Genomic DNA, 284562 nt, shown 5'->3' with positions numbered 1-284562 from the left:
CATGCACGTGTACCCACATATGGAATCATCATATCATGATCACCGCTGAAACACCAACAATTATAGGATCATTAATTATTGAATTTGTGGATAATGACTAATTTCAAAGCATTTTAAGTTTGTTGTTGTTGTTGTTGTTGCAAGCTTTTCTGCTTTAGCTGATCAATTTTGAGTTGTTCATTTGCTTGTAATTAAAAAATACAGCTCGAGCATAATAATAATGACAAATTAATCACCTGTAAACCAGAACTCGATAACCTCTCTTAAGAAGTTCTTCATGATAATGGACCACAGTGACAAGGTTACTATCATAAGCCAAGCTTTTATTGCATCTCTTCCAATCTGTTATTGTCCCCTAATTTTCATACCAAAAACCTCTTAAAATTGAAATTAAAGTTCACTTGGGTACCATTCATATAGAACTCTGGGTCTAGAGTTGATAGAGATATATACAGTGTGTAGATCCTACAATATTTGTCGTGCAGAAGACTAAATGTCAGGATCACACACCATGTCTATCACTCTCAAGCTCTATGGGATATTCTACGAAATCTCACTTACATTTCGAATGCCAAGAGCTTTCTGGACAGTTTGATCATTGGCCCAGATGTAGGAGAGCACATAGTTGCTATTCTGCAGCAAAGTGTAATGGTCGAATTGTTAAGCTTTTGTAGATTTTAAGAGACTCTAGATTTGCTCAAACAAGCCCAGATGCAAATATATGGGGATGGAGCTAGCTTACCCTACACCAATTCTCTTGTCGTTTGGTTGGTGATTGAATGATCTCTTCGGGAATGTCTTCAAAGAACTTTCTTCCCCATTTCATGCTGTTTGGTCTTGGGGATGCAAAGCTACACTTGGGTTCCAAAATATGTGCATCGTTTACAGTTACTGTACACTACGAGTTCAATCACACGTGCATTTAATGATAGAAATAGAAATAAATAGAGAATACATGAAAAATAAAGGAAAAATGAAATTCGGTCAAGAATTCTCATTATTAACAAAAAAAATATTGTTGAATGCTAGAAATTGGTGTTGCAAAAACCAGCAGATGGGTAAGTCCTCAATCTAACCTGTGCCATAAGTCCAATATCATCAATGCATGTCGAATTGGTTGGATCTGGATCAACATATTCCTCATTGCAATTTATTTTAGCTGACTGGAAAAGCATATATCCAACATTTTCAAATTGGATGGTATGAAATAAATAGTGACGAGAAATCATACGTTGTACATTTATTGTATGCCCTAAGCTCTTTCTTGTAAAAAGTATTCATCCATTATAAGTGAGGGCATATTAATAAAATTGAAGTACAATCATTTTCTAAAAAGAAAACACCTGAACGTTTTCTAGGGACTAGGAGCATGATCTTACAGCCAACTACATGAAAGCATAAATAAAGCTGGCGCAGAATGTTTGGAAAATGAGCTCAATGTAGCTTATTTTGATACGATGAACTGGAGGATTGGGATTAATAATTACTTGGTAAAGTTCATCCGATATGAGTGTCAAACGGTGGAAATATTTGATTCTTGAATTCTCATCAGCGTGTTGATCTGTTACTGGGTTGCCAAGCATGTAACCCTGATTCAAGTTTGAAGAAAATAACATTAAACCAGATCTGTAAAGTTCATTAATGGCGGCACAGATGAGTGAACCAGAATAACCAATGACAAGGAAAGGTAATTGAAGTAGGATAAAATTAGGCACGTACTAGAAGATTCATGGTTGGTTCCAATCCAGCCATATTACCTGCAAAATCGAGCATGTTTGAATTTTAAAAAACGATCGAGCTAGGACTTGGTAACGAGGAAAATGTTTAGATTAAATGTACGAATATTAGTTTTACATAAGTAAATAAATGTTTACCGTTTGATATAAGAAGAGTGACCTGGGGAACGATCACGCCTGAATAGGAATCACCAGCAATGTATAGTGGATTTTTTAGGAATTTGGGATGATTTAACACCCACTGCATCACATGATTATGCAAAGCGATCAGTACACTCTCAAAAATGATTTTCTATATTTGTCTATTGAGATTCTTCAAATCTGCAGAAAAGAAAAAATAATAAATTGAAGCATTTGACATGTTCTTACAGTTTTTGCTCACCTTCCTAAGAAAAAGATATATGTCATAAGGTGATTTAGTGTCCGAGCTATAGTAACCTTCAAGGCTTTCAGAGTACGAGAATCCAGTGCCAACAGGTGCATCTAAAAATATTACGTTTGCAACCTGAAAAATTGTAGCCATAATATTGTGTCAATAAAACGAAAAAGGCTGAAAAAATCTTTACACTTTCAACGTTCACATAACGATGAAGATGCTGGAGAGAAATTTTGCACCTCGGTCCATGCATATGGGTTCGTCACCAATGTTGGCAAGCTACCATTGAAAGTGGCGTAGTCGAAAGTGAGTGGTCCTAAAAAATTGTGAAACTCAATAAGTAAAAAGTAAAAACCCCAGTGCACGATTTGGATGAATTAGTTTCTAAATTTTCTTTGCATATTATCGTTAATATCCCTTAATTTTGCAAAATACGAGACTAACTGACATGTTTTGAAAATTTTGAGGAGCAGATAATTGCAAATTTTCTATATTTTAGGTTGAGGGACATTACCGATTTCATAGATGAGGCCGGAGAGACCAGAACAACCAGGACCTCCGGTGAGCCAAAGCAGTAGAGGGTCCTTCACCGGGTTTCTTTGTGACTCAATAAAATAATAGAATAGCTGTAACTCGTCCGTCTCACCCACTGCCACATATCTATATATGAATCCATTTTCAACATTGTTACCATGTCATTTTTGAAACTTGAAAGCTGAAAACTTAGAGCTAGTTTACTCTTTACAGTCTCTTTGCTGTATTTTGGGTCGGTGAGTCGGGGTTTAGGAGTTTCTGGCACCAGTCGCCGTAAACGAGATTCTCTAGCACGAAAATTACAAATCACAAAGAGAAAGAGTACAAACTCACCCAGTTTCCAGTTTGAATGGAAGTTTGCCAGGATAGCCGGGCAGGGTGTCCAAGATTGTCTGCGACATTGCGAGGCTGGAGATGAGAAGAGATATAAGAAGCAAATGCATCCATATCCACCCAACATAACTCCCACTGATTGATGAGCTTCGTAGCCATCTTGGCTCGGCTGCTACTCCTTGCGATTTTACCGGTGCCATGTACACCGAGTTCTCGGAGACAGAGAGGAAAGCAAATATGAACGTGCTATGAATGGATATTCTGAAGATCGTTCATAACATAAGCTACTAGCATAATCCAGGTGCTCAGCTCACCAGAACGATTTTCTGAAACTTATAAGTGCTTTGATTTGTTGTTATTTCATGATTGTTGGAAGAAATGTTGATTACTTTTGACCCCCAAACCGCAGGTCCAAGTTCTGAAAATTCGGTCTGCATGCATTCTGTAATATAAAAGTGCCTTTCAAGTTGGGAGCCAATCAAAGGACAATTAGAAATAGATCCTTACCTGTAAAATTGCAGCTAACTTTCAATTTGGTAGTGCTAGATTCATGCAAAACTCACTCACTTTAATATTTATAGCCTTGGTACTTTTGAAATTTAGATGGATGAGGAAAGGAAAGAGCTTGCAAGTAAAACCAACTTTCAAGATTGATTTTAGCGTGTGTATCTCGCGTTGCTTATGAAAAATTTGAGATTTTTTTTTGGTTAGATGTATTGTTTATTGAATAAAATGTTTTTGAATATAACTTTTGTAATGGAGTTTGTGGAAATGAATAAGTAGGGCTGAAAATTTGTTTGAATATATATTTTTAAATTTATTTTAGAGTTAATAATAAAAAGTTATATTGATTTTCCTAATTTACCAATATTATTTTTAATAACAAAATCAATGTTAATGGGCTGGGGCTGGACCGTTTAGTGATTAATGTTAATGCCCCACATTAGCTCCTCAAAAATTAAAATTATTTTATTATAAAGTCAGGATTTAAATGGTAGCAATTTATTAAATGTACTCTACGAGAATATAATGTTTCCAAAGATTAGCGCTTCGTTGGGCTGTTTTTTTTTTTTTTTTTTTTGAATAACGTTGGGCTGTTAGAAAGCAGACGAAAGGACGAACAACATTGAAATATTTAAAAAAAAAAAAAAAAAAATCCAATTTTATTCTATTACTGTGCAGTCCGTCCACGAGCAAAATTACATAAAATCTACAATCGAATGGCTCTGGACTGAACCTGCAATTTGTCCTCAAAAAACTCAGCGTCAGTGACCCCTCCTGCTCCCTGTAAAATCCCAAATTAATTGCGTTATTTAATCAGTCAAGAACCTTTTGAAGGGTTGTTACATACATTGTCTTCAATCATTTAAAAGACCCCTAGCTACATGAAAACCATGCGCTTTCTGAACATACATTTTGACCCATTAGATTCCCAAGTTAGGTAGTAACCATAAAACCCATGAAGGATGTATGTTCTTAAAAACAGATTAAAAAATGGAAAATCCAACCTACTCCTTTTTTGGTAACTAACCTCCAACCCACCCTATTCTTTGTTTCTTAAATGGAGAGGAAATGCGTTTTGAGTTGGAACTCATTGAGTGCATTTAATTATCATTATCTTCATCATTTAATTAATAACAGAACAAAACAAAACAAAAGGAAAGAAAAACTTGAGAAGAAGAGAGAAAAAGAAAAAGGATTTAAGAAGGGTTATTCAAAGAATGCATTCGGAAAAACATACCACCGGATCCATGCACTTCGTGTCATGAAACAATTGCTCATGTTCATTAGCATGAAGTATTTTTGCTCCACATCCAGGAGCATCCACTGGCCCAACGGCCTCTTCGTCAACCAAAACCATGCTCATAGTATCAATTTCTGCCTTCATGTCTGGAACCTGCGCATAAAAATATAAAATGACTAAAAAGAATGCTTCCATTATGAACAGCTAAAAACCATAATGGACCCTGACGCTGAAATCTAACATTCACTGCAATCTCCATATGCCATAATGGTCATATGGAGCAACAGGGAAATAACAATATCAGAATACATATGCATTTTCCCCGATAGGCCTGACTGATTTCATTGAATTAGTCATCATTGGTTCCTCAACTTATTGCAATTACCTGCTTTCTACCGACTATAATAGCAAGCCACACTAGCAACACTTTTTGATATCATGTAAGCAAGGAATAAAGGCCATTATAATAACTATATACAGGAAGCCAAGCCTAGTAAATTCGCCCGTCTGCTTAAGCCAAGTATATATATGTATGAATGTATGTATATGTGAGGATATGGATGCATATGTATATAGGTACGTATATATGTAGTCAGGACGCTGTTCCTGGACACCCGGTGCCAATAAAAAAAAAAATGTATGTGTATATAGTTGCATGACATATAATGACCATGATAGAAACTAGGACTCATATCTACCTCATACATTGCATCTGCTAGAATATTTTCCAATAGGGCTCTTAGACCCCGGGCACCAGTGTTCTTTGCCATCGCTTTCTTTGCAATTAATGTCAAAGCATTCTCAGTAAAATGTAACTTGACCTGAAATGAGATAGACAGATAAGCAGTTCCATAAGTACTGCATATAGAGTTCCATAAATTTCATAGAATATCAAATGCTTGAGACCACAAACCAGAGAGAAGAAAGAAAAACTTTTGGACTGCATATGCAATTGTTCAAGATCTTACATTGTTCATGTTGAACATCTTTTTGTACTGTTTAACAAGAGCATTTTTTGGTTCAGTGAGGACCTGCAATGCATAAATATATATCATGAAAAGGTTAAATACTTCCTTATCCATGAAAAAAGAAGAAAACCAACAAGTTTTAAAAATTCTAAGCAAAAGATTTAAAGCACTCTGGAGCTTGAGCCAATTAGGCAAAAGATAAAACTGCAAAACTGCAAACAAAAAACCCCATCCATTCCTCTCAATAGATAAGTCCCTAGCAAGTAATTGACACATAATAATTGAATAAATTAAACAATGAAATGTGAAAACATACTTGAACAAGTTGGTCTTCATTTAAAGCTGACAGACTCACTAAGATTGGAAATCGTCCAATAAATTCAGGTATCAGGCCATATGCAGTAAGATCACCACTTTCTACCTGCAAGTTCATTTGAAACCCATAAGGCTAGCTAATAAAAGGAATTGGCACGTAAATTAAGCACAAAAAACCTATAAAAAAAATTAAGCACAAAATACAATAGCAGAATAAAAACAACGAAAATGTCAATAAATTAATGTAACCCTATTCGGGAATTCTCACAGATTCCAGCAATGAGGATGTCACTACGGCATTAGTCAATCCACCACTTCTCATGTTTGCCCGAACTGGTGCTCCAAATCCAATGGAAGAATCTTGACGTCTAGAAAAAATAATTTAGTCATAGGAGATCCAACAAAAGTAAAATATTTCTGTCAACATACAGCCCTAGGAAATGTATTATTACCTTTCTGAAATGGTCTTCTCCAAATCAACAAATGCTCCACCACAAATGAAAAGGATATTTTTCGTATCTATCTGCAAATAAACATGAGTTAAAAGATTCCCAGGTAACAACTACGAGACAAATAATTCTGAAACTAAGAGACTGTAAAAAGTAGATATTATCAGTGTTTTCTACAATAGCAATCACCCTACAGGGTATTTGGTGGATATTCATATTCCACTGTTTTCACAAAAATCTCATTTATGTGAAAATATCTATAAACCATTTCCAGCAATTCATTTCGCAAATTCCTGGCATGTGTTCCTAAGGCATGATAGGTTCCAACGTGAATTGACAGCTCCTTTTATTTATGAATCACAGATATAATTAAATTAACTAGAAACACTTGTAATGCAAGAAAAGCAGAGACTTTTATCCAGCATACCTGAATGTGATCACCACGAGGATTCTTCCGAGCTCCTTTATCAGGAACACTCACTATCTGACAAAGGAAAAACGTAGTCAATGTATAACCTAATATATTATTATACCTGGCATGGTAAGACAACTCTACTTAAAGTTTGCGTATGTCTCAACAACTAAAATCCTTAAGCCTTTTGTGGATTTGACCCTTTAAATTATTTGTTGATTCAAGTCAAGTGTACAACCCTTGCATATTTTTTAATGAAGTCAAGTAGGGTGCTCTTCGTGTATTTATAGTTATAAATAAAAAGAATAAGAAAGTGAAAAATGCTAAATGAACAGAGCAGATTCAGTTGCAACATATACATAGCACATACAGTTCCATTACTTGCGTTATAGTTTTATAGACATCTAAGATTAGTGATACGTCTGGCTATGGGTCTATTAAGCTACAGTTGGGCAAGTTGAAGTGGAAACCATACATTTGGAGTACTGCACACAGCATATATCAGAAATTATGAACCTTAAGCAGAAACTAACTCCAAAGCTTATTTAAGCCTGATCTACACACCATTCCTTCCAGCATTTTTAGCAATGCCTGCTGGACACCCTCTCCAGACACATCCCTGCCAATGTTTAAGCTTTCAGCCTGCACAGAGATTCAACAGGATTATCCAAAAATAAGGCATAGAAAGAATAGCGTGCACATTCCATAAATTGAAATTTCAGTAGACCTTCTTAGTGATCTTATCAACTTCATCAATGTAGACAATGCCTTGCTGAGCTGCTTCAACATTGAACTCAGCTTCCTAAACACCAATCAGATAAACCAATTATGTGAGCTAGGGATATAGGAGAAAACGACACAAAAATACAAATTAAGTTATGACCAAACAATCACTCTATATTCATCTTGTGCACTAATTAGTGTATGCATACAATTACAATAAGCTTATGTTGGTGCATGACATACATGACCAACAGGCTCTAAGCTCCAAAATCAACAACCAAGAATGCCCATAAGGTCATGTATGTTGCAAAGATGAAGTCTACAATTAAATGACAATTATTTAGATTTACAACAAAATGATAATAAACCCACATCAGTAACTAACTCCCAAGAAGCTCACATTCTAAAACCATCATGTTAGTAGTGCAACAAAAGAAATACAACAGTGTCCAACTCTATGACCATACTATATATCTAATGACAATTTGGAATAAGGGGCTTTGTAGCCCAACTTATCAAGGATTGGTGATAGATGTAAGAAAACCAAAACCATATGTAATAAGAAATGACATAAAAAGAATTAGATAAAAGGCTGGGGGCTATGGGAATTAAAAACTATCAGGCTACCCAAAAGCATATGTTGTTTTCTTTTTTTTGATAAGTAATAAGTTATTTTATTGATATAAAGGTACGCATGGCCCAAGTATACTAGAAGTATACATGTGAATACACCTATTTAAGAACTAGAAACAGTTACAAGGAACTCATGGAAGCTGAGACCATTCAAATCAAGAGCAATGACCCACAAAAACAAAGTCTTCCAGAAAAAACTCCTAAACTCTTCCAAGGAGCGTTCATGATCATCAAAAAGTCTCTCGTTTCTTTTGTTCCAAATACACCAGAGAATACATATAGGGACCATCTTCCACACTGCTGCAATCTGTGGTGTCCCTGATCCCTCTCTAGCTTGCTAAAAATTCAACCACCCTCCCCGGCATCACCCACACTATACCCATTCTACTAAGAAAATAAGTCCAGATATCTCAAGCAAACTCACAATGTAAAAGTAGATGGTCCACCGTTTCACCACTATTTTTGCACAAACAACACCAGTCCATAATAATAAGGTCACGTCTTCTAAGATTATCAATGGTCATAATCTTCCCTAAAGTTGCCGTCCAGACAAAAAATGTAGCCTTTGTAGGTGCTTTAGTCCTCCATATGTTCTTCCAAGGGAAATTGTGCCTTTGATGCATGGTAATAAAGTCATAAAAAGAGCATACCGAAAATTTTCCTTTCCTAGAGGGTTGCCATTCCATCATATCTTCCATTGTGGCAGCAGTAGAAGTGTTGTACAACATGTTCAGAAATTCCACCAGCACAATCACTTCCCAATCATGTGCATCCCGAGTAAGGCTGATGTTCCACTCCTGTGAACCTTGATTAATTACCCGCAAGTCAGCCACCATAGCTTCTTTTTCCCGTGCAATTCTGAAAATCATGGGATAAGCATACTTCAAGGCCGTGTCTCCCAACCACACGTCTTGCCAAAAGCTGATCCTACTACCATCCCCTAAACGCAACCGAATATTACTAGCAAAGAGCACCAACCTTTTCGTATATACTTCCATAGCCCCACTCCATATGTCCCCCTACCCTCTTTAGAACACCAACCCCCCCTTTCACTTCTATACTTCATGTCAACCACCCCTTTCCATAAAGATCCCCTCTCATGGTTATAACGTCACAACCATTTTCCTAATAATGCCTTATTGAACGCCCTCACATTCCGGACCCCCAATCCACTGTCTCTCAAAGAAGAAAATACCTTTTCCCACCCTACCAAGTGAAATAACTCATCTCCTAGCCCACTCCACAAAAAATCACGTTGGAGCTTCCACAAAAAATGACTATTATTTTTCTCCAGTTACGAGACAAATTTTCTCTCTCCTCCTCTTTTTTTTTTCCCTGCACACAATATCTTTTTCTACAAACTTTTGTTGAGGATGTCGGTTGTGGGTGATTGACAGTGGTTTTCTGGAGTGCTCTTGGAAGGAAAATGCCTTCTGTGAGAAGTTTAGCAATTGAGTCAAAGGTGTTTGAGGTTCGGGTAGATGGAAGTGGAGTGCTTATCACTGAGAGGGGCTGGAAAGGAGTGCAAAACTTGAGGCTGGGTTTGGACACTGTGCATGGGGCTTCAAGAACGTTGGAGGATTGTCAAAAGCATAGTAGTAAGGGATATTACTCTGCTCATAGAGAAGGAAACAGAGCGTTTGTTGCGCAACAAGGTTCAAACTCCCACGGCAGTTATTTGTCTCTGGTGGTATGTAGCGGAGGTGGAAGTTGGAGCTTCATCATCATACCTGAGGACGGAGACGGGATGGGGTGGAGAAAACTTGCGGCAGCGTTGAGGGAGGTTGGCAGCGAAGGTGGGAAGGGGAGAGTCCTTCCGCTGTTGTTGGCAGTAGCTTTCATGTCGTCTTAGTGGTATAAGGAGGCTTTGCAGTCATCTCAAGACGTGCGAAAGTCAGACATGGCAGGCCTACTACGGGCAGGTGATCTTCCTGTTTTGGGAGAAGATCAGAGACAAGAGGGAGGTGGCAGGTAGTCTGGGCAAGTAGAGGTAAATCTTTTGAAGGAATTATGGGATATGCAGGCTTCATTGGAGGAGATGAATTTTAAAGTAAAGGGGCTTATACATTGCGTTTTGGGAAATGAAGAATTGGGGCTGGGCTTGGGGAGTGGGCTGGAGACAGGGAATAAGAAGCCGAAGGGAGTGGGTCAGGATGGTGGGCCCAAAGGGAAGGCCCAGGTTGTTAGTGCAGGAGTTGGGCCAATTCTGAGGCCCGAGCCCACTTTACAGTCGTGTTCCTTTTGGAGGAAGAAACCACAGCATGCAGCAGGCCATCAGGGGGTGGGTCAGCAACACTGACGCCGACGAAACCTCAGATGACGTCGCCGAAGGACGTAGTGGCTTCGACGGAAGCATCGCCGCCGACAGTGATGCCGCAGCTGCTTCTGAGCAATTCTGCCATTCCCTCAGTTCCCGTTGTTTCAGGTTCTCTGGAGGGGCCCGAATCCTCTATACCGAGACCGAGTCTTGGGCTATGTCTGGCACAAAAAAAGGGCGAAGGTATACGGTGACTCAGATGGTGGTTCGGCAATGGCTTTACCATCGTCGGTGGTGGAGGTGAGGGAAATAGCTGAAGGTGAAGGCCTGGAACTGAGTATTTACGATGATGGTTGTTTGACCTCATCTGGGCTGCCACAGAACTTCACGGTGAGCCATGGGATGCCTCTGGATTTTGTCGCCACTCTCGGGACATGTCCATCTGGATATGCCTCTGGATTTGGCCCACAGTAAGCTTTCTGAGGGAGCTCGATCTGATGCTATTGCTGCTGTGGAGTGATAGAAGGGGAAGGTTCGTTGATGTTGTTTGATTCATGTAAATGTTCAACAGAAGGGGAGGAGTCTGCAGGAGTGGATCCTACCCCAATAAGTATGATTCTTCCTACTGTTTCAGATGATTGGGTATTGAAAAAGGTAGAGGAACTTCAAAGTAATTTTGTGTTGGAATGTGAGGGGGCTGAACGAGATTAATAAATGCCTTCAAATAAGAGCTTTATTAAGGCCATAAAAAATGGACATCATTTGCCTACAGGAAACAAAGTTAAAGCTTATCACTAGAAGAATTATTCGGAGCACATGGAGTTGTCAATATGTAGGCTGGACATATTTACCCTCGAAAGGGGCCTTGGGTGGAATTTTGGTTATGAGGATAAGAGGGTGGTAGAGAATATTGATGAGTTTGTGGAAGAATACTCGGTGTTCTTTTAAAAATTCTGAAGATGATTTTTTATGGGCGTTTGCTGGGGTATATGGTCCTAATTTGGACAGTGAGAGGAGGTTGCTTTGGGATGAGCTTGTTGGCCTATGTTCTTGGAGGGAGGTCCCATAGTGTATTGGTGGAGATTTTAGCGTGACAAGATTTTCCAACGAAAAATCAGGGGAGGGACAACAAAATCAAGCTATGGTGGATTTTTCGGATTTTATTTTCGAGGTAGGTCTTATGGACTTACCTTTAATGGGAGGTGATTACACTTGCTCTAATAATCAAACCTGGTCAAGACTGGATACATTTCTCATTTCTCCCTCGTGGGAGTTGCAATACCCAGATGTAAGTCAGACAAGGCTCCCAAGGATATGCTCTGATCAATTTCCTATAATGTTAGATTGTAGTGGTATTCAAGGGAGTAGAAGGCCATTCAAGTTTGAGAATATGTGGTTAAATATGGATGGCTTTGTGGACTTGGTCAGACAATGGTGGAATTCATAACTACTTGAGGGCAATCTGAGTTATGTATTGGCTGGAAAGTTGAAAGCTTTGAAGAAGGACTTGAAGACTTGGAATGAACAGGTAGTTGGCGATGTAACCTCATAGAAGAAGAGTTTGTTTCAAGAGTTACAAACCTTGGAGGGTGTAGGGGATGAAAACAACAGAAAAAATCAAGTAGTTTCTAAATTAGAAAGATTGCCCGGTTTGGATTCACAACTCATCTCAACTCATCTCACTACTATTCACTACGATTCATCAACTTTGACTCACCAATCTCACTACTATTCACAACTCATCTCACTACTATTCATAACTCATCTCAACTCATCTTCGAATCCAAACGAGGACTGACTCTAATGGAGGAGATTTCGTGGAGACAAAAGTCAAGGGCTTTGTGGCTTCGGGAGGGGGATAAAAGTACAAAATTTTTTCACCGTATTGCCAATGCACATAGGAGGTTTAACTCCATTGAGTCCTTGAACATAGATGGAGATGTATCCTCAGATCAGGTTGAGATAAAGGAGCATGTGGCAGGGCATTTTGAACATTTGTTGTTGGAACATCATGCATGGAGGCCTACCGTAGATGGACTAGCCTTTGAGGTCATTGATCAAAATAGTATGGCTTGGGTGGAGAGACCATTTGAAGAGGAAGAGGTACAACAAGTAATCAGGAAAATGAATAAAGATAAAGCTCCAGGCCTGGATGGATTCACTATGGCTTTTTTTCAGACTTGTTGGGAGGTGGTGCGAGAGGAAGTATTGCTGGTTTTTCAGGAATTCTTCACTTATGGCAGATTTGAGAAAAGCTTAAATGCTACTTTTATTGCATTAGTCTCTAAAAAGGCCGGTGCAAGAGAGGTACAAGATTTCAGGCCGATTAGTCTCGTGGGCAGCGTGTATAAGATACTTGCCAAAATTCTTGCTAATTGGATGGGCACGGCCGTGGAGAAGATTATCTCTTAAATCCCAAAATGCCTTTGTGAGAGGGAGGCAAATTTTGGACTCTGTTCTTATAGCTAATGAATGCTTGGATAGCAAGATCAAGTCGGAAGCTCCAGGTATTTTATGCAAACTCGATATGGAGAAGGTATATGATCATGTTAACTGGGATTTTCTGATATATATGTTGAGTAGATGTGGGTTTGGGAAAAAATGGAGGAAGTGGATGAGGCATTGCGTGTCAACGGCTCGCTTCTCGATTCTGGTAAATGGTGATCCCATGGGCTTCTTTAATAGCTCGTAGGGTCTACGACAAGGTGACCCACTATCACTCGTTTTATTTGTCCTAGTAATGGAGGCTCTAAGTCAAATGGTGTCGGCGGCAGTAGAAGGAGGATTTTTTTTCAGGTTTCTTGGTGGGAGATATCCACCGCTCCACCATTATTTCTCACCTCTTGTTTGCATATGAAACTTTCCTATTTTGTGAGGCAAATGCAGGGCATATCCAATCTTTGAAGGCCATTTTACTTTGTTTTAAAGTGGTATCCGGGTTGAAGACTAATATTGCCAAGACGGAGATGGTTGTGGTTTATGAGTTAAGGGTATATAAGAATAACAAACATGCTTAGTATTTGAAATTTTGAGAAATTATTATTCATATATAACCATTTCTAAAACAAAGGATACTTTTTTTCAGCAATATTGATTGAGTCATAACATCCATATATAACAAGCACATTAAGTAACATGTGATCATACCATAAGCAGCTTATACAATATTGACTCCACATCTTCTCCAACATAGCCTGCCTAGAGAGGGGGGGGGGGGGGGGGGGGGGGGGGGGGGGGGGGGGGGGGGGGGGGGGGGGGGGACAGAGCGTTAGTAGATTATCTCAGATACATTTAGCAAAGCAGTAAAACAAAAATTTATTGATTACAACAATGAGCATTAAAATCAATTATTTTCCACCAACATGCAACAATCTAGCAAATTCAAAAAGATCAATTCATTCAAGAACAATATGAGCAGCAAATGCAGTATTGCACTTTGTATGCATCAAAATCAGTACTCATAACAAAGTCCTAAAAGCCCCTACTTATAACCGTCATGTTTTTACATTCTACAAATTAAGAAGATAAGAGGAAAAAATTCAGATTGAAAATAAATAATTTGATGGTCATGACCCTCGGTTTAATCTTCAAGAAGTCGAAATTTATCTTATAATGGGATATAACTTCACCTTGTTTTCAGCAAGCAACTTCATAGCATGAAAAACTTCCCAGATGTATAATATATTATGTATAAGGATAGAATGAAATTTCCTATAAGTTTTAATAAATAACAATGTGATAACTTGTACTTATAAAAAACATATGTGCTAACTCGTCTTTGATAATTGTCTATGCTTCTGCCATGTCATAACATGGCAGCTTCCCATACGTTGAGATACGAACAAATAGTTACTAATGTTAGTATCAAGCTGGACAAGCAGAGAACTATTATAAAGCAATGAACTTACCTGTGTTAATGTTGTTGCATCAGCAACAGCAAATGGCACATTCACGACACGAGCAAGTGTTTTTGCAAGTAATGTCTTTCCTATCCTTACAGCAAAGGTAAGGATACATAAATAAAAATCTCAGCCCTCGAAATCAGCTGGTTCCAACACTAATACCCCTAGGAACAAAAAGTTCCACATCAACTTCTTATTTCATACCTGAGCCAGTGGGACCCATCAATAGTACATTGCTCTTTTCCAGCTCAACAGAATCACTGCCCTCATTTTCATCTCCATTATTTCCAAATTCTACACCTGACCTGGTATTGAAATGCAAAAATTCAGTAAATAAAGTCGCATCATTGAATAAATAAGCAACTAATACTACCCATCATCAAAACACATGAACACCTTCAACCCTGGAATACCCAAAACAAACTGTATGAAACTTTAGTCATAGACTGTAACGAACATGAGCTGACACAAGCTGAAAGACAACAATGAACTAACTTTTGATTGAATGAGGCATCATATATCCTTTTGTAGTGGTTGTAAACAGCTACGGAAAGTACCTGTCAGTGAGCATAAATTTCAAGAAAAACACCAGCAATTATGCATTTATATATACAATGAAGTCAATAATGCTTCAACATTCATAAAAATCATAGAACTGCATTATTCAACAAACAATTATCAGTATTCATAAACTCTGTAGAACTTCATTACAATCACACGGTAATTCTATTCCTCTCATAAAATCACACCCATCCATGTGTGTCAGCATTTAAAAAGTCTACAAGGAACGCTAACAAGTACATGGTAACTGCAAACTTAACTTAGCAGCTACAAGTACAAGAATCCCACAATTCACAATTGACCACACAAAATCCAATCTCTGTCTCCCAAACTACAACCAAACTGAATCCTACAAAAGTTTTTGCTCCATATTTACAATCACACATTAATTAAAGAATTCCAAACGAATTACAGTTAAATTTCAATAATTCTCCATATCGATCGCGCGAAATGAAATAATTCACAGTCGGTAATCTAGAATACTTGCAAGCAGGTAAAAAAGATCAACAAAATTAAACCTTTTTCGCCCGTTCTTGGCCGACAACGAACTCGTCGAGCACCTTGACAATTTCCTTGGGCGTCGGCAACTCCCTCCCCAAAGACGATGACGCCGCATCTTTCTCCTCCGGGTTTCCACAAGCTTGCGCTTTCCCAAACTGACCGGGATCTTTCTCACTAACCCCCTCCGTGTCCTTGACCCTTCCAACCTCGATGAAACTACCTTGCAAGGGTTCCAACTTGAAGGGCTTGAAATAGAAGGCTGTTTTGCAATTGGGGCAGAGATTGAGAGCCTGGTAAAGCCCCGGCTCACGGCCCGTAATGGATAAGGGGCGATTGGAGAAGAGGACGGGCATTTGGCGGGAGCAACGGGGGCAGTTGACGTCGGCACGAATGTGGTCGTAGGTAGACCAGAGGCGCGTTTGTTGGGCAAAATGAGACCCTAGTGTTGTTCTGAGACCAAGAGACTTCCAGGGAGTGGTCGTGATTTCATTCAGAACTGGCAACATGGTTTCGGTTCTGTTTGTGTTGCCTCTGAGAATCCAAAACATGTTCCTGATTTTGCTTCTGTAGCTTCGTAGGATTGTAGACATTTTTTGCTCTGATTATTTGGTTGGCCGTTGCCGACGTGCCGTTGGTTGGTTTGGGTTTCGGGGCAGAGGAAACATGGAAGTGAAGAAGCCGATGTTCCATTATTTCTCGTCGTGGCCAAACCTTTATTTTATTTATTTATTTATTTTCTGGCTGGTTTGGATGTAGATGTGCTACAGCCGCCGAAAATTTGTCTCGAAACATGTCTCGAACAGTATATTTAATTTTTTAATTTTTCTTTTATTTATTTCATGTATTTTTTTAACCATCATAAATATTTTTTACAAAAATAAAAAATTCACAACATTACTAAAAAATACTTTCCTAATCACTATATATAAAAAAAAAGTTTCGAAAGAAATGTTCAGAATCCATTTTCAAGATTCTAAACATTTCTGTTATCTTGAAAGGATAATGATATTCTTTATTTCTATTTTACTAATCAATTATCTTTTTCTTTTTGCTATTTAAATCTGGATTAAAAATTTTAGAATACGATCTTCTTGCATAATCGAGAAGAAAATAAATAATATTTAAAAAATTAAATTTATTTTTAATTAAATTATATAATTACGTTGATTGATTTAATTTATTTTCTTCTATATTATGTAAAAGGAATATGTTCTGAAATTTTTAATTTAAATTTAAAAAGTAAAAAGAAAAAAAATATAGTTAAATAGTAAAATAATAATAAAGAAGGTTTAAGTTTAATAGTTTATCATTACTCATCTTAAAATTTCATCTTCTATCTTTATTGTCTCACTTTTGAATACTTGTCAATTTTAAATGATCGATATGTGAAGCCATTTGGTTTTGAATAGATTTGGTCCAACTTGATTTTGACTGCCTTGTTTATCATTAATATAAAATTATGTTGATAATAAAACGTTACAATTCGAACTATTTAATTCATGTGAATATAATCACTGTATATGAACTATATATTAATATTTAAAGTTAATTTGTCAAAATTTATAGATAAAGTTATAATATTATATAAATAATTTATTTTATTAACACAAGTAATGTGTGAGCAAATTCGAACTGCTTAAAAAATAAATAAATAAATTATGAACAAAATATGTCATAAGAGAAAATAATTAAAGTCCTATTAAAATCCATTTTAAAGAGTAATAATTTCGCATTTTTAAGTAATATAAAATTTCATACAGCACTTAATCTTATCACTTATCAATCAACTAGGTAGGGGCAACGTACTTTACACGTTGCCTAGTTGAGTGAAAACATTTTTTTTCTACAAAAATGATATGGTTTAGTAAAAATAAAAACAATACTTATTATAATATTTGATTAGATGGTATTTTAGAATTTTAGAGTTACGTTAATAACTAACTAATTTTATATATGTATTTCTAGATAATACATGAGCTTTTCGATAAGAGACTTTTATGAAGTCATATTTTCTTTATTAATTGATAATTTATTTATTATATATATATATATTGGTAATGAAAAAGTTAAAATGTCCAATTACCTTAAAATATTAGTAAAAAAAAGAATTGGTAAAGCAGTCAATTGTCTTAAAATTATTCTCTTTTTTTTTTTGACCCGTACTGTTTTCTTGGCCATTAGAGGCTTAAAGCAAGTTCTTGTATGTGTTTGATAAGGTGGTCTTGAAGAAAAAAAAAATTAAGTTGACAGTGCTCCCCTATCTCGCAGATATACTATACTTTAATGGCCAACAAATTTGCTCACAACCCAAGAAAAATATCTCCTTATATGTAAAGCTACAGTGAAGAAGATGAGAATTCTCGACAGGTCTGGCCACATTCATTAATAATGATAGTACGATTTCAATCCCAAAGCACAAAATGATCATCACGATCTTGAGAATCCTACTGTATCTTCTCCTCAGACCTAGGTAGCTGGCCTACTCCACGATATTAATTTATATAAATTCAGATGACGTACGTCAAGTTTATCTTCTTCTTTTTATCTTTTTCTTTTTGGTTGCTTTGGGGTCCATGCATGCGTCATCGAAGTCCAAAATCTTTTTCATAACATTTAAGACAACACAAAAAGTCCCGTCCCTATCAATTGACCACATTTAAGACAAAACAAAAAGTCCCCATCAATTGACAATGTATCTCAGATTCTCTAGTTCCAAACTTAACAATTCAAAAATTTATGTACCAATCGAACATACAAAGTCCTATCCATTTTGGAGATTAACTTCTTAACATACAAAGACAATATACACAACCGCAAGAGATGAAAAAATCCTGCTAGTGAAAACTGATTATCAAGCATGAAAAGTAAAAGTCAGATGACAAAACCTCCACATGCAATGGTATAAACATATGTTTTAATACATATATTGCTGAACTGTCACAAAGATCTCTCAAAAGGCTAAAAAAAAGTTTGATACTACCAAATGCAGCCGCATTTTAAAGTCATCCAGATTACAATATATTCACAAACGCTGGCTCAAGGCTAAAAGTGTTTGTGTGGGAAAAGAAAATTCCAATATATTCACAGATGCTCTCAGCCAGCATGGATACAAAACAGTGCCCGCAGAATTAAAGAGAACAATAGAAACAGCTTCCAAAGTAAAACTAAAGGATTCTCATTGGCCTCAATTTAACCATAAGCAATCAGTTGTTCAATATGATGATCCAGCAACATTGTCAACAGCTCTCAGGTGGCACCATGCCTAACTGGCTAGAATTCCAATCTTTGTAGGATAGAAACCCTAGCACAACCCATCTGTTATAAGCTTGCAAACCCACCAAGCCAGATCAGCTACACTTTCGAAATACCATTCATAGCCATGAAAGATGAATTGGATAACATTTTCTTCATTTTCTAGTCTATTTTCGAGCTCTGAAACATGCTAATGGAGTGGCTACTAAAGTCATAATGACCTTTATATTTGCTACTAAAGTATTTCTTTAAATTTAAAGGCATGTTCACAAGCTTCTGTGATTAGATGAGGAAAACAAGACCTGGAAGATCCAATCCAGCCTAACAACTCTCTTCAAGATGGAGTGGTTGAAACTCCTTGCAACCCAGGCTGACCCATTGGACGAGTTTGAAATGGAGCCATTCTTTTACTATGTCCATTTTCCTGCAGGAAGAAAATTGACATCAAGAAAAATTCACATGATTTGATCAAAAACCACAATCTTAAACCCTAAACTCTCTTTCTACCATGTTTTACAAAAGTTCAGCCAGTTGCTTCCCCATAACAGAGTATCTTATTCAGCTGAGGTGCTAAGAAATGAAAAGTAAATATTTTTTATTTTTTGATAAGCGGATGGAAACTAAAAAAATGAGCCAAAATAGATAAACAAGTTGTAAGCACACAAATTTGATAGTCCATGAATTTAACAGAGGCCATGATTTTGGATTAATGACAATGACATTTGTGATTTACTCGAGCATATGCCCAATATTCTAAGATACTACTAAAGTCCAAGCTTTCGACATGCATCTTATGTATCATTTTACTTATGTTTATAAGTAAAATGATTAAAAGACTATGTTTTATACTAAACCAACACCATCTATTTCACTTGAAATTGAGAGGATCCTTGGAAGCACAAGTAGCATGGTGCTTTGACCCTCATCTACATCAAATTCCAGGTCTAGAATATAAAATTGTGTAACTGTGAACAAGTGACAGTTCTATATACATGACCTTGCACAGAGCAGAGCTTTTCCAATGATAATACAATGACAGTCACCACGATATTTTTACATGGACTTGAGGATGGTAAGCAAGTTATCATGAAATGGATATGTGATGTGCTCAAGAAGGTTCTGAACAGGACCTTTACCAATCAAAGATGCTTGCATGTAAAAGCCTAACCAAGCAACCATTGCTAATTTTTTTTTTTTAAAGGGAAGAAAGGAAAGTTAAATATCTGTCAGGTTGCTGGATAGAATGGTTTTCGTGAGGTTTCCATAATCAAACTCATTGTCCAAATCATCAATGCCATCTTCTTCCTTGTCGCCTTCAACCCTAGCACTACCTGCAATTCACATCACTAATTAGAGAAATTCTAAACATTAAGTGTTCATAATGTTTAACTTGCCGCTTACCAAATCAAATAACAAAATACAAAAGAGAGAGTTCACTTTGCTGAATCTTATTAAATTAACATGTTCCTGAATTAGACTATAAATGCTTCTCAAATAAGATTCATAAGTCCAATTAGACCAAGAACGCTAGCCTCATTTCCTTAGAAGAATGAACACGAAACTCACATCCAAGCAAATGACAAATCCAAAAAAAAAAAAGGACAACAAAAACCCAACAAGCACAAAAATGAAATAAAAAAATCCACATCGAACAAAAATCCAACAACCAGATTCACATCTAAAAAAATGGAGAACAAATACCTAACAAGCAAAAAAATGAAATAAAAAAATCCACACAAAATGGAAAAAAAAAAAAAAAACCATCCTTCAAATTCACATCCCAGAGAGTGAAAAGAAATAGAATCAACAAAAACCATACCCACACAGCACTGACACAAAAACGAAGATGAATCGCTGTGGTTTGGGAACCCCATGCGTTTCCTTTAAACCACGCGTCGGAGCAATGCGCCGCTCCGATTGGCTCCGAATCCGGTCGACCGCAAGATCGGCAGGTGAGGCTTCTCCCGGTGGTGTGCGTGTCGGACGATGGTCACCAGAGGAGCTCAAAACGGCTACCCCCTTTATTCGGCCAAAAACCTTTAAAAAAAAAAAAAACTCAACAAAACCACCGAAGACGAAGGGCCGGCGGGGAGAGGGAGGAGAGGAAGAGGAAGAAGAAGCCGAAGCTCCCCTTCCCCCAACTAGATTTGGACGAGCGAGTTTCTTGAGAGAGAGGGTCCGGTTTCTGTCGAGAGAAGCTATGTTTCTATTTATGAGAGGCTATGTTTCTGTCAAGAGAGGCAATGGTTTAATCGAGGGAGAGTATCAAACGGAAACTTAACGGAAATGACTGTAGCTCCGTTAAAACAAGAATTTCCATTTGGCTCCGTTTAATAGCCACTTATATAATAGTAGAGATATGGGGTATCGAAGTCTCCGTGCCCTAGCTTCTTAGAGAGAGACTCCTCATTCTCTCTAGAAGCCCCTTCCCAGATCAAAAACGGTGCAGGGGGAGCTTCCGAAGCTCCTCCCTCCCTCATCTCTCATTCCTATCATCTTTAGTTTTCTCCTTTTCTTTTTCATTTTTAGGTGTTTTTCAAATCTAAGTATGGAGAAAGGCCGATCTGCTACTATCTGGCGTCTGGTGACCACCACGCACCCCACCACAGGCTTCGTAAGGCACTGATCCTTCAGACAAGCGAAAAAGTTCGCCGAATGGAGTGGCATGTGAGCCACACGTGTGGCCTAAAGAGAGCGTGTGCACTCCACGTGCCACCACTTAGGGAGCCTTTCTACCTCCATGTGCGGCTTTTCCAGGTCCAAGACCACGGCTACTTCAGACCTAACCGTCCGCCATACTCTCAGGATGGCGCGCCATTATAGCTGTTGTTTGTGTTTTTTTTTTTTTCTCCAAGGTTGAAAATGCGGATTTATATCTTTCGAAAATGTAATCCGTTATTTTCCAATGTTTTTATTTTTGTAATAAAAAAACACAGTCTCTTGGACCTTCGTCTATAGAGTGTGTCCTCAACTCCATCTTAGATGGGGTGTGGGGTTTGTAATTCCATAGTTCTTAGGTAGATAGATGGAGTACATAATTTTCATAAATCTCTAATAGCTACATGAGTCAAATTCTAGAAGATTTTATTTAAAATAACTCCTCAAACTAGAATAGGAATTTCCCAATTTCCTTTTTCTTGTATTCTCGAGTTTGGTTGGTTTTGGAATTCTGGTTGTAATTCCATACTATCATTATAAAAGATATTCATCTACTATAAATGAGAGTTTAATAATAAAATTGAGATACCACCTTTTAAAAAAATGCCTTGCTAGGTAAAAATGATTTGGCATATCAAACGGCGTACCGACATTTATATAGCTTTTTTTTATTAAAAAAATTGAGAGAAGAAGAAAGTCATCTGTCTTATAAAAATTATTTTCATATTTAATTCACACCGTTTTATTAAACGGATGCCTTATATATCAATATCGGTGTACGATTTATACGCGAACTTGCTTGCAAGAAGATTTTTCTTTTAAAAAAATCTAACTTCTTAAAATTACTTGGGATAGGTTTGGAGTAGAGTCGCTTTAATCAATTAGAAAATGTTTTTGGGATAAACTCTTATTTTACAAAGAAAAATTCTATTTATAAACATGTTAATTTAAAATTCATTGCATCACCTAAACAGCCCAATAGCCCCATTCAAATTTTTAAACAAAGGGGAAAAAATATAGTCTTAAAAGAGTATTTTGAAACAAAAGTACAATAGTTATAAATTTATGTAAATTTATAAACGACTTTGTATCACATCAACTCACATAAATTGATGAGTTTATTTTTATAAAATTTTTTTGTAAAAAAAGGATTTTCTCATTTTAAAATCGGAAGCACGCGAAAGTGTATCAAATAAGAAGACAGTGAATAGATTATAAGGCATGTAAAGCTAACAATGTGCAATCAAACGCTAACAATGTGCAATCAAACCCCCCTTTTTTTTGTTCTTTTGGCTGAGACGTCTCAAGCCTCAGCCTCCATTATAGGGTATCATACACGGTACATGGCTCTAACCTTTATTGCCAGATTTAACATCAATTGTTTTCAAAATCAACAAGCTAGATTACAATTAATTCAGCAGTTTCGCCTATCGCCGGAGTGATTCAGAGTGGATAATAATGGATAAACCTGTCGAACATGTGAAAACTTTCTTTACGCTTGTACTCTTGAGGTGAGTGACCCGCTCCCTTCTCAAACAACAACATTATTATTTATCAAAAACATATATATAGTCAACAAAAACGATTACAATTAACGTAAATAATTCCGAAACCAGTTTTTTAAACTAACCTTAATGGTGGCATAGGTCAAACGGTACCCATTACTCGAATACTTAATTGTGTACCTACTCAAAGCAAAACGATTACAATTATTTATTTTTGATGAATTTTATTTATTAAAAAAAAAAAAACTAGTTCATGAATTAATCAGGATGGATGATCACAACGTTAACTAGATATATACTGACCCTGCAACTTGACCATCCACTAACCACGATCGCCAATCATTAACGATGGTTATATTTAGCCTCTTAATCCACTCTTGTGTACCAGTGTTTGTGATTGTCAGGTCATGATCACCACTGTGTGAAAAATGAAACAGATCTCGTTGTTAGAGAATATATGTATATATATAGATATATATGACAAATGATCAAGTTCATCGATTCCTATCGGGAATATAAGTTTTCGGGAAAATTAGCAATTTAACAAAAACTAAGTAGGTTGATAGCAAATATTCCTACAAAATAAGATCACGTCAACGAAGAAGAATATGATCATCATGATGCCTATCTAGTTTGTTGAAAAGAGAAATAGAATCCAAAAGAAGAGCTGGCATTGATAGGAATTATAGTCAGTTCTGAGCAACATACTTGTATATTAGAACTTGCAGACCCTTTGTGCTGAGATATTTATGATACTCAAGCACGCTGGGGAGGTCATATTTGTAAGTTGCGGATAAGGTCTTGTTGCATCTCTTCCAGTCTAGTACTGATCCCTGATTGCAGTAATTGCACTGTCATATTTTAGTTATATTCCCCTCAATAAATTGACTTAATTTGGGAGTCAATACCTCTGAAATATTAAGAGCCTTCCTAACACTTCGATCGTTGGCCCAAACATAAGACAGTGCATAACCAAAGGTCTGCAAAAGTGTGGATTAGTTCTGCATATAACTTCTGTACGCTAAAAATTGTAAATTTATAGAGAGAAAGGCTGGGCAGAGAGATTTATTTACATGGCAATAGAACTCCTGATCAGTATCTGAGGATGACAGGATCAAGCCGTCTGAGTCTTGTTCAAGAGCTCTTCGGACTGATTCTCCATAGGGTTTTGGGGATGCCCAGGTGCACTTAGGCTCCAGAATATGGTTTTTATTTATGTCTTTGATGCACTAAAAGTTCAAGGAATCACCTTATACTGTTAGTGTCAGATTCCGAAGTTCCAAACAAAAAGAACAGAATCGAGCCCTCTTACACGTTGGATTAATTGAAGATCCTCATAGCATTGTGCTTGTGATGGAGTAATCCCAATATAAGTCCCGTTACAACTTTCTTTTGCTGCCTGCAAAAATCCATGCATATACCGTTTTCCAATTTCAACAGTATATAGGAAGAGTACTGTTATTTTAAAACGTTTATACCACATACTGCTCACGTGACATAATTTGATTTGGAAGATAAATTTTAAAATTTAAATCTTATGAATCAAATCTTACCATTTAAGTAATGTGGATAGTGTGCTTTACACATCAGCTTGGGAATAGAATAAACTCATATAGGAAGTGTACTACTGTTCTAAGGCCTCTACGCCAGAATATTAACCAATAGAAATCAGGCCAATCAAGAGAAGAATATTAACAATAATATTACCTCATAGAGTTCATCTGATATAAGTCCCATCCGATGAGAATATATTATCTTTGAATTATCGTTAATGGCTTCATCAGTTTCTGGGCACCCAAGAATATACCCCTGAAACCATTTCAAGCAATTAAGCATGCAGTTTATTGAAGTAACTTAATTTATGAGCTACTTAATTAAGGTACTGGTTCAAGGTTCTGCAATTTGAAGATGCACCTTGAGATTCAGGCGTGGCACGAGCAAAGCATCATTACCTGATTTATATTTAGCCAAACAGGTTCAAAGTTAATGAATCAATTCTCTTTGATTAATATCACACTTCTAAGAGCAAGATCATGATAAAGTTACCATCAATGATATGTTTAACAACGACTGGGCCGGATACGCCTGAATAAGAGTCAGCACCGATAAATAACTGATTCAGCAGGTATTGTGGGTGTTCATTCAACCACTGCATACATGTACAAGTACTCATGATCGAAACATATGATTCAGTGGAAAGACAAAACACTTAAAAATCTTCCAAAACGTATGACTTCTTGTCGATCAGTCAGGCAAACAAATATGCAAGCATCTTGTAAGCATGACTAGGGCGATATGATACCAACTAGCTAGCTTGTTAATCAGCTGTTAATGTTGGGATAAATTCACCTTCTTTAGGAACTCATAAACCTGTGCTGCTGTTTTTGTGTCCGAGACAGAGTATCCATCCGCACTTGTACTATAGGAGAAACCAGTGCCAACGGGTGCATCCACAAATAAAATGCTAGCAGTCTGGGAAATTTCCAACATCATTCAGTGATATGAACAAAATTCATTTAATGGAACTCATGGGAAATAAAATTGAAGGAACAAATAAAAAAGGGAACTAACCCTTGTCCATGAGTATGGGAAATGATATGTTTTTGGTAAACCCCCTTCGTAGTCTGTCAGGTTGAAAAATAGTGGACCTACAAGTATAGTTTAAAGACAAGTATATAAAAATGATGGAAGAATCATCCCATGGTGGCTGTCCCGATTTGGCCATTTATATATTTTACAATTTCGATACATTTAAAGTACTTCTATTTTTATTTGTTGTTAAAGTACTTGTATTGGACTATCTGAAATTTACCATTCATCTTGACGTGGCACCACCACATAGTGTCACTTGGTTTATAAAAAAAAACAGAAAAATGACTTAATTTTCAATCTATTTATAAATCATCTCAATTGCAAATAAAATGAATAATATCTATTTATTAATAGTTATAATATCTATTTAGATCTATAAAAAGATCTTATAAAAAGTATGCTCACAAGTTGAAATGATTTGACGTAGTATTTTTTATTTTGTAATAAAAATAATTTTAAAATTGTCATATTATATTATGTTGATTTGTGAATTTATTTTTATGAAATCTTTTTACAATTTCAAGTTTCACACAAAGGGATGCGTGGATTTCGTATATATTCAAAACTCATTTCAACTCATCTTATTTCATCATTACAACTTTCTCAAATTCTCACACAAAATATAATAAATAATTCAATTTTTCAAATCTCAAAAACAAACTTTCCTAATTTCTATATAAAATATAATAAATAATTTAACTTTTATTTTACTATTTACAAATTATCTCAACTCATTTCTAATCCAAACCACTCATATTAAAAATAAGAACGTTAATGATAGCATGAGGAAAGGAAACGGTACCAATTTGATAAAGAAGACCACATAAAGCAGAGCAACCAGGGCCGCCACTATACCAGAGCATAAGGGGATCCAATTTGGGGTTTCCCTCGGACTCGATAAAATAGTAAAACATCTCTGCTTCACCAACGGTCACATAACTGAAAAACAAACCAGCACCAATATATAAAATCATATTTTGAGAAAACGCAACATAAGACTACAACTTTCTTTCAATTTTTATTTTTTTTAGGAAAAACAACACAACAAATTCATCTTAAACTTAAAGGTACGTACCCAGTATAGAGTTTAAAAGGGAGGTCACCCTCGAAGCCTGGTATAGAGGTGACGAGTGTTTCGGAGAAAGCCACGTTTACAGAGAAAAGCAGTAGAATGAACAAATGCAAACACACTCTGTTAGCAGAAACGAGTGCCATTGTTAAAGACTGCCCCTATGTTGCTGGCGAAGTCTGCCCTGAGTCTACGATTAATCTTCGCGTTATATAGCTAGTACCAATTCAGGTCCAAATTTAAGGTGCACCGACATTTCCATTCCACCAGCCCGTTCTTTTCTTTTTAATCCACTCGTTGTTCTTGTTGCGGCGAAACGTAAAGGAAGAGCTGTTGTTTGACTTCTTGGTTGTTGAAAATAAAGCAGACTAATATCGATCCTTTGACCGGTCGACTTACCACATCTTCTCGCAGAACATTGTTGATTACTTTTTATATTTTACATGTGCAGGATCTGCAGATTGTGACTGTGGATGTATAGAGAAAAGTCTTTAATATACTGTACCTGTAAATTAATTATGTGGTTCTTGACCTGAAAGAGAAAAACCGATAGGTTTGCACGTGAAATACCAGGAAATCAACATCCTTGATGTTTGAGAGCTTTTGGTAGGGAACTTTCTCGGATTCACAGGTCCTCAAAACATGTTGTGGGGCTCCAATTTGATATTGGGTAGCACACAGATTTCTGGATTTTATTAGTCTGTGATATTAACTTGTTAAATAACATTTCCATAATGAACTAATAATCACAGGCATCCAAAATATAAAGTTCCAAATATATGATGGTGGAAAACTCAAACTACGTACCTGAAGAGAAATGGGTAAAAAAGTAAAGCAATTGGACACATGGGCATTGCAAACCATCCCTATCGCACAAAAACCCGGTACATGTCTATATATAATATAGACGTAACTCGCAAGAGAAATGTATTTTCCAGCACTTTTATTATAAAATATCAAATATGAAATATGAAGATAAAAAAAAAAAAAAATCACATATTTTTTAGTAGTCTGTATAATATAAAATTTCTTTGTAGCACGACTCTATTTATAAAATTCATTATTATCATGAAATTAATTAAGTCAATGTGGTTGGAAGTTACCGTACTCTAGTTCCATTCAAGTGTACGTGCTCATTTTCCCACCTCTCTAAACATTAAACAAGCTGCTACTATTCCTCAATTCCAATAAATTCATTGTTGGGGTATATGTGGAGACAGATTTTAGAGTTGAAAAAGTGTTTGCTGAAAGTTGACTCGAGCTAAAGTTCGCTTGACATACCGCTCAAGCGAAGATCAAGTCTGAAAGTTCGCTCGAGTCCTGCTCGACACTCCGCTCGAGCGAGACACAAACTCTAATGTTCGCTCGAGCCAATGTCATTTGGTTATTCGCTCGAGTCGCGCTCGACACTCCGCTCGAGCGAAGTACGCAGCTTTTAGGTTTATAGCGCCACTCACTATAAATATATCACATTAGACTTGTGTTGAATGACCTCAAGCATATTTTTAGAGAGAACAACTGTCTTGTGAGTACATATTATGTGAGAGAGTAAAAAGTCCTAGAGAGTGTGAGTTGAGATTGAGTGACTGTAATCTCCTCTGGTTAATAAGATTTCTGCAACTCTGTAGACGTAGACAATTTACCGAACCACGTATATTGTGCGTCGTGTTCTTGATTGTGTTGTTTTTACTTTATTTGTCATCGTTTGTGTGTATTTTGCATAACATTCCACAACAATCATTTCAAAGAAGAGCTCTTGCGATACAAGTGAAAAATATTAAAACCGAGTATATTTGAGAAAACGCAACATATAACTACAACTTTCTTTCAATTTTCATTTTTTTTAGGAACAACAACACAACAACTTCATCTTAAAGGTACGTACCCAGTATAGAGTTTAAAAGGGAGGTCACCGTCGAAGCCTGGTATAGAGGTGACGAGTGTGCCGGAGAAAGCCACGTTTACAGAGAAAAGCAGTAGAATGAACAAATGCAAACACACACTGTTAGCATAAAAGAGTGCCATTGTTAAAGACTGCCCCTATGTTGCCGGCGAGGTCTGCCCTGAGTCTACGATTAATCTTCGCATTATATAGCTAATACCAAATTCAATATATGTAGGAGAACCAGGAGAAATGTTGTTAGCAAGGATGTTAGAGGCTTTGAAATACAATTACAGACTAAAAACATGACTTGGTTGTGCATAATAGGTCCTGATTGGAAGGATTTTCTTTAAAGGCTAAACCTAATTTTGAAAGTTAGGAAGATCGGTGCATGCATCAGCCAGATAGGGATATAGATTATTAATAATACATGGGCTAGATTTTTCTTTTCTGTTTTTTTTAGAAAAAAGAAAACAAATCATTAATTCTTCTTGTTTCATTTTTGAGACAAGAAGTATTACAGTGACATCGACATCCTATAAAGTAAACTCACGAACTGATATGATTTTATACAATATATTAGATCTATTTTATAAAAAAAAAATAGCATTACAATCTAATGTACTGTATTAAGCCACATCAATTTATAGATTTATTTTATAAAATTTTTTTGTGTCTAAAATATTTATCTTAAAAAAAAAAGGAATAAATATTTAAATAATGAGAATAGCTATGTAATACTTGGAGATAAGTTAACTTGTTTGCTCAATATTTTTTTTTTAAAAAAAAAAAAGAAAGAAAAAGATGTTAAGCTGGTCTTGACTTCTTGGTACCAACAGTTTTTCCAATTTTGCATCTCAAACCACGTGCGTTATCAAGCTGTTTTTACTTTTTTATTTTTGCCTCCTTGGCATTATCAAAATTGCGAGAAACCTAAAAAATTTAAGGTGCAGCGACATTTCCAATCCACCAGCCCCTTTTTTTTTTGGTTTTAATCCACTCGTTGTTCTTGTTGCGTCGAAACGTGAAGGAAAAGCTGTTGCTTGACTTCTTGGTTGTTGAAAAGGGAGATGAGAGGTACGCTGTTAATTTGTCCTGTTTTGGTTTCCGCTTGACGTGGAGTGGCTGCTATAGCATTCTTTAATTTTCTTAATTCACAGCCCCGCCCCTGCACTGACTACCCAATGTACCCATCCCACCCTTCCATGTCCCCTACCCCGTAGTGACTACTCTCCCCTCCATCTCCAACCCCATCGAGATAGGTAATTATAAGTCTATACACAAAGTTTGATTTAATAGCATTTTGGCAGCATTCTCAGGTGAACTTTTAGGAGATAGATGAGTAATTACCAGGGTCTCATTACAAGTTTACGTGAATATGAAATCAATGTTTTGAATACTATATCGGATGCTATATTAGTCAAGATATTGAAACGAAATATTTCAATACCGATACCGGTACTGTTTTGGAATAGCGTTTTAAGATAGTCGATATATAAATAAATTATATATAAATACATATGTATATATAAATTATAAATAGTCTAGTCTGAATTGATGGTTAAAAAATAAGTTTGTAGTTTGAAAAAAGAAAAAAAAAACACAGGCCAAAATATAGGCCGGTACAGGCCGAAATTGAAGCAGATACGACCGGTATTTGGGCCGGTACGAAATGGGTATAGTACCTGTACTGGCCATCCGGCCGGTACGAAAAATATAGGCCGTACCAGCCAGTACGATACGAAATCCAAAACACTGCCTGAAACTGAAAGCAAAAATCTAAAAGCGATAATTCCATAGATAACAGAATATTGACTGCATGGATTAGAAAGCTTGTGCATTTGGTTCATATCATAAACTACTTCGTTTCATATAGACAATGAAACAACGAATATAAACACTAACAAAAAAAAAAAGAAAATAATAAAAGTTGCAATTTTCTCTATTTCCTGCTAAACAAACTCTTTAGTTCTTTCCAATTGCTCCATATGAGATCATCAGTTTCTTGCATTTCTTACTAGAAGATAGAGATGCAACGCATGAAACTGCTTACCTTTTTGCAGTGTTCTATGAACTTGGGTCGAGTGCACAGTTGTACCAAATTCGTCACACTCTTATCATCCCTCTTAACTTCTCTACAATTTTGGGAAATGATCATCAAGCTTGAAATTGCTTGTGCAGCAACCTCGCTGACACTATTGACAAGCAGAGGAATGCACCCGGCTTCACCTGCCAGTTTTTTCATCCACGTTTAAGCACATGAACTAATCGGGGAAGCAACCCAAGAGAAATCAAAATCAAATCTCCACAGAAATCGAGCCAAACAAACTCCTTAATGCCCCGACTACAGACTCTTGGGAGAGTGGACCATCAAGATAAACCAATAGGCTCCAAACACCACCTTCTGAAACAACAGACCATCGAAGGAAAGGAGGGGAGACGAGATGAGGGAACTTGATGGGGAGACAAACTGCGGGACTGGGAATGACGACGATGCAGGAAATGGGTCAGAGATAAGGTTGGAGATGGAGGGGCGGGGATGGGTAGTCACTGCGGGGCAGGGGCTGTGAATTAAAAAATTAAAGAATGACACAGTGGCCGCTCCACGTCAAGCTAGAAATCAAAATGGGACCAATGAACGGTGTACCTAGCATTTTCCTGTTGAAAATAACACAGACTAATATTGATCCTTTGACAGGTCGACTTACCACATCTTCTCGCAGAACATTGTTGATTACTTTTTATATTATATGTGCAGGATCTGCAGATTGTGACTGTGGATGAAGAGAGCTACAGAGAAGTCTTTAATGTATTGTACCCGTAAATTAATTATGTGGTTCTTGACCTTAAAGAGAAAAATCGGTAGGTTTGCACGTGAAATACAAAGAAATCAACAGCCTTGATGTTTGAGAACTTTTGGTAGGGAACATCCTCGAATTCATTGATAGTGAAAACATGTTGTGGGTAGGGATCGCAATATGTGAGATGATAAGTTAATCTAATACGAACACGACACGATAAAAATGGTTAGGATTTAGCCTTAACAAGTTCGAGTCAAAACGGGTTGACCTGTTAAGATACGATTTCTTAACGGGTTGATAACGAGTCAACCTGTTTTGACCCGTCATAACCCGTTATGATTCGTTAAGAAAGTTAAAGTTACAATTATATCCTTATACCACATGAAACACATTGTGTATTCCCTGCATCTCTGATGGCAGATTCAATTTGTAAGCTACTGGACTGACTCCTTCGACTATTTTGTAGGGTCCTACGTATCGGGGATTTAATTTTCCCTTCTTGCCGAAATGTACGACTCCTTTCATGGGCGATACTTTGAGGTATAACCAATCTCCTACTACAAACTCCAAATTCCTATGTCGGTTATTGGCATAATGTTTCTATCTGTTCTGAGCTGCTTTCATTCTTTCTTGAATCACATTTACTTGTTTCTGAACTTCTTGTAGATATTTGGGTCCTAGTATTTTCCTTTCACCCACTTCATCCCAATATAACGGAGATCTGCATTTACTTTCGTACAAAGCCTTGTAGGGTGCCATTTGAATGGTAACCTGAAAACTATTATTCTAGGCGAATTCCACCAAAGGTATGTGACTTTCCCAATCACCACTTAGCTCTATAATGCATTCTCCAACATATCTTCTAGGGTCTGGATTGTACATTTTGTCTGTCCGTCTGAGGATGATAAGCACTGCTAAAATTCAGACGAGTGCCTAACATGTTTTGCAAATTGCCAAAATTGTGAAGTAAAATGGGTATCTCGGTTCGATACTATAGTCTTAGGTACTCCGTGCAATCAGACAATTTCCTTAACATAGAGTCGAGATAGTTTCTCTATAGAATCTATGTTGGCTATGGGTAGAAAATGTGCACTCTTAGTCAATCAATCAACTATAACCCATATCGAGTACTTTCCTAAAGATGTCATTGGCAGACCGATTACAAAGTCTATAAACACATCATCTCATTTCCACTCTGGGATAGACAATGACTATAGTTCACTTGTTGGTATCTGATGTTCGACTTTTACCATTTGGCAGATGGAACATCTTGCCACAAACTCTGCTACATCCTTATTAATTCCATCCCACCAAAACTGGCATTTTAAATCTTGATACATTTTTGTACTGACAGGGTGTGCTGTGTAAGGGGTGTAATGAGCCTCCCTTAGTAACTTTTTCTTAAGTTTAGCGAGGTTAGGAATTAGTTTCCTCTCCTTATAAAAAAGCATATCATCCTTCCCAATAGAGAAATGTTGCAGCCCTTCTGATTTCAGAATCTTTTGTCGAAACTTCTCCAGTTTCTCATCCTTACGCTGTCTTTCCAGGATTTCTTCTTCAGTCACAGATATGAACTCCTGTACTACTGCATAAATGGCATCACGCGGCGGATCTCCAATCATTAAGTTCTTCAATCTTGCTAAGACCAATGGTAAATCTGTTTAAGCCTTGCGACTAAGTGCATCAGCTACAACATTAGCCTTGCTGGGGTGATATTTAATCTCACACTGATAATCACTAATGGTCTCCACCCATCTTCGTTGCCTCATATTCAGATTTTTCTGACTAAACGATACTTTAGACTTTTGTGATCCGTCTATACTTCGCATTTCTCTCCATACAAATAGTGCCTCCAAATTTTTAATGCAAAAACTACCGCTGCTAGTTCCAAGTCATGGGTAGGATAATTCTATTCATGGTCTTTGAGCTATCGTGAAGCATATGCGACGACCCTTAGAGGCATCACTATTGACTACGTAGGGCTTATGAGGTTCTAGTAATGCCAATACTGGGGCTGAAGTCAACCTCTTCTTCAATTCCTGAAAACTCTTCTCACACTGGTTAGTCCATACATATCTAGCATTCTTTCTTGTCAATGCCGTTAAAGGACTAGAAAGTTTAGAAAACCCTTCCACAAACCTTCAGTAATATCCTGCCAAACCGAGAAAACTACGTACTTCATGAGCGTTAGCTGGCCTTTGCCATTCCGTTATAGCATCAATCTTGATAGGGTCTACTGTCACTCCTTTACTAGAAATCACATGTCCCAAAAGTTTCAGTTCACAGAGCCAGAACTCGCACTTACTAAGTTTGGCGTATAATTGATGTTCCTGCAATGTTTCCAGTACAATTCTTAAATGCTTCTTATGCTCTTCCTCATCATGAGAGTAAATCAATATGTCGTCTAAAAATACCACCAGGAAACTATCTAAATATTACTGAAAAATCCGATTAATCAATTCCATAAATGCGGCAGCGGCATTTGTCAGTTCAAAAGGCATGACTAGAAACTCAAAATGTCCATAACGAGTTTGAAAAGCAGTCTTAGAGACATCTTGCTCCCTGATTCTGAGTTGATGATATCCGGATCGTAAATCAATCTTCGAGAAAAATGCAGCTCCTTGCAATTGATCTAACAGATCGTCTATCCTTAGCAAGAGATTTATTCTTGACAATCACCTTATTCAAATATCTATAATCGATTCACATTCGAAGAGTCATCTTTCTTCTTAACAAACAAGACCGTTGCTCCCCATGGCGATGAGCTAGGTCGAATAAATCCCTTTATTAGAAGCTCTTCAATCTGCACTTTAAGCTCTTTTAATTATGCTGGGGCGATCTGATAGGGTGCCTCATGCACTGGGCTGTGGCCGGTTCAAGCTCAATTACAAATTCTGTCTCTCGATTTGGGGGTAATTCGGGTAGTTCATTAGTGAAAACCTTAGGAAAATCCTCAATCACAGGGATTTCTTGGATTCCTTTAGGTCCTACCGTTACGTCCCTTATCATTACTAGATAGACATTGTCCCCGTTCACCAAACTCTTATTGACTTGTTTGGCCTTTACCGTAAAGAGATCAAGCCGAACAAACTCACCTATATAACAAATTTGTTCATGTGCAGGTAGATTGAACACTACCTCTCGCCTTCGACAGTCTATTTGGGCGTAATGCCTAGACAACCAGTCCATTCCTAAGATTAGATCGAATTCCATCATATGAAAGACAATCAAATCCGCGGTCAAAACCAAATCCGTGATTTCCAACGGGCAATTCTTAACTATACTTGTACAATCGATTACCTTCCCGTCGAGAATAACTACTAAAACCTTCCGAGACATTGACTCAGCCTCGAGCTCACATCGTCGAACACATTATTAGAGATAAAAGACCTTGACGCTCCAGAATCAAATAAAGCACATACCACATACTGCTTCAATCTAACTTTACCTAAAGAGATAACTATGATTACTCAAGATTCCTAGACACAAGTTATCTATAATTAAGGAAAAGTTGGAAATGTTACTAGTAATCACTCAGGCATCTGCCGTCTCGTAAGCTTTTAGGTCTACTTCTTCTGGTGTTATAGCATAAACCTTGACTTTTGTTGTAATCTTGGGTTTAGCGTTTGGCGTTGACACTCCTCTATGCATAATCTGCAGATAATCCTAGATCATATGGTCAGTTTGACCACATCTGAAACATGCTCCTGAGGCCCTTTGACATTCTCCATTGTGCATTTTCCCTCATTAGCGACAAGGTGGTGGAGTAATGGGTGATGCCTTCCCAACTACCACACCCTTTCCTTTGCTTGGGGTTATCGGGGCATTTTGCTTCCCCGTATTACTTCCTGACAAGAAAGGAAATCCCATTTTCCTATCTGCTTGAGCTTGTGCGATTAGTCTTTGTTGCTCCGTCTCTGCTATCAAAGCCACATTGACCAATTCTTGGAAATTTCCTATCTGTAGACATGCTACTTGGTTTCAGATACGAGGTTGCAAACCGTCTTGGAACTTCCTTGCATCTTCTCGGTACTGATCAGATGAGGTGCAAACCTTCCAATTTTCATAAAACGAGGGCATACTGATTGACCGTCATATTCTTTTGAGTCAAACTTGCAAATTCCAAAGCTTTCTGCTGCTTAGCCATCTCTAGAAAGAAACGGTTGTCAAACTTTATCTTGAATTGTTCCCAAGTGAGTGTAGTCAGACTTCCCAACTCTTGGGCCAAAAGCTGTCGTTTGGTTTGCCACCAAATTCTAGCTTCTCCTTGAAGCATATGACCCGCATACTGGACCTTCTGCTCCTCATAACATCCACTAATTTCAAAAGTTCTTTCTAAATCCATAAGCCACTTGTTAGCCTTCAAAGGTCATTCTGTTCCAACGAAATTCAGGTATCTATACACCATGAACTTCTCATAAGTACATCCTTGTTCTCCTCTAGGCAATACTTGTCTGGCATTTTGTCCTTGTTCCTTCTAAGTGCATACCACTTCAGTCATTTGACGAATAGTTTTAGCTATAGCTTATCCCCCTTCTATTGGAGGATTCCCAGTCTCTTGATCCTCACCTCTCGAAGATGCATTCTCATGTTGATTTTGGACCATAATTTCCTTCTTCCTGAAAATGCACAAAACCAGCGTGGGTTAGTCCCTTCCTCAAGGAGAATAACCTTTCTTCCATTGAACTCGCGATCCTATGGGCGTAGCTCCTTCTTCCTCTGAATTCAAGCCTAAAGTTATAAGATCCAAGCCTAAGACTACAAATCTCAAGCCTAGTTAAAGGTACCATGCATTCCTAGGACAACGTGTGGGTTTATCCAGAGACGTAATTGCTCTTATACCATACTTTGTGGTGCCCCAGCCCCCGTTTGGGATTGTATGGTGACTAAGATATAGGGACATGTAACACAAAGTTACACACCTCTCGTACATAACAGGCAATATGCTATACACCTAAGTATACTACCAATATGCAATAGCATAACATCGGAAAAATTAATAAAAGTCAGATAAACTAAGCAATGCAATAAATAATTGCAAAACTAATGGCACCATAAACTAATATCATAACCCAAAATATTATCCAAAACATAAACATGAGCCATAAAGGCATAATATCCCAAAAAACATGAAGCATAATTTAAAATTTCCAAAACACGGTATTCCCACAAAAAGCAACATTAATCCGCAAAAGTTAGCCATAAATGCTGTTGCCTTCTTTTTTTTTCCTTCACAAAACACTTAAGCTCCCGTACTCCTAAAAAAGATTCAGGCTTCACACATTTTTCCAAAGCCTTATTATTGTCTCGGTTGTTACGCAGCTTGAACTCTGCGATGAATTCAAGTATACATGTGATCTCTCGATCAATGGTCTCAAGTCGCTCCCAGATAGAGGGCTCGGGCCGATTCGTGGCCATCTTAGGCACAATCCTCTCCGGAGGAAGAGGTGCCGTTTTCTTCCTCTTGGTCATAATCGCCTTTACTAAACCTGTCACAACTTCTACCATTCCGGTTGGAAAATGATAGTGAAAATTACCACAATAAAATTTTAAAAAATTTTAGTAAGTAATCATACAATATACCACAATTAACACAAGCATACAAAAGGTATATCATGATATACGTGCAAGGACATGTACTTGACTTATGCCTTAACCAGAACTTGACTTATGCACTTGACCATTTTCAAAAGACTTGTAACAGAGACTTAAACTTTTTATGAAAACTTCTTAACTTTTCTTATTCATATGAACTTATTCAGAACTTGCCTTATTAGAACATATCACAAGATTTACATCAAGTGGTCCTTATCTTATCACGAGATTTTCATCAAGTGATCCTTATCTTATGAGCTCTTATTCTTGTTCAGAGAGTAGACATAACACGGCTCCCCTCCTTGCACGGGTGTCTTGTTAGTTACCACACCATCGACGGTCCGAACACCGTGATGAATACGTCATAAACAGAGAATCATATTAACTCGACCTTACTTCTTCGGGTTACATACCTTATGCACCCACTAGCATTAGGTGTTTTCTCACTCCGGTATTATTTAAAAAGAATCCATTCGAGACTCGTCAACTATTCTTCGTCGACCCAGGGATTATCACTCAATTTTTAAGCACTCTAGAGTGGACAGATGAGTTCCACTAGGGCATTCTCCCGCCCTTGCACTTGGGTTGTAATAAAAAATTTTCTTTGAAACATTTTCTTTGAAAACACTTTTTTTATTTTTAAACATTTCTTTGAAAACACTTCTTCCCTAAATGCATGTGATATGAGACTTAAACATGCTTATTTATGACATATGACATATGAAATGCTGTGCAGGAAACAACCGAGCGTAACATATTCATTTCATAGCATGATAACATAAACCATAAGAGATATCAAAACATGCACATAGAACTATAAAAACTTGCTTAGGCCGAAACTCATAAGCACAAAAACATGAAGATTCATCAAAACATGTTCCAAACTTCAAGCATATAATATAGAAGTCAAGACATAGTGAAACAAAACATGAAATCATAGATTTGTGACTAAGTCCGAAACTTTCAAGGCATATTCAAACTGAAACTTCATATTACATAAACCATCAACCTCAAACAAGTGAAAACTGAAACTCATAGGCATGTTTCATGGCATTTTCATCATAAATCCGAGACATATAGTTTATTTCTTAAAGTTACTTAAAATCATACTAACATATTCAAGCAAACAACCAAGAGATAATAAACAAAGCAATCAAAATCATGAAAGGATTTACACAATCATATACGAATATTAACCAAGAGTAAGTTGAGTGTATACTTACAAAATTCTCGTAAAGGAATACTAGCAAGCTGTAAATCCGAACATACTATATTAGAAAGAGCATCTAAAACCTCATCTCATGTTCTTAAGCTTGTGTGTGTGTTTCTAGGGCATCACTTGGTCTTAAACCATTCGACTTCTAGGGTTTTTAGGTTTAAACATCCTTCATTTCACACATAAGGTAAAACAAAACCTAAGGTAGGCAAAATTATATGTGATGGTCGAAACATGGAGGATGAACTCCACCTTCACTATTCGGCCTCAAAGGTTTTTCTTGGAAACCCTAGGTTATTTCTAAGAAAATAGTAAAAAGTATGTGTGTTCTATCATTTCTCAAAGTCCAATGAGATTTGAATCTCATTTTCGGATTGAGAAAAGACTTGTGTATGTGCAAAACTTAGGAGAAACTGATCCTTACCTTGCTAATCCTTGGGTAGTGTCGAAATCCTTCTGTTGCAGGGATCCTCCTTGTTTGGTTGGAGAGAAAACACAAGAAAATGAGAGAGCTTTCAAAGGAACATGGGAGAATTGTGTGGAGAGAATGGAAACTCATGCAAAATCTGAAAAATGGCAAGGGAAAAGCATCCTAGGCGTGAACCTTTCTCTTTATATATGAGACCCTTCACTTCTCTCATTGTCTGTATCAAAAACCCTTGCATGAAAGACAAGTGACAAGGTTTCTTCTTCTCTCTCTCTTAAAAATCGAAAAGCTTCTTGGAGTTCCCCACTTGGATTGCATTGGGAATGAGCATTCTCGAGAGGTGGCATGTTGGACTTCTCTCCTTGGCCAAAAATCTCTTTTTTTCTCTTATGTCCTTCCTTTCCTTAAACAAGTAAGTATCTCTTCAAGGGGTAACTTAGTAAATCCATGCATGTCTTTTCCTATTCCCAACAAGTAACTCTTGGTATGGAAGACAAGTGGCATTGGGTGTGTGCCATAGCCCTAGCCGTCCTCTCCACTTTTCCATTCTCAAAGTGTTGCTTCATCTTCGCAATATTCATTCCCTAGGTGACCTTTCACATATTATTGGTCCAAAATGCACTAAGTGACAAGTGGCAAGTGAATGAAATGCTTGGGAGTATGCTAGCTGAAACCCTAAGGGCAAACTTGTCCTTGATACAAAAGTCTCACCATAAAAATCTTCTAGAAACTTGGTGCATGCTTGACACATGGCAAAAGCTAGCAAAATTCAAAATCTCAAAGGCCTCCCTTCAATTTTCTATATAAAACTTCTAGAAAACCATATATCACTTCCCTAGGTTCCCCTTTCCAAAAAACCTACCTTGAAACTTGAATTCTGGACAAAAGAACAATGGGCTAGGCATGTAAGCCCATCTTGGTGCTGTCCTACACCTCTCTTTTCCCCTTAACCCATTTTCAAGGCTAGGTTCAAGTATAACACTCTTAGGACACATAACACTAGCAACTTAAAATTGGATCATAGGCCTAAACTATTGGACCTAAGTTTCCCAATAAGGACGAAATTCTAAAATAAACTAGGGCCACTTTCCTCTTGGGCTTAAGTTACTACATCAAAGGTTCTAAGGCCTTCCAAAGTAACTAAGGCTCCTAAAATGCCATGGTAACCTAGAACAAATTCTAAGGGTCAAGCATAGACAAAACTTGGGCTATCACATTAATATTTAAAGTTAATTTGTCAAAATTTATAGATAAAGTTATAATATTATATAAATAATTTATTTTATTAACATAAGTAATGTGTGAGCAGATTCGAACTATTTAAAAAATAAATAAATAAACTATGAACAAAATATGTCATCAGAGAAAATAATTAAAGCCCCATTAAAACCCATTTTAAACAGTAACAATTTTGCATTTTTAAGTAATATAAGATTTCATATAACACATACTCTTATCACTTATCAATCAATATAGGGTATCGAAGTCTCTGCGCCCTAACTTCTTAGAGAGAGACTCCTCATTCTCTCTAGAAGCCCCTTCCCAGATAAAAAACGGTGTAGGAGGAGCCTCCCTCCCTCATCTCTCATTCCTCTCATATCTAGTTTTCTCATTTTTAGGTATTTTTTTATGGCTAAGTATGGAGGAAGGCCAATCTGCTACTCTCCAGCGTTCGGTGACCACCACGTGCCCCACCGCAAACTTCCCAAGGCGTTGATCCTTCAGATGGGTGAAGAAGTTTGCTGAATGGAGTGACACTGAGCCACACGTGAGGCCTAAAGAGAGCGTGTGTACTCCACGTGCCACCACTCAGTGAGCCTTTATGTCGCCACCCACGGCTTTTCTGGGTCCAGGACCATCGTCTACTTCAAGCCTAACCGTCCACCATACTCTCAGGATGGCGCGTGACTCTCACGCTCCATCACAACTATTGTTTGTGTTATTTTTTTCCTCCAAGGTTAAAAATGCGGATCTATATATTTTCAAAATGTAATCCGTTATTTTTCCATATTTTTATTTCTGTAATAAAAAAACACAGTCTCTTGGACTTTCGTCCATAGAGTGTGTCTCCAATTCCGTCTTAGAAGGGGTGTGGGGTTTGGTTTACTCAACTCCGTCTTAGATGGAGTATGGGGTTTGATTAACTCTGTTTGGGTAGAATTGTGTTGTCTCTCAAATTTTAAATTTGTAGAGGTTTGCAGCATTGGACTAGACCATGTCAGTCACGGGTGTGTACTGGGGAGCTATTAATGTTGCAGTTGGTTTGTAATGTATGTTTCAAATCCAGTTTGTAATATCCGTTATTAATAAATGTAATATGTTTTTTTCAATATATATATATATATATATATGTGGGGTATCACAATATATCTCATGTTCTGATAAAAATTAAATCAAAGAGCATGACCATAGCTCGACTAACTTGCACTACTTTAATTTTTAAAGCATAAGTAGCTAGATTAGACCAAATACTTCTTAGGTAGATAGATAGAGTACATTATTTTCATAGTTCTCTAACAGCTACATGAGTCGAATTCTAGAAGATTTTATTCAAAATAACTCATCAGACTAGAATAGGAATTTCCCAATTTCCTTTTACTTGTATTCTCGAGTTTGGTTGGTTTTGGGATTCTGGTTGTAATTCCATGCTATCATTATAAAAGATATTCATCTAGTATAAGTGAGAGTTTAATAATAAAATTGAGATACCACCTTTTAAAAAAGAGCCTTGCTAGGTATAAACGATTTGGCACATCAAACCGCGTACCGAAGTTTACATAGCTTTTTTTATTAAAAAAAATAAATAAATAAATTTTGAGAGAAGAATAAGGTCATTTGTCTTAAAAAAATTATTTTCGTCTTTAATTCACACCGTTTCATTAAATGAATGCCTTACATATCAGCATCGGTGTGCGATTTGGTACACGAACTCGCTTGTAAAAAGATTTTTCCTTTAAAAAAATCTCACTTCTTAAAATTACTAAGGATAGGTTTGGAGTAGAGTCGCTTTTATCAATTAGAAAATGTTTTTGGGATAAACTCTTATTTTACAAAGAGAAATTCTATTTATAAACATGTTAATTTAAAATTCATTGTATCACCTAAACAGCCCAATAGATATATGAGTATAAAATCTTTTTGTGACAATGGGATTTCTCATTTTAAAATGGGAAAGCACGCGAAAGTGTATCAAATAAGAAGACAGTGAATAGATTATAAGGCATGTAAAGCTAACAATGTGCAATCAAACCCTTTTTTTTTTTCCTTTTGCTGAGACGTCTCAAGCTCAGCCTCCATTATAAGGTTTCATACACGGTACATGGCTCTAACCTTTATTGCCAGATTTAACATCACTTGTTTTCAAAATCAACAAGCTAGATTACAATTAATTCAGCAGTTTCCAGGCTACTGATCTCGAAGCCGATCGCCGGAGTGATTCAGAGTGGATAATAATGGATAAACCTGTCGAACATGTAAAAACTTTCTCTACGCTTGTACTCTTGAGGTGAGTGACCCGCTCCCTTCTCAAACAACAACATTATTATTTATCAAAAACATATATATAGTAAAAAAAAAAAATGATTACAATTAACGTAAATAATTCAATTCCGAAACCAGTTTTTTAAACTAACCTTAATGGTGGCATAGGTCAAGCGGTACCCATTACTCGAATACTTAATTGTGTACCTACTCAAAGCAAAAAGATTACAATTATTCATTTTTGATGAATTTTATTTATTAAAAAAAAAAAAAAACTAGTTCATGAATTAATCAGGATGGATGATCACAATGTTAACTAGATATGTACTGACCCTGCAACTTGACCATCCACTAACCACGATCGCCAATCATTAACGATGGTTATATTTAGCACCTTAATCCACTCTTGTGTACCAATGTTTGGGATTGTCAGGTCATGATCACCACTGTGTGAAAAATGAAACAGATCTCATTGTTAGAGAATATGTGTGTGTGTGTGTGTGTGTGTGTGTGTGTATATATATATGACAAATGATCAAGTTCATCGATTCCTATCGGGAATATAAGTTTTCGGGAAAATTAGTGATTTAACAAAAATCAAGTAGGTTGATAGCAAATATTCCTACAAAATAAGATCACCTCAACGAAGAAGAATATGATCATCATGATGCCTATCTAGTTTGTTGAAAAGAGAGAAATAGAATCCAAAAGAAGAGATGGCATTGATAGGAATTATAGTCAGTTTTGAGCAACATACTTGTATATTAGAACTTGCAGACCCTTTGTGCTGAGATTTTTATGATATTCAAGCACGCTGGAGAGGTCATATGTGTAAGATGAGGATAAGGTCTTGTTGCATCTCTTCCAGTCTTGTACTGATCCCTGATTGCAGCAATTGCACTGTCATATTTTAGTTATATTCCCCTCAATAAATTGACTTAATTTGGGAGTCAATACCTCTGAAATATTAAGAGCCTTCCTAACACTTCGATCGTTGGCCCAAACATAAGACAGTGCATAACTAAAGGTCTGCAAAAGTGTGGATCAGTTCTGCATATAACTTCTGTACGCTAAAAATTGTAAATTTATAGAGAGAAAGGCTGGGCAGAGAGATTTATTTACATGGCAATAGAACTCCTGATCACTATCTGAGGATGACAGGATCAAGCCGTCTGAGTCTTCTTCAAGAGCTCTTCGGACCGATTCTCCATAGGGTGTTGGGGATGCCCAGGTGCACTTAGGCTCCAGAATATGGTTTTTATTTATGTCTTTGATGCACTAAAAGTTCAAGGAATCACCTTATACTGTTAGTGTCAGATTCCGAAGTTCCAAACAAAAAGAACATAATCGAGCCCTCTTACATGTTCGATTAATTCAAGATCCTCATAGCATTGTGCTTGTGATGTAGTAACATCTTCATAAGTCCCGTTACAACTTTCTTTTGCTGCCTGCAAAAATCCATGCATATACCGTTTTCCAATTTCAACCATATATAGGAAGAATACTATTATTTTAAGATGTTTGGGACATAATTTGATTTGGAAGATAAATTTTAAAATTTGAATTTTACAAATCAAATCTTACCATTGAAGTGATGTGGATGGTGTGCTCTACACATAAGCTTGAGAATAGAATAAAATCATATAGGAATAGTACTACTGTTCTAATGCCTCTACGGCAGAATATTAACCAATAGAAATCAGGCTAAGCAAAAGAAGAATATTAGGCAATAATATTACCTCATAGAGTTCATCTGATACAAATCCCATCCGATGAGAATATATTATCTTTGAATTATCGTTAATGGTTGAATCAGTTCTGGGGCACCCAAGAATATACCCCTGAAACCATTTCAAGCAATTAAGCATGCAGTTTATTGAAGTAACTTAATTTATGAGCTACTTAATTAAGGTACTGGTTCAAGGTTCTGAAATTTGAAGATGCACCTTGAGATTTAGGCGTGGCACGAGCAAAGCATCATTACCTGATTTATATTTAGCCAAACAGGTTCAAAGTTAATGAGTCAATTCTCTTTGATTAATATCACACTTCTAAGAGCAAGATCATGATAAAGTTACCATCAATTATATGTTTAACAACGACTGGACCGGATATGCCTGAATAAGAATCAGCACCGATAAATAACTGATTCAGCAGGTATTGTGGGTGTTCACTCAACCACTGCATACATGTACAAGTACTCATGATCGAAACATATGATTCAGTGGAAATACAAAACACTTAAAAATCTTCCAAAACATATGACTTCTTGTCGATCGGTCAGGCAAACAAATATGCAAGCATCTTGTAAGCATGACTAGGGCGATATGAGACCAACTAGCTAGCTAGTTAATCAGCTGTTAATGTTGGGATAAATTCACCTTCTTTAGGAACTCATAAACCTGTGCTGCTGTTTTTGTGTCCGAGACAGAGTATGCATCCGCACTTGTACTATAGGAGAAACCAGTGCCAACGGGTGCATCCACAAATAAAATGCTAGCAGTCTGGGAAATTTCCAACATCATTCAGTGATATGAACAAAATTCATTTGATGGAACTCATGGGAAATAAAATTGAAGGAACAAAGAAAACAGGGAACTAACCCTTGTCCATGAGTATGGGTAATAATATGTTTTTGGTATACCCCCTTCGTAGTCTGTCAGGTTGAAAGCAAGTGGACCTACAAGTATAGTTTAAACGCGTATGAGTAGTGCTAGGCTATCAGCCAGCAGTTACCGTTGGGCTGCTAGCACAAATTTTATATTTTTTAACATATTTAAATATTTTAAACAAATAAAAAAATATATAAATATACTAAAAATCACTTCTTTACTTATTAAATAAAAATAAATTACATGAACAATCAAAATAAAAAAACAGACTCGGACGACATACTAACATTTTTCAAACACATATCTAAACGAGAACATTTCTATGCAGTAGAAGTTTATGAGAAAGTCAACCACCTCCGAGCTACATAGATTTAGGAATTGTGTAATTAATTTTTATTTATTTTTTTATCCATCAACGTTTATCGAAAATACATGTAAGTTGTAAGTATTGCCATGACTGACGTGTCAAACTTATTTTACAAAAATAACAAATAAATCTTTTATAAAATATATATATATATATAAAAGATGGAAGAATCATCCCATGGCTGTGGGTGTCCCGATTTGGCCATTTAAATGATTTCCAATTTCGATACATTTAGATTTAAGAGTAATGATATACATATAATATATTGTATAATAATATTATAAAATGAAGATATTTTTATAAAATGATGTTACTTTTATAAGATGTTTTATTAAAATACCACTCATTTAAAATATAGTTGTGTAAAGTATCGTGTATAAATCATTCCTAGATTTAAATTACTTCTATTTTTTTTTAGTTAAAGTAATTTTATTAGATTATCTAAAATTTATTTTTCAAATGACCATCTTAACGTGGCACTACCACATAGTGTCACATGGTTTATTAAAAGAAAAAACAGAAAAATGACTAGTCCAAATGACTTAATTTTCAATCTATTTATAAAAATAGATAATAATCATCTCAATTGCAAATAAAAGGAATAATATCTATTTATTATAAATTATAATATCTATTTGGATCTATAAAAAGATCTTATAAAAATATGCTTACAAATTGAAATGATTTGATTTGATATTTTATGTCTAATTTGTAATAAAAATAACTTTATAAATTAACATATTACATTATATTGATTTGTAAATTTATTTTTATGAAATCTTTTTATAAAAAGAAATATTGTATCCTTTCTTCAAGTTTTAGACAAAGGGATGCGTGGATTTAGATTAAAAATAAAAACGTTAATGATAGCATGAGGAAAGGAAACGGTACCAATTTGATAAATAAGACCATTGAAAGCAGAACAACCAGGGCCGCCACTATACCAGAGCATAAGTGGATCCAATTTGGGGTTTCCCTCGGACTCGATAAAATAGTAAAACATCTCTGATTCACCCACGGTCACATAACTGAAAAACAATCCAACAACAATACGACAAATGGTTTTGTACAAATCTTAAATAAATAAATTTCATACAAGTCGTTGTAAAATAATAGATCTCATTTTAAAAAATATAAAAAAAATATTCTTTATTAATGAGATCTATTTTTTTATAAAAAAACTTGTACAAAACTTATCTATTTAAAACTTATACTTCACGTAAAATTATATTAGAGAAAACGCAACATAGAACTACAACTTTCTTTCAATTTTTATTTTTATTTTTTAGGAAAAACAACACAACAAATTCATCTTAAAGGTACGTACCCAGTATAGAGTTTAAAAGGGAGGTCACCCTCGAAGCCTGGTATAGAGGTGACGAGTGTTTCGGAGAAAGCCACGTTTACAGAGAAAAGCAGTAGAATGAACAAATGCAAACACACTCTGTTAGCAGAAACGAGTGCCATTGTTAAAGACTGCCCCTATGTTGCCGGCGAGGTCTGCCCTGAGTCTACGATTAATCTTCGCATTATATAGCTAGTACCACTTCAGGTCCAAATTAGTATTGCACCTAATTTTTCTTTCTTTTTTCCGTTTCTCTTTTGCTTCTCTTTTGTATCAACCAACTGAGTGATACGTAGGAGAACCAGGAGAAATGTTGTTAGCAAGGATGTTAGAGGCTTTGAATTACAATTACAGACTAAAACCATGACTTGGTTGTGCATAATAGGTCCTGATTGGAGGGATTTTCTTTAAAGGCTAAACCTAATTTTGAAAGTTAGGAAGATCGATGCATGCATCAACCAGATAGGGATATAGATTATTAATAATACATGAGTTAGATTTTTCTTTTCTGTTTTTTGAAAAAAAAAACAAATCATTTCATTTTTGAGAAAAAAAAGTATTACAGTTATAATGAGATCTTACAAAGTAAATACACAAATTGATATGATTTCATACGATACATTAGATCTACTTTATAATAAAAATAACATTATAATTTAGCGTACTGCATCAAACCACATCAATTTGTAGATTTATTTTGTGAAATTTTTTTATGTCCAAAATATTTATCTTTAAAAAGAAAGGAATAAATATTTAAATAATGAGAATAGCCATGTAATACTTGGAGATAGTTAACTTGTTTGTTCAATATCTTTAAAAAAAAAAAAAGGAAAGAAAAAGATGGTTAAGCTGTTCTTGACTTCTTGGTACTAACAGTTTTTCCAATTTTGCATCTCAAACAACGTGCGTTAATCAAGCTGTTGTTTTTTTTTTTTTTTTCTTTAATCTTCTTGGCACTATCAAGCGGCGTTTGAATTACAATTGCGAGAAACTTCCAAAACTTAAGGTGCAGCGACATTTCCAATCCATCAGCCCGTTCTTTTTTTTTTTTTTTAATTCCTTTCCCGTTTTAATCCACTCGTTGTTCTTGTTGCTGCGAAACGTGAAGGAAAAGCTGTTGTTCGACTTCTTGGTTGTTGAAAATAAACGGAGGCTGATATCGATCCTTTGACCGGTCGACTTACCACATCTTCTCGCAGAACATTGTTGATTACTTTTCGAGTTTTTATATAACACATTGTACAATAATATATTAAATAAAGAAATTTTTTTATAAAATATTTCTCATTTAATATATTATTGTATAATGTGTTATATAAATTGTCGTGGATAAATTATTTTTCTTTTATATTATATGAGCAGGATCTGCAGATTGTGACTGTAGATGCAGAGAGAAAAGTCTTTAATATACTGTACCTGTAAATTAATTATGTGGTTCTTGACCTGAAAGAGAAAAACCGGTAGGTTTGCACGTGAAATACCAAGAAATCAACGGCCTTGATGTTTGAGAGCTTTTGGTAGGGAACGTTCTCGGATTCACAGGTCCAAAAAACATGTTGTGGGGCTCCAATTCGAATTTCTGGATTTTATTAGTCTGTTGTTAACTTATTAAATAACTTTTCCATAACGAATTAGTAAATTACAATTTACAGGCATCCAAAATATAAAGTTCCAAATATATGATGGATGAAAACTCATACTACCTGAAGAGAAATGGGTAAAGGTATTAGAGCAGCATACACAGCAGATTACTCAAGTTCAAGATCATGAAGAAGATGCTGCTCATGGACAATCCAATGGTCCTGATATACCAGCTCAGACCTCATCCAATGTGCAAAATACATGTTTATTTTATAATCTGATAGGTGGCCTGCTAGGTGCCACATTGAAAATTTATTGATGGTCACGTACATATGCCAATACAAGGTACTCAAGAGCCAAGAAAGAAACTACCTCTAGATTGATCAAATAAGTACTAGTCCTCTGTACTGCATTATGTCTTCTTTATTTTTATTTTTATTTTTATTTTTAAAAAAAAAAACTGTCGATTTGAAAGTACTCTAGTTATAATTATTTATAAAACTCATTATTAATTATCATGAAATTAATTAAGTCAATGTGGTTGGAAGTCACCGTCCAGTTCCATTCAAGTATACGTGCCCATTTTCCCACCTCTCTAAACATTAAACAAGCTGCTACTATTCATCAATTCCAATAAATGGTGATCATTTCAAAGAAGAGCTCTTGCGATACAAGTGAAAAATATTAGAACCTTCATGTTCTCTTTCATTATATGGTTCTTTTCTCGGCTTTAGATATTGAAGAACAAGACAGCATGCCGGACTACATTAATACTAAACAAGGATTACATTAATAAACTCTAGCTTGTCCAACATTAATGACAAGAGAAAAGGAAAGCAAAAACTAGATAGGATAGTAGCGGATCCATCTATCGAACATGTCATAGCATTCCTTGCGTTTGTACTCTTGTGGCGAGTGTCCAGCTCCCTGCATCATATTAACCAAAGTATGTATAAATTTTCCCTTCCCTTTGTTTAAGTAATTGTTTAGATGAGGGATCAAGTGAAGAATGAAAAGCTTCTTCTTGCCTTTACAGTTGCATATGTCAAGCGGTATCCATCGTTTGTATATTTCCTCGTGTACCTAAATGAGCAGTGCATGCATGCATGCAGATTATTAGCCATATTAAAAAGCAACTGAAACTTAAAAAGAAAAACAAAGGCTGAAGTTGTGTATATCAATCAGCAATCTAACCCTGCAACTTGACCACCGACAAACCAGGGTCGCCAATCAGTATCAATTGTCAGGTCTAGAGAATTTATCCATTGCTCGATGCCGATATGTGGAATAACCATGTCGTGATCGCCACTGCAGTCGAGAGTGCAATATCAATATAGTTGTCAGTAAAACTTTGAAATTCTCAGGCACATTCATTTGTGCGCAAGTATTGCAGAGAATTTGGACGTGGGAACCTGAAAACCAGCACTTGCAAGCTTGCATCGGTAAGGTTTTTGTGATATGGGACAACGTCATCGGTGTCAACTGTGTACTCCAAGGTAATGTTGCACCTAAAGAATTCTTTGACTGTTCCCTGTAATTAAAATGCAGATACCTCGATGCATGAGCTTTTACGAAACCGACTTGAAATTTCATTGTAATCCATTTCCAAAAGTACTTACTGGGCGAACGTGGAGAGCATCTTGGACACTTTTATAATTTGTCCATATGTCAGACAGCAAATAATCAAAATTCTGCAGAGTGAAAAGGGAAAAATTAGAGATATAAGTATGCTTGTTTGACATGCCGACTTAGAAATTAGATTACAAGCAGGGAGAATGCTAAAAGTTCACAAAGAGAGAGAGAGAGGGATGAAGATTACTTTGCACCAAAAGTCACCAGATTTTTTAGGCGATGGAAGAATGAAATTAGAGTTTTCTCTGAGAGATCTTTGAGCACTCTCTTCTTCTGCTTTCGGTGATAAGAAAGCACAATTTGGTTCCAATATGTTTTGCCGACTTATTAGCTCTATGCACTGAATATTCACAATGTCAAAGATCGAGTGATAGAAAACTATGAATATATGATGTTACAGAAAACAAGACTGAATCCATCAAACCTGGGTTATTGCTGAAAGTGCTTCGTTGCAGGTTGCACCTACTGGATCGGCGTAATTCTCATTGCAACTTGTTTTGGCAGACTGAATTACAACATAATAAAAAAAGAACAATTATGAATATATATATATATATATATATATATATATATGTGAAATAAGAGTTAAAAATCCAAGTCATTAAGAACCAAGGCTTGGTTGTTTAAGTTATTTATGGTATTAATGTATCTACCTCATACATTGAATCCGATATTAAAGCCAGCCTGTGTGCAAAGGGTATCTTTGTATTCGTTTCAAGATCCGTATGTGTATGTGGGCATCCGATCGAGAATCCCTGATATTGTTTGAAAGAACATGACATCTTAATTTCATACTACACAAATATATAGCAGAAGCAAAGGGGAAAAGAAAAGGAAAGAAAAAAGGCATTGAAGTCTTATATGTAAATCATGTACTTTGAGATTCACACGAGGTTCAACTCCTGCTTCATTGCCTGCATGTCAATAACAGAGAACCAGGTTTGAGTATGTGGGGGCTGGATTTAAATGACGCGAGATGTATTAGATGCCGGTGTTCGATGTGAATTTTACCATTTATAATATCTTGAGCAAGCATTGGAGTATAAATTCCTGCATACGAATCGCTACCAAGAAAGACTGGATTGGACAAGAAATCCGGGTGTTCGCCCAACCACTGCATTACAAACCAATAAGATATAACAATTAGGCAGAAATAATAAGAGCCATAAATGACAGGTCTTTTGTGGTGTTGTTTCTCATGTTGTTCACGAGATCAGTATTCATTTATATTGACAGAAAATAGTTGCCACAAATGCAATCATTACAGTGGTTTTTGAATATAGAAACCCAAAAAGTACCTTTTATATTCATGAAAATAGGCAATTTTCGGAATATAATTTCAAAGAACAACTCAGACCGTGAAAATTAAGTTGGACCCTTTTTCTTGACAGAAATCATTAGAATACTATATTTCCATCTAATATGTTGTTTTCTGTTGAGTCATTATCAATGTTATATTTTCTCACTGTCAATTTAAGACGTAAAGGGAAAGAATCTTATACTTTTTTACAGTGTAAAAAAATTATAATTTTTAAACAGAATTGGAACCCAACATTCTAGTTCTAGAACAGCCTAAGTCAACCACCCATTAACGCCGTCTTTTTTTTTTTTTTTTTTTTTTTTTTTTCTTTTGTCTTTTGTCAGGAACGCACTCACATTTCTTAGGAACTGATCTGCTTGTTTCGCCATCTGTGTGTCCGTTGTGTTCCAAGCCTCTGTAGTTGTTGCATATGAAAAGCCAGCACCAACAGGCGCATCTAAAAATATTATGCTTGCAGTCTGGAAAAGAGTTACCATTTTCAAGTCAGTCAATTTTAACAAGGAAAAACTGGAATTAGAGAGGAGGGGCTGAATCACAACATCCAGAAGAAGAAGAGAACAGAGGGGAAGAGAAGTCCCCAGGGGAAAGGAGGGGGGAGGGAGAATCATTTTCTCAAATTTCTGAATCCGTATTTTTAGCATTATGCTCAAACAAAGCAACAATATTTAAAAAAAAAAAAACGTAATATTAAGAATCTAAAATGCATTATTAAAAAAAATTGTACCTTTGTCCATGTGCTTGATTCGTATTCCAGTGTTGGTAAGCCCCGGTATAATCGGTGGTATTGAATCTTAGCGGGCCTGTAGGCAAACAACATGATGAGATATCTCATGCCTATATAGAGATAAACATAGCAGCAAATGAAGGCCATTTTGCTCAAAACCGGTCATCAATTTTTTCTTCAGTTGTTATCCGAATTAGAGTCATACCAATCTGATAGAAAAACCCGTTCAAACCAGAGCAACCAGGGCCACCATTTATATAGAGTAGAAGAGGGTCAGCTCCGGGGTTCCCTTCCGACGCCACGAAATAGTAGAAGAATTCCACATTGCCAACGCTTATGTATCTGTATCCAAACGAAGCCCCATAAGTATCGCCAATGCTCATCTACTGCACAAAAGAGCAATATTGAAAGAGAAAAGGGCATGCATTGCGTACCCAGTTTCAAGTTTAAATGGCAATTCGCCGGGGTAGCCAGGAAGAGTCTTGACAATCTGGTAAGAGAGTGCAGTGCCTGAGACGAGAAGTAGAAGCAGCAAATGCAAGCATGCTGCTTTGGAACCCATTGCTAAGACGTTGTTCTTGCAGGCTATAATGTTATACGATAAATAAAGCTTCAAACTTGCAGCTTCGTAGTTTTAGCTTAATAGATGCTGATTAACTACTGTTGGAGATTGTCTGATACAAATTTTCTTTTAGATATAGAAGGTTTTTTTTAGGTATGGAAGATTAGGAGTATGAGAAAGCATCCTATGAAAGTTAGATGTAACGTCACTTTCTTAATTAAGCACACTTTAAACAAAAAAAAGACGAAAAAAATTGTAGATTTGTGTACACCGTTGAAGCCCGAAAATGATGAGTTGTGGGGGTCGGATCCCTTTACCATGGAGTATGTGCTGAAAGATTAGAAGTATTGGTGCACCTAAAACTTGAGCAACAATCAAATGGCCGGGGCTTTTGTCTACCGGCCGGTCTGACTCCCACCAGATTATAATTGAAGAAGTCATAACTTTCTTATTACTTGGATTGATTATTTAATTCAGGTTATGTAGATGGATGGATGGATTTAAAAGGGAGATGAGATCAAAATATTCAAAACTAGGGAAGTGTACTTTTAGAGGTTGTTTTCTGAAAATTTCTTACTCAAATTTATACTGAAGTGTCACAAATGGTACACATCATAGTACTAAATTAATGCTTTTGACGATGTAGAAATCAATGCTTTCTCCAAGTTTTAACAATGGTTCTATAAACCACTGTCATGAAATTGGGAAAATAATTACCAATTTAAATCGCTTCCTTGCTTGCCCCTAACTTCCACGGACAGAAATAAATTGGTATGATTATGACATTGACCCCAGAAAATAAGTAACAGCGTGATTCTAGAGTTTTTCATCTACCAAAACAGCACGCACTTTCCGATCCTTCCGAAAAATATTAAAAACGTTTCAACTTCTTATCCTCTATGTCCTTCAATGTCTTTATCGATCCCATCCTTCAAAACCTTGATGGGTCCTCCAATCAGACATTTTTCAGAACGGGCTCTATGCAACAACCAACGTTCCTTGTGAAATCTCGTTCTTGGGCAGTTAACGCCAGAGCGGCTACGGATAAGACTATCTATGATTTCACTGTCAAAGTTATTAGTTTGTTTTTAAAGATAAAATGAGATTAAACTTAAAAAGTTGAATAAAGTATTATAAGAATTTATTTTTTAATATTATTTTTATTATAAAATTTAAAAAAATTAAATTATTTATTTTATTTTATATTAAAAGTTAGGAAAATTATAACGATTAAATAATATGAGATATTTTTTGAAAAAAAAAACTAGACATGGAAGAACTCCTTAATTTTGTCTTGTTTAAATGAAAATTTTTTTTGAGAATTGTGGGAGCCTTGCAGGTTCTAGTTTTGCAAGAACGAAAAAAACCCATTTTGTTCTGAACAACAAGTCCTTGTACCCGTAGTCTTTTTCTGATCCTTTTAGAGTTTACCCAAACGAGGCATGCTTTAGGGAAGAACTCCTTAATTTTCGTCGTGTTTAAATGAAAATTTTTTTGGGTATTGTGGGAGCCTTGCAGGTTCTAGTTTTGCAAGAACGAAAGAAATCCATTTCGTTCTGAACGACAAGTCTTTTGTACTCCTAGTTTTTTTCTGATCCTTTTAGACTTTATCCAAATAGTATTGTAAAAATGAATGAGCAAGACAATCACTCCTACAACAGCTACCCAAAAATTCATTCTCAAAACAACAGTTTTTATCTAGGATGGATTTGATTTGCTTCTGAGACCGATTTGGGTGCTCGCTAGGACGAAGAGAGCTACTGACTCTGTTTCACAAGAGGGTGGATCTCCTCCTAATGCCAGGTTAGAAAATTCATCAAAGTTCTTTATTTCTGTATCTCTTAATCTCTCCGTGTTTGTTAGCAAAGAAAAGTTAGGGAAAAAGTTGAAATCATCTTATTTGGTTTCACTCTCCAATTCTAGAAAATAAAGACTTTGCAGTCAGTCAGACGAGCGGATGTATTAGACCATCTTTATCTGTTATCTATTTGGTTTATTAACCATGTCAGCCAATTCCACAATAGATACCCAACGCCGTGTACCTTAGCTGAATTGTTTATCAAAACCTCTCAATTGTTTCTTGGATTTTTAATTCAACTACATGAGTTACATGGATTTTTAATTCATTATTAAACATATGTTTCTGGATAATCAATGAGCAATAATTATGACTAAAACTATTCGATAACTTTCGATAGTTTTCTCTATTGATATTTAGGTCTCGCTTGGATTCGAAAATGAGTTGTGAATAGTAGTGAAATGAGTTGTGAATAATAGTGAGATTTACGAGTTAAAGTTGATGAATAATAGTGAATAGTAATGGGATAAGTTGATATGAGTTGTAATCATCATGTGACGACGACTCCAATATCTTCAAACGATATTTTAATTTCCAACTGATAGGAAGAAACCCAAACAGCGAAAAGCAAAACAATTAATCAGATGTCGCCATAAGAATAATGATCATGTTATTTCTTCTTGCATTTGTTATTTTCCATCACGTCAAAAAGCTTTTTAATGTCAACAGTTTAGAATGTAAGAACACTGTTTGATTGTTCCCATGCAGATTCAAATTTTTTTTTTTTTTTGGTTCTTTTTTAATGCTTTAAAACCTTAGCATGGGCAATGGCACATTTTCATATTCATTTTTATATTTACATAATATTCTTTAAATTGGTCTATATTAGATTATGCATCTTCAAAATTTTGCATAGTTATAAATAATGTTTTACTATTTTTTTCTCTCTCCTACCCATTAAAATCAACTTTGTGAAATTTGTATTTAGATGGTTTTGATATATAAAATTTGTATTAAGTTGATGATACAAAGTGTTTTTTAGTATATATTAATATTTATTAATAAAATTGGTATTTTGATATATAAAATTGGTGATATTTAGATATATGAAATTTATATTTTTGAGCACACGGTGCTAATTGTAAAATATATAAAAATAATAATTTTAAGAAAAAAATAAAAAAATAATATTTTATTATTATTTCGTTTAAAAATGTATAATCTAATATAGAAATTTTTCTTGATATGAAAAATTAATTTTTAAAAGATGTAATTTTGAAGATGTATATAGATAAACCAATGCTAGTGTCCTTAGAATGTAGGAACATAAACTCTGTAGGCACAATAGAAAACTCATACAACCAATTTAAAGCACAACAGAAGAAGAAAAAACCCAAGAAAACACAGATAATATCAAATCAAATTATCTCTATGATATGATCAAATTATTGATATGATATTATCTCTATCCGATATCATATTTTTTCCAAAACAGAATGACAGTATTACGAAGAAATACTGCCCTTGCGGTCGGCGACCTTAAGGGTCTTGTCGATGAGCTTGCGGGCCTTTCTGCTGCGGATCTCCACCTTGACGCTAGAGCTCTTGTCCATCTTCACGTACGGCTTCTTCTTCTTCGACTTCTTCAGCGCCCGCAATTTCGACTTTATCGACTCCACCAGGCTCTCCAACTGGTTCGCCATCATTACTTACTAATGAGAGCAAAGAAAGAGGGAGATATCCGCTAGGAACTGTTTGAGCTTCCCGATATGTGAACATGCAGACGCAGGCCGACTTATGAGGATTTTGGAATTCTCAATGGTTTGTTTGGTGTGCAGCAATGCAATGGCTATCTATCGCGTTCACTTGGCCTTGTGAATTGTGACGTTCTTTGGTGTCAGAGTGGTTATCTCCGGATTAAATGCACTTGGCTGATCAGAACAAACGTGAAACGGCCTTGCTTTTAAGATAAATCTCCCCTCTTTTGCCCCCGGTGCACATTTCCGACACTGTTTATTTATTTTTACATAAACTTTTAACATAGACCAGTACTTGTTATTGACGAATTATTATTAATTAATCCCAAAGGGACGTTTGATATTTTCAAGTTATTATAGAATGTCCTATTATTCAAAATGATTTTATAAGAATTTTATTGTAATGACATGGCGTAATAATTAATAAATTAGAAATTCCACGTTATTAGTATTAAATTTTGACAGTGTCTAATAAGTTTCTCACAGAAGATGATAATCTAGCGAGGAAAAAAGTGGATATTGTTGTATATGTCTTTTTTAAAAACCCTTTAGGACAATTTACAAAGTTTGTAATACTGTATTTGCCATTTGTTTTGGACCATTGCAACAGCCATGCTGAATGATTAAACAAACAGCCAATATAGCAACAAATGTAGACAGAAGATTCAAGCAAAAAAAAAAAACTTTGTTACTCGCATGATCTACTTTCTGGACTTTCAAAACTTACTTGCTATATCCCCCAATATCATTTTCTCTTTCCACTTACAAACCACAAACTGAAAAGAGTATCAAGCAAAACAAGTTAGATATATACTAATAACTACTTTTGTTACAAAAAAGAAGGAACTTAGCATACTGGGGAAAATTTACAAACACCCTTCAAGCAACTATTTCTGGGCCTAATCTCCCCCTCCCTCATCATGGTCTTGAATACTATCATCTTTACCATCCCCTTCATACCCACCTCCCAAATCACAAACCCTTTCCCACACGTCCTCCGAAACTGGCACAACCGATAGCCTCGGCTGCCTAAACAGAGCAAAACCCTTTAACCCACTATCCCCCTTCATCTCCTTCAAGTCCACCTGCCTCCTCATCTCCCCCACTGCTTTCACATCCACAGCACCACCATTACCGTCACCATCGCCATACCACTCCTTCACAACGGTCACCACTCCGATGACGCGGCGTGACTTGGCGCCGGAGTGGTAGAAGAAGCACAGGTCGGTGAGCTTCATGGACTTGAGGTATTTCTGGGCTTGTTTGTTCTTGACACCGTCCCACTCGGTCACGCCCCCGTTGGCTGCTTGGTCATCCCACGACCACTCTCCCGGCTCCGTCTTCAGAAGCCAGTACTTCCTTTCTTCTTTGCCCATTGTTCAAACTTCGAAGCCTGTTGTGTGAATAGAATTTTGGTTGCTTTTATGCGGTGGATTCTTATGGCGGGAGACTATGGAGTTTGGCGCCAAGGGAGTTGTAGTTGTACTGGTCTGTAATCCGTACGGCCCATTGGCTTACTTGTCAAGCGTCGGGCCTCAAATGATTATCAACGACAGAATCTGGACTAGAAAGTCAAGGCCGTCTCAGTTTTAATTGGCCCATATAACTAAAACATGGAAAGATTAACTAGCAATGAACTACACACCCAATGGAGTTTGGAGAAATGAATGTGAGTGAGGCGGCACGTAAAATTCACGTGCGACATAAGCAATATGTGAGTCCGAACCGTTGATCTTTTGATGATGCTTCTAAGTAGGTCTTGGAAATTGGTGGTTAATTGGTAAACATGATGGTGTGGCAGGTACAATATTTTGGTGGTTGGAGGATGGTAGATCGAGCATATCTTGTGATCGGGAGGGCCTTTAATGCCTTTTTTTAGTACTACTTGGATGGTCAGTCAACAGACAACAACCAGTCTGCATTGTCAAATATCAGGGTGTCGTGATCATGGATATAGTATGATCGATCCATGCTGGCTGCTGACATAGTCATCCAGATGCCGCCAAGTGGAGGACATACAAAATCTAGTACCAATGCAGCTCATTTTCTGGGTCAAAGAGCCGAATGCCATTTACATGGTCACATGCATCGATATATAAGCTAGCTACCATGTACTTGGCTAGTTTTGTTTTGTTGTGTTTCCCATTGCAGGTTATCAAAAGTGTTATCCTTTTACTCAATGTTATTCCTTTAGTCTGGTTTTTGATGGCTGTGTTTTGGATTTATATACACACTAGGTGTTGTGTCGTAATTACGGTTTTTTTTTTCCTTATAAGTGAAGACAATTAATAAATTTGAAGTACTGTCTTCTTCTTAAAAAAAAAAAAAAAGAAACTAGCTGTTGCCTTGTTTGTTTCTAGAGAGATTGACCATCTCCATCACAAGCATTCCTAGCTAGCTGCAGGTCACCCCAATGTCATCGAGTTTTTAAGAGCTTTTGGCATAATCTTATATATGTAATGGGCAAAGCGGCAACAATTTCATGCAAAGTTCTTGGTACAAGCTTCATTCCATAAGAACCAAAAGGATTTACATATGCCCAAATTTGATGACATGTAACAAAACATAATTCATGTTTTATTTAGCAGTTGCGCAAAGCTCAAGGCACATGGATGATAAACCTTCAGCTTTTATGCTTGTCGGTCCCATTTATTTGTTTAAACTTGAAAGTAATAATTTTTTATTTATTAAAAAATGTTTTTTCATTTTGGAATAATAGAGGGGGCTCAATGCGGACAATGAAATTACGGATCATTAGGCAGTTTTGAGTATTTTGTAAGACAGATTAGATTTGGATTTTTTGAACAATTGCTTAGAATCGGAGAGATAAGGGATGTAAAATAATTACTACGCTGAAAATCCCTTTTCGATTTTTTTTTTTTTTAAAAAGAACAATGAATTGCAGGTGCCACGTGTCCTTATAAGTGGTAGATAAGTTGGTCAGAGACGGACTATGTGGTACGATGAAAGTCCTTCGTGATATGCATAAATCATGCGGAAATGCTTAAGACACAGAGCTTTTACACGTATTAAACAAAAAAATATATAGAATGGAAGGTAAAAGCCTACGTATTATCGTAATGAGAAATAATTTGTACAAGTCTCAAATAGACAAATCTCATATAAGTTTTTGTAAAAAAGTAGACTTCACTTTAAAAAAGTGTAAAAAAAAACTATTATTTATTAATGAGACCTATTGTTTTATAAAAAGTTTGTATGGAACTTGTCTATTTGAAGTTTGTATCTAGCATTACTCTATTATAATTAATGCAGCAGCCAGCAGAAACCTTATGAAGATAGCTAGGTACGTAGTTGAAAGCCTTTTATCAAGTCCATTTACAACATACATGGAATGCTTGTTTACAAGACTCCGTACGTTGATCAACTACTTCTCATGTGTGAGGAAATCATACCAAATTATATATATTTATAGTTCCATGACAAAAAATAATGTTTCCAACTTGCCAGTAATTATTTCTTCAGCACAATTGATTCAGTACGCTATGATGTTGTTGTCATGATGGTAATCCATATACATGACTTCTCTTTCTCTCTCTAGTACTAATTCATTCTTTCTGAGTTTTTTCAAGAAAAATAAAAAAGTTTCCGCCTGTTTTCTGCATCCAACTTTTTTCTGTTCTTGGAAAACCAATCATTTTTGCAGTAACATGCACGATGCTTGATTTGCTTGATTTCAAAGAAATCATAATATATATAGAAGAATTGCTCTTCTATTTTCACCCTTTTCTACCTATTTGCTGCGTTTATAAAACTCTGCACTGAAATATAATGAATAAAACTGTACATAATATTCTCTCTCTCCATCAACACAAAGTACTCTTTCCTACAAGAAAAGAAAACTTGGTAATGGATGGTATAATACAATGATGATTAACTAAAGATCCTGAATCATAACCCGTGGCAGCTGTTATATACATAGGAAATTACTGCGACATCCATAAATATAACCCAGAAATGATATAAGAATACAGAGCAAAATCTCATGGCTTATTCTTCTGGGTGTAGATGTAATCGATGTGAGCCGCAAGTGTTCTTCTCTCCAAGCAATCTTCTTGCCCAGCTCCTTCACATCTCTCCTCCATAACCTTCTCTAGCTGATCATCCTTGAGAAAAAAAGATGTCAAAGACAAATATTAAGCAAAACCCATGAAATATTGATTGAAAAGCTACTGGTAAAAACAGTTGCCTTAGAAGCGCTGAGAATTTATATAATTTGAGGAGATTTACGTACTCTATGTTGAGTTTTCATTGGAGTGATGTCGGAAAATGTGGGCTCTGGCCGGGCAGTGGCGAAGTTTAGCGAGTAGGAGAGGAGGAGGGTTATCACCCAGAGGGTACCCAATTTGGTCGACATGATATTGATCTTTAGAACTGTCAAGATAACATGGGGACATAGAACTGAGGGACTGTGGGGGAGAAATTTATAGAGATTGAGGAATGAGGGGCGTAGATGGAATTACGAACATGATTTTTACTTTACTTATTTAATGAACAAAATGTACGGATAAAAGTAATAGATGGGATCTACATGTACAAACAAATAAATAAACGAAGGGAGATGAAAAAGACTACCAGGACAGCAAAAATGAGCTTAGTTTTGCTATTTAACTACATATGGGATGTCTCTTTTTTTTTTTTTTTATAAAAAATAAATAAAGGGTGTTTTTCGGTTTTTCATCTCTTGTTTTTTGTATATTAATTTTTATTTGATGCTGTCTTGTTAAAAAAAAAAAACATAAAAATAAATAGTAATAAACAAGGGAAACAAAAATCCGATCCACTCAACAAAAAGTATAGAAAAATACTTTATAATTACAATTTTATTTACATAACTATACGTATTGATATGTCGGCTATTAAAAATAATGAAAATATTAAAATCTGAAATTTGAAAGTCAAAATAGGAAAAAAATACTAATAAAATGGAGTTGTCACTCAGTATATATAATATTGTGTACGCTACTCAAAAATCTATTAACACAAGTTATTTTTTGACAATTGATAGGTGGGTCTAGATGAGTCGTGTTTAAACGAGTATTAAATGATCAGATTTAATTTGTTTAATCTTTATTAGAACTCAAACTTATGATGGAATTTATAAGTCGGTTGTACAATGCTTAATTGAGGTAGCTCTTTATACTGTTGAATCTCCATAATGTACTTAAAAAATGCTCCCCTGCATCAGGATGAAACAGAGGAAGGTCCTGTTTGGAAATTTGGAATGACCTCCTTTAGGCATGCAATGTCAACTTCTATAAGTTGAAATGCAGATAAATGATGGTACGAGTTAAGTCTTCAATTAGGAGGTGTCCATGCCTTTGTAACCTTATCTCTTTGATTATTGTATTGTAATTGGTTTAGACAGATTACAGAGACTGTGTTCATTCCTAGCTACCCATTTCGGAGATAGAATATGAGAATGAAATTGATGGCGATTAGAAGAGATTTGAAAGAATCATTTGGTTCGCAAATTGTTGTTTAATTAAGTGACCATTTATATATTTTAAAGAATTTCTGAATAATTCAAAAACTTAAAGAATAAAAGGTATGCGATTTAATTAAAGGCTTTCACAGTATGAGTTAGAATTTCCTATAGTTTTTCTACACGAGTTCTAAGAACCAGACATATATTAAATGTTGCAGGCCAAACATAATGGTTTTTTTTTTTTTTTTTACTATTATCTCTCTGTAACACAAGATTTTAAGATATCTAGGAAATATTGATCTGTCTCTTTGACTTATTAGATCCTTCATTTTTATAACAAAAAAATGCCCCTAGAAACTGGCTAGTTTAATTGAAACCTCGCAACTTGTCTTGATACTGCTTTTAAATACTAGTTATTGTATTGGAGTACTACTGCTATGATTATAAAAATAAATTTATAAATTGATATATTTTCGTGTGATATGATATATATACTTTATAATAAAAGTAATTATATTAATTTAGTTTTTTTCTTGTTTTATAAAATCTTTTTGTAACTAAAACATTTCTCAATGTATTAATCGATGTGCTCAAATATGTTTGGAAAAAAAACTTAATTTCCATCAAAGCTACTCGTGGCCGCACACTTTTAGGTGTCGTTTGGATAGTGAGTTAAGATAAAAGTTAAAAGTTAAATAAAATATTGTTTAAATATTATTTTTTAATATTATTATTGTTTTAGGATTTGAAATTTTTAAATTTTTTATTATATTTTGTATAAAAATTTAAAAAAAAATTATAATAATAAGATAAAATGAAATGAGATGAATGAAGATCACTTTTCAATCCAAATGGAGTCTTAAAAGTAATTGAAACGAAAAATCAGGAGGTGCATCAACTTCAGCGTAGAGAGTTGTAATGCTCAAAATAGGACATTTTTTGGGGGTTAACCCAGAGAAAGAATAAAATAAAATATCTTCAACTCCGGCCTTGATACGGGATTGGTTCCCTTAATTTATGATAGGGTTTATGTTCATTCTAATTGAAGGTGTGAAAGAGCGGTCCAAAATCAGCCAGCTCGAAGCAATGAATTAAGAGCACAAAGAGTTTGATGTTTCTGTATGCAATTAATTAATGGGTTAAAAGGATGGGATTGGTGGCTCAAAAAGTTCAAAGAGAAAAGTATGAACCTAATGCCCCAAAGAAACTTCTATGCTGAGTTTCTCATCTCTCTCAAACTAAGACCCTTTTGCAGTCTTTTTAAAAGAAATAAATGATAGGTCATTATCAGATTAAGCGTGTAATGCTAGAAGATTATTGATACCAATAGCAAGTTGACAAACTTTACTCTTCTAGATTCAAATTGTCGCAATTATTAAAAACCCTTTTATTTATTTATGTATGAAAACAATACTTGTCTATCTGTTTGTTTGTTTGCTTTCTAGAACATATACAAATAATTTTGTTTTTGTTTTTGATAAAGAAAAAGTATTCTCATCAACTACTATTTATCATCCGACACTTCACACTCTATGAAAAATACTCATACATCCTATAAAAAACACACATACATCCTATGAAAAAAATAAAATAAATAAATTTTCACGTCATGTGTGAGATGTTTGATGTGAACAGTTTTTTATTTGTAGCAAAACTCTTTGACAAAAGGCATAAGATGGATTCAAATATATAAGTGTTCTTTGTCGACGTTTCATTATTATGTTCTCATGTGGTAATTTGACAAAACTAAACTTCAACCTATTTTATATAGGCCTTCAAATTTCCAGATTTGAAGTTTGTTATTCTCGGACGATTTTATTAGAGTTTCAATTTACACCTTCAAGGATCTGAAATGTTCAGAGGGTCGTTCCCCAAAATAAAATAATCTTGAAAACTTTAGTTCTAGATAGGGTCAGTTCACAAATTTCAAGTCTTTAGAGATGCATATTGTAATTCTTTAGCAGTTTGAAGATGACAAATACCAAAGCTGAAAATTTGAAGGGAACTTACAATTTCCATAGAAACCAATCTCCTGTATGCATTTATATGCCATCCCTTTAGTTAAAAGAATGTGAGCATATGATTTTAAAAATACATCCCTTGTTCTTTAAAATAAATAAATAAATAAATAAAATCCAAATTTGAGGCTCTAGATTTATCATACATATTTATTGATGAAAAATGTTGACATCATTGTATGTTGTCGTGCATGATAAATTAACATTACGTCATAAATATAGATAATAAAATCTACATTTTTTCATCAGTATAAATTTTTAGGATAAATTCTAAATATAAATATTTCACCATGGGCTTCCATTAATGGCATATTCCATTGTGCATAAGGGGAGGATACTAATTATTTGACCACAGAAAGTTCATTATTATTTTTCGTGAGTTGACATCAGCACTTGCGTGTCTTTCCCTAAAAATCTTATATTTTTTGTGGTATGAGATGCAATTAGCCTAAAGATTACAAGGAATAAAATGACCATTCAGTTTCTAGAAGAAGACCATTCGTTTTTAGACATTCAATTTCTGCTTATTCTCTATAAAAGATGTCTTTGGTAACTTCCTGGAAATCAATCTTATGCAAAGGAAATGTTCATTAATAAAGAACAAAGGTAGCGTAACGGATAAGAAAAGAGGGCCCAATATAAAAAGTTCTAAAAAAACAAGAATTATGAGAGAAGGAAGGCCCACGCACCAGTTGATTCACCAGCCTGGAGAAGAACCGCATGCTTCCAACGGGCTTGAAAAGGGTGATGTAGTTGGCCCGCCCACCCACCCCTCCCATAGGGCGACGGATATGAACGTAGTAAATATCAATTTCTATTTTTAAAAAAATTATAAGATAAATATCTTCGTCATAATAAAAATCAAATGTGTCGATCTGATAATCATGAAAATGCAAATTCTCTAACACTTAAGTACTTACTTGTAAATAGAATGAAATCTAATCAAAAGGTTGCCCACCGTTAAGATAACAATGAGTACCGGTCCAAATAAACCGTGGCTTTATCAAAGTTGAAATACGGCTTAGCTTTTTTCCTTCCTATCCAGAAGGTGTTTGATGCTCCGAGAAGTCTATCCAATTCCTGGGAGGGTGTTAATACATAAGATTTGGGATCCGATGGACCTACATTATGAGACTCTTTGCTTGCCTTCAAGGCAAAGTGCTCTTTCCTTTACAAGTCATGACACCGAGATACACGAGGACTAGGACTGTGGTCTCTCTCTCATTGTTTCCCAGACTGTTGCATGGTGGGACCCCTCCAACATGATATGTCCTAATAGAATATATCAGTCCAAGAATCTAATGTCCAAGAAAGAGGGACATGGAAAAGTGATTTGGGGTCTTATAGACTCGAGTGCTATATATATATTTCTTCTACGAAAATTGTTGTGTATAAATGATTGATACATGAACTTATTAAGGGTAGTAGTAGATTTCAACAACGATCGTGAAGATCAGATACATTCAGTTCTTCTCTGCTCCTATTCAATACACGACAACTTGTGGGAGAACAATATATTGCAGGAAATAATATTGCAGAGATCTCATCATTTGTCGTATGAGAGAGAGAGAGAGAGAGAGAGAGAGAGAGAGAGGTTACACAGCAATCATTAGATTCTACAGTTCTAACGTGTTGGTGCCAATAATCAATTACAAGATTGTCTAGTTTTAACTTTTGGGTGTCAACAATCAATTTGCAGGAATGCTGACACTAGTGTAGTGTGGGCCTTTTCCCCCGCTCTTGCCTCCCCCATCATCTTTCTTTGTTTCTTCCACTATATCAGATTCTTCTGTTCAACAAACACCCTGATCTCTAAATCTCTTCTTCATTGTTATGCCACACCTCTCATCTTTACTCAACTTCTTAAAACTTACACCTTTATTCTCTTCCACTCCCACCCTTCCAAGTTTGCAGGTTTAATGGCTTCCTATGCATCCAAACCAGCACCTGCAAAAAAGCTCAGAGAACATCTCCAAGACCAACAAGAGCCTTTCAGCCTAGACACTTACCTTTCTGAACGAAGCTGGTTTGTGAAGACACGGAGATCCCCAATGAGATCACATGGTTGTGACTTCAACAAGGGAAGAAAAGGGATCTCTTATGCTACAAGGATTTTGGCTTCTGCAATATACAAGTTCATTCCCACTAACAATAGCCAGGAGCTTTCAAATGAAATCGCTTCTCCCACTCTCAGAAAGACCCATCTAATCGCAGAAAAAAGGGTCATATTCTCAACAAAATGTTTAAACGCATGTCTTTCGGCTGATTATAGCAACATTGAAGAAAATTGTTTACGTTCTAAAAGAAATCAAGGCCTTGCTCAAGCAAGCCCTGCAATGGCCTATGAATTTGGGAAGTCAAACACAGTGGAGGTACGAAGCCTTAGAATTATAAACCATGGTTGCAACTTGCAAGGACGCGTTTCAGATTTCAATTTCTTTATTCCAGCATTATTTGGTTGCAGTTTCATCGATTTAGGCTCACTAATCAACAGGCTACTGCAGATACAATACTTCAGTGGATAAGCATGGAAGAGAGCATGCAGCTGAGCACTGCATCACTACTGAGGGAAGCACCCTCCAACGAAGGTTCATCGGTTTCATAAACACCGTATTTTTTTATTTATTAGAAAAACAAGGAAAACAGAATATACCATGCATCTCCTGGTTTCCAATTATTAACATGCATATTTCATTCTTTTGTGCAACAAACAGCGGGTGACTTCAAAACCAAAAAAGCGCTATCAAGTTACACATCCATTCAGAGCATAAGAGACGCAGGAGACTCCATTGTCTCCGTTTCTCAATTACAATTATTGAAAAACTCATCGATTGAGAAGAGGAGCCATGTCAGTTTCGCCAAACCGAAGGGGGTAACTTTGAAGGGTTCTTCCGAGTCTTCTCAGTGCCTACGATGCAAAAGGCTCTTGCAACAAAGGAAGCAGCTTCTATTTGATTCCGAGAAGGAATCCTTGGAAACCCATGGAAGGAATGAAAAAAAGGAGCACACTCAAGGAATATCAGTCACAGAAGATATGGAGATAATGATCTGTGAGCATATCTGCTCATGGGGGAAACAAGCTGGAGGCTTTACAAACAAAATCCACCAGATGAAATCTGACTTCTCCGCAACATTAGAAGAATGGTGTGATTTTCATCAACTGAAGAGGGAGATAGGCATGAAGATAGGAGATGCTATCATGGAAGAAATTGTCAGAGAAATGATTTACTTGTTTTTGCAGTAAATAAGGTGTTCAATTTCCATCCAGGGGGATAGATACTTGAGCAAACACCCAAGGCTAGGCTTCATGAATTCTTCAAGTGAACAGGCTGGTTCCATGAAAGGACTGAACATGAATGAAGAAAGCATACACACCTCGAACAAATCTTGAGGAAGAGAAAATCAATCAACTTATCCTGGACTGACAAGTTACAAGCTCCTCATCTTTACTTCTTTCTTTCCTTACAGCTATAAAGAAAAGCTATTTCTTCCAAGTTCAAATATATAGAAGAAGCTAACAGATCACCGATTGTGTCACACAAATTATATTCATAAAATAAAATATAAAAACACTAATACTATTTCAAGTAAGATGATAATGCCAAGTTGTTTGATATGTCAGTAAATAAGTTTGCAAAAATATATTTAGTACTAATTAGCAACTGTTACAAATGAAAATATAGCCATGTTATTATGTACATATCCATCAGAAAGTAGAAATTCACTTAATATGATACCTATCCAATTAAACATAGATCGATCTTAAAATATATATATATATATTTTTATTAGGAAGAAAAACTCAACTAATTTTGAGACTACACAAACTCACTCCTAGAATATATTTCTATTTATAAGTACTGCACTCGAAGAAATTATTAATTCTTTATTTTATTTATAATTTGATTATGGTCAAATATTTTATTACTAACGTTAACAAATTAGATAAGAAAGAAAAACTGAATATGAGGTGTTTAAAAATTTTGAATTATCTAATATTTATTGACACGATATTTTATAATATTTTCATTTTATAATTATATTTTTGTTATAATATTTATTGACGCAATATTTTATAATATAGTCCCTATTTAAAAAAGAATAATTCTACTTATCATTCCACATACTACAAACCACATTTTTTTTTAATTTTTTTTTCATAATAAGTATGTGGTGTATAGATAATAAGTAAAATAACTCAATTAGTATAATAAGAATAAAATAAAATAAAAAAAAGTTTTTTTAAAAAAAAAATGAGTAAAGTGTATGACATGGAATGGGGAGTAGCATTCTCATTTAAAAAACTAGGTATATTATAAATATAATTGTATTTATGTATCATTCCTACCTTTCGCTTGTTCTTTGTTGGTGTGGCTGCCAAATCTTTTCCTAATTAAATCGCCAAGTATTTTGTTTTGAAACCTTGCCTTGACGGTTAAGAGATTTGGTCAAAGGTATGCTTGTAAATAAATAAATAAATAAATAAAGTGCTGCTACACCCATTCCACTTTCCAACTACCGAGAAAACTAATTTCTTTTTTAAATATTTTTTAAAATCCTTTTAATATTTAAAAATAAATACAAATTACAAGCTCAATAAAAATTACTTTTTTAAATCATTAAATAAAACAAACAAATAAATAAATAATAAAAAAGAGCATCCTTGGTAAGTCCAGGATTATTGAAAAAAAAAATTATATATATATATATATAAATAATAATCTTTTTTGATGATTTTATTTCAGTTTGAGACCGCATAAAACGCTCGCTCATCTTCATCCCTTCCGAAAGGTTCGTTCAGTCGTTTTCCGAATTCTCAAATTTCCCTTTGGGCTTCAACAATAAACCCCGTGAATTTAGACCTTATTCTGATGCAAGTGCAACCATGAAACTGAGACTTAGATCCGTCGAATCCAAGCAAACCCTCAGAATTGAAGTTCCCGCTCCCTTTACTCTCCAACAACTTCAAGAAACCCTCTCTCAATCAATCTCCTCTTCCTCTTCTCTTCATATCTCTCTCAATCGCAAGGACGAGCTCCAGGCCTCCTCACCCGAGGCGTCCCTGCACTCCCTCGGAATCACCTCAGGTGACCTTCTCTACTTCACCTTCGACCCCGCCGGCTTCTCCTCTTCTCCAATCCAAACCCAGGCCCGAGATTCCGTACAAAAATCTCAAGCCCTAGCCCCTAGATTCTCTAATCGAGACACCGGGTCTCAAATTACTCGAGAACCTAAGACCCTAGGAGAAATGTCCTCGAATCCAGAAACCCCCATTCCAGAGTCGTCCGTACAAGGGCTTCCAGAATGGCCTGATGTTGCTGACTCCGACATGAGTGATTCAACTATTCTTCAGGAACAGGGCGGGTCCCTGGTGTCGGATTCAGACTACGAAGAAACCCTAGAAGTTACTAGTGCTGAAACCGTGGAAGTGGCTGATGGGTCGGTTTCATCATCGGGGAAGAAGTTTTACGAGCGGTGTTTTCTGAGAAGGATACTGGGGGAGGAATTGGGCGATTACGGCGGGGACCACAAACTCTTGGTGATTGCGGTTCACGCGGTTCTTTTGGAGTCCGGTTTCGTCGGATTCGATTCCATCTCCGGAATTCGGATTGACCGTTTTCATCTTGCGGATGAGTGGCCTTCGAACGCGTTCACGATGTCGCTTTGTTACACTCTGCCAGAGCTCTTAGGTAATGATGATGGATATGCTGCTAAGGTGCCTGAAAGTGTTGTTTTGAAGTTTCAGAGTTTGGGGCACTTTATCAATATTTACGGGTCTCTGGCTGGGGGCAGGTCGGGCTTGTACAGGGTGTGTTTGAATGAGAATAGGTTTGCGCCGGCGATAGGTTTGGCGAATGGCGATTCTAATAGAGCTAACGACGAAGATGGGTACCCAGAAAGTGAGGTTTTTGAGTTTTGGAAGATTGTGAAGGATGGGCTTGCATTGCCACTCTTGATTGATCTCTGTGAAAGGGCTGGGCTGGTGCCTCCCCCTTGCTTCATGCGCCTCCATGCGGAGCTTAAGCTTAAGATTTTGGAGTCTCTTCCCGGAGTCGATCTGGCAAAGATGGGATGTGTGTGTTCCGAATTGCGATATTTGTCTTCCAATAATGAGCTGTGGAAACGCAAATTTGAGGAGGCATTTGGACGGGGAGGAGGAGGGATTGAAGCGCGGGGGTTGATTCAATGGAAGGATAGGTTTGGTACAATCTGGGAGAGCAACAAGAAGAGGAAGAGGGAAGCTTGGCCAAGGCGAGGGGTTTTATTACCAGTGAGAAGGGACCCTAGTCCGTTCGGGTTTCCTCCTCCAATGGTGGGGGGAGATTATGACCGCCTGCCGGGTCTTGGCGTCCCGTTACCCTTTGGACAACATGTTGTGGTATTTCCGCGGTTACAACTGAGGCGGAACTTCACACCACGTTGTAGTCTGGGACTAGGAGGTTCCGATTCGGGCGATTTCTAGTTTGGTGGCTCATTGTTTGTGTTCTGTTATCATCATGCACCTTTGCTGGAACTGAACCGAACCCCTTGGGAGGAGGTATCACCGACTCTTTGATTATGCATCTCTCTCTCTCTCTCTCTCTCTCTCTATATATATATATATATATATATACATATATAAATATGATGTTCAGACCTACTACTAGAATGTCAAGCCTAGTTTGCTTTGAGAGTTTCAGTTGGTCTTTTATGTTTATGTGGAGGAAACTTGGATTCTTCTTTCTTTATGTTCTTTAATAAGTAATTTTCTTCTAATTGTGAGTAGTGTGGATGACGTTTGCAAGGGAATGAATGATGTTCTCTTCTTAATAATGGTAGTTTTACTTTCCTATAAGGTCGGTTCTTTTCTTATGATTTTCTAGTTCATAAGCATGTTGATGGTGATGTGAATCCGGGTTTTGCCTCTTTAGACATGGGTTGAGGGGCACTCTGAACTTTAGAAGGTTCTTAGGCTTTCGAAGCCAATGCGGTAAAATATATGACAAGTTGCTGAAGTAGTGGACTCTGGCTTACACCACCTTTCTTAGTCTGTGTAGGCATTTACAAAAAAGAAAATCGATTTTTCCATGGGAGAGGAAAACTTTAAGAATTCAACACCAGTAAGGAAACAACAAAAACCAAACGTAAAACGCACCAAATATATAGTCTGTCTAGAGAATTAGAAATGGAACTTAGGGTTTTGTGTAGCACATGTTACACAACCCTTAAAAAGAAGAAAAATACTAAATCACACAGGCCAGCCAAAAGATAGCATCGTTCGGCCTAAATCACAACAGATAAATTTTAGATCTCTTCTTAGTACTCATCGCCTTCATCATCCTCCCCCTCCGCTGACTCAGCACCAACCTCTTCGTAATCCTTCTCCAAGGCAGCAAGATCCTCACGAGCTTCAGAGAATTCTCCTTCTTCCATGCCCTCACCCACATACCAGTGCACAAAGGCACGCTTTGCATACATAAGGTCAAACTTGTGGTCAATGCGGGAGAACACCTCGGCCACACTTGTTGAGTTCGAAATCATGCAAACAGCCCTCTGCACCTTGGCAAGGTCCCCTCCTGGAACAACGGTGGGAGGTTGGTAATTAATGCCGCACTTGAATCCTGTGGGGCACCAGTCAACAAACTGAATGGTGCGCTTTGTCTTGATGGTAGCAACAGCTGCATTGACGTCCTTAGGCACAACATCACCACGGTACATGAGGCAGCATGCCATATACTTGCCATGGCGAGGGTCACATTTGGCCATCATTGATGACGGCTCAAAAGCACTGTTGGTGATTTCGGCAACAGAGAGTTGTTCGTGATATGCTTTCTCTGCAGAGATGACTGGTGCATAAGAAGAAAGCATGAAGTGGATTCTGGGGTAAGGGACCAAGTTGGTTTGGAATTCAGTAACATCCACATTCAGAGCCCCATCAAACCTTAGAGAAGCAGTCAAAGAGGAGATCACCTGAAATTCATTTTATACGAGTAAAAAACACAAATATGCCAGTGGGAAAAAAAATAAGGGTACCTCCCCCATTTTTATCACAATTAGAGGTAAAACAATTGACAAATATCAATTACATCAGAATGCGAATTCTAACATTATAACCGTGCAGCTACTTACCTGAGAGACGAGGCGGTTGAGGTTAGTGTAAGTGGGTCGCTCAATATCAAGTGAGCGCCTGCAAATATCATAGATGGCCTCATTGTCCAAAAGTACAGCCACATCAGTGTGTTCCAGGAGGGAGTGGGTCGAGAGCACACTATTGTATGGCTCAACAACAGATGTGGACACCTGAGGAGAAGGGTAGACTGTAAAACCCAGCTTTGATTTCTTGCCATAGTCGACAGACAATCGCTCCAAGAGAAGGGAGCCAAGCCCAGAACCAGTGCCTCCACCAACGGCATTGAATACCAGGAATCCTTGGAGACCGGTGCAGTTGTCAGCAAGCTTTCTGATTCGATCCAAGCACAGATCAACAATCTCCTTGCCAACTGAAACCGGAAATTGACTTTTCATATTCTGCAATTGATATACACTACAGAAAGAAAAAGAAAATGCAGAGGTAAGTGGGACATGCTTACTGGTATAGTGGCCACGGGCAAAATTATTGGCAGCATCTTCCTTGCCACTTATAAGTTGTTCAGGGTGGAAGAGCTGGCGATAAGTTCCGGTCCTCACTTCATCAATGACAGTAGGCTCTAGGTCAACAAAGACAGCACGAGGGACATGCTTCCCAGCACCGGTTTCACTGAAAAAGGTATTGAAGGCATCATCACCTCCACCAACGGTCTTGTCACCAGGCATTTGACCATCAGGCTGCAAGATTTAAAAAAGTTAGCGATTTACCAATCAAACCAAATACTTGAACATGGACTACAAAAGGGCGCATGAAATGTTCATCCCACCTATTTTAATGGCTTCTAAAGACCATTAAAAATTGAGGTATAAATTAAATCACCAGTTCTCATGCACATAGGTATCCACAATTTTCAAAACGACCTAATAGAGATTTCCGTTTCTGATGAGTAAGATAATTAAATGAGGGAGCATTTTACTCTTTTTGAAATGTAATAACCTGAGCATAGATTACTTTGGAAAAGAAATTCAAATAAGCTCCAACTCATGTCAAACCAATACGATAAACATGTGATTCTCAAAACAAAAGGCAAGTTTCACAATCAACAGGTAGCCGGATGTAGCAACACCAATCAGCGATCAGTAATATTCAACTAACAACAGAAATTACGTGAGAAGCTTGGAAATGAAACGTATTGGCGAGCGATTGTAAAAATAGGACGTCCTTTCAGGCCTCATTTAGTTCTTTTAGTCAGGTGGTTAGATTAAATGAGATGTTTTATTAAAAAATAAATAAAATATTGTTATAATATTTTTTATTTTTAAATTTGAAAATAACGTATTATTTATTATATTTTGTATATAAGTTTAGAAAATTTGTAATAATGATTAAATTGAGATAAGATAATTTAGTTATGTATCCAAACCGGCCCTCAATTTTATGATAATCATTTTATCAGATCGAAACAGAGCCTTGAAAAATAAAAACGTTCAGTCTTAACGTAGGTATATAAGGCAGATCCGATTCCAAAACAGGCAGATCTAACGAACTAAAAGCATGCACCAACGAAGGAAAAGGAACTGCATATCAAGAATCAAATTAACTAGTCGGTGAGAAAATGACATTGAAGAAACACAGATCTGACGAATAAAAATAGACTAGCGAAAAGAAAAAGACCAAAATGAGGTGCGGAACTTGCAGATCTGACTAAAAGTAAAAGAATTCAGCGGAGAAAACCACAGATATTAGCAAACAAAAGCATCTTAGAGATATTTCTACATCGGTACTGCAACAATGGATAGAGAAGGAAGAAGAAGAAGACCTGGATGCCGTGCTCAAGGCAGTAAAGCTCCCAACAGGCGTTGCCGACCTGAATACCAGCCTGACCAATGTGGATTGAGATGCACTCTCTCATTTTCGCCGGTAAGTAAAGAAACAACTAAGTGAGGATGATTAGCAAAGGAGGGAAGAGCACAAATAAAGATCGAAGGCGTTTATCAAGACGCCCTCTGGTGAAAACTGGTGGTGATAGATCTGGAAGAGCACGAGCTTGGGGTGTGATATATAGCAAGTGGGGAAGAGAGAGAGAGAGAGAGATTTAACCATAGGTGTTAGCTGAGCCAGTGCAAATTGAGTTGGCAGTCTGTGGTTGGCGGTTGGCCTAACCAACCTACTAACTATAGTTTGTCATTTTTTCGATTTTCGAATTACTAAATTTTGCCGCCCGAGCGGGCCCAGTAGGCAGCAAGTGATCAACAACGTTCTGTTTGGCTACGAGGCTGGGTTTTTTCCTCTATCCAGTTTTTATATTTTTTCAATGAGTAATATTAAAGAGAAGCTACTATAATAGTGTTGCATACTTTACACTTATTACATGATTGCTTCTAATTTTTTATTTCTTTTTTTTAGACTTGGGAGATGTGTGATCTATATGATGCTACATCATGTGTGCAAAATAGTTACTCTCAACAGTAACTGCTATCTATATTTATTCTTTTTCAATACACCTTTCAGTTAGGGCTCGAGCCTAGCCCGATTTTGGTTTCGACTGGAATCAAAATACTCGAGAGTCCAAATTTGAGATTTTTTTTTATTTTTTGTACGAGTTCAACTCAACAAGCTAAACTCTCAACTCGAGCTCGTCCCAAAAAGAGTTCAAGTCGAGTCGAACTCGAGCTCGAATTGTTTATTTTTTTATTTTTTGAATAAAATTTAATAATTAATAAAATAAATAAATAAATAAAATAAAATATCTAATATTGAATTTATACAACTAACAAGTAAAACCTCTATTGAATTATTAAATTTTTAAAAAATTATAAATAATTAATATCTAACTAGTTGATATTTATTCAAAATAACAATATATTATATGCCTACATATATTATTAATACATATACTTAATATGATATCATATATCTATTTATATATGATTCTCACATACTAGTATATGAAATTAATAAATTTTATCGACTAATTATTATATAAATTATAAAATATATCTATGAAGTATATTCACTATAGACATAAGTAATTAGATTACATATTATATATTTAATTATAAAAGTGGTATGCTTATATTATTAGTTAATACATATATATATACATAAGTGTATGTATATATTTATCAATATATAAATGAGTTTTAATTGAGTTGAGTTAACGAGTCAACTCGAACATAAACGAGCTGACTTTAACGAGCTTTAGTCAAGTCGAGTCTTATCGTGTATGTGTCATTTACAAATCGAGCGAGTATCTGCTCTCACGAATGAGTTTTTTTTTTCACGAGTCGAGTTCAATTCGAATTTAACCAAACAAGTACCGAGCGGGCTATCGAACAGACTGGTTCATTTACAACCCTAACCTTTCTACACCGTTGTTTGGTTGTTTCTATTTTGTGTTTGGCAACTTTTCTTGATGGGGCGAGAGAGGGTAGTAGCTAGTAGGGTACCAAAGCCGATTGAAATTATGTGATGGGAAATTATATTCTTTGTTTTAAAAAATTTATCGTTTTCTGTTAATATAATTATTTTTAATACTTTTATATGTTAAGCATTTAAATGAACAATCTACTGAACTGTATTAAGTAAATAAATGTGATTGAAAATACAAGAAATTTCAACGAAAATTGACGTGGAAACTTCATTATTAATTTTAGGATGGAAAAAATGAACAAGAGCAAAGAGATAAGAAGGCTTAATAAGATAATGAGAATTTGATCCAAAATAAACTCAAATTTAGGTTTTGTAAAATGACGAGCATGATGCATTGCAATGCAATAAGATAATGAGAAGACTTCGGATCCATTTGGATGTTAAGAGTATTGCTAATCATCTATAAATAGTAATAAAATAGTTTGTACATAATAGTGCAATAGTCTGAAAATAGTTGTGTTTCCAAACATATCCGAATCCTTTTCTTGCTCCACTTCATGTGTTCCCTAATGAGGTGGAGAAGGACAAAGGTAGGAAAATGTCTTAATTCCTTCCCAATTTGTAATAGATAATAAAATCGATTGAATATGCTGCATTGTCCCGGTAAAAATGCCTCCCTAAGCGATGGTCTTGACCTGGATTGATTGGAAAGCCATTGGGGTTGCACGGGTTGAGGCAACATCTGAGACGACCAACACAGCATCCCCCTCCCTAAACATCCCTCTCAATTTTATTAGATCAATGCTTTTCGAGATGTTAACTTCCATATCATCCGATATATCAAGGAGGAGGGGAATCACTCCCCACTGCAGATTCAGAGCCATTCGGGTGCTATCCTCATTCGTGAATGCAATTATTGGAGGGTTTGGACGGTTCCGTGACAAGAGTGATGCCATGTGTCCATGCTTTGTGTACACAAAGATTGCATCCACGCCAAGTTTGTTAGCTGCAGGCAGAGCACACGGTTGTGAGGTAAGAAAAATATAAACACAACTGAAACTCGCATTTAAGCATCACAGGCCAAGTCATTGGTGTGCGGACATGAGCTTTTTTTTTTTTTTTTGTGTGAGCATGCACACGAGAGAGTGAGAGTGAGAGTGAGAGCGAGAGACAGATTATTGTTCTCAAAGTGCAATTTACTTTTTTTGTGACCGAAGGTAGACTGAAGCCACATGAGAAAGCATTTATGTACCACAGCATGGAAGTCAGCCTCTGAGCAATAAGTGCAATTTACTTTTTATGTGACCGAAGGTAGACTGAAGCCACTTGAGAAAGCATTTATGTACCACAGCATGGAAGTCAGCCTCTGAGAGCATAAGTTTGTGTATCGACCTATACTTTCATAGAATGACATAAACCATGCACTAATTCTCGCTTTCCTCATACCGTCAGAATCTGAGCAAAAACAATTGTGTTTGAACTTTGAACACAGTGACAATGAGACAATGACTTGATATATGAACACGTCTCAGTAACAAACTCCAGCAAGAGCTTACAGCTGCTATTTAGATGGTTTTTGAACTCAGAATAGTATGATTTTAGACGGTGGAGAAGTGAGATTACCCATTTCTGCAGCACAATTGCATATCTGCTCAGCGATGCGATCGGGCAATGATGCTCCCAGTTGATACGAATGGACAAGACTTTGTCGATTGTCCTCACGACCCCGAGTTTCCATTCGAGTGCTGGACATCCTCAAGACAGAGAGAGCTTTCTGTCCATATAAACCAATGGCTGACTCACCAGACAACATCAATGCATCTGCATACTGCCGAACTGCTTCAGAAACATCAGCAACCTAATGGCACCAAAGCATATATATAGTCAATAATATACATTCGAAACAACAATATTTTTTTATACATTATTTCTCAAGCATCCCCTCCCCTCCCCCTCATTCAAACAGAATTCCTCACTACCAAAATAATGACAGTGATGGAGGTACCTCAGCACGTGTTGGGATTGGATATTCAACCATCGACTCAAGAAGCTGAGAAGCTACAATCACTGGTTTGTTTAGCTTCCTGCAAACATTAATTATCTCTTCTTGCACAGTAGGAATCTGTTCAAGTGGGATTTCAACTCCAAGGTCACCTCGAGCCACCATGATTCCGTCAGACGCCTCTATGATTTCTTCCAACTTCTGAAGAGACTCCAAGCTCTCTATCTTTGCCAATACCCTTGTGGATCTGAAAAGCAAGCAAATTGATTCAAAGCAAAAACAGCAAACTAGAATAAAATCTGCATTCCTACTTTTAATAAAAAGTTAAAAAAGAAGCAAACTAGTAAGCCTAAATATCCTAAGTTCCAAGTGCTAAATAGAACATAATAACTACTTAACATATTTTTTTTTATCAGTAGAGCATACTAACTACTTATTAACTAAAGCATGATATCTTTCGATACTTTTAACACCGCATCACAAGCATGACAACCAGTTCATCTTCATCAGGAATAAACAAAGACAGAAAACATGGTAAGGAGACTTGATGTGAAAGATAAATATTCGGGCTCTGTTTGATACGAGCGAGTATTAGGATTCGTCGGATCCAAGCTCTGAGACACTAGTGTTAATATGTCAATAGTATTTTTAAAGAAATCAGGTTGCTTGAGAGGAGGAAAAATAAGTAATAATATGTAACCACAGAAAAAAGGAGATTAAAATAAATTTTTTGTGATAGCGTAATCCTTACTTTGATGATTTGGTGGAGAGGTAGTTCTTAAGATGCCTGACGGGATCAGAATCGTTTACAAATGACATGGCAATGAAATCGACACCTTCAGAAACTCCAAATTCAATGTCAGCCCAATCCTGTGGATATGAATAGTGAATTTACGAGCATCAAAAGATATTGCTAAAATTACGGGTTTTGCAGTTTCTTCTGCAGACTGAATAGCATGTCCGAATTCATGATGTTTTGATCAGGGAGTGGTATAGAGCCAATATTGGCGAAATGACAATAAACTGTGCATTCACCAGTTCCATGGACCAATGTCATGTTAAAGTTTAACTTATGGGTCCATAAGCTTAAAACACAAGAATCTAGAAGCCACAAAGGCAGGAAAACAAATTTCAAGAACAAAAGCATGTCAGCTCGACCTTAGTTGATAGAGTAGGAAGCCCATAATTCCTTCCCACAAGCTTCCCATCTCTCCAAAAGCTCAATTTAGCCCGAGGTAGGAATAAACCAGGGTCTGTACACTTGCAACGTAAATCACTCCCAATCTTTTCTATTACTTCAAACCCTGCCATTCCACCATCAATAACAAGTTCATCTCCCACCTCGATACCTGGACAAGTAGTAAATTTAATTGAGAACATGAATCTCAAGAAATTCAATATCACTGAGGTTATTGAGAGAGAGATAGAGATCAGAGATTGGGCAGGTTGGTAGGGGGAGCTGATTTTTTATTCTATTAGCAGCCATATGCGACTACCTTCTGAAAAACCTTCGTAGTTGGCTTGAACCGTGAATGGACGCGAACCGTCAAACTTTTGTGCAGTAAACAACCAGATTGAACCATCCTGATCATCCAAGTAAAAGAAAAACTCATCAAAATTGCATCTTTCCTATGATAGATCATCATTGGCGAACTAGACATAAAAAGAGGCTGTACACATTTTTCCAAATTGATACCTATATCTAAGACATAAAAGCCAGAAGAAATTAGTGATTTCAATGTAGTTACCTCTGCTTTGACAGAGGAAGGAGCCCCATGATCCACGACATGAACCTGAGTACCTTCAGTATCAATCATCACCGAAACGCAAAATCCCTTTGCCTCATTCAACCTCTTAATCTTCCTAATCACATCTCGGTGCCACTCTCTCGCATTATGACACATATTAAGCCTAGCCACGTTCATCCCTCCCAATGCCAACTTTTCCAATTCCTCCAACGAGCAACACGCGGGCCCAATCGTGCACACGAGTTTGGTCTTCCGCATCCCCAAGAACCCCTTCTCCCTCAAGTCACCCTCCGACACCACATCAAGCTCCAAAACCCCAGCTAAGCTCTTCAACTCACGCAAACCTTCCGATCCCTCCACGCTCACTTGTACCGCTGCCCGTACTCCAAACCCAAACTTTCCCTTAAACTTCCCTTCGTCACAACGAGATCCACCACCAAAAAGCGACGCTCCAAAAACCCGATTCTTCGAATCCAAACACGAGTTTTTAGTGATGATTCGACCGCACATTAGGCTTAAATCCCGGACGATCGCCATGGATCGAAAACCAGTGCTCTCAAAATCAACTCCTCGATGAATAGATCAAGCTAAAAGATATTACTTGGGATTGAAAGCACTTGGATTAGTAAAGAAACCAGTGCTCTCAATAAGTTTTAAGCACCCGGATCGAAAACTCCGCAGGGTTTTGGGTAGTGGAGAATACAAGGCAACGTAGAAGGGGGCCTGGGGATTTTTCTGTTAAAAAAGTCAATGAAGAAACCCTAGTTTAATCGGTATGCAATACCAAAGTGCCTCACCAGTTTAGGTTGTTTGCATTAAAGAATTTGAAAGATTGACGTCAAGTGAAAAGGGCGGTAGTAGACAGTAATAGCTAGGCAAGGCTGCCAAGGCCAGCTGTCCAAGTTTAACGGTCAACTGCTCTTTCAGGGTTAAGATTTTGCTCTTGTTGGTGTCGGCTGTGTTGTCACTTTCCCTGCAGTTTTGTTTTAAGTCGTGGGCCTGTGGCTTATTTATGGCGTCTGCATGGTTGGGTTTCAGAATCGTCAGAGGTTTCTCAGGCTGTTTTTGGATATTGGATGAGTTTTATTAATTATTATTGTGATTTATTATTTTTTTAAAAATTAAATTCATTTCAACTTATTACATAAATTCAAGCATAAAGTTTAATTTATTTATATTTAAATGTATCTCAATAAAATTTATAAAATATTATTATTTATAAATCAATTTAAATTATTAAAGATCATCTCAATGTCTAAAGGCAACCTTAAATTTTATTGATCAAACACTGGCATTCAAGGTAGGAGTCTAGGACAGAGATAAACGAGAAGGTGATCAAAACTTTTAAGTTTAGAATTCGATAAATACTCCAAATGAATCTAAATACAATCGTAAAAGATAGCGTGAGAGGGAAGTGGGCACAAAGTATTCGGCATAGTGGGTAGCGCATGAGATTGCAATGTAATGCAGAAGAGAGCAATACAACATTGATTTCCACGTGACAAATTGTACGGAATAGGGTCACTGAACAAGTGGGCTTAGCTTGGTGCTGTCACTGCGTCGGACTCCCTACCTCATCGCTGTCTGTCTCTCGTTGAAAGAGAGAAATCGTGCAAGTCTTCCGTTCACGTGCCATATAAATCTCTCACTGTTCTTATAAAAATTATTTTAAATTAGTATGGTCATTTTAATAAGAGAAATATTAGATATAATCAAGTTGTAAAAGTGTTGTACATTTCTTTTAAAAAAAAATGTGTTCATCGCTAAAAATTTAATTTTTTTTATATAGATTTCATATTTATTAACTTTTTCTTTTCAAAATGAATATACGGCAACTGTATATAATTACAAATATTATTTCTCTTTTAATAATTTTTATCGTAAGTTTGGGTTTGTAAAGGGAGTACGGCCTCTGGTCTAGTGTTTTGGTATGCATATAACTACGAGTGTCAAATCGTGTTAACGGATCGTATTCGTGTCATGTCAAGGCATGTATATTATATTATATTATATGGATAAATCCAAACACGACCCGTTAAGCTTATCGTGTCAAAATATCAAATTCTAACATGACCCATTAACATAATGGGTCGTGTCGTGTCAGCTCGTTTTGACCCATTAGTGAACACTACGAAATAGGTTAACATGACCCAACCCGTTTATGTAAAGGGGTTGAACAAACATGAAATTAACCTATTTGACATCATTAAATTTAACATAATTTTATATAAATGTTAACATCACATTATCTATAAAAAATATATATATAAAATTAATTCTAAATCCAAAATTACAATCCAAATAATAAAAATATTGAAATTAAAATTCCAACAATTTTACTTTTAGGTATAAGAGTATAATTATAACTTTAACTTTCTTAATGGGTCAAAACGAGTCGACCCGTTATCAACCCGTTAAGCAATCGTGTCTTATCCGATTAACCCGTTTTGACCTGAACCCATTAATACTAAACTCAAACCCGTTATTATCATGTTAGGTTGACGGGTCATGTCACACTGTCACATATTGTCACTGCTACATATAACCTTGTTCCACCCTGTCGAACTCTTTTGGATTTTGGCACGTATAGAAATTGCTTTTCTGTTATTTTTTAAATCAAGCTAGATCTTAGTATTATGAAACACGAATAATAAGAAAAATATTAGGCTCGAGAAAAGAATTGCAGACAATTATTTTATAAATTTTTATAATTTTTTTTGAAAGAATAAATATGTACAACTTAATATGATGAGTTTTGCTATGTATAAACAAGTTTGCGTACCAATCTACGTATTAATGTTGTTGTTTTCATATTTTAAATTCAAATTAGTATTGTTTTTCAATAAAATCTACTTTCTGATCAATCATATCGAATATGTGCGCGTATTAGTGCGCAAAATCGCTTACAATTAGATTTTTCCTAATATGATTCGATTGATTATAAATTTTTTTTTTCTTTTTTTTTTTTTTTTTTTTTTTTTTATAAAATACACCTAATGTAAATTTGTATAACTTTCCCTTTTACAATTCTCTAGAATTTCTACAATAATGCGAAGAAGGCACGTAGTCAGCTCCATTCCTCTTAAATAGAGTATTAAAGAGTTTAGCCAATAAAAAATAAATTACCAAAGAATTTGACATTTTAATATCCTTATTCGTTTGGACATGCAGCTTCTCTTCCCGGTGTTATATTGTTTCCAAATTTTATCGTATTTTATAAGCAGCGGAGTCGTTCTTCTACATATTAGTAGGATGCTTTTTTTTTTATTATTATTAATATCGAGTGTTCGAGAACAAGGGGTGCACAAGTGTTCGGTAAGGAATTTTTCACAAATACATATCAGATAATTTATTGAAAAAATCTCTCAATCTGATGATTTATAGAAATTGTTTATACTCAAAAGAATTCGAACCTTAGATGTAAAAAGAGCATACCATCGGAACTAAAATCTTTTAACACTGGACATAACCCCAAAGGATTAGTAGGATGCCTACCTGTTTGGCAGAGATTCTTGCATTCCTTTTGTCCCTACTCCAACCTACCTTATACCTTTAGTCAATCTTTTCCCCAATATTTCCTACCTCATAACTAAAAGGCCCTAGAAAATTAACAAACCCGTTTCAATATCAAATCTATTAGATTCACAAGCATATTATTTTTCCCATATTCTCTCCCAAATCCAATTTGATTATCATGATCACCCCAAAGCTCTGATGACATGCAGAGCTCTTCTCGTTCGTAGTCTTTATTTGGCCCATCAAACCTAATTGAATTATATACTTTTTGGGGTTTTGAATTTTGCCCTAAAAGAGAGGAAGTTGGCATCTCCGGAGAAGGGGTCTTGAAAAGATCTGAGCATAGGACAAAGGGTAGGTGAAGGAAAATAATATGAAATTTCGAGCCCATCACCAGGATATTACATATTTATATATATATATATATATATATAAAAGTCATATACGTTGATGTACAGAGGATGTATGAATAGTAGACGTCGAGTAGAATATTTCTCTCTATATATATATATTTTTTTTAAACGTAGTCGTTTTTTACATTTGAAAGTTCAAATGTTCTCTCTCCCAGGAACACCCCCCATTACGTCTAGCATAAGAGTGCAAGTCGGTTGGTCATGTCTAGTTCAGTCCAATCCAGCGATAGACCGAATATTTTTTATCCATCATTTTTTTTGAACCGGACTGGACCGAACACCCTTAGGGACCGAACCAGACCGGTAGCTATCGGTCCGGTCCGGTTCAATCAGTCCAGCCTAATTTTTTTTTCTTTTTTTAAATCAATTAATAAATTTTTTATTTAAAATACTAAATTAAACTAAGTGACTTATTAATATGGATTATGTAACAAACTCAATAAAAAAATATTTTGTATGATCAATGATAATAAATTAGATGAAAATTACATTATTAATTTATATAATTACTATATAATTAACTAATTAATATTATATATTAGTTAATTGATAGAATATTAACAAGTGTTAATAACATATTTAAAATTTTATATTGTTAATTGTACAATTATTATATAAATAATATATAAAATATTTTTTGTATTTTTATTTTTCATTTAGTCCGGTCAGGTGGAAAAATCCTGGACCGTGGACCTGACCGAAACCTTTCGAACCTTTTGGTCCTTTAAACATGGACCGAGACCAACCGGTCTCAATCTCAGTCTGAACCGAAACAGTCGGTCCGTTTGGTCGGTCCCGGATCGGTCGTCTATCATCCCGAGTCTCGCGTCTTCTCCCTCTCTGCAGTGAATCTAGGGCAAACTTGCCCATAGCAGTTAATCAAGCAGCAAGCTCGAATCAACAGCAAACTCGACTCCCATGCTTCCGTCAATTTCAAATCCCCTTGTGTCCAGAAATAGCGTATACTTGAACACTGTTTTGGAGGTTGTTTTCCTTAATTTATATAGCCTATATAACAATTGGGAGTTTTGCTTCCTTACTCTTCGACGATCTCTCTGATTGTTTTTATGGGTCTAATACTTACTTATAAAATAATTTGATAGATATCAAATATATTGTGTAGAAGATGGGTACTGCAAAGCCCAACTTGGAAAAGTTTTTTTAGGAGAAGAAGCGCATTAGGAATCCTCTTGTTCCTATTGGTAACCCCTCATTCTCAGTTTCCATTAGTCATTTTTTAAAAGAGGAAGAAACATTCTAGGGGGAGAAGCGGGGTGATGCGGGATGTAATTTGGAGGGGGGGTGTTTTGTGTTCCTGGGAGAGAAGACATTTGAACGAGGAAGAAATGTCAATGTTTAAAAAAAAAAAAAAAAAACCACGTGGGCTAGTGTCATCTTTTGTCATGTGAGTAAGTATATTCGTGGAATATATATGTATTGTGTAATTATTTTGAAAAATAGTGTAATTTATTATTAAAAAATAATTTTTTTATATGAGTCTCATATTTACTAATTTATTTTTAAAGAAGATTATGCAGCGAATGCAATTACATGAAAATCCAATTTTCATTTACAAACATGAACATGCGTACAAATTTGCCATGTACATGAAACAACACCAATATCCAATAACCAACAAATGACAACACAATCCAATCACACAAACAACTACATCCTCCAATTCATCCAACCCTCTTACTCCTCGGACTCAGTCCGGCATAACCAACCAGTTCATAGTAAAATGAGTTAGTGCAAAAATACATTTAAATCATGAAAGTTATTTGGGAAAATACTTACAGCGCTATATAGTAATTTTTGAAGGATCACAGAGCTGCAAGAAGTGGCAACACAGCTACAGAACAGTGCAAAATGCACTATGGTCGTGGGTCTCAAAAACTCACTTTTGAACGGGGACAATCCAAGACCCGAGATTGATAGGGTAGAACTTAGGGATGTCGGTGAAGCTAATGGTGGTGGTGGTGGTTGGCTGTGGGTGGCAGCGTAGAGGGTGGTTGAAGGCTAAAATGCCCAAATCAGAAATGTTGATGAATGTGCTTCACCGGTAGTAGATTGGGACTGAGGATGGGTGCATTAGGTTGCTATGAGGTCGATGATGCAGCTAGATCACCAACATAACAATGACTTGGTAGAAAACGTTTAGATGATTTAAGGGTCGAGAATGACCTAAGGAAGGTCAGATCTAAATACTTGAAACCTAAACAGAGTCACGAACCACCCAAGCCAATAAAACCCAAAAACCTACAAGCACAGAAAATAGAAGAGGAAGTGTTTCAGTATGCATATGCATGAAACCTACGCAGATCCAAAGAAAAACCTATAACCATTTGAGATTATTGTTGATTATATGCCTCTAGTGTTATCTAGAGAGAAAATTTGTGTACACATCATTGTTGATAGTAGAAGGTTTAACTGGACTAGATCTCGTGGTTTTTCCCTTTGCTTTGAAGGGTTTTCCACGTAAAAAATTCTTGGATCTTTTGTGTGTGTATGATTTTACTTTAGATTATTTTTTATTAAATTACTTCCTAACAAATTCACACAAAATAGGAGAGTATTATTTTTGCAATTTGGCAATTAATTTAGTTATTCCAAGTCGCTGTTAAGATTTCTCCCAACAACTAGTACGTATCACTCATCTCTTAATTAACTACTCATTTTAATTATTTCAAATCAGATCATGTCGTGTCCTGAAGGGAATATATTTCATAACTAAGTTCGAGGAACCGAAATGATACCGATCTAATAGGAGGTGAAATTTAATAACCAATTAATTACCTAGACCATCCAATTTATTCTAAATATTAAATTTTTTAAATTTGTCTTTTAATTTTCACACAATGGCATTCAATCCATTGAAAACAAATCAATATTTATAAAATGATCATCAAATTCTTAATGATTGGTGTCATTACTATATATATTTGTATAATATACTTCATTTGTTACACGCCAAACTAGCAGGGAGAAGAACAAGACACAAAAGTGTGAGTTACGGAAGTTTAGAGTTAGAGTGTCGGCAGCAAGGAGTATGCTAGAAGTTATCTTTCTTAGTTATGAGATGGGCTTGCATGGGCTGAAGTAAGAGCATGGGCTAGATGAAGTTAACCTTGTCTGAGAAGAGAAGTAGAGATGATGAGCTTCGAATGAACCCAAGGCCCGATCCTTATTTTACTTATAGCATTTTATTTCTTTAAGTCTATAACCGAACCATCTAAGGGTAATCTTATCTTTACACATTACTAGTATATCTCACATAGCAACAGCCTAAGGAAGCATCGAGAACCTGTTATTCAATTTGTTAGTCTGTTTTCATCTATGGAGGAGCTCCCCTCGAAGAGAGCATTATCTTTTCTTATGAAATACATATGAATTTCTTAACAGATTGGTTGCATTCCATTATTCTCCTATTTTGATCTATTACAAGTGGTATCCAGAGCCCCTTTCCTGCCCTGTTACAATGGCTGAAAACACACGCATGAAAGATCTGCAAGAAGGATTGAATGCTCAACGGAAAGCTATAGAGCAGCACATCAAGAGCACTGATAGCCAATTCAGTACAATCGGGGGCGAGATGTTGGCTATGCGAAGACAAATGGAATCCATGATGAATCAGTTCTCCACCATAGTTGCAGTCCTGCACAGTGTAAAAACATCGTTGTCAGGAGGTTCTTCTAGTCACCAAGAACACAATGACCACCAGGAAAACAAAGACTCACTAGTATTTCACAATATAGACATCCAGCCAAGACCCATCCATTTGGATTTTCCAGCGTTTCACGGTGAGAACCCCATGGATGGCTATTTAAGATGAATAATTTTTTTACCTATCATGATATTCCTCCTTAGAATAAACTGCGTTTAGTTTCTTTACACATGGAAGGGAAAGCCCTAGTTTGGTTTTAGGACTTGGAACAATCTAGGGGGATAAATAATTGGGAGGCTTTTGTTAGGGCATTAATAATCAGATTTGGCCCAACAACTTATGATGATCCAATGGAACAATTGGCTAAGTTGAGACAGAAGGGTAGTGTTGAAGAGTATAAAGCTGATTTTGAAGCCTTATCCCATAGGCTGCATGGGTTATCTGAGAATTACAAGCTTAGTTGCTTTCTCAGTGGCCTTAGGGATGATATAAGCTTAACAGTCAAGATGTTCACTCCTAATAATCTACTCACAGCTTATGGACTTGCTAAGCTCCAGGAGGAAAAGACTTCAATCCATAAAAAAACCCCATACCGAAACCCAGCCTACAACACAACCAACCAGACCCATGAACCAACTTTTCCTAAATTTTTCCAACAGCCTCAAGCCACAAATAACCTACAAAACCATCCTAAAGCCATAGTCTTAGTCCATAAAATCAGCCAACAATAAATGAGGGAGCGTAGGGCTAAGGGCCTATGCTATTCTTGTGATTCCAAGTAGGCCCCAGGTCACAAATGTTCCAGTCCAAAGCTGTACTTATTTGAAGAGATAAAGGAGAATTATGAAGTTGTTGACATTGATAGTAGTAAGGCAACAAACCAACTGGACACACACCATATTCCAGTTTCTAGTGAAGCCCCAGAAATTACTTTGCACGCTATCATTGGGTCTTTGAACCCTAAAACCATGCGTGTGGTGGGCAGAATTGGCAACCAACCAGTCACAATTCTAATAGATTCCGGAAGTACTCACAACTTCCTGGACCCTTCGATACTTCCCAAACTCTCCCTACATGTATTAATAGATGACAAAATTAAGGTGAAAATTGCAAATGGAGATCAAGTTCAAAGTGAGGGCAGACTTAAAAGTGTACCACTGGTTGTCCAAAACATGAAATTCTCCATTGACATGTACTTGCTAGTGCTGGCAGGGTGTGATGTTGTGCTTGGCGTGCAATGGTTACAAGGGCTAGGGTCGATTTTATGGAACTTCCATAACTTTACCATGCAGTGCAATCACCAGAACTCTTTGGTTGTCTTAAAGGGACTGCGAGGCAGCACTTTAATGGAAGAAGAGGCATTTAATAGGGCCACGACTCTAGAAAATAAAGGGGTACTACTGCAGCTCATTGAACAAGTTTCTCCAACCCAAACACCTACCATTGTCCCCAAACCTACACAGAACCTATTGGACCTATTCCCTGACATCTTTTCCCTTCCCTTTGGTGTCCCTCCAACCAGATCTCATGACCACAATATCGCATTACAACCTGGTACTCAGTCCATTTTTGTGAGACCCTCTCGATACCCCTATTTTCGAAAAGATGAAATTGAAAAGATCATACAAGAATTGTTGCAATCAGGGGTTATAAGACCTAGTCAAAGCCCTTATTCCTCACCTGTTTTGTTGGTAAGGAAAGCAAATGGTACATGGCGTCTATGTGTTGATTATCGTGCCCTAAACCATGTTACCATGAAGGATAAGTATCCAATTCCAGTGGTGGAAGAATTAATGGATGAATTGCAGGGTGCCAAAGTGTTTTCTAAACTCGACCTACGGTCAGGATATCATCAAATTAGGGTGAAACCTGAAGACATCCCTAAAACGGCATTCTGTACACACGAGGGGCACTATGAATTTTTGGTCATGCCATTTGGCTTAACCAATGCACCATCTACCTTCCAAACTTTGATGAACCAGGTTTTTAAGCCTCACTTATGGAAGTTTATTTTGATCTATAGCAGGGATGAGGAGGCCCACCTACACCACCTAAAGCTGACTTTTGCTATCCTAAGGGACAACCAACTTTATGCGAAGCTCAACAAATGTGATTTTGGCTGCCCAGAAATTGTGAACTTGGGCCATTTAATTTCTGGCCAAGGAGTACAGGCAGATCCTGAGAAGATAAAGGCTATGTTGAGCTGGCCACCACCCAAATCTCTTAAAGCCTTATGAGGTTTTTTAGGCCTCACAGGGTACTATTGCAGATTTGTGAGAGGTTATGGAGCTATAGTAGCAACACTAACCAGCTTGTTAAAAAAAGACAGTTTTACTTGGGATGAAGAAGCACAAGCAGCCTTTGACAAGCTCAAAATAGTCATGACTGAACCCCTAGTCTTGGCATTGCCCAATTTTCAAAAACACTTTGTCATTGAGTGTGACGCATCAGGTGAGGCCATTGGGGCAGTACTTATGCAAGAAGGGAGACCCCTCGCATTTTTTAGTCAGGCTTTGAAAGGGCGAGCCGGACGACTCAATATATGAAAAAGAATTTCTGGCCTTAGTTTCTGCAGTTCAAAAATGGCGCCATTACCTTTTGGGCAAGCCATTTGTTATCAGAACGGATCACCAAAGTTTGAAGTTTTTGCTTGACCAGAGAGTTGGGACAGTTATGTAGCAGAAATAGATTGCTAAACTGATGGGGTACGACTTCTTGGTAGAATATAAAAAAGGTAAGGAGAACCTGGTGGTTGATGCATTATCTAGGCAAGGGAGGGATTCCGAGGTGACTTTGGCTCTTATTTCTATCCCCAATTGGGACTGGATGACTGAAATAAAGAATTTATATGCTAGTGATGGCATAATCCGTGTTCTATGGGAGAAGCACAAACAAGGACAACTATAGGCCCTTTATATAGTGAAGAATGACATACTGTTTTATAAGGACAGAATTTATATCCCTGCCATTCCCTCTTTCATACATAAGTTGCTAGATTTATTGCATGTAAGTCCGTTAGGGGGTCACTTGGGCTTTGACAAAACCCTATATCGGGTTAAAAAGGATTTTTATTGACCTGGCCAAAAAATGGATGTGAGAAATTTTTTGAAAGCATGTGACATTTACCAAACTATCAAAGTGGATAACACACTTCCCAGTGGTCTCCTACAACCTCTCCCAATTCCCTCAACACCATGTGCTGACATTACCATGAACTTCGTTGAAGGTTTGCCCAACTCAGGTGGTTTCAATGCCCTATGGGTAGTCATAGATAGGTTCACAAAATAACTCCCATTTCATACCCATTTCACACCAATACACTGCCAAGACTATTGCCCATCTCTTCCTCAAACACATTTTTAAACTTCATGGGATGCTCAATTTTATCACCTCAGATCGGGATCCAACCTTCACTAGCAGGTTTTGGCAAGAACTACTATCCTTACAGGGGGTTATATTGGCCTTCAGCACAGCTTACCATCCACAAACAGATGGACAAACGGAAGCTGTTAACAAGTGGGTGAAAAATGATCTAAGATCTTATCTCTCTGATCGACCTAAGGAGTGGTCTAAATGGGTGGCTTTGGTAGAATGGTGCTATAACTCGAGCCAACATGCTTTGAGATCAACTAAGAATGGGTGGCTTTGAGAATCGCCCTTTTCCAGGCTCTGTATGGTTACACACCTCCTAGACTAACAAGTTACACGGCAAGAACAACGAGATTAGAAGAAGTGGAAACTACCTTGCGTGAAAGAGATCAACTTTGGGTCCTGTTGAAACAAAACTTACTCAAATCACAATAGAGAATGAAACGGTACGCTGATAAGGACAAAAAGGAACAAGAATTTCAAGTTGGAGATTGGGTTTACCTAAAACTCCAACCCTACCGACAGTCATCACTTCACCACCATCAAAATTTGAAACTTTCACCACGTTTTTATGGCCCATTTCAGGTAACATAGAAGATCGGCGAGGTGGCTTACCATATTCAACTTTCCCATTCGGCTCAACTCCATGATGTTTTCCACGTATCCCAACTGAAAAAGAAACTCGATTCCCAAGTCAGTATCATCCCCACCATCCCACCCACTGATAAAAATGGCATCTTGAAACTAGAACTGGAAGAAATACTTAACAGAAGATTGAGAAAAGTTCAAAATTTATCCGTCGTCAAGCTCCTTGTCCGCTGGAAAGGTCAATCTCACGAGGAGGCATCTTAGGAATGTTATACACAGCTCTGCACTGATTACCTACATCTTGTGGGCAAGGTGTTTTGATGGAGAGGAGATTTGTTACACGCCGATCTAGCAGAGAGAAGAACAAGACACGAAAGTGTGAGTTACGGGAGTTTGGAGTTAGAGTGTCAGCAGAAAGCAATATTCCAGAAGCTATCTATCTTAGTTATGAGATGGGCTTGCTTGGGCTGAAGTAAGAGTACGGACTAGATGAAGTTAACCTTGTCTGAGAAGAGAAGTAGAGATGGTGGGCTTCGAACGAACCAAGGGCCCGATCCTTATTTTACTTATAGCATTTTATTTCTTTAAGTCTGTAACCGAACCATCTAAGAGTAATCTTTGTCTTTACACATTACTAGTATATCTTGCGTAGCAATGGCCTAAGGAAGCATCGAGAGCCTGTTATTCAATTTGTTAGTCTATTTTCATCTATAGAGGAGCTCCCCTCGAAGAGAGCCTTATCTTTTCTTATGAAATACATAAAAATTTCTCAACAGATTGGTTGCATTCCATTATTCTCCTAATTTGATCTATTATGAACGTGGCTCTGATACCACTTGTAATAGATTTTCTTAAAATTTTTCTTAAAAATATTAGATCGAATTGTGACAAAGGATAATACATACTCTTTAAAATTATGCAACATATAATAAACATTAATCCTGCAAAACATATACAAAAATAAATAAGGAATTGACAGTATAAAGGCCTACAAATTAAGCAGAAAATCAAACAAGAAACTACTTATTTATATGTATGAAAGGTGGCTGCATGTTGGATCAGTGAATCGAGGTAATTGTCTTTATGTTCGTCGATTATTACAATTGCGTTGTACGTTCTGAGCTCAATTTATATACAATATTTTTCTTTCAAGCTTGCAAGAATTTGTTTGCAGATTTGTCAATATCCTCGATAGCTTGTAACCTGAGCCAAATCCAATGCCAACTAATTATTCCTAAATCTGTATTCAAACTAATTAACACCCCTTAAATTACGTACCCATTGCAGGGGTTCAGTACGAGATACAACGTTTATCAGTAAACATATACAAGACTTTGTCCATAGACAATGCAAGATTATTCCTCAACAAATTGTTGCCATCGAATGGGGATTTTATGATTTTTTTTGCAATTTTGGTTCTGTCGGCAAAAACATTTTTCTACAAACTAAAGTTTTTTCAGCTGAACTTGCAAAAACGTTGGGAAAAAAAAAAGAAAAAGCCATCCATTTCCTACGTACGTTAATTGGTTCCATCGAATGGGGAATTTATGATTTTTCTGCAGTTTTAGTTCTGTCGTCGAAAACATGTTTCTACAAATCTGAAGTCTTTTGATTTTTTTTCCCCACCAATAATAAGCATTTGTTCTTCAAAAGCTGCAATTGGATTGCACTGGCTTTTAAACAACTATTACAATTGCAACCGCTTGAAGAGCCATTTAACATTCATTATTATTGGGACAACCAATTAGCTGTACAAAAATCATTAAATTTTCAGAAATATCCTAAAACTATATCAAGTATATATCCTTGTTGTAGGCAGCTTTTCAAATCTTCAAGCTGTTGCACAGACAAAAGCATGGATGGGGGTAATTGAGTTGTACAGGCAATCTGGTCCAACACATTCAGGCCAATGTCATCAATTCTCTATAACAATAAATGGCAGAGTCATCAATTCTAGTAACCAAGGTTTCCTATCTAATATTGTTACTATAACAGTTAAATAAAATCCATAACACTTGTATAAAAAAAAAACCCATAAGTACTGTTAATGCTGCAGACTCATTTATGCTCTGTTGATGCTATTAGATTTCAACTATAGATGAATAATTGAAACAAGTATTCTCATCACGCACATCATTTCAGTAACTAGGAGAGGGCAGCCTTGGGGCTGGGGAGTCTCTGATACCAAAGTTAGTAAGTATTCTTGGAAGTTTGTAAATAAGTGAAAAAGTCAAGGGCTCAGAGAGAGTATTCTCGTACCTAAAATCTGTTATTTATACCATAAACCTGGGGGATAGATCATGTCTGCCCCCAAAGAGTCCACGTCCTTTGTATTGTTCCCTATGTCAGAGTCCTTTAATGCAATGTGACTCTACGACGAAGTCATTAGTGTGGCATGGAGCTCGGATAGTGGTGCCATTAATGCAGCGTATTTTTTCGATTTCCTTTTTCCAGACAGTATCCTTGGTGATCTGTTGATATTATTCTTGTCGGAAGATCTAGAGTTCCCCGCACATTACTGTAACACCGCGTATTTTAGTGTATTTTTACTAAAGGATTATTTTTATTTATTCGAAAATTTATTCTCTTATTTTATAATTATTAAATTTTATTTGGGTTATTCTTATGATTTTTAATTTTGTGAAAATTATTTTGAAGTGCTTTCTTATTATTAATTATTGTTATGCGTTTAAAATCTCTTTATTCTAAATTAATTACTGTTGGATTTAATTTTTTAGTTTCCCTTTACCATTGCGTTTGAATTATTTTATTTAACTTAAGGTTTTGAAATCATTTCCGTTGGATCATTTTTGTGACCCAAATTATGAAGATTGGACCTCATTTCTTTTCTCTCTATTTTTCTTTCCTCCTTCTCTTTTCTCTTTCTTTTCTTTTCTTCCTTATTTCTCCTTAGGCCCTCTCCCCCGTGCATTTTTTTCGTCCGCCCAGCCCACCGTCGTTGCGCCGCCGTGACCGTCACCGCCCACCCCATTTGGTTCCCCAGCCGCCGGCGACCTTACCCACCAACCTCACCTCCATTCGCGCTGCCGTTAGCCACCACGAGCCCATTGAAGCCGCGGCACCCTTTCCGCCGCTGCGCCGCCGTCGCACCACCATTGGCCACCATCTTCTCACCACATCATCCTCGACCTCTTGGCAACCCATTGGACCCAACCCCAGCTCCGATCCGCCACCGGTGAAGCTCCACCATTTACATTTCCGATTTGAGTATTTTGGTCTTCTACCGCCCATTGCGCCGCCACCCATGGCCAACCTTCACTACCACTAGCTTCACTGACCTCCTTAGGCCTTACCCTATCATTTTTGGGTCTTCGTTTGTCCCTGTTTGAAAGTGGGTATTTGTGACCCACGACCACATTGTATTTTGCACTGTTACGTTGCTCAGACGTCATTTCTTGCAGCTTCGTGATCCATCGGAAATTGCTATATAGCGCTGTAAGTATTTCTTCAAAGAATTCTTGTGAATTTAATGTATTTTTGCACTAACACATTTCACTATATTTGAACTGTTGATTGGTTTTGCAGGAATGAGTCCGAGGAGTACGGGGGTCGGATGGATTGGTGATTGGAGTTGTTTGGTTGGATTTGATTGGATTGGTAATTGTTGGTTTGGATATTGTGTTGGTTTATGTACATTGCATTTGGCATGCATGATCATGTTTGTAAAGGAAAATTGGGTTTTCGTGTATTGCATTCATGTTCATGTGTTTATGAAAACTGGATTTTCATGTGAGTATGGAATTTGGGTGCGTGTGTATCACGACCCCAAGCCGAGATGGGGCATTATCTCGGTGGAGCTCCTCTGGTTACTCGGGAGCGGAATATACTGAGTAACGTCCCCTGGATTGTCGCCGGGCGACAATGGGATCGAACGAGAGATTCGTGCCGACTCCGTGGTCCTTCTGCTGGCGGGGACTAGAGGATGTCTGGCCACGTACGCGCTGGGCGCGGAACTGGGCATCGCTCGTTGCGTAGTGTGGGTGCTTGGCCATGTACCCGCCGGGCGCGGAACTGAGCACCGCTACGAAGCCAGGACGTGCGGATGGTCCATAGGGGAGGTCATGGTGCATAGGGTAATAATGGATTAATTGGCTATTTTCTGGAAAAATAGTGTGCGTTGGATTTTGTGTAAATCATTTTCTGGGAAAATGTTTTACGGATTAGTTTTGAGCCAAATGAGATTTTGGCATGTGTTGAAAAATTATCATTTTCGGAGAAAATGATGTTTCGAGGAAAAATACATATTTCATCATATGCATGCATGTTGGTTGCATTAAATGTATTTTATTCTTGAGGATTATTTGGGTTATACTTACCTGCGATACCATTTTGTGGTAACGCAGATTTTGATGCAGATGAGGAGGAGGAGGGCGAGCCTGAGGAGACGGCTCCGCCTGAGGAGTGATCTGGGATCACTCGTTTGTTTATTTGAAAACTATTGTATTATATTTTTATGGATGACTGTATAACTGCTATTTAAATTTTTACTGATGTTTGATTGTAAATAAATTATGGTACTTAGTTGACTATCCGCTGCGTTATTTTATTTGTACACTGTTGCATGTACACACACTGGCACTTCGTTGGGATATATGACCGTGTTGTCACCATCCTGGCGTCTCGATCCCTGTGTATTTATATAAAGGGGATTGAGGGCGCCACAATTACGCCTACTATGCAAACGAGCACTTGAGAGTTGGACATTACTCAAGGGGCCTTCAGCTTGACGAGTCCCATCTCCTGCAGCACACTCCATATTGCAAGTTAAGTCCAGAGGACCCTACCCATGGGCTCGGTTGGAGACTTTCTTTATTCTTGGCTGGGCCTTTGGTCTTAGTTCCCTTGATTTCATTCACAGGCCCGCTGTGTTTGGTAAGTAAAGGTAGTATGAGATTACTTCACTACTTTGCATAAAGAGTTTATTACTATTTATAAATTATTCACTACTTTTTCACTACTATTTACTAATTTTTTATTACTATTCATATATTATCAGAGATCACTTCAGCATCCAAACGTAACATAAAAGATTAAAAGCTGACGAAAAGTGGATTCAAGGTTTCATGTCAAGATCACAACGTAACAAAAATGTATTCAAACCATGCTAACAAAATATAAATGAACATCAATGAAGATTTATTAGGCTCTGTTTGGTTACTCAACCGAGCTTAGTGCAGTTCACTTTTAGATTTCTTCTACCATCCAAACAACAACTTGAGCTGCGTATAAGACCTAGTTAAGGGAGTTTATACTGTAGATTTATTTAATGCTCCTGCCAAATGCCAGAAATGCCAACCAAACTGTCAAAGTGATAGCTGCAATAAAAAAAAAAGATTTTGTCCATTTTGCCCATTTATTTTACAACTTCTTATAAATATATCTAAACTCATCTTAACTTCCAAATACACTTAAACTCATTTTAAGTAAATCTCACAAAACTCACTTAACCATCTCAATTCACTACTATTCGTAAAAAATTCAACTCAATATCCAAACATAACCTTAGTGAGGGTCGAGAGAGATGAAGATTGAAGCCAAGCACATGGTTAGCTGCACAAGCATCTTTTTCATGATTATAAACTGTTAATTTTTTTTAAAAAAAAAAAAAAAACTCTTAATTTTTCTTCAATCACATGCACTAGTGTGAGTAATTGGGATTGGGCGTTGCAGAATCAGAGAGTTTTTCATGTTGCACTTGCATGTAAGAGCATGGCAATGGACTAGCCATTTGCCAATGCAAGTCTAAATTGAAAGTAAATATGAAAAAAAAACATCAACATTGGCCTAGCTAAACATCCCAAGTTTAACATTTATGCTACAGTAATTCTTCACCCCTCGCCAGACTTGGCGAGCTACTGCACACGCATCAAATTTTTATTTTATCATTTCTTGCCTCCCGCTAAATTCTTTCCCTCGGTTTTTCTGTGTCTTCTTCCCGAAACCACCATTTCTTCTTTCTTTTTTTTTTCTCTCCCGAAACTCATTCTCTTCCTTTCTTCTTTGCCCTTCTCTGTCTTCTTCCCGAAACCCCCATTTCCTCTTTTTTTTTTTTTTTCCCGAAACCCATTCTCTTCCTTTCTTCTTCGACCTTCTGTCTTCTTCCCGAAACCCATTTCTTCTTTATTTTCTTTCTTTCTCCCAAAACCCCTTCTCTTCCTTTCTTCGTCACGCTTCTCTTTCTTTCTCCTGAAACTCCCTTCTCTTCTTCTCTTCCGCCCTTTTCTTTCTCTCCTCTTCTTCTCTTCTTCGATATTTTCTTTGTTTCTCTCGAAACTCCCTTCGCCTCTTCTCTTCTTTGCCCTTTTCCGCCTTCTCCCGAAACTCCTGAAACATAGCAGGTCTTCTCCTCACTGGAAGTGTTGTTTAGTGGTAAGTTTTCTTACTCACTCTCTGTCTTACTCACGGGGTCTCACATCCCCGATTGTTTAAACACACACACACACACTCAGATTTCTTTGCTTTCACATGATGAATTTTTTGGGTTTTACAATACCAGAGTTAGAGGCGATTTTCACTAGACCATGTGGCATGCTCGTGAAAGCAATCGATCCCCACGTCCAGGTTTAGGTATCAATGATCTATTTTGCAGAGTGTGTACAATTTATACAATATATATTTGGGGGATGTATATATAGTCGTGATTTGTAGAGATTTTTGAGGGTTTTATTAATTGGATTCAAAGTTTGTGCAATGTTGTTGGTTATTGAAAGGCATTGATTGGTATTCTGTGAGTGGAATTCCTGTGATTAGTATTCTGTTATTGCAAATCTGTGATTGTGATTAGTCTTATCCCACTTTGTGATCAACCTATTCCTGCTCTTCAAATATATTGGTACTTTGCCAAATGAAAAACAAGATTGTTCATATAACTTCAAAACACAGAAATTAACCACCATATAATCCAAGACCTCACTTGTGGTGCTATCAAATGTAAGGGCTGAGTAACAGAGAAATGAAAAACAAAGAAATGAATGAGAATGTGCTGAAGTTAATTAGAAGATATTATTGCCATGTATGGTCTGTACATATGAACGCAAATGTATATTCAACTTTGTAATAGGAACATTATACATGCCTACAAGGGGTTTCGTGATTGCAGCTTGTTTTCAAAGCCTATAAGGGTCTAATGAGCCTACCTAAAGCCCCTATATATGTATCATTTGAAATGTGTGAAAACTGTTAAGTACTGAAGTGTGGAACCTCAAGGATATTCAACTCCTTTTAAGATTTGGACCACATCATATCTACTAATGTCCACTGCTTTTGTTTTATGAATCATACAACATATATATTATATTGACAAAAGAATTGGGAATATTAATTAGTTAGCCCAAAACAGTTGCTTACTTGGGAATATTGATTTCTGAGTAGTGTTCAACCATGTTGAGTTTTTGTGCTTATTTTTTCCATTTCTTTTCAAACTACTTAGAAATTATTATTGGTATTTGTTAAGATAATATTGTGATTGATTTCTGAGTAGTGTTCAGTCATGTTGAGTTTTTGTGCTTATTTTTTCCATTTCTTTTCAAACTACCTAGAAATTATTATTGGTATTTGTTAAGATAATCTTGTGATTGATTTCTGAGTAGTGTTCAGCCATGTTGAGTTTTTGTGCTTATGTTTTCCATTTCTTTTCAAACTACCTAGAAATTATTATTGGTAGCTGTTCACATTCTTCTCTCCCTCTTCTATGTGCATTCTCTGAAAATAGATACCCCACAAAATGGATGTTTGCTGTTTATGGACAATATATAATATCATATATGTTATGGAATGGATGTTTGCTATTTTAAAATTCTCAGATTACAAAATAACCCTTGTACCTCTTATTCCTTTGGTTTTCATTATTCAATTTCCTTTGTTTATGCAATATAATGCTGAGATACTTCATGATGCTAAGATACTACAATATTCCATGATGAGATAGTATATAATACAACAATATGATGTTGAGAATTTAATATTCGACTTGAATATTGGCCAACTTCTCTGACTCCTTGAAAATTTAATATTTTTCAAGGATGGACACACGTTTTGATGATGACCCCTTCTTCACTACTCTATTGCAAAATGGAGGAGGAGGTTGTAATAGCGCCCTAACGCAACATGATAATGTTGTTGTCCAAGCAACCCCTAAAGACGGTGAACAGAGGCATCCTTCAAAAAAAGTTCAAAGAGGTGCATTTTTTACTGTTGAAGAGGATAACCTCCTCGTCTCAGCTTGGCTCAACATTAGCATCGATGCGATAAAGGGGTATTGATCAAAAGTCCAGTCAAATGTGGGAAAGAATTTCCACATTTTATCATGAATATAAAAAATCAAACATTGACAACCATTCTGAGGGTTCTTTGATGAATCGGTGGTCTACGATTCAAAAATGGACAAATAAATTTTGTGCATTTATAGCACATGTAGAGTCATTGCACCCGAGTGATGCAACGGAGCAAGACAAGGTATGTACCATCTTCCACCATTCATGCAATTTGTGATAGACTTGCTTATGAACTAACAAATGTTTCTTCACCTTTGTAGATTGAGAAGGCAAAGATGTTGTACAAAGAGATGGTAGGCTCTAATTTCATAATGGAACATTGTTGGTATCTTCTGAGACACCAACCAAAATGACAGCAACACATCTCCAATGTTGATAAGAAAAGAAGGCAAGTAGAAAAAGTGTTTAGTGAAGTAGTTGTTGACATAGCTGAGGAGGACGTGGGGGTTCTTGCTGAGAGACCTCCAAGCAAAAAAGCTGAAAAAGAAAGGGAGAGGAAACAGAAGTCGCTAGAAGGTAACAATAGTGAAATCAAGATTGCCTTAGCTAAAATGACCGAGGATAGAGTGACATCCATGCAAGAGCGTAGAAATTCTGTGTTGAAGGCAAACCTAGAAAAATCAGCAACATTTGAACTAAAGAAGATAAAGTTCGAGGCAAAGATGATGCTGATAGATCTAAGTGGCATGAATGCCATGCAGCAACAATATTTTGGCCATATTCAACTCAAAATTTTTTAGGAATAGAGGTCCCGTTCCAGAGGTACATCTACTACTTCTCCTTCGACACCTTATGGAAGTGTCTAACAAATAATGTTGTTAGTGAAGACCTTTCTAGAAATTTTAGTGGCTGCCTAGCCACATGTGAGCTGTATAAACATGTGGCTGGGTAGCAACTAAATTAATGGACTGTGGTATAGACTACTTTGTTAATTAGTAGACTGTTTTTGTAATTAATGGACTGTTTTGATGGATTAGTTAACTGTTTTGATGGATTAGTGGACTGTTTTGATGTATTAGTGAACTGTTTTTGTAACTATTGGAAGATTTTTTGCTAATTAGTGAACTGTTTTTGTAATTAGTGCACTGTTTTTGTAATTAGTGGATTGTTTTGTAATTAGTGGACTGTTTTGATGGATTAGTAGACTGTTTTTGTAATTTTAGTGGACTGTTTTGTAATTAGTGGAATGTTTTGATGGATTAGTGGACTGTTTTGTATATGTGATTGTTGGGTGAATAGTTGGCAAAATATATTTATTGAATAATTAGGTTGAGGAAAAAAATAATTGAAAAATAATAATATTATTTTTTAATAAAGTTATTAATTAAATTTGTAAAATATTAAAAAATATTATTATTTAGACTTTAAGATAGCTAGTCCAATGTGGACTAATCTAGTTACAAATCCATGTTATAGCTAAAATACAACATTCTAGCTAAATTTTAGACTTGGCAATGACATTGCCAATGCTCTAATTAAGCTAGGCTAGCTAGATGCCTAGTCATCCAAGCCTGGAAGTTAGTTTGGGGTTACTCTATTTCATAGGCCCAGTCTCGAATACAAGAATTTTCATTTCGAGGGCAAGACTGAAGGCCCATTAGTCTTTCCCTGCCCCAAACTTAAGCCCGAAATGAGCCGTGTCATAAATTTTTCAAGAGAACGATCAATTTTTATACAGGTTATTGCTACCTATTAAAAATTAGAAACTAATAATAATAGAAAAAGTTTACTCTTCATCATCATACTATACATAAAGTTTTAATTTTTAATTTTTTTCCTTACTAAATGTGTGGTGTATGGATGATAAGCAGAAAAATTTAATTAGTTTAAGAAGAAAATTAAAATTAATTTAAAAAAAAATATAATGTGCAGTGTTTGAGATGATAAATAGTAAAGCCATAATAATATATTTGCAACTCGAATCGATCACTTTATTCAACTTGAGTTTGAACAGCTACTAAAATTGTCATGTCATCATAATATATATATAAGAAGAAAGAGGCCAAGAAATTTTTCGTATTTTCTATGGTCTCCCGGCCCCCAGCTTGTACATTTAGATCATGCACGTGTCGAGCAATCTGCTAAACTTATTAATTTATTCTACAGCCAGGGACGGTTTCTTTTTCTTTATTAACACGTAAACGTAATCGTATCAACCATTCCTTAATGTGATCGACAACGACCGATATTGCAGAGGTCGTCCTGCATGCAGCTTATAAGGGCAGAGGATCCACCATTAAAGACGCTACAAAATCTTTGAGCACAATTCCAGCATGTGTGTAGCCATCTTCATCCTTGTATACGACATCAATGACACGTGCAAGGTTGAGAACTCGCATGAGAATTGGCATGGGGACTTCGGTTGGGTAGAGGCACTCTTTGTTTATATCCTTCCATGCATCTGTCACTTGTTTACTCAATTCATGGACTGCTTCTTCCTCTGTAACACTGTGCTGTGTCATGTAGCATTCAACAGCCGAAGCAACGTGCCCTCTCTTTTGCTCAAACTGCAAGCATTATTGTTGAAGAATCGTTTATATATGTTATTATAATTAATTAATAGGACGATTTTATAAATTATTATTATAAAGAACAAAATGAAGAGATATAATTAAACCTTGTGTGACACGATGTCATCCATGAGTCGGCAAACCACTGCTGAGGCTGTGACCATTTTAGGGTCACTGAACAACCATTCGAAGGAATCCTTTGTGACAATTTCTCCCATTCCGACTAAGGATGTGGTTGCTAACATTGCGTAGGCAGAGGTAACAAGAGCAAGGGGCATATATTCGTCCATTGTTGGTATGTATTTCTGGTGGAACCATTTGGCTTCATGGTGGTATGCTCTAACTTGATTCTTCATCTGAGACAACGTACGTACGTAGATAGCAATTCACAATCAGAATAAATACTAATGTTTTTAAACATATAATATATTTAAACAAAATATTTCCCGTTATATATATATATATATATGTTTTTTTTTTTTTTTTTTTTTTTTGCTTAATTTCTTTGAATATAAAAACTATGATGCTTACTGCTTCTAATGCATAGTGAACACGATACGATTTTTCTTTTCCTAGGTTTTGCTCCATTTCAGTGTAAACGTCTAGGAGTGCCTGGTAACTCATCTTCATGTACTCCGGGAGTTTATCTGCAGCACTCATATCCCACCTGTAAAATCGGTAGTTTCTCCAGTTAATCAGAAAAAAATAAAAAATAAATGCAAATATGATCAGGATGTGTCTTTAATCTCAACCTCTCGATTGCTTCCGTAAAGAGGTCAAGTTCTTCAATTGTACCATACACATCATAGATATCATCAATAACAGAGGTCATGGAGATCACTTTGGTTAGCATCCTCCTAGCAAAGCAATATTGGGGCTCAAAGTACACTCCCAGTATCCAAAAATAGCACTCAACCACCCTGTCTCTGATAAAGGGTAGCTTCCTTGGAAAGTCCAAGTCTTTCCACCAGCTGTAAAACATAATTTAAAATAATCATTATATCAATTAACTACAATTATCATATCATCATGTACAAGCTGCTAGCTTACTCACAGTACTTGCAAGCACTCTGAGATGGAGCTTAATAACTAACCTGGCAATGTCAGAAAGTTCTTTCTGGTGCACTTTTTGCAATAGGTTGAAATCCAACTTTGCAAACTTAAGAAGAACTTTATCATGTGAAGCTTCTTCTTGGTATACAGAAAAGTAATGCCTTGCCTCTAGCCTTTGTAGTCCTTTTCGGATAGGCTGTTTCAAGGCATGGGTTACTTGTGCTGCTAGAGGCCCGCATACAGATTGATCAAGATGTGTGGTAGTGAAGACAAGAGCCTCATCCAATATATCTTCACCTTTTACTCGGAGATGTGTGGCTTCATACAAGCTTAAAATTCCTTTCACATCATTGCAAAGCAATCCCTTAAAATTCCCTTTGATGTCCTTGAACTTGTTGAACATATCTGCCTCACAATATTCCAATGACATCAAATGAGTCACCCCATGGAAGGAGATTAATATAAAATAGTACTGTTAGGCACTTTTTAATCCCATAACCGTAAAACGGGGTTCTGTCTTTTACTTTTAAAACCTTTAATTAGTTGATTATGTTTCCACTGAAAAAGAATTCTGCAAACCTATAGAAAGGAATTGAAGCAAGCTAGTATTTTTTACCACACGAAACGTAATAGCCGTCTTGTCTAAGTAGTCGAAACAGCAGGGCAACAGTGTAGAGGTCATCATTATTTTCAGGGTCATCACTTTCATGAGTCTTCTGCAGTTGTTGCAGAATTGCTTGAATCTCATTGTCGAAATGGTAAGACACGCCTAAGCGCTGAATTGCATCAACCAAGTTCAGTTTTTGTGAAGGCTTCTCAACCGTAGCGGTGAGCATCGTCCTCACATTTTCCTTCAATTCCTCAATTTGTTGCCTCATTTTCACATCAGTTTCCTGTACGCGCAAAAAGTATATATGCACTGTGACTCGTCCATGGAATAATATCATACTTTCAAGATTAAAATATTATCCCTTGAAAAGTAAGGGCTTATAAGCTAGCGTTAGTTACACTGAGAAATGCAAAAGTAGCGTTTGATTAACGAGAGTTCAAACACATGATGATGTAGTAATTAATATAAACACGATACATATCAATCTTTAATTACCAGGAATTCAGAAGCATATGAGAGGAAATGGTCACCCCAAATGCTGGGTTGAAAATTTGCTGAGCGACGGTTAATTTCTGGCATAACATGATTCTGAGCTGTTGGAGCAGCTACTGCTGAAACTTGAAGAGACATTTTAGAAGTTAATTGGCACCGTACGTAGTATTGGAGATGGGGTGGCTAAATGGCGCTTAACTCTAGTGCTTTCAGTTCCAGTATGAGATAAACAGATTGCGGGTTCAGGTATTTATAGATCAAAGATTAGTGCTGTAAACGACGAATGGAATGGCGTTAACCTGTATCGCACGTTTTAATAAATTTACTTGAAAGCCATAATAAAATTTATATTGATAATTATACGCAAACGCGCGGTTTGAATAAATATCTCGCCAGCAGCCACCTTTGATTTTCTGGGCCGGGAATCAAATTGATATAATACGGACTACTCCTCCAAGTAAAAAAATACCCCACGGCTATATTCCAGGGTATTAGGTACGAAATGGCACTGGGAAAAGTCTTTTTTCTTTAGTGACCGAGCAATACTTCCCCCTAGCTGCACTAACAATCTTGATCACTTCTAGTACGACACGTAAAATTAAAATCTGGACTCCAACTCTCTTTCTTTGTGATTAATTTCACGTCATTATAAAAAAATTATTTATTTGCGACCAGTTATTTCTAACGAAATGATTATTTTCAATTAAAATGAGTCTATTATAATTATAAATAATTATTTGCATCTCTTTTTTCTTGCAGTGCGTCATCAAATTTAACCTTTCCACTAATCGTGCTTCCTGCATGGAGGACTTTACAAAGGCGCATTAGTTTGTAAAACTCATGCTCAAACTGTTGATTTACGACCCTGTCTTGCATGGCTGCCTGCCTGCATATGACATATATTATTCATAGATACGGTGTTGGAAAAATCTAACAAGGATCAATATTTGGAGTTAATAGCACATGTTTTGACCTGAGTACGTACTTATGTCAGGGCGGAGAAAACTAGCATGTGTGTTCGTAACTAGTATATATATATAATTGAAATACAATAGTAACTAGTATATATGTATAATATGCTCGATGTAAGTTAAAACAATTAAGGGTATTGAAACCTGGCTCATTTACGTATGATATTTTAAACTACATCATGATCAACCTTATAAGCTTTCATCTCTTTTCCCATGCACATGGGTGTATCCATCTCCGTCCTTGTACGTATATGACATCTATTGCTCGTGAAAGATTGAGAATGCGCAAAAGGCCATTTGTACAGCAGTAGGCCTCACAAAATCCTCATTGATATCCTTCCATCCATCAGAAACTTGCATGAATGCTGAGTTGATCCTGTTGATCATCATATGGCGCCACTTCTTCTCAGACACCATACATCTTCGTGTCGCATTCAACGGTTGAGGCAGCATGTTCTCTCTCTTGTTCAAATTGCAAACGTAGTTTTTTCCTGCATATATATTAAAAAGATTTAGTATAATAATAAGAGATCACATAGAGATCAAACACCTAATTATATTAACATCCATTTAGTTTAAAATATGGAGTATTTTGATCATTTCACATTTTGATCGTTATCGGAGCAATTATTGGTCACATACCTTATGCGACTTGATGTCATCCGAGAGCCTAGATAATAGATATCACTCACTTTTTGGGAACCTTTGGTGGGGTATGAGGGAATGAATTGCTTGGAAGTTAACCTAGAGTATGTATAATAGAGGTTGAGAGATGGTTCTAGAGCATTCTCACATGCACTTATCCAACAAGATAAGTATGACTTTTTATGAGCCCAAGAAGGGAGTACGAATTTGCACAAGAGAAATGATTAGGATTGGCTAAAAATGTGAAGAGTTGTATTGGAAGAAGTGGAGGGTCTAAGTTCATGGAATGATATCAAGTATGTGAATGGAGTGTATGTAGTCAATATAGGAAATGGTGAAGTATAATGGCTAGGAAGGAAAGAGTGACATTGTGTCATATAACGCAATGTAGAATGCATTATACATGTCAAGTGTGTCCAATGCTCAAAATTACATAAATACCTCACTATATTTCTCAAAATAGAAATGGATAAGAACTTTAGAAAATTACTTTAACATTTAACAACTATCTCACCCATGCCAAGAAATGACATGATTCTGCATGGGATAGCCAGAGGTTACTAGTCCGACTTGCATATATTCCTCGAGGGTTGGGATGTGTTTTACACGAAAAGATTTGGCTTCATCGAAATGTGCCCGGACCAGAACTTCCATCTGAGATATCTCAAAGGATTTTACATAAAATTAAACACGATGCGTGGCATTAATTAAGTAGGAGGCATAAATATATGATGATTGAATTGCTTATAAATTGTACCTTACGGCTTCTTTTGATTACATGATCAGTTTAACAAAGGCCATTAAAAAGTATTTGACCGTACACACACACACATGCACACACACACATACAAATCTCCAAAAACGAGGGAATTAATATTGCATGTAAATATATATATATACATACTAGGTAGGGAGCAATGTGCTTTGCACGTTGCCTAGTTGAGTGTATTGAACAGGTCATTTCCAGCTCACAAATGATTCAGCAAGACTCCACCAAATCTGCTCATCCACTGGAAGATTCTGGAGTCACGTAGACTAGGCTGAGATTTTATTCTTGTGATTGTGTTGTAAGAATCTGATTGACTGTATTGTAGTGCTCTGAAATATTCTAACAAGCTCTGTAAAGCATTTGGTTACAGCAGCGCACCAGCTGCTTAATATCATGCGCCTATGTACTCTGTTAAGGCTGCAATGTGTCTATAAACACTCCACTATACATTCATAACATTTCAATGCAAATAGAATTCCAGAAAACTCTTTTCCTTCCTTTCTTCAAAATCTATCATGGTACCAGAGCTGGACTACGACTAACGTCTATCCATGGCTAGCAAAAATCCTGCTCCCTCTTCTGATAAAGACCTACCCACTACCTTCCAGTTTCCAACCAATCTTTCCTATATTGTCTCTGTCAAACTTGGATCTGATAACTACATTCTCTGGAAAGCCTAGATTATTCCCTACCTCCATGGCCAAGAGCTATATCAATTTATTGATGGTTCTTTTCCCCTACCACCTCCTATTCTACCAGCTCCCTCTCCCTCATCATCAATTTCTTCCTCAACCCAAACCAATCCTGCCTACATTCAGTGGCATCCCACCGACCAATTCTTACTCAGTGCTCTTCTCTCTTCCCTTACAAAAACTATTATGGCTCAGGCTATAGCCTCTCGCACATCCAGGGAACTTTGGATAAATCTTGAAACGATGTTTATCTCCCAGTCCCAAGCTAAAATTTTCCAAATAAGACATCAGCTCACAAATCTTAAAAAGGGTTCTCTCTCAATCACAGACTATTATCGCAAGGTTCGTCTCCTTCCTGACATTATGACTGTTGCGGGCAAACCATTGAGAGACTCTGAAGTTGTTTCCTATCTTCTAAATGGACTCAACTCTGAGTTTGAAACCTTTGTTATTTCTGTAACTACTCGTGCCACCCCAATCTCATCTGCGGAACTTTTTAATTTACTTCTCACCTTAGAAAGCCGCATCTCTCTTACATCAATGCGATAAGGTCTGCTTCCTACACCTTCTATTAATCACACAACCAACTCCTCTTCTCGAGCTCCCCGAGGCAATCAACGTGGTGGTCGCACTCGTGGTGGTCGCTCCTTTACTCCTTTTCAGCAGACCTCCCCGCAACAACACAACAAGCCCACTTGCCAAGTGTATCAAAAAATAGGCCATGTCGCCCTGCAATGCTATCATAGGTTCGACCAGGCATATCAATATGACCTTCTGCGTTCTTTGTCTGTCCAGTACACAAATACTCAATTAGCAACTGACAAACAATGGTATCCCGGCTCTGCTACTACGAACCACATCACATCGGACTTCCAAAATCTAAACATCTCATCTGATGCTTACTCTGGCCTTGAACAAATCAAAGTTGGAGATGGTACTGCTCTACCCATTTCTCATTTCGGTGATTCCTCTCTCTCTTCCTCTCATTCCAAATTTCTTCTTCGAAATCTTTTATTTGTTCCGCAAATTACCAAAAATCTTGTTTCAATCAATCGTTTTTGTTCTGATAATGCCGTCTTTTTTGAGTTTCATGACTCCTTTTTCTATGTGAAGGACAAACAGACGGGAGCAATTTTAATTCAAGGCCTTGCACATAATGGACTTTATCATTTCCCTTCTCCTTCTAGTTCTTCATTAGATCATCTAGTGCTTCTTGGTGAACGAACAACTGTGGATCAGTGACACCACAGACTCAGTCATCCCTCTCTTCGGCTTGTCTCCCACATTTTGCACACCAAATGTTTACCTTTTGTTCCTTCTCAGCTGGACTTCTTTTGTAATAGTTGTCCTCTTGCCAAGTGTAGGCAATTATCTTTTAAACATTCCGTTAATTGGTCCACATGACCTTTACATTTAATCTTTGTAGACATTTGGGGTCCATCCCCTTACTTATCAAGAGATGGTTTTCGGTATTACATTTCTTTTCTGGATGACTATAGTCGTTATACATGGTTTTATCCCCTTGCATCTAAGGGAGATGCAACATCCACCTTTCTCCTTTTCCAAAAATATGTTGAATGTTTAGTAAATGCCAAAATAAAAATTCTCCAAAGTGATTGGAGTGGTGAATTTCATCCTCTCACAAATGTTCTAAGTTCTCAAGGCATTATGCACCGTCTCTCTTGTCCTCACACCTACCAACAAAATAGTGTGGTTGAGAGGAAACACCGTCACATTGTAGAAACGGGTCTTGCCCTTTTAGCTACAGCATCTCTAGCTTTTTAATTTTGGGCGGATGCTTTTCAAACCGCGGCCTATTTGATTAATCTTTTCCCTTCACCATCTCTCAAAAATAAATCCCCTCATCTCCTTCTCTACAATCAAGAACCCGATTACTCTTTTCTTAAGGTGTTTGGGTCTCAATGTTGGCCCAATTTCCGTCCTTACAATAATCACAAAATTGATTTCTGCTCCCTTCCATGTCTTTTTCTTGGCTGCAGTCCTATGCATAAAGGTTACAAATGTCTTCACCTTCCCTCAACTAGAATGTACATCTCTCGTGATGTAGTCTTCAATGACAAATATTTTTCGTATGCTTCTCATTCAACACTGGGCTCTCATTCTCCCCAACAAACTCACACACTCTTACCAGTCTCATTACCAACCACCCACGGCCCATCTCACTCTCTCTCATCTGAAAGCCCACCCACTCAACTCTCTAATGACAGCCCGACTCCAAGCCCTGTTGTTGTCTCCCCGAACTCTCCAAACTCTTCTTCGTCTTCAAGCTCTGCTTCCACAGATTCACCTCAAGACTCCAATCCACCCCCACCTCGATCTCCCATCGTCACCCGTTCTAAAACAAACTCCTCTCGCCCCAAAATCTTCACCGACAGTCAAATCTTATATCCTCCATCTCGCCATTGTCTCAATGCTTCTCTTCAAATCCTCGATGAACCACAATCGTATACCATTGCTTCTCGGTTCCCAGAATGGCATGATGCCATGACTACAGAATTCAAAGCTCTCATCCAGAGCCAAACCTGGACACTTGTTCCCCCCTTCCCTTCCTCTAATATTGTTGGCTGCATGTGGGTATTTCGTACAAATCATAGAGCCAACGACACAATTGAACAACGCAAAGCGAGACTTGTTGCCAAAGGGTTTCACCAACAGGAAGGTATTGACTACTCTGAAATCTTTAGTCCTGTTGTAAAACCCAACACTATTCGGGTTGTTCTCTCCTTGGCCGCATCTCACGGTTGGCCTCTTCACCAACTTGACATCCAAAACGTCTTTTTACACGGTGATCTCAATGAGTCAGTTTATATGTCTCAACCCATAGGGTTTGTTCATCCTGATTATCCTGATTATGTTTGTTGTTTGAAGAAGGCCATTTATGGCCTTAAACAAGCTCCACGAGCTTGGTTCACCCAACTCAGTTCTCGATTGTGTAAATTCGGTTTTACTCCTTCCAAGTCCGATCCTTCTTTGTTCATTTACTCTTCTCAATCTGTTTTAATCTATGTTTTAATCTATGTTGATGACATTGTTGTCACCAGTTTAGATCAAACACAAATTGATAGTCTTGTAATCTTTCTTGATTCAGCTTTTCCTGTCAAAGATTTAGGGAAGTTGTCTTATTTTCTTGGGCTTGAAATATGCTATTTTTCAAATGGAATTCATCTCTCTCAGCGCAAGTATATTCATGATTTACTATGTCACACCAATATGCTCTCTGCCAAAGGAGTAACATCTCCAATGGCTGCCTCAACTCGTTTTTCACTATCTAATACTCCCTCATTTGCTGATCAAACACTCTATCGGAGTGTCGTCGGCAGTCTTCAATATCTATCCTTGACCCATCTTGACATCACCTTCATTGTTAATAAAATCTGTCAATTTATGCACTGTCCAAAATACACTCATTGGCAGGCTGTAAATCGCCTTCTTCGGTATCTCAAGCAGGTTGTCCTAATGACCACCGCTCTACCAGTGGTTATTGCATTTTCCTTGGTTAGAATTTAATCTCTTGGAGCTCCCGCAAGCAATGCACTGTTGCTCACTCAAGCACGGAGGCTGAATATAAGTCTCTAGGCAATACCATCTCTGAATTACTTTGGATCCAGTCCCTTCTTAAGGAACTCCATGTATTGTATTCCTTCCCAAATCTCCCTTACTTTGGTGTGATAATCTTGGAGCTACCTACCTATCAATCAATCCAGTTCTTCACTCCCGCACAAAGCATATGGAAATTGATTTCCACTTTGTTCGCGATCGAGTCGCTGTAAAATCACTTTAGGTTGCATTTCTTCCTTCCAAAGACCAGTTGACTGACATTCTAACCAAACCTCTACTCTCCTCTCGGTTTCACACACTAAGGACGAGCCTCACTATCATCGACATGCCGTTTGGCTCGCAGAGGCTTATTGAATAGGTCATCTCCAGCTCACAAATGATTCAGCAAGACTCCACCAAATCAGCTCATCCACTAGAAGTTTCTGGAGTCACGTAGACTAGACTGAGATTTTATTCTTGTGATTGTGTTGTAAGAATCTGATTGGCTATATTGTAGCGCTCTGAAATATTCTAACAAGTTCTGTAAAGCATTCGATTACAGCAGCGCACTAGCTGCTTGATATCATGCGCCTATGTACTCTGTTAAGGCTGCAATGTGTCTATAAACACTCTACTGTACATCCATAACATTTCAATGCAAATAGAATATTTTTTCCGGAAAACTCATTTCCTTCCTTTCTTCAAAATCTATCAGAGTGAAACCCTATTTTCTACAAAAATGATATGTTTTAATAAAAATGATTAATGAATAATTTAATGAATAAAAACAAAAAGTAAATTTTAGTAAATATAGAAACCAAAAGTATAATACTGATGGATTGAAATAGATAAAAAAAAACTTATGCGCTTGTTATTCATCTTTGATCATTTTACAGGGTACACATCAACAATAAAAAAAAGTTACAATAAAAAATTAATGTTATAAAGTAATGTTAATTTATCTTTGATCAGTTTCATGTCTTTCTCAGTGTATGATATAAAGTAATGTTAATTTATATATTTATTTTAATGTGATCTTTTTATGATACGGATAATATTAAATATTGTAAAATTTATTTAATGTATTTATATATAAATTAAAATTAATCAGATAATAATTAAAAGACTTTAGTTTTGTGGTGACGCGAGTGAAACATATATGTGATTCAAAAAGAACAAAGAAGACTTAAGTACTCAAAAAGCATTAATATGAAGACCAGAGTTTTTTTTTTTTTTTACAGAAATATGAAGACCAGAGTTGATTGCTTTGGATGCTCACTGAGTGGTTATACCACATCCATATTACCCAGCCAGGTCTAAAGGTAGCAAAGAAAATAGCTATCCATACAAAATCATAAATAAACGTTCAACATTTACAGAATCTGGATGTGAAAATATACACCAAATAAACAGGGGGACGAAAATTGATCATTAGAATGCTCTAATAAAATGCTTTAAAAGGGATGAATCGGTTCAAATGCTTGTATTTGCAGACCACTGAAATAATAGAGATGCCAGTTGTTAACCTATATATTCAAACCCCTTCCCCACACTGTTGTTTTGACTAAAAGCATTAAAACCACAATGCAATCAGATGCATTCTCTTGCACACTTACGACTGTAAATATCATTTTATAGTAGACAATTTAAGCGCTGCCAATTATATATATAACTATCCTTTAGGCACCGATTATATTATATTATTGGCATGACATCCATCCATCCATCCATGATCCGTGCATGCCCACCTTCTTGATCTTTACTCTTTTGCATTCAAACTCCCGTAAAACCTTAATTATTCTTTTTCTTTGTTTTTACTGTTATTTTCCCAGAAAATAATATATACATATATTATAAGCCTTTTTTGGATTTCAGCTAGAAAATAACGTTAGGCAGACCGATCGTAGATCTAAACCATGCATGCAATATTCTGAATAATTTTGTCCTTTTACTTCGTTATAAGTTTTTTCCAGTACTGTCAAATTAATCTTTGTCATAAGTTGGCTCTTTTTCCTTTGTGTTTGGGTACAAAATCGTCGTTAATTCACTCGTAGTATTCTACATGCAATGCATCATTTTTTTACGGGGAAAAAGTGCCTTTTAGCCTAGCTATTTGTCTCGTGAAGAAACAGAGATAATATATATATATATATATATATATATATATATACACTATTTAATCACTCCTATAGTCGTAGCTATTTGTCTAGCTATGACCAATTTATGTTAAAAATACTTTAGTCAAAAGAAATTTATACAAAAATAAATTTATAAACTGACGTAATTAATTGATGCGATATGTTAAATTGTAAATTTAATTTTATTATAAAATATATCTAACAGATTATAATCAATTTGTAAATTTATTTTTATATAATATTTTTGTGTCCCATGTATTACTTCTAATTTATGTTTATAATTAGGTATATATATATATATATATATATTCTATGGATTATATTTAGAGTGGTTCAGCAGCTTTGGGTAGCGTTTGCAACATTAATGCAGTAAACTATGGGCATAAACCAAGGATTAATCTTGGCACGTCTCTGAGTATAGGCATAGCATATTCTCTAGTACTGTTCTCGGCAAAAGGCATATTCTCCATGCCCAACAACAACATTTTCTGACATGATGCTTCGATAACTTGAATGAGCTGCACGCCCAAGCTATCGAATTCCAAGTCACAAAGGAAAAGGAAAAGGAAAAGAAAAAGAAAAAAGAACGAGAAAAAAACAGTAATATTATGACAAATTAAAGATGGGACGTATTTGGTGGTGCATCATCAATATTAACTTTGTCTACTTCCTTTACTTATTTGATGTCTGAGTATTGTTGACATCTTAGGTAAAAGATTTTATTTTATCTCATTTTATTATTATAATTTTTTTAAATTTTTATATAAAACATAATAAATAATTTAATTTTTTTAAATTTTTAAGTAATAATAATATTAAAAAAATAATATTATAATAATATTTTATTCAACTTTTAACTTTTATTTAAAACTATCTCATTTCATTTCACTATTAGGCATTAATTTTGTTTGGAATGCACTTTTCTAAAGAGGTTCAATCATAGTAATATACCATAAGAGTATTAACATTGGCTTCATTAAAACTATTTTTAAAATTTGATGAAAAATACATTTTTTCCATAATTATAAAACCTTCATATCTATAACTCCACGTTAGATTAGCCATTAGATTTATCAAAATAATAATATAATATTATTTTTTTAATAATAATTTTTTAATTTTTTTTTTCATATTTTACAATTATACTGTCCAAAAAAAGTCAAATGATTAATAATCAAAAATTAAAACAAAGGCATCCCAGATAGCATTGACAACTTTTTTGCTGGCCTGGAATTAGATGAGAACATCTGGCTTTTTAGCTAATAATATTATATTATATTATTATAACAAATAAAAATTAATGTAGCTATAACCATAGAGTATTAACCCTATACAAATTTAATTAGGTTATTATTTAAATAGCAAACTATTATATTACTGTACACCGCTTACGGATGAAAGAAGTTAGTTTTAGTTTTTATAATAAAATATTACTTTTGATGATGAATAATATATCTTTAAATTTAAAGATGTACTTAAAATTATTGTAGCTCAAAATTTAAACTTTTACATTTTAATGAAGCCAATGTAGATCTACATTAATAAAGTCAATGCCAATGCTATTAACCAGTAACCCCATTAATTCCAAAGGCTGTCACGTGATTTTGGTTTAGTTTGTTTGAGGTCACGAAGGGTAGGGATTTGAAACCACATATAATATGAGGTTATTTAAATTTTATATTACTAACTATGTTAATTTGTGCTTTAATTTTTTTGATTCTTCTCAAATTAATTGAATTCTACTCGACATTAATATACCACATATTTATTAAAAAAAAATTATGTTTAATATGTGAACATAATAAATATAATTTTTCTATTAATTTTAAATCCCATGAATTAATACGTCGCTAGCTAGCTAGGTAGGCACGTTTAGAAGATCAAGATGCATGCCGGCTGCGCCAGGTTTAAACACATGGATTTTGTTGACTCTAGGGTACGTATGTATTCGCTTTTTGGGGGTAATTTGGTGTAGTTGACAAAAGATGTTTTAGCCTGCGTTTAAATATTAAATTGAGTTGAGTTAAATTGAGTTGAGATGATTAAATATTATTAGAATATTATTTTTTAATATTATTATTATTTTAATATTTAAAAAAATTAAATTATTTATTATATTTTGTATTAAAATTTAAAAAAATTATAATAATAAATTAAAATGAATCGAAAAGAATTTACCACTCAAACGAATTAGCACGATGATGCAAGTTTTGCAAATTCAACAACTTGACGATCTGTTTGACATGAATTAGCAGCTAATAAAAGATAAGATGAGAGAATCCGGTCACGGGATCGAGCTCGTTCGTTTATCAGTTTTTGATTCCACAACCCTGCATACGGCAAAGATGCTGCCCTGCAGGTTGTCCACTTTCATGCATTTTGATACCAAAAGCTGTGCACCACGAGGATCATCATGCTGACATGATTTTTAAAGAAAGACAGGACAGGACAGGACAGGCCAGGCTTAAGTTCAGTAATTGGGGAATGAAATCTTTCTGCCTAGCTACTACTATTTTAATTTATTCCATGCAGGAATAAATACATTTATTCGATGAGAACATTAATATTAGTTTTACCTTTTTATTTTTAAAAAATATTTTATCTCATTTTATTATTATAATTTTTTAAATTTTTAATATAAAATAAAATAAATAATTTAATTTTTTTAAATTTAAAAATAAAAATAATATTAAAAAATATATTCAAACGATACTTTATTCAATTTTTTAATTTTAATCTCAATTCATCTCATTTATAAAAACAAACAAAATTTTAGTTGTCATGTAAATTCAAGCTTGTTCATGTCTTGATCACTCCCATTAATTAATGAGTTCCTTTAATTGATTGCTGCATAATTCGGAATTAAGTCATTCTCAAAATTAATCTCAACTTTTCCGGCCAAAATAATAACAATAGTTTAAAATAAAAAATGAAAGAATTCTCACGTGAAATTCATGAAATCCTTACAACCTACGTAACTTTGACAAGAAAATGTTCTCCATTTCACTTACTCAACGGTCTATTTCAAAATAAGCCAACGTGTTGGTTATTATTCCATGTGTTATGGTGGAATTTCGAATTTTTATTTAAATTTTAAATTTTAAAATAAAGGAGAAATAGACATAAAGTGAGACATTTTGCATTAAATTAAAAATGATTTTTTTACTTTTTTTTTTATTATTTTTATGATAAGAAATTTCATTGTAATGAGCATGAAAATGAGAAGGGAAAAATAGAAGGAAAATCAATGAAAAATCCCAGCGAAGCTTCAAAACATTGCTTCCTCAATCAAATCATAGTTATATGTATGTATAATGTATGTGAAGCTTGCTGTATTCAGTGTGCAAGTCTCTTCGGCAACCCAATGTTCTCTCTCTCTCTCTCTCTCTAGACTCTCTCGCTCTCTGCAAACTGAATATTCTGTTTCATATATAAATACAGGCACCCATTCTCTCTCTTTCTTTTAAGTACATGTACATTTCTGAAAAGAGGGTCTCTCTCTAGGTGATTGTGAAGAAGAGGCACTAGGGAGAGAGAGTGTGAAACCCAGCCGCACCTCTCTATTCTCTACGCTGAGAGAGAGACAGAGAGCGAACAAGATGAAAAGATTCCATCTTTCCCACCTTGATTCGGTTCATTTCATTCAACATTCCGCTCCCAACTCCATTCTAAATTTTTAATAACAAACCCTCCCAGTCTTTCTGAACAAAACAAACACCAACGACACGAAAATAACAACAACAAAAAAAAGGAGCAAGAAAACGAATTCCAATCCCCTGTGTGATATCTGCAATTAGGGTTCTTTTTTTTTTTATTTCCCGTGGGCATGAAGCTGAACGGTGAAATCGAAGAAGATGAGGAAGAGGAGAAGATGGCCAAGAGCTTGAATTTGCAGACGTATTCGACCGGCATCGGGTTCCCTCAGTTACAGTCGCAAAACCTCGTCGTCGGGTACGCATTGACATCTAAAAAGAAGAAGAGCTTCTTGCAGCCAAAGCTTATCCGCCTCGCTTGGTATTATTCGACCCGTACCAATTCGTTTCCTCACAAATTCTTCCATTATTTCCACCTATTCCAATTAAATTTCCAAGATTTGTACAATTGATGATGATTAGCTTTTATAGCATTGAAATTGGCCCTTTTATCATATAGAAATATGTATGTCTTTATTTGTTTGGAGTTTTAAGGTTCGGCCTTTTAGTTTCCTTATCTGGTGGTTTTCCCAAAGATTTGGCTGTTTGTTTTCTAGTCTCTATTTGTTTCCGATACTTTCGGCAGAAGCGGCTTTTGCAACGGTGGTTGTCTTTGTCGATAGTGGCGAGAGACGATCACTTTCGCGAACCAATCTTTGGCAACTGTTTGGATTGACTAATCGGGTTCCCTTCTTGATAGTTGATATCTGAAGTCCACGGGTGTTTTCTTCCCGTTTTCTATTTATAAAATGGGAATATTCTACCATATATGCCGTTTGGCTAAGTCCACGAATGAGGAACCCCAAGCCAATTCCTGTTGCCTTGCTCTGTAGTTTCTAATCTATTATAAAATCGATATTTTACTGTAGAACCTTGGGTTTTTCCTGTCAAGAGTGGTTATTTACCAATGTGTCCAAAGATTTCCTGCAATTCATGTGTTTTGTGATAGGAAAATGATTGGGCCACCGAGAATGGTGCCTCCCAAAAGTGACTGATCCTTCCTTTTTTTTATTTTTTATTTTTTTTATTTTTTACTTAATGGTTAAGTAAGAGTTTTTAATGAGTTTGCGATTTTTTTTTAAATGTTTAAAGGGGTTTAAAAAATGTTTGAAATAAAAATAAAGGAAAAGTGCAATTTGCACTATTGGTACAATGCAGGGTCACCTTTCTCGATGGCCCTAGCATTGTCCTTTGTTATATTAACTGCTTGGTCTATCAGCTTGTGCTCCCAGCCAATGGAACTAGTACATCTGTATGAGAACATTTTAGATATTTTATCAGATACTAATTTTTGTACACTGTCCACTATAACTTTTGTTGTTCACAGTGACGTGTTTCAGCAGTTTAGAGCTTCAACTGGCATTATTTGGAATCATTTTATTTTGACATATATATATATATATATAGTTCCTGGTTGTTCCTTTCATACTGCATGGAAATTAGCATTGATATACATTACTTATGAAGTCATTGCTATCCATAATGTTTAAATAGCTCGCACTTATATAAAAAAAATGTTTAAATAGCTCAATTCTAGGTTGTTGCTTTTAAGTTTGGCATAAATAAATGGTTTGATGGCCATTTGACCTGAAATGCTTTGTCGAGTGTTTAGTTGAATATATTCTCTTTTAGCTAAGAAGAAGCGAAAACTATTATTTAACTTTCTTTGTTGAGTGTGCTATGAATGAAGGAAGCTTTATCCTTCGATGACTGAAGTTCCTGGACTGTTGCCTGACCTACAAAATGTTGGATTTTGTGCTGTAGGAATAAGGGGATATTCTTTGTAGCCATTGATTTAAACAGGCCTCTGTCAGATCAAGGTCCTTTTGATGTTGTTTTGCATAAGGTTAGAGATGATTTCTTCTTTGCAAGCCTCTCATTATTCTACTTGTAGAATGACCATTTTATTGTTAAACTATTGCTGTGGTTCTATTGGTCGTGTATGGTGATTTGACTATAAACTGGTCATCATGCCATTGCTTGACCCTTTTTTTTTTTCTAAATCTTTTCCATTTTATGTTGATAATACATATTTAATACTCAACTAAATGACTCACAAGCCTTATGTTCTTTCCAGTTGTCAGGAAAGGATTGGTGCAACATCATTGAGGTTCATCTATACTCTTAGATACTTGTGTTTTTCCATCTAGCATTGTACTAGCAGCTGAACTCGTGATACTGCACTTTCTTGACATACAACTTGTAGTATGTATTATATGGATGCAATCTACTCATGATTTCTTTCAATTCATTGATAGAGTGCAGTAACTTTAGTCATCATTACCACCATAATCATAATGATCATAATAACTTCATCATATCGCCATCTTAACATTTGTTGTGCCCTTAGAGTGGGACTTACTTTTCTCTTTTCTGTTTTTCCTTTTTCCCTTTGGAAGGATTACAGGCAAAAACATCCTGAAGTGACAGTCCTTGATCCTCCAGATGCCATAGAACATCTGCACAATCGTCAGTCCATGCTTCAGGATGTGACAGATTTAAACTTGTCTGACTGCCATGGTAATCCTCTACTGTTTTAGTGAACTGTGAGAATGATCTTTTTTGTTTCCTTCTCATTTTATTTTATTTTTGGAAGTAGTGCTCTAGTGCTCATAGTTAGTAAGGGCTAAGTTTTACACTGATCGTCAACTGTTCTTTCAGGCAAGGTTGGTGTTCCAAGGCAGCTGGTCATTTCAAAAGATCCATCGTCTATTCCTCATGAAGTTAATAAAGCTGGGTTACAGTTGCCACTGGGTATGTTTTGCTGTTTTTTTCCTCACTTTGAATTGGGGCTTTTTTTTTTTTTTTGGGGGGGGGGGGGGGGGGGGGGGGGGGGGGGGGGGGGGGGGGGGGGGGGGGGGGGGTGACCACCGGTATCTGATTTAGTGTTTAGATCCTCTAAGCTCAGTTTTCTTATTGGGTTTCCTCTTGGTAGCTGGTGGATCTGTATTGTTTGACCATAAGCCACTAAAAATTGAGCCAACCAGTTGGTGGGTGGGTAATATATATATATATATATATATATAAATTATATATAGGATTTGTATATTTGCTATAATCATTATGGTATGGGGGTGTCCTAACTTCATATTTTTTTTAATGCATCCCGTGTCTAATTATATTTCAGTTGTAAAGCCTTTGATCGTGGATGGAAGTGCCAAGTCACACGAACTGTTTCTTGCTTATGATCAATTCTCCCTTGCTGAACTTGAACCTCCTCTGGTTCTTCAGGAGTTTGTTAACCATGGTAATGTTGCTACTTGCATGAATGCCTTCATTTTCATTTCACCCACTATTGAAGTTTTATTTGATTTTTTTTTCCACTTGCCTTACTATTAGGTGGCATTCTCTTCAAAGTTTATATTGTTGGGGAAATCATAAAGGTTGTAAGGCGTTTCTCTCTACCTAATTTCAGTAAGCATGAGCTAGAAAAAGTTGCTGGTGTGTTCTGTTTCCCAAGGGTTTCATCCGCTTCTGCTTCCGCAGATGATGCAGATCTGGAACCTAGTGTTGCTGGTGAGATAATTGTGTTTGATTTTTTAATTCCCAAGTTTTTTGGCATAAAAAACTCAGTTAATACATATTTAGAATACACTTTGTTATTTTGGTATGACACATTCTCTATTCTGTTTTATTAATTATAGCTCAATTAATAGGTTAGTTCTAACATACAAGAAATGAGAATTCAATGGGTAAGTGATACAGTGGTTGATCCACAAATCCACTTTTTTTTTTTTTTTTTGTTCATTTGTAAAGCAGTCTGATATTATTTCATCAATCTTATGATCCAATTAAGTGATTTTTAAGTGTCTGAGGCATGCAAAGAGCTTTCTCATAAGTTGGCTGGCCCTAGCAGCTCTCATCACTTTGCTTCATGTAATATTATAATGCAGAACATCCTCCACAACTTCTGCTGGAGAAGCTTGCAAGGGAGCTCCGTCACCGATTGGTAATTGTTCCTGGTTCAACCTATTGTTATTCACTTATTCATGGTGATATATACAATAAATAGGTCATTCTCTGTTCCTATTGACTTTGTTATGCTCTATTTTCTAGGGTCTTCGGTTGTTCAATATAGATATAATTCGAGAGCATGGGACCAGAGATGTATTTTATGTCATTGACATCAACTACTTTCCTGGCAAGTATAACCTATTTGCATTGAAGTCAAATTTACTCTACTTTCTCATTCAATTTAGGTCGATACCGTTGTTTCATTTATGGATTCTGCAAGACTGTAACTGTTGAATTGTAATGCTCTCCGACATGTTTACAGTTCATAACTATTGTGGGAGTGGTATTGACATCTTTTGTTTTGCTGTAAAATGGGAATGGGCTAGATTAGGAGGATGTTTGAATGGTAAAACTTGCTTAAGGCTAATGCAAAATCATCATGTATAATGACTTCAGAACGGTTTTAAAATTTAGGAACGCATTAGTTTATATCCCCGTCTGTTTGCCAAGATTGCATTCAGACTGTGGTGGTTGAACAACTTTTTGAAACCACTGCAGGGTACGGGAAAATGCCGGACTACGAGCACATATTTACAGATTTCCTTCTGAGCATTGTGCAGAGCAAGCATAAGAAGAGACCTACTGCTTAACGACTGGAAGCAAAATGTTATGATGCTTCTTGCCAGGGGTTTGACTCATTGTGAAATTGAAGAACAGTCAAATCTAGTATTTACTGACTGGTATGAAATGCCCTTTGCTCAAGCCACCACTATGTACACAAACTATGCTCTATATCTATGTTTCTGATACTCCCCTGCTGTTTCTAGGCCAAAATGAGCGAATTATGTGGTGTTCGTGTGTCCACATAAACTTCCATTTGAGACAAAAGTTGGGGCAGCCACTGATTCTTTTCTCGTAATGGATTGAATTCTACCTGCCTGCCTTCCCCAACAGAATTTCTTGACATAGTGAATCCAGTAATCAATGAACAAGCGAAGCTTTTCAATATAACTAGACTTTTGCTTTTTCTTTTTTTTTTCTTTAGCTGTTTTTGTTCTTCGTTCTTTCCTTAAGTCTTTTTCGCTTCTGTTAAGTGTTATTAGCTTTTTTGGGTTATAGACTTTCAAATCTTTATATATGGCATTTATTCTTGATGATATAAACTGTGGGTGCCAATTTTGCTGTGTATATTTTGTCCTGGTATTTCCTTAGTATTTATCTGAGGCCTGGTTTTTTTCATAACCTCGAGTTCAAAAACCGGAGCCTGCAATTATGAAAGCGAGCTGTTGGTTACCAGTCATTAAGGTTTTTGAATCCTTTGGAAGTTTGAGAAGTGTCTTCTATGGTGACTCTGCAAAACTCAACCTGTAGTTTTCTCAAGTTCTCCACACAAAGTTCCAGTGTTTACTGTAATTGATCACTTGAAGGATCACAAACCTTCAAATGCTGCATGATTGTTTAATTTGCTTCCCAAAAATTGGGAATTTGACCATGTTAGCCTCCAACTCAAGCCAGTTTGAATATATTTACTTCTGGAGCAAATCAAATCTTGTGAGCAAAGATCAAACGAAAAATGAATGCATGTTTTCTTGATTGGAATTGCGTCTATACAATAATACAATAATTGAGAAGTAGCAAAAGGTTTCATCAAAAGGTCCAGCTCTGTACAAAATATATACAATATATACAACTGTTTTCCGCTTACCAAAAAGGACACCACCTGAAATAAGGCCAACAAGTAGCGATTATTAGATAGCAGAATTTCCTAAATTCATAATTGATTAAACACTATTCAGCATGTAGTCAGTTGCAGGCAATTCAAGGAGTTTCAATGGACAGAACAACCAGTTCAACATCTTTTGCATCATTAGCCTCGTGAATATTTGAAAAACTAATGGCTGACACAGGTATGATCCCCAACTGCAAATTGGTAACTGTATTTACCTTGCTTTGGCAGCATTTGGCAATAATAGATCAAAGGTTCATAGTGGAGAAATATATTATACAAATTCTGTCTGAAAGAAAACACCGAATGAGTATAAAATAAGAGCAGAGAAAAAAATGCAACATCATACCCGACATAATTTTGGCACAAATTTTCATGTGATGTAGCTTGGATAATCAACTTTTGAACTTGCAGTTTAACAGACAATCCGTGATCAACTTCACGGGTATCTCCAGAAATTAAGGTGGTCTGGTCAACGCCATGTTGAACAGAACTGGTGGATACTGGAGAACAAGTAGAAAAGTCACGTCCAGTAAGTTTATTACTCATACGGTCCATTACAACTACAGCACGCTCATTCAAGACTTCATTAGCATCACCGAGTTGATTAACAGCCTGCACAAGAAAATGATAATTATGAGAACAATTCAGTAAAACCATTTCACAGTATTTTACAATTAAGATTCAAAATTACCTGAAGGATTTCCCTTTCAAAAGCGCTCCGTTGAGGTTGAGGAAGTTCTTTATTCGGAGCAGAGTCTTCAGCATTCACAACAGGGGGGGCATTAGTGCTCGCAAACACTGAAATTTGTGGGACTTCATTGAAGTTGAAAAGACGCCAATTGATAAGAGGATCGTGAACAAAGGCCTGAATTGTACCTCAGAATCAGCTTCCTTAGTCTATCATTTCAAATAAGCAACATTTGCTATTTCTTTGAGGATTAAAACCATACTCAAGCTCCCCCCTTAACAGCTAACTGCAGGATGTATAACTCTTTTGTACTTGTAATTATTATCCATATATCAGCAAATTATTTATACCCCACAACCATTGCTCCTTAAAACTGAATGATACTTACCCATACAATAGTTTCTCCTTCTAACTTCTTGTATGTAGATAGGTGTCTCTTGTTTATATCCTATGTACTTTAGACAAGCCTTTTGCACTTTTTAATGAAGTTTTATTATTAATAAAAGAAGAAACTTGTATCTGTATTTGAGAGTGCATCCCACACTCCCTTCCAGTAATTTGATTTAGGAAATGAACTTGTTCTAGGAACAAAGCTTACAGAAGCAAAAACAGGAATCTACCTCCATCATGGCCATGACACTATCTTTATTTGTTCGGAGAACTTGCATCACATTTTCACAAGTTGAACGGAAGTTGCCCTCAATACCACTAACCTCCATAGCTTTCACAAGCATTCTAGTCAAGCGGAAGGGTACCTATATTGTGAATTCCAAGATATAAGAACTGCAAACTAGAAAAATCCACAAAACTCGAGGCATTATACCAAAAAATGACATACCTTCTCAGGAAACTTCTCCCGGTTCATTGAAGCTTCAAAGCAGTCTCCAAAATCAATGTGCAAGATCTTGCCACTGCATCAGAGCACTAAAATGTAGGACGCTGGAAAACTTAAAAAAAAGCACACCTAAATGTTTTCTTTACTATATGGTACCTAGAGCGGTGTAGCATAAGATTACTTGGATGACGATCACCTAACCCAAGAAGGTAACCAACCTGAAATCAGAGAAACTATATTTAGCTCATTCAAAACTTGAAAGAGCATATAATTAAACAAAAAAAAAAAAAAAAAAAAAAACTTGCGGCCACCCTGATGGAAAAAGTTGTCAAGCCTCAATATATATAAGCACTCTAGAGATGCAAATTTAAAAAAATGGACTGAGCTTCTCTCTCATGGGGAGGGGAAGGTGTAAAGGGAGGATACATAGATTAGGCACAACGCAAAAGCATGGGAAGCATGCAAGAGAGAAGAAAAATCAGAACATGAAAGATGGTACAAGGTAAACACATACCATGCTCATGACTGCTAAACTTCTAGTATAATTTGTCCTCCTCTCAAGCCATACCTCAGAAGTCCGGCTTTTCAACCAAAGAACCTGTCAAAAGCCAGCTCTATGCAGCTCGTGGACTATAGTAACAGCAGAACAAAATCAATAAACACAGAGAGGAAGAATAAATACCCTGGCTAGGTCATTTCCTTCAGTAGTTTCAAGGGCATAATCGAACACTTCCACTTTAGCAACGAGTGGCAAATGATCATAATCTGGGGCAAAGCTCAACATATTTCTGTGCTCTTGATTCAGCGCAATCTGAAACCATGGAATGTTATTTCAAAAACCATGCAGCAACTCTAAAACCGATGCACTAGGACTCAAAATTATAAAACCAGTTAATAGCACCTGTCCCCAAAGCCCATGCAAGCACACTATAACATAGGCAAATACAAATCACACCCAAAGGGAGGGAGGGAGGGAAAGCTTCAACTGACCTTTCTGGCTTCTCTGTACTCTCGAATGAGATAGTGAAGGGTGTCACAATTTGGGACCCACCCAATCAATCCACTGTTTGGAGATAAGGGAATGACATCATATCGTTGAATAGATAGATCTTTTTCTCCAGTTTTCCAAGAATTCTCCAACAGAGTATTCACCAAACCGAAAAGCTGGCAAGATCAAGTATGTCAGGATATTTTTGTGTATGACAAAAGTGGAAAAATAGGCATATTTATGTAGACACGGGTTTAGTACTAAATCAGTTGCTGGTTTTACACTGTTGTCTTTTTACTTCTTGGGTTTTTGATTTTATCGCTTTTCTCCTTGAGTTTTACAGTTTTATCAATAAGGTCGCTTCATAAGATTTCCATTCGATAAAGTAACGAAAATCTAACAGAGGGGCTTAATTGATAAAATTATAAAACTCAAGGAGTAAAATCATAAAGTTGAAGACCATAGGAGTAAAGAAAAAAATGTCAAGGGATTATTTTTATACTTAACTCTATAGACAACAGAAGCAAGATATGCTTAACTCCAGACACCTGAACTTACCTGCATGACACGTTCATCTTGCCGTAAATCTTCATGTCCCTTTAGCAAGAAGGCATAATCATCACCATCACTCCCATGAATTGTCAATTTCCGAGGCCGCTGTTTAGATGGTATAATACCGAGCTGAGGTGCGAATGACGCAATTGTCACCACTGGTGAATCTGAAATTTGGACGTTAACTCAAAGGTCTAATTCCAATACGTCTTAATGAAAATATACACTCAAACTTACCAGCTCGATATGTCCCAGGAACAGCTAGCTCCAAATCGCGACATTCTAACAACTCCGGAGACACAGACTATTTTGCATTGGTCGAAAAACATTGTAAATGCAATTATAATGGTGGGAAAAAAAGCTAATGAAAATAGAGATTCTTCTTACCCGCAGGTCCAGGGTGGTAAGACTTTGAAGCTGCTTATCTATCCGTCTGAATACGTGATAATAGAGATCCCATGCCTGACAAAGGCATAACTTAAATTTTACAACCAGGTTGTTCATGACATTAAAAAGGAAGAAAACCAGTGATCCCTTAAGCTCAGATTGCTGTCCCATAACTTATGTCTGGGTAAAGAGCAGAGAACACGTTTTTTTTTTTTTATAGGTGAGAAATCTTTATTAAAAAGCACAAAAGGCACAACCAAAGTACATCAGAAGTATACAAGAGAAATACCTATTTAGAAGTGGAAAAGATACAAGAAATCATGTAAGTTTGGCCATCAAAGGCTATAAGAGCAGTGCAAAGGAAAAGTGGCCCAGAGAACAAGCTTATAACCCACGCAGAAAAGATGATTCGAAGTCTAGGTATGTGGAGAACGTCCATATTGATCATACACAGGTGTATGAGACACTTTAAAACTATAGTCAAATACAATGACACTGCTGAATATCAACGTTGTGATTGTTTAGGTTGAAAACATATTCAGCTTTGGTAGGGGCTGAATATTGGGGTCAAAGGAAAATATTATATTGGTGAAGAGAAAAATAAGCCTCTAGAGCGTTAAATGACTTGACCGTTGATCACTTGCTACTTCACTATGAGGTTGCCATGACTCTATGGAATGAATTGTTTGCTAGAGTGGGGCTAGTTTGAGTGATGCTGGGAAGGATGGTTGACTTCCTAGCAAGTTGAAAAGACCTGCGTGGTAATGCTCTGATCATGGCAATATGGAAGATGGTCCCAATTTGCCTATTGTGTTGTCTTTGGAGGGAGAGGAATCAAAGAAGCTTCAAAGATCGCGAGCAGTCAATGAACGAGCTTATAGTTAGAACTCTTTTTTTAATACCTTACTTCATTGGTTGATTGTAATAGATTTTAATGGCTTGAATATCCATGATTTCCTTGTATCACTAGACACTTATGCTTAGTGTCATTCTTGTATATGTCCCATGTACTTGGCTATGTCTATCTATGTCAATGATAAATTCTTGTTTACTGATACAGAAAAAGGAGGCATAACTTTTCCAGGCCATCTCCTTTCTTCTCCCCACTCATGAGTCCTACAACCAAGCTTGTCAACCCTTGCAGAACGACCCAATCATCTCTACCCCCCACCAACACCACCATCTATGCAGCCCCGTCTGACTGTCATGTTTTTGTCTTGTCATAACCATCCCCTAGTCATGAAATTTAAGTCCACTCCTTGTTGTCCTCATCCACCTTTTCCCGCTTCTCAGACTCCTAACACTCCACCAAGTGTTACCAGCCCCAACTTCCCCTCCCCCAACCCAAAAAAAAAAAAGGTGGTTCAGGTCAACTTAGATCCCACCTTAATTGAGAATGGGGTTTGGGACTTGACCGATAATTTTTGTGAGTGAACTTAGAACACTACAATACAAAAGGGATTTTTGGTGTTTGGTGTGTTTTTTTTTTTTTTTTTTTGGGGGGGGGGGGGGGGGGGGGGGGGGGGGGGTGGGGGGGTGTTGTGGAATGGTTCCCACGTGATGCCACTTGTGTAGGGTTTCAAAATAGCAACTGCAATGAACATAAGCACATTGGCTGTGGACCTGATGGATCTTTTTTTTTTTTTTTTTTTTTTTTTTTGGGTAAGTTAAAAATTATATGCACGTCTTAGTCACATATCAAGTGATAAGAAAGTGGTGGAAAGGGTAGGTTTTCATAGGCGATGACATTTTCAGATATGCCAATAAAACAGACACCAAAAAGCTACAAGAAAGGACCAATTCCACAGACCGGAAGCAATTAACTGTCACTAACTACAGCCCTGTAAAAGCCTCTGCAACAAGTTATTATAGTACCCATTACCTTTCATACAAATTCTCATAAATAGACAGGAAATAGATCAGTAAATAATGAACCAAGTTACTCTGGAAAGATTTTATACCTGAGTTAGCTCAGCGTCTTTTCCTGTTCTCTTATATTTCATGCAACATTCATAGGCCTCTTGTAATTCATGACGATATGCCTAAAAATCAAATGAGGTAGAAGAACATACCATTAAAAATAGAAAGTGGATTTTATCTTTATACTTTGGGTCCAAAACGGAAGAATTTAAAGATTTCTGAAAAAAATTTGTAACACCCCAATGGAAGGCCCAAATCTCATGGCCTGTATTCCAAAATGACTAGTCAATGATACAATTGGAGCCTCATTGGAACCTTATAAAGAGCAGAGTGGGATCTCATACACCACATACCATTATCCTTATCATATGGGGTATCACAATCTACTCTCCTTAAATTCCCGACATTCTAGTCGGGCCAGTCCATCTTAGGTGGCACAGCTCAAGTCTCACATTTCTGGTTAGAATAGGCTCTGATACCAATTGTAACACTCCAATGGAAGACCTAAACCACATTTCCTATACTCCGAAAGGACTAGTCAATGATACAATTGGAGTCTCATTAGAACCTTATAAAGAGCAAAAACTTCTCATTCCCAAGCAATGTGAAATCTAATACACTACCTACCCTTATCCTTATCATATGGGGTATCACAGATTATTATTTTTTGATAAGTATGGGGTATCACAGATTTCCAAGCTATGGTTTGATCTGTTATTCCAGGAAAAAAAAGTTCAGAAGGTTTAGAAGGTTCATTTAGCTAAACCTAAGAGCTATATAGTGTGAGATTATGATAATATATAAACAAAGATGCAACATGAGCACAACCTATTAATTACGAAAAAATAAAGAGGACAAAAGCACCCAGAAATTATGTTAAAACCTCAATGAATGCTCTCTCTTTTATGGTCGTACTATTCCTCAAAACGCCTTCTTCAAGCATGTCATGCAATGGCTCTAGCACCTTTAGCATCCCCTCAATATTATGTTCACCGAAATACAGACGACTAGCTTCTTCTAATGCCTCATGCCACATTTCGTGCCAAAGTATTGCAACTCGAATTAGTTCTTCTGATACAAGTTTTGCCTGTAGACAAAAACCAACTTATAATTTCTTTATTTTAATAAAAAGAAAAGGAAAAGAAAAATAAGAAAATTTGAAATTAAAGCGATAAATCATTTCACCTGTTCCACGAGTACACCGCTATGATGTCGAACTTTTTCAACCACTTCTTCGGCTGCAGCTTTACGTAAATTACTTACTGATTTACAAGCTACCAGAAGAGGATACATAAGAGCCTGTGAAAGGAACCCAAATACTGTAATTTTATGTGGAAGAGAAAAAAATAAAATGAAAGGAATCTATACCAATGATACGACCTGAAACACAGCAGTTGAGTGCAACCAAAGCCAAACTCTAAGAGGTAACTTGAGGAAGGATTTCCAATTTGTGCAAATACAAAAGTTGACAATTCAAACACTGATAACTCAAAGCCAGATATGCAACTCAACCACATACATCGACAGACAGACATACATACAATCTCCACCAAGACTCAAGGATTTTTCCCCGATATTAAATATATTCTATTTACTTCAAATGTATTTGTTCATCACAAGAACTAGATTCCATGACCATCTAATATGTCAATTCTAGGTTCAAACTAACTAACTAATTGAGATTTTTCTTATTGGAAAGAATTATTGTTTCAAATAAAATTAGGATCAAGGCTTAGATGAGTTGAGTTTTTGTAATAGGAAATATTCTGGTTTCATCGCTAAATTTGTAAAATATGAACAATGAACATGAAAACATGACCAAATAAATGAGAATAACTTTCCTTCTTATGGGTGAAAGGGAGAGGGAGAGAATTGAGAAATAACGAAATGAAACAAGTAATAGGGTTTCTGAGAAAATAAAACACCAAAAAGGGAGAACCACTCGTTGAAGTTGCTAACTTCCTCTATCTAATAAAATAAGCGTGACATAGATAAAATAACGAATACAAAATTAGCATGAAGATTTGGTGGTAGATCTGACATAGATCGTCCTCAACCCTTTATTCTTGAATAATAGCTCATGATACTGTTATTTTTTCTAGCATACCAGAGTTACTAAATTACTGTTTATTTGTATTCTGATTACGGATTCTCTTGGATACTTCCTGTGGAAGCTTGCACCTCTCTGGACTTTTTTCATGAGATTATATTACTTATAAAATAAAAAAATTACATTGACAAGCATGAACACAATATCAACAACTTCCTAGTTATCAATTAACCAATCCAATCACTACCACTTACATTCCAATCTTAGGAAAATTCATATTCGGATAGAAGCCATGAAAGGCAAACCTGTGGATGACTTTTTCCAATTCGCACCAAAAGGGACTGTATCAGTTCTCTCACAGCATGGTTATTTGAATGGATACGAGCAATTATTTGAGGTAAAACCACAAGCCATGTGTTAATATTCACATGTTCAAACCCTTTCTGTAGTGCCATTTGAACTTCTGCCGTGGCTCCATGGTTGAACCACAATGTGAGAAGGCGAAGTATATCCTGAGCAGATAGTAGGATCGAAAAAAGCTTTCAATCAGAATCAGAGTATTGAAGCCCCACGGCAAGGCATGTTCCATAAATTGCATGAAGAAAGAATATCATTTCTCCAAGTATATACTTGAAGCAGGGCACAATGGACAGCTGTGATGTAGAAATGCAGCTCGTGATATGGAAATATATGTACACAAATAAATAACCGTTAATACATGGATATAGAGACACACAAACAATTTCAGCATTGTTTCAGAATGAAAAAAAAAAAAAAAAATTAAACAAACTCAAGCCTTACCAGCATTCATTAACATTACAACTTCTTTTATAATGGGAAAACAGCTACTGTAAGCTGCATATACACTCACTTAAGCAAATCAGTTTCCACACCTAAGGTGGCGAAATGGGCAAGATGTTTTTTTTTTATTTTTATTATTGGTAAACAAAATTTGTTGACCCTAAAATAGACAAAGGCCCAAGTATATAGGACTAGGGGTGATAAACAGTCCGGTTGGACTGAACGGACAGACCGTTTCGGTCCGGACTGGACCGAGACTTAGACCGGTCCGGTCCGGTCCACATTTTAGAGGACCGAAAAGTTTCGGTCCAGTCCACGGTCCAGGATTTTTCCGGACCGAATGAAAAAAAAAAAAAAAAATTATATATATTTTATATATAATAATTGTACAATTAACAATATAAAATTTTAAATATGTTATTAACATTTGTTAATATTCTATGAATTAACTAATATATAATATCAATTAGTTAATTATATAGTAATTATATAAATTAATAATATAATTTTCATCTAATTTATTATCATTGACCATATAAAATATTTTTTTATTGAGTTTGTTACATAATCCATATTAATAAGTCACTTAATTTAATTTAGTATTTTAAATAAATTTTTTTTATTAATTATTTAAAAAAATAAAAAAATTAGGCCGGACCGACCGGACCGGACCCGACCGATAGCAATCGGTCCGGTCCGGTCCCTTTGGGTGTTCGGTCCGGTCCGGTCCTGAAAAATGATAGACCGAAAATATTCGGTCCATCGCCGGACCGGACTGGACCGGACCATTTGTAGCCCTATATAGGACATATACAAGAGCATTGCCTATGCATGCTACTATAGTGATACAAGGAATTCATGAAAAGCCTTACCATTAAAATCAATTACAATCAACCAATGGAGTAAAGTATTGAAAGTTAGAATACCTCTAGTCAAGGAAAAATCATATTTCAACAATGCCTCAGATCCAGGGATTTGGTTTACCTGTAAACTATCATCAACACCTTTAGCATTTGCGCCACATGCTATTGAATGAAAATATCCAGTGACTGCTGCAACAACAAACTGTGCTGCAAAGTTAGATAAACCTCTTAAAGTATAATGTCTCATTACTGCTGTATTGAACAATGCCCATGTGTGCCATGCGTTTGCCCATTTGTTCGCACATCGAGTGGCATTTTCAAATGCCACAAGGATATCTACAAAAATTGAAACTTTATGAATATAGGAGATGAATAAAATATTCAAAGGAGATCTAAAACTACAAAAGTATTACAAGCACTCATTACCTTGAATAGAATCGTCATCCAATCCAGGAGAGAGTGTCCACTGCCAAGTTCCAAGTTCAAGATATACACGGGCAATGAGTGGAACAGTCGGATTTGTACAGCTAATATATCCAGTTGACATAACTGTTTGAGTACTTGGAGTACTTGAAAGGTCTACAGCCAAATCCTAGAGAAATAATTTTGTGCCAAGAAAAAAATGTAGTAAGAGGACTGCAAAGTAGAGTGCCAGAAGAAAGTAGTGATCTTGAGGGCCAAAAGTAGAGAAATATGCTATACCTGCAGCCTAGCAAATGCTTCCTTGCGCTTAACCTCGTCCCCAAGTGACCACTGATATTTCAAGTATGCTAGCATTACTTGAGGAGGCCCACAGCGCCTTAAATTTTCAGGAGATGTTTCAGGGTCGTACTGAAAAGGATTTCATACAAAGTTGAGTAGAAAAAACAGAATGTGTAAAGTCTCAAACTTAGAATCCTTGTTGAAACATATGTGCTAAATAGACCTGTAAGAGTTTAACTAAAGTAGATCTAGCTTGGCTGATCCGCCCACTTTTTTGGCAAAGAGAAGCAAATTCGAGCCAAGTTTCGGTATCGTCTGTAGGAGGTAGAACAAGTGCTCTAACTGCCAGGAGTTCCTGCCAGACCTAAAAATTCAAGGATCAAAAAGGTTAGAAAGAAGAAAATGAATATTATCAGCAGAAATCTTGGACTTCGGAGAGGAATAACTCGAAGACCTCTCCCAAACCATTCACACTGTTTCTAGTGTCGAATCCCCATATCCAAACTTCTAAAGAACACCAATGCCCTACCCAATGATATGTTTAAACCAACCAATCTACACCAAACGCCAACTTCTACTACCATTAACCTCGAAAACCATTAAAGTGGCTTTTCATATATATCCTGAAAATACCAATTTTTTAGATTATTAACACAAACAAATAGTTAGTTCAAAATCATGGTCATTCCAATTGGGATTTATTTTGTTCCACCTTTTTAAGCAATATGCAAAAAACAAAGGAAGGATAAACTGCAGCTGGTTAGCATTAACTCAAGCTAAAGGCCATAAAAAAACTATCAAGGGAGCAGCCAAAGCTTAGCTGCTCCGTGATATCCAAAAATTGCATCTTCATCACAGTAAGCATGTTCACATGCAACATAAAGCATGCAAGATTAGCCAAACATTTTCAATTAAAATTCTTGCTTTTAATCAAAATGTAAACCTAACTCTATTGACACATGAATTCCAACCTTTTTTATAAGTAGAATCAGAACTAAAACACATGAATTTCACCGTAAATATCCATCATTTCTTCAACATTATTATGTATTGACCCAAATCCAAAATCCAGAACAAATTTTCACTTCCAGAGTACCACTGTCTCTCTCTCTCTCTTTTTTTAATCGATAAAGAAAGTTTTTATTGAAAATAGAAAAGAGCCCAAGTACATGGCATATCAACAAGAGACTCACCTATGTATGGTGATCTAGTCATGGAAGAAATTCATGAAAGTTCATGCCATTAAAATCAATTACAATCTTCTAATCTCTAAGCTCTTATGTTGGCCACTCACGAGCTTTTTTTTTTTTTTTTCCTTCTATCCTTTAGAGTATATACTGTTTCTACAGTTACCTACGTTGAAAACCAATTTCTCATCCTCATACTTATTGCTTTTGTAGTTTTTTTTTTTTTTTTTTTTTTTTTGACAATGTTACGCCACTCCACTACAGAAAGTAAAAGAAGTAATCATAACCTTAATGTATATGTACCTCAACATTACGTTTCACTCCTTGTATGCGCTCATTCCACATATTGAGAATCAGGGCACGCCGTCCTTCAGCAACAGGGTTTTCAACAGGAAGGGTATAGTAATCAATAACCTTTTGGAGACACAAACAAGGGAATTTTAGATAATATCAGAACAAGGAGGTGACAATGCATGGGCAATGGCAGAACTCAAAACATTCTTTTTCTATAGATTTTTTTTTCTTGGGTTTTTAAATAGATTTTACTATTGGATAGCTGCCCACTCATGTATCTAATGTATGCTCCCTGTGTATTTGGATAGTGCCTTTATGATCATTAACAAATTTATCTTACTTATTATTCTTTTACTTGTAAAAAAAAAAAAGAAACATATTATTTATCAAAAAGAAATATCAGGACAAACCTCCTCTAGCTCTGAGAGCTGCTGAACACGGACCATGGTGCTATAAGCACGTTCATAGCTCTCCAGAACCTGAAAACAAAGATGTTCAATTACCAGTTCATTGGATAAGAAGGAATATTTCATGAATGTTTTGTTAATATTAATATCATTATTACTAATAAAAAAAATATTGATATCATTATTTACATAATTACCAATTTTATATTATTGGCACTATTACTATGATTATTGTTATTATAAGCATTATCTTGTTCTACCCTAAAACTTTTCTCTCTGTACATCTTCTCCCAACAATGGAAAACAAATACTTGTTCTTTCCGTTGAGTTTGGGTGGTCTGTGATTGCATTATACGACGGAGCTTGGGGATGTGGTGTGCTGAGGATGGGTTTCTCGAAGGGCATTGCAATAGAAACCAAACTGTTTGAGGTGGTAAGGAATGGACGCCATGTAACACTGACTGAGAAAGGATGGAAAGAGATGAGTTTGGGGTTAGCGACAGTTTGTTGGTTCTCTAAAGCTCTGGAGGAGAGCTTGAAGGTTGGGAGGAAGGAGTTCTACGCTGCTCACTGAGAAGGGGATAGAGGTTACATAGCCTAGCATTGTTCCAACTCTACAGGAATCTTCATGGCTTTAGTGGAGTATGATGAGGGAGGTCACCAGAGCTTTATCTTCATTCCAGGGGATAAGGATGGTAGGGGTTGGAGGAAACTAGCAGAGGTGTTGAAGGAAGCTGAAAGAGAAGGTGGTTCTCTACGGTTGCCTCCACAAACGGCAATGGTGCATACGTTGAATCCTTGGTCGTACAAGGAGGTACTTCAAGGTCAGATGGAGATGCCTCGAGCTGCGAAGTGCACAGAGAGGGTAGGCATGCCAAGGTTAGGGGCACTACTTTTTTGGCAGGTTATCAGTGTCGAGAGGGGGGTGGCAAGGACGTAGTGGGCTTGGGTTGTGGTCGAGATCCGCGGGCTCAAGATGGATACACGGGCTCTACTCAGCCCAACGAACCTATCTCATCTAGTTAGCCGAAGGGAAAGGGAAGGACTCGGTGTTGGCCCTAAGCCCATGGGGTGACCTTCAGTCCTTCCACAAACAGGCCCGGTTTGGAGGAAGAGAGTGCAGGCTGGAGCTGGCTGTCGCCGGCAGAGGCTCAGGTGACCTCGCGAAAGGTTGTCAATCTACCGTCGGAGGCTACGCTGGCAACGACAACATTAATAGAAGACAGTGAAAAGAGTTCTTGCAGTCGCGAGGTTCTTTATGATCCTGATGTGGTTGCTAGCGCATCCCTACACAGAATCATGTGATGGTGGCTGCTGGTGCATCCACGATGACTCAGGTGTCTAGTCCATCGGGAAGTGAAGTTCCTGCAGGGGTACAAATCTCCCTGTTTGTCCCTCTTCTTTGGCTGGGCAGAGACTGGTTGTGGTTTCAGAGGCCATTAACCCTTCCACCGGCTTACTAGAACCAAAAAACTCACTGGAAAATGGAGAAGCGGGAAACATGAGAATGAGGTGCTCCCTGTGGGGGGCCCAGAAGGAGTGGATATGCAATTGGCTATTTGTGAAAGGGGTTGTTTCAAGGGGGGATGCTGATCCCATATGCATGCTCCCTCCTAGCCCCAACACAGAAAGGTTCATTTCAGAGTAGTGGGGATTTAAGAAGGTTGAGGAGATTCAAAATGTCATTGGGGTCTCTTGCATAGGATTTGAAGAACAATTTAGAGCCCTTCTTGTGGCCATTGAAGATGGCAGATTGAAGTCCGCCACAAAGAGAGACAGGGAACTAAAAAGGCTCAAATGTTCCATTAATTATCAAGCAAAGGAGGGGAGTGGTGGAAGGTATAGATCGAAAGGGAGGGGGGCCACCTTTGCCCATGAAACCTAAGATCCTCTCTTGGAACATGCGGGGGCTTAATGATCACAATAAGCGCTTTCGCATTAAATCTTTATTGCGAACATGGAAGGTTGATGTGGTGTGTTCTTAGGAAACAAAGTTGCGGGTCAACGATAGAAGAATTATTCGTAGTTTGTGGGGATGTTCGTACGTGGGCTGGTCATATTTGGCTTCGTTAGGAGTGTCAAATGGTGTTCTCCTTATGTGGGATAAAAGAGTGGAGGCAAAAGAGGAGTTTGTTGGCTCTTTCTCAGTCCCTAGCCGTTTTAAAAGTGTGGTACATGGGTGTGAGTGGGCTTTTGTAGGCATTTATGGGCCTAACATGGATAGAGATAGGAGAAGGCTTTGGGAGGAATTGGCGGATCTATATTATTTATGGGAGGTGCCATGGCGTATGGGTGGAGATTTCAACATCACTCATTTTTCTAGCGAGCAATCGGGGAATTATCAAATCTCTCTAGCCATAGAGGAGTTATCGGAGTTCATTTTTCATCTAGATCTCATGGATCCTCCCATGGTTGGTGGCGAGTTCACATGGTCTAATAGTCGGGATTGGTCGAGATTGGATAGATTTCTTGTCTCTTCGTCATGGGAGGCTCACTTTCCGGAATTGTGTCAGAAGAGCCTGCCCCGTGTATGCTCGGACCACTTTCCTATTATGTTAAATTGCGGGGGCATTCATGGGGGACGCCGGTATTTCAAGTTCGAAAATATGTGGTTAGCAGATGATGGTTTTGTAGAGAAGGTGCGCCATTGGTGGGCTTCTTATCAATTTACAGGCACTCCTAGTTTCATTCTTGCAGGCAAGCTTAAAGTTTTGAAGCACGATATAAAAAAGTGGAACTTGGAAGTTTTTGGTAACGTTGTCAACCAAAAGACTACTCTTATGGAGGAACTGCAAGAGTCAGAGAGGAGAGAGTTGATGGGAGAAACCTTGGAGGAGGTATCATTGAGGAAGAGTTCGGTAGTGACAAATTTGGAGAGGGTACTGTTGATGGAGGAGACTTCATGGCGACAAAAATCTAGGGCCCTTTCGCTGAAAGAAGGCTATAAATGTACGAAGTTCTTCATAAAGTAGCTAATTCACATATGCTCAGCAATTTCATTGAGTCACTTCATCCAGGTACTCAAGTGCTTACTTCCTCCTCTGAATTAGAAAATCATATTGTGCATTACCATGAGAACCTCCTCAAGGAACCGACCTGTTGGAGGCCGAAGCTTGATAACCTGTTGTTTGAGTCTATTGATTCACAAAGTGCGAGTTGGCTGAAAATACCTTTTGACGAAGATGAGATTTATAAGGTCATTCTTAGCATGGCCAAGGACAAAGCACCAGGCCTGGATGGCTTTTCGATGGGGTTTTTTTCAAGCTTATTGGGATATTATAAAATGTGATGTATCGCGGGTTTTTGGGGAGTTCCACTCATTCAAAAAGTTTGAAAAGTGCCTCCATGCGACATTCATTGCTCTTATTCCAAAGAAACCTGGGGCTACGACAATTGAGGGGTTCCGTCCCATAAGCCTTGTGAGTGGAGTATACAATATCATTGTGAAGGTCCTTGCTAACCGTCTAAACCTGGTATTGGAACAAATTATTTCTAAGCCTCAAAATGCGTTTGATCGAGGGAAACAAATCCTAGACTTGGTTCTTATAGCCAATGAGTGCTTGGATCACAGGCTGCGGGAGGGAGTTCTTGGTATTCTATGCAAGCTTGACATGGAAAATGCGTATGATCATATGAATTGGGATTTTCTTATATAATTGCTCTGGAGGTGTGGCTTTGGTGATAGGTGGATTTCATGGATTCAACATTGTGTTTCCACCGCTCATTTCTCGATGCTAGTGAATGGCACCACTGCTGGTTTTTTTAACAATTCTCGTGGATTGAGGCAAGGGGATCCACTATCTCCTCTTCTCTTTGTTATAGTTATGGAGGCACTTGGCTGGATGGTAAAGGCGGTGGTTGGAAGAGGTCTTCTATCAGGATTTTCGGTGGGTAATGGTAATAGTGGCTCTTATCATAATTTCACACCTCTTATTTGCAGATGATACTTTACTTTTTTGTGAAGCGGATCATGGCCAAATTCAAACTCTACGGGCACTTTTATTATGTTTTGAAGCCGTGTTGGGGCTTAAGGTGAATCTGAGTAAATTCGAGATGGTTGCGGTGGGTGTAGTGCCTAGAATCAGCAGCTTGGTGAGCCTCTTGAACTATAAAGTGTCCTCGCTACCTATGAAATATTTGGGTCTCCTGTTGGGGGCGACTTTTTAGGCTAGAGCCATTTGGGATGAGGTTGTGGAGAAAATAGAGAAAATGTTGGCTGAATGGAAATGGATGTATTTATCAAAAGGGGTCGACTCACATTACTTAAAGAGTATTTTAATTAATCTTCCCACCTATTTTTTATCCTTGTTCCCCTTGCCTGCAGGGGTGGCAAACAGGATTAAGAAATTATTTTGGGCTTTCTTATGAGGGGGAGTGGGGGAGGAAAAGAAATTTCATCTTGTTCATTGGAATAAAACTTGTTCCCCAATTTCAAATGGGGGACTGGGAGTGTGCAACTTGAGGATCTTTAATAAAGCCTTTTTCCCTGGAGGTATCACTTGGACAGTCGTGGAAGGAAATTATTGATTGTAGACACGGAAGTGATTGGGGGGGTTGGTGCTCCAATGAAGGGGGGGGGGTATGGTGTGGGCTTATGGAAATTTATTAGGAACGGGTGGTCGAGTTTTGTAAGCCATACCTGTTTCGTGTCTAGAGAGGGTATCAGAATTAGGTTCTGGCATGATGTTTGGTGTGGAGATCGTGCTCTTAATATAGTTTTTCCAACTCTTTATCGTATTGCAGCTAATAGGGATGCTACTATGGCAGATTTGCAGGTATCTTCTCATGGCCCTCCCCAGTGGAATGTACTCTTCAATCAGGATATTCATGATTGGGAATTACCCACTATTTCAGATTTCTTCAGATTGATATATTCCACGGGAAACACCACGGCACAGGGGCGATAAGATGCAGTGGAGGTTTAATGGCAGCAAGAAATGTACAGTCAGAGCATATTACAATATATTGACATCACAAGCTAATATACATTTCCCTTGGAAGAATATTTAGAGGTCTCGTGTGCCTTCTAAATTGGCCTTCTTTGTATGGACTGCTGCTCTTGGGAAGATATTGACCATGGAAAACTTGAGGAAGAGGGGCTGTGTCGTGATGGATTGGTGCTATTTGTGTAAAAAGAGTGGAGAATCAGTGGACCACTTACTATTGCATTGTGAGGTGACAAGGGTGTTGTGGGATGAGATCTTTAGAAGAGTCGACGTCGCATGGGTTATGCCTTTGAGGGTGGTAGATTTATTGGCTTGTTGGAAGGAGATTTAAGGCTGTCCTCATGTGGCAGCGGTGTGGAAGATGATTCAGTTGTGCATCTTGTGGTGTATTTGGTCGGAAAGAAATGAGCGGTGTTTTGAAGATAGGGAGCGTACAATGACAAAGCTTCAGAATTTTTTTATACACACTTTATTGCTTTGGTTTTCAGCCATTGTCCTTGATGGAAACAATGCGCATGACTTCTTGTTTTTAATCTCTTGATCTTAGAATGTATTTAGGTGTTCTTTTGTATACTTCCTATGTACACGGGCTATGCCTATTTCATTCGTATCAATATGCTTACTTTTACTTGTAAAAAAAATACTTATTATAGTTATTTTTAGGGAGAAAAGGTCATCATATGAACTTAACACAGTGACATATGAGGTACAAATGACACGTTTTTTCTTTGTTATTGTACTTCCACCATGTATAATAAAATCAAAGCCAAACCAAGAGAGGAATTTTTTTTATAAGAAAGAGGAAAATAAATTAGACCTATAACATCTATTAACCCTGACACCAGACAACCCCAAACTACATTATTGGGTTAAATGCTAAAATTGTTGCTGGCTTTTAAAATTTTTTCAAAAAGCTCCACAAATTTCATCCTCATATTTGAATTCATTATCAAAAGGATCCCTTTGTCCATCTGGCGTCCAAAATGTTAATGGAAGTCATGCCATGTGTGCCAAGAGCCAATTTAGACAACTTGAAAGAGGACCAGATGTCCAACTCTAGAGAGACATTAATATTAAGGTTACACAAAAAGTTAGAATGAAATTGAGACTTTTACTGAAGTAGAGCAAGAACATTATCGTAAAAATGCCAAGATTTCCAAATATACATAAAAGAGACTCACCAAAGCAGCAAGTTCTGTCGCCAGGCATTTCCTAGCTCTCTCAACATATTCACGTGCTTCATCATACTGGAGGAAAAAATTGTTAGTAATTGTCAAAAATTGCAAAAAGCATAGTTAGGAGAAAACTTGTTTGTGTACCTTTCCTCTTTGAACTAGTAAAACAGCCCTGAAAAATGTTCCATTACTACTTCCATCACCACCAGCAGCAGTGTTACTCAAAACCCGAAGTTTGGTTTCGTCACCATCATCTAATTGGGACACGTATTCCGCCATTTGATCCCATTCTCCCATGTTCCAAGCAGCACTTGCAGCCTGAGACCACCACGTAAGGAACGTAAGCAATGAGCAATAGTGATATTGACAGCAATCATTTTAACATCACATCCAACCATTGGTGCCATTTCTAGTCGAGCAGCTGGCTCGGCTGGGGTCCAATATTCCTTGCACAAGCTATTAAGCTCCTCCCATCGAGCCAATGCGGCAAGGCATCGCATCCGCCCTGCAGAAGACCCGCACATGAATCATTCTCACAAACAGGTAAAACAAAGAATGACCCCACAACTAACACGTTAATAAATGTCTGGTACTTTCCCCTTTCCCAGTTAGGTGGATCTCTTATATGCTTCCTGTGTGTTGGGAAACACCCTTAATTTCGTATTTGTATACTCCTATCTTACTTACAAAAAAATAAATAAATACAGACCTAAAATAGCATCCAGAACAAAATGTGGACTAGATGCTTGAGAGACTTTAGCAGTGTAAGCCTTGAGGGCATCATCCCATCGCTGCAATTTCTCATACCTAGGCCGGAGCAATTTAATGTGAGCACACTCTGTATCAACTAAGATTTTCTTATAGAAATACTTGACAAAGCAGACACACAAAACAATTGTCACTTATTTTGCAGACAAGAAAATCAATGGTGTTGATGAATGCTCAACATTACCATGACTCCTCCAGTTGAACATCTAAATGTTGCTGGGCAAAGGTTAATATTCCGACTGCAGCCTAGAAAAACCAACCTCCAGCAATCAAAAGAGAGCAGATGTGTTGACAAAAATGGTAGATTAAAACTAAATCCAGAAAAAGCAGTTATATGATAAACTTTCTAAAAGTTCATTTTCTTTGAAGTATACCTCATGCTGATGTAATTGATTGTTTATATGTATAAGCTTTTCCACTACAGCAACAGGGTTAGCATCCATCTTCTTGGAGCGTGCTCCTTCAAATTCCATTTCTTTGTAGTGCAGGGCTTTAGCGAAAGCACGACACTGAAGTGTAATATTCACAAAAATAAAAATACAAGAAATACATTAGTTGATATGAAAAAAAAAAAATGGCTTAAAGAGAGGCTGTTGTTGAGAAAGAGATCGTAAAATTGCAGCAACTATGTTAGGAGAAATCACACCTTTTCTGCAAGGGCGCCAAGGAGGCGGATGTCAATGGGAAGAGGTTTCTCATCATGTTCCATGAACTCTGCCTGCATAATCAATTGATAGTTTCAATAAATTTGAAAAGATGCTAGTTCTAATGTTGAAAGGCTCCTAACCTACCACCATTGACTTGTTTTTTTCCCCTGACCAGCCTCATCCAGTATTATCTTGCCAACATTCCTACCGACTCTATATCTTCAATAACTTATACTGTGACCTCAGGAATGTAACAGCTAGATTATTCTCAGATTTTAATGAAAACAAATTCACCTAGGAACTTGGTGATGAAAGAAATACCCTGTAAGGGTTGGGATGCCAACATAGCCCTATCAAGGAACAAGCCCCATATTTTCAATCCAAGTTTCTAGGTAATACTACAAGAATATTAGACATGGATATACAAGAGATGCTCCCATATCAAACCAAAAATAATAACGAAAAGGAATCCTTGACTCTGAAATATGGATATAAAAAAAGACCAAAAGCAATACAGTAGAATCCTATCTCAGATGAACTAATAACCAAGATTAACAATCTAGGAGCATCATAGGAGTAACATATAAGAAAATCTCTCCTCCCTCAAATACTCTTTTGTTATTGTCATATCAAAGCACCACCTCATAAACAAACCCCCACTCTCCTAAGTACAACACCATCACATTTCAAAACATTAGAAACCAACTTCACAGCTGCTCTATCACAGCCCAAACAAGATTGTTCAGAAGGCAAATTGTATCAACTAAGCAACCAAACCATCTGTCGATTCACTTCCGTACTTAGATATATGAATAAGTCATATGCTAAAAGATAAAAGATATACCAAGTTAAGAAGTGTTCCCAAAATTTCAGGAGGAATGTTTGGGGATGAAAAAGCCATCTCTAAGCTGCGAACTAACTGTTTCTGACTACTCTCATTCAATTGTGTCCAACAGCTAACAAAACCAGCTGCAAACAACTCACGCCCAACAAAAGGCTGCAAAAAGCTGCAAAATCAGAACCTAAACCCAAACTCCAGAGGGAAAAACTGTTCAAATGAATACCATTAGCAATACCTGCAATTGTGCAAGCCTTGCACAGGTTCTTAAGGCTGGAGAAGGAGATTCCTTCAGAAGTTCAATGCTAAAATGCCTCATCCATTCTGCCCAATCTTCCTTCGTACTGCGCTGAGAAGCCTCTCCCGCAGTTCGTAATCGACCATCATTGACCTGGATGAAACTTGTATAACTCAGGTTCTCTTAATCAATAGTGCATTAGAAAAGAATATGCAGGCAAGACAAGCATATATGACCACACCCATGAAACTAGCATTACAAAAATTTTAAACTCCGACTCCATTCCAATCAAAGTTGAAGTTTTTGGGGTAGGGACTAGGGAGTTGGCGTTCAACTTTTGAATAACATAAGTATATATATATATATTTATATATTACTATATTACAACACAAATATATTGTTATAACATAAATATTATAAAATTTTGAACACTTTGTTTAATTTGATACAAACGTAAATAAGTCAAAAATATTGTAATGCATTAATTAGCATTGGCGAAAAAATACACTTTGTAACCTCCAACTGCTAGACAGTTTATACATTGTACCCTAGACTACAAAAAACTCAAACTGCCAAATAACTAGTCAATTCTAATAATAAATGTGGTCCAAGCTTGGTTCCTTGCAAAATAAGAGTAGAATTGACTTCCAGAAGGAGAGCTATAGAAATTTGTGTTTGATGAAAAGGAAAATTAGGTTAATGCACAAATCTTAGCAGTTTATGAAGTGTTAAGTAATTACATTTGTAGATAATTTGAAAACAATGCAAGCTTCATTGAATATTAAAGGGCATATAAGAACTAAGCAAAATGTTTTTTTTTTTTTGGGTAAACAAATTTTATTGATCAAAAGAGTACACAAGAGCCCAATTATACAGGAATTTCTGCAAAAATGAAGGATACAAAAGGGAAAAAAGGGAATTTCTACAAAGCCACACTCAGTTAAAAACTAAATCAAGACAGACATTTTCTATAGCCAGTGCCTTGGCTTACTAAGATATTTGGACAACAATGGTGCACACTACAGCAGCAACATAGACTGAGAGACTATTGAAAGGAGAGATGTATCTCCCAACAAGTATTCAATGAAGAGATGCTAGGCGTTGTCTCTTGTATACACTCTGTGTACTTAGCTACGCCTATTAATATTAATAAATTTTTAATTATAAAAAAAAGTATTCAAAGAAGAGATGTACTTGATGGCTTCTGAGATTTTTCTGCACATCAGATCCATCTTCGTAAGGGTCAATCTCCTTATCATCTAAAGGGTCACTGATAACCTCTGTTGGGAGTCGCCGACTTAATCTTTGGGCAGTCATACTCCCCAAGATCAGTGGTTCACGTCTTTGCAAGCGACCTTCAATTTCCTCGAATTCCTTGTGCTGGAAAAAAAAAAAAAAAAAAACTTTTGCAGTAAATATCTCCAGATGCAAAAGATGTTTTATCAGAAATAAATATTTAATAACAATGAAAAAACAATGGTTAAGAATAGAAGCGAAACCCGAAAGCGATGTTTCAACAAAAGTTTGTGTATTGATGGGATAAAAATGGTGAAGTCCTCCCCAAGAGCATGAGCCAGACAACAAAGTGCATCAACAGCATCCTTCCAGAGCTCGTCATTCCTCCTATAAATAAACAGTACACACAACTGAAGCATCATAGTAAGAAAGGCCAAATGAAAAAAGAAACCCAGACTATCAGTGTGGCTCTGATACCAATGGAAATTTGGGGTATCCACACACACAAGGAAAAACAACAAAAGTGTTAAACTAGCATGGAGTGATTACAACAAACATGTAAACGGCAGGGAAAACAACTGCCAAATCAGCCTACACTGGATTCTTCCTGGAGAAGTAAATGAATATAGAAGACATATTTATAATGCTTGAAAGGCAACCAAACAACACTAAAAAATTTTGGGCAACTAAATATTCAGTAAATAGCTAGAGATGATTGGAATAAGAATTGAATGGCACAGCTGTACATGTATAACAAGAAAGACTAGATTAATTTGACATTAAGGGAACACTAACCCATCCAAAATAAGCTTCAAGTGATGCACAAGAGAAGATATGTGACCGGTAACCTGACAAAAGAGAATATGACAAAATAGTCCACATAAAATTGCAAAAGGCTAGAATAAAATGACTTCTAAAAGATAAAGCATTTTTGATAAGTTCTTCTAATATATAAATGTAGAATAACATTTCTTCAAATATATAAAACAAAAGTGACCTAGAAGTCTATTGACTTAGAAAGCTTATCTGTCAACCTGCACACGTGGGATCAATCTTGTTAATGTTTTGATAGCAGCACCTCTTATATCCACAGAAGCATCCACTTTAAACAAACGAATAAGTGCAGGAAGAAGTAGATGCATATGTTCATCCAACGTCCCTACATTGCAAATCGGAAACTGGAAGTTCTTTAAGCATTTCGACTTTGAGAAAAGAGAAAAGAGAATCATGAATGTATAGCAAAGCAGTTTGTACAAAACAATTGAGCTCAGAAGGCTAGACCCATCTTTTTCTTTCCCTTTTAAAGCATAAAGATGCAAGGAGCAAGCCTTAAAGCCTCTCCAAAAGCACCAAATTAAACCAAAATCTTAACAATTTCTAATCCTAAAAAATTACAAAGACATCCACTAAAAAGAATGGGCCCAAAATTCTTCCTTTAATTTTTTTTTTACAAGTAAGAAATTTATTAAAACCACGTAATTAGGCATAGCCCAAGTACATAGGAAGTATACAAGAGAAAACACCTAATTACAAACTAAAGCTGTAAACAGCATGAAAGTCATTGGAACTAAACCCATCCATTACAATAACCGAAGCCCGAAGAAACAAAGTATGGAAAAAAAAAAAGCCCTAATCCCATCCACGGAGCGCTCTCTATTGTCGAAACAGCAATCATTCCTCTCATTCCAAATACATCAAATAAGACAAAGAGGAATCATCTTTCCAAACAGCCGCTATTTGACCATTTCCTTGAATCCCTCTCCAACAGGCCAACAGATTCCCCAACTCTTAGGCATCACCCAAGAAATGCCAAGCTTGACAAATACCTCATCCTACAAAACCCTCGACACATCACAATGAAGAAGAAGGTGATCCGCCGATTCTCCACACCTTTTGCACATAAAGCACCAATTCATAGCAACAATACCACGCTTTCTCAGCTTATCAATAGTAAGGATTTTCCCATGAGAAGCCAACCACCCGAAGAATCGGACCTTGAAAGGCACTTTGCATCTCCAAATATTTTTCCAAGGGAAAAAATCACTAGAAGGATGTGGCACCAAGACTTTATAAAAAGATCTAACCAAAAATTTCTTATTACCAAGCTGATTCAAATTCTCCCTGTAATTTATTTACATATAAAGAAAGGCAAATCTTATATCATTTGAACTTCGATTGATGCATTACTTGGTTCAATGCATCCATATTATGAATCTTCTTCTTTTGCAATTTTTCTTCTTAGGGTAACTCTAACAGTCAATTATTTATCTAGGTAGGGGAGAGCTCCAACAGAGTGAAACTACCTGCAATAGCATGGAAAATATATACTACCCATAAATCAAGGTCAGGGTTACTGCAAATAATTTTTTTTATGAGTAAAATTTTTATTATCATCGATAGGCATAGCCCAAGTACAGCGAACACTTTTTTCTCTCCGAAATTTTTACTTTGTGATGCATCCAATGGGACTTGAACCATGACATCAGCCTCTATTCTGTTCTGTAAGAAAGAGAAATGCCATTAACCTGGTGCTTGTCTGTACCTTTCCATTTGCAAACAATAGTCCTCTTAGGTTGCTGTTTTGTAAAAAAGATCTCAATCCATGCCGACTTTTATACTACTCAAAGAAACAGCATGTTTCACCCGTCTCACAATTTTCTTGCACTAGTGTTATGGAATGCATTTTTACTTATTCACTAAATGAGTTTTTTCCTGCACTTATTCAAACAATTACAAATGTACCTTTATTACTTCCATGGGGCCAAAAAATAGAATTCACAATTTCGTTTTCCAAACGATATTCAATAAATAAGCCAGAATTTTGCTGTTCCTTGTCTGAGCTTGCTTACTTTGCCCAAGCATTGTATAAATACTCGGGCAAAAATTTCTTAAAGGAAACTTTGAACAGACACCCCATGTGTTATGGCCTATTTTGATCTAGGTATTTGAGTGTTTTTTTAGCAATAACCCCCTATTGTATATGTTTATTAGAAATAGAGTAATACTAAATACAAGCCTATAGTATGCAAGCATTGCGTAGGCCCTTTGTAAAAAAGGGTCCCAGTAGAAAAAGTAATTTTTTTACACTTTTTCATGGTGGGGTCATCTTTTTTACAAAAGGACTGTACGATACTTGTATATTTGGGACTTATACAAATCATTACTCTTAGAAATATTACCCTTGGTCAATTTTTACATCCATCAACATTATCAGAAAACAGTGGACCTATCAAAGACTGTCACATGGTAAATTAATTTTTTTAAAAGATAAATTAAATATTGTTTTTTAAATAATAATTATGTTTTTTAACTAGCCACCACGGTGGCCTTATTTTTTTTAGATTTTTTTTTAAAATTCAAAAACTAATTTTTTATTATAAAAATATATTTATTATTTTCAAAACATTTAAATCAAAGTTTCTTTAAAAAAAATAGCTTGCCTTGTGGTTGTCTCTAATTGGTCCAGGTGGTTTTTGTTAATGTTAATAGACGGAAAAATGGACAAATGATCCTATTCCTAATAAATGCATACCACAGTGGGTTATTGATAAAAAAAAAAAAAAAAAAAAAACACAGTTACCTAGATCAAACTAGGCCATAGCATTGAGGATGTCTGGTTAAAAATTTCCTTTTTAAACAACAATTGACATGAAATCCAAAACTAATTAGCACTAACCACCAAAAACTTCGAGAGTGTGGAGGATATCTGGAACATAGGTGTAGTCGTTACACCTCTCTGCATCACTTAGAACTTGGATACAACCTGGAAGAATGACAGCAAGACGCTCTCTAAACTCATCATTGAGAGCCAAGCAAAGCTGTTCCACTAGGTGAAGAACCTAAACAAAAAGTCCAAATATAAATGAAAATGATAATTGCATTGGAGATAAGACAAGCAATCAATTACAATAGCATGCAGCTGATTGCACACCAAAATACCAAACTTACAGGATAGCCGACTGAAGGACGGCTAGTAGCTGGAAAACTGAAGGATACCCATAATTCTGAAATTAAAGAGAGCAACTCCGGCAGATATTTTCTAATATGCTGCACAGGCGCACCAATTCCAAAATATCTGTGAAAAACCTAAACAATCATAATATCTGTGAAACTACCACATCAGTTTGAAGTATACCTGACGCACAATAGACACCAAAGTTCCAAGCTTCCATGTAATAAAATCTTTTAAGGTGTCTTCACATGTACGAACAGTGTGAAAGAGATCAGGCAAAACCTACATGTAAGAGTAAGAAGCATAATTAACTCGAGCATAAAAACCATAGATAGTGTAATATCACTGAAACTTTACTACAGAAACATGTAAAATTCAAGAATAATTTTAAAAAAAATTTACAAGCACCAACTGACCTCCCAAAGATGTGTTTGGATCATTGATAGATATAGAGAGAGGAAATATCATAATATTTTCAATTTCATTAGTCTTCTCCATCCATTTAGACATCTAACTTTCTTTTTACTAAACTGAAGCAGCATAACACAATTGGATAGAACGAGAAAACGGATAAGCTGCAATTCCCATCAGTTAACAGGATGAGATTTTGAAGATATTAATACTTTTTCGACCCTCCGGAAAAGCTAACTCAATGAAGAGCAGGATCTGAGAGCTTTTTTTAAACTCATGTACACAGGAAGTATACAAAAGAGACACCTAATTACATTCTAAAAAGCTGTAAAGAAAACAAAAACTCATGAACCCTCCCTTTAGTACAATTGCAGAAAACCACCGAACCAAAGAAACACAAAAAAGTTCCAGTTTTCCTCCACAGCTCTCTCCTTGTTGAAGCACCTCTCATTCCTTTCCTTCCATAAACACCACATTAAGCACGAAGGAATCATCCTCCACGCCGCTGCCAGTTGAGAGCTATTATGATGCCTATTCCAACATGCTAGAAGCTCCACCACACTCTTAGGCATAACCCAAGTCAACCCAGCTCTACTAACAATGCCAACCCATAACTCCCTAGCCCTCTCACAATGTAGAAGTAGATGGTCAATCGATTCACCATTTTTTTTACACATAAAACACCACTCCATTACAATCATCCCACGTTTCCTTAAATTATCTACCGTCAAAATATTTCCTAAAGCAGCAGTCCAAGTAAAAAAAGCAACTTTAGAAGGCACTGGAACCCTCCGAATACACTCCCACGGGAATGAAATATGTTGTTGATCTGTCAACACCTTATAAAATGATTTAACAGAAAACTTGTTGCTCCCCGTATGTTTCCACAACATTCTATCTCTTTCATTTCCTCCTATCTTCATGGAATAAAGAAAGCTGAAAAAACCTTCTATCTCATCAATTTCCCAATCCTGTGCATTTCTAGAAAAAATCATATTCCAATGCACATTACCATTGGCACGACACAACACTTCTGAGACAGCAGCCTGCTGATTTCCAGCCAATCTAAAGACAACCGGAAAAACAGTATGTAGAGCTCTCTCACCACACCATTCATCAAACCAGAAACGAATTCTTGTGCCCTCTCCAACCTCGAATTTGATGTGTTTTTCAAACAAGTTCCACCCCTTTCTAATAAATTTCCAGAGGCTCGCACCAAAAGTCCCCCTACCCTCCTTGGAACACCAACCCCCTCCCCCCCAAAAAGAAAAACTTCCATACTTCCCATCAACAACCTCTGTCCACAACGAATCCCCTTCCAATAGGTATCTCCGCAACCACTTTCCTAATAGAGCTTCATTAAAAATAATCAAATTACACACCCCCAAGCCTCCCAACACAATCGGACTCTACACACTTTGCCAACTCACAAGACGAAATTTATTCTCTTCCCCCATGCCACCCCACAAAAAAGCTCTAAATAGTTTTTTAATCCGATTAGCCACACTCACCAGTAATGGAAATAAAGAAAGAAAATATGTAGGGAAATTGGATAGGATACTTTTGATAAGAGTTAGTCCTTGTTTGGATTCGAGACTCACCTCAACTCATCTCATCATTACAACTTTCCCAAATTTCCATACAAAATATAATAAACAATTCAATTTTTTCAAATCCCAAAATAATAATAATATTAAAAATAATATTCTAACAATATTTCATTCAACTCATCTAAAACCTTTTGATAAGAGTTAGTCCTTGTTTGGATTCGAGACTCATCTCATCATTATAACTTTCCCAAATTTCCACACAAAATATAATAAACAATTCAATTTTTTCAAATCCCAAAATAATAATAATATTAAAAATAATATTCTAACAATATTTCATTCAACTCATCTAAAACCATCTCAACTTATACCTGAATCCAAACGGGGCCTCAATCTCCCCCCTTTTGATAGATATAGCCGCTTCCAACCCGACAATCTTTTTTCAACCTTCTTTACAACACCATCCCAAATATTTTTTGCTTAGAAAAAAACCCCCAATGGAAGCCCGAGATATTTCATACGAAGGGAAGCCACTTTACAACCCAACAAATCTGCAAGAAGGTTCATATTCTTGCCATTCCCCCCCCCCCTCCCCGGACCAATTCCGACTTTTCCAAGTTCACATTGAGTCCCGAAACGGCTTCAAAACACAATAGAACAACCCTTAAACCTTGAATTTGTCCACTGTCAGCATCACAGAAAATTAAAGTATCATCCGCAAATAATAAATGGGAAATGGATAAAACACCGTTACTGTTGTTTCCCACCGAGAAACCAACAAGAAAGCCTCCACCATGCAACTCAATACCTCCATTACTAAAACAAAGAGAGAGAGAGATAATGGATCCCCTTTCTCAAACCCCTCAAACTCTAAAAAAATCCACAAGATTTGCCATTAACTAAAATAGAAAACCGGGCAGTCAATACACAATGTTTAATCCATCCACACCACCTATCTTTGAAGCCACATCTTCTCAGCATATAAAACAGAAAATCCCAACACACATGGTCATACGTCTTTTCCATATCCAACTTACAAAGAACCCCCAGAATACCTCCCTCATTCAACTGTCCAAGCACTCAGTCGCAATCAAAACTGAATCCAATATTTGTCGACCCCGCGCAAAAGCATTTTGAGATTTGGAAATTATTTTATCCATCACCAAACTGATACGATTAATTAATACTTTCGAAATAATTTGATAAATCCCGCCTACCAAACTAATAAGACGGAAATCTTTCAACTCAATAGAGCCAACTAACTTTGGGATGAGAGCAATGAAAGTAGCATTAAGAGACTTCTCAAACTTTCTCAAACTTATGACCAAGATGGAACTCATGAAAAACCCACATCACATCATCCTTCACTATGTCCTAACACTCTTGAAAGAAGGCCAAAGAAAAACAGTCTGGGTCCCGGGCCCGGGACTTTATCTTTACACATACCACTCACCACCTGCTGCACTTCAGAATTCCTCAAATGGTCTCTCCAACCAGCTTGCTGCACTAACATCCAGCTGGTCGAAATTCAAGCCATCAAGTTTAGGGCGCCACTCCGACGTCTCTTTGAGGAGATCTTCATAATAATTCACAATATGATCTTGAATATCCTCAGGGGATTGGAACACATTATTACCAGATTGAATAACCTCAATCACGTTATTACGCTTATGAGAATTAGCCATCTTGTGAAAAAACTTAGTACATTTGTCCCTCCTTCAACCAAATCACCATTGATTTTTGCCTCCATGAAATTTCTTCCATCAACAAGACATTTTCTATTTCAGTCACCACCTCATTCTTTCTCAATAAAGACTTCTCATTAGTCTCCCCAACCTCTAGAGAATGCAGCTCATCCCAAAGAAGGCTCATCCGTATGCCTAAAAACCTCAATATTCCACTTTTTTAAATCAATCTTAAGGGCTTTAAGTTTACCAACCACAATAAGACTAGGGGTACCATGAAAGGAATATGAAGCCCACCAATTCCTTAATTTCTCCACAAATCCATCATCTTGCAACCACATATTCTCAAATTTGAAATAGCGCCTACCCCCCTGAATGCCACCACAACCTAGCAATATGGGAAAATGATCTGAACATACTCGTGGCAACTTCTTCTGGCATAGGTCCAGATAATGTGTCTCCCAAAGAGAAGAGACTAGAAATTTATCCAACCTTGACCACCCTCTACTGTTAGATCAAGTGAAACTCCCCCTACCAAAGGAAGGTCCACAAGATTAAGATCAAAAATCAACTCCAAGAAATCTTCCATAGCCCTTGTCGAGGTAGTAGCCCCTACCCTCTCACCAGGAAACCGAACAATATTAAAGTCCCCACACAAATACCAAGGTAAATCCCATAAATAATACAAACCCGTCAATTCCTCCCACAAAAAACTTCTATCACTATCTACATTAGGCCCATACACTCCCACAAGAGCCCACCTCCACCCATCCTTGATATTCTTGAAGGAATCAGGCACTGAATAAATCTCAATGCAATCCTCTACCAAATCCACCACTCTATTATCCCATATCAACAAAACTCCTCCTCAAGCACCCATCGAAGCTAGATAACTCCACCCCACAAAAGTAGAGCCACACAAACTACAAATAATATTTCTATCAACATAACTCACTTAGTCTCTTGAAGACATACAATATCAATTTTCCAATTGCGGATAAGGGATCTAATGCGAAGACGCTTGTTAACATCATTGATCCCCCTTACATTCCAAGAAAAGATTCTAGGCTTCATATGATGAACACCTCTGCCCCTTCAACCTGTCCCTCCTTATTATTGTAATTAATCGAACATATCAATCGTTTCAGCTCCCTTTCCTTTTTAACTACTGACTTCAAAGCCATGATCTTCCAGCTTCGATAGCAACCAAAAGAGCCTTAAACTGCTCTTCAAAACCTTCACAGGAAATCCCCACACGCTCTTGTAATTCCTCCACCTTTTTCAGCACTCAGTCTGAATATTTAGGCCTCATTTGTGTTCACAGATGAAATGAGATGAGATGAATTGAGTTGAAATTGAAGTTAAAAGTTGAATAAAATATTGTTAGAATATATTTTTTTAATATTATTTTTATTTTGAAATTTGAAAAAGTTGAATTGTTTATTTTATTTTGTGCAGAAATTTGAAAAAATTGTAATGATTAGATGAGATGAGTTGAAATTAAAGTTAAAAGTTAAATAAAATATTGTTAGAATATATTTTTTTAATATTATTTTTGTTTTGGGATTTGAAAAAGTTGAATTGTTTATTTTATTTTGTGTGAAAATTTGAAAAAATTGTAATGATTAGATGAGATGAGATGAGATAAGATGAGTTGTGAGGAGTTGTGAAAACAAACGAGGCCTTAGGGACTGAGTTACGGGGAATAGTATATAGTGGGATAGGACTACCCAACTTATTCTTGTCACCCCCTTCCTCACAAACAACCATCTGTAAATGGAATCTGCCTTTACATCCCGTGAAGAACAAGCCACCTACGATTCACCAAACATCACCTCTGATGAAAACCCGAGGCCTCCGTCAGCCTTACCACCCAATAACAATTGCCAACTCTCCTCCACTGACAAAAACTACTCTACCAAGCTTGGAAATAGATCCCCCGTAGACACTCCAACAGCTGAAGGGTTGAAATACGCAAAAGGCCTACGAATCTCCCCATCTGAGACTTCCCCTCTACTACTTCCGGCCGATGTAACTGTACCGACCCACCAAGAGTTTTGTAGGAGACCGGCAACACTTTTTGTGCCACAACTGGAGTCGGCAGGTCACATATTTGCACCGAAGAAGAGTGGCTGAGAACTTGGACCGAGATATCGGGCGATACACAACCCTTCTCCTTCCAGACCCATTTTAGGCCTTTTTCCATGGCCCGGCCCAATGCCCTTCGAGGACCTAGCCTCTCCAACAACCCCCCTACAACCCACCTCAATAACAAGCCCTGCAACCTTCTCGCCACTCAAGCCCACACAAGGCCCGCTTCTTTCCAAGCCCACCTCTCTTATAAGCCAATCCACCTTATTCTGTAAAATACTGAATTGAGCCTTCACGTCCATAAGAGTACTAAGGACTCCCCCCTCTGCCACTCCACCTGCAGGTCTGCCACCACCACCCTGCCACTGTACTGGACCGAAATCTTTGTCAGAGCCATGTCCGTTACCCAACGTAGTAGCAGCAACTCTCTTCCCTTCCATGCCACCATCCCCTTTTCGAGATTCACAGGGTTGCTCCACCATCAGCGCCTCCCTGTAGAAGTGAGGTTGCAGTTGGACCTTCACCACCAATGGTCTCTTCAATGCTCTGACACTGTAAGTGGCCCTCCCTTCATGAATAAACTCCCACAATGCTTCCCCATTCTTTTCCACCCTTTGCCCTACTCCTCAGGAACGAAAATAAAGTTCCTCCTACCACCACCACCGCGATATATCGACCGCTAAGGGTGCTACCTGCACTATACGGTGCGGGATAGCCACCTCCCCGGCCTGCATGGGCTAGGGGGTGGGGTTTTCACCCCAGCCCCAGTGCCGGGGGCGAGGGCAGGCTCCCAATCCGCCCCACCCCCTGCCCACTTCACTAATGAACTACACTCCACTAGGCCCAAAAATTATTCTCGAGTCCAAAATTGATCAAAAACACATTTTTGGACCTAAATTGTAAACCTCAATTTGTAAACATGACTATAATTTAAAAACTATGTAGTTTTTAAATTTGCTAGTGCATATTTTTTGTAAGTTGTAGTATAATAATCATGTCAAGAAAATACAAGAGTCTCACATTACTTAAGTGTGCGACTTGTATTGTGAAGGCAATCTGTAAAAGAGTCACCCTACTACATTACAACTTACACAAAGTATTAAGTAAAAGTTCTACTTAATACATATTACTATATTTATATATAGTAAAAATAATAAATATTTATAAATATGTATAGTATAAATATATATTTATATTAAAAAAAATTGGAAGCAGGGAGGGGGACAGGGTGAGGCCCCCGCTAGGGCCATACAGCCCCCCACCCCCATCGGTGTCTTGCCCTGCGAGGCGGGGCAACAGTGTGCGGGGCACCGCTGGCCACCCCTAGTGGCCGCGACCATTCGAACAGCACTACGCAATAAAGCTACGACTGCCTTCCCTGACTATGGTGAGAAATCTCTCTTTTCTTCCTTCATGCAAACCTCCAAAGCCTTTGCAAGCCATTGCACCGTTGAAAGTCCCAGCACCAACTTTGTCATCACCCTCCAACTTCTCTTTGTAATAACCAAGAGACCCCCCTCCTTCACAAATGAAATCTTTCTTTATTCTATCGCAATGTCCTTTGAAAAACCCATCCTAAGCACACCACACCCCCGACCTCAATCGTAAAACATAGTCACAGATCACCCAAACTCAACGGAGAGAACAAGTATTTGTTTTCCATCGTCGAGAGAAGATATACGGAAAGAAAATGTATGGAGAGAATAATACGTAAAGAGAGTTAACCTTGAGAAGATTTTCCTTAGTTCCTATAAGCCAAAGAGACCTATAGCTAAAGATCAAAGAGATTTTTCCAAACTTCTATGAACATCCATTGACCGTCACCACCTCTGACTTCTGACTCGTATATCACCACCTATCACGCTCTTCTCCCCTCATCTTCTTAACATTTCATTCCCATGATATATAAAACTTTATTTTTCAGTAAACTAGAGAAGCATATCACAGTTTAATACAAAGGAAGAACAGATGAGCTTCGCATCGGTGAACAAGATGAACTTCCAAAGGAATGGACCAATTAACAAGTATGTTAATATCAAGAAGGGTAGATTAATACTTTTTTCTCATTTTCATTAGTATTTTCATTCCCATAATATATATAACCTTATTTTTCAGTAAACTGGAGAAGCATATTGCAGTTTAATACAAAGGAAAAACAAATAAGCTGCAATTCGCATCACTGAACAGGATGAGCTTCCAAAGAAATAGACCAATTAACAAGTTTGTTAATATCAAGAAGGGTAGCTGAAACATTTCATCCTCTGCAGTAGAATATAAGCAATTATGACCCAAAAATTTAAAGACTAACCTTTGGTAAGTATGGAACACAACCGAGACCCATTGACTAATCTCGCAAAACAAAAAAGTCAATACACATGAAATTAAAAAAGGTACATATAAAATAAAAATGAAAAAATATCATGTGCTACACATACCTTAAATATGAACATTAGAGATCCAACCACCTTTAGGTGGTAACTAGCAAGTGAAGGATCCCTAAGTATTCGCATGAGCGAATTAATTGCAACCTGGAGCAAGCAATACAAATTTATTATAACATGCAACAATAACTTCAGTCATATATCAGGTGGATATCCTACCGTGGAATAATAATCTTCAGATGTTGCAAAAGATGGCCAGAGATCCAAAGGCAGATCATCCATAGACTGAATATGACCTGAATCACTGGCAGCACGGGTTGCATCTCCATGCGGCCCTGGCAAACTTGGTTGATTTCGTTTGTATACATGAGGATCCAGAGCACCCATAATACCAAGAACCTGAAGAAGCACCAGAATACTTTTAGTGAAAAAACCAAAGTTAGATTACAGATTAGAAATCTAGTTAATTTGTGGCTACCTTTAGTACTTCACGTCTGGTAGACCATGCTAACTCGCCATTCAACAATTTCAAGAGTAAGACAAGCAGCTGTGGATAATCATTATATGGAGTTATGACGTACCTGTTAAATTTATATAAACAAATTATCAAAATCATATATGTTACCCTCATAAATTTTGATGACTCTAGATTAGGTTACATAAATTGTTCCAGTATTAAAGATCCAAAAGAAGATACAGTGAACAAAGATTCTGTATCACAACAAAACCTAAAGCACAATATAATATGACATGAGATCCCACCCATTCCCATTCACTTCCAACCACTTACCCTATGAGTCCCTTAAAATAGTTAAAGTCCAAATGTGACAACATCATTATCAATGCCAGGTTCTACTTCAAATAAAATTTGGATGCCATAAAGATTCATTGGTGTCCATGTTCAAGATTTTGCAGTTGGATGTTAATGACACCTAGAAACACACCTATACCCAACTCTAGCACCTCCAAGTTGTCATGTGAACTTGCATCACCACTAGCAATAGTAAGTCAGCTGATAGATGAAATAGATTCGTAGAAAGGAAAAAGAAAAGAGACACAAGTTTGAAACAAATAACCAAACGGTTGAAACCTAAACAACACATTTCATCATTGCAATGAATTTCAACATGACAGCTGCACATGGTACATATGCTACACATTACAGATCATTTTTTTTTTATCAGTAAATTAAAACACATTACAGATCATAAAGCAACATAAGAAACATGTCACATACCCAGTGCTCTGCACAACCTGACCAAGAGTAGTAACAGCCACTTCACGTTTGGTAACAGCTGCTCCATCCAATAAAGCTTCAACAATCAAAGGCATAAGCTCGGGAATGTATTGTCTCATAGAATAACCACCCTGTACAAAAAGCATAACAGAAAAGCATGTAAAACATTAATATAATATCTATAAAGACAAAAACAAAGTGTCATTAAATATGAGGCTATCAGACAAGAAGAAAAATGGTCTTCTGCGTCAAGTTTGCAATATAAGTTTTGCATTTGTGTAACACGTACTAAAGGCATGTATATAACAACACAAGTTCTACAAAGAAAATGCAGAAGACAATTTTATTGATATGGAAACTGATCAACTTACAACTCTTTTACAGCTATTTTACAACTCTATATGAAATAGAAGGTTCGTGTGTAAAATTGAAATCATTTTCAATGAAGTGGCATGATTGCATTGGTTGGTTGTAAAATGAGTTATAAAATAGTTGTAAAAGAGTTGTAGGTGTATCATTATCCGTAGATATATGCATAATTTTCTTCTTTGTAATGTTTGTAGAACTTGTGTTGTCAGTGTACCAAAGATTTGACAGCATAATGTTATCTATTGTAAAGCACTTGAACTTAATGCACAACCAGGCAAACTAGATAATGGAATTGTTACCCACCACTCTAGTAAGATCCCCAACAGTTACAAGAACTCCACTTATAATGCCATGATTCGCATTGACCCCAGTGCCATCATTAAGCCTTGCCACAAGTGCCTGACCAACCAAAGCCATTTATTAGGAGATGGGGGATACAAAAAATATAATAAAAGGCCTCAAAAAATGGCATAATCACTACATGAATTATTTAACCTTGTGTATTGGAGCAATGTATGGGAGAATTAGCCGTTCACAATTACGTATTAGACAGCCTAGCAACTTTGCACTTTCTTCCCTGCATTTACTATCAGCACTGCTACACATGGAAAGAGAAGTCAACATCCGACTCTTGACAGCCTTGACATATTAAAAATAGAGCTTCTTCACTCTAGCATATATAACAAATATAAATAAAAGGAATTCAGTCACATAACCTATGCTCCAGATATGTCAATAACTGTATGAGATGGCGGCGAAGCGCAGGAAGTACATATGCAGGATTTTTTTCTGATAACCTTCCAGCTAGAGAAATTGCATATTCTCGGACATCAAAATCCTGAAACAAAAATGAAGTTCAAAGATTTGACAGTAGCAAATAAATATTTGAGATTATTCTCCTCCAACAATATGGATATGCCCTCTACAATGAAAGAGAAACTAAGGCCTCATTTGGTTACACAGATGAGATAAGAAATCTATGAATAGTAGTGAGATATTTTTTTTTTTATACAAGTAATAATAGTGAGATAGTTTGTGAATAGTAGTGAAATGGTTTGAGTTAAGACATTTTATAGGGTTTTGAAAAATAAGAGAGAAAAAGTTTAATAAAAATATTATAAAGTTACAATATTGTTAGAATATAATTTTTTAATATTATTTGTGTTTTGGGATTTGAAAAAGCTGAATTATTTTTTGTATTTTGTTTGGAAGTTTGGGAAAGTTGTAATGATTAGGTAATGATTAGATGAAAAATTTGAAAATTTGAAATTGAAAAGTGTTTGTGTTTGAATGGCATTTGGATGTTGAGATGGGATGAAATGGATTGAGACCATCTGTGAAACCAAACGGGGCCTAAGGATATACAAACACATTCACCAAGAAAAGCAACTCAATTAGTGACGGGTCATATAGAGAACACAAAATCATATTAATCAATGGAAGAAAGGAAAGATGTAAAGCAAGTTCATTCATTGATAGACATTACTTCACCAGCAAAACTAAAGATCATAAAGTATTACTATCATTTGCATTGACCACAAAATACCATACTCGGTATCAATTAAGCCATACATTTAAGAAGAGAAATGTTTTCATAAGCATTTTAATCATCATCCTTGTGGCATCAAATGATTGCAAAATTATATATTAATTTTCACTTATCTGCCAATCATTTATTCCACATCAGGAAGTGATGAAAGAATGGTGGTTAAAAATTCACAAATATCATTTTTCATATAAAAAATAGCAGAAAACATACCTCATCATTTAGAGCAGCAAAAACTGCACTCAGACTATCAGCCTGCGCCAAAAAATCATCAAAACCTCTATTACCATGAAGAGAGGAAAATATAGAATGCCGAACAGTGACATCAGCATCTGCAACAGCTGCAATGAGAAGCTTTTCCACAAGCTGCAGAGAGTCCAATAGCAATTAGCAAACAAGAATATTTGAATAAAAGACAATACTAAGAATGCAACAGCAAGGCCCAAAAGGACATCAACAAGGCTATTAAATGAGATCTGAATCCCAGCACCATGGCATTAGATATAATGATCAATATGCGTATTACTTATAGCAGCTGAGATTCCCTTTAACAACCCCAACCCCAACCCCAACCCCAACCCCAACCCCACCCCACCCCACCAAAGAACAATATATCGATATATCCAAAAGAACAACTAAAGAAACCAATAGTTTTTTTGTAAAACCAACTAAACAAACCGATAGTGACAATACTTTCCAATAAATAATAGTATGCTGATAGGAAAAAGAAAGTTAAAAGCCAAACCTCCTCAACAAGACGCCGTCGCTTTCCTCCAGTTCGATTCAGCCTACTAGGACCAAATTGTGTACATGCTATATCAGAAAACGAATTTGTAACCAATCTGCAACAACAAAGGGCAGCATCTTTTCGTGTGCCTCCATCCTCATCATCCAAATATACAGCAACCGAATCCCTCGCAAACTCAAGGAGATCATGGCCCTAAAAAATATATTGGCTTCTTAGTGAAACTAAAGTGCAACTGGGATCGATGCCAGACAATAATTTGCTAACAAACCTTGAAATTAAAACGAGCGAGAGTCTGCAAAGCAAGTGGCACTAAGCCCAAACCAGTAAGGTCTGAAGCCTGCTGAGGAATATTCATCACATTTCCTCTTACCGTACCAACAGCATGCCTCCCCAGAAGATAATGGGATTTTGAAAGAACCATTGAAATGCAACCAAGCAACAGATCTTGAATAGTAGGCAGCAAAGATGGAATACTGTAACAACAACCAATAATAAGGAAATTTTAAAATCCTGAGACAGATTTATACCCAAAACTTGGGAGAATAAAGACCCAAAATCTTATGAGAATAAAGGTTAATGAAATGGCATACCTGACAGTTATTTGCTCAAGGGCTTCTACAAGTGTTGAGGAAAGACCAGCAGAAAACATAACATCCAACAGACCACGAACATGAGGTTCCATTGCCAGGCCCATCGCTTTCGAGATGCTTCCAACACAAGCCAAAGCCTCAAGTGAAGGTTTCCCTCTACGTGGAGCAATCTACAGACAAAAAAATTGGCCACTGTTAAATAACAAGTTCAATCACAGATTGATATTGCAGCATTCAACAAAATCACAAATGCACAGGAAAAGTGAACAAAAGAAAATTAGATATATGTTGCAATTAGAAGACAGGCCGGGCAGCATACTGCATCGCGTAAGTGGGATGTAATTGTTGGCAAATAGTGGACAAGATCCCCATCCAAAGCGCCAGCCATCTCCCCAAGGGCAATGAATCCACTGGCACGTTCAGCTGGTATTCGCAGAACTGCGAGAATATGATTCATGCATATCTGCAAGAAATTACAGCCTCTCATACACATCCTTTGGATAACAATGCTAAACAGAAATCCGAAAGCAGGGAAGGGGGGAAAGGGGGCACTGACACCTATAACACTTTTCCTACCAGCTACAGTTGGTTCGGAAAAGAAATGAATCAAAGTAAACAAACCGTCAAATAGTTTGTAACGAATCGATCACGTAGGAAATGAGCAATGCGAGGTAGCAGCTGAGTTATGCTCAGGCGAACAAGCCGATCCCGATGCTCTAGGTATCTGAGGACAATTTCAGCAACTTCTCTATACCTTGACATCATAAATTCACCCGTATTCCTGCCCAAATGAAGTTCAATTGTATCTAAGCCAGAAACTGAAACCAGCTAAAGGATGACAATAAGCCAAAGGATAAACAGCCATATAAACAAACCCCTAGGGGTTGGCTCAAGTGGTAAAGGCCTTGGGCTTGGGGGTATGCTCCCCCCAGGTCTAAGGTTCAAATCCCCTTGTGTACAAACAATCTCTAGGGCTATCGGACTAGGAGATTTTCCCCTTAAATTATCCGACGTACACTTGCGGGAAACTCCTTGCCGAGGACCTGTGCACCCCCCGGATTAGTCAGGACGCTGTTCCTGGACCACCCGGTGCCAATCAAAAAAAATACAGCCATAAAAAGAAGAGACACAATCCCATAATATTCTTTTATCTATTTACAAATTTTGATGTTTGGGAATTTTTTTTTTTTGGCAAATGAGGATTTTATTGATGAGAACACTAGGCATAGCCCAAGTACAAGGGATACATACAAGAGCAACACCTAGGCATGATTGATTAGGGATACAAGGAATTCAAGGATAGTTAGACCATTGAAGTTTAACACAATCGACCAATGGAATAAAGTATGAAAAAAGAAAATGCTAAGCTTGTCCATTGACCGCTCGACCATTGGGAAAATTATTACCATTAAAAATTCTTTTTTGATAAGCAATCGAAATTTATTAAAACCAAAGGGTGTACCCAAGAGTACACAAGAAATATACAAGAGAAACGCCTAAAGTGAAGGGAAAAAAATTCCACCAAACTAAGCCCTAACCCAACCAGTCCTATACCTCAAAACAAAGTTACTCCTCCAAAGATTATACAACACTAAATCCCATACACAAACCTATCTCATCTCATCTCATCTCATCTATCTCATCATTACAATTTTTCCAAATTCCCATACAAAAATACAATAAATAATTCAACTTTTTCAAATCCCAAAATAAAAATAATGCTAAAAAATTATATTTAACAATATTTGATTCAATTTTTAACAAAACATCTCATCTCATCTCATTTGAACTCTCTATCCAAACCCACCCTAAGTATTGAGCTTCCCACTAAGCCCAAGGAAACAATACAAAATACCCACAATTGAAAATTCTAAATAGATTTGTTTATTTTAACGAGTGAAAACAACCATTATTATTGTTATATGACCAATATTGATGGCGCACACAGATCCAATACAATATAGATGCATGATAATTCTTGAAAAACTAGAATACAATATGAAAACATATGCAAATTAGTTAGTATATATACAAACATACATATATACAGATACATATATGCTTGAGGATGTCTTCATATATTAAGGTGATTTTTGGTTTAAATAATAAATAATAAGTACTACCCAAACAAAACAACACCCTAGGCTATCTAAATTGAAGTTGTGGCTCCAACCACATCCAAAGTTGCTCTCAAAAAACACACGAAAAGATGTCCACACTTGAAGCCATTGAGAGTATAAATTCATTTAAATTGCATAAGCATAAAATCAAGAATACTCAAAGAGTTATAATAATAGAATAACTAGAAAATTGATGTGCATCTCCAAATTATTATCTACTACAGCTAGAAAACCATACTGCCCATAGAAAATGTGAATTCAACTATCTTTGCCAACCTCAAAAGCTCCCCAACTGCAAGTAAAGAACCATGTATGCTGTGAACAGGAGCATTTCTAACCAATCCATCCTGTGTAGCCTCAAACATGCGATAATACCTGCCAACAGCATGAGACAAGGAACAAAATTTCTGAATAGGGATCAGAAGGGTGATAAAGAAAAAGAATGGAAGAAAGGTAAGCACATAATGAGTGTGAAAAGACTACGCAAGTGGAAATTTTGTAGTCAACCAAAGTGATGATAAATAAAGGAGCAACTTAAATTCTGTTAAACCATCACAAACAAGAACTAGTAAAACTACACATTCAACTCCAAGAACTATATGACTTGATTGGGCCTTGTTTGGTATGTTGAAATTTTCAAAAAAAAAAAAAAAAACACCCAACTTCAACCCATGCATCTTTCAAACCCAAAAAATTTTTTATTTCAACTTTTCATTCAATAATTTGTCTAAATTTCAGCAAAAATTCAAAAACACAAAAACCAAAACAAAAGCACTCTAAAAAAACTATCCAAACAACCTTTCAACTCTTCCCATCCACTTTTAAAATACACCTACAAAACATATTTCAAAGAAAATTTTATTCAAATTTTCCCATCAACTCTCATAATATGCAATAAAAACACGTCAAAATTTTTCAAAAAAATTCTCAAACATTCTCAAATTTTTTCCTAACCAAACACTTAGGCCATGTTTGGTTACCAAAAATGTTAGAAATATTTGAGAATTTGTTTGAGATTAGGTTTTGGGAAAGGAGAAAGAAAATTTTGAATAAAAATCTTTTTTAAAATAAGTATTTTATTGGAGTTTGTGAAAGTAGATAGGAAGGGTTAAAAAGTTGTTTGAATATAATTTTTAAGATTATTTTTGTTTTAAAGTTCGTAAAGTTGTGTTGATTTTTGTGTTTGAGTAATGATTAGATGAAAAGTTCCAAATTTGAAATAGAAAACGTTTTTGAGATTTAAACATGTTTTGTTTCATTTGGAAAAGATTTTGAAAAATTTTGGAAAATTCTGGTAAACCAAACATGGCCTAATTGACCGAGTTGTTCTTGGGCATGTAAAACTGGACTCAATTTAAATCCCACCCCAACCCTAAGAAGAGAAGAAAAATAAAAACACCAAAATTCACAATGCGTCATAAAAAATATGGACCAACCACTGCACACGCCAACGTGTCTCACGCTTTTCAATAACTTTAAGGCAAGCCCGCAAAGCCTCCACAGCTCTCTCTCGAACAGCCAAAGTTGGATCCCTTAGGGCAACCCAGATAGCATCAACAAACACAGGTACATGAACGTTGAACACAGTTGAAGCATTTTCAGCCATTTCCTGCAATGAAAAGAAATATCAAGCATAATTTCAATGAGAGGAAACTTAATTAAAATCAAAACAAGGATGTCCATAGCAATAAGCATGGGTTTTTTTGTTTATAGGTAAACATTAATATTATATTAATACGAATAGGCATAGCCCAAGTACACAATGGGGTATACAAAAGATAACACCCATTTAGGAAGAGGAAATAGAAATAAGAAAATCATGAAAATCGAGGTCGTTGAAATCTACAGCTTTGGCCTAAAAAAACAAGGTTCTAAAAAAAAAGTAATCTAATCTCCTCCAATGAACGCTCCATGTCTTCAAACGTCTTGTCATTTCTTTCCTGCCATATGCACCAAAGAATACATAGACGAATCATCTTCCATATAGCTGAGATTTGTGAAATACCACCCAAATTTGTCCAACATGCCAGAAGTTCAACCGTTGTTGCAGGCATAACCTAGGCTAGCTCTACCCGTCTGAATACCTCGACCCATAGTGTTCTAGCAACCTCACAATGTAGTAGAGATGGTCCACAATCTCACCACATTGTTTGCACATACAGCACTAATCCACTACTATCACCCCGCGTTTTCGTAAATTATCCATCGTCAAGATCTTTCCCAAAGACGCTGTCCAAGCAAAGAATGCCACCCTAGGAGGTGCCTTATCTCTTCAAATTCTTCTCCATGGGAAGTGATTATTCTACAATTGTGTGAGGGTCTTATAGAAAGAATGAACTGAAAAGGTACCTTTTCTGGCAGGCACCCACCACAAAGTATCAACTCCTTGAGTACTCGGTCTCATGGAGTATAAGAGTCGGAAAAAATCTGCAAAGTGGCTGACTTCGCAATCTTGGGCCGCTCTAGTAAGCTTACATTCCGGTGTACTAGATCACCTGTCGTCTCCATTAGGTCCGCCACTGAAGCTTCTTTCTCACATGCAAGCAAGAACAATGTAGGGAATGAGTCCTTGAAGGAGCTATCCCCACACCATATGTCATGCCAGAATTTAGTTCTTGATCCGTCTCCAATCACAATTCTAGTGTGACGAGCAAACACACCCCACCCTCGTCTAATGTGCTTCCAAATTCTCACTCCATAAACCCCACGTACCTCCCTTGAGCACCATCTCCCCCACAAGCCTCCAAACTTGAAATCAATCACCGACTTCCATAAAGCATCTTGTTCAGTATTATAATGCCAGAACCATTTCCAAAGTAAAGCCCAATTGAACACCCTCAAATTTTTAATTCCCAAACCCCCAAAAGAGATTGGGGAGCATATCTTGTCCAACCTGACCAGATGAAATTTGAATTCATCCCCAAGCCCCAAGCATGGGTAATTCAAACAAAATTTTCACCAAAACAAAATCTTCTTGGAGTAATGCAAGAGTAGGAACTAGAATCCTTGGCTGCTTGTATTTTAGTGGGACATCTATTTGTCTAGTGGTGAAGGCAAAATGATTTGGACTCTTGCTAAAATGATGATTGAACCGTTCACATATGGGAAAAGACAATTGAAAAATATTTTGGTGTTGAAATTTAAAAGGCAATACCTTTGTATAATGGTTTTGGGGAGAGAGTGTTGCCCATACTTTTAAGGGGTTTGGTTAACCGTTGGTGAGGCCAAAGCTTTTGTTCATAAGGCCTCTCTATGTTGGTGTTCTCCGATCTTAAAAATTTTAGATGTTGGCTTTAATTTTTGGATGTTTCTTCATACATCTGGTCTACTGGCGTTATGCCTATTTTTTGAACTTTTTTTAATGCAATTTACGAATAACAAATAGAAAATTCTATAGCAACAAACTAAATTTGCCTGAGATGCAAACCTTTGTACAAGGTTTTGGTATCACGGCCTTCTACTAATTTTTTCCAAAGTGCCATTAAAGGTCCGTTTCTTCGGGTGGTTGGCTTCTCATGGGAAAATCCTTACTATTGATAAGCTTAGAAAGCATGGTATCACAGCAATTTATTGGTGCTTTATGTGCAAAAGGTGTGGAGAATCGGTGGATCATCTCCTTCTTCATTGTGAAGTGTCGAGGGCTTTGTGGGATGAGGTCTTTGCCAAGCTTGGCATTGCTTGGGTGATGCCTAAGAATGTGGTGAATCTTTTGGCCTGTTGGAGAGGGATTCAAGGAAATCATCAAATAGCGGCTGTTAGGAAGATGGTTCTCTTTGCCTTATGTGGTGTATTTGGAATGAGAGGAATGGTCGCTGTTTTGACAGTAGAGAACGCTCGGTGGATGGGATTCGGGCTTTCTTTTTTCATTCTTTGTTGCTTTGGGCTTCTTTTTTTGTAATGGATGGGTTTAGTCCCAATGACTTTTGTGCTGTTTTTCAGTTTTAGCTTGTAATTAGGTGTTTTCCTGTCTATACTTCATGTGTACTTGGGCTATGCCTAATTACATGGTTTCAATAAATTTCTTACTTGTCCAAAAAAAAAAAAAATTGGCTGAGAGAACATTATGCAGCCTTCTAAGATTTAAATAAGAAAATATGTCACCTCATGGCACCAGAAAACCTCACGAATCAAAAGTTCAGTTTATTTTTCTTTATCAAGAACAAATCTCCATCTAATCTAATATCATGCGCTAGCCAAAACTCAGCTCAGAAAAAATGATGCTGCACTTACTTTCAAGATTAATACAGCAGCAAAACGGCGATCTACTCTGTCCCCACGAAGCCAATCCAGAGCAATTTTTACCTAAGAGAACAAATTATATCAGACACTGAGTGCTCCACAGCAAGCATCACTACAAAGTACAGAGGAAAACCTGGTGTTCCACTTCATCCGCAGTCATTGCTCCACCAGCCCTGGCTAGATGGCCCAGGACTCTACTAGCAAGCACCAGAATTTCAGGATCCCGCTTTACCTCAAACACTGTCCGCATGTAATTAGAAAACTTCGAAACCTTGGAGGCATTCTCACCAAGTGCCACATCTATCAACTCATCAATAGCTCTTAAAGCTCCCAAATTTTCAGCAGCATCATTACTGTCTAAAAGACTAGATATACGATCGTACAACTGATCCATGAAACGAGAAAAAGCTTCTCCACTAAGGTCACGAGCTTCTTCTTCCAGATGTTTTCTTAGAGCTAATGAAGTCCCTTCCTGCAAGTAACAAAAATTCCAGTAAATCAAGCAAACCTGCCAAGTGGTACTAAAGTAACAAGCTAAAACAAGGAAGGTAATGCAGAAAAATTAGAACTAATTATCTTAAGGCATGCTAGAAATTATTCGGATAAGGCATTTCAAAGAGCTCAACAATCTATAAAGGACACCGATTCTCACTTTTGGTTTTTTTATAGGTAAAATGGAATTTTATTGATAGACAAGTAGGCGTGGCTCAAGCACAGATGAAGTATACAAAGAAAACACGCAACAGCAATTAGGAACTAGGCATTGATACAAGCATATCATGAAAACTAGTCCTGTTACAATCAATATCACAAGCCAGACATAATAGCGTGTTGAAATGAATCTCTTAAGCTCATCCAAGGAACGCTCCCGGTCCTCAAAACACCAACCATTTCTCTCCATCCAAAGACACCACATGATACGAAGAGGAATCATTTTCCACACAGCAACTGTATAAATGTTACCCCTAAGACCTCTCCAGCACTCAAAAATATCCACCACCCTCCCAGGCATAACCCATGTTACACCCATCCGGTTGAAGATGTCATCCCACAAAAACCTGGCCACTTCTCAACGAATAACAAGTGATCCACAGTTTCCTCATTCTTCTAAAGTTTCTCGCTAATTTTTAGCATGTTAAAAATAAAAAATCGTAACTTCAGAGGAAAGGGGAAAAGGTGTCGTAAGAAAAGCCCTACTCCAGAAAGAAGATGATACATGAAAACATAATTCCCAGAACAAAATGAGAACCTGAACAAAAGAAAACTATCTTCTTTATCAAGAATGGAATTAATATTGAACACGGTTGAAGAATTTTCAGCCATTCCCCTTTTCCTTTAACTTTCTAAACAGTCAAACAGAGTCGGAAGATTTTCAAATTGGCCTTTGACCAACAGATCCTAGCCCACCCTTTAGCTGTACTTGACTGATCAAATTAACTGAAAACCAAAACTACAAAAAGGAAGGGACTCAGAATTCAACCTGCAGCCTAATTTCCCTCATTTTGTCGACAATCAATAATTAAGTGAGAGAAAACCTATGAAGATTATCAAAAGTTCTTCAAATTAGTCTTCATTAATCTTAGACAAACCGTTAAACATAAAAATACAATAAATTTCCCGTATATTTGGTTTCTTTCGATTCAGTCTTTTTCTCAGAAACCAAATGGAGAGGGACGAGAGGAAATTCGGCACCTTGGGCTTGTCACGTGTGCAGAGATCAGCGAGGATTCGGTTGAGCGCGTCAAAGCTTCCGCCTCCAGCCCCGGCGGCGGCGGCGGCAGCGCTGACGGAGAATCGGAGCGTCTGTGAAGTGGAGGAGGTCATGTGGCTCCCACAAATTACAAAACCCTAGAACCTTACCCCCCTCCCTATCTTTCTCCGTATCTTCCACTCAGATCTTCGATTACTGAGGCATCCAAGTTATGAGGAACAAAGCCGCAGCTTGTGTCCGGTTTTTTGGTTATCACGGAAAATAGAAGCAACTGAGCACAAAACATGTACAGTCGCTTTTTTCTGTCTCTTGGGACTGACGAAACTAGAAAGCTATATTATTAGCCAAATTTTATGTTTATTGTTTGATTCAAATTCATGGCAAATATGTTGAGGTCAAATGAGAAATTTCACGTCCAAATAAATATTATAAATTAGGGAATGAGAAAAACAAAATTGTAACCAAAAAATAAAATTTCACTCGAAATATAAAAATATATATAAATAAATAAATAAAAATATTCAAGTAAAAGTAGTCAACAGATTAATCTTTGTAAACTTTTTCAAGGCAACAATTACTTTGTAGTAGGCCTATAGCTGGTACAGTTAAAAGCTTTTCTCCACTCTAAAAAAAGATGGACAGACCGGCTGTGTATCGAACATTTTACATAAAATCAACTGGATTGATGTCGACTGTGCTCATTATTATTTTTTTTATTTTTTTTGGAATGACGAGTGTGCTAAATGGCAGAAGCAAGCAGCAGGGTGAACTCGAGGCCCTGAGGCGAGACAACATAAAATATGGACATATCAAACACATGCTAGCTCACGGAATAATCTAGTCCCGATTTGAACGTGTCGGGCTGTTGTTGAGGCCTTAACAGACACCAGTACAATTTCGCCACATCACATATTTCACAGGAAACTAAAAGAGATGCATCACATTGAAATATGAATTTTGCAGAGCAGAAACCTTGAGCCTCATCGTTTCTCTCATCGCATTCCTCAAAATCAAGCCGCAACTACATCAACTCACTCTTCTTTTACTGTCATCACCCTCTAGTAATTTTGTCGTCACCCGCCATCTCTGATGCCTACCATTCTCTCTGTCATTCAACACAAATCAACAATCAAACCACAATCTATTCAAAATCAGAATGAAACCCACTCTTAGGCCTATCGCCCATCATCTTTGATGCCCACAATCCTCTCTTTCGCCCACCACAAACCCACAATCAAATCATAATCCATTCAAAATCACAATGAAATTCACTCTCAAACTTGCAATCTCATATCAAGTATAGAGAATAAGCTTAAGAGGGCATACCAAAGTCTTTATCCGTTGTCGATGGCACTAGATTAACGCTAGAAAGACGTTAGCAGTGACACTGGGTAGAGAATCTCGTCAACGACACTAGGAGGGTCAAGATTAAAGGCTAGCAGTGAGGAGAGTGGCGGAGGAATGAGCTTCTATGTGAGAATCAACAAAAAGGGAGGGAAGAGTGGCGGAGAGGGCCATCGTCTGGATTTTGTAAGCGAGAATGGAGAGCCGTAATACCCTGAATTCCATGGGAGTGAGTTGGGGAGAGAATAAGAGGGCAGTATGCGTAATACCTTGCAGTGGGGCACATGGTAGTTAAAGTGAGTTGTCTTCGTGGAAGTTATCCATTTAAGGGTTGTTAGTTGAGGAAAGACAGTTGGACCGATAATAAGATTAACTCATAATCTTGGATATAATCGTACGTTATGCAAGTGTCGTACATTTCTTTTAAAAAATAGTAAAATCTATTATTATTATTATTTTTTTTTTTGGTGAATCTTATATTTATTCATTCTCTTTAAAAAAAAATATGCGACACTTATACACTATATAACTTGTAAATATTATTTCTCTTTTACACACCCATTACATTCTTATTATATTGTATTGATGTGATAAGACTCACAAGTCTATGAATTTGTTACAGAAAACCTTTAAACCGGTCCGGCTGTTTTAATTCAATAAATAATCCTCCAATAATAGCCTTCCACATAGTTCTCTCACTTTACATCACACTGTAGAAGCACACATTTGACTAAAACCCATAACAATTGAAAAACGTTTCTTGCGAATTCGAAACCCCTCCCCTGCAAAAAGCCATTGCAAAATACGATTGTCACATGAGCAACAGAGATACAAAATTAACATGACACTTGTGGAGAGACCAAGGGGTGGCAAAGGGAGTGGGACCCTAGGAGGGAGCATTGACAAGAAGTACTGCAGTAACGAGGAACCTCCTAAAGAGTTTTGATGCTTGGAGCTAGATTGAACAAACAGGGATAAAACTGAGATCAGCTGGGCATGAGAGCCTTGGGAGAAAGAGACGCTCCTCCACATAAAAGGTCATAGTTATGAACCAGTCGCCTCAAAATTTCACAGAAACACCAATCTCCTAGATTTTTTGATTTTTTTTTCCTCCACTCAAAGTTTTCACGAACTCTCTCTCTCCTTCCCCTCTCTCTTTCGTGGTATTATTATTTACTGATCTTGTTTATTTTTGAAAAACTTTTCAACTTATCGTATCTCTTCCAATCATATTATAATTTTTTTAAATTCTTATATAAAATAAAATAAATAATTCAATTTTTTTAAATTTTAAAATAAAAATAATATTAAAAAATATATTTTTAATAATATTTTATTTAATTTTTAACATTAATTTCAATCCATTTCATTTGTGAAAATAAGTAAGGCTAAATCATGAAGTTGTGTGTGAGAGAGAGAGAGAGGGAGGGAGGGGTTAGGGATCTGAAATGAGCTAGAAGCTTCCATGGGTGTTTCTCTCTCTCTCTAATCGTGTGTGTTTCGTAGAGTGTATATTTCTCCATTTTCCTACTTCTAAATTGTTATTGGTGGGGCTAATCAGTTGGGCTGTTCAACTCAATTGGTTATTAAATTATATTGAGTAATGTCATATATAAAAAAGGAAAAAAAATGTGTGGCAAGGAAGGAACTCCAATGTAAAAAATAAATAAATGAGATTGGTGGTATTCAAACTCAGCTTGGATAATGGAACACTTCACTGATATTTATTATATTATTCTGCTGCCTCACTCTTATTACTGGACGGTATGTTCAATATTTTTTTTTTTTTACATTTTTTAATATATTTCAATATTTTTAAAAAATAAAAAATACATCAATATATTTAAAATCATTTTATTAATCACTAAGTAAAAAAATAATTTGACTAGCAATCAAATGAAATGGACAAAATAGAAAGGTAAAGTAGTTTTATTCTTATTATACTATTATTACTTTTTACTTATTTATTATTATTATTATTATTATTTAATATTTTCTTATTTTCTTATTCAAAATATCTAAATTTCTTCACTATTCAAACGCGTGATGGTTGGAGACTGGAGATTGATAAAGATTTGGCAATATGGCCTAGTGATCATGGGGTCCACAGTTGGGTTTCAATCTCCAGCATAATACTACCTACCTACAATGAAGAGTGTTCCGGTTCAACAAATTACGGGTGGTTCACAGCTTTTACGTGATGATATATAAGAATGGTGTGAACATAAAATATGATGGAATTAAAAGTCAGAAGGATCTGAGATTAGCCATAGATAACTACAACAACAGTACTTAGAAGCAATCAAATTTAAAAATAAAAATAAAAAATATAAATAGCAACTAACTATCTGCTGCTCATTCACATTACTATTGCGCAGCTACGCAATGGGTAAGGCAGAAAATAAAACAGATTCGTAGTCGTGTCATCACGGAGAAGTGACGTGTTTTCTGATTCTGCTTGAGCGCCTAACCGGAGTTACAGTCTCCTCGTCTCCGTGTCCCTGATAAAGAAACAAAAGCATTATGCATAAGTAATGCAACCCAGTTTGCAAGATTTTTGTAGTAAGAGATACGTAGTTTTCTTGAATGAATACACTTACGTGGTGCTTGATCGGAATTTTCTCGTACGTAGTAAAACTCCCATAAGAAGGTGAGCCCATGGAGTAATCCGAGGAAGAGGCAAGTGACTCTCTCTTGTAGTTCTTCCTCTGCTCCCTCCTCCTCTTCTGGCTCTGAGCTTCGCTTGATTCCTTGAGTCCTTCCTTACTGTAAGAAGAGCTTCTCTGAAAGCTGCTTATTTCCGAAGGACATGATTCTCCCTCCATGTCCACCTCAGTAGGCCAGTTCCTAGAAGATGGTCGCTGGAGGAAAATATGCTCAGTGCTAACCGACATTGGACTGAAATCCAGTTTCTTAATCGGCAGTGGCTGCTCCGCATTTATAGCGGTACTTGAGGTTGCGTTTTTGTCTTTCTTCACGTGGATGTAAACTGTGGAAGTGAAAAGTGTCAATACCACCACCAGCAAAGCAATTCCCAGCATATTCTCTCTGAAAAATCCATCCTTTGTCGCATCAAATTCTGCGCTTTCATAAATTACATCTACTTTGCGTGAATCCATTTTGGCGGAGGAAATTGTCTCACTTTCACCGTTGAGTTCCCCAGCTCCCGAAACTTCAGATTGAACTTCGTCAGCCATTGGAACCATAACGGGCTGTTCCTCATAGTTTACACTACTTTGCTGCCTACTGCCATGGTTACCGGCAGCAAAAACTTCTTCCTCGGTCCTCTCTGCTTCTAAATTACCTAGTTCAGTCACCTGATCTTCCTCTAGAGCCTGAAGCACTTCCTCAAATTCTGAAGCACCGTGCTCTTCTAAAACCTCTTCAGTCTCTTGGCTTACTTCTCCTCCATATACCCGGTCATCAAGTCCTTTTGAACCCTTCTCTCCCAGTGGTTCAATATCAACGTCCGTCTCCCTCATTGAACCCAGCATACTATGTTCGAACTTTTCTCCTCTTCCTTCATGACTACGCCCAAACATAAGATGCCCATCAACGAGAATATCCTCTGGCAAAGTGGTCAAGTTGCAATAATGCAAGGGACCCGAAATATGTACACCTCCGAAATTTGGCGTCAGCCCGGAGACGAAGGAGATGGAGTTAGCATACCACTGGAAAAGATTTCGAGCTAGGCCATCAAATTTTGCTTTTGCTGATCCAGCAGTTTTATACGAGTCATAATTCTTGAAGAAGTTAGACACTTTAAGCACAGAGGGCTCGATGAGTGCAGGATTAGAAACTGAGATTGATAAGCCAGCAAGCGAGAGAACTAAGAGCAGCCCAATGCACATTGACCTCGCAAAGAAGCGTTGCTTAGACCCTCCTTTTGCTTCAGGAGCGTCCTCTGACAAATCAGTGCTACCGGGGTTAGTTTCAGAAACATGGACCTCTTCTCGCTGTTCTTCTTCTTTTACTGGTTCAACCGAAGAAACATCCTCGTTTCCTTTCCGTGAATCATCAGACTCTGTTTCTTCCGTAACTTCAGATTCTGAAAAGCTTCCGGAAATGAAGCTTTCCTCGAGTCGTCTGCCATCACCGTCCTTGTTGCGATAAAGCTCAATTCGCGGATTCGGTCTGTAATGTAGAAACTGAGGTCGCGGCGAGAGGTAATTAGCTTTAGGATCATAAGGAAGCAATGAAGGGTCCGCATCCAGAGGCGCTACCGTAGGACACGACCACGAACACGAAGAAGTGGGACTAATCTTGAAAGTCGGGTCAAGCTTAACACAATCAGGATCCTCCGACAACGATTTCGAGTCAATCTCGGAACTCAAAGGTACCTCAGGATCAAAGACTTCCTCGCATCTCAAAGCTTCTGAAATTGAAGAAGCTGTGAGAGGTGCCTCCTCCTTGTCATCCGCGACTTCAGTCTTGAAAGTCGGGTCAAGATTAACACAAGCTGGTCCCTCCGACATCGATTTCGAGTCAGTCTCGGAACTCAGAGGTACCTCAGGACCAAAGACATCCTCGCATCTCAAGACTTCTGAAATTGAAGAAGCTGTGAGAGGTGCCCCCTCCTTGTCATCCGCGACTTCAGTCTTGAAAGTCTGGTCAAGATTAACACAATCAGGTCCCTCCGACGACGTTTTCGAGTCAATCTCAGAACTCAAAGGTACCTCAGGATCAAAGACTTCCTCGCATCTCAAAGCTTCTGAAATTGAAAAAGCTGTGAGAAGTGCCTCTTTGGCATTCGCAGCTCCAATCTTGATCTCTTGCAATCCAGTGTCTACCTTTGCATCGATATCCTCCACTACATCTGAGAATGTCACCGACCGGAACGGTTTTTTTTCGTTGGAGAACGAAAGAGAAGTCCGAGCCGGTTCGTTCCTCTCAGCCAGTATCTTCTTTCTTGGAGACGAGGAGATCTTAGAAGCCGCTGAGATTGTCGGAGACATGAAATTCTTCATGCCCTTTAAAGAAGCTGGGGATCGGACTCTTCCCAGCTTCGAATTCTGGTCTTTTGGGTTTTCTTTGTCCTCGTGATCTCGCAAAAAAGCTACACCTTCTCTCCCCAACGAGTTTCTTCGCGTAAAGTCTGCAACTCGTCAACGTGGAAAAGAACATAAATAAGAAATTGTATGTACCGAAATTTCACATCACAGGTAAACCCCAACTGTTCAGTTGCTGAGAAAACTTTAAATAACATAGAGAAAACTCGATGCTGAATAGTAGACAATAAATGAAGATATTTCCCATTTTCCTGGCAAAAACTATCCAATTCGAAGTATAGAAAAAGAAAGGAAACAAATATACTTCTTGGAGTCTTGATTGTGACGGTAGAGAGAAATGATCCTTGTGACAAGATATTTTCCTGGAAAATTTTCGTAGCAACTATTTCCCATCAAACCAATGAGATAATCGCATAGCTAGTTAATCACAAAAAGGCTAAATTCGAGTAGGATTCATTTTTCGTCTTTATTTCTTGGAAATCCAAAAAAGATAAAAGAGAAAGGTACATTGGGAATCAATCTTTACTGTCATTTTATTTTAATTCTCTCCTACGTTCTGGGAAGCCAAACAGACCTTATCATTATCGTAAAAGCAACTAGGAAACGGAAGAAATCAGGAATATTAAGAGAGTCAAACCTGAAGGACTATTAGCCGGAGTATTAGGATTGAAGCCTCTCGGGTTTGCAACAATTGAGGGTCTCGTAAATGGGTTGCCACTGAAACTCCTCCTGATGGGGTTGCTACTCTCTGAGTTTCTTGAGTTGAGATTTGCCCTGCTTAAAATCGCTTGTGAGGAAGATGATTTGTTCGAAGGCACGGCCATGGATTTCTCCGAGAGTTGAATGACGGATTGATAGTGATTGTTCAGGACAAAAAATTAAAAAAAAAAATAGAGCGAAATAGTGAAATCTTGAGCAAGAATGGCAAGATGTGAGGATCTTGAAGGATTACAATTAAAGGCAGAGAGAGAAGGGGATGGAGGATTTGATGTAACGGCTAGTTTTCGAAGAGAAAGGGGGAGTTGGGGAATTTAAAGGGTGAGGCTTTTTTGACCGTTGGGAGTGGGAAGAAAAGGTTGTAACCGTTAGATCGTGAAATTGTTTTGTAAGGCATAAATTGTGAGAATGCGGGGTAGCCGTTACCCATTTCTGCTTTTTAATTTGGTGTGGAGGTTGCTGATCGGTCTTAGAAATCTGATGATTTGTTTATTTAATATTTTCCAATCCATTCCATAGACTTATCTCTGCTTGAGTTTTGCTTTTTTATAAGCCAATGTTATCACATTATAAGACCATTTTTTTTTTTTTTAAGAAGAGGACGGTATTCTAAGTTTATTGATAGCCCTCACTTATAGTAGAAGAAAATAGTGGTTATAAATAGACACCTAGAATTACAGATAATCATAAATGACAAAAATCCAGGCATCTAAAAGATTTAAAATAACACAACAACATACAACTATCTAAAAGTTACAGGTCAATCAACAACAAAACACAGCTCAAAAAATTAAAAGGAAAAGATAATCATGCAGATAAAAGTCAGCTAACATTTATAAGAATAAAAAGAAAGAGGAAAACAGGTGCAATATAACAAAAACCTCACTACGAAAGTCGCAAATAAGGAATACTCATTCTGTCCATGCGAAGAAGACCCCTCAACTTACTGGGTAAAGGATCTTTGTCTTCAATTCAGTCAATGTTAACACCCTCGGCTCACTGCTTAGCTAAGAAATCAACCACAGTATTTCCTTCACGAAACACATGACTCACTCTATAAACCATGCCTTCCAGGCAGGTCTAAAGCTCTTCTAAAAAATTCTCAAGATACTAAATATTACAATCTCCCCTAGTAAGCCATCTAACAAGAATTTGAGAGTTTGTCTTAATGTGAACTTGATGAAACCCAAGTTGATAGTACCTTCTAATTCATTTCAGCAAACTTCTCATTTTAACAAAATTATTATAACCATGGCCTAAGCATACCGCAAAAGCCACTCGAAATTTTCCACCATCATCACGAATAACACCCCCACCACTTATAATGCAATCTATTATAATTTTAAAAAATTAAAAAATAATCAGTTTTTAGTATAATGAGGTTGAAAATTTTCGCATTAATAATGTGTTGGGTGGGTAAAAAATAAAGTTTCTAAATATATTTTCTCTCTACTTTATTTTAAGTCTTAGATTTTCCATTTGGATACGAACTATATTAACGATGAACCAACTTTCTAATGTTCTTTCTCCAAATTTTAGTATATAAAATGGGAGAAATACAAATGAAGTAGAACACCCATCATTAATGTTTTCGAACTAATTTTATATATCTATTTTTCATACTTTGAGTACTGTTATTGGATTATCTTAAACTTACCATTCGGATGATCCTCTTATGGTGCATGAGTTATACACAACATCCCCAATCTCAACACACTACATTTTTAAAAAAAATATTAATATTTTTTTAAAATTTTATTTTGAGTTTATTCTTTTTTAAATTAATTCAATTCTTCTATTCATTATTCAAATATTAAATATTTGATAAAAGAAAAAAAATTAAAAATTAAATTTTATTTTGAGTTTATTCTTTTTTAAATTAATTCAATTCTTCTATTCATTATTCAAATATTAAATATTTGATAAAAGAAAAAAAATTAAAAATTAAAAAAAATATAATATATGGAGGTTGTGTGAATAGTAAGAGGTTGTATATATATTTTTCGCCGTGTAATATATTCAAAACAAGAAAAGGCCCAAAACACAAAAAGGAGAATACTAAAATCACAAGTTCTTTTTATCACTTTTGTATTTGTATTTTTTGTTTTTTTAATAATTCACATGGCACCACATAGTGATATCATATCAAGAAAGTCATTTGAACGATAAGTTTCATATGGTCAAGTAACATTATTATTTACACTTTAGATGCTAAAGTTTAAATAAGAATTTTGCTAATCATCATTTTCACACACCACACATTTTTTATTTATTTATTATTCTTACACTTATTAAATTCTTCTACTCATTATTCATATATTACATATTTGATAGGAGAGAAAAATGTGATATGTGGTGTGTGAAGATGATGAATCAAATTTCTCAGTTTATATTTACATATAATATATATATATATATATAACTAATTCCAAAACAGTACACTAAAATGCACCAAAACTAAAATTTACGTTTTAATACTTAAATATTCCATTTATTCTTTTCTTGATTTCTCGTTAGATAATCATCCTTCTTATGTTTAGAGAGGGATTATTCAGCCTAAGGGGATTCTAATACAATTTTATATGTGGCGAGTTGGGTCTGATCAGGAGGACATTATAATTTTCAAGGATTATTGGCTTCCAATTTTTATACCTTTCACTACCAGAGGTGATTTGGATTGTGATGTTGTTGTAAGTGAGCTCATGGATATGGAGGTTCCTTAGTAGAATAAGGAGAAACTGTCCATAAATTTTTCAGTTGAAATACAAGAGGCTATATTGAAGCTTCCCTTGAGTTTTACTGGTCTATAAGACAAATTAATTTGGGTTGATAAAAAAATAGATTATTTTCAGTCAAACCTGCTTATAGAAGAGCAGCCAAATGTAGTCCAAGTTCTGGTATACGGAGAGCTCTACTACTGTCTTATGCAAACATCTTTGGAAATCCATATGGCATATGCATACTTCGGGAAAGATAAAGAAATTCGCAAGGCAACTCTTCCATGATATTCTTCCCACCACTCAAATGCTTAAAATGAGACATTCGATGATAGATGAAAGTTGTCCATTTTGTCATGAACAAGTGGAAAGTTGTCTAATTGTTCTTCATTGTGAATAGGTTTAGAGGTATGGCTTTAGAGATATCCTAGCATATTTATTGAGTTTCATTATTGTCAAAGTGTTGGTGCTTTCAGTTTGCTGCGACATGCAGTGAATATAAATGCGGTAGAGTCTTTGGAATGGATGAAATATGGCTATTTTCCAACAGAAGTACATTGCACATGATGATACTGTTCATAATGGTTTAAATTTTGGTGCGACTACTATGCCACCCCAACTTGACCACTAGGCTTACCACCTAGCGTAATTTTTTTTTCTTTTCATATTTTTTAATACATTTAAATATTAAAAAAAAATACTAATACGCTTAAAATCACTTCCTTAATCATTAAGTAAAAAAAAAATTATTTTTGACCAGCTGTCGAATAGAGTGGGCAAAGTGGAGAGGCAAAGTATCTTTTTCCTTAAACTTATTACAAGCTATCATCAAGTACATTCCCAAATACAAGTAATAACTAGAAAGCATTGTATCCTATAGAAAAAAACCACCTCATGAAGGTGTTAAGTTGAAAACTATTAGGCCCCGTTTATCTATCTGCCTTTCACGTGTGCATATATTAATATATATATCAAAATTTTTATGTATTCTTTGTAAACTTTATTAATGTGATTGACTGCATCATTTTTTTGTTAACATATATGCATTTATCATCTATGCTTTCTACAAACTTTGCCGTGTCCATGCTTTTCTTACAAACAAACTTCACCAATAATATTTTTGAGTTGAACACTGCTACACTGACAAAGCTATTTGAGCCTTTTTTTATGCATTTTTTAACCTGTGTTTGGATGTTAAGTTTAATTGAACTGAATTAAATTCTTTATAAATAATAGTGAGTTGAAATAATGAAGTGAATTTTATAGAATCTACCTAAAATGAGTTTAAATGTATTTATTAGAAGTTGGAAAAGGTTATGAGTCTCGTGTGTAAATAAGTGTTAAATTGAAAAGATTGTGGATCCTACGTGTAATGAGGTTTTGAGTTGAAATGAATTTAATAATTTGAGAGTTGAGTGTTTAGATATTAGATTCAGTTTAAAATTAAACTGAACTGAGTTGATCTTAGTTGAGTCTAACAACCAAACGGAGTCTAAATATTTTTAAAAAATTTACAATATCATTAAAAAATATTTATTTAATCATTAAGTTAAAAAAAAGGACAATCAGAATCCATTGTGAGTTCCAGAGCATTTTTTCCTTGAGTTTCTGTCCATTTAGTAGCTAAAAAGGAAAAAAAAAAGAACATCAAAACATTATGGTACCCAAATTTTTTTAAAGTAATACTAGGAATCAACCTACTGTAGCATTGCACTCTCTACATACCTTACGTGGTGTTCTTTTTTTTTTTTTTTAAATGTCAGATGCTTCTCTCTCATCATCTCTCTTATCTACGTGTCTCTCTCCTCAAGCTCTCTCTCTCATCAAGCTTTCTCTCTCTTCGACCTCTCTCACTCCTCAATTTCTCTCTCTCATCACCTCTCTCTCATCAAGCTCTCACTTTCTGCCTCCTTAACGTCTCTCACTTCTCTCTCTTCTCCAGTGTTCTCTCTTACATCAAAATGTTGATTGCAATGAGAGGAAAAAAATCAAACGATAAAACCGGTTGACATGTGGAGTGTGTTTTGGCTGATGCCAAATAGAGACTGATGCCAATACCTTTTCATTTTTCTATGCTGGTACCGGTTCGAATTTATTCCAAGCCAAAATCCGGTTATCCTAATATAACCGGTTCCGGACGGGGCCCGGCCCGGATGAACAGGATGTCTTAAACCCCACCAATCCTCTCACTCATCTTTCTCACGCAAAAACCTCCCTCTTCCACTCAGAAGCTCTACCATGTCCCTCCTCCTCTTCAGAGCCTTCCCTCTAATATCCCTCCGCTTCAACTCTCTCCCTTTCCTCCGCTCAATTCTTGAACCCTCCCCCAAAAAACTTCACAGAAACAGAGCCGTTTTCTCCATCTGCGCTTCCTCGTCCACCTCCGGGACCCGCATTCCCATTCCCAATTCTTCATCATCCCTGCTTGAAAACTCTCTCGAATGGGTCAGCCGGACCGGTTTTTGCGGTTACTTATCCGTCGCAGATTTGGGTAAACGGGTTCGGCTCTGCGGGTGGGTCGCGCTCCACCGCGTCCACGGTGGTCTCACCTTTCTTAATCTCAGAGACCATACCGGTACCGTTCAGGTATGCTTTCTTAATTAGCTAATCAAATTAAAGAAAAAACTCGTACAGACTTTGCTATATCTGCTAGAAGGTTCACTTCGAAGAAACTATTTTGTTTTTCTCTCTCGTAAAAACAATTGGTGCATTTGATACTGCTGCGATGGTATTGAGTGGTGGTAGTGGTGATGACAATGGTTACTGTACTACGTGTAGAAATATCACTGCTCTTCCTAATTCGTGCAGTTCTTAATTTGATTTGCCTTTTTCTTTCGTGTAATGATTTTTGTAATGTCAATTTCGTCAAATTTTAGATTACAACGCTGCCTGATGAGTTCCCTGATGCGCATAGCACTATCAATGACTTGAGGCTTGAGTATGTGGTGGCCGTGGAAGGCATTGTTCGGTCTCGGCCGAGTGAGTCGGTTAACAAGAAAATGAAAACCGGTTTGATAGAGGTGAACCTTTTTTCATTTATGATTACCTAGTTATCAAAGTTATTTGGTCATGATGGTATGTGTAATGTCGGATGTTCTTGGTGCTGGTGCAATAAAGAGAAATGCAAGTGTGTGGTCACGAAAAACCAAAACAAAAATTAAAGATCATGTCATTTTGTTATCACTTTCCCTTCGCCTGGCAATGCGTTATTTACTGTCTCCTTCCATTCATTCAATTTGATATTCTCTATACATCCAGGTTGCTGCAGAGCTTGTTCAAGTATTGAATGCTGTGAAATCGAAGCTACCATTCCTAGTTACCACGGCAGAGGATGCAAAAGATTCCATTAAGGAGGAGATTCGTTTGAGGTAGCTGGCTTGAAACTACTCTCATCGTTGTTTCTGACTCATCTATGTCGGACGCCATGCCTTCCAGATGTATTGATAGTTTTCTTGTTAGTTTGAGCAAGTTCAGAGAATCACAAGGCTGGTGTGCATATACACGCATATTAAAAAAGTCCTCTCTAATATGAACCTTTTGACCTTTTGTTTTTCTCCCCAACTCCTCTTATTTCACTTTTGTCTCATCTGTTTCATTTAGCCCACTGACCAGCCAAGCACGCATTAGATCTTTCTATTCTCTTCTTAGGAGATGCTTGGGAAATGGGATGAGATGAGATGAGAAATCTGTGAATAGTAGTGAAATAATTTGAGTTATGATGTTTTATGGGATTTTGGGAAAGGAGAGAGAAAAGTTGAATAAAAATATTATGAAGTTAACATATTGTTAGAATATAATTTTTTAATATTATTTTTGTTTTGATATTTGAAAAAGTTAAATTGTTTTTTGTATTTTGTTTGGAAGTTTGGAAAAATTGTAATGATTATGTAATGATTAAATGAAAAATTTGAAAATTTGAAATTGAAAATTGTATGTTTGAATGATGTTTGGATGTTGAGATGTGATGACATGAGATGGGATGGGATAAGATGAAACCATCTCAACATCCAAACAACCCCTTAGTATTTCTCATATTAGATCTCATATGTTCTCATCTTGTTTTTGTGACTCAAAACCACTCAGCTTTTGGATTTGTTCTCTGGGATCCCAAACCTCAAATCTTGTTGTTAAGTCTCAGATCATGAAGCTCAAGTTCAAAATCAAGGGCTCTCTAACATTCCAAAACCTTGGTAACATTGTTTAAGCTTGATTGAAATTGTGCTTTTGTCTAGTTTTGTCTTAATCACAAATCAGTTACTCAAGAATCGGATAAAATGAGTTTTGTTAGATTTTGGGAGTGATGTGAAGTTGTTTGGGCTTCAGGTGAATATGTTAAAATACATGGATGTAGTGCTGAGTGTTTGTTTATGCTTGGGTTTTTGGGAGTTGTTCTCAACTAGTAATTTGGAGTTTGTATTGGGGTTTTTTTTGGCTATTTGATTTAGAAAAAAAATCCCAAGCATGTCTAAGAAATATCTCAAGAGCAATTGTCCTCTCGTTCTCGCAGCTTCACAGGAAACCAGCAATGTTGGTTTTGGTCTACACCCCAGTGTACCCTGAATTTTTGGTCAGATATTATGCAGAAACCAAGCTATCTGACCGAGCTGGCCACCGACCTTCTGAAAGCCAGTGAAAACTGACCCGTGTGATGGGTATCCCTACAACCTAAACCAAACCTTATCCACACGCAGTCCTGATTCCTTTAATTTTTGCCAATGTTTCTCACTTGCATTAGTCATATTATTTGTATTTTTTTCATAAATTCTTATTTTAGATCTCATGTCTTTGCCCTATGTGGTTGGTTATTATTCATTAGTGATAGTTCATGGAGTTTCTTCCATAGTATAAAGCACTATAATGGAATTTCTGGTGGACTCCTTTATTTCTTAAAAAATTATGTTTTGACTTTGGAATTGAGGTGGAGCTGGTAGATGTGTGGTAGTTTTATATTTTCATACCAAGGTAAATGTGCTTGTTGAAATTGATGTGAATTTCTGGGATGTATGCTGATCAAAAGGACTTATCTACATGCTATCAGATATCGATGTCTTGATCTGCGGCGGCAGCAAATGAATTACAACATAATGCTGCGACATAAGGTGGTTAAACTTATTCGAAGATATCTAGAGGACACACATGGTTTTGTAGAGGTACCATCCTGTAAATTGTTGTCTATTTGTGTCTTGGAAGTGTGCTTATTTTTCACTACTTTCTACGTTCATCTGGAAAAATGAATTCGTTACCTATAGACTGTTATCTGCCATTGATTGTTTTCATGGTTATAAGGTAGATTGAGACTCCAATACTCTCTAGATCTACTCCAGAAGGTGCACGGGATTATTTGGTACCCTCCAGAGTTCAGGTATCTATATTTTTCAGCTGCCACTAATTTTGTGCTTATACTTTCTTGCCAGTTATATGCAACAAGCCTCATATACAATCAACTCACAATTTACTCTCAAGCATAAAAGTTTTGCATATTCTTGACATTTCCATTTCTATCCTTTTGTCCTCTCCCTGTCTTTCTCTGAGGTCCTCTAATTGTCAACTAATCCTAGATGTCTTCCCATAACCTAAAATCATCATAATGCTTCTAATATTACAGTTTCCCAAACAATATGAGTGGAAAAAAGTATAAGATGCTGCCTTAATTTCCTTAAATAAGGGTTCTTTTATATAAAATAAGTCTGGCCTCTGATTTGGTCACTTCTCACAATGGAATTGTATGTTGAAAGCACGAATTCAATTATGTAATTCTTAAGTGCCTTTAACATGTCATTTTTGGTTTGTTTTCCTGAGTGTATTGGTCCGGGTAATATATTCACATAAATGAGTAATTTTTAATTGAGGCTATGCTTTTTGTGAACTGATGTTTGTATTTTTGCGTTTGAATTTTGGACGAAAGAACACTGCAATGATATATAGCCTTATCTTGAAGATACTTGACAGAGATGACTTTCTCTACCAATGAGGTGTAAGAACCTTACATAATGATTATAGACCTAGTGACTTATGAAATAGATGAATCTGCATATATACCTACCATTTAGTGCCTAATATATATATCTTTCAGAATTTTGGGGTACTTTCAATCTGAGAATTTTCTTAAGAATCATAGATGTTCACATTTATATCAATTTCTTGCAATTCTAAGCTGCATGACCAGCAGGACTATTCACACTAATGTCTATTTTGAAGCCAGGAACATTCTATGCTTTGCCTCAAAGCCCGCAACTGTTTAAGCAGATGTTAATGGTCTCTGGTTTCGATAAGTATTATCAAATAGCAAGGTAACTTTTTCCTGCCTGGCTGTCTGATCCTGTATTGAAAATTTTGTAGCAATATCAATGAAATTTGAGATTCAAGTATTAATTGCATCCCTGCAGATGTTTTCGAGATGAAGATCTAAGAGCAGATAGACAACCTGAATTCACGCAGCTGGATATGGAAATGGCTTTCACTCCTTTGGAGGACATGTTGAGGCTTAATGAGGATTTGATCAGAAAGGTTAGTATATATGGTGTAGGTTAGAAGATCTACCTTGTTTATGAGAAGCATCAAGTGGCAGTTCAACAAATAAGTTTGAAGAAGATGAGGCAAACTTCCTTGCAAGGGTATGAGAAGAATTCTGATTTACGTTTAGAAGATAATGGGGGAACGACAGGGATGGGAGAAGGAAACAAATGAGTCAGAAGAATTGGAAGAAAACCTCCTTAATAGGTATGAGAATGATCATGTTAAGGTTAGGGCGGAGGGTTAAGGAAGTGAAGGGGAGACAGATGATCTCAAGTGAAATGTTGCTGGAATGCTCTGACTTGTGATATGCAGTAAGGATATGGTATCACTGTAGTCGCCAATGAGCTCCATCTTAAATGGAACACGCCCCTCCTCCCTTGGAGAATGGGATGGATTGTGAGGTTGGGGGGGGGGGGGGGGGGGGGGGTTAAAACCACTAGGTGTTTGTGTAACTTATCAATGAAAAAAACAGTATCACTTTAGCCGACGATAATTTTGGTAGAATCAGATTCAATGAGTATTCTTAGGCCTCGTTTGGTTGCACAAACCATCTCAACTCAATTCGTCTCATTATTACAACTTTCCCAAACTCCCACACAAAATACAATAAACAATTCAGCTTTTTCAAATCTCAAAACAAAAATAATATTAAAAAATTATATTTTAACAATATTTTATTCAACTTTCAACTTATCTCATCTGTGTAACCAAACGAGGCCTTAGAGTTTTCCAATAGATAGGTTAGATAAACTCTAATTGATGTAATGAGTGGTCATGCTCAGCTCGAAGAAGGTACGGTCAATTGGTCACATGGTTCTCTGAGGCTAGTATAAAATTAATTATTTAACTGTAGGATTGATTCTTAGTAACTGGTGAAAGCCGATAGTAGTATAACAACAAGGTGCCTTTGAGCCGCGTAACATTGCTAGGGTTTATCATGTAATTAGCCAAGCTTGCCAAAGAACCAATCCAGACTCATTGACACCTTTTCAAGAAGCCTGTTGAAACATCTCGACAAGTAGTTTTTGGACATATTTTTGTTTTGATAGTTGAGCCAACTGATCGTATGGCCAGATATTATGCATCAAGTTGTATATTTTATGACGTATTGTATGTTCACTATATTTGAAGATAGCATCAGTCTAATGTCTGAAAATTGTAAGGTTTGATTACAGGTTTGATTACAGAAGTATATATTTTGCAGGTTTTTCTGGAGATAAAAGGTGTTCAGCTACCGAACCCTTTCCCAAGGCTTACATATGCTGATGCAATGAATCGATATGGTTCTGACAGGCCAGATATTAGATTTGATCTTGAGTTGAGAGATGTACTTGTCTTACCTGACTTGTTTATATGGCACTTCTGCAATTCTGGTCCTAAATGATAGTTTTATGATTCCACATTATAACTCAGCTGGTAATATATAATTTTTTGTAGTCCTGAATTCTAAAAAAAGAAAAAAACAAAAGTAACCGTTAGTGTATATGGTTCCCTTTTCTCTTTCTTGTCATTACTGTATTTTCAATCTTTAGTTCAAATAGCTTGAATGTAGCACAAAATGTATATTTTTTAATTGATGACGGTAAGCAATGAATGTAATGGTACTAATTTGTGATTTGATGGAGCAAAAATCTCTCCTTTCTGTCATAACTTGCAAGCATCATCTAGAGGTTCGTATTGAGCAGTTTATATGGGAAATTGCTACTCAAATTACTTGATTTTAAGTCGCCCAATCCAAATCCAACCTAAAAGACGATGTTACAGAATTGGCAGTTGTTGCTTCTAACTTCCTTTTATAGTTATCTTGTACGAGAACTTAGGCTATAGAAGTTCCTTACATAAGGTTCATGCAAAGACTGAATTGTTGTATATTGTCATGTTGATGATTTGTTATGATAATTGATTTAGTATACTTAGAGTCTTTCCTTTTTGCCTGGCTTTTATTGATAGGGCTTTGTTGATTGGAGCTGCAGGTATCTGATATTTTTTCAGAATCCCCCTTCAGGGTTTTTTCAGATACATTGAAAAGTGGGGGGGTTATCAAAGTGATCTGCTTGCCCTCAGGTGCTAAAAATTATTCTAATACAGCTCTTAAGAAAGGTGATATTTACAATGAAGCTATAAAAGCTGGAGCTAAGGGTTTGCCTTTCCTGAAGGTCATGGATGATGGTAACATGGTTCTTCTTCATCTTTTTTTTTTCTTTGTTTGTTTTTTTTTTTTTTTTTTTTTTTGGGGGGGGGGGGGGGCATGTATTTTTGAAGGTGAAGAGATATTTTGTTTCCACCACCCTTGATGGTTTTAATACTCTCATTTAGGGGCTCTTGAGGGAATTTCTGCAATGGTATCAAGTCTGGATCCTACAAACAAAGAACGGCTGCTGAGTCGATGCTCTGCTGGACCAGGTGATCTTATGTTGTTTGCAGTGGGTCAAGACGCATCAGTAAATAGAACTCTTGATCGTCTGAGGGTGTTTGTGGCTCATGAGTTGGGGTTGGTTGACCATGTAAGTTTCTAACCTGCCCTCCAGTGTGATATGTGTATAAACACACCTCCCATTCTCTCTAATCTATTTTTTTCTTGTGTCTGATGTTTAGTCCAGGCATTCAATTTTGTGGGTCACTGATTTCCCGATGTTTGAGTGGAATGATTCAGAGCAGAGGCTTGAGGTATGTTGAATGTTACAAAAGTGTGAATATATGTAATACATCCTTGCTATTCCAGAAAAAGTGTGATAATTCCCATTATGACATCTCTACTGTCGATTGTTTCGTGATGTTATATTATCACAATGATGTTGGAAGTCATGTTTCATTGCACATATGCTACATTTGTGTATGTATGCATAAAGTTATAGTTTTGCAGGCCTTGCATCACCCCTTCACTGCTCCAAATCCGGAAGACATGAATGATCTTGCCTCTGCTCGTGCATTAGCGTATGACATGGTTTACAATGGAGTAGAGGTGAATTATTATCTTCTTCTTATTATTTTTGTTTCTTTCTATTTTATAGCATCTACAAACATGTAGCTTTCACAGTTAATTTTCTCCTTGATGTTAAATAAATGTGTTGCTTCCCTGTTTCCTATGGTCCTCTCAGATTGGTGGGGGAAGTTTGAGAATATATAAACGTGAGATACAACAAAAGGTTTTGGAAATTGTCGGCATTTCCCTGCTACAGGTGAGTATATCACTTATCTTTTGCACAATGTTGTTGGCTCCGCACACTTTTTATTATGGCTATTTTTTGGTGGATATTTGTTTTTTGTAGTTTCAATATCTCCATATGTTTACATTTTGTAAATGTTCATTTTTCTTCAAATTCTGCATTGGCGTGTGTTCTTGTATGCTGTCATCTTACTTATAACATGATAAATAAACTCTTGCCTCACTTTAGCTGCAAGTGACTTGTTTGGGCTTGAAAATTATTATTCTGTACAGGGCTTAAAAGTCTAGTAGGTAATGGGGTTGAAGAAGTTTATGAAATACGAGCCAGGGAAGGAAAGAGAGGGAAAAAAGGCTGAACTACTGTGATTAGTTGAGTCAATTCAGCCTTGGTGATGAAAGGACGTGCATTTCTAGGTTGAGGTGGAGCTGGACAACTTTGCTTTCATTCCCACTAATGTTGTAATTTATCAACTCTACAGGCTGAAGCAAAGTTTGGCTATCTTCTGGAGGCATTAGACATGGGTGCTCCTCCACATGGTATGAGACTCTATGCTGTCAACTAATGTTCATTACTTGCATCCCTACACACAACTATGTATATATGTATCTTCTTTGAATGGATCTACTAATTATAAAATCAATGTGGGTATCGTTGTGTTACATCCTATGGTCTTAACTCTTAAGGAGAGGTTTGGATACAAAAAGCCTTTTAACTTATCTCATTTAATCATTATAACTTTCCCAAATTCTCATACAAAATACAATAAACAATTTAACTTTTTTAAATTCTAAAACAATAATAATATTAAAAAATAATATTCTAGCAGTATTTTATTCAACTTTTAACTTTGATCTCAACTCACTATTCAAACCTTCCCGACTAGTAAAAAAAAGACCATTTATGTGATATCTCTATGAATAATTATCTGCCTCAAAATTGGGCTGTTTTCTCGGGGCTTTATGGTTGTGCCCAGGACTCTTGTAGAAATTGGCGCCACGGAAACCTTGATCCAAATACAACCTGTTGACTGGTCTAGCCATTCGTGTTGGCAAAAATGGTTTTTGAAACAGCTTAATGTCGGTCTATTCTTAGAAAATTTATTCACAGGGATGTCCTAAATTTCCTGTGCAGGAGGAATCGCTTATGGATTAGATAGATTGGTTATGTTGTTGGCGGGTGCTAGTTCTATCAGGGATGTCATAGCTTTCCCAAAGACAACAACCGCACAGTGTGCCCTCACCCGGGCACCATCGGAGGTGGATCCCCAGCAATTGAAGGATCTATCGTTTCAAACCGGATAGTTTCTTCTTGTTCAACTGTTCATCTACATCAAAGATTTATTCAAACTCGCTCATTTGTCATTGCCTCATGTTTAGACAACAATAAAAGAAGCTTCTCCTTCATGTAGATGCAGCTTCTTTTCCTTTCACGTAGATGTACAAACTTATTAATTATGTCATACCATATAGCCACAAACTTGTTATTTATGGGTTATTACAATGGAGTTGGTCTATGGAATTTTGCCCAAAAAAAAAAAAAGTATTGGTTTTTATGTTTTGTTTGGAAGTTTGAAAAAACTATAATGACTAGGTCAAATAAAAAAGTTGAATATTTGAAATTGAAAATTGTTGTTTTTGAGTGATGTTTGGAAAAGAAATATATGAAAATATTCGAGAATAGTTGTCTTACTAAACGGACTTTTAGAATTATTTATTTTTTTATTATTACGTTTCATCTATTTTTCACTATTATTTATTATTCTATTATTTTTTTTCTATTATTCATAAAATATCTCAAACCACTTCGCTATCCAAACAAACTTAATCTCCATTTATAAGAATTCTTTCTCAAGTGGATTTTATAGTATTTATAATTATTATTATTATTTCTGTAGTACTGAAACGACACAAGAAATTAATTTATGCTATGCTCAACGTACGGCAATTAATAGGTGTAGGCGTGTGATATCAAGCAAGACGATTAGCCATTGTTCAACCCTGTTTGATAGCTCTTTCAGCCAAAGAAACCCGAGTATACTCATTTTTTCCTTGTCATAATACGTACAATATCGTTGCATTATGCTAATGGAATTATATATATTATCTCCGAGAATAATATTGGTATATATTGGGTGTAATGCAACGATAATACGTAAAAAATACAGGTAAATATATTATACTGTTCGGTCTCCATATATATGCTAATGTCCGAGAATTATTATTTCTGTAGTACTGAAACGACACAACTAATTAATTTATGCTATTAATGCATAACTTGATCATAATCAATCTCGCATTTTACCACGTATTTATTTAATATGCTAGCTAGCTAGGAGAGTTACGATCTTATATCTCTTCGAATATCTTCAATTAATTAAGTACCATCTCTAATACTTGAAAACAAATTAATAACGCTATAATAATAAAACCGTTCTCGCTACCCACCCGGGGGCAACCCCCCCCTAAAGGAAGAAACAATCTCAATTTGCATTATTTAGTAAAATGTTTTGTTTCATGAACAGTAATAAATTACAATAAACCTTTGCTCGGCCCGATGATCATGTGTATATGCCGGGACAAGCTCGAACGAATAGAGTCTTTGCATCCTATCCTTTACTCTTTATAACCAACTTTAATTTCCATATGCAAATATATATTCACAGTTGAGTTTACAGAATAGAGTTTAATGGATAATAATGGTATCAATTATGGTTGCTAAAATGAATATACATTAATATGCAAACAGCAATACATGAGTGGGCGTTGACGTTAACTACCAAATTAAGTCAAATGGTTACTCATTATTATCATATATTGACCTTTGGTAATTAGTTTCATAGTAATAATACATTAAGTTAGTAAGATTTTTTAACTTCCAAATCATGCATTAAGTATGCAAAGTAATGCAGAATTAATATGCCAACTCAAATGACATGAAAAGCTAGCCCTACAAATACCCACATGCTTCCCCTACAACCATCACGTACAAGAGCGGCCTTAACCAAGAACAAGCAGCAGTTTTTTTTCTTTTTTGCTTCATCCTTCTCTTGGAGTGATCTTTCTCTGATAAACTTGGCAATGGTGAAAAAGAAGCCAAGCATGGGTCGCCAAAAGATTCCGATAGCAAAAATACCCAAGAAAAATCATCTGCAAGTAACGTTCTCAAAACGTCGTTCAGGTCTCTTCAAGAAGGCAAGTGAGCTTTGCACGCTTTGCGGGGTTGAGATTGCCATCCTTGTCTTCTCGCCAGCAGAAAAGGTATTCTCCTTTGGTCACCCTGACGTTGAATCCATTCTCGACAGATATCTTACTCGAAACCTTCCACCGGCGCCGGATCAGTCGGGTGCTCAACAACTCGTCGAAGCTCATCGAAATGCTAACGTTCGCGATCTCAACGCACGCCTGACTCAAGTCCTAAACCAATTGGAAGCCGAGAAAAAGCTGGGAGAATCTCTCCATCAAATGAGGAAAGCTAGCCAAAAGCAGTTCTGGTGGGAAGCCCCCATCAATGAGCTTGGATTGCATGAGCTGGAGCAACTGAAGGTTTCCATGGAGGAGCTGAAGAAGAACGTGGCAAAACAAACCAACAAGACATCATCCATTACCGGCGCCTCTTCTACTCTTTATTCTTCCCCAGCCTTGTTTGGGGTACTGAATCATGATCACACAGGAACAGGAAGTGCTGGGTTTTTCGAAAGCAAACCCACGGAGTTTATTAATAATGCTAGTACTTCCACAATGCCTAATCATCATGTCTACAACTTCGGTTATGGACATCATGGCCTTTTCTGAACGTTTTCTTTTCTGAAAAAATGATTGGGGGCGCGGCATCGGCAAAAAACAGTGAAAGCAGGTTCTCATGTGACGTTTCCTTCTTTTTATTCTTTCTCAGAGTAATTGATTTCCTTGTTGAAGTAGTCGATCATTGTACGCTACTATAATTACTATATCTAGTAATTATAGCTTTCATTTTACTTTGGTTTCGGTTTGTGATCATCGAATAATATTGGGAATGGATTTGAAAATTATCGTCCTAATTAATATGTTCCTAGCTAGCTTTGTATATATATAGTTTTGCAAATTATAAATTTTCAGATAATGACCCTTACCAAGCCTATAGAATTCCCATTATTCCGGTTGTGAAATTATTAAAACATTGAGCCATTGTTTGGATTCGAGACTCACTTTAACTCATCTCATGAACTCATCATTACAACTTTATCAAATTTTCACATAAAATATAATAAACAATTCTAACTTTTTCAAATATTAAAATAATAATAATATTCTAATAATATTTTATTATTCAACTTATGATCTAAAACCATCTCAATTCATCTCTAAATCCAGACGGGAGCCCGAGTAATATTAATACGCCCAAATTATTAGGTGGTGACCGAAGCATATGAGCGAATAGCTAGTATATCGATCTCATGTGATAGCAAGCTAGCTGGTATACATTGAAATAATGCTGTTCGATCGTAACTTCCAAATAGTGGATTAATTGTCTAAATTAATAAATAGTAAAAGACGTGCAACTAATACGCCCGAAACGAGTACTTTAAGTACTGGTGATTTCTAGGCAGGGTTAAATTGATTGGACAAACATCATATATAACAAGCGTACGTATACATACGTACGTGTGATCTTAATTGTAGCTAGGGCAGAAAATTAATCTTTAGGCAATCAAAGAAGAGAGTTTTGATTCCAAACTTATCTTCTCAACTGATCTTATCTAATTATTATAATTTTTTTAAATTTTAACATAAAATATAATAAATAATTCAATTTTTTTAAATTTCAAAATAATAATAATATTAAAAAATAATATTCTAATAATATTTTATTCAATTTTTAACTTTCATCTCAACTCAACTCAGTTCAATAGCTGAACTCAGCCTTTGCCTCTTTCCCGATTGACCACCTTAATTTGATCTTTTGAAACTCCAAGAGTTGCATGTTCTAAGTTTCTAACCCCTCGCAAGTCGCTGATCCTATTGTTTAGGTCATGATTGACGACAAATATTAAGGAGGACTACTCGTGTGTATTAATGATCATATCTTAGGCAATAATTAAAGATTCTGATCACGATTCTTGATCTCTCTCTAAAAAAAAAAAAAAATCCTTTACATAAAATTAGATTTAGTATAATTGTGGGAATTAAAAAATAAAAAAAAAAGTACTCCAATATAGATAATTATCTTTAAAATTTTATTAAATAATAGAGAAAAAGAATATATACCAAATCTAGTTATTAATGGAGGTAGGAAACTACGTACCATGTATATACCTAAGGGCGCCCAAGAACCTTTTAAAAAAAACTAATTGATGAGGAAATTAATTAACAATATATAAAGTCATGATATCACGTAAAATAGTTGTCTCCGCCCTTCTTTCTTTCAATCTCCTTCTACGTTTTTCGTTCATGGCCATGGCTACCACAGATCAGAAAATCAAGAAAATCACTCAAGGCCGACGGAAGATTGAAATAAAGCAACTGGAAAATAAAAGCACCAAGCACGTCACATTCTCCAAGCGGCGGGCAGGCCTCTTTAAGAAGGCGAGCGAGCTGTGCGTGTTGTGCGGCGTCAATATAGCCATCATAGCTTACTCTCCTGGAGAAAAGGCCTACTCCTTCAGCCACCCCAACGTCGACACGGTCCTCAACTCTTATCTCACTGGAAACGCTCTCCCTGCATACTCAGCAGTGAATCCTTGGCCCGTGGAGGAGTTTAATAAGAAGTACGCGGAGTCGCTCAAGGAGTTGGAGGACGAGAAGAAACGGTTGGCAGATATTGATGAGGATCTGACGTCGAAGAAGAAGATGAGGAACAATATTGGGTTCTTGTGGGACGAACCGATCGATGGGATGGGGATAGAGGAGCTCGAGCAGTACTTGGCAGCCATGAAAGAGATGAGGGCAAAGTGCCAAAGGCAACAGATCAGTACTCGAGGATGCGAAAGTACTCAATAAACAAATTGCAGACATCAGATTATAATTATCATGGGGTACTGGGTTATAATGAAGGGTTAGGGGATTATCATGATCATCATGAGTATGGTAATTGTCTGAGTGGAAGCGGTACTGGAGAAGATGTTGGTAGTACTAGTAGCGGTGGTTTTGGGCTAGGGATCAATAATTATCAGTTTGGTAATCTGAGTAGTACTGGGGGTGATAATGGTGGTGATTTTGGAGCAAGTTCTTGTACTGGTATTGGGTTAGGGAATTATCAGTTTTGTAGTAATTATCTGAGTACTGCGCCCGGGAGTGGTGGCTATGGTGTTGGTGATTATGATCATCATCTCGGAACTAGTACTGCTGGTTATGGATTTGGAGTACAATGAGTACACCATCAATATTGATGCAGTTTTGGTGCGGCGCGCGCGGCGGCCTGTTCTTTTGATAGTAATTTGGGGGTACTACTACGTAGTCAATGATCTATCTCTTAGAAATCGGTAGGTGCTAGCTAGGGTTTGATGATGATCATCATGAACAATTGTGTACGTACGTGGCGAATGCTTGCATGCATGTTGTTTTGGAAGCATTGTGGCTTCTTGAATATATGCTCGCGTAGTGATCCAAACTCTTGTACGTTCGTTAATTTGCATCTTTTGAATATATATCCTTTCTTAATTTCTTCCTTTTATTTATTTTGGGATGTGATTCAATTCAAAGAATTATATATCACTATTTAATGGATGCATTGTTTTTATCATTCACCTTAGAATAGTGTATGGAAAATGCTACTATGACCGGTCAACTTGCACCTTTCAAACTTATCGCTTGAAATGACATGCCACATGGTTAGTTATTCATTTCCTATTGTTTCCGGTTTGCACGATTATGTGAGATTTCTAGCAAAGCAAGCAATCCCTTTTATGAATTCTCTCTTTTGATCCATCTCCAGCAACCTTACCGACATCAACCCCAGTACCACAACCATCGACGCCGACGCTGCCTCTGCTACTGCTTCTGCTTTTGGTCGCTCCTTGTCCTCTCGTAGTGACTCTTCTCGTTTCCATCGCCGGCGTTGCACTCTACATCATCTACCACCCCCAGTGGCCCTAGTTCTAGATCTCATCCCTCTGCATTTCCAAGATCAACCTCACCACCACCGCAGACTCTTCCTTGCACATTTCTTCCTTCCTCGACCTCACTCTCTTCTCCAAGAACCCTAACTCCCAAACCACCTTCTTCTATGACCCCTTCGAACTCTTTTGCTTATCAATGGGGTTACACCGAAATCCAAGTCCCCTGGCTTCTGTTTATAGCTCCAAATGCAAGGTGGATCTACGGATAAAGATCTGGAAGTGGACTTTTTAAAGTAATTATCACTAAATTTTCTTTATTTCTCGTTTTTTGGGTTGGCTTAATTGCTCTTTATATTTCTTTTTAATTTAGATTTTTGCTATTCATTATCCTTACACATCACACACCACACTTATTTTTATTTTTTTTCTTACCAAATGTGTGATGTATGGATGATGAATAGAAAAATTCAATTAGTTTAGGAAGAATAAAACTAAAAAAAACTAAAAATTAAAAAATTATGCCTATTGTGTGGTGTGAGGAAGATGAGTATAATTTTTCTTTAATTTATGTTCTTTTTTATGGGGTTTTGAGAAGTTTCAAAGATGAAGATTAGGTTGGAAATTTGGGGTTGATAGAAGATTATAAAAGGGATTAAGATTGGAGTTCTTTTAGTAAAGTTTTTTTTTTAATAATTTTTTGCAAGTTTGATGCAGTAAGCAATTATGGAATTCAATGGTTATCAACTTCATGATCTTAGTTATGAAATCCTCCCTCCAGCTTGATTTTGTGTTTTGTTTTTTTTTTTAATAGAAACTGTTATTATTCATTCATAAAAAAAACTTATATCCATGACCGGATATATTTTGGAATGCTCCCATATCAAATATGACATCCACTAGTACACTATATCCTTTTATGACTGGTCTGGTCTTCACTATTGCTAATACTCTCTACAGACAAACGTCCAAGAGATGTCTCTGCTTAAACAGAGACTCAACTTCAACAGACAAACGTCTGAGATATGAACTCTTTTTTTATATTTTAATAAACAATAAGGAAGCTTAAAAGGAAAGCAGTAAAATAGATGTGAAAAAGGACACATTATAGTTTGGACCAACTCCAGTAGGTTTCGAAATCTGAGACGGCTTGTGAAGTCAACAAACTTGTCTCTTTTCAGCCACAAAGGTCAGATCTGAAAGGTCTGGTGGTGGCGAGTCCGGTGATCTGGCACATGAGTCGATAAGAGCTGCCGGAAGGGGTGGTGCGTGAGAAGCATGTGCATATGTGAGCTGCGCGTGAGAACCACGCACAGTGATTTTCGCAAAACCACCACTTTCATCCGAACGATTTTCGACCTGTGATTCTATTTGTGTCGCGCGTCTCTCAAGAATTGTCGAAAAATTGTATATCTATATTTTTCAGCATTGAAGATAGCAAAATAAAACTAAACAAAAGAAACCTTGATAGATAAGGTAGGTGAATGAAGGAAGGAGAGAAGGAAATGGAGGAAGAAGAAGCCGATGCCTCCTTCCCTTCAAGTGAAAATCAAATCTTGAGCCTTTGATTTTTTACGAGAGAGAGGGAGAGGGAAGGAGTCACTCATGTTTTGTTTTTTTTTTAAATAACTATATGCCACGTCGAGCAGTAACTTTAACTTCGGCCATTATAAAGAAAAAGGAAAACACGGAATTATTCAAACGGAAATGGAAGGTCCCCATTTGAATAAAACCTCATCCAGCGCCTCCGAAGCAATCTCACGCAATGTTTTGAATACCGTACCGGACACCGTACTGATCAAAGCACTGGAACGAAATATTTCGATACCGATACCGTTTCGGGATAGCGTTTCGAGATAACGTTTCGGGATAGTCCATCTATAAATAAATTATATATATAAATATATATAAAAATTATATTCTAAAATAATAGTCTATATATAAATAAATTATATACAAATACATATATATAAATTATAAATAGTCTAGTCTGAATTGAAGGTTAAAAAATAAGCTTGTAGTTTGAAAAAACGAAAAAAAAAAAAACATAGGCCGAAATATCGGCCTGTACCGATCGAAATATAAGCCGGTACAGGCCGAAATTGAGGCCGGTACGACCGGTACTGGCCGGTATTTTGGCCGGTACAGAATAGGTATAATACCTGTACCGGCCAGACGGCCAAAACTTTTCGTTTTGGCCGTCCGGCCAGTACAAATTTAAAACTTTGATCTCACGTCTAGAACCAATGATTTTGGCGCCATCCAGGTGATCCTAAAACCTCGTGTAGAACAATCCCTCTTCTAAGACAAACAACATTTTTTTTTGTGGTGATTGCAATTTATGGCTGGACTTGGCTAATGGAAAGATATGTTGCAAATTAAGTTGATTGCAATTTAAGTGCTTCCGCTAAAAGTAAGGTTTTAAATTTCGTACTGTATCGATTGGTACGGTTGGTATTTATCATATTGAGATAGTGACTGGTATATGAAATATATGTGTTTCGTATCGAGTTAAATACCGGTTGTATCAGTGCGTTTTGGTCAATACCGACTGATTTTTGGTGTACCGGCCTGTTTTGATGTATTGACCAAAATTTTTTTTGTAATTAATGTTAAAACTCCGACTTTTTCATAATTTTTACTTCAATTCTCATATTTGAAAACTATTTTCTTAACTTTTTTTTAATTCTATTTTCTCGAGAACTGAAAATCAAATCTCTACTTCTTTTTTTATAATAAAAATGAGTAATTATTTTTTTAAATAGTTAGATTGAGAATTTAGAAGTATTATTGAATTTTATAAATATATATTTTAACTGTTTAAGACTTACATCGTTATTATTTTAAAATATAATTTATATATATATAATTAATTTATTATATATAAACTATCTCAAAACGTTACCGATGTTATAATATTTCATTCCCTTGATAAAAATAACTAAAGTAGGTGAGGGAAGGTTTTAAGATTTCAAATGGGATTCAAATGAGGACCCATTTCCATTTGAACCATTTCCTGTGTTTTTATTTATTTTTAATAATAATGGCCACGTCAGGAGGGAAATGCAGGGGGCACCGTAGCATTTTCCCAGGTCTTATTTGTACCAAAGTGCATGCGGGGGTCCATTTTTGAGTTGAGAACAGCTGGGGGAAGGGTTTGAATGGTAGGCATAAGTCAATCAAGTTTTTTTATTTTTTAATTCAATTTTGCCTAAACTCGAAACAATAAATAAAATTGGTTTGAAATATTTATTACAATTTTCTAGTGCTCCAATAACATTTTAAAATCGACAATAATATTTATTAATTTTAATATTTGAAGGAAGGAAGAAAAGTTGAAAAATCAAAGCGTTGGGGAAGTGGCCGGTGGAGACGAGAGTCTAAACCAAGTCATTACCGGTGATGAAAACGACGGATGAGAGAGAAGAAAAAGTAGCAAGGCACAGCTGTTTAATGGCTGGAGCACAATAGATGATGATGGCATCCTGGCCAATCACAATCCCTTATTCTCATAATGATAGAGAATAATATCATAGGAAAAAACTACTTCCAGCTAATATCCATAGCTTATTCACTTGAGTACTCACTGCTTTGATGCTAATAACCCAGCTGGCTGTACTTTAACAGCCTGTTCGTTCCCATTCCACCTAATTCATCATATCTCTGTAACTTTCTTCCACTCTTTCTTTCTGGTGACTCTTTCTCTCTCCCCATTATATATACATATATATATATATCTACATATATTCTCTCGATCGTAAACCCCCTGAGCAAGATACCAGTCCACGAAACCTCCAAAGAGCTTCCAATGGATCCGTGCTCTTTTGTACGGATCCTCGTTGGCAACCTTGCCGTCAAGTTTCCCGTAGCTTCCAAGCCTTCGTTCTCCGTCGTCCATCCCTCAACGTCCCCGTGCTTCTGCAAGATCAAGCTCGATAAATTCCTCACCCAGTACAGTACTGTGCCTTTGGTCGCCCAAGAAAGCCAAACCAACTCCCACGATTGCTCCCTGGCTGCTTCCTTCACTCTGAACAAGACCCACATCGACAAACTTCTGGAGAAGGGGAGGAACCCGGTCGTGCAGATTGCGGTCTATCTGGGGCGAAGAGGGACCACGTGTGGCTTCAACAGTGGGAAGCTGTTGGGGAAGGTCGCGGTGGAGGTGGATTTGCGCGCGGTAGAGACAAGGGCTAGTAATATTCACCAAGGTTGGGTTGCCATCGGAGGGAACGAGAAGAAGGGTTCGTCGGCCCAGTTTTACGTTAGCGTTAGGACCGAGCCCGATCCAAGATTTGTGTTCCAGTTCGATGGAGAGCCAGAGTGCAGTCCTCAAGTTTTTCAGGTCCATGGAGATGTTAGGCAGCCGGTGTTTTCTTGCAAATTCGGTTTCAAGAACATGAACGATCGGAATATGCAATCTTGGTTAGTCGTTATCCACATCCTCATTTTATTGTTTGGTGGCTTAGAAAATTTGAAGGAAATGGAAAGAAAATCACTCAACGGTCAAAACTTTAACGATATGTTTTATGATGATTTGGTTAGTCCGTTTTGTTGCCAAAAGAAAGAAAAGCTACCCTCTATTTCAGCCGTAACATGCTTTTAGCATGGTTGAACATTTGACAAACCCTTCAATGACTAACCCCCAAAACCTCTATCTTCGAGAATTAATTGTTTCCATTATATGTATATATATATATGCAGGCCATCGTTGAGCGAACCAAGCACTTCAAGAAGTTGGTTAATGGGTTCTCACACTGAAAAGGACCAAACAGAAAAACAGCGGAAGGGATGGCACATAACCATTCACGACCTCTCAGGCTCGGCGGTCGCCGTGGCCTCCATGGTCACTCCGTTCGTACCGTCCCGTGGCTCCCACAGCGTCAGCCAATCTAGTCCCGGCGCTTGGCTCATCCTTCGCCCCGAGGACGGGGCCTGGAACCCTTGGGGCCGCCTCGAGGCGTGGCGCGAGCGTGGCTGCTCTGATGCCGTCGGCTACCGCTTCGAGCTCTTCACCTGCACCGACGCCGCCACCACGCTTGCTGCCGACTCAATCAGCTCCAGGAACGGCGGTAAATTCAGCATAGACAGAACCTTCGGCATCAGCAACACCCCAGGGCACACCCCCAACAGAAGCTGCGATCTTGGATCCGGGTCAAGATCCAGACGCGGTTCGAGCTCCGGTTCAGGATCGGGGTTAGAAATCGGGTATGGACCATTGTCGCCGCCAGTGTACAGAGGGTTTGTGATGTCTTCAACGGTGGAGGGAGCGGGAAAGTGCAGCAAGCCGGTGGTGGAGCTGGGCGTAAGGCACGTGACATGCGCGGAGGACGCGGCGACTTACGTGGCATTGGCAGCAGCCATGGATCTGAGCATGGACGCTTGCGGGTTATTCTCGAAGAAGCTGCGGAAGGAGCTGAGGCAACAGTAGTAGTGTCGGATCCTTTGTCGTTTAATGCAGGAAGTTAGCTTGTCGTTACGAGAGGCGTGGAGGATGGATAACTGGATTTTTTGAAGCAGTTTTTTGGCTGATCAAACTATATTTGTACAGTTGGGAATTATTTAGGCATAGAGGTTTATTTTTGAGATTCTCTGTGCCTGCAATTCGTAGAGCTATTTATTTATTTGTATAATTTAAGGTTGTTTTACCCATCCACTTGCTCTCTGATATTTATCTTTTTAAAAAGAATCAAATGTTGATGTGATTTAATAGAAAAATTTTATACATAAGTCATACACAGTGCATACCATTTAAAAATATATGATATTATTTTTTTATTTTTATATTTTATATTAAATTGAAATATAAAATATAAAAATAAAAAAATAAAATTATATATTTTTAAGTGGTGTATATGAATGTGTGGCCTCTGCATAACACAACTCGATTTAATAATAATGTATACAGTATATATGTTATGTAGAGGCTAAATATGGGTGGTAAATGTTTGGTGACAATGCTCTTTTGCCACTATCATCATCACTTATTATTTCCAAAATCATTAATGATGTCTCAAATTATTTCATGCTTGCACTGCAAAATGTCAACCACGTCTTCTTTTCATCTTTAAAAATTTCAATCTTATTGAACACGTGAGAGCATCATAAAATAGAATTGAGATTGAGACAAAATGTCAATGCAGGTGGTAACAAATCATTCTTTAGCGTCAAAGACATCAAACATCTGAGTCTGCTAATCCCTCCTTGGAAACAAAGGTTTCAAGATTTAAGTATTTGCACTCTCAGGAGATGATTGAGAAATGAGATAAGATGAAAAATTATAAATTAATGAAATGATTTGTGAATAGTAATAAAATAATTTGAGTAATAATATTTTATTGAAATTTAAAAAATGAGAGAAAAAGTTAAATAAAAATATTATAAAGTTTAAATATTATTATAATATAATTTTTTACTATTATATTTATTTTGAGATTAAAAAAAGTTGATTTTTCTTTTGTTTTTTGGTTGTAAGTTTGAGAAAGTTATAATGATTAGGTAATGATTATATGGAAAAGTTGAATATTAGAAATTAAAAAATGTTTGTGTTTAAATGATATTTGGAGATGAGATGAAACCTCTTCCGAACAACCCCTGTCTAACTGTGCAATTCTGCTCTTCAATATAGAACCATGACATACAATAGAAACAAAAACAGAAGAAAACGAAAGAGGAAGAAAGGAATACAAAACAGGAAAAAGATATTACCCGATGTAAAATGGAAAGTTGAAATAAATTATGCAAACAAAATCTGTTGTGAATATCCACCAGGTTACGGTTTCCTGCTAAGTTGATGATTCTATAGAGAGGAGCTTCTAAAATTGAAACAAACCGCTCTAACAACCTTAATAAGTAGTATGAAGACAGAGGTACATTATACATATAAGAAACTATACTTTAAAGCACTTACAAGTACACAACCACCATTTATCCTCTCACTCTGCGGCAACGGCTTTGCCGTTCTCTCCTTCAGTTCTTATCTCCGGCATCTTATCCAGATCCGTGTCTACTTTTTCATTTAGAGTGATATGTGAATTAGAAGCATCAACAGGGTTGTGTTCAACAGCATCCGGAACTTCATCTCTGGAGGAATTGTCTGAGCTTTCATTGGTTCGACCTAATTCACTCTTTCCATCTGCCTTGTTCTTTGTAGCATCAGTATTTTCCTTTGAAGTTGAAGACACAGAGCCATCTTCTGTTTCAGTTGTGATCTTTTCCGATAGAGCAGACTCCATAGTATTAGATGAAGTAGATGATTCTCTGGCTCCAGCATCTGCTTTTTCAATTTTAATTGAAACCGTTGAATTAACGTCAGATTGATTGCTCTCAGAAACCGAGGTAGAGTTACCATTCTGTTCCATTTCCAAGGTCTGCACACTCGAGAGGTCCGCTGTTATATTTTGGGCATGAGCCAAATCAGATATATTCACTGTCCCATTCTGCTGGGAAAAACCAGAAGTGCCTATACCTGTATCTGTTGAGTTATTCCTATCAGTACTTACTTCATCTGAGTTATTGCTGACTTCCTTGCTCACCAGAGTTGTGTCATTGCTTGCTTCAGGCTGACCAGTGGATTGGGCTGTCCTAGTAGAATTTTCAACTAAGCCATCCACAGAGTTGGAAGAACCATTATTTCCCTTCTGTTCGATAGTAATTGCATTCAGAGAAGTGCCAATGCTATCAATTTCACTTTCTACCACCTTTATTGCTGGATTGTTTTGATCAGTATCAGTTTCCTGAGTGTCATTGGATTTGTTCTCCTGACCTAAGATATTCATTTCAGATATCTCAATTGAGTTCCCTGAACTTAATTTATCAGCCTCTGAGATGATAGTCTGGGCGTCATGGGTCACTGCACTGGAAGCATCATCTCCCTTGTAATGTTCCTCTCGTGCCTCATGATTACCTCCATCACGATCCTGATCCTCCAAAGAAGTTTCTACTTGACTTTCTTTGTTATCACTCTCATTCCTCTCACTCTCCTTGTCTTCCTCTTCTCCCTCTTTCTCCTCATCTAACAATTCCTCATCATGATCAGCATCCCCATCTAATTTCTCTTGATCATTTTCGTCCATCTCATCATCTCCTGCTCCTCTTTCTATCTCTTCTATCTCTTCGCTCTTGTTTTCCTCTTCCTCTTGATCTTCTACTTCATGCTTGTTCTCCTCTTCATCTTGCTCTTTTTCTTCATGCTTGTTTTCTTCTTCTTCTCGCTCTTCTTCATCATGTTTGTTTTCTTCTTCTTCTCCTCCAGTTTCTTCTTCCTCTTCTTCCACATGCTTCTCTATCTCAGGTACTTCTTCCAAATGAGGATGGATATCTTTCCTCCCCAATTTAAGAAGCTCACTGCCACTTTGTGTCTTGACTGAGAGTTTAGCATCTTTCTCATCGAACTCCTTCTTTTTATCATGGGAATGCTTGACTTGGTAGATTAACCAGAAGCATACACCAAGCAATAGACAAATTTGCAGAACATGCTTCACCTTGATGCCTTTGGATCTGTGGTTTCTGCTTGGTGATCGCTTGATCATTATGGGCTTTACTAAAATTTCTGTTCTTATCTTCCCTGTAGGTAAATGTGAGGTCTAGTCACCTGCCCAGTGTACAAATTAAGTACATAAATGAAAGGAGTTTAACACCCTGCGTGATCGTTTCATTAAGTCTGTAGAATTAATTCCACACAAAGTTTTTTATAACTTCAATGAGTTAATCCTACCGTACAAGTGCCACAAGTCATGTGTTAGTAAATTGATTTGGGGACCCCAATTCAATATTTATGCATCAGGATCAATTCCCTTTTAAATTTAAATTACTCATAGCTCCACTCGGTTTTTGAAAAACTTCAGGAAAAGTACAGAAAATAAAAATCTGTTTTATAGAATTTCTAGTACACCACCTTCTCAAGTAAGCCTGAGACGATTTATGACATTTGGTATATTTTTTTGGTAAGTAAACCGTATTGGGTTAATTTGAAATTTTATATTCTTTCCCCTCGTTTCTCTGTCAAAAGAAAAAGAAAAGGAAAAAAAAAAAAAACAACAGAACACATCGACCTGAAAATGAGTTAGAGCCCCTTTCATTTAATTAGGTCTCTGGAAAGGTTTTATGGAAAGAGCTTCTGCTTTCATTTTCAAAATACTGAAAAAAACATTCTTAAAATTTTCCTTAAGATAGACACTCTCACAAAAAAATCAACCTAAGCATACTTTCTGCATAACTTTCACTTCTCATTTCCTGTCTTATTTGAACAAGTAACTTGTCTACCTTTGATCTAAATTTTGTTCTTAATTTGCACAGAAATAAACAGTTCTAACATTCCAAATTTATTCTCTTTTCCTACAATTTGTGCAATTCAGCACATCATTAACCGAACTCAGATCACTTAGCAGCATAATATCTTCTACTAAAAATTAAGAAACATGTTCACAGAATTGGAACCAAACCCACATTATATTCCACGAAAATATACTTATAAAAAAAAATATATACCACGACAATATGCAAATTTCCCAAAATCAAAGAAAACCCAATATGCTAAACTAAAGGAAAACAGAATAAGACAATTGCAAAGTAAAATACCACTCAAACCCAATAAATAAATAAAATAAAATCCATGAACAAACAAAACCCTAGAACCCCCAGCGTAACACCAACATCAGTCGCCCAAAAATTGAACCAAAATCCTAACTTCATGTTCATAACCCAAACCCATTTCCCAAAACAGCTAATCACAAAGCAACTCACAACTCTGAACCACGAACACAGACAACAATGACACACAATAATCTTCTTTTTTGCGCACATTATTTCCCACAAAATGGAGAAATTAACGTAAGAAAGAAATGGGAATGGGAATTGAAGCTGATAAATAGTCACGAGAGAAAGTGTTATATTACCTGGCGAATCGAAGTGTGGGAGTCAGAGTTCAGTGGAAAGTGGAAGGGCTGAGAGACTGAAGCAAAGTTATGCAACTAATTTTGGAAAGGATAGTCAAGGAGCGGTCTTGTTGAGGGTGCGAGCACGACAATGGAGTGGAAGGAAAGAACAGCCGGATCCAAGTACGCTGAAGTAGAACGACGCTAAAGATGCTAAATAGTACTAGATTTGCGAATATCTGTCGTGCTCACTTTCTAGTACGTTATTGCCACACCCATCTCCCAGCAACCTTTATTTTTCTTGAGAAATGCTTTGGTCCCGAATTCGGGATCCAAAAAATGTCTCGAATGATATTTTTTTTTTTTTTGTTTTTTTCAAATGATTAAAAAAATATTTTTTTAATGATATTATAAATTTTTTATTTTTTTAAAAATATTTATGATGATTAAAAAAATATATAAAAAAAGAAAAAAAAGAAAAAAATTACACTATTCGAAACACTTTTTAAATCCCAAATTCAAAATCTGTAGCAGTACTCTTTTTTTTTTTTTACCCGGTTTAAGCAACTCTCTTTTATTATTTTATAGTATATTTAAAATTTTTAATTTTTAATTATTTTTTTAAAATAATTTTTTAACATTTTTAATGATTAAAAAATATTAAAAAAATATAATGTTACTAATAATTACTATTTTAATCATTAATTAAAAAAAATAAAAAAATAGATCATTATCAATTATCAAATAAAAAAGTAACATCAAGGTTTCTCGTTACAGATTAAAAAAAGAAAAAAGCAACCCATAATTTATAAATTGGGCCCAGAAATTGGTCTTTAACAGTGCATGGATCCCAGTATAAGTCCATTAAATAGACCGACGAAAGCTTGGACCGAAAGACATAGACATACCCAACCAAAGCAATTCCCCACAGAACTGCCCTCAAAAGGTTGGGGACCCGTCTCCAAGCATGGCAATTGGGAATTTAGTAGATTCCCAAGCCCTGCAACTAGCATGCATCTTATAGATCTAGAACCAGACCTACTTGTTTCCAACTGCCCCCTCTCTCTATAGAGACAAATGCAAGAGTGTGATGATATTGATATGCCAAGGACCACCATTATCTGCTGAAGCATTACAGAGAGGAAGAGCCTGACCAGAAATTAGGCCACGAAATTTATTTATATTTTAAAAAAGGTGTAATTGTGAAGTAAGTGGTGTTTAGCTAAACTAATTTTAGGGGAAAACTGCATCTTGGTAAGCTATACAATTCAGCATCCACAGTTTAGAGCAGACAGAACTTTTGATTGGATCCATTGAAACGTTCGTCCTTAATTCGTGGTCCCTCGTTTGGAATATCATGCAAACCGCCTTTTTGAGTATTTTTAAGCTACGTTTAGATGTTGAGTTGAGTTCTTTATAAATAGTAGTGGATGGAGTTATGTGGGGCTCATCTAAACTGAGTTTAAAGTATGTTTGGATGTTAAGATGAGTTTAGTACTTTTTATAAAAAGTTAAAAAAGGTTGTAGATCCCACTTAGATGTGTTAAGTTGAAAAAAATTGTGAGTCCCAAGATGTTTTGAGTTGAGATGAGTTTAATAATTTGAGAGTTAGGTGTTTAGATGTTAAACTTAACTTAAAATTAGATTGAGTTCAGCTGAGTTTTGCAACCAAATACAGCCTTAGGGTCCCCCCAATTATGATTTCTCTCTGTACATTGCTCAAATATCCCATTTGTCATACTAGCTAGTTGGCCTGGTGCATGAAATGCTAGTGGGTAATTAAAAGTCAGGCACTTTCTCCCGTTTCTGATCATATAGACTTCATAACAGAAGATGGATTTGTATTCTTGAGTTCAAATCATAAGGGAATAATATAACAGTATCCAATTAAGCGATCTGATCTTCATCCATTTACCTATAAGCAGTTCTTGTGGCAATTAGTTTTTGGTAATTTTGTACGTGAATAATGATGAGAAGTTGGATTAAAGCTGCAGTCAGCTCCGGCCTCTTAAAGAAAGATTAGCAAAACCTCTTAGGTCAATCCACTCATGCAGAAAACAATTACCTTTTCTCCTGCTTTACTTCAGATCAGCTTCTGTTTGAAGATATATATAATACTCCACCATCGTCATCATCATAACTCATGATGATTATTATGGTATCAGCTAGCTAGTTATTCTCAAAAGAAGATTTCGATTAGTAGGTTCCATATATATGTGGTGGTCGATGCCAATAATAAAAGATAGAATTGGAACTTACAACTTGACCAGTAAAATATATAGTTTTGTACCTAACAAATTAAACCCAATATTTATTTATCTGTATTAACGAACGATCGACTATTAATCAATTAATTAAAGCTGAACAAACGCCGAATATATATATATATATATATATATATATATATATATATATATATATATATATATATATATATATAGGCGGCCATGGCAGCAGCTTGGATGTAGATCAGAAGCCATAGGCAAGGCCGCCCACAAGAATTAGTTTGATTATTTCAGCCTGTCAACGTACGTTTGCATGAAGTGGGGCTCAATTGAAAGCAACCAATTGACAAGTACCCCACAAAATGAGGGAAGGAATCAACTTAAAAGTCCGCCAAATAGTAAAAGATGGCTGCTTGAAAGGCCAAGTTATCCTGTAAAGAAAGGCACAATTAATAGGAAAGAAAGCATGCAAACTCGGTCTAGTACTCAGTTTCTCTTACTTTCCTAAGCTTTCTTCTTAACTGACAGATCATGACAGATAAAAAGGTTCTCTCTCGTACGTTGAGAAAGCTGGCCTAAGGGTACATCCAAATTTATAAAGCTTGGTATACAATGCCCTCAATATATAATTATTTGAATTATTGAATTAAATATACAATTTTTAAGCTTCCTTGTCATGATCAGTAATATTTGCAATTTTGATTGATTAATCAGCCTTCTAATTCTTTTTTAATTGGTGGGTGTGGGAATTAAAGCTCATGAGTCCCATTAAACATAAATTATAGCAATCGGGCCTAGAGAAGTAAGACATTAGTGTGGTGTTAGAAGGGAGATTGTATTGAGAACTGATCTTAACAAAATATGTAAGAGGCCCAAACATTCCTTTGCTTCCCTCTAAAGATATTCTTGCTTAAACATAACCTTTCCTTGCTTCTTAGTTCTTATCAAAACCGGCCTAGCTACCTCTCTCTCTCTCTCTTTCTCTCTCCATGGAATACCTATATATAGCTTCTTTGAACGTGTTGTCATCCTCCATAACACAATTTTATTGAGAACTCGATCGGAAACAAACGATGCACAATTACCAGAAACTCATGATCACCCTCATCGGGCTTATTACGCTGGGAATGGTTCAGATTTCAATAGCATCTGTAGTTTCAACGGGGGACTTCAATAAGGATTTCTTTGTTATGTGGTCTCCTAGCCATGTAAACACTTCAGCTGATGGTCGAACAAGAAGCTTGAAGCTTGACCAAGAATCAGGTACAGTGAGATCGAAATTATTCTTGTACAAATAATTGCATGGGAGCTTTCAAAAAATATCCTTCCAATTTTTCACTTATGTGGCTTGAAGTTTTTTCTAGGTTCTGGTTTTTCTACGAACCAGATGTTTCTTTTTGGACAAATTGACATGCAAATTAAACTAGTACCAGGTCGTTCGGCCGGCACAGTCGTGGCCTATTATGTAAGTACTCATGACCTTTTCTCTTTGTCTGCTTTTTTATGTTCTTCTCGAATTGTATATATATTCCTTATCATAAAATGATCTGGCAATGTTTTGCAGCTGACATCTGATCAACCTAACCGTGACGAGGTAGATTTTGAGTTTCTTGGCAATGTGGTTGGGCGACCATACATAATTCAAACAAATATTTATGCCGACGGCTTTGACGACCGTGAAGAAAGGATTAAACTATGGTTTGATCCTACAAAGGATTTTCATACCTATTCAATCTTGTGGAACCTTCACCAAATTGTGTAAGCCCATGCATTTTGCTCAATTCATTGCCTAAAATGTGTTGAAACTTCTATGCGGCTAGCTGTTTGATTCTGCAAGGCTTTGCATGCAGAAATATTGTCTTTTCATATTCTTTTTTATTTCCAAATTAAGTAAAGAAATTTGTTATGTATGAGCTGACGCTTGTGCAGTACTACTGATCTGACCCTAGCTAATTGTATAGGTTCATGGTGGACTCGATTCCCATAAGACTGTACAGAAACCATGCAGACAAGGGAGTGGCATATCCTAGGTGGCAGCCAATGAGCCTCAAAGCCACCATATGGAATGGTGACAGCTGGGCAACAGGAGGGGGACGTGACAAAATCGATTGGTCAAAGGGACCGTTCATAGCTTCATTCAGGAACTACAAGATTGACGCCTGTATATGGAAAGGAAATGCAAGGTTTTGTAGGGCAGAAAGTTCAAGCAATTGGTGGAACACGGAACAGTTCAGCACCCTAACATCTATGCAAAGGAGGTGGTTCAAATGGGTGAGGAAATACCACATGATTTATGACTATTGCCAAGACAACCAGAGATTCCAAAACAAGCTTCCCAAGGAGTGCTCTCTTCCCAAGTATTAATTGACCCAAATTGAACAAAAAATAGGCAGAAGGCATTCCTTGTATGCAGATCTGAGCTTGCATGCTGCATGCGTGCCTATCTATGCACATTTGTTCCATCCCAGCTATCTCATGACCGCGGGCATGACTTGGAGCGATTTTCTATCGTTTTCTAATTACTTTTTTCTTAATTTCATTTACGATTCAATTATTTCCTGTTCGATTAATAATTATCGTATAAGAAGTTATTACTTAGAAGTAAAGAAACCTTTTAGATCATGAGACTCAAGGTATGTTATTTTTTTAACTAAAAAAAAAAAAAGTTTGCAGGGTGAGTTTTCTTAACGAAAAATACATTAATTATCTTGTACGTACACCAGGAGGTTGAGCACATATCCATTATACTCTCAAACTTTATTGTCAAATATTGTTTGGATCGAGCTCCTAAAATAATGTACATAGAATCCCGAATAATTAGTTGGTTTGACTAAATAAGCTGACTAATATATTTGCTGGTAATCTTCATGATCCTCTGTTAGATGTTTCTTAATCCCATGATCCCCGGATATAATTTGGTTATCAACTTATATGGAACTGAACAGAGATATATAAGATAATTGGGAGAAATGCATGGTTTAATCACAAAAAGATTTCATAAAAATAAGTTCATATGTATTGTAAAATCACTTTTACTGTAAAATAGATCTAACGAATCATATAAAATCATGTCAGCTTGTTAGTTTATTTTTATAAAATCTTTTTGTGACCGTAATACTTTTCATTAAGATTATACTCCTATAATTTCAAGATTAGGCAACCAGATCGACACTGGATGCGTACTCATGCTCATATAATAGACATTACATCCATCTTTCAATCTACAAAAAACACATATTCTATTTAAACCTTTCATCCAATTACTTGCCTAAATTTGAAAGAAAGTAAAAGAAAAAATTCTTATCTAACTTCACAAAACACAATAACAATACATCTAAAAAAAACTCTAAAAAATCTTCAAAACTTCTTTTTAACTATATACCCATATCTCTATCCTTTGTATGCATTAAAAAAAGTAGTTGTCAAAGAAAGGCCGAAGACCCATGATAACAGGCCCGCCAACCTAGCAGTGATGACCCAATGGGCTCTATTCTATCAATCAAAACCACAGTCGAAAGTCCGTATAGGTAAGGTCTTAGTGGATTTAGGCCCACACTTTCACTCCTACCGATCGTACCTGCGTGTGCAAGTACGACTTCGCCGGATAAAGACCACCACCTTCTCTGAAAGTCGACTATTTTTTCCCAGAAGTGAAGGGAGAGATATGGGGCGTACAAGCCAAGACCTTCTGCATTTCGAGCACAAGAAGCCCTCCACCTCACCATTGGGCCTCTGTCTTTCTCTCCAGTGGTTTGTGAGGCGGCCAGCATGACATGTATGTATCTGGTTTTCGAATACCTCATCTAAGTCCGTGGGTGTCGGTATTTTGTGCAGAGTCCATACTTCTTGTTTGCCAAAAAGACTCAGCCGATTGTCCCCAGAAATCCCTCCCTGTTGGAAAGCCCCCAAAAGCCAATCTTTGAGTTTCAGAATGCCTTTTTAGCCTTAATTATGCTTCATTTTTGTTGTCTAGGGTCATGTATCTGCCTGCAAGAAATGAATCTATGCTGTAGGTTTACGTAAGTAATCTTTAATTGTGAGTTCCAAATTTTGCATACAAATGCTATGGCTTATGTTCTCTAATTGTGCCATAGTTTGTGTAATTCCAATTTTAGATTAAATGACTCGTGTTGGCCTACCTCTAGAATAAGCCGGATTGTATTACCATGGTGTTTTTCATTAGAAGTCCATTTTAGTGTCGTTGCTCTTTGTACACACTGAATTAAAGCCTTTCCAAGTATAGGACATGTGTCCCGACTTGCATGATTAAGGTAGCTCTAGAATGAAAAAAGGTTCTCAAATGTAGACTTTGGTTTGCAACTACGCAAAGTCAAGAGAATATCTTTTTTTCTAAAGAACTTGCTAGACAATGTATCTTTCTGAACCTCTAAAAGGCTTTTTTTCCTGGGAGTAGCTCACTCAAGAATTTGCTGGGGAAAAGAACACAATCCAAGCTTAAATGAAATTCCTAGAACTAGTATTTTTCCTTCAGCTGCAACTGCAAGTCCTACAAAATCTTCATCATACTGATCAGAGATGAATGTCTGTGATAAGATTATGTATACTTGTTATGAAAATTCCTTAATGCAAAGTTGGGTTTTGAGGGGTCTTGATAAGATCATTTGTACTTTGTTGAAGCATATTGGTCCTCATCTCTCAAATATAAGATGCTAATTACATGGAGAGCTTTCACGGAATGTATGTCATGATGCTAAAAGATAATAAATTCTTGAGTCCTGTTTGGGTTTTTTCTTTCTTTCTAATAATTAATCTCTCCCACGTGCATGTATAGCCGGGAGGGGTCTTCTCCGACTGGTCTGAAAATTATACTTTGCCTATTCAGTTGAGGGGTCTTCTCAGCATGAATAAATTGGGTATGCCCTATCTGATCAGGGTCTCGTTAGGTTTTGTGCCTGGTAAGTTTCTCTTGATTTGCTTGTCTTTTCTTGTGTGCTTGTTTTTCTTGCAAGTTTCCTTCTCTGTGGTGTTTTTTTATTTAGGTTACGAGTCTTTCTTTTGGCCGTGTAATTGGATTATGTGATTATAATAATTTTAATGCATAGGTTTTAGATTTTATAGTTTATATGTACTTCACAGATATCGTATTTATAACCACGATTTTCCTTCACCATAAATGAGAGCAATAAATAAAATTAGAGTACCGTCATTCTCTAAAAAAGAAAAAATGTATAGCCGGGAGGGAAGATCGAAGGCAAATTAAAGAGGGGGAATGAGTTACGATTGTGATCAAGTCATGTTCGGCTGCGTAGGTACGTACAGCTTAATTGATTCACTATTCTTAATAAAGTCGATCTTGTACGTATGTGTTTACATGCAGAGTACGGAGTTGCGCCAAATTAAACCAGCTGAGTAGAGTGGCCAACATATATATGAATTTGTGGAGCAGTAATATCTAACAGTTACAGTTGCGCTAATTCCCAACTACGTACGTAGTCTGGAGATGCCTTATTTTTGTTATCAACCACTCAATTATAAGCTGTTACTTTTGCGATATTGTAGCTAATTATAATTAAAAAAAAAACGAAACTTTTAGGGATTAATAAAGTGTGAAAAATTATGTTGACTTTCAAAGTAATATTGGCGGAATTAATCTTCAAAACTTATGAATTAACCTATCGAGCTACCTAGCTAGATAGTGTACGTACTTAATAACTAAATTAAAGTCGTGACTGAAGCACCATTAATCCTACCAAACTTTAGTAATTTACACCATAAACGACGACACGATCGATCAAATTACATTTCTGTATTTATTAGATAAATACAAAAAGTTATATAGCGTAAAGATATTTTCACATATGGGCTATATATAGTCACATAAAGTTAAATCGCCACTATAAATATATACCTTTACAATTACGTACGCCCCCCGGCCTTCTCATGTGGGTCGGATTTGGTATATATAAGATCTTATACCAAATTAAATTATCATCACTTATTCTATAAGCAGTAGTACTACTTAATTTCTTCTTCTTTTTAATTCTTTCCACTAGGATAGAGCTAGTCATGGCGTAGCAAAGTCCTAGCTAGCTAATAGCATATAATATAATCGATAATTTATTCGATTTTGGCTATTAGTGATATTTATTAATATTGGCCTTGATTTATAATTACCGTCATGAAATAATATATATTATATACATGATCGATCATGCGTATTTGCTAGGTTTTTCTACGCATCCATATTCCGTATATAATTCGGTACCCGTGAGGCCATCAGGCCCAGTGTCACATACGCCTCCATGCAAGGCTATAAAAGGAGTACGAGTATAAAGTAAAAAGATCAATACAGAAACTCATCACTATACAAACCATATATATATATATATATATATATATATATATATATATATAATATACAATAATCCTGTATATAATATCATTTTCTTGTAGTAATTAATTCTATGATTCCGTATAGGTATATACATATACATATACATATATACATACATACATATAAAACAATGGTCCCACTAATAAATAATAGATTTTTTTACACTTTTTTACAAAGGCTTGTATGAGACTTGTCTATTTGGGACTTGTACAAATCATTTCTCATATATATAATATCTTGTATTCATATTTCGTGGCAGTACTTCATTATTATAAATTAATTACTAATGTTCCCGTGCGTATATATATACATAACAAATTAAGCCAGAAATTATGAATGATCAGACAATATTATGGCTCTAAAATTTTGTGCCATGATCAGTGCTGCCAATTAATGAATGATACGTACTACGACAGGTATATATGGAAGAAATTAAAGATTAAATGATATACTCACGATCAGTACGTACTTAACTTCTTCGATTTGAACAAATTAATTAAACTCCATCTAAGATATTTTCATAACACAACTGTCACAACCTGCATGCATTAAAATACCTAATTAACAATCGGCCTGATCTTCGTTATAAACTAGCCGAAGATCTTTCCAATGTGCCCGATCTAGTTAAAAGAAGAAGATTTTCCATCCATCAAAAGATAGAGATCATATTGCATATATATAGATGACTTCATAACACTCATTTTCTAACTCTTTTTCACTCTTAATTTTAAAGCATATATATATATAGTTTATTTATCGTTAAATATTATAGGACGTATATAGTAGATCGATCATGTACGTAGTTGAACATGCAGGTAGAACTAGCTAGCTAGCTAGCTAGTAAGGCCGCTCTCCATTGTAATTGCCCGGGGGGTCGTAGTTGCAGCCAATGAATGTACCTCCATTATTGCACTGAACCTTAGCACATCCGAGACGAACCGAGTTGCGCCACACCACCTGAGTATAGTGCAGACACTGCCCACCAACACACGTGTTGGAGTTAGGGTCATAGTTCGATTTCTCGTCCACCCACATCTTCACCGCATCTGTCCCCATCAGGTCATTGCCGCTGCTCCATGCAATGTTTTCACCGTACGGCCCGCCGGAGTGCACCATATTGCAATCGCCAATGCGCTGATTGGCATAATTCTGTGCATACGAGGCTACTTGGTCGTCCCAGGTCAGAGGTGGAACGCCCACCTCTGCACGGGCGGCACTGTGTGCGTCAAGGTAGTCTTGTGGGGAGTCTTGGGCGTGGGAGAAATCGGGGAGTAGCACTAGGGTTAAGCCTAAGATCAGGCAAATGAGAGCTGGCCGTGATAGCTTGAAGAACGCCATGTTTGGTTATGTAATAAACTACAACGCAAAACAAAAGCAAGCTCACTTGATTAATTGATAGCAACACGAGGAATGTATAACAGGTATATATAGGGATGTCATGCTTGTTACTACCGTGGAAATTAAAGTTCAGTGGAATTTGGAAAAAAAAGCTAGCTAGCAGCTAGAATTTTCAGAAGTAGAATATTGTACGTGTAAAACGTTATAACAAGGAACTAAAGAGACCAAAACACCCCTAGCCTTTTACCTAACTTCAGATCCAAAAAAAAATTAATAATTATAGTAATTATAATAATAACAACAACAATATTAATGATACATAACAAAAACAGGCGCATGATGACATGATGCATGTGACCCATATGCATGCATATACATGTTAGATCATTTCGGTCTTAATTAATAGCTGGTCTTGTCTGAATTTCAAGCATGACTATATATATATATATATATATATATATATACGTGATATACGTTCTAGCTAGGACGTGGTGCATACATGCAGGTAGTCATTTATTAATTTTGATGTACGTTGGGTTAAATTAACTTCTTGTGCGCGTATATATATATGGATCGATGACTAGATTTGGGGATCAGAAAATTTTAGATTTGTGTCTTTAAAATCCAAATCCTCTATTTGGATTATACATCAAGGTCCGTTTAGATGTAAAAAGAGTTTCATCTCATCTTATTATTATAATTTTTTTAAAATTTTTATATAAAATATAATAAACAATTCAACTTTTTTTAATTTTAAAACAATAATAATATTAAAAAATAATATTTTAATAATATTTTATTCAACTTTTATTTAAAATTATCTCATTTCATCTCATTTCATCTCACTATACAAACGAAGCCTAAAATTCAAGTTAAACCAGATAGTTTTAATCTTTCAAAACCTTAATAAATAAAATCGTCGCCGTAAAAATTCAAATCAAAATATAAATTCTTTGAACTTTTTTTTTTTTTTCAAAAACGCCCTTAGTAGGGTTGGTAAAGTCGATAGGACTATCTATACGTACCCTCCGATCGAGTTCGTAGATGCCTTCATCTTTCATTACTATTTTCCCAGTATTTAATTTTTTTTTAATAAACAAGATCAACAATGATCTTCCGGATATATTTTAAATAATTATAAGAAAATGATCTTATATTAGTTTTATATTTTTTAGTAAACAACTTAAAACAAAAACTCACAACGACATGAGCTAGACCCACACATAATGAGAGCGAAATCATTCCGTAGTCAAAGGCTAATTTGAACCATTAACTTACATAGAAAACAGAGAGATTGAAAAAGTGTGTCCAATTATACGTACCATGGAAAACGGAAAAAGTTCAAAAACAGCCTATTTTTTGGCACAAAATTAGCCATGTCCATCGGAACCAAACTCTTCTGTGAGGCTATTAATTTATGTAGATATTCCAATTATATATATATATATATATATTTTAATTATTCCTGGAATTTAGGATCAAATTCTGATTACCTTCCATGTTCAAGGGCCTAATCTAAATTAAAGTACGTAACGTGTTACATGATCTATTTTCTGTTTAGATTTATAAATGAGTTAAGATGATTTTAGATGAATTGAATAAAATATTATTAAAATATTATTTTTAATATTATTATTATTTTAAGATTTAAAAAAATTAAATTATTTATTATATTTTATGTGTGAATTTAAAAAAATTATAATAATAAGATAAAATAAATTGATGTAAGTTTCAAATTCAAACCGTTGTTATTTCACATACTTACAACCTCCATACGCTTGTCCTAGTCTGCGACTCTGCCATAGTGCCATGCCTATATGAAAAAGAGTGCCGTCGCGAAACATGAAAAGGGAATGATCCATGACCACCAGAGGACCAGTACTACTGCTACTACTACTATATCATAATGACAAATTATATTCAAAAGGCTAACACACCGCATACCATTTATTTTTGTTATTTTATTTTTCTATATCAAAGATGTTGTATATAAATAATGAGTAAAAAAATTTAATCATTTTTAAAAGAATAAAATCAAAAAAATTAAAAAAAAATTTAAAAAGATAAAAAACTAAAAAAAATTGTAGTGTATGGTGTGGGGTGCTTATGAATAACAATGCTCTAATATGAGTACTTATGTTATCATAACATTGTTATATATTGCATGTCTATTCCTCTGTATATATATAGATTAACGTGACATTGTCCATAATTTTTTAACAACTATTTTTTAATAAAATATTCAAAGGATTAAAGACAATTTCACATTAACGTACATTAATCAAAATGAGATTCATGAAAGTAACTACGTACGCTCATGTAGTATATAGTATTTTTTCTCATAATATATCGTACTGTGATTTTAAATCGTGTTTTCAGATAATGTTCGTGTCGTGTCAAGTCGTCGTGTCGTGAACATTTGATTAAATATGTCAATCTGAACCTAACCCGTTAAACTAAACTTGCCAAACTCTAATCTGACTCATTTAGATAACGAGTCGTGTCGTGTCACTTATTTTAACCTATTTAATAATTAATTAGAAATATGTTAACACGACACGAATCATTTAAACCTGTTTGTTTCATGTAAATGGATTGAATTAAAACGCATAACTCATTTAACCTGATTAATATAATTTTACATAAAAATTAAAATCTATATTTATTAATAACTACAACATCTTAAAAAATATATATATATATATATCAATATTTTTGAAATTTTAACATATAATAAAACTAATATTACAAACCATACAATAACAAATATGTGCATAGCTATAAAATTACAATCTCAATAATAAAAACATAAGTATATTAAGAAATACCAATATTACAACTTAACAATAATAAAATTTTAATTTTTTAAATAAATTTTAAATGAATCAAGATAGATTAATTTCATGTTAAATAAAGATCCGTTATTAACTCGTTTATAAATTATATCTTAATAAATTAACCTATTTTAACTTGAACACATTAACATTAAATTCTAATTCGTTAATTTCGTATCGTAATTATATTAAATTCACATATCGTGTCATAGATAAAGTATATTGACCTGTTTAGAAATCGGTGCATGCATGCATCGAGATTCTAGAAAGCACGGGCCAATCCATTATGTTCCTGCAGCTTGACGAAGACCAGAAACGGTCAGTCTTTAGCTCCAACCGCCAATTTCGGGAAACAGATTGATCATAGATTCATTCATAAAGCGAGGAGCGATGCGCGCGGTGATCACATCGTGATTCGTGACTCGTGACTACCGGTTGTGGAAATTATATAACATATCATGTCTGTGTAATATCCATTTTAATATTATTATATAATATAATACAATATCCTGTTTAATTATATATGAAAAAAAATTCTAATTTCATTTATATATTATTATTAAGTATACGTGACATCTAATTAAATTAGACTAATTTCGTGATGTCCACCGCTTTTGTATTCTCACGTCAGAGATATACTAATAAGAGGCAACGTGCAAGGAACATATACACTTAGTACATAGCGTCCAATTGGAGGAAAAAAACAATTATAAAAAAAAAAAAAAAAAAAAAAAAAATCTCTTCACAGAAGTAGACAATAGTAATAATTTATTAAATAAAAGCTCTTCAAAGACAAATTTTGAACAACAACTAATTAAAAACACCATTCTTTACATAAATGAACCAATATATAAAATCATCAATCAATTGCCAATCTCTTATCGAGTTGCTTATCCAAAATCTCCAAGTTTATAACCACCATTCTTTACGTAAATATTTTTAGGTTTGATATATATACTATTCTCAACATGATTACTAAATAAAAGATTTTATCAAATCAATCATTTATGAAAATAAATATCTACAAGTGTTTGCCTATAATCATTTCTCTTACAAAATGAAATCAGTATTCCAAAATCATACAAACATTTGAGGATACTGGTTGGAAAATTTTCATTTCTCGAGACAGATTTGATTGTGTGTGAAAGTGGTGGTCAATCGAGAATATGTCTGGGAGAAAGTTTAACAAGATATTTTTTTATTGTTCTTCCCCTGTATAGTTGACATGATATCCAATCCAATCCAATCCATTATCAAATACTTTTCCTTTAATTCTTGAAAGTCATATTCATTTGATTTTTCTTAATCACTTAAGTCATGCTCTTTTAATTTTTCTTGCACATCCATTCTAAATATGTATTGATACATCTGATTAAATTAATATAATCTTATCCTACACTTGAACTTAAGAAAGTTTACGTATCTTGTTCGACGTGAGATGCATGACATAGTAGATACATAATTAAAACTGATGAATCTGAACATGATGCGAAATGATATAATCGTATGCTATACTAGATAACATGTTTGCATATATTATGACATGCGTGGTACATAAAAAGTGGTTATCAAAGAATTGACTTTAATAATAATTTATCTAAACTGATGTGATGATCTTAATTCATGATCAAATTACTTACCTCAATGCGATGCTTCCTGAATCTAACTTATAATAATTTATCTAAACTGATGTGATGGTCTTAATTCATGATCAAATTACTTACTTCAATGCAATGCTTCCTGAATCTAACTTCGTATTTCATCACTTGCGCGAAGTATCAAAATTCACTAAATATGTCTAGGAAAACACGTGCTAATATCCCAAGCAATTAAATCCATACTATAGAAATAATCAAATAAATATTTTGTTTAATACAAAAATCAATGAATACTGATATTTTAAATTATTTAAATACTATTAACCTCTTCTCACTTCCAAATTATAATTAAGTAAAGTATTTAATCCTTAATACAAATCCATTAAAACAAGTCATGAAATCTCAATTCATAAAATGGCTAAATTTTCTTATGAATAACATAAATATTCAATTTTACAAGAAATATAATAAATAATAATATCATTCAATTATGCTGAACATATTTCTTTAATTTCTAGTCATAACTATAATAAAATAATTTTATCGAAGGTAAAAAAATAACAATGAAAAATCTTTTTGATAATTGACTTAATTATGTTTAAACTTCAAACCCTCGCAAAAACTGTAGGATTTATTTATGGTTCTAAAATATTAGATATTTTTTAATTTAGAAATGATACATTTCTGAAAGTAAAATATTAATAATGACATAATATATATTTAAAATATGAAGATGTTATAATTTATGTGTTGTTTTTAATCCAAAACGCTGCGTATTATAAAAACCACTACAGACTCCACACTTTATTAAAACGATGCGTATCGTTTCACCCCAACAACAGACCTCAAGTCCACTCCAAACGCTCCACCATTCTATTACGACGCCGTTTCGAGTTCGACACACCAACTTCACTTCACTTCGTAGAATCTGATCTTCAAGTTCACTTCTCCACTTGATCTCTGTCCTGTTCCTCTTTTTTTTAGGGTTTCTGTCATCGCTGGGTCTTTAACAGGTTCTCTCCGTCAGTGAACAACGCTACCTCTTCTCTCCTCGCATCGCCGGCTTGCCGAGGTTTCACAAACAAAAGCCACCATGCTCTTCCTCTGTCAGTGTATCTGTGTCTCAGAAACCATCTGTTCCGCCTCCATCTCATTTTTTCTCTTGCCGTCACTCAGTCCCAATCTCTCCTCCATTTTCTCTATTCCATTAGCTTTCTACCAAGAGCAACTGCAAACTTCCAGAAAATCACACAAAATAGCGTGACTTCAACAGAGACGACGGAAATTGCAGCCATTGGGTATGGGTGTAAGGTTCTTTGAGATCTAAGGAATTTTTTATTTTCTTGTTTAGATCTACACATTACCGATGGTTTTTTAATTTGGTTTGTTCTCGTGTACGTCGGTATACTTTTTTTACTCAATTTGTAGAAATTTCAACATCTGACAGATTGTGTTTGGGTTTGGTTTGTGTTTGGATTTTTTTTACTCATACCCACCAAACTACCCTATGTAGGTTAAGCGCGTTGTCGTCAAATCGTGTATATGGGTTTGCTTTTTTTTTTTTTTATGTGAATCTTTAGAAATTTCAACAGATTATGTTTAGCTTTTATTTTGTACAAATCCCAGTGTTAATTTATGTAATGGTCTGAGGATATTTCTGTAAACAGGGGGCCAAAAACGTAAAACAACGAGCAGATTAAAGAAAACCGAGGGATAAAAAGGGGATATGTGAAAAATGGAGGGACAAAATGGGAAGAAAATGAGAGACGAAATAATACCGTTCATTTTGGGAAAGATATAAGAAGATATGGAGTAGCACTACTGTATATTATATATAGTTGAAAATATGCACGTACACCATGATATAAATTCAACCCTTAGCAGCGGTAACGTGCACTTAACAAACCCTAATTCTTGAACTTAAATGATTTTTTTTTTTAAATAAAATATTGTCGTTACATGCATGCATCATAGAACACCATGAAAAGTACAACACCAGAATCATGCATAACCCTTTTGATAAGGATGCATGAAGGCTTTTCTCCAATATATATCTTTGGATATTTAATTCTGATCTACCTATATTCTTTGTCTATTATCAATTAATATAACTTATTATATACGTACTATATATGTCGTGTTGAACATGACAAACGATTTATAAATATTAAAGTTTAATTAACCAACAACTTATACGTACGACAGATTTATATATATATATATATATATATCACAGATTCTGATACCCAAAAATGTTCCTTACAAAATATATATTAGCCCACAAATATTATTTGCATTTTATAAATGGGTTGTAGATCCAGCATAGAGTTTTTGACCGAACTCTAAAAATTGTCAGAGAAAAATAGATACCTAAAATGTGTTTTTGTTAATCTTTTAATGATGTGTGGGAAGTTCGATGTCCCGTTTGGATAGTGAGATGAAATGAGATGGTTTTAAATAAAAGTTGAATAAAATATCGTTAAAATATTATTATTATTTTGAGATTTAAAAATTTTGAATTGGTTATTATATTTTGTGTGGCAATTTAATAAAATTGTAATGATGAGATGAGATGAAATTATTTCTATATCCAAACGAGACCTAAGGGATTGTTTGGGAAAGAATCTCATCTCATCTAAAATATTTTTATAATTTTCTTCTTAAATATCATTTAAACACAAATATTTTTAAATTATAAATTTTAAAATTTTCATCTAATCATTACAACTTTTTACGGCCGGCCGGTAGTGTTTTTAGGCTAGGGAGATCCCATGAAGCACATGGGCTCGCATAAAAGTAAACTTGCTAAACCCCATTTTTGAAGGCGCGGCAAGTTTTTAAGGAATATAATGGGAATTAAGTATATATAATATGCATGATTTAGGATTTTATAACAGTCTAGCCGCTAGCTAGCTTTGCATATATATATATATATATATAAATCTGAAATATTTTTGCATATTTAAGCAAGAACGCGTGTTCAATGGTACTATCTCGACCCCTATTTATTTCTCACTAATTAAATTGTCCAGTAAGCATCTATAATTCAAGATTCTCATAAATGTATATGAATACCACATATAGTTGCTATACGTGCGATTGTGTGCGCCTAATTATATATATATATATATATAGGAGAGAGAGAGAGAGAGAAGTACTTGATTTAAAAAAAAAACATAATTAAGTTATCCTATTTTGATTTATTTCCTTAGAACATTAGCATTGGTCTATACATATGTAATGTCATATTTGCATAATATGATCCTAAAATTCTCCACATTGACTTATGCATATCCAAATATTTAGTTATCAATGAACAGTACTTATCCAAATTTGGATAACTACTATTCACCCTACAAATCATATTTTAATCATTATTTATCTCTCCTCCCACTCTCTCTCTCACAATCCTTTCATTTTCTCTCTCCTTCAACAACACAACAAACTTTCACTTGCACATTCATTTTATTATTATAATATTATATATATATATTTTTCATTTTATTATATTTTTAATATAATATATAAAAAATTATATTTTTTATTATTGCATTTGTATTATTAATGTCAAATGTATATAGTGGATGCTAATTGCAAAATATATATAAAAAATTGATTTTAGCAAAAAATTAATAATAATAAAATAATAATATTTTATTATTATTTTGTCTCAAATATGCATAAGTCAACGTGAGAATTTTGCTTGAATAGAAAAGTGAATAAGTAAAAGAGATGATTTTGCATATATATATATACATGCATCGACCAATGCTAATATTCCAGCAGAAAAAATGACATCACCTTCCCGATCAACCTGGCATTCATCGATCGGCACCTTTTCATTTCTGAGGAAATTGACTGCTACAGGGCTATGTTCTCTCTCATCTCATATTGAAATAAAACGGAAGAGAAAGACAACGAATAAATCAGAGAGAAACATATAATTTCAGCTAATGAAACATCATGATCATAACATCGTGGTACGTGCTTGAACATATATAGAGTAGTACTGCAATCACGATCGACAACCATACTTTACTGGGCAGCAACATATATAGTATATATATCATGTGCTGCTTAACAAACACACACACACACACACAGTCACTTGGTAAAAACTTGAATTTAGTAAGGACGTTGGCCATCGTTGTTGCCCGGAGGATCGTAGTCGCAAATCACAAATATCCCTCCACTCTTACACCTGACTCTCGCACACCCGAGATGCACAGTGTCGCGCCACACAATTTGTGTGTAATGCCGACACTCATCGCCAACACACGAGTTTTTCTTATAGTTGTAGTATTTCTTCTCATCTACCCACATCTTCACCGCATCTACTGCAGTCAATCCACTCCAGCCTCCGGCAAGGTTTTCTGAATAGGGTCCCATGGAATGCTCCAAGTTGCAGTCTCCGATCCTCTTGTTCGCATAATTTTGAGCATAGGCTGCAATGGTGTAGTTCCAATGAATTGGACCCACACCAACTCGGGCACGAGCTGCATTGTGTGCATTGACGAAATCTTGGTGGGAGTTTTGGGCTTGGGAGACATGAGTTAGGATTGAGATTAACCCCATCAAGTATATGGCCGCATTGGCTAGGATAAACCTGCTCAGCCTCATTTTCAGGGCAAAACCAATTATCAGATTTCTGGTTCTTGGTGAAAATGGGACATATGGTTTAGGTATTTATAAAAGGCGATTGCTGGCCGGTGAACAACGGTAGAATTAATAGCTATTTAATAATTGGCGTGCTCTATCGTCTTAGTCCTTAAAGTATCTACAAACTGAAAAACGGCCAACAATAATATATAATGAGGACATAAGTCAGAATTTCACATGCCTATGCCCAACAAAAGGGTATGTTGAGGGCCCAATCCATGTGGAAGGCTGGAATCTAGCCACCATGCATCCATTGGCTATTGAAAGTTGAAACTAAAACGTAATGCTTGCCACTTTATAAATTACAAATTGAAACAAGACTTGATCATGCAGCAGCCATATATCTCCTTGTGCTAGCAAGCAACACTGCCTTAAGCCATGCACCTTTTAGTTTTCTTCCTTATCTTGGTCATGATGATGATGATGATCAAGACATATATCTCACGGACTGGAAACTCAATCTGCAAGATTCGATCATTCATTCTACAGTACTACCTTCTCTTTTATTAATATTAGTGAAGGCTCAATATTCTCTCTACTAGCATGAGCTACTAGCTAGGTCAACATATTCTCGTCAATTAATCAATATTATTGGTACATTCGACCAAGAAAACCTAATCATCGCCGGTAAACTTGGTACAAAAGCTTCAATTACAAGTGATTTCGATGTCGTATAATATATATATATATATATATACACACACACCAGAATATTGCAGTCCCAGACCTTTTTTCTCCATTTTATCATAATTTGCTGGGCCATGCATGTCTAAGTTTCGTTTCAGGCTTTCGGCCATGTGGTGTCCGGGACACAAACATAAACTTGATGAATGAGAGAGAGAGAGAGACAGAGAGAGAGAGCGCAACAATGTCAGTTGCTAATCGCTAAGGTCATAATTCCAACAGAGAAATCATGTGAAGTTTGAACACAAAAGTATGGGGCCCAACATTTCACGGATAACCACGAAGACTTTAGGCACTATGCATGCATGTTAGCTTTAAATTTTCTGCCCTACAGCTGATGGTGATAGAAAGGCACAAATTAGATGCTTTAGCATTAGAGTGTTGCTGCATCTACTTTGATTGTGTTTAGATATTAAATTGAGTTGAATTGAATTGAGATAATAAAATATTATTAAAATATTATTTTTTAATATTATTATTATTTTAAAATTTGAAAAAGTTAAATTATTTATTATATTTTGTTCTAGAATTTAAAAAAATTATAATAATAAATTGAGATAAGTTGAGATGTGTTTATGAACCAGACGAAGCCTAGTTTTATTTATATTTTTACTTACAACACTCATTTTATTAGTTTTATTTTGAAATTCAAATTTTATATTTTAAATTTTATTATTTTCAACGTATCAATAACCGACAGAAAAATAAGTTTTTTTAAATTTTTCTTAAATATATTTAACATTTTTATTAGCGTTATTGACGTTCAATGCGTGGTCACTTATCTCCTGCAAACAAATTAATTAAGTATTATGCTAATTAAGTATTATGGTAATTAAGCTTTTTCGCCTGCACTACTAGATCACCAATTAAATAATCAAACTTATGGTAAAAGGAACATGTGAGAATTCAGGGCATCTGCTGACGACCGAAGACTTTTTGCCAAACAGATTGACCGCATAATCTGCGCTGCAATGAGCAATCCATGGAAGAAAAAGAGTTTCCTCACTTTTAAAGGAAATGAGTTATTTTATGTGAACTCAAAGTATCGAATGTGTAGGGAATAGGTGAGGATGATCATGATCTCATCGTGATGTCATTTTCTTCTGGCCAATTTTTAGAACAAATGAAATGACATTTGAAGTCATTGAGTGCTTAATTAGCGCCGCATACTTATTTTCAAATAAATGATTAAATATATATAAGAGTTATATAAAAAAAAAATTAATTTTTTAAAAATAAACTCACTTTATTTTAAAAAGACTACACGGACTTATACAATTTATAACTGTATATAACAGTACTCATATCCTGATTGGAGAGATTAATGAAGTACCATAGCTAGCTTAGATCAAACCGTCCCTAATTAGTGCCCCTGTTAGACCAATCTTGATGTCAAATGTTATAAGAGGAATGCTTCACTTGATCACCAACTCTACGATCTCTTACAGCTCATAATTCATGTTAAAAAGACTCATAATTTTGCAGCTACAGGCAATATATCAAGAATTAATGGCTCCTTGCAAAAGCCAGAAATGATTATGTATCACTCTTTTATAAAGATTTTATGGTTAAGGTTTAAATCAGTCTTGCATTTTCATAAACCCGAAAAAGGAGAGTTAAAAAAAAAAAAAAAAAAAACTAGAAGAACGGGTCCGGTTTTGTCAGCAGCAATGGGGTCAATTGAATTTTGGAAGTAAGTGGAGGTTGATGATCGACAATAAGAAACCTGCGCAAGATAATGTATGGATCAAGGTATTGGCCCAAGCTCAGCCCGGCTTAACCTGCTGCCAAATTAAAAGTCCAGTCCAGCATAGGTTCCGGCTCACCCCCAGGCCCAATCCAGTAAATAAATGCTCTCCATTTCAATAATAAATATAAAGTTAGGAGAGGTAATAAGTTCAACAATATATATATATATATATATATATATATATATATATATATATATATATTCCCCTTATACTTAAAAGACGCTATAAACGTGAACAGTAATGAACAGTATCCACATCTCTCTCTGCATCAGCGTCCCTCTCTATATTCTCACAGCAAAATAACTGCAAAATCACCACACAAATCACCACAAAATCACCACACAAGTTTCCACACAAATCACAAATTAGGAGTCGTCAGCTGGAGGAAATAAGGAAGTGGAGGGGTCATTGGTGAAGGACGAGGCTGGTGGTGGTGGTGGTGCGGTGCTGTAGGGGTGGCTAACGGCGGCGCTACGGGGAAAAACCCGTGCATGTAGAGGAAGAGAGAGGGCTACGGGTTTCGGCCTGTTGCGGGGGGGAGAGAGAGAGGTCTGTGGGGACGAGATCGGCGGGCTGGTGGTGGTGGTGCGGTGCTATAGGGGTGGCTAACGGCGACGCTACGGGAAGAAACCCGTGCGTGTAGAGGAAGAGAGAGGGCTACGGGTTGTTACGGGGGGAGAGAGAGAGAGGTCTATGGGGACGAGATCGGCGTGAGGAAGGTCGCCGGTGACTGGGCTTGGTGTTGGTGCGGTAGTGGCGGCCGGTGGTGCTGTGAGGAGCCGAGGAGAAGGAGAGGGAGAGGGCGTGCGGCTGGAGAGAGGGAGGAGAGAGAGGGAAGAGGGAAAAATAGTGGAAAAGTTAGGATTTGAGACTTTAAATCTCAATTCTTCATCTTGAATCTCTAGAATTGATCCAACAATGGAGGTTAAAACATTAAAAATAAACTAACTTAAAATAGATAATTAAAATATAAATTCAACTTTAATTTATAAAATATTAATATTTTATCATTAAATAAAAAAAAGATTTTTGTTAAATATTTTTAAAAGAATAAAATCATATAAATAATTAGAGTTTTTAATATAATTTAAATCTGATAATATTCTTAATTAACTAAAATTATTTAGATAAAATGATTTTTTTAGTACTTCTGAATCATTGAGTAATGTGGTTAAATTCTACAATTCATATATTTTGTTAAGAAAACTATTGCTAAAATATCTAAAATCTTTTAATTTTTATATTACTCATATTACAGTAACGTTTTATTATCATTATGATGCTTATTAAAATTTATTTTTCTGTTCCTGTATATTAAATTATTGACTAATTAATTGTATTTAAAAAAAATATATTATTTTTATATTTTGTAGATATTAGTCACTAGAAAGACGTGCATTGCACGTTACTCACAACTAGCATATATGAAGGAAAGAAAGACTATCTTCTAACCGACACCCACTGACTGATAAATATATGCACAAGTAAATATGTTACGTATGGAAAGCTCTCTGGCATCTTTGCTACGGGACATACATGTAGTATCTACTAAAAACAAGATGAGTATCTAGATTTTTTTAAAAAATCTAGTCGACCTTGTAAAGGGAAGGTAGGCCACCCCATGCTGGCCACAGGAGGGAGTAGATTGAGGGATCTCCATGACTTCCATATCCCTTCGTTCTCCTCGTATGAGAGGTTTTTTTTTTGTTGTTTTTAAAAGTATTTGTATCTAGATTTGTATACTAGCTTAGAATCACACCTGCAATGCACATGCTTGAGTTTCCATGCAAAAAATGTATCTAAGTTTAATTGAGTAAATGAATGGTAAAAAAGCTTAATATGTATGTCTATAATAGTCTAACAATTCATGCAAAAATGAAACCCATAGCTTAGTAGGATACAACTGAACAAATAAATAATAAAGTACTCGACCCTGGACTAGTACTATAGAGAGGCAAAGTGCTTTCACGTTTCATTTGTTTTCAAGAAACATCTCATCTCACTTCATCATTATAATTTTTTTAAATCTCTGTATAAAATAAAATAAACAATTCAACTTTTTCAAATTTTAAAATAAAAATAATATTAAAAAATATATTCTAATAATATTTTATTTAACTTTTTAATTTTAATCTTAACTCATCTCTAAAAACAAATAAGCCCATCTCAATGAGCACCGTGAAAGAGTATGAAAGTCATCACCTTGGCAAGCAACATAGGAGGCAAAATCTTTGCACACCAGGCAATCATCTCAGAAAAATTGCTTGTAACCCAAGAGAGCACATCGAGAGACAAAGTGCTTGAATCCTAGGAGAGCACCAAAGAATTGAAGTGTTTGGACCTCGGCAAGAAACTTGAAAAGTGAAAGTATTTGTCCCTCAAAAGGTAAAGTGCTTGTCATTAGGCCGCACATTGTAGGAGGTGAAGTGCTTAGACCCCACGCAAACAGCCACGGAGGCAAAGTGTTTGTAACCTAAGCGAGCACTCAGGAAGGCAAAGTATTTGGATCACAGGCAAGCAACTTCGGAGGCAAAGTGCTCATATCTCCCCATTTTTTCCATCCGGTTCTCATTTTCCGTTCTTTTATCATAAGTATATATTACACGACTTTTCCATTACATGACCCCGAGCTGAATTAATAGGAAATCGATGGAAGTAGGTACATGAAAATTTTAATAAAACCCGCATTAGAGGATGGGTCCAACGTTCTAAGAGTTCAAATAAACTAAGATGCATTTAGCTCTAACAGATCGACCAACCTAGGCTGCATTAAGTTAAGTCCGTCCAACATCCGCGATTGGGTCAAATAAAATATTTCATCGAAAAGGATAAATATCATCACATCACATTACTTGCCTTGCTATTTCATTTGGTAAATCTTAATAGGCCATAGATGGACCCTACGCTCCGGAAAACGCCAAGAGCTGTGGATGATGGTGACGCTGCCACGGGCTCTATTTCGGATGGTGAAGATTGGATGATATCGACACAACTTGAAGTTATTCAGAGCCGCTTATTCGGACTCAATCAAGCCGTTTACCAGCCCCTCTCGCCTCGCCTCAAATTCCCGGTCCATTTCTTTCGTCGGCAGCGGTATCTCTCTGATCTAGGTGACACATACGTATATACTTACTAGAGCTATATTATTATTCATCTTAATCATCGAAATTTTATATTATTATTTATAATTATTGTCAAGCATGTGAAAATATATATGATTAGCATTTTCTAATTATTATATGTGTATACATTCTCGCACCCTACGTAACTGTCTTCTAAAATCTCTCTCCAGGGAATCTCTGCATTCGGTGGTGTACGCGGTTGCGCTCTAATTGTATTTTTTAGTCGTTGCTTCTCTGAGCTTGGGGCTTGTGTTTGGTGGAGCTGAAGAGAGTGAGTGAGGAAGGATCTGAATGGCGGTGGAGTACAAATGTTGCGAATCGGAGTTTTTCGTACACATACTCATAATCACACTGTTGGTGATATTCGCCGGGTTGATGTCAGGGCTCACCTTGGGGCTCATGTCCATGAGCCTCGTCGATCTCGAGGTCCTCGCCAAGTCTGGAACACCTAAAGATCGCCAACACGCCGGTACTTCTTTTTCTTTTGTCCAACTGATTTCTGTTCTCTGCTGAGAAAATTCCGGTAGAGCAGAAAAGATAAGGACGCTAATGGAAGGGAAATTCTGAATGGCTCATGGTTACAGTGTATTTTATTTAATTTAAATATTATTTCCTTCACTACTTGTATAAGAGTTGTCAATTAATTGTTACTTTAACATTTCTCTAAAGTGCATCAGAGTGATGTTGTTTTTAAGTGGTGTTTTTCAGACGACTTGTACTAATTTGTTGTACTTGTAATTATAGCCAAGATTTTGCCAGTGGTCAGAAATCAACATTTACTGCTTTGCACCTTACTTATTTGCAATGCTGCTTCCATGGAGGTACGTATTATTGAGGTTTATTGGACTAGTTGTTTGCTTACATACATAATGTGTCAAAAGAGATTAGAAAGTGCTTGAAATCATCGTTCCTTCTGTCCAGGCGCTTCCAATTTTTCTTGATAGTCTGGTTACAGCGTGGGGTGCTATTCTGATTTCAGTGACATTGATTCTTTTGTTCGGTGAGGTGAGCTGTTTATCTGACATTATTTGAGGGATATCATTACCACGCATATGGCGTATGCTAAAATTGTCATGTATATTTTTGCCATAAGAAGAGATACTGAAGATACAGGGATTTATACTTGGATTGGCTATTTTTTATCTTTCCTTATTATTGACGTGAACTTTTCATGCTGGTAGTGAAGTCAGCAAGGCATGTCTGAGTTCACTGATTGCTTTTTGCTTGTGCTAGCAGGTAATACCGCAGTCTGTTTGTTCTCGATATGGTTTAACAATCGGCGCAGCAATGGCTCCATTTGTCCGTGTTCTTGTTTGGATCTGCTTTCCTGTTGCATTTCCAATCAGCAAGGTAGTATAGCTCCGCACTTTCTGCTGTGTATTGTGTTTGTGCCAATGATATGATGTGAATTGTTATTTAATTTTCCTATGCTTTATGCGAGTTTCCAGCTATTAGACTTTCTGCTGGGACATGGGCATGTAGCTCTTTTTCGCAGAGCTGAATTGAAAACACTTGTAAATTTTCATGGCAATGAGGTGTGTACAACTGCTCTCCAATATTATACAATTCCATCTTAAAAGCATATTATTTTTTTTTAAAATTTTTTTATTATTATCTTCATTGGGTCCATAATTTCATTCTTCCAAATAATTTACTCCAATTGTTTCATATGCTAGTCTACTTGCCATGCCATCATCATTCTGCACTCGTTAGTTTTGTCCTCCGTTTAAATGTCCCTCCAACTTATCTTTCCCGTTTTGTTTATTGAAATCCTTTGCCTAAACCTTCCTGGTTGTTTCCACTTATACCGCCTGCTTTATAATCTAAAGATTGTCTGGTACTAGGCTGGAAAAGGTGGAGAGCTGACGCATGATGAGACAACAATTATTGCTGGAGCACTTGAGCTTACTGAAAAAACGGCCGGTGATGCCATGACTCCTATATCTGAAACATTTGCAATCGATATCAATGCCAAGCTTGACAGGTGTGATATTTATGGAAAGTCTAGAACCGAAAATTCATCTTGCATCAGTTGTGCTACATTCGTATTAATTAGATGTTAAAAATACTTGTCATCGTCCAGGGATTTGATGCACCTAATATTGGAGAAAGGGCATAGCAGAGTGCCTGTTTATTACGAGCAATCTACAAACATAATTGGACTCGTATTGGTATGCTGATAACTAATTTCCTTATGCATATTTTGTTCCCTGACACAAAATATATATATATATATATATATATATTTTGTTCCCGAAAAGAAATTTTAAGAAGTTTACCTCTTCGTCAAGATTGGTTACTGTTCTTTCACTCGTATAAATTTAATCATTTAGTACAGCAAGTTTGACATGATCCAAATATCTATGTATTTATTCGCCGCGATCTTCCTCTTGTAAGTGTTACATGTTTTTTTAACATTTATATTCGAACATTTTAGGTCAAGAATTTGCTAGCGATGCACCCAGAAGATGAAGTGCCAGTGAAGAGTGTCACCATACGCAGGATTCCAAGGTATTTTGTATTGGTTGAAAGGAAGGTTTTATCTGGCCAAGTCGACTTAAGTGCACATTTAAAGTATTCCATAATAATTTGATGTGCATCATAGTTCATATTTCTTTTGTAAGTGATGTGCATCATGTTTCTCATAAACTGGTGTTTGACATTTTTCTATGGTACAGAGTGCTAGAGACTTTGCCCTTGTATGACATATTGAATGAGTTTCAGAAAGGTCACAGCCACATGGCTGTTGTGGTAAGACGTTGCAACGAGGCAGTCAAGTCCCCTAATGACCCTCCTGAAAGTATGCTCCAACTTAATATTTACCGAAATTCTTTTGTTAATTTTTCTATATTACTTAAACAACAACTTCTCCTCCCTCCCAAAATTTAAAAAAAAAAAGATCAAGTGAAAGACGTGAGAATACACATTGATGGTGAAAAGCCTTCCCAAGAGAGGATTGCAAAGAGCAAGAGACCAATCCAGAAGTGGAAGAGCTTTCCTAACAGTGCCAATCACTCATCTAAGGGTGGCTCTAGGAGCAAGAAGTGGACAAAGGAAATGTACTCTGACATCCTGCAGATAGATGGTAATCCACTCCCAGAGCTCCCTCAAGAAGAAGAAGCTGTTGGCATAATAACGATGGAAGATGTCATTGAAGAACTTTTACAGGTACGCGTTGATTACTTTCTGCCAAAATTCTGATGTAATTATGTCGCTCCAACAATTTCTGTAAGAGAACTCTTGACATCAATTGGGTATTGTCTAGGAGGAGATCTTTGACGAGACGGATCATCAATTCGAGGATTCCTGACACCAGTCTTGCTATAAGAAATCTGAACCACAGCAGTACAGATAATCACGAAAAACTTTGTTTAGTTATATATGTTCCGGCAGTTGGACTATCTGAATGTAGTAATTGTTCGGCATGTATATGTGGCTTTTGCCTTTTTGGAACTCTGCTTAAACTGTATTAAAAGCTAGATGAGAGTGGTTTGTAGCATTGCTCAACAAGAGTGGTTTGTAGCCAAAATCTGTGGCCTGATTGACAAAAACTCCTACTTCCAAAATGGAATTCTTGGGTTCGAAATCCTCCTCCTCAAATGTATCAAAAAAAGACAAAAGTGGTTTGTAGCACGTATATTAAATTTATGATTTGTTGAGCTCGAGTTGCACCCGAGCTCACTTAATACGAACCTTTGGTAGTGAAAGGTTCCTGGGAAAAAAATGGTGGAAGCTAAATAAAGATGTAAAATTAAAGAAAACAGAAAGAATGAATATCGAATATCCCGTCACGAATCCATGTGATACATATTCAAGCAGCTATACAAGTGATGGGGACACATCTGCTACCAATGCTCGCTTTAATATCTGCAGTCGAAGGCGTGTTTGGTATTTTGAAATGTTATGTAGACTGAAAAATCATTCCATCAGCCGTAGAAATTGAGTTTTTTTATTTTTATTTTTTAAATCTAGATTTATCTGTCATTTTAAAATGTAAGCAAATGCTCAAATAGTGCTGTGCGAACATTAGGGGATCTGTTCTGTCGAAGGCAGCAAATCCAATCCACGGCTAAAATATACGGGTATTTGAACATCTAAGTATTGACAATGAACGAATATTTACCTTTCCTGAAAAGTCATTCCACGTTAACTTACATTCGGCAATACTAAGAGATCTACTATATAGTACATGACCTGAATATGATTTAAGTATGGCCTACATACAGCAACACTTCATTACTCGGAGAACACAATGTGATGTGTAAAGTACAAAATTAAATACCTAAAACTGTTCAATACCCTTCATACCATCTGCTTTGCAAGTAGTCTTGTAATGTCCCGTTTGGTTACATCGACTACAATGGACAGTGTGTTTCTCGCGATTAAGGTCCTCTACACAAATTCGTTTCTTTTCTGGGCGTCCTGGTGGTCGACGAAATTTTGGTGGCCGCACAACTTCAGTATCACTGTCCACGGGAGCCCCATCTGCCCTTCTCCATTCAAGTTTTCCAGGGATAGGGCGTATCTCCTCTGCATACGTCTCACGATAACTAGCAACGGTGAAACACTTCTCTGTAAAAGCATATATATCCTTTCGACAGGAGATGAGGGCCGCAACAGCATGTGAGCATGGTATTCCATAAAGCTGCCAATCACGGCATGAACAACAATGGGTCCCAATATTCACAATGTCAGATCGCTCCGCAGATATAACCTCAAATTCAACTTCATCTGACCGAAGGACTTGATATGTGGAAGCACAGTCAACAGCTTCTACCATACGTTTCTCAGCAGATGGGGCAAGCGCAGAAAACCATGAACTGCACTGTATACGTCGATCCTCAAACTCAACCATCAATTTACTGTGAATCCTCTCAATCACCTGGATCACAGGCAACTCTCGAGCTTCAAGAATCCATCTATTGAACTCTTCTATATTTGAAGAGAGATGACCATACCTAGTTCCTTCAAAGTATACTAATGCCCAGCAGGAAGGGGGAAACTGTTGTATCCACTTTGCTGCTTCAGGAGAAACCTCCTCAATTTCAGCCATTTTTTGTTTGAAACCAATGGTGGTGGTGGCATATGCAGCTTTCCACAGAAGATGGACAAGCCTTGAGTTCTTAAAGTCTTTGCCAATGCTTTCAGTCAAGTGGCGCATACAAAATGCATGAGAAGAATTTGGGAATTTCCTTCTTACCGCATCTACAATTCCTTTTTGCCCATTTGACAAAAATGTGAGCTGTAGTACACTTCCATTGTTCTTCTCTAGTGCCTTGTGCAACTCTGAGAAGAACCACATCCAATTCTCATCATTTTCTGCATCAACAACACCAAATGCAAGTGGAAATAACCCGCCATCAGCATCAAAAGAAGTTGCTGAAAGTAAGGTACCCAGGTACTTGCTTTTAAGCTGGATTGCACCGAGCCCAATGACAGGTAAGCAACCATTCAGGAACCCATATATGGATGGATAAAACGAAACAAAAAGCCGATGGAACTGGTTATCAGCACCAGTTGTAAACACCTCTGCAATACTCCCAGGGTTAGTCTTCTTTATTTGTGCACAGTACGAAGGAAGTAGACAATATCCTTCTTCAGAAGAGCCATAAATTGCTGCAAGCCCACGTTCTTTTGCTCGCCAAGCTTGCTTATATGGTATGGTAATCCCATATTGTTTATGGATGTCGTGCAGTATATCCTTTGGTTTGTAATTAATGTTATCCCGCAATCGTTCCTCTATAAAACTCACAATCCAATCTACAGAAGCCTGATGGTGTCCATTTTGTGCATTTCGCCCACAGGTATGTGACCCTTCAAGGCTTCTTATAGTGAATGTTGGGGCATTGGGAAGCTTAACTGCACGGATGCGCCATGGGCAACCCTCTGCAGCACACTTTGCAAAGTAGCGAATCAGGTCGCTTTTTATAATACGCAGCTCAAAGTGTTGTGCAATTGCAGCTTCTTTAATTGCATTCCGGAAGGCTTTGACATCAGGAAACTCCTGACCAACAAAAAAAGAGTGGTCCTCCATGCGGTAACTTATACAAATTCAGAAATGCTCTTCTTTGAATTTATATGATCAACTCTTCCAATATTTTACTTCCAGTGAAAGGCAAAAAAATTAAGAAAAGCATCATATTTGCAATATGTAGACACTTCAGAGTCGAAGGCTCAGAAATGAGTTTCCTCATCAGAAAAATATCTGCAAGAAGCCAGGTTGTGACATTTAAGATCTAACAAAGGAAGAAATCAATTCCATTCAAGGAAGAAAGCAATACTCATAAAATGATAAACAGTACAAATTAAATGTGAATGTGGAGATAGGTAATTCTGCAAGTGATGACTGAATATATTGCTGGCATCAACAGACGTGCTCATACAGGCAGGAGCTATATGCATGAGGATGTTCCGACTAATCAATCCTCGGTACTGTCGCACTGAACACCAAGTGGGTTCATTAAAACAGAAAACAAAACAATCCCAGCAGCTTTAGCTGAAAATCATCACGAAATATGTGGAACGAGGTACGTAATTATTCTTTCAGTTGCTCTTACCCTTTGCTTTTGTTGTTATTTTTCAATTATTATGCCTAAAGGGGTTTATACTAGTTGCCCTGGATTCAAAAGAGGAAAAAACCCAAAACTTTATTTCATCTAAAATTCGAAACTAATCCCATAATCAACAAAATCATAAAATTTAAAATAAAAACCAGGAAAAAAATTCTAGTGTTCAGAAGCAGAAATGAACAAAACACAAGAGGAAATTTAATAAGGGCGGACTGCTTCTAGGAGTGCTTCTAAGATCTGAAGCTTTATTTTCATCTCAAATTCGAAACTAATCCCATAATCAACTAAATCATAAAATTAAAAATTAAAACCGGAAAAAAAAAAAAATCTAGTGCTCGGAAGCAGAAATGAAAGAAACAAGGAAACTTATTAAGTACGGACCGCTTCTAGGTGTGCTTCTAGGATCTGAAGCTAGAGAATCTTAAGATAGAGTTCAATCATGAACCAAAGCCCGCATACATTCAGCCATAGATACAAAACATATATAGCATATGTAGATAACATACCGACGTCAAAAGGTCTTATCGAGGCTTGGGAGTAGAGTAACAGTTCGCGATCGAAGTATAGAGGTCGTCGGCATTAGAGAGAGGCAGGTGATTGGAGGAAGAGAACACGTTTGGTATTCTGACGAAAGATTAGGGTTGATTAGGTCAGGATGAGGGTATTACTGTTTTTAGGGCGGTCCAAAGGCAGGCTTTTTGGTCATTTCTGGTTATGCTGTGAGCTAGATAGAATGACATTTCAGGCTACTGGAGCTCCGAGTAGGAGATCCGGTTTTTTCACGTATAGCTGTATATTTGTAAGAGATGATGTTTGCAATGATAGAATACGTAAGTATCGTATAATTTTTTTGAAAAAAAAAAAATAAATATGATATCTATATTAAATAATAAATTCTACTATTTTTTAAAAAGAATATATAGTACTTACACAATCTATAACGTATCTAGCATTACTCTACTTATAATTTTGTATACAAATATACTTGCTTATATAGTTGAATTTTGCTACACATGGGCATTTGTATCTACTTAGTCAACTGTAAATGTAAATCAACATTTGGCTAACAATCTTTTAAAATGATCTATATTGAAAGATATAAAAGGCAATTATATTGTTTGCTAGGTACGGTTGTTTTTATTTATTTATTTATTATCATTCCTTTATTAGAAACCCCCTTTATGGTAGGGGAAAACCATTACAACGACCAATGGCATAAGCCACCAACCGCAAATCGAAATACCATGAAATTCAAATCACTAAGAAAACAGAGCAATAACCAACACTGACTAAACCAGCCGTATGTTGGGAAGATCATATCTTTCCAATCGCAAAATTCCTTTGAGCATTATAGACAGCTCTTGAGCAGTTGTCGTTGATTACTAGCACCCTCCGCTCTAGTCTTGCCAAATAATCTGCAGATTTATTCCCTTCCTGGATTATATGAGATCTATGAACGTTAAGGCCTTGCAACTCCTCCATTACCTCGTCCCAATAATCTTCCAGGGACCAGGTTGCACTTTTTTTTTTTCCCATCAGCCAGTCCACTACTAGCAAGGAATCAAGCTCGACATCAACCTCAATTAATCCCAATAACCCCATCAATTTCACATAATTGTTAGTGTCAATTCCCAGCGCTACCGAGAAAGCCAAAATGATATTTCCATCAGAATCCCTCACCACACCCCCTACTCCTGCTACACTTGGATTCCCTCAAGAAGCACCATCCACATTTTACTTCACCCTTCCTGCCATTGGTCGGACCCATCTTACCAACCGAGGTAACCTCTACTTCGGGGCCTTGATCGGAACTTGAAATTTCTGTAAAATGGCAATATCTCTTTTTGTTTGTAGTTTTGTTGACTTTAATTTTTCACCAATCTTTACAATCCAATGCTTCAACTACAACCAGACATGATGCATCAAATCCTTCCTCCCTTCCATACGAGCTCTACACCTCCATAGCCAGAGAAGCCAAGTCAGCATTGCAGGTAAAATCCCAAGGATCTGCCCCATCTGAAAGCTCTTTGAAGCCCTCATAAATCACATATCAATTAACTGACTCCACGTTGAGGCCAAAACATGACCTAATCCCACCTGGGCAGTAGCTCATTGCCACAATTCTTTTGCAAAGTTCCCGACTGCAAGGACATGATCTAAATCCTCTAATCTACCTATCAAACAACACTCACATTTTGAAACAATTGGAATCCCCACTGATCGTAATTTATCATCAACATTCAGTGAATTATTTAGAGCCTTCACATAGTAACCGATATATTTTTTGGGAGGCAAGGATGCCACAACCAGTCTGCCCATCGGATCTTTGGAGCACGAACTCTAACACAATTCCACACACTCTTGGACAAAAAGTTCTCGTTCGTTGTATCCAGTATGGTTACTGTTAACCCTCCATTGAATAATTCATATTAATTTCTCTTTCATTTTGTTGCTACATAACAGCTACATCACTAATTATTATTTTTATATATAGGTGCTTGGATTCATATAATTTACAATGAATTTGAATTGTAAAATTTGAGAAAAATCAGATAAAAAATATTAAATTGATAATATTTTATTATTACTTTAGCTAATAGATGGATTATCCAATGTAGGAATTTCTCTTAAATGGAATAGAGTCAATAGACAAAATGTAAAATATGTGATTTTAGTTTTGTCTTTGCCTAAGCCAATGAGAATGCTCTAAAATTAACACCCCATTTATAATAGTTTTTTAACATAGCTGACTTTCATATCAATAGCATATTGGATATGTGAAAAATAAGACTAATAAATAACTTTATATATATATATAGTTATATAGTTATATAGTTTATCAATGGATTTCTTTAAGGGGTCGGATTAGTCCCAATGAGTTCCAAAAATGGATTCGACCCAAAGTCGAATTTTCTTTCATTACTAATGTTGCGAACAATATTTGAAAACCTTAGTTTATAAATATTACTGGCATTGGCTGGAAAATGAAAAATTACCAGTATGATTTTTCTTTTTTTTTAACATACTGATGAATTTTAGGTTAAAACCAATATCCAACCCATATTAAGTTCGAATCTAAAAAAGCTTAATAGTTTTATTAGGTGTTTGTTTGGGATTGAGATTGTAAGCTTAAAAAGTGTCTTTAATAGCCTAAAAATCCTTTTAGGCCATGTTTAAGTTGAAAAATCATCTCGTCTCATCTCATCATTATAATTTTCTCAAAATTTTATACAAAATACAATAACAATTCAATTTTTTCAAATCTGAGCAAAGGGTGTTAAAACCTTTCAACAAGCTTCCCAGACGTGATCCTTTCCCATCTCTTCTCGCCATTTCATTTTAACTTTTTATAATTTTTCACTTAATTGGCAACCTGCTGTCTTACAGATTCATCATTGTTTTCACTTTTCATTATAAATGTGCACATATTCTGCTTGTTGTCTAAGACCGTCTTAGAGGAAGCCTGTTTCTCATCTTCTAATCCACGATGCGCTAGTCTTTCAGAGTACATTCTTCTTGATAATGTTTTTCAGCATCTCGTTCGCAGCTACAAGTTCCGCAGCTATTCCAGGTTCATTTGCGGAATGCCCAGCATTTGGAACAACCTGTTAATGGTAACATTTATAAATTTGTCTATATATTAAACATATAGAACATTGGCTGGCAAGTAACTGTGTTAACATGAAATAAAAACAGCTTAATTCTCTGAGTTAATCAAGACTATGGAACTGTTACAAAACTATGGAACTGCATTCAAGCATACTTTTCCATTATCTTTGCTTATATAGAACCGTGCCCTTAGTTCAACGCCATCTAGTCTCCTCCTGCAGCCTCGTTCGCATTTACATACTCCGACACCTGAATGAAAAAATCTATTCCTATAATGAATGTTTCTAAAGTACTCCGCTAATGGCTTTTAAAATTTATCCCCATCACACAAATGCAATGAGATGGCTTTACACCAGATCCATGTGGAAAAGAAACTCGATATGGCACACTGGGGGTTATACGATCTACACTTTTGCTATGATGTGTTCTTATTGCGTAACTGGCTAGTCTGAAAGAACATGATGGTAGCACAATCTACAGGCAAATTAACCACTGTTAAAAATGTCCAGGACATGATTACCAATAAACTATTAGCATTTTTTAAAAATTTGTTGACAATCCAGGACATTCCATTTACACCGACTTTGTTTGGATTGACAATGAATCCACCTTATTTCTTCAAAATGGTAGAAGCAAGTAGAGTCCAACCAGATTTTCCAAAGATCAAAGACCAATGAGCTTTGTGAAAAAGCAAGATTAATGGTCTTGAGCAGTTCTCCTACCTTAAAATCTGCCTCTGGCCATGCTTTATGAAGATCCCATGCTGACATCATAGGACAGCAAACATCATATCTTCCCTGTCCAATGAAAGAAAAAAAAACTCATTGATCTGGTCATCAAACATAGATTTCTACTGAACCTTCCAAGGACATACGTTAGCTACTTGTGGTATCACGTGATAAGCATTTTTCTACATTGCAATATCAAACATTTTTTGCAGTCCACTTTACACCTTGAAAGATGTAACAAATACATAAACAACCAAAATTTGACAATGCGATCACTTAATAGGATGTTAAATATAATCAGAAGCTCCCAGTGCCACTGTACCCAAGTGATTCTTCTCTTTAAAAGAGGGAGCTCCCACATGACCCCATGGAAGAAGGTCTTTTGGAATTCAATGGGTGGGCTTAAAATAGATGGTCCACCGTTGCTTGAAAAATAACAACATACCTTACTTTAGATATACTATGGATGAGGTGGCAAGGAGTGAGGCTATATGCATTTGTAGCAATGATGAATATGATCACCAATAACTTTTTTTTTATTCACCAGTAATCAAGAACCTCAGATATAAATGTGAATATGATGAATTCAAAAATCAGAGTTCAACTTTTGTTGTGTTTTTGTAAGAAATCATGTCATAACATTCAGATTGTTTCAGCTACCCAGTTAGTTGGAGTTTAGGAATTTGTTCAATAAATGTCCTCATACATCAACGAACTGTTCTTGAAGTCAAAGAGTGAGTTCTCCCTATTCTCAGAAGTTCTCATTGAGTCCAGTCCATCTGTCAATAGAAGTTATCAGATGGATCTATTTATCTCATTCTAATTTTCAGAAATTCTTAAAGAGCCCTTTGAGTGCTTAATGCACAATCCTTTCATTTAAGATAGAGTAAGCACTGATCTAGATCATGATATACGTGTGCCTTTGTATAAATTGTATAAGTTTATACAACGGCTTCAATGTTGGCTGAAAAATGATGGATTGATGATGTGATGGTACAATACACATAAACCTTCACAAGATAGACTACTAAACAAATTATGCTTGCTTAAACCAAACAAAAGGCAGGAGGCAATCATCAAACTTTGCTCCATCAGGACCAGCACATGATCCATCATTCAACACAATGGCCATTAACATTATGCGTGTGTTTTCTGTATACTAGATTACTTTGATTCAGTATTTTCTAAAGAACGTGACTATAGCGTATATGTATTGATAAAAAAAATAAAAATTTACCTGTACAATAGTGGTGTTAATATGCCTTATCTTATCAACATTATCTAAAAGGAATGAATCTGTAGGAAAGAATCCGCGCTTCACAAAGTAATGATTTTCAATTCTTGCGAATGCCTGGATAAAGCCAAAAAAATAAATTTAATCAAAACAAGCAAATTTTCAATCATTCGCATATCCAAAGCCTAGAACATATGCCGTTTACTTGGTTTCAATAAATTTTTATTCTACTTATAAAAAAAAAGAACCTAGAACATATAAAAGTGAAACTATTAAATTGCCTGATACTAAATTGCAGATGCCAAAAGATTAACTCAAACTTGATATCTACATAACTTCAGAAGTAAGACGTGACAATTAATTATTACACTCAGTTGCATACTAGTGCTTATTTTATTCTTGTTTCTCTTCTAAACCATAGCAGTTAAGAAGGAAAAATACAAGCAAAAGAAGTTTTAAATTACTATTAAATACAGCATAAACCCTAGGTAAGGTCAGATAAATAAAAAGGAGAAGAAATATGTGATACCCACTTCTGATAAGTGATAAGGGTAGGTGGTGCATGGGATCCCACATTGCTTGGGAATGAGAAGTTCTTGCTCTTTGTAACGCCCCAATGGTGGTGTATAGGATCCCACATTGCTTGGAAAGGAGAAGTTCTTGCTCTTTATAATGTTCCAAAGGGCCTCCAATTGTATCATTGACTAGTCATTTTGGAGTAAAGGCCGTGTAGCTTGAGTCTTCCATTGGGGCGTTGCAAATGTTATCAGAGCCTATTCCAACCAGAAATGTGGGACTTGAGCCGTGTCACCTATGACAGACTGGTCTGATGAGGACTTCAGGAATATAAGGGGAGGATATTGTGATACACACTTTTGATAAGTGATAATGGTAGGTGGTGTATGGGAATTCCACATTGCTTGGGAATGAAAAGTTCTTGCTTTGTATAATGTTCCAATGGGCCTCCAATTGTATGATTAACTAGTCCATTTGGAGTATAAGCTATGTGGTTTGGGTCTTCCATTGGGGTGTTATAAAAGGGAGGAGGAGAATGGGGAAAACGAGAATAAAATTATTTCAGCATTGAACTTTTCCTGTAAAGCTATTCCATAGAGCTGCAGTTTTTTATCTGCCAAGCTCGAGCATCATCAATCAAGCTGTTTCTCAACTTTTACAATACCGGTAAATGTTTTACGATTTTCATCTTCAAACGGAAATTCATAACTTTTGATTCTTTGAAGTACCAAATTTTGACCTATACAGTGGCTATGGTAAAGGAAAAGGGAGTTTTACTAGAACAGGCTGCTTAAGGATCACGACAAGAAAAAATCATGATACTCATGAATCAACTTACCAGTGAAAACTTATCATCATCACCTCTCTTGATGTTCTCTTCATTAGGGAGAAGATGGGCTGTCATCATTTCCCATTTCGTCCAAGCTCTCGCAGCTGCATACTAACAGATTTGGATAGAGCTAATAAAACAGTAATAATCTCTTCAATATAACAGCCAAAAGAGAATCAAGCAATCAAGTCAAAAGGATAATGCACAGGAGTTCATTTTTTCTCAAAAAGAAACACGGCCACTTTGGCAGCATTTAGGCATTGGAAGACTTAACCAGGAACAGTTTGGGCTATTAACAATATAATTTTTTATAAGTAGGGTGACTAAATAATTAATTCACATATTTGAATGAGGAAGAGTTTTGAAGATGTTAGAATAACATGTTTCATCTAACATCATTAACAGAAACCTTAGGTGCTGTTTGAATAGTGAGTTGAGATGAGATGAAAGTTGAATAAAATATTGTTAAAATATTATTTTGTAATATTATTATTATTTTGGGATTTGAAAACGTGGAATTGTTTATTGTATTTTGTATGAGAATTTAGAAAAGTTGTAATGATGAGATGAAACAATTCTTGTATCCAAACCGGGCTAAATCTTTCTTTATGTATATATTCCACAAAACCAATAGGGCCTTAAAGTACTTTTGTCAACATGATTGATTGGCTTAATTTCTCACTTTCGATGGAATTGAGAGCTTTTATATGTGAGGCCTAGATGTACTGTCTAATGTAGACCACACTTATATTGTTCCCAAGGCCACAACACAAGGAGCTTCAGGTTGAAAACATTTTTCGTTGGAATGATTTGTCAAGGAGTGGTATTCATTTAGATGCAATGGCAGAATCAGAAGCTTCTGATAATCCCACAGAGGTCGTGTAGCACATATACAAAAGCTAAAGACAACTCTTACTTGTGTTTCCATATCATAAGAGTTTAATCTCTTATAGTAGGCATCAATGAAGCTTCCCCTCTCCTCTTCAGGTATAAGATCCCTAAATGGCTCCCAAGCTGTACACCAAGATGAAATACACAAGCATTCAGCCACTTGCAAATACCAAACCTTGGAATGTTTAAAAGGATGAGCAAACAAAAGCGAAACCATGATTAGAGAGATTGATAGGTTTTATTCCAATTTATGGAAGCACTTTTATAGATTTGTTAATGGCATTCTTAATTTTGAATAAGAGCGATTGAAACCTAAAGCTTTTAAATACTTTCTGGCATCAATCTGAAAGGCCATATAGTTCATGTCACACATACAGAGTAAATGATTTATTAAACCAGCAAAGAAATTGTACGGAACATACCATCAGGGTATATGGCAGCAGCACCACCCTCATAAAACCAATCTATCTCTTTCTTTCGCAAAAGGAAGATCCCTCTGAGGACCATGCCAGTGACCTATAAAGTAATCACAGTGATGATAAAAAAAAAAATGTACAAAATAGGATATATTGTTCAAAGAGATAAAGTTACACACCTTGTCAGGGTGTGATTGGCTGTATGCAAGAGCAAGTGTACTTCCCCATGACCCTCCAAACACCTGCATAATTACAGAAAAGAAAGTAACCCATTAGTTACATCTACTAAGCATTACAGAATTTGTTTTAGGGTAAAGACCAAATGTGAAGTATTTACCTGCCATTCTGGAATTTCCAAGTGTTCCCTTAGCTTTTCAATATCATCAATGAGGTCCCATGTTGTGTTTTCTACCAAGCACGCATGGGGTGTACTTTTCCCTGCACCTCGCTGAAAGAAATGATATTTCCTGGTCATAAAGCAACTTCAATTGCAATGAAACAAATAATTTATCATGGACGTTCGCAGACTAACCTGATCAAAGAGAATGATCCGGTAAAAAACAGGATCAAAGAATCTTCGATTACTCGGTGCGGTGCCTCCTCCTGGGCCTCCATGAAGAAAGACGACTGGCTGCAAGGATTCAAGAGTTGATTAGCCCAATTCCTTTCTCTTTCTTTTTTTTTTTTGTTTTTTTCGTTTTATAAGTCAAAGTTAAAAAGAAAAAGAAAAATCATTACAAAAATTAAAAATGTAGAGAAATGTCATAGACATTGAAGCTCTTTGAGACAATACCTCATGTACTAGCCTGCTTTTCATTTTAAGAATCATCTTCAAATACATGCTTTTTTGAAAAAAAAAAAAAAAAGGATATGGATGTATATACAGTACCTGATATCTATAAACCGATTGTTTACTAGCTTGTAAAAGTCTAAATAATAGATATCCCCATATTGGCAATTGAAACTCACATGCCCATTTGGGTTTCCGGACTGCTCCCAATAGATTGTGTGAATGTCTGAAACCTTCAAAAAACCGGTATAATATGGCTCGATATTTTGATAAAGGTTCCTGTTTAATTCCACAACTTCCTTTTCAGAATCCATCAAATCAACTGGTTGTTGCTCACCCTTGTATCCCAGATTCTGCACACGTAGCACTAAATTCTTTCTTCCGGCACAACGTAAATGTACTGTAGCAACGTCAGCAAACCCATAGTTCACAAATTCAAAACCGCAGTGGCTATAAATACATACGTAAAGACATGTATGTGCATGTGCGTGCAGGTGAGCGAGTGTTGGGACGCGAGCTCAAACACATATGCAACACATTTATAGAAGTTTTTGTGACGGTGTTAGCCCGGGATCCTTACAGAAAGGTTTAGATTAATTAAGAACAGAAATTAGTAGAAATTGTTGCAGGAATTCCTAGTTAAAACAACTTATAAAAAAAAAAAAATTCTAGTAATCAAAAACATTCTTAGCGGATAAAATCTCAGCAGAATAATCAAACAACTGAACAACAAGAAAACACAAATAATAAACCTGTAAACAATAATTTAAACACAAACATTCGCAGAGAGAGAAAGAGAGAGAGAGAGAGAGCTACCTGAGGTGGTGAACTTCTCGGAGAATGACGGATTGGGAAGTGGAGTGAAGTGGGGAATAATGGCTGAAATTGCAGAAGGTAAGGAGCGAATGATGGTAGTGTTGGTACAAAACCCCAACTTCATTGTTGACAACGTTGTCGTTCATGATCTTATGATTAGGCATGTTATTGTGGCCTGCCCCTGCCCCTGCCCCTGCCCCTGCCCTTTCAATATTACATTCTTCTCGTCTCGTCTCGTCTCTTCTCTTCTCTTTACTTTTCGGGTTTATTTATTTATTTTTTATTTTTTATTTTTGAAGCTATTGGATTATTCTCGTCTTTATCCGTAACGTTAATTGCGACTATGCTTTGTATCTACCCATCATATCCGTTGATTAATGCTCTATTTTGTAACGTATTTATTTTTCCTATTAGTTTTTTTTATTAATTCTGTATCAAATAATAAATAACGTATATAATTATGTTAACATGACTAAGAAATTACGCAATAATTAAAACCTTTAGGATATGTTTACCATTAGCACTTGGCCTTCTAAAATTTAATTGAACACCTTTAAATGATCGGTTAAAAGTAATGAAAAATTCTACTTATCATCCTCACACCACACACTATACATAATTTCTTAATTTTTAATTTTTTTTCTTTTACTAAATATATAGTGTATAGATGATAAGCAGAAAAATTCAATTAGTTTAAGAATAATAAAACAACAAAATTAAAAAATAAAATAAAATAAGTGTGGTGTGTGGGGCTGATGAGTAGTAAAACTCAAAAGTAATTTTATCCATTACGACTCATAACAAATTATTATTATTATTATTATTATTTTGTGTTTTCTGAAATTCAATAACTTACAGGAAACTATCGGTCACAACATTAAAAATGTACTGGTCAAAAAATAAAACAAAAACAAAGAGGTGTGTTGGATTTGATGACGGATCATGTAATAAAAGTTTGAAGGGAATTGGTAAGTAAATTGGATTTTCTTCTATCATTAGGAATTGAACCATTTTTTAGCATTGATAATCAAATACAAGTAGAAAGCAGCATTGATGATACAACTTGCTTGATGTGAGGATGATTATTTCTTGTACAATACCCTGTAAACTGTAAAGTCTCTGTGTCTCTCTTACGAGCAGAGATCAAAACAATACAATCCCTTCTTAATTGCTATCACTGTTCCAAAGCCCAGCTTTTCGTTCTTCGTTTAGCAGGGAAAATCAATTTGAGTTTCAAGGGCTCGGATACTGCCAGTATTCTTCACTCTCTCATTTGAACCATCTTGGCATTCTTTATCGACAACAATATCGGTAAGACCACATGGCTCAGCCTCTTCTAGCATCTGAACTACCACCCTCATGGAGGGTCTTAGAATTGGAAGTTTTGCCGTACAGTGGATTGCTATTCTCAACACCTTGATTGCATCTTCCTTTAGAGCCTCTGAGATGGTTGAGTCCACCAAGTCAAGCAGACTCTCTTTGCTATGCATTTTGCTGCATATCCAGCTGACTATGTCCCCGTTCTCTCCAAACTCTGGCTCAATCGGCCTCTTTCCTGTGACAAGCTCCATAAGGACTACCCCAAAGCTGTAGACATCACTCTTCTCATTTACCTTGTATGTGTATGCATACTCTTCACCACCAAAATAAATAAAAAGGAAGACAGTCAATTACCATATGAAAAATCAGCAATTCAATCAATGCTAGAAGCCTAGAACTACTGTGTTTTTGGCAATTTCCAATCCTACTAATCATAATCTGACAAAGAGAAGAAATAACATACCTGGAGCAATGTATCCAAGTGTCCCAGCAACAACATGAGTCCAATCTCCTCCACCAGCCTGCACTATCTTAGCTAACCCGAAATCAGCTATCCTTGGCTTCCAATTTCCATCTAGCAAGATATTACTGGATTTCACATCACGATGAATCATCGATCTACCACACCCATGGTGCAGATACTCCAACCCCCTAGCAGCCCCTAGTGCAATCTCATACCGCACCTTCCATCCCACCTCCATCTTCTTACATGTATGCAGACAATCCCACAAGCTCCCATTTGGCAAATACTCGTAAACCAGCAGCTTGCTATCCTCACTTGTGATGCTACAGTAGAGCTTCACCACATTCACATGCCTCACTGAGCTCAATGTGGCCACCTCGGCTTCATATTCTGATGATCGGAAATTCCTTTTTGTTAGCATAGCCGAGCTGCTCTGACAGTCTTTCCGGTCACCCGAATCAGATATCCAGATGTGCTTTACAGCAAGTTCTTTACCATCAGCTAATATAACCTTGTACACATTCCCCGATCCTCCTTTTCCAATCAGATTATCACTTGTTATGGCATTAATGATCTCATTCTCTGTGAAGCTTAGCACTCGATAGGGCTTCATATCCCAAGAATTAGGCTTCAATGGACCATCGAGGTTATTATGTCTTAGCTTAACGCACAGGAAGCTTGCCAGCGAAACAAGCAGAATCAAAGCCCCAGCAATAAAACAGAAAATCAGCGTCCGGAGGTGTTTTGTTGTTCTAGAACCTGATGAACATGGCTGGAAATGCTTGAAATTTGGACTGCATAAGCCTGGATTTCCATCGAAGCTGTCACTGAAGGGTTGGATCGAAAGAGCCTCAGGTATTTGACCGATCAACTGGTTATTTGACAGATTCAGAAGGCTTAGACTCAGCGATGACAAACTGTTAGGAATTTCTCCAGAAAGAGTGTTATTGGACAAGTCCAAGAAGTTGAGAGTAGGCAAATATCCAAGACCTGCTGGAATGTTGCCTGAAAGTGAATTGTCGGAGAGGTTTATGTCGGTGAGGGAAACACATGAGCCTAATGAATCCGGTATAATGCCGGAAAACATGTTTCCATCTAGATGAAGACTGTTTAGATTCTTCAATCCACCAATTGTTGCTGGGATTTGGCCAGAAAATTGATTCGAACTCAACTGTATTGAGACTAAAGATGAAGCTTCGGAAAATTTCACCGGCAATTCACCGGAGAAGCGGTTGTTAGATAGAAATAACTGTGCTAGAGATTTTGCCTTAACAATATTGGATGCCACCGGACCTCCGAAATGATTGATAGAGAGATCAAGCAAGGCTAAGTTGGGCAAGCCCCATATCCCCGCGGGAATAACACCCGAAAGAGAATTGTTAGTCACTCGTATCCGAGTCAGAGACGAGCAATTCGCATAGTTTTCTGGGATTCCACCAGTGAAACTATTCTGCATCAAAAGCAGTTTATCCATTTTACCATTCCGGCACATGTCTGGAGGTATAAGACCGCTAAAAGAATTCTCCGAGACATCAATGTAATCAAAATCCGCCCACGAGCCGAGCTTTTCAGGAAGAGGACCAGTGAACTTGTTCCCGTAGAGCGACAACTTCACGAGGTTCCTGAGCTCCCCAAGCTCTTCAGGAACCTCCCCTGCGAACTGGTTCTCAAAGAGCTGTAAAGAAGCAAGCTTTGTCAAGAATCTCACCTCAGAAATATTGCCTTGGAGCTTGTTACGGCTCGCATCAAAATTCTCTAGACTCGTAAGATTTCCAAATCCCGCCGGCAGTTCTCCGGTCAAGAAATTACTGTAAAGCTCAAGTTGCCAAAGATTCTTGAGCTTTCCTATATCGGCCGGGATTTCACCAGACAATTGGTTACAGGAAAGCTCAAGATTTATGAGCTGAGTAAGGTTTCCGAGACCCTCTGGAATCCGTCCTACGAGGCTGCAGTTTGAGAGGTAAAGCCAGTACAAATTCTCAAGCTTCAAGACCTCCACTGGGAAAGGACTTGTCTGAAAGAAGTTGTCACCCAGGCTTAAGAAAGTGAGACTGGTAAGATTTTCCAATGATCTCCATGGAAACGACCCAGAAAACCCGCTGTTGTTTAAATTCAAGAAATTCAATCGCCCTAAGGAAGACAAGTCAGGAACTTCTCCAGAAAATGAATTGTCGCCCATGTCGAGGTGTTGCAAACTAGTACAATTTTCCAAGTCCCGAGTGATGGTGCCATACAAAAAATTCGACCCGAGGGAGAGCTTTTCTAGAGACCCAAGCATGCATATCGAATCAAATGGAAGAATTCCACGTAAATTTTGTTTGGGGAGATTGATTTCTTTGACAAGTCCATTGGAGTTGCATACAATCCCAGTGAAGTTGCACACGTAGTTACCTTGTGTCCAGGAGTTGAAAACATTGGTATTTGAATCTTGGAGGGCCGACTTGAGTTTGAGAAGCGGCTGAAGCTCGTCGGATTTGGAGAAAGAAATCAGGCTGAAAAAGAATAGAAAGACAAGTACCGGAGGCAGCCGCTGCCGCTGCCGCTGCCGCAAGAATGGGCCGGCCGACATGCCTGTGAAGTCTAACCAGGAGTAGTAGTGGTGGAGGTGATTTTTGTTCTGGTTCTGGCCTTGGTCTTGGGCCTTGGCCAGTGTTGCAGTAAGATGTACGTGGAAATCTAAGACTCGGGAGACTTGATTAGCACGAGGGCGGCTTCAAAATTAAAGTCGAGTGGAATTATAAAGTCGTCTCACATGTGAAGATCAGCTGCGAGAGATCAACAACCTTGGAACGCAAGCAGAATTGGGAGTATTGTTTTCCAGTATGGGGTGGGTGGGACCTTTATTCAGGTAAAATTCATGAACTTGCTCCCGCCATTTGAATTTCTTTTCGTGCTAATTTCTCCGTCAGCCAAAAGATAAATATGTTAATTATATAATATGAATAATTAAATTTATTTCTTATGATTTTACACTTTATTCGGGTTAATTAAATATTATCGAGTTGTTGACACGAAGACTAGTTTGGACCGTTTTGTTTGCATGATAAATAGATTATTTTTCTCCCACCCAAAAAAGGATCTCCAAATTTCGTGTGAATACAAGAGAGACATAATTTCTGACATTTTTACAAGAGGACAAAACTCAAAGTTTACGGATTACATTAGTGATGAGCATGCTGCATGGGGATGGAATGTCGTCTAGCAGAGAGGACGGCCAACCCACCAAGGTTGACCAACTTTTCTGTAGCTACCACGTGTAACAAGCCTTGTAACTTCGTGGAAATCGACTACTTCCAATAATTTCGTGTTGAATAATGGTATGAATGGTACTGCTCATAAACCTCACGTCCTCCGTATCTATTTAAAAATATATCATTTTATTTTTTTATTCTATTTTACTTGTAAATATATCTATAATCATTTTTATTATATAGTTAAAAAAATAAAATAATATATTTTTAAATAAATGTATAGAATGTGAAGTTTATATCTAAAATTTTTCTAATGATATTATGTCGTTTTATTTTTAATGTATTAATTTATTTTTAATTTTTTCTTTTACTTACAAATTAAGAAAAATAATTATACATATATTAGTGTATTTTTTTATTTTTTTAAAAAGTAAAAAAGTAAAAAAAATAAAAAGTAAAATTTATACGAATCGAAATACCAACGGTCAAAGCTAGCGGCACACTGGCACTACCCTTTGGTTTTTGTGGGTGCCCCAGCAAAACATCATGCATAAGAGAGAACGAGATATAGACAAAAAAAGTCCAGCTAAAAAAAATTATTTATTTGTGGTATGTTATTTTTATAAAAATAATTATTTTTTATTAAAATAAAACTATTTTCATCGTAAATAATCTGTACCATAAATATTAATTTTTCTTATAATGACACGCATGCATGAAGATATAATATATATATTGACATATATAATATAAAATCCTAATGTGGGGAAGCTTGTATTAATTTATTGAACAATTAAATCCTGTGACTATATGGCTAATTAATTGGTGCATGCATACATTAAATAATTAAAACTTGCAGGTTGGAATATTATGCATGCATGGGATGATTAGTTATGTTATCAAGTCTCACCTAGGACCAACTTCAGATTATTAAGAACAAGTGATTTCATAAAAAGATTTATAAATTTATTTGATTTGATATGACATTTCATATTATAAAATTATTTTTATTATAAAATAAACATAATATATCTCAAGAAAATTAGGTCAGAATTTATTTTTATAAAATTTGTATTGTAAGAATAATATACAAAAAATAAATCACAGACCAGATCATGTGATCATTGATATCACCTTTGCTTGGATGCCAATCGAATATAATATAATAGCTTTGACTATATACATGAATATATATATATATAAACAAAGAAAATCACAATCATTAGGGATTTTGCCACGAAGGTGGTGGTAGGCAGATGTGATTTCGACCTTATTCGATGAGGTTTTAGGGGTAGCTAGGCCAATCGGAACAGGTCTCTTTAAATAAAATCTAGATAAAAAAAAAAAAAAAAAAAAATTATAGACTTAGCCCTTGTTTGGATTGGAAAAGTACTTCAAATCATCTCAACACATCTCGTCTCATTATTATTATAACCTTTTCAAATTCTTAAATAAAATATAATAAATAATTCAATTTTTTAAATCTTAAAATAATAATAATATTAAAAATAATATTTTATTTTATTATTCACAAATTATCTCAACTCATTTCAATCTATCTTTAAATTTAAACGAGACCTACTAAATTGAGCAGGACCACCGGAGAGCGATTTCAACCCTACCTCTTGCTCCGTAATGTGCGGGTAGCACCTCATATTTCAAGAAAAACGTACATGAATGCTAAAAAAGAAAAAAACTCAAAATAATGGAATTTATCTCCACCAGGGAATGAAACGCATGCATCATGTACCTAAAAGATGCCACCAACTTTGATGAAATAAGGTGAATAGTTGACGCAACATTAGACACGGGTGTGTTATTCCTGGAATATTTATTATACGTCGTCGTCGTCGTCGTCATTATTATTTTATTTTTTTATTGGTTAATGTAAAATATCTATTAAAAAGAGAAAGTTGCGTACTTTTTTCTGAAAGTTGAGAAAAAAAAATCGATTTTGATTTTCTGTTCCATATGGGAATTAGAAGTTTTTTTTTTTTTTTTTCCTTGAGGGAAATGAAAATAGAAGATGTAGGCAGGACAATGGGGGTGATTGGGACTTCTAACCAGTGAAGGAGGAACGCAAAACAAAAAGGAAAAAAACATTCAGAGTCAAAGCTGGACCTAATTTGTGGGCCAATGGTCCAATATTCTGAGAGAAAAATACCCGAGAAATTACAGGAAATAAAAGCATGTGGGTGTCTGCGACTCAATTTGAGTTAAAAAAATCCAAGGTCAATTCAATGCTTACTAACCTTCGTCCACCGTTTTCTACATGTCGGTCGAGGAGGGAAGACATGAGATGTGGCGGTGGCTCAGATGCTAAAGTATGTCCCAAAGCCATCTCATTAATCAGTGTCCAGTATTTCGATCATTCATGCAGGTTCTAACGTCTCAACTTCTTCTATTCAGAACGTGCTATATATTGTGAGCGCCGACCGAGGAACGGAAGAAATAGAAACATTGTTATATGTACACCAAGCTGTCAAAGTCATCACCTTATACCCTAAATTAAATTACCATTTTGCAAAGAAAGGAAATTGGATTGCTCAACATAAAGGAAATTTGGAAAAGTCATACCATCATTAGGCAAATGAATAGTACTTTATGGCACAAATTTTTACAGTGTTTGGGCCTCTTCTACTCATTACATTAATGGGAAAAAAAAGCTCAACAAAAAATAGGCTTACAACTTTTACACTTTGTTCCTGTAACTAAGACAAAATTAAAATCTTCCATTAATTTACAAGGTGAAAGGGTCGGAGGGAGGGTGAACAATAGGGGTCTTTGACATCGTCACATTCCCCACAACCAGATTTGGTGCAATAGTATCCTCTACAAGAACAGGATTAACTTGTGTGATTCTCTCTGGTACAACCTTCTGATCACCATCGACCTTTGCCAGCACCTCAAAATGCATTCTCACCATCTCTGGCTTCGTTCTCCACTCAGGAAAATCCACAAAATCAACCCATCTCCTCCTTTCAACTTCTTCTCAACCCCAAGACCTATCTTCAGGAATGTCTGAGCTGACACGTCTTCCTTCAACAGCCTAAAGGAACCTTTCTTGTTGGCCTTAGGACCCAGCACAGAAATGAGCAGTGCCTCAAAACCAAGCAAGTTTGAGTTTGAGCCGTTGATAGAAGCAAGAGGCCACATGGTGCTGAATTGACTTGGAGTGAGAAGGGTGGTGGCTTCTTCTTGAAGATCAATAGTGGAAAGGGCCTTTGATGGTGAGGATAGCTCCACAAGCCCTGGAGCAAGGCGCTTCAGCTTGAACCCGTTAGTGGAAGAGCGTGAAGAGAAGGTGGGGCTTGTAAGTGAGGTAGGACCAACAATACGAAGGGAAAGAAGTGGTGCACCTTGAGTGCGGCAAGTCTGGCGGAGTCGTTCGGCCAAGGTTATAAGACCAGAGGCAAATCCAATTTGGGTTCGGTATAAAGGGCGTGGGAGTTCAAGTGGGTGACGGAGGCTAACTGATCTAGCACCCTTGACAGTAACAACTTCACCATCTGCTAAGATCACTTTCTTCAAGTCACCTGTGCATCCACGTCATGCTGCAGAATAAATCAACATTAAGATCAATGTTACATTTCCAAAGATTAAGCCACAAGACTTCTTATCAGATCCTAAAATGGACTCACTGTTATTTTTCTACGAATACACAAGTAGGTTTTCCCTTTTATACTCTTTTTTCCTGTCTCCTAATCTGAATAGATAGACATTTGCAGTTACCATATATTTGAAGATATTACACTTCCCTAGAAAGTTACATGACCGACGGCCATTCCCACAATTTTGAATAATATAACTATTTGATAGGCGAATGTGAAAGGCTATTCTTCTTTTACATGTATAACAAAAACTTGGAAATATGTATGCACATCTCATGTGCTGCGGTAAAAAATAAAATAAAATAAAATAACGTGAGGTGTGCTGCGGACTGTAAGCTTATGTATAGAAATGCTCCAAAAACTTTTACTAGAAAACGCAGAAAAAGCGAAAGGCTATTATAGAAGAGGAAATTTTAGAAAATGCAGGATTGGATAAAAGTTCAGAAATCCATTCAGACACTCGAAGTTAGATCCACATTTGATAGTCCTGACAGGTAGGAATTTCTGAACGCCACACGACAACAGTCGTTTCAAACCTTGAAATCAGAATGTGCATTGAACAAAATTTGATCAACATCAAGTATTTGATTTACATTAGTCCCCTATTCACAACTCCTAAGATGTTCCTACCACCTCTTTCCATCCGCATTATTTAGCTCAATTCATCGGAATGCCTCAATGCCATATAGATATTGAAATATTCAAAGATCAACATCTCATAATTGAACTGAGTTCCACAAATATTTCTTAACTTCACGCACCCAATACCAACCTATTGATGAGTTATCTATATACAGCCAAAAACAAATTGAAAAAATAAAGATCAATTAGGAAAACTAACAAACCGGCAGCGAGAGGGGCATATCTTTGGCATCCTGAAGCCAGAGCTCCATCGGTCCAGCCAACTGAAATGGAGCGAGAACCGGCAACCCATGTTGCGATTTCCGCCTTTCAATTAACCCTTTCTCGTCGCCACCGGGTCGGCCCGGCTCGTCCACCCTGAAGATCGGCAAATCCACGTACTCCCAGCGGTCAACGTTCTCCAAAAGCTTGAAGGGGAGGTCCTTTTTGTCGACCTGAACGTCGATTTCGTACGCCAACGAATGCCCCACCTGGGCGTCCCTCAGATCGAACCCATAAACTTTGAAATCATCCGCTTGAAACCCGAGTCCCTTCACAATCGCTTCCTTCAAATCCTACGAACATTTTGAAAATTTAGATAAATAAATAACTTCAGAAATAAAAAGAAAAAAGATACTGCATTTCGTTTGGAAGTGTTTGCTATGCCTTACAGATATGGCTTTTGGGTAGGGAGGATTGAGATCCGGCGAGGAAAGCAGAGCCCAAGAAGATGAAGCTTGTATGGCAAGGAGGAATAAGAAGAGGTTTCTGAAAGAGATAAACTTAAGTCCATCGGAGGGATTGGTCGATCGAAATGTATGTCAGCTAGAACGGTGGTTCTTCGAGAGTCCGCTAGAGGTGGTTCGTAAATGGGAGGTTCTCGGAAGTCATGACGTGGAGGTTTTTGTCCAATAAGAGGGGAGGAAATGATTCGTTAGAGCAGTCGCGCAGAAGATTACATAGGTTTGGTTTGATGACGTGTAAGTGATAGAGGTCCATAGGGGCCACGGTGTAGAGTCGTAGACGAGGATGGGAAGCAAACCCTTAGGGTACGTTTTTAACCTAAACATAACCTAATTCATCTCATCTCAATTTATTAGAGCACTCTCATTAGATTATCACATTTTAGCTATTGAATCATAAAATGTATCACATTTTAACTAAATCTAATGAAAATTTAACTATTAAACCATAAAATGTATCACATTGGAATAGCTATATTCCAAATATAATAACTTCTAAAATAATTTTTAAATTTGAAAGATACTGTTCATTCATCAAATCTATTTTATATCATTTGTTTCTCTCTCGAGGTCTCCATCAATGTCTTTATGGTTTCTATTTTTAACCCTTAATTTAATTAGAATATAATTACTAATTAATATATAATATTATGAATAGTAAAATATGATAAAATAAAATAATTTCATAATTAAAAAATTAAAATATTTTTGAAATTATTAAAATAATTTTAAAAATAATTTTAAAAATAATTTCATAATCCAATCTAGAAATTTAATGTGAATAGTCAAAGTCAAATTCATCTTTTATTTTTTTATTGGCATATAATGAAAAAATGGTTAGTCCAATGTGGAGACTTATGTGAATGAAATAGCTAAAAGTTAAGTTCATCTTACATTCATAAAAAATGTACTTTAACTTTAGCTAATCCAATGAGAGTGCTCTTATTACAACATTTTCAAATTTCAATATAAAATATAATAAACAATTCAATTTTTTTAAAATTCTAAAATAATAATAATAAAAAATAATATTTTAACAATATTTTATCATTTTAATTCCATTCAACTCATTTTAACATCCAAACGCAACCTTAATAATAGATTTGATTTGAGCCCTTCAAAATGAAAAAATCTATTTTTAAATCTATGTGCGGTGTAGCGCATATGTGATAAAATATTTATTTCTCATAGTTTAATTTAAAAAATAAATTTTAAATTTTAAATTTTATCATTTAAATTATGTGAACAGTAGATCATATACACCGATTTAAAAATAAAATAATTTTTTTAAATTAAATTTAATTGCATCTGAATTTTTTGTTTTAGATGTTATATTAATCACGATTACAAGTTCTCTTTCACATTTAAGGAAAAAAAAAAAAAAAAAAGTTGCAGTCGAAGGGCATGTGGCTTAAACATACGCAACTATATACCGTGTACGTCTCCTCCTGTTCTTTCTGAATGTCCACGCATGCGAGCTTATTGGGAGGGAGATGTGATTTTGATGGGCAGCTAACACTCTAACCCATTAGCAAACCAGGTTTGGGATGCCAATAGTCAATCATGTTAACCATTATTCCAGTGGAAATACAGGATATGCCTAAAAGAATTGGAGCATTATTCATCACACTTATGAAGCTAAACTTTCCAGCTGCACCTTTTGTGAGTGTTCTAGTATTTTTTGTTTTGTTTTGGATAGATAATAAGAGAATTAATTCCAAGTAAATAGGCATAACTCAAATATATAAGAAGTATACAAGTGAGTACACCTAAATACAAGCTAAATCAAAACATAACTAAGGCAAAACATTACAAATATTCTCATCTCTTACAAAGTTCTTCACCCAAAAACTTATAGTACTAAAGAAAAAATTCCTGAATTCCTTCGTAGAATGTTCGCAATCTTCGAAACACCTCTCATTTTTCTCTAACCATAAGCATCAAAACAAACACAAAGGAATCATCCTTCACATTGTTGCACTGCCTCCACATCCTACTGAACCTTGTCAACTAGCCAAAAAGTCCACCACATGCAAAGACATCACCCAAGCAATAGCTACCCTTGTAAAAATCTCATTCCACAACTCTGTTACCACCTCACAATAAAGGAAAAGATGGTTAACAGATTCTTCATCTTTTTTACACATAAAATACCAATCAATCACAAATAAACATATTTTCCTCAAATTATTTATGGTTAATATTTTCTCAAGAGACACCAGCTAACAAAAAAATACAACTTTACTAGGTACCCTTACTCTCTAAATACATTCCCAGGGGTATACTTTATCACCATGACTATTTAACACCTTGTAGAAAGATCTCAATGAGAATCTGGAATTATAATCATGCACCCACAGTAGCATATCCACCTTATTCTGATCTATCTTCATATCATATAATTTTACAAATAAATCAGTAACTTCACACACTTCTCATTCCTATAGATCTTTGGTAAATTTCACATTCCAATGCAACATATTATTAGAAAACTGATAAGCATTAGCCACTGCAACCTTTTTGTTTCTAGCAATCCTAAAAAGATTAGGATAAACATATTTAAGAGCTGAATTGCCGCACCAATTATCATACCAGAAATAAATATTTGTCATTTCCCCCACTTTAAAATTAATGTTTTTGACAAAATCTCCCAATCTCAATCGAATGGACTTTCACAAACTCACCCCATATACCCCTTTTACTTCATTAGTACACAAATTCTTTCACATCCTCCCATATTTAACATCCATAATTTGCCTTCATAATGCATTACCCTCATTGTTGTAACTCTAAAGCCACTTTCCAAGAAGAACTTTATTGAAAAACTTTAAATTTCGCATTCTCAATCCTCCACATGGCACCGAGATACAAACATTGTTCCAACTCACCAAATGAAATATAAAACTCTATCAATTCTTGTAGCTAACCCCGTGGGTAAAGGAAAAAGAGAGAGAAAATATGTGGGTAAATTAGACAATGTGCTTTTAATCAATGTGACTTTGCCCCCTTCTGACAAATAAATTTTTTTCCAACATGCTAACCTCCTCTCAATCTTCTCCCATCCCAAATGGAAACTGATTTGTGAGGGGCACCCAGAGATAACCCAAGATATTTCATAGGTAACGAAACTACCTACATCCCAAAAATATTGGCCAAATCCAAAATATTTCTGACTCTATCCACTAGAACAATTTCAAGTTAAATTAATTCTAAGCCCGAAGACAACTTCAAAACATAACAATAAGGCTCTTAAAGCTTGAATATAATCCTGGTTGGTATCACTGAAAATTAAAGTGAAACAATAATGCTTCCCCGTGAAACATCACCCATCATGAAACCTGACACAAAGCTCCATTCCACATCTTCTTCAATCATACGACTCAAGGCATTCATAACTAAGACAAATATGAAAGGAGATAAAGGGTCTCCTTGCCTACCACGGGAGCTGTTAAAAAATCCAACCAGAGAGCCATTCACCAATATATAAAATCTGGCCGTCCAAATGCAATGTCTTATTCACGAGCACCACTTCTCCCCAAAACCAAATCTCCCGAGCAAGTAGAGTAGAAAATCTCAATTGATATGGTCAAAAGTCTTTTCCATGTCTAATTTGACTAAAATTCCCGATTGCCTTATCTTTTTTCTACCTCCCAAATACTCATGAGCAATTAGAATCGAATCAAGAATTTGTCTTCCCCTCACAAATGCATTTTGAGACTTCATTATAATCTTATCCATAACCACACTTAGGTGGCTAGCTAACACCTTTGAAATGATCTTATCCACCCAATTTATCAAGCTAATAGGGCAAAAATCCCTCATTTATAGGGCTGTAAAAATAAACAGAAAAATCGGAGAACCAACCCGAACCGGTTGGTTCAGTCCGGTTTTGGACCCGTTCCTCCATTTTAAAAACTGGTCATAACCAGTCCGATCTCGGTTTTATGTTTTCTAAGACCGACCGGACTGGAGCGATTCGCATATTTATATATTTTTAATTAATTTTTAATATTATATTATATATAGTTTTTATAAATTATAATTATATATGAAATAATGTTATATTATAATTTATAACATAAAATTTTAATTTTAAACATGAACATTTATTTGGTCATATATTTTAATTATATAATATATATTAATTACATTTTATTACTTAATAAATTTCCAACATATTTCTTTTGATAAATATATTAGTAATACTAATATACATTAGTATATTAATTACTATATTATCACTAACATATAGTAATAGTACTATACCAATAGTATTACTATATACTAATAGTATTAATGTATTACTAATATTGATATATATATATTAATATATATATATATATAAGCATAAGAGATTAGAGATTTAATATATATTAAAAACTAGAAAACCGGACCGAACCGGACAGGAACTGGTAGAATCGAAAGTATCGGTTTAGAAGGATAACCGGTGCGGTATCGGTTTTTGGAAATGTAAAACCGGTGTATATTAGTTCGGTCCCAAAACTTGTCCAAAACCGAACCGGTTACACTCCTACTCGCTTCTACAGTACTCGCCTTTTTAGGGATGAGAGCAATGAAAGTGGTATTAAAACTCTTCTCAAATTTCAGGAAGGAATAAAATTCTTTAAAGACTTTTCATAATATCATCTTTCACAATATTCCAATATACTTGAAAAAATGCTATGGAAAAACCGCCTGAGCTCGGAGGATTATCCTTAGACATGCCTTTAACCATATCAAGAACTTCATTTTCCTTAAAGGATCTCTCTAACCAATCTACAGTAAGATGATCAATGGTTTCAAAAGCCAGCCCATCTAACTTAGGTCTCTATGAAAATTCTTCCTGAAAAAGCTTTTTATAAAAATTCACAATATGATCTTTAATCTCCTCCTCGTCACAAATCACATTATCATCTACATGAAGAACTTCAATGATATTATTTATTCGATAAGAATCTGCCATTTTATGGAAGAATTTCATGCATTTATCTCCTTCCTTTAGTCATAAAATTATGAATTTTTGCCTCCATGAAATTTCTCCATAAGCGTTAATTTTTCAATTTCTGCCAGCACCCCTTTCTTCATCTCATTTTCCGCTAAAGAAATTGAACCCGTTATCTCATTTTCCTCCAAACTATGTAACTATTCCATAAGAAGTTTTCTATTGTTTTCAACATTACCAAGTCTTTACATTCCATCTCTTCAAGTCTTTTTTAAGCTCCTTAAATTTTCCAGCCAAGATAAAACTAGAAATACTAGTAAAATGACAAGAGACCCACCACCTTCTTACTCTTTCAACAAAACCTTCATCCTCCAACCACATATTTTCAAATTTAAAGTGTCTTCTCCTACTAATAATGCTCCCACAATCCATCAAAATAGAATAATGGCCATAAACTATTATTTACAACCTTTTCTGACTTAATTCCGGAAATAATGCTTTCCAAGAGACCGAAACCAAGAATATGTCCAAACGGGACCAAGCTCTCTCATTTGACCACGTGAAATCCCCTCCCACAGGTAAATCAATTAGCTGTAACTTAGAAACGAGTTCTGAGAATTTAGACATAGCTTTAGTAATTAATGAGTCCCCTACTGGCTCACAAAGAAATCAAGTAATATTAAAATCCCCTCCGAAACACCACAGAAGATCTCACCAACAACAAAGACCCACAATTTCTTCCCACAATATACTACTACTAGAATCTAAATTTGACTTATAAACACCATTAAAAGCCCATTTGACGCCATCATTCACATTCTTAAAGTGATATGCCACTATGAATTCTCCTACATAATGATCTATTACTTCTACAGCCCTCATATCCCACATAACAATAATGCCTCCCGAAGCTCCATTAGAGACTAACTTGACCCAACCCACATAATTACAGCTCCATAAACTATGAACCACCGATTGGTTGACGACCTTCAATTTAGTTTCTCGAAAACAAATAATTTCAACCTTCCACTGCCTAATCATATTTTTCACTTGGAGACGCTTTCTATAATCGTTCAACTCCTGAACATTCCTAGAAATGATCTTAGACTTCATGAGAAACCATTGACAATCCTTTCTTTGTTTTTTTCTCTAAAGGCACTCCCATCCCTGGAGTTGTAATTAATTGTACATTCTAATCTTTTTAGCTCCCTTTCCTTTTTAGCAGCAGATCTGGCCAGAGTAAGATGTCTAGCCTCAATAGCAATAAGGAGAGCTTTAAACTACTTTTCAAATCCCTCAAAAGAAATGCCAACACAATTTCTAATTTCTTCCACCCTCCTCAACACCCAGTTAGATGATTTGCTAGGCCATTCAAAGCCTGGGTTAATAAAGCATAAAGGAACAGGATCAAGGTCTTCATCTGATTAAAAAAACTCTCCAGATTCACAAGATTAAGAACCTTCACCTCCACCAATCACCAATTGCAAGTCAGGTTTATTAAACTGGTACATGGAACCCGTGAGATTGACTACTCGGTCCCATTTGTCCCCTTACATCCTTCATCTTCAACCTCCTCAACTTCCCTTATTGCGGGATCTATGGAGGACATCACAACCCCCACACTAGGCACAAAACTCAACTCCAAAGAATCCCCTAAAGAGCCTCCAACCTCCATCGCATCTTCCTAAACAACAGGTTCACCTAACAACTCTGTTGTATGAGCCTCCAAATCTGTCGGAAAGTTGTTGGGAAGATCTCCTAAACTTGTCGACTTCTTCTGTGAATGTAGGATCTGTGTCGAAGCATTCCTCTCCTTGGGCCGATCTCTAAAATTTTTTACCTTGTTCAGGGTCTCTTTTGCCGCGAGTACTGTAGCAAAACTTGTCGTCAGGAAACCTCTAGGAGATACGCCTGCCGCTGACAACCCACTCTGTGAAGACGGACCAAGTTGTAGAGCCACCATGGACTTGGGCAGGCGCAACTCTCTTCTCGGGCTGGTAGATCGTTGAAGCCCAACGCCAGACTGCTTCTCTCATGTAACAGGCTTCTTGAATGGGCCTTTCACTGGCCCAGTTCCTATGTAGACATTAGAAGCCTTGGGTCCATAAAGCCTCCCCTTTTCCTCTACTAACCCATCTGGTTTTCTAGTTGAAACCAGGCCCATTATTAAGTCCAGTCCCTCATCAATCATCTTCACAGGCTCAAAGTGTTCCAGTATTGACCTGTCACTACTTGGAGGGGCATTTTTATCAACTTTCCATTGAGTTGAATGTTAAGTAACTGAAACGGAAAAGACAAATTATGAAAAGTAGTTACCAAGAAAAATGTAATCAGATAGAAGAGTTCAAATCCAGCTTGATAATGGACAACTTTAATGTTTTCATACAAGCATTGATGGTAAAAAGATCAGCAAATGAATGATGCATCGTTCCTGCTCCATAATGGGAAAAAATGGCATTGGCCTGAACATAACATATTGCTGGGGAATCACTTGCTAAAAGGAAAATCTCTGGTGAGTCACTAACAGTCCCCCGCCTGTAGCACACTACCTTGCAGTCTGCCAATGCATCTATGCAAGTGAAAGTTCTCCAGAAGGAACCGATCTCCTAACAAGTTTAGCCCACGATTCATTTGTCTCGGTGATGACTTTAAGAGCATAATCCTGCTCATCAGGAAGAAATTTAAATCAAGGAAAAGATAATTATGAGGAGAGGAAAAAAAAATTAAATATAATGGGAGAACACGATAAACTCAGATAATATAATGAAAAATAATAATAATGATGATGGTGATGATGGTTACAGTAGTAATAACAGTGATGATAATGCAATGACTGAATTAATCTCAATATGATTTCCTCTGTCACGGTCCTCAAAAGCTGGCTGGCACTTGCCTTATCCCCTTATCATTATATGCCGAGCGGAGTGTATAATGCTGTGAAATGGAGTTTCTTCTTAAAGTCATGAAATGGTTTCATCTTGTGGCATTTTTTCCTTTTTGTTTTTATTTTCGAAGATAAGATAAAGAAGAAAGAAAAGCTCAGATGAATGATCAACCCAGATATATAAAAAGAAAACTAGAGACTGGTTCAATGCACAGTTCCATTACCAACGACACATTTAGCAACTGTTTTGGTGTGGGCAGTGATGTGCCATCATGTTCAGTATCCTTTAGCATAGTTGATCTATTGATTACTTTGGATATTTCCAACATGTTAAAGATGCAACAAGAAAAGAAACATAACCACACATAAAGCATGCCTCGTGCAATAGCAACATCAATGATATATGACCATACTCGACCCACGTCATGCTATGGTGAGATATGGTGCTAAAGAAAGATATCAAGAACACAGCCATCACATTAAAGAAAACTTTCAAATAATAAATTTCTAATGAAAACGTAGGGAAAACCTTGATTGTAATAAGCTGCTAACACAATTTGTATAGAAAATGACAGGCATGGAGAGCATTCTCAAGGAATCAAGCACAGAATACCTTGTTTGCTGCTTTGTTTCCAAGACCAAACTTGTTAGCAGGTTTCCCATCAGGAATCTTGTAATCTCTGAACCAATCCCTAATCGCAGTGAGAGTTCCCTGAAATACCATCAGATTAGGCCCCATAAATTTTGCTTACTGTGACTGGAAAATTGTACATGAGAAACACTGCACTATTTTTTCCCTTTTGGGTATACCATGACAACCAATGCCCAAAACAGTTTCTTCTAGCATGTCAAACTTGATTCTTGAATATAATTAGCAAGCTTTTTTTTTTTTTTAAGATAGAGAAGTCCACAAAAGACATGCTGAATGAGAAAAATGGATTAATCAGTTGATAATATATTTACTATTATGCTTATGAGACGTGTAAATAACAGATAAATTAGCTGAAATACTCAACACAACAAAGCCATATTTTGGTTCCACAAGGTTCACCACCAATTTCCTTTGCATCAAGTAGTTATTACAAGACTTTGTAATTCAAAAAAAAAAAAAAAATGTTAAGCTTATGACAAGGTTTAAATAATGGTTCATTATTTAAGAGAGACTGGAAATTTACACCAGCCATAATCCTAATTCATTCTGCTCACATAGAGAATGTACAGTTAATCCCTATTTTGCACAGTAATCCCTACAATTAAAACTGTATGTTGCATATACTTTTAGGCCATGGCTTATTTTTAAACTTTACTATTGCTGTGTGTTAGAATATTCAAAATGCAAGAGAACTTCACCCCCACTTTCTTACTGCACCTTCATTACATGATACAACTCATAGACAGTGGTTGGTCTATTTCCACAAAAAAAAGAAAAAATGGCATAATGACTTAGAGGATAACTGAAGATACTACAACATCAAGCACAGTAAGAGAGAGTAAGGGGGGTGGGTTGGGGGGGGGGGGGGGGGTTATTTTAGGAATATGTATCAGCACTTAGAAAATGGGCATACTGGGAAATGCTTCTCAACATCATCAATGTCATTCACAAGAGACGCTCTTGGATCATCCAATGAAATCGCAACTATCTTCCAGTCAAGTTCCCCTTCATCAATCATGGCCAAAGCAGCCAAGGGCTTGACTTTAAGAACTTGGCCAATCTTTCTTTGACTCTCACCAATCTCGACAACATCAACTACAGTTTAGAAGAAAACACACAGGGCATTATTCTCAATTTCTACTTGGTCTAAAACATACAAGAATGGTCAGCCCTAAAATAATTGTGTGGTTATATACCTGGATCGTTATCCCCTAATGCCCCTTCAACTTCAGAGTTAGCTGAGGATGGGTCTTCCCATGTCTGCGGAAGCAATCCATAATTCCAATTTATATTGTAGCTGACAATCATAAAACAAGATGACTCAGGATTCAGATATTTTAAGGAGATAAAACTCAAAAGATTGTGATATAGGATCCTTATAAAGCAGTAAAAAACCTAAGAATAGGTGAAGATAGTCAGTTTATGATCATAACTAGCTTATATATACAGGTGGACATTGAAACCCCCCATCTTTCTGTATCCATAATGACCATAGGTGAACAATTTTCTTAATAAAAAAGAATTTCTTAACTAGGGCTTGCACACTCAACTAGTGAACACCAGAGCTAGATTGTTTTCCACATTCAAAATTAAGGCTTGCAAACTCAACCAACAGTTGAGCCTGGATATCTTTCAATGAAAATACATACGACCAAAAAGACAGGCACTTATTTAGGACAAACAGTAACATACACCAAGATAGAATATCAGATCTTACGGATAGTATCGAAGCTTCCCCTTTTTCGTATCCTGCTTAATGGGAGTATATGGCTCATCAGTGGCTACCTCCATCTTTGCACTTGATTCTTTGGGGATTTCAACAATAAAGTTGAAAACACCATTACCCAAGCTCAGCGGAATATCATGCCAAGGGGAAATCTGTGACAGAAAGCAATATCTTATTTCAATATTAGTTCGCAAAGACGACAAAAAGGGGTTTCCATTTATCTTATAACAACTATCATTTCTATCCTCACAACATCTTTGCCAAACAGTAAACAGGGGAAAATGGCAGAAAGCAAAATAGGGCAAAGGAAACCAGTATAATCTTGATGTCATGTTTTATGCTGTTCATCATATCTAAAACTAGATGACCGTTTCAACTAAGCCAAACAGTCTTATTAGTCTCAACATCATACAGAATTCATCATCGTTCCGGGCGGTATATAATCTGAAACCATTGATTTTGTTTTCATTTATTTTCCGAAACTTCTCTGCAATAAAATGTCAGAGGATAAAAGCAAAAATTAGTAGTCTTTCGAACACAAACTGAGCAACGAAAAAACGATGACCAACCAAAATGAACGAAAGTACGAGATCAGCAGTCAATTTTCTTTTCATTTCCTACATTTTCAAGGTAACCAGAAGCGCTTACAAAGGATCCTAAAACGGGTAGTATATCAAACACAGATCGAGCAATTAGAACGACTAAACCTCTCTCTAAACAACAAGCTATATAAATTCGTCCTAGAATTAACTTGCTTGCAAATCAACGAAATCGAAAACTCTAAAATCAAAAGCATGAATTCCTCCCATTTCTTTGTAAATTTTCATTGACAAGCAAACGGACATTAGAACGGTAGAATTGAGTATGCAAAGGGCTAGTTTGTTCAAACTATAATTAATCATCCTTTTCCCACATTTCTTGTCAACCAAACAATGCGCCAAATGACAGTTCAATATACTCCCATTCAATATCCTCCATTTTTCTGGGGAACCAAACAAGATTCGAGCCAAGTGATAGAAAGCACCTTCCTGCCAGAATTATCGACGAAGAAGACCCTGTAGTCTAGCGTTTCAGGCTGACCCTCCTCCTTGATCTGAACCTCGGGATTGTAAATAGCTCTACAAGTAAACAACCTCTTTGCCGGGGACGATGCCCTTAGATTCTTGAAACGGAGACTGGTGTTGTACGGCGTATGTTTCGATAGGAAGGGGCTCTTGAAGAGCAAGCAGGAGGCGGTAGTGTTGCTCGCCACGGCTATGGCTCTGGTGGCCGCCATGATTGGATTCTCTCAGGATGTGACTGTGAGAGTGAGAACCACAGAACAGAACAAGTGGTCGGCGACTGAGTACCCCTGAGTCCTGATAAAAATCTCGTTTCAATAATGAGGTGGCAGCATGTAATTGGCTTGGCCGCCAATGATACATATATAGGCATGCGGTGTTCGAGGCACTTGTTGGACACCGCCCTTCTCCTTTCCTTTTTTATTTTTGAAATACTCTTATTATAAAGATCACCTAAAAATAATCTTTTAAATTGAGTATTTTAATGTAATTTATTAAATTATAAAATTATTTTTATTATAAAATAAATCTAATAGATCAATAAAATTATGTCAATTTATAAAATTATTTTTATTTGATTCTTTTATAAAAATAACAGTATTTTTTTTTATTACATTGATTGAACCTTGACTTATTACGTCGTGTATGCTGTTCTCGCCACGATCAATTATCATAGTTATTAACATGATGATCATGAGTCATGTTCAGATGTTTTATCTAGCAACCTTATTATTTTGCGTCGCTGTAACAACAAAATTTAGAGCCTAGAGCTATTAATTCTATTAAACTAAACAAAATAATTTGGTTTCTACGCTGATTGATCATAAATCCCTTTTATAAATAGTATGTTTTATATTGTTGATAGGCTAGAATTTGATTTATAATTTTTTTTATAAATTTAAATATTAAAATTAAATTGTGTTATTTATACAGAATAAAATGATTAAAAAAAATAATTAGATGTAGAGCCATTACTATCTTGTTTATTTTTATAATTTTTTTATAATTTATTTCATTTATTTATTACAATTTTTATAAAATTTTATAAAAAATAAAATAAATAATTTAGTTTTCTAAATTTTAAAATAAAAATCATATTAAAAATTTATATTTTAATAATATTTTATTAAATTTTTAACTTTAATTTCAATTCTTCTCAATAATGAAATTAGAAAGTACAAAGAATAAAGATCCGTGATGCGTTGATTGTAGGCTGTAGCCGGAGCAGCAAAGGAGGTTCTAAACTTTGCGCGTTCCATCTTGACCAGACTTCGCCCTAATAGCTCATGTGAACAAAACACTCAGATCTAAACCCTAGACCTCCCCAGTTCTCCTAAACCCTAATTCTTCGTCCGGTTCGTTCGCATGTATTGTAGCTCAAAATGTCTTCGTCGGAGATCGAGGTTGTGTCATTGGACGCAAAAGCCCAGCATAACAGTAGCGAGATGGCTGTGTACGACGTGTTTACCGCCTCCGCATATGGCGATTTTGAGAAATTGAGGAAGCTCGTCGAAGAAGACGGAGCCTCTCTCTGTCAACCCGATTTGAATGGGTATTATGCTCTCCAATGGGCCGCTCTCAACAACTTCCCCGATGTCGTGCAGTACATCATTGAGGTACTCTCAATACTTAGACCTTTGTGCATGTATGGGAATGAGTATGACGTCAAAATGTTCTGGAATGGAGATTTTTTTTTTTTTTTTTAAGTGAATGGAATGGAGAATTCTACTGGGAGTTTTGTTCAAATTAACTTAACTCGCGTTACAAAAGGGAAACAACGGGATATTTATGCATATCCGTGTAAGAGATGGATTGTGTGGTGAGTTTGTTGAAATTTATCTGAACTCGGCTTTCACTGGAAAAGAAGGAAAAAAAAGAACAAAATTTGAAGAATCCCGTGCAGTTGATGAAACATGTTATGTATAGGTGTATGCACTATTCTTTGGATTGCTGGATTATGGCGTGGGTGAGGTTTGATATAGTTCGATATGCCATTTTCATTTTTGTTGGTGAAGCATGGGGGCGATGTCAATGAAACTGACAACATGCAACAGACGGCTCTGCATTGGGCGGCGGTTCGGGGAGCCATTGGTGTTGCAGATGTGCTCTTGCAGAATGGAGCCAGGGTTGAGGCAGTTGATGTCAATGGGTATAGGGTAATTTTCTCATCTTTCTTCTTTCTTTTTTTAATTTATTCTCTTGGAATTTGGAGTTGGTCACTTTGTATGTGTAAATACGTAATGGTCATATTGAAATAATTATGGCAATTTTTATTTGGCAAATGATCATGATTCGTGATATTGATATGCTTCCCTTTGATGGATCTTACCACTCTTTCTGTCCACTTCTTTTATTATGGTGAATTGTGAAGATTGAGGATCTTGAAACGTGATTTATTTATGCTCGAAACAGCTCTTCAATGATTTTTCTCTGGTGTGCATGAAGATGAAAACAGAAAGGATAATGTAGTTGGAAAAGGAAGATTTTCCACTTATGATGTAGAGTTGAGATGAAATTTGTCGTGTCATGTTTAGCAACATATTGCTCTACACAAATGGTCAAAAGCTTTGGCAGAGGAGACACTTTTATTGAGATGGTATGCAATTTCAGGATCAACTTTTACTCAGTTATTTATGAAGTAGAAGACATTGCAGTGGCTAAACAGGATTCAGGTGGCTGACCTTTAGTAGTTTGGGAAAACGATTTGCAACTTGAGTTTCATTCTCTATACTTTGATGCAATATGCCAAATAGGTACCATTCAATAATAGTAGTAAGGTTGCAACTGTCATATGATTGAGAACGCCGAATTGCGTAAGTGGGGAGACTTAACTGTTGGTGAGCATATTTATGAAGTAGACCATCTAGGAGCTCTTCCAACCTCCTTATTATTGTTGGAAGGATTTTGATACCAATTAATCTCGGGTATTTTCCAAAAGTGCTCAATGTTAATTGCCAATTTATTCCACATGCAATGGGTATATATGTCAATAGTTTGTTATTTTTATACTTACATCTTGTCTGCAGGCAGTTCATGTTGCCGCTCAATATGGGCAGACAGCTTTCTTGAACCACATTGTTGCAAAGTATCAAGCTGATTTTGATGCACCTGATAACGAGGGGAGGAGCCCTCTTCACTGGTATGTCTATGAGCTATGAATTGTTAGTTTCTATAACTGGGACGGTTTATTCTGCGATCTCAATCTAGTTTTTAACAAAACTTCGTATCTGACTAATAGGTCTAGTCTTCGTCAACTATTCTTAATTGTTTGGATTATGAGATCATAAGGAGCAGTATTGTATAATTTGGAAACAAAAATATTTTCTAAGATTATCATAAGAAAATATGTTCTTTTCATGTTTGCAATCAGGGCTGCATATAAAGGATTTACAGATACAGTTAGATTGCTTCTATTTAGAGATGCATGCCAAGGGAGACAAGATAAAGAAGGTATGATAACTCAGCAATTGATATCTTCTTGTGCTGATTTTATGATTTCTCACATATTATTATTATTCAGTTAAAAAATAGATTGATTACATTTAATATATCAGATGAGTCCGAAATTCCCTGATAATTTTATGAATATATGATTGTAAATAAATGAATGGATAATATTCCCACTATTACACCAAATTTCTATCATAATTTGTGTTGATCTACATCCTAATGGCTAGGACTTTTTGTAAAATATGGTGGCTTTGGTAATTGTGTTAATTTATGCTCTAGATGTGATGATGTTGATATCCCATTTAAGGTTGTACCCCTTTGCACTGGGCTGCAATAAGAGGAAATGTGGAGGCATGCACTGTGCTTGTACATGCTGGCACGAAACAGGAGCTAATGGTGAAAGATAATGCTGGATTTACTCCTGTTCAGCTTGCATCTGATAAAGGTCATCGGCATGTTGCAGGTTTCCTTGTATGTATCTTTGTATTGGTATTACCCTTTTTTGTTGTTCCTGTATAAAGAATTCTAAATGGGATTTTTATGCGGTTTTCCTAGTACCATGTTGTTTTTTATAAGTTCTAAGTACACTGTTGATACGGTGTCTTCGACAGTAAATGGCAGTAACTACTGGGAGAACTGTTGCCATGTTGATTTACATTAGCAACATGTGTAAGGTTTTTCTGAGAGAACTGATACTCTGTTGTTATAAACACCTCTGTGCTCCCCAGCTAATTGTACACAATTCCTAAATCCTTGTTTTCTTTCCACTTTTATGTTGCAGTTACTCTAATCCAAACTTGGTCTTCAGTCTGTCTTAAATTGTCCATATCTTTGATGTGTTTCCACTGATAATGGTCTTTCTTTTCTTGGGATTTTGGGCAGTCTAATGCACAGTGGGCTCACAGCAACCATTGGGTAGACAAACTTTGCTGTGGAAAGATGGCAGATATAGGATATGCTCCCATTCTTTTCAGTATTATAATAATTCTCTTGGTTCTCTTCATCAACACAGTTCTTGCAGGTGAATAAACTATTATTTTGCAATTTCCTTCTGGTTGCAGATGGAGGTATGTGATGTTGGCAATCATGACTGACTTTTTACTACTTGTGGTAGCTCCTAACCTTACAAAGGTTACTGCTGTTGTCGGACTTTGGGGATGGACTACTGTTTCTCTGGCAGTTGGTTCACTTATTATGTTCTACAGGTGTAGTAGGTAATCTTGTGCTCTTTTACAATTTAACAGTTTTAGAATTTGCTAGTTATCTCATAGTATTGCTACTGATAAAATATAGCTATCTCATGGCATTATTACTAGACATGATGTACCATGTTTTTATGCATCTGGAAGGAGTGCTGCTACATTGAGCTTGCCGTTGTACTGTTGTACTTTTATCAAACTTACTTCCTTGATGTTCTCTCATTATTGGATGCAGTAAAGATCCAGGTTATGTAAAAAGGCAGGGAGATGTGGGTAGTCATAAAGATACAGAGGTTTGTACTATCTCCAATGCAGTATATGTTGCCTATTGCTGAGGGCCTATGCACCCCTGAAATTAGACGAGACGCTGTTCTCGGTCATCCGGTGCCAATAAACTAATAATAATAATAATAATAATAAAGTTCATTGTAGTTATGAGAGTTGTCAGAATAAAATGACTTGCTTCAAAAAAAAGGTTATGTTGATTATATGATAGGCAGTAGTCCCGTAAACAGAGCAGATAGAGAGTGGTAGGGGATGATGTCATCCAGTAAGAATATTATTCAGCATTTCAGATACATGCAATGGGGAAATCTACTGGGTCTTAGCATTCACCACCCAAATTTAAATCTTAGTAGTTAGTGGTGGTCCAGTTCTGTAGTCCTATTCAATTTGTCTACACCAAAAAGTAGATAATACAACTGAAACACATTATACATAAGAGTCACTTATGAAAAAACATATTATACATAAGAGTCTAAGATATATTCTATTCTGTGCTGTGCAAATGTGTGCAGATACAACTGTATTCTGATATTTTGATAATCTGTAGGGTCTTTTGTTGAATATTGATCTGGAAGGTTCCCCTATATGGACCGGTAATTGGTCTCAACTATGCCCTACTTGCAAGGTTTACTCTATAATCCTTTTCTTTCTGAAGATTTTTAGATAGAAGATGTACTGGAAATGTTCTTTCAATGCATACTTATAAAAAAAAAATGTTCTTTCAATGCATATAAATTATTGAGGTGCTGCCTTAAATATCTTTTGTATGTTTTCTCATCTTTTCAGATAATAAGACCGGTTCGATCAAAGCATTGCCCCACATGTAAGCGATGTGTGGAACAGTTTGACCATCACTGCCCATGGATATCTAATTGTGTGGGAAAGGTGAGTTGTACTAAAAACTATTTTTGTCCCAAAGAAATAGGGAAAATAAAACCTTATGCTGGATTCATAAAACTCTCTTTGTAAAATATGAAGATATATGGGATTAAAATTGTATCAGCAAACTGTTTCTTTTTTGCTGCTGTCAACGGGATTAAAATTGGACCTAAAACCTTATGATGGATTAAAATATGTAGATATATGGGAGGGCCTGTGTACTCTCAGGATTTGTTGGGATGCTGTTCTCGGACACCCGTTGCCAAAAAAAAATTTTTCTTTACCTCTTCTCAATTTTGTATGTTCTTCTGTTGAGTGAATAATACATGCAGCTACAACACGCTAAAAAAGATGTTTATTTTGCTGCTGAATTTGGAGCATTATGGTCTCCTTCTTTTTATCTGTTTCCTTTTGATCAGTTTCACTATCATCTTGATGATGCATCTTGCAGAGGAACAAGCGGGACTTTTTTGTTTTTATCTGCTTGGCAGCTTTGACATCATTCCTTGCTGCGGCAATTGCCATTCAAAGTATGCTGGTTTAATTTGCAGTGATGTATACATGTTTATAATGTTTATCATATTCATTTTTGGACTATATACCATCATTGTTTCTGTCACAGGGATTTGGACATCAATACCTGCCTTGCCAACGGAAGAAACATGGATTCATCATGTGGTATTTCAGAATCCTGGCGTTGTTGCATTTTTGCTCATGGACATTATTGTTTTGCTCGCCGCTACCATCTTAACTACGTCACAGGCCTCGCAGGTGATTTACTAAACCATTACTTATATAGTTATATACTCTGGAGGTATGCTGCCAGGAATGTACATGAATTTTATATACCATCTTGATGTTTTCAGTTGCTGTCTTCAGAATTCCTGGGTAGTTGTTAATTGACAATGGAGTGTTCATATTTATAACACAGATAGCTCGAAATATCACCACCAATGAACTAGCGAATGCCATTCGTTACGGATATCTCCGTGGTCCAGATGGGCGATTTCATAATCCGTATAACCATGGATGCCAAAAGAATTGTGCAGATTTTCTTATTCAGGGCTACACAGATGATAATGAAATTGCTTGGCGTCCATTACAGCAGGTTGATAGGTAAGAGTAATTTCCACGATGTGCAGGTTCACAGCAAAGCTTGGCGTCTGGTTTTCTCCCTACTGTCCTTCGTCTTAGATGATGCATGATGCCGGGCGTCCCCCTGCGCTAGCTGCATACATGTTCCGTCACAGGTCCCATAATTGTTACACATAAACCCTTGATCATCTAGGGATACAACAATTCAATTCAATTCATAGTTTCGCATATGTATTAATGTCTACTATTAGATAGAAAAGAAAATTAAAGTTTTTTATTCTGTTGTACTATGTTCTATCTGATATTCCAACAGCTGACTTCCCCGAACCTGTTTAAAACTTTAAAGTCTTTTTTCTCCTCCCCCCCAAAGTTTTTGACGTGTTAGATCATACTCACTTCCTAACACATGGCAATTTCCAATTCCGGCCAAACCTTTTGCCTCTTATATATTTAAACGAAAAAATAAATCAAAGCATCAATTATCCACAAAGAAGCTTTCCACTGCAGATCCAACAAAACATTTTGATGAGTCACGTACATCAGCCAATACCCGTTGGCCCAGAGGAAAGGGAGAAAAAGAGAGGATATTATTGATACATGACACGCTCATAACGTTAAAGATTTGGATACATTCCCATCGATAAAATTATTTCCTCTTATACAGGTAGAGCCTCACAACAATAGAATTCGTCCCCAATTGGATTAACCTGTTATTAATGCTCCAATTCACACCAATTCACATAAGTAGTAGTTATCAATGCTGGATTCCACTTGGCCATGTCTGATTCTTCACTGGCTTCAGGATAGCTTCAACCTCTGACAGTGTTTCCTCATCTTTGCCAACAGTTGTGACTTCTATAGCAGCAGCAACATTCTCCTCCACCTGATCATCAAAATGCCATTGAGTTAATCAACGGTTAAAAGAGCACAATTTTTAATTTCGACGTTGTTTAATAGAAAATAGTACTTAATTCATATACAGCACAAGGTCTTCTGTATTAGTCAGGGAGGTGCATGTTCTCTTTAGCAGTTATGGATTATTCCTAGAGGTTAAAAAACTACTATGTTCAAATATTACATAATACCGTATCAAGCTTATTGATTCCAATTGGAAGTACGACACAAAGGCAGGCCCAGATGATGGAGTGAGATGGGGATAAGATAACTGTAGATTTAGATATCAACGAAAACTACACTGGCAGATTTCATTAGGAATCTGAGACTGAATTGGGCTGGTCCTGATTGTACAGATTACATTAGGAATTATGGCAATCAATACTCCTGATAGTAAGATATAACCTGGTTTAAAGGACATGGCATGGGTATTTCAGATGAAGATATATTTACCATCAAAAGTGCTTGAGCACCTGATCTTTAGGACGCTACAGTTTAGAGTAGGTAGATCATTCCAAGGCTCAGTTTAGGTTATGGCTTATAGGAGGGAAAAGACTGTAGATTCGAAATTTATTCATTAAAAAGGGAGTGCTTAACAAGTTTGTTGTGCTTTATGTTAGAAGTAGCAATGATGTGGACCATCCGATCTTTGCAATGAAACTTTACCAGGAGGAGAATCAACTGAAAACTTATCTACATGAATTAATTATAAGACAAACAAGAAGGCACACATATACTTGAGCCCAGCAACTTACCTGTCCAGTAGAGTTCATTCCAACCAAAACAGATGAGAAGTCTTTATTTGACAGGCTATATTGCAGGGCCAACTTTGAAATATTCTTCCCCTTTTCTTTACAATGGGCAACAGCTGCTTGGCATGCAGACTTTTTGAAAATATGTAACAGATCAAGCAGTTAGCAACCTTATATTACATGCTTCAGAAAATAAAGAGATTACAAAATGTAGTCCATCCATTGTAAGCAAATAAGTTGTAACATAACATCTTTGAGAACATCTAACATGCTCAATGACTCCATTATGTGGCTGTATACCAAAACTTAACAGGCTGTTAGATACATTGAACATATAGATTTTCATTTACTTTTCATTTTAGTAATGCAATTCGATCATCATGTCCTCTCAGATATTGAAAACAAGGTAATAAACATTCTTGATTCCATTATAGAACATAAAGCTAGTTGCAGATATTCATGAAAGGACTTAGGTAGGAGTACTTCTCTAGATATCTGGATATTTTGTATAATATAATCTCCATCTATAATATTCATGAAAGGACTTAGGTAGGAGCAATTCTTGTAATGTGTCTATCTATCGGTTAAAGATTTTTTTCATTTTTTCCCATTGGCCTGATCTGCTGACATGTGTGCGTATGCTAAGAAATTAAGCTTCTTCCTTTCGCTTCGCCTTCTCCTTAGTTTAGGGAATTAAGTAACCCGGTTTTAAGTCATTTATGTCGTAACCGCTGCTATTGCCTATAGCCTTAGTTGAGGGAAAGCAAACCCGAAAGAGACATATATATATAGATATGATGTTGGTTAAAAGAAATCAGAATTTTGAGTTAGCTAATGATGCAAAAGAAACATAAGATTTTAGAATTTGTCATTTGAAGAGAAGAACACCTTGAGTTCAGGTGAAGCTGGGTGCCACTCTGGGGGACCTCTCTCAGTCAAAAGACCCATTGCAAGTGGAGAAGCAGTAATTACTCCAACCTCTTTGTTCTTTAAGTAGGGTAATAAATCCTCCAATGTTGAATCATTAATACTGTAGTGGCAATATGACAGAATTACATCCACTGTGCCTGATGGCACTCGATCGAGTACATATGTAAAAACTTCCAATGGAAGTCCAGTAATTCCAATAAAACGGATCTTCCCTGCTTCCTTTAATTTCTGAAGGGCAGGAATAGTTTCGTTGACAACCTGTTAACAAAACCATTTAAAGTATCCAAGTGTCACCACCACAATGAATTTTACAACAACCATCAAGAAACACACAAATGCGCATAGAAATATCATAATTAGAAAAGTCCACTTTCAAAGAAAGTAAACAAGTTTAATTAATTAAGCACCTGATCCAGAGATCCAAATTCAATATCATGGCATTGCAATATATCAACATAGTCTAGCTGCAACCTTGCTAAGCTCTCATCAATGCTCCTAGTCACTCTATCGGCACTGAAGTCAAAACCCTCAACGTACCGCCCACACTTTGTTGATACAATATATTCATGTCTTGGAACTCCTAGAGCCTTTAGTGACTTACCAAGCATCTTCTCTGACAAAGTTCCTCCATAGTATCTAAAAACAAAAATGAGAAAACAAAATAAGGTAGAGAAAGAAGATACACTATCAGAACTCTGCAGTGAGTTAGTTATCAGAAACAAAGCATATGATCAATGCACTGAAACAAGGAAAGTACATCATAACTAATGATTGATGAACAATAGAATTAAGAAGGGAAGCACAGAATAGACGTGAAAATGTGCAGGTTAGTACAGCAACTCAACTGCATCTTGGATCAAGAGAACCAAGACGAAAAGAAGGTTAAATTTGAAATCCAACACTACACACACGCGCACACATTTAAATGAGAATTACAGAACATAATGCTGAAATGAGTGAAGCAGTTTTCTTTTGTTAGATTCACATAACAATAAATATAGGTTTTAGAATGCTTTTTTATTTTATTTTATAAGTAATATAGGTTTTAGAATGCTAAAACGATATTACTTTAATTCAATCCCTTTCTAACAATTTAAACAACCAAGCAAAGCATTAGTGAGTTCTGAGTTCTTGAAAAGTGTTAAGCAATATAAAACAAAATCTTTGTCCAGTAGAGTTCTCAGTAATATAAATCTAACACCAAAAGCTATAATAAGTTCTTCTCTAGTTTCACCTATTGACATAAAGATTAAAACTTCCAGAGTTAACAACAAACATGGAGACGCATCAAATAAATTGACCACCTCCCTCGCCTAAAAACTCGACTGCTGAACTATGGATAAAGAATTCCAACTTTTCCGCCTCAACTAGACTCATTAACGTGTAACCTTTTTGATTTTGGAATCTGTTCACTTTCAAACACAGAATATACATTATCAATCCAATCTGTGAATATTATCATTTCTTTCATTAACAGAGATATGCTTCATCCTTTGCTATTTAACTTGCATCACGAAAAAAATGATTTCTTTAGTTTCAACTTGACTTTCATTTGCTTTCCGACAATCAGCTACGCAACAAAAGTCAATCCTAACAAGTTTTCTTCATTTTTCTACATTTTCTCAGCAAACCAAACCCCGGTTTACACGCGTGCGCACACGCACGAACAAAATTACACTTTCCAGTAATAAAATGACATACGGAGAGGTGTCGAAGAAGTTGATGCCGCGGCGAAAGGCTTCGCGGACGGAGGCGATGGCATCTTCGTCGGAGACCGGGCCGAAAACGTTGCCAAGAGGCGAGGCCCCGAAGCCAACACAGCTGAGCTTGAGCCCCGTGTTCCCGAGTTCCCGGAGCTCGAGACTGGCCGGCGGTAAGGCCATTGGTTATGGAGAGGTTTGCGCGTGAGATTGAAGAGAGGAGACCGATGTCACGGAAGTGAGAGAATCTGGAGAGTGAAGAAGATATTCGATGAGGAAGAAGCCAGTGATACAGAACTGGATTTGGAAAAGAGTATTGGATCTAGACAGACTCAAACGGGTCCCACATAATAATCAATAAGGAAAATGATTTGGATGATCCAGATTCCAAACATGCCTCCTCATTATTTTAATAATTAAAAATGTAATTATTAATAAATTTGCGAATTATTTATTTATTTTTATAATAGTTTAAAATGTTTAAAAATTATTTAAAAGAAAGAAAAGAAAAAAAAAAACAAATATACACGTATGAGAATCATCCTGACATTGTCGAATCAATATTATTTTTGTTGGCCTCTGTTGTTTTTCGTGGAACCTGCGGTGGGCCACGTAACTCGGCAGTCGGGTGAGTTTTTCCCTTCCATTTCCACGGCAGATTTGATTAAGGATAAGAATCAAACACTACGTTTATTTTTATTTTTTTTTATTGGGATTTAAAGGTGAGTTGAGATGAATTATAAATAGTAATAAGATAAATTATGAATAATAATAAAATTTATGAGTTAAAGTTGATGAATAGTGATAAATAGTAATGAAATAAATTGAAATAAGTTGAGATAGATTGTGAATTCAAACCAGACCTTAAAAAGTGATCGAGGTTCGCAAACATAACATTGAATCTTTCTCTCTCTTTTTTTTTATTTTTTAAAGATTGGGACAGTCAATTATTGGGGACATTCACAACTTGCGAGAACATACCCTTAAAGCTCATACATATATATATTATATATATGTATGTATGAATATGTATAAGAGTCACGTACAATGTCAACGTTCTAATACTTTTGATGCTCAAAATCTAAGTTGATTTTTTGACGACCAGATGCCAAGCATTTAATATCTAAAGATGGCCTAAACCTGATGATCAATATCAAAATTTACAGGCCAAGACGTACGTACCAGTAATCCACAAAACCCTTAAGTTAATGCTGCTGCATGGAAGCTTTTTGATCTGCATGGAATATAATTAATGAGAAATATGTTAGATATTTAATGTCTACATGTGTGACTTTTCATTTCAGCGAAAGGTTTGAGAGTGAGAAACCTATTTTCTTGATGAATTCTACATTTAATCCGATCAAGATTTAATTAAAGAAATTGCTATGGATTCTGATTATCACATACTTATCCATTCGATGACTAACTTCCTAGATGATTGGGATTTTAATTTTATTGATTGATCCTATATGTTGGTTTTATCTTATCCGTGAGATTCTCCGATGGCATTTATTGATCAAATCACATTACTTTTTAGTGCATTTTTTTTTCCTACGTGATGCATATTCTTTATATTTGATTGATAATGTTGCCTATAATTTGTTCCACAAGTATAGAATAGTAGTGCATGAAACGCGTGTTATTTACAAAATCTAAATGTTTCATGTTTATCAATGACATTGATTGTACTGGTATATTATAATTGTATATCTATAATTTATCTGAATATGAAATTGTCACATACATGAAACTGTGTAAATAATGACATGGTGTAATTGATGATTAACTGTTTTGCAAAGTGATCATTTCAACTTGAGATCTATTTTATGAAATAGTTTGCTGATCACCAAAGTGACCCAACTAGAAAGTCATAGGTTTCAAGCTGTATGTTTTGGATCTTACTACTCATATCCCAAGTATTAACAGTGACCTTAGCTGGTTCTGCCATTTTGCCTTTCTTAGGCTTCTTTCACTTCTTATTGGCCCCTTGACTTATAAGGTGAACTGAATGATGTCCTTGTTACTTGAGCCTTGCCTCTTCTTGAATAAGTATACTGGCCAATTCATTTACATTCCACTTATCCTTAATAGTATTGTAATGACCCGCAATGAGGAGGCAAGGAGTTCAAAATAAATTGCACGAGAAAGAACTCATCCACATTCATCCCAAGAGCCTTTAATTTAGCAGCTAGATTTGACATTTCAAGGATGTGTTGATGCATCCCACATGTACCATCAAATTTCATGGTGGTGAGTTAAGCCATCAATGTCCCAGCAAGAGACTTGTCAGCTGAACGAAAAAGTTCTTCCACAGTTTTAAAAAATTCCTTAGCAGTGTCACATTCAAGAAGTGTTGACTTAATGTTGTTTGCTATACTCATTCGCATAAACATAATGCTCAATCTGTTCGATCTTTCCCAAGAAGGATATAAAGTCTTTCGTTCCTCACTACTTTCCTTAGTAATAGCAAGCAGTTTCTCAGTCCGGAGTGCCAAATCAAGATCCAGTGCACTCAGGTGTAATTGGACCTGTTCAGACTAGTCTGAGAGATTTGTTCTATTAAGGATCGAAACAGATAAAGCATGCGAATGAAGTGAAACTGAAACTGAAACTGCAATTAAATATATGCTCACAATATTAATGTTTTGAGTTTAGAAATAATAATAAACAAACAATAAGTAGTACTACTGTAACACATCTTTGGATGAAAATTACAGCATACGAAATTAATTTTTTGACTATTACGGTGATTCCCTTTCACCTATTAGAAATAATTAATAATGTATCCATAATCCTGTAAGTCCGTTACCTTTAGGTATCTGGTTCCAACTTTCAATTAAGGATACACATTAATTATTTTATCTTAATTTATTAATCACTCGAAAAGTGGTGCACCTTTAGGCCAAACCAAAATATTCTCATTTAAAGATATATATATATATATATATATATATTCAAAAAATTTTCAGAGAGATTGTCACAAACTTAGGGCATGGTTTGAAAAGAAAGGTAAGCATTTAGCTTACGTATGTTTCGAATCAAATCTTGTTGAAGTTCCTTCTAATACTTGGTGGCTTAGGTTTCACTGTTTATGTTTCTAATTTGATGCAGGGCTTCCTTACAATCCAGACTTTAAACCCAAATGAAAGTTTTATTGTGAGATCCTTAAATTTTCATGTGTTTTAATTATTTATTTAAATGTGTTATTTATTTATGTTATTTTAATTTATTTTGGTGTATTTTCGGTTTGGACTTTTGTTTTTGTAATGTTTTTATTTTTGGTGGGCTCTGTGTGTGTGTTTTGTTTGGGCCGTGTGTGTGTTGTGTTTTGACCCAGCCCGTGCGTTTCAAAAAGGGCCCAGCCCGTGCGTTTTAAAATGAACCCAGCCCCTTGTTGAAAATGGTGTCGTTTTGGATAGAAACCTAGGGCTTCATCGTTTTCCTCTTGGCGTCGCACTACTCTTCTTCTTCCTTCTTCTTCTTTTCTTCTACCTTTTCTTCTTCCTTCGAGTTTCTTCTTCTACGCAGCTGCTGCCGTGAGTCATCACCTCCTTCTTCTATACTTTACTCTGTGTCATTCGGCATGAACACTGAGATCTTGTTGTCAAGCCGTCGCTTCACATGACCACCTCCACCTTCCACCTCTAGCTTCCATGGCAGTCCCTAGGGGTGTAACCGGTCCGGTCTGGTCCGGTTTTGGACAAAATCTAGGACCGAACCGATATGTGCCGGTTTTGTATTTTTAAAACCAATTACGCACCGGTTACCCTTCTAAACCGGTACTTTCGGTTTTATCGGTTTTCGGTCCAGTTTTCCCTTTTTTTAAAATGTAAGTTTCACAATTTGTCATTAAAAATTTGTTTATAAAAAAAAAAAAAAAAAGAACTGATTTAAAAAAATATGTTTTATACTTTTATTAATATATTAGACTATATAATAGTATTAACATTAGACTATTGATATAGTTATAAGTTATATATTAGTATTAGTTATAAACTATATATTTAATATTAGTATTAGTTATAAACTTTTAGTAAAAACTTGTAGTATTAATTATAAGTATAACTATAGCCATTAGTCTATATTAGACTATTAGTATTAGTTATAAACTTTTAGTGATTTAGTATTAACATTTTATGTAATAATTTATAAATTATAATAACAAATTATTTCGTATATGAATATATATAATTATATATATTATATATAAAAATTTCATATAAAAATTTATAATTATACATAATATATAAAACTTATATATATTAATATATATATATAATATTTTGTATAAAACTTATATATACAATAATACAAATATTATTTTTTATATATTTTTTTTATCAACCGGTCTAGTCCAAAAAATTATAAAACCGGAACCGGACCGGAATCGGCCGGTTTTCACATTCTAAGAATCGGAACAGGACCGGAACCGACCGGTTTTCACATTCTAAGAATCGGTCCCGGACCGGGCTGGTTCAAAACCAATAAAACCGGTTCGGTCCGGTCCGGACTGGTTTTTCGGTTTGAATTTACACCCCTAGCAGTCCCTGTGTCAATCTGCATTGCCTTCCGCATCATGCACAATCACACGTCTCTTCCACGACATGTGAACCGTGTTAGTCATCTTCAAATGGAACCGCCATACTTGGCCTATAAATAGGCCACAGGTTCCTCAATTAAATCTTCCGAGTTCATTTTCCTCCCTCTCTTGTTTAAGCTATTTTCATCCCTCGGTGTTTAGTTTATTGTTTTGTGAATTTTGTTGGTGAGTCCGAGAGTTGTGAAGTTGTTGCCGTGTTCTGTTTTGTCCATAAAAGTTGTGAGCTTCAATCGGTTTTTGGTGAATTTTTGGTACTTGTCGTGAGTTGGATCTTTCAACCATTTTTTTCCACCTAGCCCAAATTGTCATTGAGAGAAACTCACCAAAAAGGTCATTGTTATGCCCTTGAATCACTGTTGTCACCGTTGTGTTACCACTTTTGGCAACACCTCCATTCGCGCGATCTTCCAGAAATTTTTCAATCTTTATGTATGTAATTTTCCAACGCAACCCATGAGTTTTAAATAGCGTTATTATAATTGGCATTGATTTATAAACTGTTGGATTGTTGGAATTGGGCCTTGGGCTGTTATAGTGTTGGGTTTTAATTGCAGTTGAGGTTGGATTTAAGCCTTGGGCCGGATTGGAGGATGAGATTACGCATATAGTTAATTGTGGAACTTTATATTTGTAATTGTTGAGCTTTTATGTAAATGAGTTATTTACGATGTCATCCAATATTTGTGGTTGAAATGCATATTTATCGTCTTTAATAAATTGTGCTATGAAGTCACATTGTCTGTTTGGAATTGAGACTGATTATGTGGGTGCGTGTGTATCACAACCCTAAGCCGAGATTGGGTATTATTTCGATGGAGCTCCTCTGGTCACTCGGGAGTGTAACAGACTGACGTGACGTCTCCTGAGTTGTCGCAGGGCGACGACAGGAACGGACAAGACAGTAACGCTCTCGTACCGATTCCGTGACCTTTTGGTTGGCGAGGTTAGATGATGCTTGGCTATGTACGCGCTGGATGCGAATTTGGGCATCGCTCGTTATGAAGTCTCATGCATAGACGTTACCCGTGGTGTGACGATGAGAGCCAGGGTGTGCGGACGGTCCATAAGGGAGACCGTGGTGCATGCATAATAAAGTAATGGTTATGACTGGGCCAAATGAGATTTTTGACATGGGTGATTAAAAGTGTATTTTTGAGAAAAAAGAAATATAGTTTTGTTTCCTTCATATTTGACCGTATGTGGACGTGTGATTGTATTAATATGTTTTAAATCTCTTGGATATTTTATTTTGGTTAATTACTTGCTGAAATGTCATAATCTCATTGTGGTGTATTACCCTACGGTTCCATATTGTAATACCGTAGATTCTGATGCAGAGCTCAAGTATGAGCTCGAGGGACCGGTTCCGCCAAAGGCATGGCTTGTTGATATGTTGATCAGTGTTATGGGATTTGTTTCCCTTATGTTATTTGTTTTCTTTAAATTATCTGTCGGATGACTTTATAAATCTTGTAAAGATATTTTATTATTTTTGAACATTCTGGTACTTAATAAAGAAAGACCTTTTTTATTTCTCCGCTGCGAGTATTATATTGTACACTCATTGCATATTGTACACACTCTGAGCACAGGTCATTGGGGTGCATGATCCGTGTGGTCATTATCCTAGTGTCACGAACTCCACTAGAATAACACGTAGGGGTCGATGGCGCCACATCCATAGTTGTGGGAAATGGAGTCAAAGTTACAGTGATTGCTACTGAGACATTTCGTTTATTTCTAGACACTAATTGTTATTTAGATTTGTTTCAAACACTTTATGTTTCTTCTATTTCTCGTAATTTGGTTTCTTTGTCTAAATTCGACCTCGAAGGTTATTCTTTTTCATTCTGTAATAGAAGATTTAGTTTGTTTAAAAATTCTTCTTTTGTTGGTTATGAGAGCTTATGTGATGATTTGTATAAACTGAATCTTAATAGTCATTTTGTCGAAAGCCTTCTAACCTTGCATCATAATGTTGGAACTAAATATAACCTGATCAATGACAATTATTTTGTCTTATGGCATAGACATTTGGGTCATATATCCAAAGATGGAATAAAGAGATTAGTAAAAGATGAGATTTTGTCAAATCTAGATTTTACTGATCTCGATATGCGTCTGGATTGTATTAAGGGAAAACAAACCGAACACACAAAAACGGGTGCTATAAGAAGTGGTGAACTTCTTGAAATTGTCCATACGGACATTTGTGGGCCATTTGACTCGCCATCTTTTGGTAAAGAAAAATATTTTATCACTTTCATTAATGATTTTTCACGTTATTGTTATATATATTTATTGCATGAAAAGTCTCAAGCAATGGATGCCCTAGAGGTATACATTATTGAGGTATACAAAATACTCTAACTAGAAAGTGATTGTACAAAAGTAACCTTACAAACTGATGTGGTTTGTTATGATTTTTCAGATTGTAAAGTTATTTTTATTATAAAGTAGATCTGACGAATCACATGAAGCTACATCAGTTTGTAGGATTATTTTTGTGTAATCTTTTTGTAACTATAACATTACTTTTTTAGATGAGTTGAATAAAATATTGTTAGAATATTATTTTTTAATATTATTGTTGTTTTGAGATTTGAAAAAATTAAATTATTTATTATATTTTATGTAAAACTTTAAAAAGATTATAATGATAAAATGAGACGAAATGAGATGAAACCGAATCTAAAAAGGTCGATCGAGTACTAGTACATGCGCACCTGTTCCCAACCCTTTCTAAGGATAACGTAAATTGGCTTCGGCACCGACAGGGTATCCCATTCAGGAAATATCTGTAACCACGCAGCTAGCATCGTCAAACTTGGACTCCAGTACTAAATTCTAATGCATCCAGTACTGTCTTCATCAGCAACATCGACGGGATTGCTTTCTCAAAAGAATCAGTTTATGTCCCTATTCCATTTTGTATCACCGATCATCTGGTTTAAATATGATGAACCGACCTCTTTATGAGTCGGTTTGACAAGCCCCATTGGCCCAACAATCGGCAAACTTGGCCACGAGTCACTAGCGTATTGGCTAAAACAATACAAAGTCAAGGCCAGGAAGCTTTGGAATAAACCAATTATTTTCTTAACCCTATAATTATAGATGACACGTCTCAACTCTTTATAAACTG

General features: G+C 36.3%; 30 protein-coding genes and 2 pseudogenes across 44 annotated transcripts in view; 11 read left to right on the top strand and 21 right to left on the bottom strand.

The window, feature by feature from the left end:
• Positions 1-3518, bottom strand: part of LOC121256979 (serine carboxypeptidase-like 18) — a 4133-nt gene extending 615 nt beyond the window's left edge. Inside the window, exons 1-12 of the mRNA XM_041157801.1 lie at positions 2980-3518; positions 2627-2772; positions 2352-2428; positions 2119-2241; positions 1875-1977; positions 1720-1757; positions 1488-1589; positions 1077-1163; positions 743-898; positions 562-633; positions 237-355; positions 1-45 (exon numbers count right to left, since the gene is read on the bottom strand). The exon at positions 1-45 is cut by the window's left edge and continues 69 nt beyond it. Coding sequence (XP_041013735.1) covers positions 1-45; positions 237-355; positions 562-633; positions 743-898; positions 1077-1163; positions 1488-1589; positions 1720-1757; positions 1875-1977; positions 2119-2241; positions 2352-2428; positions 2627-2772; positions 2980-3179 — 1268 coding nt within the window. The 5' untranslated portion in view covers positions 3180-3518. The remainder of the gene's footprint in view (positions 46-236; positions 356-561; positions 634-742; positions 899-1076; positions 1164-1487; positions 1590-1719; positions 1758-1874; positions 1978-2118; positions 2242-2351; positions 2429-2626; positions 2773-2979) is intronic.
• Positions 3519-4118: 600 nt separating this feature from the next.
• Positions 4119-16154, bottom strand: LOC121256976 (CLP protease regulatory subunit CLPX1, mitochondrial-like). 2 transcript variants are annotated; one of them, XM_041157797.1, is made up of 15 exons: positions 15462-16154; positions 14878-14939; positions 14587-14687; positions 14389-14468; positions 13628-13678; positions 7595-7669; positions 7432-7509; positions 6883-6939; positions 6459-6529; positions 6275-6374; positions 6008-6112; positions 5692-5754; positions 5422-5544; positions 4721-4876; positions 4119-4264 (listed from the first exon to the last, which is right to left on the bottom strand). In XM_041157797.1, the coding sequence occupies exons 1-15, from the start codon at positions 16032-16034 to the stop codon at positions 4190-4192; spliced, it is 1770 nt and encodes a 589-aa protein (XP_041013731.1). In that variant the 5' UTR covers positions 16035-16154; the 3' UTR covers positions 4119-4189. The 2 variants fall into 2 exon arrangements, with proteins under 2 accessions (XP_041013731.1, XP_041013732.1); XM_041157798.1 differs by lacking the exon at positions 14878-14939 and having other exon boundaries at positions 15462-15701.
• A 6490-nt stretch (positions 16155-22644) lies between these two features.
• LOC121256978 (serine carboxypeptidase-like 17) lies at positions 22645-28568 on the bottom strand. Its single transcript, XM_041157800.1, has 14 exons — positions 28406-28568; positions 26254-26390; positions 25431-25507; positions 25209-25331; positions 24906-25008; positions 24774-24811; positions 24567-24668; positions 24172-24258; positions 23933-24088; positions 23768-23839; positions 23568-23692; positions 23163-23276; positions 22985-23039; positions 22645-22881 (listed from the first exon to the last, which is right to left on the bottom strand). The coding sequence occupies exons 1-14, from the start codon at positions 28543-28545 to the stop codon at positions 22798-22800; spliced, it is 1413 nt and encodes a 470-aa protein (XP_041013734.1). The 5' UTR covers positions 28546-28568; the 3' UTR covers positions 22645-22797.
• A 5455-nt stretch (positions 28569-34023) lies between these two features.
• LOC121258847 lies at positions 34024-34542 on the bottom strand. The gene has a single exon (XM_041160376.1). The coding sequence runs from the start codon at positions 34540-34542 to the stop codon at positions 34024-34026; it is 519 nt and encodes a 172-aa protein (XP_041016310.1).
• A 7093-nt stretch (positions 34543-41635) lies between these two features.
• Positions 41636-46532, bottom strand: LOC121256977 (serine carboxypeptidase-like 18). Its single transcript, XM_041157799.1, has 14 exons — positions 46228-46532; positions 45792-45928; positions 44525-44601; positions 44303-44425; positions 44000-44102; positions 43868-43905; positions 43661-43762; positions 43283-43369; positions 43044-43199; positions 42879-42950; positions 42679-42803; positions 42254-42367; positions 42074-42128; positions 41636-41962 (listed from the first exon to the last, which is right to left on the bottom strand). Exons 1-14 carry the CDS (start codon positions 46365-46367, stop codon positions 41879-41881), a joined length of 1413 nt encoding a protein of 470 aa, XP_041013733.1. The 5' UTR covers positions 46368-46532; the 3' UTR covers positions 41636-41878.
• A 1976-nt stretch (positions 46533-48508) lies between these two features.
• Positions 48509-52198, bottom strand: LOC121256975 (annotated as a pseudogene).
• Positions 52199-56322: 4124 nt separating this feature from the next.
• Positions 56323-57074, bottom strand: LOC121256974 (thymocyte nuclear protein 1). The gene has a single exon (XM_041157796.1). The coding sequence runs from the start codon at positions 56994-56996 to the stop codon at positions 56520-56522; it is 477 nt and encodes a 158-aa protein (XP_041013730.1). The 5' UTR covers positions 56997-57074; the 3' UTR covers positions 56323-56519.
• A 7435-nt stretch (positions 57075-64509) lies between these two features.
• Positions 64510-66676, top strand: LOC121256973. The gene is made up of 4 exons (XM_041157794.1): positions 64510-65456; positions 65579-65651; positions 65793-66310; positions 66360-66676. The coding sequence occupies exons 1-4, from the start codon at positions 65004-65006 to the stop codon at positions 66366-66368; spliced, it is 1053 nt and encodes a 350-aa protein (XP_041013728.1). The 5' UTR covers positions 64510-65003; the 3' UTR covers positions 66369-66676.
• Positions 66677-67802: 1126 nt separating this feature from the next.
• On the top strand, positions 67803-69837 carry LOC121256971 (F-box protein SKIP22-like). The gene has a single exon (XM_041157792.1). The coding sequence runs from the start codon at positions 67970-67972 to the stop codon at positions 69545-69547; it is 1578 nt and encodes a 525-aa protein (XP_041013726.1). The 5' UTR covers positions 67803-67969; the 3' UTR covers positions 69548-69837.
• Positions 69838-70189: 352 nt separating this feature from the next.
• LOC121256972 (tubulin alpha chain) lies at positions 70190-73284 on the bottom strand. Its single transcript, XM_041157793.1, has 4 exons — positions 72972-73284; positions 71655-71889; positions 71194-71564; positions 70190-71034 (listed from the first exon to the last, which is right to left on the bottom strand). Exons 1-4 carry the CDS (start codon positions 73062-73064, stop codon positions 70381-70383), a joined length of 1353 nt encoding a protein of 450 aa, XP_041013727.1. The 5' UTR covers positions 73065-73284; the 3' UTR covers positions 70190-70380.
• Positions 73285-74934: 1650 nt separating this feature from the next.
• On the bottom strand, positions 74935-79260 carry LOC121256970 (pyruvate kinase isozyme A, chloroplastic-like). The gene is made up of 7 exons (XM_041157791.1): positions 78275-79260; positions 78023-78110; positions 77685-77875; positions 77278-77396; positions 76530-76773; positions 76148-76382; positions 74935-75530 (listed from the first exon to the last, which is right to left on the bottom strand). Exons 1-7 carry the CDS (start codon positions 78809-78811, stop codon positions 75202-75204), a joined length of 1743 nt encoding a protein of 580 aa, XP_041013725.1. The 5' UTR covers positions 78812-79260; the 3' UTR covers positions 74935-75201.
• Positions 79261-86217: 6957 nt separating this feature from the next.
• LOC121258846 lies at positions 86218-88104 on the top strand. Its single transcript, XM_041160375.1, has 2 exons — positions 86218-86568; positions 86650-88104. The coding sequence occupies exons 1-2, from the start codon at positions 86218-86220 to the stop codon at positions 88102-88104; spliced, it is 1806 nt and encodes a 601-aa protein (XP_041016309.1).
• Positions 88105-100320: 12216 nt separating this feature from the next.
• On the bottom strand, positions 100321-102996 carry LOC121256969 ((-)-germacrene D synthase-like). The gene is made up of 8 exons (XM_041157790.1): positions 102984-102996; positions 102787-102935; positions 102298-102574; positions 101723-102086; positions 101381-101599; positions 101160-101295; positions 100736-100984; positions 100321-100625 (listed from the first exon to the last, which is right to left on the bottom strand). The coding sequence occupies exons 2-8, from the start codon at positions 102919-102921 to the stop codon at positions 100332-100334; spliced, it is 1674 nt and encodes a 557-aa protein (XP_041013724.1). The 5' UTR covers positions 102922-102935; positions 102984-102996; the 3' UTR covers positions 100321-100331.
• Positions 102997-114804: 11808 nt separating this feature from the next.
• LOC121256968 (inositol-tetrakisphosphate 1-kinase 3-like) lies at positions 114805-120388 on the top strand. 3 transcript variants are annotated; one of them, XM_041157786.1, is made up of 11 exons: positions 115053-115570; positions 117013-117094; positions 117326-117358; positions 117648-117768; positions 117910-118002; positions 118376-118495; positions 118588-118764; positions 119142-119197; positions 119305-119389; positions 119761-119942; positions 120030-120388. In XM_041157786.1, the coding sequence occupies exons 1-10, from the start codon at positions 115383-115385 to the stop codon at positions 119850-119852; spliced, it is 1047 nt and encodes a 348-aa protein (XP_041013720.1). In that variant the 5' UTR covers positions 115053-115382; the 3' UTR covers positions 119853-119942; positions 120030-120388. The 3 variants fall into 3 exon arrangements, with proteins under 3 accessions (XP_041013722.1, XP_041013720.1, XP_041013723.1); XM_041157788.1 differs by lacking the exon at positions 120030-120388 and having other exon boundaries at positions 114805-115570; positions 119823-120023; XM_041157789.1 differs by lacking the exons at positions 115053-115570; positions 117013-117094; positions 117326-117358 and adding an exon at positions 117467-117504 and having other exon boundaries at positions 117605-117768.
• A 378-nt stretch (positions 120389-120766) lies between these two features.
• Positions 120767-167401, bottom strand: LOC121256967 (serine/threonine-protein kinase TOR-like). Of its 3 annotated transcripts, none has more exons than XM_041157783.1 (57): positions 167065-167401; positions 165506-165844; positions 165364-165435; positions 162570-162742; positions 161410-161508; positions 159635-159794; positions 159333-159476; positions 159014-159183; positions 158692-158896; positions 158421-158615; positions 157889-158041; positions 156846-156967; positions 156625-156727; positions 156433-156528; positions 155761-155891; positions 155002-155104; positions 154743-154922; positions 154578-154670; positions 154451-154486; positions 146589-146687; positions 146402-146500; positions 146130-146292; positions 143488-143612; positions 143249-143301; positions 142717-142840; positions 142412-142597; positions 141218-141370; positions 140986-141138; positions 140141-140212; positions 139869-140003; positions 139679-139740; positions 139436-139533; positions 139122-139231; positions 138871-139044; positions 138733-138798; positions 132609-132677; positions 132208-132318; positions 130941-131081; positions 130718-130846; positions 130442-130607; positions 130137-130351; positions 128657-128863; positions 127487-127600; positions 127185-127388; positions 126343-126423; positions 124382-124456; positions 124232-124298; positions 124001-124161; positions 123445-123618; positions 123137-123265; positions 122969-123052; positions 122611-122672; positions 122458-122530; positions 122240-122374; positions 121623-121796; positions 121278-121543; positions 120767-120922 (listed from the first exon to the last, which is right to left on the bottom strand). In XM_041157783.1, exons 1-57 carry the CDS (start codon positions 167194-167196, stop codon positions 120904-120906), a joined length of 7434 nt encoding a protein of 2477 aa, XP_041013717.1. In that variant the 5' UTR covers positions 167197-167401; the 3' UTR covers positions 120767-120903. The 3 variants fall into 3 exon arrangements, with proteins under 3 accessions (XP_041013717.1, XP_041013719.1, XP_041013718.1); XM_041157785.1 differs by having other exon boundaries at positions 142717-142837; XM_041157784.1 differs by having other exon boundaries at positions 156625-156724.
• Positions 167402-170659: 3258 nt separating this feature from the next.
• On the bottom strand, positions 170660-174450 carry LOC121256965. The gene is made up of 3 exons (XM_041157782.1): positions 174074-174450; positions 171028-173522; positions 170660-170928 (listed from the first exon to the last, which is right to left on the bottom strand). The coding sequence occupies exons 1-3, from the start codon at positions 174258-174260 to the stop codon at positions 170854-170856; spliced, it is 2757 nt and encodes a 918-aa protein (XP_041013716.1). The 5' UTR covers positions 174261-174450; the 3' UTR covers positions 170660-170853.
• Positions 174451-179054: 4604 nt separating this feature from the next.
• On the top strand, positions 179055-188036 carry LOC121256964 (aspartate--tRNA ligase, chloroplastic/mitochondrial-like). Its single transcript, XM_041157781.1, has 15 exons — positions 179055-179456; positions 179747-179890; positions 180129-180238; positions 181909-182020; positions 182161-182232; positions 183069-183160; positions 183257-183377; positions 184591-184713; positions 185360-185555; positions 185703-185890; positions 185982-186053; positions 186250-186348; positions 186485-186565; positions 187032-187089; positions 187685-188036. Exons 1-15 carry the CDS (start codon positions 179109-179111, stop codon positions 187852-187854), a joined length of 1986 nt encoding a protein of 661 aa, XP_041013715.1. The 5' UTR covers positions 179055-179108; the 3' UTR covers positions 187855-188036.
• A 1397-nt stretch (positions 188037-189433) lies between these two features.
• Positions 189434-190417, top strand: LOC121256963 (agamous-like MADS-box protein AGL61). The gene has a single exon (XM_041157780.1). The coding sequence runs from the start codon at positions 189514-189516 to the stop codon at positions 190342-190344; it is 831 nt and encodes a 276-aa protein (XP_041013714.1). The 5' UTR covers positions 189434-189513; the 3' UTR covers positions 190345-190417.
• A 1562-nt stretch (positions 190418-191979) lies between these two features.
• On the top strand, positions 191980-192899 carry LOC121258845 (agamous-like MADS-box protein AGL61). Its single transcript, XM_041160373.1, has 2 exons — positions 191980-192499; positions 192583-192899. Exons 1-2 carry the CDS (start codon positions 191980-191982, stop codon positions 192897-192899), a joined length of 837 nt encoding a protein of 278 aa, XP_041016307.1.
• Positions 192900-197200: 4301 nt separating this feature from the next.
• On the top strand, positions 197201-199052 carry LOC121256962. Its single transcript, XM_041157779.1, has 2 exons — positions 197201-198005; positions 198285-199052. The coding sequence occupies exons 1-2, from the start codon at positions 197392-197394 to the stop codon at positions 199009-199011; spliced, it is 1341 nt and encodes a 446-aa protein (XP_041013713.1). The 5' UTR covers positions 197201-197391; the 3' UTR covers positions 199012-199052.
• Positions 199053-200294: 1242 nt separating this feature from the next.
• LOC121256961 (cilia- and flagella-associated protein 251-like) lies at positions 200295-203749 on the bottom strand. 2 transcript variants are annotated; one of them, XM_041157777.1, is made up of 2 exons: positions 203477-203749; positions 200295-202173 (listed from the first exon to the last, which is right to left on the bottom strand). In XM_041157777.1, the coding sequence occupies exon 2, from the start codon at positions 202109-202111 to the stop codon at positions 200516-200518; it is 1596 nt and encodes a 531-aa protein (XP_041013711.1). In that variant the 5' UTR covers positions 202112-202173; positions 203477-203749; the 3' UTR covers positions 200295-200515. The 2 variants fall into 2 exon arrangements, with proteins under 2 accessions (XP_041013711.1, XP_041013712.1); XM_041157778.1 differs by having other exon boundaries at positions 200295-202146.
• Positions 203750-206622: 2873 nt separating this feature from the next.
• On the top strand, positions 206623-208274 carry LOC121256960 (probable xyloglucan endotransglucosylase/hydrolase protein 10). Its single transcript, XM_041157776.1, has 4 exons — positions 206623-206943; positions 207045-207145; positions 207245-207438; positions 207642-208274. Exons 1-4 carry the CDS (start codon positions 206754-206756, stop codon positions 208042-208044), a joined length of 888 nt encoding a protein of 295 aa, XP_041013710.1. The 5' UTR covers positions 206623-206753; the 3' UTR covers positions 208045-208274.
• A 4218-nt stretch (positions 208275-212492) lies between these two features.
• On the bottom strand, positions 212493-213419 carry LOC121256959 (pathogenesis-related protein 1A-like). The gene has a single exon (XM_041157774.1). The coding sequence runs from the start codon at positions 213371-213373 to the stop codon at positions 212873-212875; it is 501 nt and encodes a 166-aa protein (XP_041013708.1). The 5' UTR covers positions 213374-213419; the 3' UTR covers positions 212493-212872.
• Positions 213420-221734: 8315 nt separating this feature from the next.
• On the bottom strand, positions 221735-222507 carry LOC121256958 (basic form of pathogenesis-related protein 1-like). The gene has a single exon (XM_041157773.1). It carries the CDS (start codon positions 222423-222425, stop codon positions 221931-221933), a length of 495 nt encoding a protein of 164 aa, XP_041013707.1. The 5' UTR covers positions 222426-222507; the 3' UTR covers positions 221735-221930.
• Positions 222508-227780: 5273 nt separating this feature from the next.
• Positions 227781-231520, top strand: LOC121256956 (DUF21 domain-containing protein At2g14520-like). 4 transcript variants are annotated; one of them, XM_041157770.1, is made up of 12 exons: positions 227785-227992; positions 228192-228490; positions 228766-228842; positions 228943-229026; positions 229258-229371; positions 229470-229556; positions 229866-230005; positions 230105-230192; positions 230459-230532; positions 230700-230821; positions 230921-231189; positions 231287-231520. In XM_041157770.1, the coding sequence occupies exons 2-12, from the start codon at positions 228313-228315 to the stop codon at positions 231329-231331; spliced, it is 1278 nt and encodes a 425-aa protein (XP_041013704.1). In that variant the 5' UTR covers positions 227785-227992; positions 228192-228312; the 3' UTR covers positions 231332-231520. The 4 variants fall into 4 exon arrangements, with proteins under 4 accessions (XP_041013706.1, XP_041013704.1, XP_041013703.1 ...); XM_041157769.1 differs by having other exon boundaries at positions 227785-228009; XM_041157771.1 differs by having other exon boundaries at positions 227785-228020.
• Positions 231521-232125: 605 nt separating this feature from the next.
• LOC121256955 lies at positions 232126-235261 on the bottom strand. 2 transcript variants are annotated; one of them, XM_041157767.1, is made up of 2 exons: positions 235097-235261; positions 232126-234226 (listed from the first exon to the last, which is right to left on the bottom strand). In XM_041157767.1, the coding sequence occupies exon 2, from the start codon at positions 234053-234055 to the stop codon at positions 232304-232306; it is 1752 nt and encodes a 583-aa protein (XP_041013701.1). In that variant the 5' UTR covers positions 234056-234226; positions 235097-235261; the 3' UTR covers positions 232126-232303. The 2 variants fall into 2 exon arrangements, with proteins under 2 accessions (XP_041013701.1, XP_041013702.1); XM_041157768.1 differs by lacking the exon at positions 235097-235261 and adding an exon at positions 234972-235096.
• A 2563-nt stretch (positions 235262-237824) lies between these two features.
• LOC121256954 (proline iminopeptidase-like) lies at positions 237825-244609 on the bottom strand. Its single transcript, XM_041157766.1, has 11 exons — positions 244420-244609; positions 243783-244003; positions 243346-243444; positions 243151-243261; positions 242993-243055; positions 242820-242913; positions 242423-242520; positions 241516-241617; positions 240165-240278; positions 238922-238996; positions 237825-238195 (listed from the first exon to the last, which is right to left on the bottom strand). The coding sequence occupies exons 1-11, from the start codon at positions 244541-244543 to the stop codon at positions 238091-238093; spliced, it is 1206 nt and encodes a 401-aa protein (XP_041013700.1). The 5' UTR covers positions 244544-244609; the 3' UTR covers positions 237825-238090.
• Positions 244610-245418: 809 nt separating this feature from the next.
• LOC121256953 (receptor-like protein kinase 7) lies at positions 245419-249099 on the bottom strand. The gene is made up of 2 exons (XM_041157765.1): positions 246203-249099; positions 245419-246052 (listed from the first exon to the last, which is right to left on the bottom strand). The coding sequence occupies exons 1-2, from the start codon at positions 248769-248771 to the stop codon at positions 245628-245630; spliced, it is 2994 nt and encodes a 997-aa protein (XP_041013699.1). The 5' UTR covers positions 248772-249099; the 3' UTR covers positions 245419-245627.
• A 2886-nt stretch (positions 249100-251985) lies between these two features.
• Positions 251986-261273, bottom strand: LOC121258844 (annotated as a pseudogene).
• Positions 261274-261622: 349 nt separating this feature from the next.
• Positions 261623-265974, bottom strand: LOC121257730 (soluble inorganic pyrophosphatase 6, chloroplastic-like). The gene is made up of 6 exons (XM_041158912.1): positions 265597-265974; positions 264564-264724; positions 264043-264143; positions 263760-263941; positions 262808-262906; positions 261623-261972 (listed from the first exon to the last, which is right to left on the bottom strand). Exons 1-6 carry the CDS (start codon positions 265846-265848, stop codon positions 261880-261882), a joined length of 888 nt encoding a protein of 295 aa, XP_041014846.1. The 5' UTR covers positions 265849-265974; the 3' UTR covers positions 261623-261879.
• An 889-nt stretch (positions 265975-266863) lies between these two features.
• Positions 266864-272817, top strand: LOC121258246 (probable protein S-acyltransferase 23). 5 transcript variants are annotated; one of them, XM_041159679.1, is made up of 14 exons: positions 266864-267249; positions 267649-267789; positions 268660-268772; positions 269004-269083; positions 269391-269554; positions 269966-270104; positions 270198-270288; positions 270518-270575; positions 271115-271192; positions 271354-271452; positions 271898-271976; positions 272069-272217; positions 272378-272636; positions 272669-272817. In XM_041159679.1, exons 1-13 carry the CDS (start codon positions 267016-267018, stop codon positions 272564-272566), a joined length of 1614 nt encoding a protein of 537 aa, XP_041015613.1. In that variant the 5' UTR covers positions 266864-267015; the 3' UTR covers positions 272567-272636; positions 272669-272817. The 5 variants fall into 5 exon arrangements, with proteins under 5 accessions (XP_041015613.1, XP_041015612.1, XP_041015616.1 ...); XM_041159678.1 differs by having other exon boundaries at positions 270198-270297; XM_041159680.1 differs by having other exon boundaries at positions 267115-267249; positions 267560-267789; positions 270198-270297.
• Positions 272818-273022: 205 nt separating this feature from the next.
• Positions 273023-277154, bottom strand: LOC121258147 (L-galactose dehydrogenase). Its single transcript, XM_041159522.1, has 5 exons — positions 276819-277154; positions 275525-275753; positions 275076-275375; positions 274191-274319; positions 273023-273424 (listed from the first exon to the last, which is right to left on the bottom strand). Exons 1-5 carry the CDS (start codon positions 276998-277000, stop codon positions 273296-273298), a joined length of 969 nt encoding a protein of 322 aa, XP_041015456.1. The 5' UTR covers positions 277001-277154; the 3' UTR covers positions 273023-273295.
• Positions 277155-284562: the final 7408 nt, after the last annotated feature.

Source organism: Juglans microcarpa x Juglans regia, chromosome 3S, assembly GCF_004785595.1.
Source record: "Juglans microcarpa x Juglans regia isolate MS1-56 chromosome 3S, Jm3101_v1.0, whole genome shotgun sequence".
NCBI classification, from domain to species: domain Eukaryota; kingdom Viridiplantae; phylum Streptophyta; class Magnoliopsida; order Fagales; family Juglandaceae; genus Juglans; species Juglans microcarpa x Juglans regia.
Note: the sequence above shows the minus strand (reverse complement) of the source record. Positions and strands in the feature narration are given on the sequence as shown.

Bases quoted from the DNA above. Each gene is read 5' to 3' on its own strand.
- LOC121256976 (XM_041157797.1), bottom strand. From the start codon at position 16,034: ATGTCTACAATCCTACGAAGCTACAGAAGCAAAATCAGGAACATGTTT. The intron at 5,755-6,007 runs GTATGTTTTCAC...TATGCATTGCAG, and splicing joins ATGAAGACCAACTTGTTCAA to GTCCTCACTGAACCAAAAAA. The intron at 4,265-4,720 runs GTATGTTTTTCC...GGGATTTTACAG, and splicing joins CGAAGTGCATGGATCCGGTG to GGAGCAGGAGGGGTCACTGA.
- LOC121256978 (XM_041157800.1), bottom strand. From the start codon at position 28,545: ATGGCACTCTTTTATGCTAACAGTGTGTGTTTGCATTTGTTCATTCTA. The intron at 24,669-24,773 runs GTGCATCTTCAA...AAATGGTTTCAG, and splicing joins TGCCACGCCTGAATCTCAAG to GGGTATATTCTTGGGTGCCC. The intron at 23,840-23,932 runs GTAAATAAATCT...ACACTTTTGCAG, and splicing joins ATCAGGAGTTCTATTGCCAT to ACCTTTGGTTATGCACTGTC.
- LOC121258847 (XM_041160376.1), bottom strand. From the start codon at position 34,542: ATGTCTCGGAAGGTTTTAGTAGTTATTCTCGACGGGAAGGTAATCGAT.
- LOC121256977 (XM_041157799.1), bottom strand. From the start codon at position 46,367: ATGGCACTCGTTTCTGCTAACAGAGTGTGTTTGCATTTGTTCATTCTA. The intron at 43,370-43,660 runs GTAATATTATTG...GGATTTTTGCAG, and splicing joins TATCAGATGAACTCTATGAG to GCAGCAAAAGAAAGTTGTAA. The intron at 42,804-42,878 runs GTATTGACTCCC...TGCTGCAATCAG, and splicing joins AGGCTCTTAATATTTCAGAG to GGATCAGTACAAGACTGGAA.
- LOC121256974 (XM_041157796.1), bottom strand. From the start codon at position 56,996: ATGGGCAAAGAAGAAAGGAAGTACTGGCTTCTGAAGACGGAGCCGGGA.
- LOC121256973 (XM_041157794.1), top strand. From the start codon at position 65,004: ATGGCTTCCTATGCATCCAAACCAGCACCTGCAAAAAAGCTCAGAGAA. The intron at 65,457-65,578 runs GTACGAAGCCTT...ACTAATCAACAG, and splicing joins GGAAGTCAAACACAGTGGAG to GCTACTGCAGATACAATACT. The intron at 65,652-65,792 runs GGGAAGCACCCT...CTTTTGTGCAAC, and splicing joins GAGCACTGCATCACTACTGA to AAACAGCGGGTGACTTCAAA.
- LOC121256971 (XM_041157792.1), top strand. From the start codon at position 67,970: ATGAAACTGAGACTTAGATCCGTCGAATCCAAGCAAACCCTCAGAATT.
- LOC121256972 (XM_041157793.1), bottom strand. From the start codon at position 73,064: ATGAGAGAGTGCATCTCAATCCACATTGGTCAGGCTGGTATTCAGGTC. The intron at 71,890-72,971 runs GTCTTCTTCTTC...TAAATCTTGCAG, and splicing joins GCCTTGAGCACGGCATCCAG to CCTGATGGTCAAATGCCTGG. The intron at 71,565-71,654 runs GTAAGCATGTCC...TTCCGGTTTCAG, and splicing joins TGCCCGTGGCCACTATACCA to TTGGCAAGGAGATTGTTGAT.
- LOC121256970 (XM_041157791.1), bottom strand. From the start codon at position 78,811: ATGGCGATCGTCCGGGATTTAAGCCTAATGTGCGGTCGAATCATCACT. The intron at 77,397-77,684 runs GTCGAGCTGACA...TCATATCCACAG, and splicing joins TTCCTACTCTATCAACTAAG to GATTGGGCTGACATTGAATT. The intron at 76,774-77,277 runs GTAAGGATTACG...CTTGCTTTTCAG, and splicing joins CTCTCCACCAAATCATCAAA to ATCCACAAGGGTATTGGCAA.
- LOC121258846 (XM_041160375.1), top strand. From the start codon at position 86,218: ATGGAACAATTGGCTAAGTTGAGACAGAAGGGTAGTGTTGAAGAGTAT. The intron at 86,569-86,649 runs GTCTTAGTCCAT...GATTCCAAGTAG, and splicing joins AAAACCATCCTAAAGCCATA to GCCCCAGGTCACAAATGTTC.
- LOC121256969 (XM_041157790.1), bottom strand. From the start codon at position 102,921: ATGTCTCTTCAAGTTTCAGCAGTAGCTGCTCCAACAGCTCAGAATCAT. The intron at 102,087-102,297 runs GTAAAAAATACT...ATTGTGAGGCAG, and splicing joins CGGCTATTACGTTTCGTGTG to ATATGTTCAACAAGTTCAAG. The intron at 101,600-101,722 runs GTTAGTTATTAA...TATGTTTTACAG, and splicing joins GAACTTTCTGACATTGCCAG to CTGGTGGAAAGACTTGGACT.
- LOC121256968 (XM_041157786.1), top strand. From the start codon at position 115,383: ATGAAGCTGAACGGTGAAATCGAAGAAGATGAGGAAGAGGAGAAGATG. The intron at 117,359-117,647 runs GTTCATCTATAC...TCCCTTTGGAAG, and splicing joins ATTGGTGCAACATCATTGAG to GATTACAGGCAAAAACATCC. The intron at 118,003-118,375 runs GTATGTTTTGCT...ATTATATTTCAG, and splicing joins TGGGTTACAGTTGCCACTGG to TTGTAAAGCCTTTGATCGTG.
- LOC121256967 (XM_041157783.1), bottom strand. From the start codon at position 167,196: ATGACCTCCTCCACTTCACAGACGCTCCGATTCTCCGTCAGCGCTGCC. The intron at 154,671-154,742 runs GTAGGATATCCA...TGCTTGCTCCAG, and splicing joins CTGAAGATTATTATTCCACG to GTTGCAATTAATTCGCTCAT. The intron at 130,352-130,441 runs GTAATGAGTGCT...CAATTTTTGTAG, and splicing joins GGATGACGATTCTATTCAAG to ATATCCTTGTGGCATTTGAA.
- LOC121256965 (XM_041157782.1), bottom strand. From the start codon at position 174,260: ATGGCCGTGCCTTCGAACAAATCATCTTCCTCACAAGCGATTTTAAGC. The intron at 173,523-174,073 runs GTTTGACTCTCT...GACGAGTTGCAG, and splicing joins TCCGGCTAATAGTCCTTCAG to ACTTTACGCGAAGAAACTCG. The intron at 170,929-171,027 runs GTAAGTGTATTC...TTTCTTTATCAG, and splicing joins AAATTCCGATCAAGCACCAC to GGACACGGAGACGAGGAGAC.
- LOC121256964 (XM_041157781.1), top strand. From the start codon at position 179,109: ATGTCCCTCCTCCTCTTCAGAGCCTTCCCTCTAATATCCCTCCGCTTC. The intron at 179,457-179,746 runs GTATGCTTTCTT...GTCAAATTTTAG, and splicing joins ACCATACCGGTACCGTTCAG to ATTACAACGCTGCCTGATGA. The intron at 183,378-184,590 runs GTTAGTATATAT...TATATTTTGCAG, and splicing joins ATGAGGATTTGATCAGAAAG to GTTTTTCTGGAGATAAAAGG.
- LOC121256963 (XM_041157780.1), top strand. From the start codon at position 189,514: ATGCTTCCCCTACAACCATCACGTACAAGAGCGGCCTTAACCAAGAAC.
- LOC121258845 (XM_041160373.1), top strand. From the start codon at position 191,980: ATGGCCATGGCTACCACAGATCAGAAAATCAAGAAAATCACTCAAGGC. The intron at 192,500-192,582 runs GTACTCGAGGAT...GTTATAATGAAG, and splicing joins GTGCCAAAGGCAACAGATCA to GGTTAGGGGATTATCATGAT.
- LOC121256962 (XM_041157779.1), top strand. From the start codon at position 197,392: ATGGATCCGTGCTCTTTTGTACGGATCCTCGTTGGCAACCTTGCCGTC. The intron at 198,006-198,284 runs GTTAGTCGTTAT...ATATATATGCAG, and splicing joins GATCGGAATATGCAATCTTG to GCCATCGTTGAGCGAACCAA.
- LOC121256961 (XM_041157777.1), bottom strand. From the start codon at position 202,111: ATGATCAAGCGATCACCAAGCAGAAACCACAGATCCAAAGGCATCAAG.
- LOC121256960 (XM_041157776.1), top strand. From the start codon at position 206,754: ATGCACAATTACCAGAAACTCATGATCACCCTCATCGGGCTTATTACG. The intron at 206,944-207,044 runs GTACAGTGAGAT...AGTTTTTTCTAG, and splicing joins GAAGCTTGACCAAGAATCAG to GTTCTGGTTTTTCTACGAAC. The intron at 207,439-207,641 runs GTAAGCCCATGC...CTAATTGTATAG, and splicing joins TGGAACCTTCACCAAATTGT to GTTCATGGTGGACTCGATTC.
- LOC121256959 (XM_041157774.1), bottom strand. From the start codon at position 213,373: ATGGCGTTCTTCAAGCTATCACGGCCAGCTCTCATTTGCCTGATCTTA.
- LOC121256958 (XM_041157773.1), bottom strand. From the start codon at position 222,425: ATGAGGCTGAGCAGGTTTATCCTAGCCAATGCGGCCATATACTTGATG.
- LOC121256956 (XM_041157770.1), top strand. From the start codon at position 228,313: ATGGCGGTGGAGTACAAATGTTGCGAATCGGAGTTTTTCGTACACATA. The intron at 228,843-228,942 runs GTACGTATTATT...CCTTCTGTCCAG, and splicing joins GCAATGCTGCTTCCATGGAG to GCGCTTCCAATTTTTCTTGA. The intron at 229,557-229,865 runs GTGTGTACAACT...GTCTGGTACTAG, and splicing joins TAAATTTTCATGGCAATGAG to GCTGGAAAAGGTGGAGAGCT.
- LOC121256955 (XM_041157767.1), bottom strand. From the start codon at position 234,055: ATGGAGGACCACTCTTTTTTTGTTGGTCAGGAGTTTCCTGATGTCAAA.
- LOC121256954 (XM_041157766.1), bottom strand. From the start codon at position 244,543: ATGAAGTTGGGGTTTTGTACCAACACTACCATCATTCGCTCCTTACCT. The intron at 243,056-243,150 runs GTAAATACTTCA...GTAATTATGCAG, and splicing joins TGGAAATTCCAGAATGGCAG to GTGTTTGGAGGGTCATGGGG. The intron at 242,914-242,992 runs GTGTGTAACTTT...ATTACTTTATAG, and splicing joins GCCAATCACACCCTGACAAG to GTCACTGGCATGGTCCTCAG.
- LOC121256953 (XM_041157765.1), bottom strand. From the start codon at position 248,771: ATGTCGGCCGGCCCATTCTTGCGGCAGCGGCAGCGGCAGCGGCTGCCT. The intron at 246,053-246,202 runs GTATGTTATTTC...TTGGTGGTGAAG, and splicing joins ACTTGGATACATTGCTCCAG to AGTATGCATACACATACAAG.
- LOC121257730 (XM_041158912.1), bottom strand. From the start codon at position 265,848: ATGGCGGCCACCAGAGCCATAGCCGTGGCGAGCAACACTACCGCCTCC. The intron at 264,725-265,596 runs GTGCTTTCTATC...TTTCTGTCACAG, and splicing joins TCGATAATTCTGGCAGGAAG to ATTTCCCCTTGGCATGATAT. The intron at 263,942-264,042 runs GTATATAACCAC...TCTAAACTGTAG, and splicing joins ATTAGGGGATAACGATCCAG to TTGATGTTGTCGAGATTGGT.
- LOC121258246 (XM_041159678.1), top strand. From the start codon at position 267,016: ATGTCTTCGTCGGAGATCGAGGTTGTGTCATTGGACGCAAAAGCCCAG. The intron at 268,773-269,003 runs GTATGTCTATGA...GTTTGCAATCAG, and splicing joins GGGAGGAGCCCTCTTCACTG to GGCTGCATATAAAGGATTTA. The intron at 270,576-271,114 runs GTTTGTACTATC...GATAATCTGTAG, and splicing joins GTAGTCATAAAGATACAGAG to GGTCTTTTGTTGAATATTGA.
- LOC121258147 (XM_041159522.1), bottom strand. From the start codon at position 277,000: ATGGCCTTACCGCCGGCCAGTCTCGAGCTCCGGGAACTCGGGAACACG. The intron at 275,376-275,524 runs GTGCTTAATTAA...TTTTGTTAACAG, and splicing joins AATTTGGATCTCTGGATCAG to GTTGTCAACGAAACTATTCC. The intron at 274,320-275,075 runs GTGTTCTTCTCT...ATTTTCAAAAAG, and splicing joins CAGCTTCACCTGAACTCAAG to TCTGCATGCCAAGCAGCTGT.